The sequence below is a fragment of the Macaca mulatta genome, chromosome 15 (assembly GCF_049350105.2).
Source record: "Macaca mulatta isolate MMU2019108-1 chromosome 15, T2T-MMU8v2.0, whole genome shotgun sequence".
Classification (NCBI taxonomy): domain Eukaryota; kingdom Metazoa; phylum Chordata; class Mammalia; order Primates; family Cercopithecidae; genus Macaca; species Macaca mulatta.
Genome location: NC_133420.1, coordinates 5,468,447 through 5,700,000, shown reverse-complemented (window position 1 = coordinate 5,700,000; position 231,554 = coordinate 5,468,447). Strand labels below are relative to the sequence as shown.

Genomic DNA, 231,554 nt, shown 5'->3' with positions numbered 1-231,554 from the left:
GATCACCTGAGGTCAGGAGTTCGAGACCAGCCTGACCAACATGGAGAAACCCCATCTGCATTAAAAATACAAAATTAGCCAGGCGTGGTGGCGGGTGCCTGTAATCCCAGCTACTCAGGAGGCTGAGGCAGGAGAATCACTTGAACTTGGAGGCAGAGGTTGCGGTGAGCCGAGATTGCACCACTGCACTCCATCCTGGCAACTGAGCGAGACTCCGTCTCAAACCAAACGGTGGGTGTGGGGAGCAGCTGCTGCCTCTAGGGCTGAGAGAAAACACCCAAGGAAAGAACAGACTGGGGAGGGCTCTGCCCAAGGTGGGGCCCAGGTCTTGCTGGAGAGGATGTGGCTGCGGACCCCGGAACGGCAGGGAAGCTTGCTGGGCACCCCAGTGATGGCAGCGAGGGTCATCTACTGCGGCCCCTGCAGGGAGGGTTCAGGGAGGAGATGGACAGCCCCCAGCCGCCATGGGGGCCACTGCGATGGGGCCGGGCAGGGTCGCCCGCAGGAGAGGGAGCAGCACTGTCGGGCAGAAAGGGGTCCTGATGCAGAGCTGGGGCCGCGCTTCAGGGCCCAAGGTGGGAAGTGGGAGTGGTGCCTGCTTCAGGTACCCGGCTGGTGGCACAGTCACTACGCCCACCTCGCCAAGCGTACCAGGTTCCTGGGCCTCAGGAGGAGGCTCTGCTTGGGCTGCCCGAGGACTCATCCCCAGGGTCCGCCTGGCATTGAGGTGACCGTAAAGCCTGTCACTCCCAACAGCCAGGCCCAGGGCTGTGATTAGCTCTGCCCCAGGCCACTCCTGAGCGCCAGGGCAATGGGGGCAGCTTGTGGCGACGTTGCCTCTGCCCCAGATCCTAGCTGGGGCCCAGTGAGGATCAGGAGCCCCCACCCCAGGCCGGGAAGGGGTGTAGCCAGGGCTGCGTGCTCCATGGAGCTGGTGGGAGCCAGGAACAGGCAGGAGCCCCCATCAGGCACAGCTGCAGCCGCCCAAGTAGGGGCTGTAGACCCCGGCTTCCCTGTACTCTTGGGGGCCTAGGAAGGACCCCCTCCTTGCCTTTGCAGGCTTGGAGGTGCCTCATCCCACTGCCTGGCCTTTCCCCACTCCTGGTACACCCTCTGATCTCGGAGTGGGGTTGGAGCCAAGCCCCGCACTGTGACTGCCCGACTGAGTACCTGCATACTCAGGCCCTGCCACCTCAGCCCCCTCCGGACTTCGGGTGCAGATATGGGGGCTGCTGAGCGCAGCTCAGCACTGGGCTGCAGGTGTCCCTTGGCAAGAACGGCCTGGATGTCATGGACAGCAGTGGGAGGCAGACAGGCTCCTAGGTGGAGAAGGGCAGGTCCTCAGTACGGCCCCACCTTCCGGCCAGGGAGGGCAGTTCCTCCCCTCTGAGGTCCATAAAAACCTGCGGGATCAGCCAGAGCAGGGGAGAGAACAGAGAGACGGGAGGACCAGCTGCAGAGAGGAGCTACCCTGTCTGCTGAGAGCTGAACACTCCGTGGGGATAACCTGCCTACAGAGAGGAGCTGCCCCCAACGGTCTCCTCTGAGCTGTTCTAACACTCAATAAAGCTCCTCTTCGTCTTGCTCACCCTCCACTTGTCTGTGTACCTCATTCTTCCTAAACACAGGACAAGAACTCAGGCAACGGTGCCAGCAGCCACAGAGGTTGCCAGCCAGAAAAGCAACACCCCAAGCATCTCGTAATGCCAGGAGTGGCTGGGGTGCCAGCCGGACATGTTCAGGACCCACTCATGGGTGCCACCTAGTGCCACCCACTGGAGTGCAGGAGAAACTCGCTGGAGGGTGTGCACCAAGGGTCACCTGCACACCAAGGGTGAAGGATGGACCCAGAGCTGGAAGGAAAACCCTAGATAGAACGTTGTCCGCTTCCTCCTCAGTGCGCTCTGCTGACAAGGCCTAACATTGATCTCCTTGCAGAGAAGAAATGTGCACAGGGCACAGCCCCAGGCACAGGCAGGGAGCTCGGCCTCCTCCCACAGCCCTCCTCCCTCCTCCTTTCTCTGTGTCACCCCTCGCCCTCCTATTCCTCTTACCTTCTCATTCTCTCTGCCTTACAACACTGTTCATCATTTCTCATGGATAAGTAAATAGCAGGGTCTTTTGGCCATTTCACAATTGTGGCACTTACTAGCATGGTGGGAATTCTCTGACACATCTCCTTCCAGAGGTGAGGCCTGTGTCCCCTCCCAGAGACCTTCCTGCCACTGCTTCAGCTGACTTCTTAGGCTGGGTCATAAAGCATCTTGCAGCTTTGACCTTGTTCCCAGAGATGCCTTTCTCTTGAAACCTGAGCAACCATGTAAGAAAACCAAGGACCTGAACGCCACCACCATGCCAGAGAGGCTGCCTGTAGACCCTCAGATCGTCAGTTCCAGCTGAGCCTTTCTATCCTTGTCAGCTCAGGTTGCCATCACAGAATACTATAGACAGGGCCACTCAAACAACAGAAATGCATGTTCCCACAGCTCAGGGGGCTGGAAGTCCCAGATCAAGGTGTCTGTAGGTTTGGTCTCTGGTGAGGCCTCTCTCCGTGGTTTGCAGACGGCCGCCTTCTGGCTGCTTTGTCCTCACATGTTCTTTCCTCTGCATCACACTCTGGTGTCCCTTCCTCTTATATGGACACCAGTCCTCTTAGATAGGGGCCCACCCTTACAGCCTCATTTTACCCTAATTACCTCCTTAAAGGCCCTATCTCCAATACACTCACATTGGGGATTAGGATGTGAGTGTCTAAATCTGAGGGGACACAATTCAGTTCATAACACCGTCCTTCAGCCACCCCAGTTGAGGCAACAGACATGGGAGCAAAGAAGCCATCTTGGAGGCAGACAGTGCAGCCTGCACTGAGCCACCCAGCTGCTGGAGTCATGTCTGCCGAGACACAAGGTGGGCGGATCACGAGGTCAGGAGATCGAGACCATCCTGGCTAACATGGTGAAACCCCGTCTCTACTAAAAAATACAAAAAACTAGCTGGGCGAGGTGGCGGGTGCCTGTAGTCCCAGCTACTCGGGAGGCCGAGGCAGGAGAATGGCATGAACCTGGGAGGCGGAGCTTGCAGTGAGCTGAGATCTGGCCACTGCACTCCAGCCTGGGCAACAGAGCGAGACTCCGTCTCAAAAATAAATAAATAAATAAATAAATAAATAAATAAATAAATAAATAAAATAAAGAGTTTGGAATGCAAGAGTTTGGAATGCAAAAGAGGCAAGGGGATCAGGGAGGTGCCGGGGCATGCCTTGCCCTGGTGGTCCTCTTGAACTGTTGTTCCATTTGGTGAAGGGGCTGGTGCCATCATGGATCCTGCCGGGTTATAAACTAGTCCTAGTCAATCTCTTAGTCACTCTGCAGCCGGCAGTGGGTTCCGCCCCTGAAGTTATCTTTTGTTTTAGAGAGAATTCCGGAGGTGCCTGGTCCCTGTCAGAATCCGACCCCTGAAGCCTCTAAGAAAATATATGGCCAGATAAGACAGCACAGTGGGCCGGGCGCGGTGGCTCAAGCCTGTAATCCCAGCACTTTGGGAGGCCGAGACGGGCAGATCACGAGGTCAGGAGATCGAGACCATCCTGGCTAACACCGTGAAACCCCGTCTCTACTAAAAATACAAAAAACTAGCCGGGCGAGGTGGCGGGCGCCTGTAGTCCCAGCTACTCCGGAGGCTGAGGCAGGAGAATGGCCTAAACCCGGGAGGCGGAGCTTGCAGTGAGCTGAGATCCGGCCACTGCACTCCAGCCCGGGCTACAGAGCAAGACTCCGTCTCAAAAAAAAAAAAAAAAAAAAAAAAAAAAAAACAGCACAGTGTGTGCTGAACACGTGTCCAGGTAAATAATTGTGCATAAGGCCTGGGAGTATAGGATGAAGAAGGAAATGGGGTAGGACTCTGAGGCTGTGTTTCAAAATGAGAGGTGTCATACAGGCAGTTTGTCTCAAAGTTGTATCTTGAGACCTGGAGCCAGGAGAGGAAAACATAAAGAAGAAAGAACAGTTTAAAATGCAGTTTGAAGACTCAAGGGGCCTTCAAGATGCTTTAGGCCACTTGCCTTGGTCTCAAAATTGCTGCCACAATGGCCAGTCCATCTCAGGGGATTCAGCAGCTGCTGCAGGCTGAGAAGCAGGACGCTGAGAAGGTGTCTGATGCCTGCAAAAGAAAGAAGTGGAGGTCAAGGTGGATGGATCATGAGGTCAGAAGATTGAGACCATCCTGGCTAACACAGTGAAACCCTGTCTCTACTAAAATACTAAAAATACAAAAATTAGCCAGGGGTGGTGGTATTGGGGGAAGCCACCTGAATTTTTCGACATAGGTTCTTTCTATTTTCCATAAGTGTTGGGTGGCTGAGAAACAAAGAGAGACCGTAAAAAGAGAGGAATTTTTACTGCTGGGCCACCAGGGGTGACATCACATATTGGTAGGACCCTGATGCCTGCCTGAACCTCAAAACCAGCAAGTTTTTATTAAGGGTTTCAAAAGGGGAGGGGGTGTACAAACAGCAAGTAGGTCCAAAATCACATGCTTCAAAGGGCAAAAAGCAGAACTACTAATAAGGGTCTAACAAAGATCACGTGCTTCTGAGGGAACAGGACAAAAGGCAAAAGCAGAACTACTGATAAGAGTCCAACAAAGATCAGAGGTCAAAGGGCAAAAGCAGAACCACTGATGAGGGTCTATGTTCAGCGGTGCACGTATTGTCTTGATAAATATCTTAAACAACAGAAAACAGGGTTCGAGAGCAGAGAACTGGTCTGATCACAAATTTACCAGAGTGGAGTTTCCCAACCCTAGTAAGCCTGAGGGTATGGCAGGAGACCAGGGCGTATCTCAGTCCTTATCTCAACTGCATAAGACAAACACTCCCAGAGCGGCTGTTTATAGACCTCCCCACAGGAATGCATTCCTTTCCTAGGGTATTAATATTAATATTCTTTGCTAGGAAAAGAATTTAGCAATAGCTCTCCTACTTCCACATCCATTTATAGGCTCTGCAAGAAGAAAAATATGGCTCTTTTTCCCAACCCCGCAGGCAGTCAGACCTTATGGTTGTCTTCCCTTGTTCCCTAAAAATTGCCGTTATTCTGTTCTTTTTCAAGGTGCACTGATTTCATGTTGTTCAAACACACATGTTTTGCAATCAATTTATACAGTTAACACAATTATCACAGTGGTCCTGAGGTGATGTACATCCTCAGCTTACAAATATAACAGGATTAAGAGATTAAAGTAAAGACAGGCATAAGAAATTATAAAAGTATTATTTGGGAACTGATAAATGTCTGTGAAATCTTCACAATTTATTTTCCTCTGCCGTGGCTCTAGTCAGTCCCTGTGTTCGGGGTCCCTGATTTCCCGCAACATGGTGGCACATGCCTGTAGTCCCAGCTACTCAGGAGGCTGAGGCAGAGAAGTGTTTGAACCTGGGAGGTAGAGGTTGCAGTAAATCGAGATCACCACCACTACACTCCAGCCTGGGCCACAGAGCGAGACTCCGTCTCAAAAAAAAAGAGAAAGAACTGGAGGCTGATGCAGGCCAAAGAAGCAGCTCAGGCTGAAATTGAACACTACCACCACCTGCAGAGGGAGAAAGAGTTGAAGGCCAAGGAAGCTGCGGCACTGGGATCCAGGGCACTGGTAGCACCGAAGTGGAGAAGGAGGCCCAGGAAAAGATGACCATCCTCCAGACCTACATTCCTCACAACAGGGATGAAGTCGGCCAGGCGCGGTGGCTCAAGCCTGTAATCCCAGCACTTTGGGAGGCCGAGACGGGTGGATCACGAGGTCAGGAGATCGAGAGATGATCCTGGCTAACACGGTGAAACCCCGTCTCTACTAAAAAATACAAAAAAAAACTAGCCGGGCGAGGTGGCGGGCGCCTGTAGTCCCTGCTACTCGGGAGGCTGAGGCAGGAGAACGGCGTAAACCCAGGAGGCGGAGCTTGCAGTGAGCTGAGATCCGGCCACTGCACTCCAGCCTGGGTGACAGAGCAAGACTCCGTCTCAAAAAAAAAAAAAAAAAAAAAAACAGGGATGAAGTCTGGGATAACCTCCTGGCTTTTGTCGGTGACATTTGGCCAGAAATCCTTGAAAACGACCACATAAATGGATACAAGAAGAAAGAAGCACCTGTCCTGTGGGTTGTCATTTTAGATGCCCTCGTGGATTATGAATCTTTAGCACAGCTCTTGTTATATTCTTTTTTTTTTTTTTTTTTTTGAGACGGAGTCTCGCTCTGTCGCCCAGGCTGGAGTGCAGTGGTGTGATCTCCGCTCACTGCAAGCTCCGCCTCCCGGGTTCACGCCATTCTCCTGCCTCAGCCTCCTGAGTAGCTGGGACTACAGGTGCTCGCCACCTCGCCTGGCTAGTTTTTTTGTATTTTTTTTTTTAGTAGAGACGGGGTTTCACCATGTTAGCCAGGATGGTCTCGATCTCCTGACCTCGTGATCCACCCATCTCGGTCTCCCAAAGTGCTGAGATTACAGGCTTGAGCCACCGCGCTCGGCCGTTATATTCTTATGGAATGGTGAAGGGGGCCTGCCCCTCCACACCTGTGGGTATTTCTCGCAAGGTGGGGACAAGAGACTGAGAAAAGAAATAAGACACAGAGAAAAACTATAGAGGAAGAAAAGTGGGTCCAGGGGACCAACGCTCAGCAAGTGAGGGCCTGCACCAGCGCTGGTCTCTGAGTTCCTCCGTGTTTATTGATCACTATCTCTATTATCTCGGTGAGGGTAATGTGGCAGGACTACAGAGTAATGGTGGGGAGAGGGTCAGCAGGAAAACATGTGAGCAAAGGAATGTGTCATAAATAAGTTTAAGGAAAGGTGCTGTGCCTGGATGTGCACGTAGGCCAGATTTATGTTTAACTTTACACAAACATCTCAGTGCAGTAAAGTGTAGCAGAGCAGTATCGTCAACAGCATGTCTCACCTCCAGCCATGGGCGGTTTTCTCCTATCTCAGTAAATAGAATGTACGGTCGGGTTTTACACCGAGACATTCCATTCCCAGGGAGGAGCAGGAGACAGATGCCTTCCTCTTATCTCAACTGCAAAGAGGACTTCCTCTTTCACTAATCCTCCTCAACACAGACCCTTTACGGGTGTCGGGCTGGGAGATGGTAAGGTCTTTCCCTTCCCACGAGGCCATATCTCAGGCTGTCTCAGTGTGGGGAAACCTTGGACAATGCCCAGGCTTTCTTGGGCAGAGGTCCCTGCGGTTTTCCACAGTGCATTGTCCCTGGTAATTGAGAATGGAGAATGGCGATGACTTTTACCAAGCATACTGCCTGCAGACACATATTTAACAAAGCACATCCTGCCCAGCCCTAAATCCATTAAACCTTGAGTCAACACAGCACAGGTTCCTGCTAGCACAGGGTTGGGGCTAAGGTTACAGATTAACTGCATTTTCAAGCAGAAGAAGTTTTCTTAGTACAGATCAAAATGGAGTTTCTTATGTCTTCCTTTTTCTACATGGACACCCTAACAGTCTGATCTCACACATTTCAATTTATTACAACAAACAGTGAGAAAAAGAAATTTCCCATTTTATATTACTCATGTTTGAACACACACTAATTTACCAGGGCCTTTAACTAAAGCAAGCGAACATGCTGACTTACTGGTGTCATCTGCATTCATAAAAGCACAAGAACTTCATGCTTTGACTCATGTAAATGTGACGCCCTAACAGTCTGATTTCACACCCTAACAGTCTGATCTCTCCCTCACATTTCCCCCTTTTCTTTTTGACAAAACTGCCATCATGATCAGGGTCTGTTCTCGATGGTCGCTGTCTCTTCGGAGCTGCTGGGTACACCTGTAAACTAACAACAGAGAGAACAGGCACACAAGGATTAATATGAAATTTACGGTAGTGGAACTTCCGAGGGTTTTAGCCCAAGTGACAAGGTTAAGACTTGCGAGGTCATCAGCAAATCCCACAATTGCCTCAGTTCCTGGTACCAAATTTAAATGGGCTTTTGATGCTTTGAAAATTTATTATTTTAATATCACCATTCTGTTCATCTGGGGAGCCGATGGTGCTCGATTGCGGTGTCTCCGTCTCCACAGAGGTGCTCTGCTTTGCATCTCCAATGGGTTCATTGTAGAACTTTAAATGTCTAGCGGGTATCCAAACAGGAAGCTGAATTTCTCCTGGTGAATGAAACACAAGCAAAACCTCTCCACAACGTTACCACCTTCCCTATTTCCCATGTTTTATTTTTGTTGTCTTTCCACCAAATCAGTTTTCCTTCGTGTCGGCTGTTCTTTTTATCAGTAAGATGTTGTTCTGCAGAGGTAGTAGTATGATTTCTATAAATGTTTGAAAATTTTAAAGTAGACAGTGCTAGATTAAGTTGCATCTGAGGAGTGGTATACTCCTTACTGTCTCCCCCTTCTTTTTGTTTAACCAATTGAGTTTTCAGTGTTCTATTAGTTCTTTCAACTATGGCCTGTCATTGGGAATTATAGGGAATTCCTGTTGTATGTGTCATTTTCCACTGATTTTTTTTTTTTTTTTTTTTTTTTTTGAGACGGAGTCTCACTCTGTCGCCCAGGCTGGAGTGCAGTGGCCGGATCTCAGCTCACTGCAAGCTCCGCCTCCCAGGTTCATGCCATTCTCCTGCCTCAGCCTCCCGAGTAGCTGGGACTACAGGCGCCCGCCACCTCGCCTGGCTAGTTTTTTTGTACTTTTTGTAGTAGAGATGGGGTTTTACCGTGTTAACCAGGATGGTCTCGATCTCCTGACCTCGTGAGCCGCCCGTCTCGGCCTCCCAAAGTGCTGGGATTACAGGCTTGAGCCACCGCACCTGGCCTATTTTCCACTGATTTAAGAATTTTTGGAATGCTTTACTACAGTATCCTGGCCCATTGTCAGTTTTGATTTTTTCTGGAACTCCCATGACAGCAAAACAAGATAATAAATGTATTTTAACATGGGAAGTACTTTCTCCTGTCCGGCAGATTGCCCACATGAAATGTGAATAAGGATCTACTGTCACATGGACACATGATAATTTTCCAAATGAAGGTACATGTGTGACATCCGTTTGCCATAATGCATTAGCACACAGACTTCTGGGATTAACTCCTGCCTCCTAAGTGGGCAGGTGTAGGACTTGACACTGGGTGCAATATTGTACAATATTTTTTGCCTGTTTCCATGTGATATTAAATTTATTTTTTTATTATTATTTTTTATTTTTTTAATTTTTTAATTTTTTTTGAGACGGAGTCTCGCTCTGTCGCCCAGGCTGGAGTGCAGTGGCCGGATCTCAGCTCACTGCAAGCTCCGCCTCCCAGGTTTACGCCATTCTCCTGCCTCAGCCTCCCGAGTAACTGGGACTACAGGCGCCCGCCACCTCACCCGGCTAGTTTTTTGTATTTTTTAGTAGAGACGGGGTTTCACCATGTTAGCCAGGATGGTCTCGATTTCCTGACCTCGTGATCCGCCCGTCTCGGCCTCCCAAAGTGCTGGGATTACAGGCTTGAGCCACTGCGCCTGGCCTTAAATTTATTTTTAAATCCTGTCACATCTACAAGAGTCAAAGCATGAAGTTCTTGTGCTTTTATGAATGCAGATGACACCAGTAAGTCAGCTTGTTCATTTGCTTTAGTTAAAGGCCCTGGTAAATTAGTGTGTGTTCAAACATGAGTAATATAAAATGGGAAATTTCTTTTTCTCACTGTTTGTTGTAATAAACTGAACAGCTGGTTTAACTGACCATCTATGCTATATTTGATTAGGGCTGGCTCAATATCCCTTGTAGCCTGTACTACATATGCAGAATCTGATACAATATTAATAGGCTGATTAAAATCTTGTAACACTGTAATGATGGCAACCGATCCTGCTTTTTAAGCTGAGTGATATTGAGTTTCAGTGGCTCGTTTTTTGGCCCGGTGTAAGTCACTTTTCAATTGCTGGAACCATCAGTAAACACTGTCAGAGCATTTTCTAAAGGTTTATGTCTGGTAATTTTAGGTAAAATCCAAGTAGTTTTAAAAACTGGAAGATTTTTGTTTTTGGGTAATGATTGTCAATAATTCCCACAATATCAGCAAGACCAGTCTGCCATGCACCAGAATTGATAAAGGCTTGTCTAACCTGTTCCTTGTTTAAAGGAACAGTGATTTTGTCTGGGTCACTTCCAGACAGTTAGATTATTCGTAGTCTTGCCCGACCAATTAATGTAGCCGTTTGATCCAAGTACAATGTAAAAGTCTTAATTGTACTGTAAGGAAGGAATGACCACTCCACAAGATCAGTATTTTGAACAGTGGTGCCTGTTGGAGAGTGTGTAGCAGCAAAAACCAAAAGTTGGAGTGGGGCCAAGGGATCTATTCTATTTACTTGTGCTGATCGAATTTTTTCTTCAACTAATTCAATATCTTTTGCTGCCTCTGGGGTTAACATTCTTTTACTATTTAAGTCTGGGTCCCCTCTTAAGATACAGAACACATTTGACATGGTGTAAGTAGGAATGCCTAGAGTTGGCAGAATCTAATTAATATCTCCTAGCAATTTTTGAAAGTCATTTAATGTTTTTAATGTGTCTTTTCTTATTTCTATTTTTTGTGGTTTAACTTTTCTTTTTTCTTTTTTCTTTTTTTTTTTTGAGGCAGAGTCTCGCTCTGTTGCCCAGACTGGAGTGCAGTGGTGCTATCTCGGCTCACTGCAAGCTCCGCCTCCCGGGTTCATGCCATTCTCCTGCCTCAGCCTCCCAAGTAGCTGGGAATACAGGTACCCGCCACCACTCCCGGCTAATTTTTTGTATTTTTAGTAGAGACGGGGTTTCACCATGTTAGCGAGGATGGTTTTGATCTCTTGACCTCATGATCCGCCCACCTCGGCCTCCCAAAGTGCTGGGATTACAGGTGTGAGCCACCACGCCCAGCCAATTTTCTATTTTCTACTTGTATCCCTAAATAATGAAAAGCAGTAGAGGTCTGAATCTTATTAGATGCTATTGTCAGTACTGCGTTGGCAACCTCTGTTTGCAGAAATGTGTAACAGTCAATCAATTTGTCTCTCATTTCTGTAGCACATAGAATATCATCTACATGCCGGGCACGGTGGCTCAAGCCTGTAATCCCAGCACTTTGGGAGTCCGAGACGGGCAGATCACGAGGTCAGGAGATCGAGACCATCCTAGCTAACACGGTGAAACCTCGTCTCTACTAAAATACAAAAAAATTAGCCAGGCGAGGTGGCAGGCGCCTGTAGTCCCAGCTACTCGGGAGGCTGAGGCAGGAGAATGGCGTGAACCCGGGAGGCGGAGCTTGCAGTGAGCTGAGATCCGGCCACTGCACTCCAGCCTGGGCGACAGAGCGAGACTCCGTCTCAAAAAAAAAAAAAAAAAAAAAAAATCATCTACATAATGAATGATATAACAGTCTGAAAACTTGTCTCTAACTGGATGACGAGCTTGAACTATGAAAGTCTGACAAATAGCTGGGCTGTTTAACATACCTGGTAGCTGGTTTCTTATTATTTATGGCTGGTATAGTATAAGCACATTTTTCAAAATCCTGCTTCACCAGAAGAATGGTAAAAAAAAAAAAAAAAAAAAAAAAAAAAAAAAAAAAAAAAAAAAGCAGTCCTTCCGATCAATTACAATTTTTTTTTGAGACGGAGTCTCGCTCTGTCCCCCGGGCTGGAGTGCAGTGGCCGGATCTCAGCTCACTGCAAGCTCCGCCTCCCGGGTTTACGCCATTCTCCTGCCTCAGCCTCCTGAGTAACTGGGACTACAGGCACCCGCCACCTCGCCCGGCTAGTTTTTTTTTTTTTTGTATTTTTTAGTAGAGACAGGGTTTCACCGTGTTAGCCAGGATGGTCTCGATCTCCTGACCTCGTGATCCACCCGTCTCGGCCTCCCAAAGTGCTGGGATTACAGGCTTGAGCCACCGCTCCCAGCCCCAGATCAATTATAATTAAAGGCCAATCTTTGGGGATCATGGCCCTACAGGGCAACCCGGGTTGGAGACCCCCGTGGGTTTAATTACGGTATTAACAACTCTTCATTCAGTTAGCATGGGCCATCTGCTGGATTTTTTCTGAATTACAAACACAGGAGGATTCCAAGGCGAAAATGAAGGCTCAGTATGTCCCTTTTCTAATTGTTCCTTTGCTAATAAATGTAAAGCCTCCAGTTTTTGTTTTGGCAGCGGCCACTGATTTATCCATACAGGTTTTTCTGTTTTCCAAGTTAATGGAATGGGTTTTGGAGGCTCTACAGTGGCTGCCCCTAAAAAGGATACCCTATTCCCTTTTTTTCCTTGATCTCCCTCAGCCTCAGTTGGGACTTTAATGTCATTTTCACTCTTTCCTAGTCCTTTTTCCGGTACATATCCCATTTTAGTCATGATTTTTTGACTCATGAGGCTGTATAATGGAGCGGGCATAGTGATTTCCACACCCCTTTGTTGTAATAAATCTCGACCCCACAGATTAACAGGAATTGGAGTAGTCATTGGCTGAACAGTACTTTTTTGATTATCTGTCCCTAAACAATGTAAAATCATAGTACTTTGATACACCTCTGAGGCAGTGCCTACACCCACCAAACTTGCAGCCGTCTGTTGTTTTGGTCAGTTTCTTGGCCACTGATCCAAAGCATTGATAGAGACGTCGCCCCAGTGTAGGGTCCAGCCCTGCAGAGCCTGTGGGTTTTCTCTTTGTGTGCAGAGACAAGAGATTGTAGAAAGAGGCCAGGCGCGGTGGCTCACGCCTGTAATCCCAGCACTTTGGGAGGCCGAGGCGGGCGGATCACAAGGTCAGGAGATCGAGACCATGGTGAAGCCTCGTCTCTACTAAAAATACAAAAAAAATTAGCCAGGCGTGGTGGTGGGTGCCTGTAGTCCCAGCTACTCAGGAGGCTGAGGCAGGAGAATGGCATGAACCCGGGAGGCGGAGCTTGCAGTGAGCCAAGATTGCGCCACTGCACTCCAGCCTGGGCAACAGAGCGAGACTCCGTCTCAAAAAAAAAAAAAAAAGAGATTGCAGAAAGAAAGACATGAGACTAAGAGAGAGTATGAAAGACAGCTGGGCCCAGGAGGCTACGTTGGAGTCCGGTAGCAGCCTCGAATGCCTGGACACACTGCTATTTATTGTATACAAGGCAAGGGGGCAGGGTAAGGAATGTGAGTCATCTCAAATGATTGATGAGGTCAATCAAGTCACGTGTCCACGTGACAGGGGGCCTTTCCCTTTGTGGTAGCCACAGCAGAGAGCGAGGGCAGCATATGTCAGCCTATCTTCCACGAACTTATCAGAGAGATCAAAGACTGTAATACTTTTGCTAATTCTGCTACTGCTGTCTTCTAAGAACTTAAAAGGGGGAGCCAGGTGTACAGGCGGAACATGAAAGTGGACAAGAAGCGTGACCACTGAAGCACAGCACCACGGGGAGACATTGAAGCCTCCAGATGACTGCGGGCAGGCCTGGCTAATGTCAGGCCGCCCACAAGAGCTGGTGGAGCAGAGAGTTCCCTAACTCCCCCGAGGAAAGGGAGACTCCCTTTACTGGTCTGCTAAGTAACGGTGCTTTCCCAGGCACTGGCTAAACCAAGGTCTGCTAAGTAACAGGTGCCTTCCCAGGCACTGGTGCTACCGCTAGACCAAGGAGCCCTCAAGTGGCCCTGTCTGGACGTGACAGAGGCTCACACTCTCGTCTTCTGGTCACTTCTCACAATGTCCCTTCAGCTCCTAACTCTGTATGGCCTGGTTTTTCGTTGGTTATAATAATAATAAAAAGAATAATACTAAAAACGAATTATTGATAACAACCATATATAATCATCTCTATATCCTATTTCTTTTTCTTTTTTTGAGACGGAGTCTCGCTCTGTCACCCAGGCTGGTGTGCAGTGGCCGGATCTCAGCTCACTGCAAGCTCCCCCTCCCGGGTTCACGCCATTCTCCTGCCTCAGCCTCCCAAGTAGCTGGGACTACAGGCGCCGCCACCTTGCCTGGCTAGTTTTTTTGTATTTTTTAGTAGAGACGGGGTTTCACTGTGTTAGCCAGGATGGTGTTGATCTCCTGACCTCATGATCCGCCCGTCTCGGCCTCCCAAAGTGCTGGGATTACAGGATTGAGCCACCGCACCCAGCCTCTATATCCTATTTCTAATATAACTTTCTCTTATCCTATTTTCTTTATCATATTGGAACAGCTTGTGCCTTCAGTTTCTTGCCTCGGTACCTGGGTGGTTTTCTACCCACACCCCAGTCTCTACTAAACCCTTCAAGCTGTTTTCCTTGAATAATGGCCTTACACACAGGTCTGCTGTCTGAGACCTGACTTGCCCAATATGCAGCTTTTCCCGCCGGATCAGTGCTTCCAAACTCTCCTGTTCTTTTTATTTCACTGTTTCCAACCTTAATATAAGGCAGGAGTAAAAATTGAGCAATCGTGTCTCCTGGACTGGCACTCCAAGGAATTGAGGAGCTAATAACCAACTGAAGTTTGCCTTTGTAGCCTGAATCAACCAGACCAGTATGAATTTGAACTCCCTTTAGATTTAGACTTGATCTTCCTAAGATGAGTCCTGCAGTCCCCTCGGGCAATGGGCCATATACCCCTGTGAGGATTTTTTGTGGAGACTCCCCTGGAAGCAGAGACACTGCTTGCATAGCACATAAATCTACTGCTGCACTGCCGCTTGTGGTGGGGACAATTGTTATATTGTGGTAACTGGCACATTCCCTGAGGCACTTGTGACAGTGGAGGTTGTTGTCCCTGAAAACCCTGAGGAACAAAAGCCTGAATCGGGAATGCCCCAGTTTGTTGCAGGGTCTAAGGCTGGCCCCTCTTCCCGTTTCCCAACAACGGTTGCCCATGTCTGTCAAATTTAGAATGACACTGATTAGCCCAATGTTTTCCTTTTCCACATCTTGGACACAGGCCAGGTGGCTCTTTAGTTTTTGCGGTTGTAGTTTGATTTGTTATATTTTGTTTGAGACTGGGCAATTCTTTTTTTTTTTTTTTTTGAGACGGAGTCTCGCCCTGTCGCCCAAGCTGGAGTGCAGTGGCCGGATCTCAGCTCACTGCAAGCTCCGCCGCCCGAGTTTACACCATTCTCCTGCCTCAGCCTCCCGAGTAGCTGGGACTACAGGCGCCTGCCACCTTGCCCGGCTAGTTTTTTGTATTTTTTAGTAGAGACGGGGTTTCACCGTGTTAGCCAGGATGGTCTTGATCTCCTGACCTCGTGATCCGGAGACTGGGCAATTCTTTTTTAAATGACCAATTTGACCACAATTATAACATTTTCCCCCAAATGTTCTAACTTGTCCTCCTAAAGTGACCCCAGTTATTGCTTGAGCCATAAGCATAGCTTTATGCATAGCCCCTCCGGTTCCATCACAGGCTTTGACGTACTCTGAGATTGCATCTGGCCCTGCCGGGACCTTCCCTTTCAATGGCTTAATGGCTGATTGACAATCAGGATTGGCGTTTTCGTACGCCATCAACTCCACTATGACCTTACAGGCATTCTCATTGGCAATTGACTTTTGAGCAACATCTTGGAGTCTTGCCACAAAATCAGGGTAGGGCTCTCTAGAGCCTTGTCTTACTGTATTGAACGAGGGGCAGGTGGTTCCTGGATCTTGGATTTTTTCCCAGGCCCTAAGGCAGATAGCTCTAACTTGCTCAATGGCCTCATTTTGCATTACTGCTTGTTGATTAATAGTGCTCCAGTTTTGACCTGTTCCTAAGAGTTGATCTGCCTCTATGTTAACTGGAGGATTGGCAGCCCTATTTTTTTGGACCTGTTCTCGTGCCCCATCAACCCACCAGGTCTTAAATTATAAAAATTGAGAAGGTGAGAGTGATGATTTGGCCAAAATTTCCCAATCATAAGGAATAAGTCTATTTCCACGAGCAATGGAATCCAACAATGTTCTCATGTAACGGGAGTTGGGTCCATACTGTTTTACGCCCTCTTTCATGTCTTTTAGCATTTTCACAGAAAAAGACTCATATCTGGCATCACCTCGGGGAGGTGCTCCCTCCTGGGCCCCTTTTCCAGGCGGTAAGGACTAATATTACCAGGAACTGCCACGCCTCAATATCTCCTTGTTTTCTTGTCTTTTCAATAATTTTATGTAATGCACCACCCTGTCCACTAGGTGGTGCTGTAGGATTAAGTCTCACAGTGGGCGACTGCGGCTGTAGCGCCCTGCCCTGGGGTGCTGGAAACCTTCCTGACTGTCCGTATTGATTTTCTGGGGGCGGCCGGTACCGAATTCGGCTGGCGGCCAGTATTGATAGGCTACCGGCGGTTGGGTCTTATTTTCTACCGGCTGATATTCTGGATCCTGTGTCTGGATTGGCATTGCCGGGATAGACTCTATCCTTTTCTATTTGATATTCTCCTGGGGTTTGTACTTGTCTAACCCGCATTTGAGGTTCTAATGTTACCGGCATCTGAAACCGCAGGAGGAGGAGTTGGCCATCGTGGTTTACACTCTGATGGCCCCAATACTTCCGGACCTTTTCTCCCCAATTTTAATGGTTCAGAATATATTACCTCCCGTAATTGAGTGTAGCCAACATTTCGCGTCGACCGAGCCATTACAGACTCTGCTACATATTTACAATGTGAACTTTCCGTTCCGTTCTCGAATTCTGTCCCTGCCTCTCCTTCACAATCTATTACACAGCTTTCAGGGGCATCAGAAACTGAAATGCTATCTTCTCCTGTTTGAAACGGTTCTAAAGCTGCTCTAATAATGGCCCAATCGGCCGGGCGCGGTGGCTCAAGCCTGTAATCCCAGCACTTTGGGAGGCCGAGACGGGCGGATCACAAGGTCAGGAGATCGAGACCATCCTGGCTAACACGGTGAAACCCCGTCTCTACTAAAAAATACAAAAAACTAGCCGGGCGCGGTGGCGGGCGCCTGTAGTCCCAGCTGCTCGGGAGGCTGAGGCAGGAGAATGGCGTGAACCCGGGAGGTGGAGCTTGCAGTGAGCTGAGATCCGGCCACTGCACTCCAGCCTGGGCGACAGAGCGAGACTCCGTCTCAAAAAAATAAAAATAAAAAAAATAATGGCCCAATCATTCCCTACTGTAAGTGGGATGGATTTTACCTTCCCTATGTGCTTGTTTTAATTCTTTGCCAATTTTTTTCCCAATCTTTTAAATCTAAAGTTCCTTGTTCCGGAAACCATGGGCAGAATTGTTCTATTGTTTGAAATAGGGTAATCAGATTTTCTGTAGAGGCTCTAACTCCCCCTCTCATTAAGATAATTTTAATGAAGCTGAGATAAGAGGCATATTTACCGTCAGTTTGTCCCATTGTTACCCTGGGTTCTCCGAGCACACAAGCTTACCGCAAGGTTGACCATGGACGTCCTCGGGAACCTCTCGTTGATTTGTCCTCAATGATCACACTGTAGCATATCTTCACCTTAGAGAAGGGAACCCACGATGGGTGCCAGATGAAGGGGATCTGCCCCTCTACACCTGTGGGTATTTCTCACAAGGTGGAGACGAGAGACTGGGAAAAGGAAATAGGACACAGAGACAAAGTATACAGGAAGAAAAGTGGGCCCAGGGGACCGGGGCTCAGCAAGTGAGGGCCTGCACCGGCACTGGTCTCTGAGTTCGTCCGTATTTATTGATCACTATCTCTACTATCTCAGTGAGGGGGATGTGGCAGGACCACAGGGTAATGGTGGGGAGAGGGTCAGCAGGAAAACATGTGAGCAAAGGAATCTGTGTCATAAATAAGTTTAAGGAAAGGTACTGTGCCTGAATGTGCACGTAGGCCAGATTTAGGTTTGACTTTACACAAACACCTCAGTGCAGTAAAGAGTGGCAGAGCCGTATTGTCGCCAGCATGTCTCACTTCCAGCCATGGGTGATTTTCTCCTATCTCAGTAAATAGAATGTACGGTTGGGCTTTACACCAAGGCATTCCATTCCCAGGGATGAACGGGAGACAGATGCCTTCCTCTTATCTCAACTGCAAAGAGGCCTTCCTCTTTCACTAATCCTCCGCAGCACAGACCCTTTACGGTGTCGTCGGTGTCGGTGTGTCGGGCTGGGGGACAGTCAGGTCTTTCCCTTCCCATGAGGCCGTATCTCAGACTATCACATGGGGAGAAACCTTGGACAATACCTGGCTTTCCTAGGCAGAGGTCCCTGCGGCCTTCGGCCTTTCGCAGTATATTGTGTCCCTTGGTACTTGAAATTAGAGAGTGGTGATGACTTTTAACAAGCATACTGCCTTCAAGCACTTGTTTAACAAAGCACATCCTGCATAGCCCTAAATCCATTAAACCTTGAGTCAACACAGCACGTGTCTCTGCCAGCACAGGGTTGGGGCTAGGGTTACAGATTAACAGCAACTCAAGGCAGAAGAATTTTCCTTAATACAGAACAAAATGGAGTCTCTTATGTCTACCTCTTTCTACATAGACACAGTAACAGTCTGATCTCTCTTTATTTTCCCCACACCCACGAGGCCATATCTCAGGCTGTCTCAGTGGGGGGAAACCTGGACAATACCCGGGCTTCCCTGTGGCTTTCCACAGTGCGTTGTGTCCCTGGGTAATTGAGAATGGAGAATGGCGATGACTTTTACCAAGCATACTGCCTGCAAACACATTTTTAACAAAGCACACCCTGCACAGCCCTAAATCCCTCATACTTTGAGTCAGTACAGCACATGTTTCTGTGAGCACAGGGTTGGGGCTAAGGTTACAGATTAACAGCATTTTCAAGCAGAAGAATTTTTCTTAGTTCAGATCAAAATGGAGTTTCCTATGTCTTCCTTTTTCTCCATAGATACAGTAACAGTCTGATCTCTCTTTCTTTTCCCCATAAATGGCATTAAATTATTTCCATATATTATAGAGTAGGCCCTTCCACTTTCTGGAGAGTAGCAAATCTAGCTTTTTTGTACAGACTTAGAAATTATCTAAAGATTTCAGCTTTTTTTTTTTTTTTTTTTGGAGACAGAGTCTCACTCTGTCGCCCAGGCTGGAGTGCAGTGGCGCGATCTTGGCTCCCCGCAACCTCTGCCTCCCAGGTTCAAGTGATTCTCCTGTCTCAGCTTCCCGAGTAGCTGGGATTACAGGCACCTGCCACCACGTCCAGCTAATTTTTTTTTTTTTTTTTTTTTTTTTGAGACAGATTCTCGCTTAGTCGCCCAGGCTGGAGTGCAATGGCGCGATCTCGGCTCACTGCAAGCTCCGCCCCCGGGGTTCACGCCATTCTCCTGCCTCAGCCTCCCGAGTAGCTGGGACTACAGGCGCCCGCCGCCTCACCCGGCTAATTTTTTGCATTTTTTAGTAGAGACGGGGTTTCACCGTGTTAGCCAGGATGGTCTCGATCTCCTGACCTCGTGATCCGCCCGCCTCGGCCTCCCAAAGTGCTGGGATTACAGGCGTGAGCCACCGCGCCCGGCCGTCCAGCTAATTTTTGTATTTTTAGTAGAGACGGGGTTTCACCATCTTGGCCAGGCTGGTCTTGAACTCCCGATCTTGTGACCCACCCGCCTCGGCCTCCCAAAGTGCTGGGATTACAGGCATGAGCCACCGCGCCTGGCCAAGATTTCATCTTTTTACCTCATATTTCTTAGGAATTTAATGGTTATATGTTGTCTTTTTTCCTATGCGTTTTGACTCAAGCAACATGTATATCGGTGATGACTTTTTCTTTCTTTAATCTAGTTTTTTAAAAAACGTAATTCTTTGAAGAAAGGAAGGGGTTAAATAATTTTTTTCCCTAACACTTTCTTGAAGGTCAGGGGCTTTATCGATGAAAAAGTAGTAAACAGTTATTCGTAACCTGTGTGAAGCAGCAGCCTGCCTTGAAGTCTTCCGTTCTTGCTAATGGTCACACCACTGAATACTAGTGGAATTGTTTGGGCTGATTTTAGTTTCTCCTAATCAGAATTACTAGATGATAGAATTCAAGATCTGTACATGTTATTACTTAGTGTATGGATAATTATTTAAAAGTAAAGACTGTCATGCAAAAAAAAAAAAAGGAGTTTGAGGCTCAGTTGCTAAGCTGCTGGTTACAGAACCACTTTGCTAAGCAGTAATTTTATTTTATTTTATTTTTTTTGAGACGGAGTCTCGCTCAGTCGCCCAGGCTGGAGTACAGTGGCGCGATCTCGGCTCACTGCAAGCTCCGCCTCCTGGGTTCACGCCATTCTCCTGCCTCAGCCTCCCAAGTAGCGGGGACCACAGGCGCCCGCGGCCAGGCCCAGCTAATTTTTTGCATTTTTAGGAGAGACGGGGTTTCATCGTGTTAGCCAGGATGGTCTCGATCTCCTGACCTCATGATCCGCCCGCCTTGGCCTCCCAAAGTGCTGAGATTACAGGCGTGAGCCACCGCGCCCAGCAACAGTAATTTTATACATCCCCACTCCTTATGGTCGCTTATGAGACATTCAATACCCGATTCTAGTCCTTAAGCAAAATAACACCGACAATCATTAGCCCTCTGCGAGTGTGGGAACGACGCCAGGCCGGGGGAAGGAGAGCGCGCTCTCAGCCACGCCCCGCCCGGCGCCCGCCTTCGCCCCGCCCAGTCGTCGCCGGAGGTCACAGGGCCCAAGCTTCTAGAGGCGTGGCCAGGCCCCAGTCCCCACCCCTCTCCCCTGCGCTCCAGCAGGTTCGACCCATGCTCCGCCCCCAATCCAAGGCCCTGGCCCCTCCGCCTGCACCCCCGCAGGCCCCGCCTCTTAGAACCCGACATCTCCGCCTGCGCAAGCCGGCTCCCAAGTTTTATCTCTGAGGCCCCGCCCCCAGGCCGCGTCTCCCAGGTCCCGCCCCCTCCGCCTGCTGCAGCGCAGGCCCGTCTCCTAGGCCCCGCCCCCTCCGCCTGTTCCACGCCCCCAGATCCTGGCCCCGCCCCTCCGACCGCAACTGCGCAGGCCTGTCCTCTAGGCCACACCCCCAGGGTCCCCGCCCCGCTCCTCCGCCTGCCTTTGCGCAGGCCCGCTCCCCGAGCCCTGCCAAGCATGGTGAACTTGGGCCTGTCCCGGGTGGACGACGCCGTGGCTGCCAGGCACCCGGTGAGAAGGCCGGTCTGGGACGCGGGCCTCAGATCCCAGAAGCTGACCTCAGCGAGGCAGAGGGGCTGGGGCGTGGGGGTGCCCTCGTCGGGGAAGAGTGGCGGAGGCTGGGGGCACTCTCTTGCTAGGGGGCTCAGGGCGTCCGGGTGGGCATAGGGGAGGTGGGACGTGTCCAAGCGCCCAGGGTCTCACTCCTCCACAACCAGGGTGTGCCCAGAGGAGGGACAGGAGAGGCGGTGAAGGAAGAGGGCAGGGGACCGAGCCTTCAGCCCCCGCTCTGCCACCCCAGGGACTCGGGGAGTATGCCGCATGCCAGTCACACGCCTTCATGAAGGGCGTTTTCACCTTCGTCACAGGTAGGCTGCGTCCAGGTGCCCTGCGGCTGGGAGAGAACGCACCCTCCTGCCCCGCCCTGGCTCCCCAGCAGGGGGCGCCAAGTCACCTGCCCGCAGGTGCTGGGGGCCTGGCCAGGTGGGTCCGGGCCAGCCCCGGGTACAGGCTGATGGGGACCTCGGCTTTTTGCAGGCACCGGCGTGGCCTTTGGCTTGCAGATGTTCATTCAGAGGAAGTTTCCATACCCTTTGCAGTGGAGCCTACTAGTGGCCGTGGGTGGGTACTCCAGGGCCCCTGCCTGGTCTCTTTGAGCCGTGGGTTTCTGCTAGCATTGGGGCTGTGGTTCTGCGTTCCTGACTCTGACATGGACCCCCAGGTCTCCGCTGGAGCCCCACCTGAGCCCACCCACCCCGTCTGTCAGGAAGTAGCCTGTGCCCACTTCTCTTATCCTGAGAAGCACAGAGGCCCCAGCCCCCTTCCATGTCCTGCTCCACAGTTGCAGGCTCTGTGGCCAGCTATGGGGTGACGAGAGTGGAGTCGAAGAAATGCAGCAACCTGTGGCTCTTCCTGGAGACCGGGCAGCTCCCCAAAGACATGAGCACAGGTGAGAGAGCCTGGGGGTTAGCGAGAAGTGAACACCACAGCTCCAGCGCCCAGTGTTTTGGGCAGCCAAGCCTGGGTGCCCCACGTGATAGGCTAGACAGGGTCCCTCCCTCTGGTCCGGTCTCCTCAGCATGTGACTCCCAGATGGGTTGGAGCTGGGGGTGGGCCCAGTAGACAGATCTTGGAGATCTCCCTTTGCAGGAGAAAGAATCAAGAGGGGCTGGAGTGCCCCTGAGATGGAGAGGAAGGGCGTGGAGTGAGGGGTGTGGCAAGGCCACCGCAGCCACGTGGGCACCCAAGAGGAGTGAGGCTGGATTGAGAAGCCCTGCATTGGACCCAGGCCTGGCCCCCACTGCCTGTTGTCCTTGTTACAGAACCCAGTTTCTGCCATGATAAAATGGGCACAGTGACGCCACGCCACGACGGATATGGTTCAAGCTTGTCTCTCTCTGCCTCTTACAGATCGGCGAAGCCAGGAGAGTTCCGGCCGGGGCACAGAGGATTGGGGGCAGTAGGAGTCTGGAACACAGCCTTCATGCCCCCCGACCCCAGGCTGACCCTCCCCACACCCTAGGGTACCCCGGTCATATCCTCTATCCGCATGCATGGCCAGGCCTGATAAACCTCTGCAGACGGCCGCTGCCCCAGCCTGGGACCTGCCCAGAAAGTTGGAGCAGAAGGGGCTCTCCTCTAGCTGGTGGTTCTCCTCTAGGGTATCGGGACGGATGGTCTGCACTGCCAGCAGAGAGGGTGTGTCTGGGGGCCACCACCTAGGGGGCACGGGGTAGAAGGGGCTTGTGCACTCTGTCATTCCCTTTCTAGCCCCTGCACCTCCGACAAGTCCAAGGTGCTAGGACTTGTGCTAGCTGGTGCTCGGGGTGTGGGGTTAATAAATGGCTTATCCTTCTCTCCACCCAAGTTTCTACCTGAGCAGGTGAAAAACAAACCAGAAGGGTAAGATGATGACAGGTCACATGACACCTTTATTACCCTACAGTTGATATATGAGGATCACATGCAAGTTACATACTGAGGATGTACAAGGAAGTTCCCAACGCCGAACCCCAGAATTAAATGTTCGCACCAGCTCTGTAGGCTGCGTGACACCACCACAGCCTCTCTGTATGGGGGTCTGCCTCTGCAGCACTTGGCATGTAGAGGCAGAGCAAAAGGGGCTAGGCTGGCCAGAGCCTGGCTGCTGGGAGAGGGGGAGCTTGTGGGTCACGCCCACCTGCCTGTCATTCCCCACTCGTCTGTTAGCCGAAGTCACTCCCCAGAGGCAGAGCTAGCCTGTTGTAGCTGTGTCTGTGCAGAAAGAAAGCTTCTGGGTAGGCAAGTCTGCCCACAGCCCGGAGCCCCAAGAGGAAGAAGAGGTGGAGACCAGACAGAACCTCCACAAGTCCATCAGGGTTACAGCTGGCTTCCCCGAAGCACTGAAGGCCCACAGCATGGTCCCTGCTGCCCCAGACCCAGCTCAGCCCCCACGCCTCACCTTGCCAGGCACTGGAAAGGAAGTTTATTGAGTACCTACTTGGCCTTCAAAGTGACAGGAAGCTCAAGGTGACAGTGGCTTCAGCAAGATGGAGCTTTATTTTTCTGTTTTTTTGTGTTGAGACAGAGTCTCACTCTGTCACCCAGGCTGGAACGCAACGGTGCAATCTCAGCTCACTGCAACTTCCACCTCGCCGGTTCAAGCCATTCTCCTGCCTCAGCCTCCCAGGTAGCTGCAATTATAGGCGCCCACCACCACGCCTGGCTAATTTGTATTTATGTATTTATTTATTTTTGAGATGGAGTTTTGTTCTTGTTGCCCAGGCTGGAGTGCAATGGTGCAATCTCGGTTCACCATAACCTCCGCCTCCCAGGTTCAAGCGATTCTCCTGTCTCAGCCTCCCCAATAGCTGGGATTACAGGTATGCGCCGCCATGCCCAGCTAATTTTGTATTTTTATTTTGTATTTTTATCCATGTTGGTCAGGCTGGTCTCGAACTCCCAACCTCAGGTGATCCGCCCACCTCAGCCTCCCAAAGTGCTGGGATTACAGGCGTGAGCCACCGTGCACCGCGCCTGGCCGAGCTTTATTTTTATTTATTTATTTTTTTTTTTTTGAGACGGAGTCTTGCTCTGTCGCCCAGGCTGGAGTGCAGTGGCGCAATCTTGGCTCACTGCAAGCTCCGCCTCCCGGGTTCACGCCATTCTCCTGCCTCAGCCTCCCGAGTAGCTGGGACTACAGGCGCCCGCCCCTGCGCCCGGCTAATTTTTTCTATATTTAGTAGAGACGGGGTTTCACCATGGTCTCGATCTCCTGACCTTGTGATCCGCCCACCTCGGCCTCCCAAAGTGCTGGGATTACAGGCGTGAGCCACCACGCCCGGCCCGAGCTTTATTTTTCTTTCACGTAAAAGTACAAGTGAGTGGTCCAGGGTTGACAGGGAATCAGGAACCAGGCTCGTTTCAGTCTGTTCCCTGCTGTAGTGGCCTCTGTTCCCAAATCTGCCTCACGGCCCCAGGTGGCTGCACCAGTTCCGACCATTGTGTCTTTATCTCATTTAAGAGGGAAGAGAGAGGGCAGCTTGCCTGCCACTGCTGCTCTCGCTCTGTTGACCTGAACAAAGTCATCAGGTGCATCCAGTGCCAGGATGCTCAGGAAGGCAGAGTGCTCTGGGCAGCCATGCACCCACTAAAATTCAGGTGTTTTACATCTGAGGAAGAAGGACAGCAGGTAGGCTCTGCCTCAGCTAGATTCCAAGCCTGGCCCCCAAGAACAAGGGGGAGATGAGCGAACCACACCCTTAGCAGGACATCCCAGCACCCTGAGGGTAAGGCCTGGGTGGGAGGGAGAGGAGGCAGAACCTGGAGTTTGCCTGGACTGGCTTTCCAAAAACTGACCAGAAAGGGAAGGGATCTATATGACAGCACATGGGCGAAGGCCATTGTCGGGCTGGCTTGGGTCCCCTCACATTCCTGTTTTGAGGCCCTGACCCCCAGTACCTCTGCATGTCTGTGTTTGAGACAGGGGCTTTCCAGAGGTCATGAAGGTCAAATGAGGTCATTGGGGTGGGCCCTAATCCAACAGGACTTGTGTCCTCATAAGAAGAGGAAATTAGTACATAGACACACAAGAGGGACAGCCACGTGTGGACACAGAGAAGACAGCATCTGCAAGCCAAGGAGAGGGGCCTAAGGAGACACCAGCCCTGCTGACCTGTGATCTCAGCCCCCAGCCTCCAGGCTGCTGTTCACACCCGCTAGTCGGTGGAGCCTTGTTTTTTTGTTGTTGTTGTTGTTTTGTTTTGTTTTGAGATGGAGTCTTACTCTCTCATGCAGACTGGAGTGCAGTGGCGTGATCTCAGCTTAACTGCAACCTCCACCTCCTGGGTTCCCAAGTAGCTGGGATTACAGGCACCTGCCACCACACTGGGCTAATTTTTGTATTTTTAGTAGAAGCGGGGTTTCACCATGTTGATCAGACTGGTCTCAAACTCCTGACCTCAGGTGACCCACCCGCCTCAGCCTCCCAAAGTGCTGGGATTACAGGTGCGAGCCACCTCACCTGGCCAGTGGCACCTTGTTATGGCTGCCTGAGCCTACTAAGGCAAGGCTGGGAAGAAGTACCGTATCTCGTGCATACCCCACAGAGTTCCAGGCTGCTTGGTACTCCAGGCACTCCCCTCTAAGGGAAGGGTGGAGGGGGTGCAGAGATGGAGAACTTACCCCTTCTGGAGTGACACATAAACCCAAGACCCAGTAATTCCCAAAGCAAAGTGGGGGTGAAGCAGTGTGGGCTCCAGGCAGCACAGAGAGGTCAGGGACAAAAGTCAGAAGAGATAAGGCGGGGGTGTCCCCAGAGCCAGGTTACCCAGGGCATGCAGTTTGGACTTGGGGCTGGAGGTGGGGGGTGCAGAGGGAGGTCCCAGAAGGCCGTTTCAGAACAGCTTTAGCAGGCTCATCCTGCTGCCTTATGGAGGATGGCTTGGGGCATGGGAGGGGCCAGGGAGGAAACCCAGTGCAAGTGTGGGGTGCTGGTGCACATCCGCCCGGCAGAGCTCCTAAACCTCAAGCAGCTGCCAGGAGACCCGTTTCAATTAGGACACACGTCTGGAGGCCACCCCAAGGTGGCTGGGGGCAGAATGGGTCAGGGAGGCCCTGCAATTCCAGGGTTGCCCAGGCACTGGGAATCCTGGCTCTCATCATAATGGGCTGAGGTTCTGGGGACAAGCTGAGTGGCAGCTCTGAGCCAGCTGAGCCCAGGGAAGCTTTGAGGCACACAGGGTCCCTGGGGGGGCCTGAGGGCAGCCATGAGGAGGCACAGCGAGACAGACGTGGAGGAGCAGACCCAGGAGCTGAAGACCATCACTCGGCTCCAGGGTGAGCCTGCACCGTGACCAGTCTCCCTTGCCCATCTGGGGGTTTCTGGGTGCACGACTTTTTGTGGGGAAAAGAAAGACCAGCTTGTTACTGTGTCTATGTAGAAAAGGACGACATAAGAAACTCCAGTTTGATCTCTACTAAGAAAAATTATTCTGCTTTGAGATGCTGTTAATCTGTAACTTTAGCCCCAACCCTGTGCTCACAGAAACGTGTGCTGGATTGAAGCAAAGTTTAATGGATTTAGGGCTGTGCAGGGTATGCCTTGTTAACAATATGTTTGCAGGCAGTATGCTTGGTAAAAGTCGTCGCCATTCTCCATTAACCAGGGACACAATGCTCTGCGGAAAGCCGCAGGGACCTCTGCCCAAGAAAGCCTGGGCATTGTCCAAGGTTTCCCCCACTGAGACAGCCTGAGATATGGAAAGGAAAGATCTTACCATCCCCCAGCCCGACACCCATAAAGAGTCTGTACTGAGGAGGAGTGAACAGGGAGGACTCTTCGCAGTTGAGATAAGAGGAAGGCTTCTGTCTTCTGCTCATCCCTGGGAATGGAATGTCTGGTGTAAAGCTGACCGTTCCCATTCGTTCTATTCTGAGATAGGAGGAAACTGCCCTGTGGCTAGAAGCGAGATATGCTGGCAGTAATACTGCTCTGTCACTCTTTGCTACACTGAGATGTTTGTGTAACGTGAAACATAAATCTGGCCTATGTGCATATCCAGGCACAGTACCTTTCCTTGAACTTATTCATGATACAGATTCCTTTGCTCACGTTTCCCTGCTGACCTTCTCCCCACCTGTTGCCCTGCTATACTCCCCTCACCAAGAGTAAAAATAATGATCAGAGAATACTGAGGGAACTCAGAGACCAGGGCTGGTGCAGGTCCTCACATGCCGAGTGTGCTAGTCCCCTGGGCCCAGTGTTCTTTCTCTATACTTTGTCTCTGTGTCTCTTTTCTTTTCTTTTCTTTTTTTGAGATGGAGTCTCACTCTGTCGCCCAGGCTGGAGTGCAGTGGTGCGATCTCAGCTCACTGCAAGCTCCGCCTCCCATTCACGCCATTCTCCTGCCTCAGCCTCCCGAGTAGCTGGGACTACAGGTGCCCGCCACCACGCCCAGCCAATTTTTTGTAGTTTTAGGAGAGATGGGGTTTCACCGTGTTAGCCAGGATGGTCTTGATCTCCTGACCTCGTGATCCGCCCACCTCAGCCTCCCAAAGTGCTGGGATTACAGGTGTGAGCCACCACACCTTGCGTCTGTGTCTTCTTTTCTCAGTCTTCATCCCACCTGATGGGAAATATCTGCAGGTGTGGAGGGGCAGGCCCCCTTCACTTTTAGGGGTTTATTTTGTTTGGAGACGGAGTCTCGCTCTGTCACACAGGCTCGAGTGCAGTGGCATGATCTTGACTCACTGCAACCTCCCCCTCCTGGGTTCAAGCGATTCTCCTGGCTCAGCCTCCTGATTAGCTGGGACATCAGGCATACGTCACCACACTCAGCTAATTTTTGTATTTTTATTTTTATTTATTTATTTATTTTGAGATGGAGTCTCGCTCTGTCGCCCAGGCTGGAGTGCAATGGTGCAATGTCAGCACACTGCAACCTCTGCCTCCCAGGTTCAAGTGATTCTCCTGCCTCAGCTTCCCAAGTAGCTGGGATTACAGGTGCCCACCACCACGCCCGGCTAATTTTTGTGTTTTTAGTAGAGACTGGGTTTCACCATCTTGGCCAGGCTGGTCTCAAACTCCTGACCTCAGGTGATCCATCCACCTCAGCCTCCCAAAATGCTGGGATTACAGGCATGAGCCACCATGCCCAGCTTATTTATTTTTTTGAGACAGAGTCTCGTTCTGTCATCCAGGTGGTGTGCAGTAGTGTAATCTCAGCTCACTACAACCTCCACCTCCCGGTTTCAAACAATTCTGCCTCAGCCTCCTGAGTAGCTAGGACTACAGGCATACACCACCACGCCCAGCTAGTTTTGTATTTTTAGTAGAGATGGGGTTTCGCCATGTTGGCCAGGCTGGTCTTGAACTCCTGACCTCAGGTGATCCGCCCACCTCAGCCTCCCAAAGTGCTGATATTACAGGCATGAGCCACCGCGCCCGGCCTAGGACTTTTAGTTTTAATACCAGGACAATCCAGGACATGGAGGAGCAATCAGACCCCTTACTGCCCACTCCTTGACAGAGCTGGGAGAAGGGATCAAAGGGACCTGCATGGAGGGACTGAATCAGAGAGTGGGGCTTCAAGGAGACTTGTGAGCATAAGAGCAACACGGGCTCCAAAGCCAGAAGGGACAGGAAAACACCTGCCTACTTCCATGGGCAGCAGATCCGGAAGGGACCAGAGGACCCTGCCATCCCTCTCCTTTGCCTCACCCTCCCCACTTGTCCACCTCCCCGCACCTGTCCACTGAGAGCCCTTCAGACAGCTGCTGCTGGGCAGTGGAGCGGTGTCCCCCAGGACAGGGAGGGAGGAGGGATCTTGGCCGTGGAGGTGGCGTCCCCCTGGACCCTGGGGCCTCCCTGATGCGAGCCTCCCCGGGGGGATTTCAGGCCAGGCCCTTGGCCCAATCCTGGCCACTGTGTCCCCTCTACCTGCCCACAGAGCAGTGTCGGGCACTCCAGATCCAGGGGATGAAAGAGAATACGGACCAGAACAAGGCCACGCTGGCTCTCCTGCGCAGCAACATCCGCCGCGGGGCCCAGGACTGGGCTTTGGCCAAGAAGGTGCACAAATGCCGCCCCTCCCCTCTGCCTGGGGAGCAGGGCAGGAGCTAAGGACACACACACTCGGAGGGCGGGCACCTCCTCTCGCCCCCACCCCAATCTTTCTGGATCCAGGGGGCATGTGAGGAGGGGCTCTGCTAGGACCTGTGTCCTGGGCTCCAGTCACCCCAGCATCCGATGGGCAGGTTCCCCATCACCCACCCCGGAGGGCTTGGCTTCTGTGAGCCCACATCCTGCAGCAGGGGCCCCCTCTGGCTCTCTGGCCAGCTAGGGGACACCTGGGCCCTCCTCTGCATACCCTCCCACCACGTCGCCTCCGAACTTGGATGGCCAGGATGGAGTCCCGCGGCTCTCTGCTCCTCGTGAGAGCAGGGGTCTCGCTACTGGGCTAGCATGGGACACAAGAGGTCCTGGGGAGAATGCCTGGAGGGGCCAGCGGCTGCGGGTGAGCAAAGGGCCCGTCCTAGCTCAGCCGCCGCCGCTCCGCAGTATGACCAGTGGACCATCTCCAAGGCCTGCGGGAAAAACTTGCCTTTGCGACTGGCGCACTGCCGCAGTACCATGGAGGTAACCAGGCAGGAGGGGCCTCGAGACCCAACCCTCCCCACCCCTGCCAGCGCACCCCGCCCACTAGATGTTGCGGAGCCGACAAGGGACGGAGCAGGTGCCCAGCCCCAGGGTCCCTGTGGGGGTTGCCATGAGCCTCCATCCGCCCGCCTGCTGGCGAGCTCCATGGCGGCCCCCTGCGCAACCACGAGCGGGCGGTGCCCTTCCCGACCCAGGTGGCGCGGGAGAAGCTGCGCAAGTACGTCTTCGACCGCGTGAACACGCACAACCTACTGATCCACCTGGTGCGGCGGCGCGGGCAGAAGCTGGAGAGCATGCAGCTGGAGCTGGCCAGCCTGCGGAGCCAGCCGGACGCCAGCAAGGAGGAGCTGCGGCTGCTGCAGGTGGAAAGGCGGGGCTGGGAGGGCGGGGCGGGGTCCACTGGGGCCGGGCTCACGGGAGGGGCGGAGCCACCGGGGGGCGGGACTCGCGGGAGGGGCGGGTCCACTGGGGAGGGCTCAATGGAGGGGCGGGGCTAAGAGAGCACGACCCCCTCCGGAGAAAACCCAGCCCAGACACCATCGGGCGGCCGGTCCCCACGCCCTCTCACTGCGCCCTCGGTCTGCCCCAGATCATCCGCCAGCTGGAGAACAACATCGAGAAGACAATGATCAAGATCATCACCAGCCAGAACATCCACCTGCTGTATTTGGACCTGCTGGATTATCTGAAGACAGTGAGCCCAGCGGCCCGGGGAGGGCGGGGGTCTGGGGCTGGGATCTGGGAGGGGCGGGAGCGTCCTGGGGCGGAGCCACCCCGCACCCGCCAGAGAGGGAGCTCTGCTGGAGCACCGGCTACGCAGGACGCCAAGGCATGTGGAAAACGTTTTTTAAAACTTCATTTTTGGCTATTCCAAAAGAGCACATCGTGGGGTGTATCGGAATTCTTCGGACTTTCTTGCATGCATTAAATAATTTAGTATTGTTTGTATCTTGCCCGTCATTTTCTCATTGCCTGGGCCTCTGAGAGTCAGAGACAGGTCCTGCACCCTCAGAAAGTCCTTGCACCTTTGAGGGTCCGCTGGGCCTGTAAGCACGGCTTGCTGCCGTCCCAGCCAGCCCACCCGCCCTGCTCCCTGCAGACGAGGCCAAAGGCAGCCAGCAGTCCGATTGTGAGGGAAGACCCCCTTCATGGGAGGCTGAGCACCGCCCCTCGGGCTGCCACAAAACAGAACCTGCTCCAGATGGACTGTAGATGGGGAAGGAGAGCCAAGAGGAGCAACCTGTGGACGGGGCCGAGAGCCAGCTGGAAAGGGGGGCAGGCGAAGCCCCCCAAACACCGTCACCCTAAGATTGGGCAAAGGGGCGCTCTGGAGAGCCATGCTCCGGGAAGGTGACAGCAGTGCACTTTAGGAGAGTGGTGGATGGGGTGGCATCGCAGCTCTTTCCTGCTGCGGTCCCAGTCCAGGTGGCTCTCAGCTCCGTCCTCTGCTTGTCCCTCTTGCCTTGGCCCCTGATCCTATTGGCTCACCTGGAAGCCCTGCCCCTCTATCCTTCCTGGGCCCACCCCTCTCCCCACCCCTGTCCATGCCCCTCCTTCACCTGGGTGCTTTCTCTCCCCCAGGTAGCGCCTTCTTCTCTTTAGAACATACACACTTAAAAAATAATTATTCCTGGCCTGGGCATGGTGGCTCATGCCTGTAATCCCAGCACTTTGGGAGGCCAAGGCAGGTGGATCACTTGAGGTCAGGAGTTCGAGACCAGCCTGGCCAACATGGTGAAACCCCATCTCTACTAAAAATACAAAAATTAGCCAGGCATGGTGGTGCACATCTATAATGCCAGCTACTCAGGAGGCTGAGGCACAAGAATCACTTGAACCCAGGAGGCAGAGGTTGTTGTGAGCCGAGATCGCACCATTGCCCTCCAGCCTGGGTGATAGAGCAAGACGCAGTCTCAGAACAATGGAAAAAACAAACAATAATTCCCATAGTCGCCCATATTTTTAAAAATGAAGATTCTACACTTGTGGTTTTGTTTTTTTGAGATGGAGTTTCACACTGTTGCCCCAGCTGGTGTGCAGTGGTGCGATCTCGGCTCACTGCAACCTCCGCCTCCCGGGTTCAAGCGATTCTCCTGCCTCAGCCTCCTGAGTAGCTAGGATTACATGTACCCACTACCATGCCCAGCTAATTTTTTGTATTTTTAGTAGAGATAGGGTTTCACTATGTTGGCCAGGCTGGTCTTGAACTTCTGACCTCATTATCCGCCTGCCTCGGCCTCCCAGTGTTGAGACTACGGGGTGAGCCACTGCGCCCGACCTATACTTGTAGTTACTGAAAACAAAATACTATAGCAAAGCCATCCTGAGCACGTATGTACCTGGTTCTGGGCTAAATAATTCCTTTCACACTCTTTTTTTTTTTTTTTTTTTTGAGACGGAGTCTCGCTCTGTCGCCCAGGCTGGAGTGCAGTGGCTGGATCTCAGCTCACTGCAAGCTCCGCCTCCCGGGTTTACGGGGTTTCACCGGGTTAGCCAGGATGGTCTCGATCTCCTGACCTTGTGATCCACCCATCTCGGCCTCCCAAAGTGCTGGGATTACAGGCTTGAGCCACCGCGCCCGGCCATCCTTTCACACTCTCAATTCATCCTGACGACAACCTTCTGAATGAGCCATCATCTTACAAATGGGGACACTCAGAGAGGTTAAGTAACTTTCCCAGTGTCACACAGCCAAGCTAGCTGGTTGGAAGCTGCGTTGGCCTCAAATCCTCTCTGACCCCGAGCCCATGTCTTGAGCCCCTCTGCTTCACTTCAAAGCAAAGCTGCCCCAAACCTCCCTGGGTTTCGGAGTCAGCCTTTTCTGCAGATCATTTCATCACAAATTCTTTCAGTGTCTCTGGGTTGCTGGACCCTAGGTGGTGGAAGAGTTCAACAGCCCAGCACTGCCCACTCCCTGTGAAACACTTCCTTTCATCAGCTTTGTGCCCAGCGGGGAGAGGAGGAGGTGACCAGGGCCACAGAGCAGAACCTATCACTGTTCTGAGGGCTCTTAGTCTGGAGATGAAAGCTGGGGACAACTGCAGCCCACTCTGGGGGCCACAAGAGAACCCCATTTAACACAGGTGCTGGCAGGATACCCCATCGAGCTGGACAAGTTGCAGAACCTCGTGGTCAACTACTGCGCGGAGCTGTCGGATATGAAGATCATGTCCCAAGACGCCATGATGATCACGGATGAGGTCAAGGTGAGCTTAGGGCTTAGGGCTGGGGGCCCTCCAGGGCCGGCTCTCTTGCATCTTTGGATGAGGTCAAGGTGAGCTCAGGGCCCAGGGCTGGGGGCCCTCCAGGGCTGGCTCCTCTTGTGTCTTCCTGGCCAGGGTCCCTCAGGAGACCCCCATGCCCACACTGTCTACAATCCCTGGAAGGATCCAGTGGCCAGCCCGGACAGCCTGCTCTGCTCACCCACTGGACAGAGCAGGTTCCACCAGGCACAGGAGCCATGAAGTAGAGAAGAGGGAGAATTGGCCAGGCCAAGGTGGGGGTCACCCATTCACCCAGTGGGTGCCAAGGCCCCTGCAAGGCTCTGGATATACAGCAGGGACCGGGACAGGCAGGCCCCGTTCTCCTGAAGTGGGTGGCACTCATCCAGTAGTCCATGAAGAAATGCCACACAGCCCCAAGCCAGCTTGGCAGAGGTGGGGTGGCAGATGGCTTTCCAGGGAGGCAGTGCTCGAGCTGGGCTGAGGGAGTGAACCCACAAAGGTCGGGGGTGGCCAGGGCTAGGGAGGAGGAGGTACAACTTGGGCAAAGGCCCTGGGCCTTGGGCGTGATACAGGCAGCAGTGTGTGGCCAGGGCAGTGAAGGCTGCAGAGGCACAGGCCCCAGGAGTCCATGGAGGCGGCTGGGCCGGGGGCCCAAGGACTGACCTGGAGCCCTGGGAGGAGGTGGAGGGAAGATGTGCCCAGGTCTGTGCTTCAGAAAGGGTGCGCTCAGGCTGCGGGGACTGAAAGGTGCCAGGGCGGAAGCGTTGACCACCTAGGCAGGCCGGGGGTGGTGAAGGGGTGGCCAGGAGTGACGGAGCCAAGAAGTCCTCAAGAGGTAACCCCACTAAGCACTGGCAACGTTGAGTGGCGAGGGTGAGAGCAGTGTCTGGGATGCATGAGCGGGGTGGACAAATGGTGGTTTTAGCTACTCAAGGGCATGCTGGAAGAGGCCAGGTTTTGGGGAAGAGGATGAATTTGTTTTCAGGCAGGCTGAATCCACTTCTGGGAGTTCTACGTGGACCTGGCCAGGAGGCAGCTGGGGGCCAGGGGCTGGAGGGCAGCAGAGTGTCTGGGCTGGCACATGCTCTGAGAGGCATGGGCAAGGAGGGTCCTGAGCGGAGGGGCCACGGGCATGGGCATGAGTGGTTTAGGAAGACGGTGTGGCCAGTGGCCGGGGATGCAGTTCTGAAGTCTAGTAAGGTGAGGATGGCCAACTGCCCACTGACTTTAGTGCCATGAGGGGCCTTGTTGAGACAGCTCCCCAACCCTGTGCCCACCCACGTGTCCCCAGAGGAACATGAGGCAAAGGGAGGCGTCCTTCATCGAGGAGCGCAGGGCGAGGGAGAACCGGCTCAACCAGCAGAAGAAGCTGATCGACAAGATCCACACGAAGGAGACCAGCGAGAAGTACCGCCGGGTGAGCCCCAGGCCAGGGCCCAGCCAGCTGCCCGTCCCCACAACAGCGGGGTGGACACAGGCTCAGGGCCACCACTTGGGCCCACTCCCTGCCAAGGATGTCTCATCCCTTCCCCGCTCCCACCTCCCATCAGGGCCAGATGGATTTGGACTTCCCCTCCCACCTGATGAGCATGGAGACCTTGAAATGTAAGCGCTCAGCTCCCCACCTGCCCCCCACCCAGGGTCCCAAGGAGAGGTCGGCACTGGCTCGGGCCAACGGATCAGGTCAGCCTGAGGCCAGGTGTGACATGCAGTCGCCAGGGTGAAGGGAAGGACAGGTCCCTGCCTCTCCCCCGAGAGGCTGAGAGCCTGCAGCCAAATGTGGCCTCAGAGATGCTGGCCCCAGCACCCAAGGGCCCAGTCCCCAGTGACGGCAGAGGATGAGCAACCTGACCCCTAAGCTGCCTCTGAGAGGTACTACTGGGCCCACAGTGCCACGCTATTTCAGGTCCGCCTCTGCTCTGGGGCTGCCTGGGGGGTCCCTGCAGGGCTGGACTGAGGAGGGAGCAGATGGGGGAGCAGGCACCTCTGAAGGACGCCTGTGCCTTGGGTGGCCTCCGCAACAGCTGGGCAGGTACAGAGGTGTCCGGTGGTCTTACACAGAGCCCCTGAGCCATCCCTGCATGCTGACTGCCCCTCCCCTCTGCTCTGCCAGTAAGGAAACAAGAGACCTCCACAGCGGAAATGGAATACCAGGCGGGCGTGACTGCTGTGGTGGAGAAGGTCAAGAGCGCTGTACGGTGCTCTCACGTCTGGGTAATGCCCCTGGCGCTCCCGGAGCATGGCAGGAGGGTGGCTGAGCCTCTCACATCTGGGTAATGCTCCCTGGCACTCCCAGGGCATGGCAGGAGGGTGGCTGAGCCTCTCACATCTGGGTAATGCCCCTGGCGCTCCCGGAGCATGGCAGGAGGGTGGCTGAGCTGGGCTGGGGTCTGCAGTTGCTCTGGAATGGACGCACAAAGTGGCAGCTCCCTCGGCCGCCCCAAATTCTTTTATCTTAATCCCATCTGTATTTATTATTATCAGGCCTTGAGTTCCCAGCCACTGCCCTGACACAAGCTTGTCCACTGTCAGACAAGTGACTCGAGTGACACAGTGCCCCTCAGTGATGATCCCCTTATCTCTACACGGGGTTATCTACTCTCTCTGCCTGCCATGAGGGTCGTGTGCAATGACACCCACAAAGCGTTTCACCCCTGCTGAGTGTGGTAGTGCACACCTGTGGTCCCAGCTACTCAGAAGGCTGAGGTGGGAGGGTCGCTTGAGTCTGGGAGGTTGAGGCTGCAGTGAGCTGTGATCACACTTGTGAATGAGTGCAGAGAAAGTGCACTTGGCCGGGCGCGGTGGCTCAAGCCTGTAATCCCAGCACTTTGGGAGGCCGAGACGGGCGGATCACGAGGTCAGGAGATCAAGACCATCCTGGCTAACACGGTGAAACCCCGTCTCTACTAAAAATACAAAAAATTAGCCGGGCGCGGTGGCGGGCACCTCTAGTCCCAGCTACTCGGGAGGCTGAGGCGGGAGAATGGCGTAAACCCGGGAGGCGGAGCTTGCAGTGAGCCGAGATAGCGCCACTTCACTCCAGCCTGGGCGACTGAGTGAGACTCTGTCTCAAAAAAAAAAAAAAGAAAGTGCACTAGCCTCTGGGAGGGGCCCAGAAGAAACCAGTTCTGTGAAGCCCCCTCTGCCCACCTTCCTCGCCCACACCTGCTTGTCTCTCCCCTGGAATGGCCAGGACATCGCTGGCCGCTTCCTGGCCCAGAGGAACACGGAGGAGAACCTGGAGCTGCAGATGGAGGACTGTGAGGAGCGGCGGCTGCAGCTGAAGGCCCTGGTGAAGCAGCTGGAGCTGGAGGAGGCTGTGCTCAAGTTCCGCCAGCAGCCTAGCTCCATCAGGTGCCCCGGGCTTCCGGGGCTGTGGGTCACCCACCATGGTCTCATGAAGGCCCCTGGGCTGCAGCCAGGCTGGGAGCTGGGAGTGTACCCACTGCCAACAAGCCTGTGTGTCCCACAGAGGGGCCGGGGGACTTGCACACACCTGAGCTTCTGAGTCCCTGACTCTAACACGGAACCCAACTCAAGACCGGGCTCCTGGGTGGCCCACCATGGCCCTCGGGCCTGTGCCCCTCACTGCTGTGTCCCTATTGCCTTCTGCAGCTTCAAGTCCATTGAGAAGAAGATGACAGACATGTTAAAAGAGGAAGAAGAGAGGCTCCAGCTCGCGCAGAGCAACATGACCAAGGGCCAGAAGCTGCTGCTAACCATCCAGACGGGCATCGACAACCTCTATGTCCGGCTAATGGGCATCACCTTGCCTGCAACCCAGGTACCGGGAGTGAGGCGGAGCTGCCACACATGGGGTCCCTGGGCAGGGCCAGAGGGGAGATGAGACCCTCCTCCCGGCCTACAGAAAGAAGAAGTGCCCTCCGACACCCTCGATTTGAACAGCAAGCTGGCGTACTGCGAGGGGAAGCTCACATACCTGGCTGACAGAGTGCAGACGATGTCCAGGACCGAGGAGGTAGCCCCGGGCTGGGAGGAACCTGCACAGCCCACATCCCCTCAAAGCTGACAGCCCCCCGTTCACAGTGTCTGCACGGCTGAAGGGGGCTTTGCCCTGCAGGGTGACACAAAGGTGAGGAATGCCCTGGAGTCCTCGACTCTGAAGGAGAAGTACAACACCAGGATCAGCTTTGAGGACCGCGAGGAGGATATGATCGGTACAGGCTCCGGAGCTGGGGCTCGGGCTGCAGGCGGGTGGAACAGAGGTGGGGGTGGCGCTGACTCCCATCCCACCGGGATATCCTGGAGGCACAGCGGGGCTACAGGGTGCATCAGTTGTACCTGCAGGACTTCAATTGATGGAGGTGACTTAGTGATGCCATGGGGAGGCTAAAGCCACTGAAATACCTTATTAATTTCTCCGAAAGGAGGAGGCATGACATGCCAGACAGGCCCGCAGGAGAGGCACCAGGGCTGGAGCAGGGAGGAGGGCGGGGAAGGCCTGGGCCAGAGCCTCCACTGGGGTTTCCGCGAGAAAGGCTAAGCAGGGCAGTGTGAGCCGCTGAGGATGGGCTGGGCTGAGTCCTCCCGGCACACTGGGGCTGTCCCTGGGGCAAGGCACCTGGCTTGGGTCTGTAGAGGGCGGGGGTGATAGGCGGGTCGGGCGGCTGTGCCTGGGTGGGCTAGCCCCGGGTGCGAGCCGCTGCCTCCGCCCGCAGACACCTTCCAGTTCGCCGACGTGGACCACAGCTACGTCCCTTCGCGCGCCGAGATCAAGAAGCAGGCGCAGCGGCTGATCGAGGCGAAGCTCAAGGCGGCCAAGAAGAAGAAGAAGTAGCCCCGCCGCCCCGCTCCCTGCTTTGTTACACAAATAAACATTTTTCCAGGACTGCTGCGGACGCTGGGGCGACCGGGCTCTCGGAGAGGAGCACCGGGCACGCAGGATTCTCGGAGAAGTTCTAAGCGGGGAGGCGGCCCGGGCCGGGAACTGCGCGCCAGAACGGCCTGCGCATGCGCCGGCCGCGGGCGCCGCGCCCCATGGCCCTCGCGACGCCCTGTAGCCGCGCGCCCCTCGCGTCCCGCCGAGCCGGCGCCAAGATGGCGGCGCTGACGCCTGGAGAGTGGCCGCGCCGGAGGCCGCGGGGGCCCGAGCGGAGCAGCAGCCGCTGAGGTTCCCGAGTCACCGCTCGAGGCTGCGCCCCGGTCTCTGACCGCGCCGGCTCCGGCCTCCGGGGGGACCGGGGCCGCCGGGACATGGTGCGAGTCGCACCCCTTCCCCGCCGCCGCTGAGCTCGCCGGCCGCGCCCGGGCTGGGACGTCCAAGCGGGAAGATGTTTTCCGCCCTGAAGAAGCTAGTGGGGTCGGAGCAGGCCCCGGGCCGGGACAAGAACATCCCCGCCGGGCTGCAGTCCATGAACCAGGCGTTGCAGAGGCGCTTCGCCAAGGGGGTGCAGTACAACAGTGAGTGCGGCGGGCCGGGGTGGGCGCGGGAGCGCCGCGCGGGTCTCCGAGCCCAGGCCCTGCCCGGAGCGCCGCGCGGTGGTGGCTGTCGGTCTCGCCTGCTTGCCGGTTGTGGGGTGCGCTGGACCCGCCGGGCGCTCCGGGAGCTGGGGCGCGGGCCAGGGGACGCTAGGAGAGGCCGGGCCGGGGCTGGGTCCTCGCATCACCGGAGCCGGGGGTCGTTTCCCAACCGCGTTCGCCTGCCGCGTGTCGCTCCCGCCGCGCTGTGCAGTGGAGCGGGTCGGCGGTGCCGGGATTGGCCCGGCTGCCGGCCCGGCGGTGATTACATAACGCCAAGCAGGGCCCGCCGACCCGGGGCGCCGCGTCCCCGACGCTCCACGGTGGCCAGCCCCGGGCACCTCTCACCTGGAGGAGGTGCGGGGAAACCTGCCGGCCTTGGCGCTTTCAACGGGATTTTTCTTTGTTGACTTCCTACTGAGTTCGAAGGCAGAATATTAGCTACGCCACACATTCTCGTCTTTTTGTTTGTTTTTTTTTAAAGAAGCATTTGTAAGGGACGTATCTAGAAAAGCTCCAGAAGGCACGGACTGACTTGCGATTGTAGGAGACAGCCCATTCCTCCTGAGGAGGAGTCATTTACGGACTCCTGAGCGCCTGGGACGCTCCATTCCTTTGTTATAAATTATGTAAATTGTCCTCGACCTCTTTTGAGTTTTTCCGTTTTGCAGGCTCTTTCCCAGTAGTTTTTAAACGGTTTTATGTCGTTCCCTGCTTTGGCATTGTTTCCCTCTTAGCCATTTCCGTATGTTTCTATCAGATATTAGGACGCTACGCCTGTCCAGTTTTTTGGTCACCTTAAGGGGAGCCTTATAGTCTGCGCGATGTTTCTATGGTAATATACGATTTTAAGAACTAATAATCAGAAAGACTCTTGTGCAGGTTTAAAAACAAGTTCATGAATTCGCCTGCCGTGTCCACGGAGATGGGCCGTAGTTCTTGGCCGTAGGGACTGGACTGGAGCTAGTCCAGGAGGACAGTGAAGATGTCGCCTTCCTTAGTCCCGGCCACCGTCTGGCCTGTGAGCAAGAGGAAGCTGCAGACCACTTGGGCCGCCCTCACCCTGACACCTTCAGCAGTAAGCAAGATAAAACAACTTCTTAAAGATAAGTCTGAGCATCTAGGTATGAAAGTTGGTGTCCGGGCCGGGCATGGTGGCTCATGCCTGTAATCCCAGCACTTTGGGAGGCCGAGGCGGGCGGATCACGAGGTCAGGAGTTCGAGACTAGCTTAGCCAACATAGTGAAACCCCGTCTCTACTAAAGATACAAAAAAAAAAAAAAATTAAAAAAAAAAGTTCGTGTCCGAACCAGGGGCCGTATTGGCCTTTCTTATACTCTAGAGCATACGAAGACAAAGGACATTTTGATGAAGTTCAAATTGGAGTCAGAGTGCTCATCGGAAAGAAGGCGCAGCTAACACGTTTAGGAACAGAAATGGATTATGTTGAAGACAAATTATCCATTGTGTTTGTGTTCAGTAACCCAAGTATCAAAGGAACTTGTGGCTGGGGAGAAGGCTTGACTATTTGCAATCTCAGGATTCCTCTGGCCGGAGCTCCCGGACTCCTGTGGAAGCCTGGGGGCTCGCTGAAGAAGTCACGTGACTGGAACCTGCTTAGTGCTCTGCTGTCTGGTAAGGAAAATAAAGCGGTACATTTTGAATAAAAATAAAAGCTCATTTTAAATGTGTTATAATTGAAACTTTATGTATATCTGGCATTCGGAGAAGAGAATATTGAGTTAAAATACTGAGTTTATGCAAGTCTTTAGACTCTGCATTTGGATCCTTTATTTAATTTTATTGCTTATAATATTGGCTAAGCTCAGTATTAGTCCCTGGGAAATTAGGCCTGGACCTGGAAACTGTTCACCTTCTGAAAAGGCTCCCCAAGGGTCCTGGGTGAGGTCCACCTTACGCACCAGGACCACCCCTGCGAGTGTGACTAAAAAGGGCAATAGGGTCCTTCCAGAGGAGAAAAGCCAGTCTCCAGTACTTGGAGGACAGGTTATGATCTCCTAGAACTGAATGAAAGGTGGTGAGACTGAGAGAAATTCGGATTTGTACCTAAATTACATTTTAGAAAGATGTCGTCTTTATAGTTGAATAATATGTAGTTTTTTAACTTTTGAGTTTCTGTGTTAAAATAGAAAGTGTCTAGTATTTATTTTCTTATCTCTTTTTTTTTTTTTGAGACGGAGTCTCGCTCTGTCGCCCAGGCTGGAGTGCAGTGGTGTGATCTCGGCTCACTGCAAGCTCCACCTCCCGGGTTCATGCCATTCTCCTGCCCCAACCTCCCGAGTAGCTGGGACTACAGGCGCCGCCACCTTGCCCGGCTAATTTTTTGTATTTTTAGTAGAGACAGGGTTTCACTGTGTTAGCCAGGATGGTCTTGATTTCCTGACCTCGTGATCCTCCTGCCTCGGCCTCCCAAAGTGCTGGGATTATAGGCGTGAGCCACCGCGCCTGGCCTTCTAATATTTATTTTCTCAAATATTTTACAGAGGGTAACAGACCAGCAGTGTGACCAAGACAGAGATGAGGGTTTTTAGGGATGAGAGTTTCCAGGAACTGCTGCTGGTTTCCAGGAGTCTGGGCCCTCCTCCTGGGCCCTGCGTTTGCTCAGAGTCACTAGCGGCCCGGCAGAGGCCCAGGACACCCATCGGTTTTAGAATGAAAACTCGAATGAGACATTGGGCTATAGTTGATTAAAAAAAAAAGTCAAACTCTGTCTAATATTTGAAGAGATTTATTTTTGAGCCGCACATGAGTGACCATGGCCCATGACACAGCCCTCAGGTGACCCTGAGGACATGTGCCCACGTTGGAGGGCACAGCTTGGTTTTATGCATTTTAGATGTGAGGCATTGATCAAATACATTTAAGATATACAATGATTTGGTCCACAAAGGCGGGACAACTTGAAGTGGGGGCCTCCAGGTCAGAGGTAGGTTTAAAAAAATTTTTTTTTGCTGGGCGCAGTGGCTCACGCCTGTAATTTCAGCACATTGGGAGGCCGAGGCAGGTGGACTACCTGAGGTCAGGAGTTCAAGACCAGCCTGGCCAACATGTCGAAACCCCGTCTCTACTAAAACTATAAAAATTAACCGGGGGTGATGGTGGGTGCCTGTAATCCCAGCTACTCAGGAGGCTGAGGCGGGAGAATCGCTTGAGCCCAAGAGGCGGAGGTTATAGCAAGCCGAGATTACGCCACTGCACTCCAGTCTGGGTGACCGAGTTAGACCCTGTCTCAAAAAAAAAAAAAAAAGGCCGGGCGCGGTGGCTCAAGCCTGTAATCCCAGCACTTTGGGAGGCCGAGGCAGGTGGATCACAAGGTCAGGAGATCGAGACTATCCTGGCTAACATGGTGAAACCCCGTCTCTACTAAAAATACAAAAAACTAGCCGGGCGTGGTGGCGGGCGCCTGTAGTCTCAGCTACTTGGGAGGCTGAGGCCGGAGAATGGCGTGAACCCGGGAGGCGGAGCTTGCAGTGAGCCCAGATCACGCCACTGCACTCCAGCCTGGGAGACACAGCGAGACTCCGTCTCAAAAAAAAAAAAAAAAAAAAAAAAAAATTTGCACCGCCACACCTAGCTAGTTTTGGTATTTTTTAGAGAGACAGGGTTTCACCACGTTGCCCAGCTAGGCTCAAACCCCTCTGCTCAAGCAATCTGAACCCCCTGGCCTCCCAAAGTGCTGGGATTACAAGTGTGAACCTCTGCGCCCGGCCAGATTGTTTCTTATCAGACTTACAGTCAGCGTTGATGTTAAATGCTGGTGAGCTTTTCCTGAATTCCAGAAGGGAGGAGGCCATAATGAGGCGTGTCTGACTCCCCTCTTCCCATAATGGCCTGAACCAGTCTTTCAGATGAAATTTGGATGGCCCTGGCCTAGAAGAGGAAGTCCATTCAGATGGTTGGCAGGCCTTGGGATTTTAATTTTGGTTTACACAATTTTGAAATTATTTGCATATAAAATTATTTGGAAAATTATTTGAAATTATTTGGAAGAAAGATTGTTGCCTGAATTGGTCTGTCCCTTTCTACTGTGATTGGACACAAAAGATCAGCTTATTTGGTGCAGAATTTTTCTGTGGTGTTGCTCCTGAGTGAGCATTATTGCGCAACTCTGATACCGGCCGGGCCCAGGAGCTCGAAAGCCAGAGTCCTCTCCAAGTAGACATTGGTGCAAATTTAGAAATGGGACTTAGCAGGCCGAGCGCGGTGGCTCACACCTGTAATCCCAGCACTTTGGGAGGCTGAGGCAGGCGGATTACATGAGGTCAGGAGTTCAAGACCAGCCTGGCCAACATGGTGAAACTCATCTCTACTAAAAATACAAAATTAGCCGGGTGTGGTGGCGCATGCCTGTAATCTCCAGCTACTCGGGAGACTGAGGCAGGAGAATCACTTGAACCCGGGAGGCGGAGATTGCCGTGAGTGAAGATTGCACCACTGCACTCCAGCCTGGGCGACAGAGTGGGACTTCGTCTTAAAAAACAAAAAGAAGGCCGGGCGCGGTGGCTCAAGCCTGTAATCCCAGCACTTTGGGAGGCTGAGATGGGCGGATCACGAGGTCAGGAGATTGAGACCATGCTGGCTAACACGGTGAAACCCCGTCTCTACTAAAAAAATACAAAAAATTAGCTGGGCGAGGTGGCGGGCGCCTGTAGTCCCAGCTACTCGGGAGGCTGAGGCAGGAGAATGGCGTGAACCCAGGAGGCGGAGCTTGCAGTGAGCTGAGATCCGGCCACTGCACTCCAGCCTGGGCGACAGAGCAAGACTCCGTCTCAAAAAAAAAAAAAACAAAAGTTTATATGAATATCCAGTCAAAACCAACATGGAAAGTATTACCCTTGAAATGTTATCTGTACGAATTTCCAAGGAGACCACAGGACTGTAGACTGTCTTGGAATGTCCTCAGAAGGCTCTGTCACTGATCAGGTAACAGAGTAAAAACCCCAGCATCCTTTCTTTCAAATGGGAGGGGGAAAGACAGAGGGACAGAAGCTGTTCAAACTTTGTCTTCTTTCTTTGTGGCTTGTGGTCACCTCTGCGTCCTCAGAAGCTGCCTCGCCCTCCAAAGCCTTCCCGGCTTCTGCCCCTACCTCATCCTCCAAAGCCTCCTCTAGCTCCATCACAACCCCCAAAGCCACCTTTGCCCTTAGGTTTGGCCTAGTCCAAGTTACCTTTGCTTCCCTCAATTTCACCATCTTCCGTGGCCTCCTTGGCAGCTTTGGCATCCTCCTCACTGTTGACATTTATAGAGCCAAAGCCTTTGGAGCATCCGGTTTCCTAGTTGGTGACTACCCTTGCCCAACAAAGCTGTCGAATGACTGAAGTCTCTTCAGTGGTGTCGTCAGACCTTTGACAGTTTTAGATGGCCGGCTTCTGGCAGTAGGTGATCCTTGCAACTCCAGCCTGTTTGCTCTGCCCCCAATTTCCCTTTTATTATAGGAATGTAAAGCTTCTTTATCATCTTCAAATGAAGCAGACTCTATCAATGCAAGCACACCCTTTAGATTTGCTGTTTTGGTTCTGAGGCATTTTCATAAAAGCTGTCTTCTCAGATACTTCCTGAAGAGTGTCTTCTGTTGCACTGTAGGAGAGGTTGCTTAAACCAGAGTTTCTGATTCACCACTCCAAGCGCTGTGCTCTCCATCACTGTAGAGTCTCGATTCTGACCTTTCTCTCCATCATAGCGCAGGGAAATAGATCGGCCATCAATCTCTGTTCCCTGCGTTTCTTAAGAAGTTTTCTCTGCATCAGCTTCTGTCTTAACCTCAGTATAAGCAGTCCCTTTACTCTTCCCATCCTTGCTAACTAATCTGATCATCCACAGCATCAGCTCCGCCTTCTGGGTTCACGCCATTCTCCTGCCTCAGCCTCCTGAGTAGCTGGGACTACAGGCGCCCGCCACCACGCCCAGCTAATTTTTTGTGTTTTTAGTAGAGACGGGGTTTCACCATGTTGGCCAGGCTGGTCTCAAATTCCTGACCTTGTGATCCGCCCACTGCGGCCTCCCAAAGTGCTGGGATTCCAGGCGTGAGCCACTGGGCCTGGCCCGTAGATACTAGTTTCTAACTCAGGACAGACTTGTTAAAGTTGAGGTTTCCAACAAAGATTGAAAGATGCTCCAGCCTGGCCACAGGTGAAATCCCGTCTCTACTAGAAATACAAAAAGTAGCCAGGTGGTAGTGATAACCGCCTGTAATCCCAGCTACTCAGGAGGCTAAGGCAGGAGAATCACTTGAGCCTGGGAGGTGAAGGTTGCGGTGAGCCGAGATCGTGCCGCTGCACTCCAACCTGGGCGAGAGAGTGAGACCCTGTCTCAAAAAAAAAAAAAAAAAAAAAAAAAAAAGACGCGGTTGGTTCTATGCTTTGCACTTTCCACTTTCTGTTTCTTGGCTTCAGAAGCTGCTGTTTGGTCATTTCCTTCGTTTTCCAGGTGCTTCTTAGACAGACACTTCCTCCTCTTCGTCATCTTCATCACTTCATCCTCTCCGTCATCGTCACCCTCGTCCTTGTCCTCATCATCCTCTTCACCTTCATTCTCAGCCATCCTCCTGGCTTTCACAGGAACAGCTTTTGTAGAAGCTTTTCTTTCCCTTGGCTGCTGCTGTCTCCATAACTGCTGCTTCAGAGCCATCTTCCTCAGCATCCTCCTCATCGTCCTCGTTGTCATCCCCTGAGGCAGGGGCACCCGCTGCTGCCTTCACTACTGCTGGTTCAGAGTCATCCTCCTCCTCATCACTGTCTTCCTTCTTGGTGTTCTTGCTGTTGTTTGCCCCCTCAGCTGGGGTGCCCCCTTCTTGCCAGGAGCTGCTGCCAATGCTTTGCCTGGTATGGCTCCCTTCTTGCCAGGTGTGGCGACTGCTCTGCCTGGAGTGACAGTTGCTTTCTTGGTGGGTGTGGCACCTGCAGCCTTTTTGTTGGGGAAACTGCCACCTTCTTGGCTGGGGTTGCAGCAGCCTTCTTGCCTTTCTCCTGAGGTGTGACAGCCACTTCTCCACAGCCGCCATCTTCTTCATCTTCTGACATTTCCTCATCTTCACTTCCTCCTTCCGCCTCCTTTGGGGGAGCAGCCATTTTCTTGGGGTCACTTTGGTTTTTACCTGCCTCGCCACCAGGTAGTCTGAAGCGGCTGAGGATAGGAAATCTTTGCAGGGTGCAGAGTGGGAGAGGGGCAAGGCGTGGCTGATACCAGCTGCAGCACAGGCTGTCAGGGTGGGGAGGCGGCCGGGACCTTGTAGTGGGCCCTGTAGGAGATGTGCTGGCACCGTGAGAGGGCCGGCTTAGGAGTTAAACCTTCGTGCATGTGAGATAAATCATAAGCTCTTCTTGGTATGGAAATGTAAGAAAATGATTCCATATTTTGCAGGAAACCTGCAGGAAAGTGAAGGAGTCAAATTGAATCAGGGTAAGAAGGGCTCAGGGCCTCAAATAGAGCTCTGTGTTTTCTGCATAGTATTTTCTAAAAGAAGCTTAAGACAGAGATCGTGTTCACATCCCATTTAGTAAAAGAGGAGGTTTACCGTGAGGTTAAGTACAGGGCTTCTTAGCGTTTCTTAGATGAATCCTAAAGGTTTTCCAGGTGAATCACTTAGTCAGCTTATTCCAGCCAACATTTAAGATTCTGAAATTAAGCAGAAAAAAAAGAAAACAAAACCCAAGATCAAGGGACCAGCAGGAGAAAAAAAAGATTCTGAAGTTGATTTGATTTTTTTTTTTTTTTTTGGATATAGGGCCTTGCCCTTTCATCTAAACTGGAGTGCAGTGGCGCAGTCTTTTCAATGCAGCCTTCACCCCCCTGGCTCAAGCAATCCTGGTACCTCAGCCTCCCGAGTAGCTGGGACTACAGGTGCACACGACCATGCCTGGCTGAGTTTTGTAATTTTTGTACAGACAGTGTTTCACCACGTTGCCCAGGCTGGTCTCAAACTCCTGGGCCCAAGCGATCTACCTGCCTTGGCCTCCCAAAGTGCTGGAATGACAGGAGAGAGCCACTTGAACCAGCCTAATTTTTTTCTTTTTGAGACAGAGTCTCGCTCTGTCGCCCAGGCTGGAGTGCAGTGGCCAGATCTCAGCTCGCTGCAAGCTCCGCCTCCCGGGTTCGCGCCATTCTCCTGCCTCAGCCTCCCGAGTAGCTGGGACTACAGGCGCCCGCCACCTCGCCTGGCTAATTTTTTTGTATTTTTAGTAGAGACGGGGTTTCACCGTGTTAATCAGGATGGTCTCGATCTCTTGACCTTATGATCCGCCCACCTCGGCCTCCCAAAGTGCTGGGATGACAGGCGTGAGCCACCGCGCCCGGCCCAGCCTAACCTTTTAACTTAAAAGTAGAGGTTAAGCTGGGCACGGTGCCTCACGCCTGTAATCCCAGCACTTTGGGAGGCTGTGGTGAGTGGATCACTTGAGATCAGGAGTCTGAGACCAGTCTGGCTAACATGGCAAAACCCTATCTCTACTAAAAATAATAGAAATTAGCTGGGTGTGGTGAGCACATGCCTGTAATCCCACCTACTCGGGAGGCTGAGGCAGGAGAATTGCTTGAGCCCGGGAGGCGGACATTGCAGTGAGCCGAGATTGCGCCACTGCACTCCAGCCTGGGTGACGGTGAGACTCCGTCTCAAAAAAAAAAAAGGGGGGGGGATTAATTTCTTAGAATAATTAAGCCAGACTATTTTACTTGTTTTATTTCTGATGTTACAGGATTTCTTGTAATTAGCTTTTTTAAAAAAGAGTTTGTGGCTATATAGTAGGTGTGTATATGGGTAATTAGCTTTTAAAAGGAGTAAATTTCATTTCAAGGGAGAGAAAATAAGACACTTCATTCTCAAAATCTGAAGATAATAGAAAACAAATGTATGTTAAAATTGATAACGACGTAAAAGGAAGCAACCTTAAGACTAGTCAAGTCTGATGCCCATAATATGTGCGGTTATTATGTCAATTATAAATTAAACATAGAAAAAACCATGAGTAGACAATTTGTGTTTGAAAAAGAAACAAAGAGAATAAAAACCTCTAGAAATGAAAAACATAGTCATTAACAGTTAAATCAGGCTGGGCGCAGTGGCTCACGCCTGTAATCCCAGCACTTTGGGAGGCCAAGACGGGCAGATCACGAGGTCAGGAGATCGAGACCATCCTGGCTAACACGGTGAAACCCTGTCTCTACTAAAAAATACAAAAAAAAAAAATACTAGCCGGGCAATATGGCGAGCGCCTGTAGTCCCAGCTACTCTTAGATGCAACCAGAACAAAAAGACTTCCCTGAGAGGAACGTGGTGAACTGGTGACCAGCTCACAGCAAACCTGTGGCTGAGGGGGCCGACGTGGGCTGAGGGGGGCCGACGCGGGCTGAGGGGGGCTGATGCGGGCTGTGGGAGGGCCGATGCAGGCTGAGGTCTCTGCCTGATGAGCACTTCAGAGCAATGTGACTGGCTCCATTTCAGCCGCAGTTTGAGGCTCACTGTACAAAGGCTCTTGTAGAAATAAATACTGAAGGTTATTCTTCAGAGAGGTGGAGTTGAGCTTGAAAGACAGGAGAGGGATTCAAAAAGCAAAGAGGGCTGGGTGCCGGCTCACACTTCTAATCCCAGCACTGTGGGAGGCCGAGACAGGTGGATCACTTGAGGTCAGGAGTTTGAGTCCAGCCTGGCCAACATGATGAAACCCTGTCTCTACTGAAAATACAAAAATTAGCCGGGTGTGAGGGCAGGCACCTGTAATCCCAGCTACTCAGGAGGCTGATGCACAAGATTGCTTGAACCCAGGAGGTAGAAGTTGGAATGAGCTGAGACTGCGCCACTGCACTCCAGCCTGGGCAACAGAGCAAGACTCCATCTCAAAAAAAAAAAAAAAAAAGCAAAGGTAAACAAAGAAACTGGTAAATATGTGGTGAAAATGAAATACATTTCATTTTCATACATTAACATACATTTGGTGGGCCAGGCGTGGTGGCTCACACCTGTAATCCCAACACTTTGGGAGGCCGAGGTAGGTGGATCATGAGGTCAGGAGTTCAAGACCAGCCTGGCCAACATAGTGAGACCCTATCTCTACTAAAAAACTTACAAAAATTAGCCGGGCGTGGTGGCATGTACCTGTAGGGTCAGGTAATTGAGAGGCTGAGACAGGAGAATCGCCTGAACCCGGGAGGTGGAGGTTGCAGTGAGCCAAGATTGCATCACTGCATTCCACCTTGGGCAACGGAGTAAGACTTCATCTCAAAAGAAAAGAAAAGCAGCATTGGTTATGTTAAATCAGTGGTAATCATTATTTATATAGGGAATAGAAACTACCAGAAGTAACACAGCCCAGGGTGAAGCTAGACAGTCAAGGCATTGAGATCTCTATATTAAGAAGAAAGTAAAGAGATGTGTTAACTTCAGACTTTATTGCAGCAGATGTGAGTGTTGAAAATTTAAGGTTACCATTCAAAATGTAGAAACAGGTTGCAAACCTTCCAAATAAATACCAGGCAGAAAGAATACTTTCTGAAAACCACCTTTTCCTGCTTTAATCAAAGGCATAGAAGGCTGGGGGAGGTGCGAGTAAACCAGAGCAGGAACTAAAAATCATAAAATAACATGGCAGCAGCAGTTGTCAGTAAACAGAACTCACCAGCTCGAAAGTGAGATTCGAGGGATTTTTTTCTTTAATTTGGCTATGTGGTGTATAAGAGACACATACAAAACAATGGTGTTGAAAGTTAGGAGTTGGAAACAAGACACTAGGTAAACAAGACCCTAGGTAAACTAAGCCGCTCTAGCTATAGTCCTACCTGCCGCAGCTACAGTGATGCTATGCAGAATATACTTCAAGATGAAAGAGAACAGGTAGAAATGTGAAGGGTTACCGCAGACTCACAGAAATTCTCTGGACCTAAAGGCTCAAGGAACGTAGATTAAAGTGGACCATCCTCACTGGTGCCATGGCTTATGCCTGTAATCCCAGCATTTTGGGAGGCTGAGGCAGGAGGATTGCTTGAGCCCAGGAGGTTGAGACCAGCTTGGGCAAAAAGCAAGACCCCATCTCTCTAAGAAAAACATAGTAAAAAAAACTAGGCCTGGCGCAGTGGCTCACACCTGTAATCCTAGCACTTTGGGAGGGCAAGGCAGGCGGATTGCCTGAGCTCAGGAGTTGGAGACCAGCCCGGGCAACATGGTGAATCCCCGGCTCTACTAAAATACAAAAAATTAGGCATGACGGCATGTGCCTGTAGTCCCAGCTACTTGGGAGGCTGAGGCGGGAGAATCACTTGAATCCAGGAGGTGGAGGTTGCAGTGAGCCAGGATCACACCACTGCACTCCAGCCTGTGCGACAGAGTGAGACTCTGTCTTCAAAAAAAAAAAGAAAAAAAAACTAACTGGCAGGTGTCTGTAGTCCGAGCTACTTGGGAGGCTAAGGTGGGAGGATCACTTGAGCCCAGGAGATTGAGGCTGCAGTGAGCTAGGATCGTGCCACTGGTCTGGCTCTAGCCTAGGTGACAGCGAGACCCTGTTTGTAAAAACAATACTTTTTTTTTTTTTTTTTTTTTTGAGACAGAGTCTTGCTCTCTTGCCCAGGTTGGCATGCAGTGTCATAATCTCAGCTCACTGCAACCTCCACCTCCTGGGGTTAAGCAATTCTCCTGTCTCAGCCTCCCGAGTAGCTGGGATTACAGGTGCCCACCACCATGCCCGGGTAATTTTGTATTTTTAGTAAAGACAGGGTTTCTCCATGTTGGCCAGGCTGGTCTGGAACTCCTGACGTCAAGTGATCGCCCGCCTCGGCCTCCCAAAGTGCTGGGATTAGAGGCGTGAGTCACCACCGTGCCTGGCCAATAATAATTTTTGAAAAGCAAAAATAAAATCAAAGGAAAGTTTAGAAAATAAAGGGAAAATCTCACAGCAAAATGACAGGTAATGATACGAAAAAAAAAAATAGAGGCTGAGTGTGAGTGTTGCAGTATTCAAATAATGTAAATTACGAAAAGAGAAAAATATCAATGGAAATTCAAGGAAAAGTGCGGCCAAGAAAGACGTCCTTCACTAGATGAACTTCACTAGATAAACTCCGTGCATCCAGATGGTGGAACATTATTTAGTCCTGAAAAGATGTTCTCAAGCCTTGAAGAGGCCTGCAGGAGCCTTAAGTGCGTATCGCTGAGCGAGAGAAATTATTCGGTGCGACCCTAACTCCGACATCCTGGAGAAGCAAAACGGACCAGATGCGTGGAATGAGCTCCCACGTTCATGAGGGCAGGTTTCCGGCAGTGGCATTGGGAGGCTTTGTTCACATGAATCTCTGTGCTTGTCTACCTTGTTTAAGTTCCTTACAAAGAGCATGTGCCAGTCTTACAGAATGAAGGGAGGGGATTTTCTGATGCGTAGGGTGGAGGAGCCAAGATGCCGGGACCCGGGGACGTGAGCGCGTTGGTTCTGGCGGCGGGAAGACGGGCGGTCGCTGGGACGTCTCAGCTCTCCGCGTCGCTAACGCCCCACCCCGGGAAGGACCCGGAGGGGACCACCGCATGTGGACGCACCGGGAAGCAGAGCCCGTGGGCCGCCGCTCAGGCCGTGGGCCTCGGGGCCGCTGGACGGACGTGGATGGCGCCGCCGTTCTCTCGCGGGCCCAGGGAGGCTGTGCATGCGCGGCCCGGGCAGTCCCTGCGAGCCTGGGCTGCTGCTTGTGTGGGGGGCGGCGGCCGCCAGGCTGAGCCTAGAGCTGTGGGCTGCCCCCGGGTTCCTGCCTCGGGACGGAGGAGGGAGGGCGCCGCTGCCGTCTCTCGGGGGCCTGACTCCCTCCCGGCCGCGCTGAGCGCCTGCGGCTCCGCTTGTGGCTGCTGCTCACCACAGGCTGGGCCGCCGGGCTGGGGGCGCTGCGGGCGGCCTCGGTCTCCAGGTCCGCCGCCGGGAGGGAGGGGAACGGGGCCCCGCCTTCGCGGGGTGGGCTCGGCCGGGAGGAGCGCGGAGCCGCCTGGCTGCCCCGGCGTGTGCGGCCGCCGTGGCCGTGAGGGCTCCCGGGTCCCCTCTGGTGGCTTTGTCGCAGGGCAGGCCGGCACGTGAAATCTGGCCAGAGGTGTTGCAAGCTGGCACGCTGAGGTACCTAGAATGGGTGAGGAAATGAATACGCTTCGGGGGAAAAGAAACGATTGTGGAAACGGTGCCTTGAGGCAGGAGGAGGGAACGGGGCCAGGAGAGAGGAGCCGGGTGGGCCACAGGGACAGCCCAGGGCCCCTCGGAGCTCCGAGGCCGGGCGCCCTCTGTGTTGGGAGCGTGGGGTCCCCCTGACAGAAAACCTGGTGGGGAGTTGCGGGAGCGAGAGCAGCCTGCAGACCTGACCGAAGATGCGGGGAGCCGGCGGGAGACCTGAGACGTGGGGAAGTGGGAGGAGCCTGCAGACCTGCTCCTCGGTTTCCTCTGCTCCCCGCCACCGGCTCCCTTCCCGACGTCTTCCCTGGCTCTCCCCTCATGGAAACGCGGAGGACGGCCAGGGCTTCTGCTCTCCCCCGTGGCTGCGGTGGGCTCACCGAGACCCGTGTGAGAAGCTCGGGGTCTGCCCAGGTCCGAGGGCAGCTGTCTCATTGCTGGCTGCTGTGTCCACACAGCTTCTCGGTCCTTCTCCATCCTGTTCTTCCAACACCTCCGCAGGCTGTCTGTTCTTAGTCCAGTCGGGTGCCAGGTCCATCCCCCTGTCCACCCATTCTGAGCCACCTCCTGCCTTTGCTAACCTCGCACTCCCCTCCCAGCTGCCCTCCCCCCCCCCCCGTCACATTTTCCAAACAAGCTGGGCAGTGGTCTCTCCAACCCAGCCCCGGAGCAAGGAGGCCCAGGCCGGGGGCTACCCGGCACACACATGTTGTGCGTGAGCTGGGATGCAGGCCCCACGCTCTGCAGAATTGTGCATTGAAGACACCAGGGCTGCAGAAAACTTGGTTAGGAGCAATCCGCAGAAGCCTGGGGTGCTGTGGTGAGCTCCGCAGGCGGTGGCCCCTGACCCTGAGGGTCCCCAGGGGTCCCGGGGTGGGCTCTAGGGCAGAACCATGTCCTCCAAGTAGAAAGCCTGACCCGGGTTGTGGCCTCCAGCAGCCCAGGAGGACCCCTAGCTGCCCCTTGGGCCCTGGTCGCCATCGATGCTCTGTGGGCCGCCAGGTGTCCTCCTGATGGGAGAGGTCACCATGGTTCCCACCCATGGTCTTCCTTCCCTGCCTGCGGGTCTCCTGAGTCTGACTCTGGCAAGAAAGATAAACAGGTGGCAGCAGAACCGGCTCTCTTTGTAATTGCTCTTAAATCTGCAACTTGGATTCGGTTCGTTTGATTGGCCTTTTCTTTTACTCTTCGTGCCCGCAGTGAAAATAGTGATCCGGGGAGACAGGAACACGGGCAAGACAGCGCTGTGGCACCGCCTGCAGGGCCGGCCGTTCGTGGAGGAGTACATCCCCACGCAGGAGATCCAGGTCACCAGCATCCACTGGAGCTACAAGAGTGAGTGTGGCGGGCGCCTCGGGGGTTCGGGCTCCAGGCCTCCACTTCCTTGGCCCTGGTTCTTGGGAGATGCGTTCCCCAGAGGGGGTCTCCCCAAAGAGTTCTTGTCTGTGAGGGACCCTGCTTGCGTGGGGGTCCCGGAGTGAACTCTGGGGGCTCTTTTGGGGTGGATCACCCTGCTGCCTGAGTGAGCTTCATGAAGCCCCGCTGAGCTGGGAGGCTCAGCTTGGGACAGCAGTGGCCGCAGGTGAGTGGGCACGCGGGCGCCTGGGGGACTGAAAGGAGGTGTCTTCTGAGGAGCACTCCCGGGCCTGTGCCCTCTTGGAGCACGTGGTGTTTTTTCTTGGGCCCAGCCCCACATCTGCGCCAGCACCAGAAACAGTAATAAGACCTTTGAGCCTTGCTCCTGCGGAAAGTTTGTGTCACTTAAAAGATTCAGTGAGGTGGGCTGGATGGTGGGGTAGACCCCTCCCCAGGGTCTCAGTTGGGTGCTGGTGCCTGGGTAGATGCAGGAAGGTGGGGGAGGTGATAGCTGTGGCAGCTCCAAGGCTCGTGCTGTGGGAGGCAGAGCAGCTGCCCTGTGTGTTCAGAATCCTGACAGTAAAAAGCCTTGGGGCTGGTTTTTTTTGTTTGTTGGTCTGTTTTTTGTTTGTTTATTTTTGAGACAATCTCGCTCTGGTGCACAGGCTGCAGTGCAGCGGCAAGATCTCGGCTCACTGGAACTGGGTTCAAGCAATTCTCTGCCTCAGCCTCCTGAGTAGCTGGGATTACAGGCGTCCGCCACCACACCCGGCTAATTTTTTATATTTTTAGTAGAGACGGGTCTCACCATCTTGGCCAGGCTGGCCTTGAACTCTGACCATGTGATTCACCCGCCTTGGGTTCCCAAAGCCCTGCGATTACAGGCATGAGCCATTGCGCTTAGCCAGGGCTGTTTTAAACACCATTCCTTTTCACTGAAAAAAAAAATAAAACCTAGTGGGTTACTAGTGGGAGGCAAAGATGAGTTTCAGCTGCCACATGGTGACAGCTGACGCCTGGACTGCTGTGCAGAACAGCCGTGGAGTTGCTGGGCATCTGCTGCTCTCTAGGGCCTGGGAAGGTGGTGCTGGGCTGACAGGACACAGAGCCCACAGGGCCGGCACGCAGAAGCTCTACCTGCCACCGCACTCTCTTCCTGGTTTGGGGTGAGGCTGATGGCAGCGTTTATGCCCCTCTGCTCAGGCGACGTGGATGTGGTTGGTGTGCAGATGCGGTTGGTGTGCAGATGCGGTTGGTGTGCAGATGCGGTTGGTGTGCAGGTGCCTGGCGGTGTGAGGGACCTGGGTGTGCCTCTCCCCTCTGGTTCTCCCTTCCCCTTGGAATCCTTGGGTGGGCGGGAGGCTCCATCCATCGGCTCCCCCAGACCCCAACATGCCCCACAATAGGGCACAGTCGTGGGTGCTCAGGAGGAGCAGGCAGCACCAGCAGGCCCAGCTGTGATGGTGCAGCATGGGGCAGGCCTGGGGCCTGTCAGGTGGCTCCGAAGGGAGGGTCTGGCCTCTGCCCTCAAGTGGTTACTTACATCCCACTCCCTCAAAGTGAACCAGAGGCCAGTCACTGGATGCAGAAACAGGGTCAGGAGAAGGTGACACAGGTGGGCCCGTTTGTTCACAGCCGTCAGCAGGAGCGCACCTGCTCTCATGGAGACTATGGGCAAAACAAAGACACCCACCCAGCCAGGAGGGTCACCTTCCAGTGTGCTGAGGCCAGGAGGGGCTGTGCCCAGGATCAGGGCCCTGCAGGGAGGGACCCAGGTTTGGGGCCAGGGAGGGAGGGGGCCGTGCCCAGGATCAGGGCCCCGGAGGGAGGGAGCCGTGCTCAGGATCGGGGCCCAGGAGGGAGGGGGCCGTGCCCAGGATCAGGGCCGGGGAGAGAGGGGCCATGCCCAGGATCAGGGCCCGGGAGGGAGGGGGCCGTGCCCAGGATCGGGGCCGAGGAGTGAGGGGGTTGTGCCCAGGATCGGGACCGAGGAGTGAGGGGGTCTGAGGGGGTCATGCCCAGGATCGGGACCGAGGAGTGAGGGGGTCGTGCTCAGGATCGGGGCCCAGGAGGGAGGGGGCCGTGCCAAGGATCAGGGCCGGGGAGAGAGGGGCCATGCCCAGGATCAGGGCCTGGGAGGGAGGGGGCCATGCCCAGGATTGGGGCCAGGGAGGGAGGGAGCCGTGCCCAGGATCGGGGCCGAGGAGTGAGGGGGTCTGAGGGGGTCATGCCCAGGATCGGGACCGAGGAGTGAGGGGGTCGTGCTCAGGATCGGGGCCAGGGAGGGAGGGGGCCGTGCCCAGGATCGGGGCCGGGGAGAGAGGGGCCATGCCCAGGATCAGGGCCGGGGAGAGAGGGGCCATGCCCAGGATCAGGGCCCGGGAGGGAGGGGGCCGTGCCCAGGATCGGGGCCGAGGAGTGAGGGGGTTGTGCCCAGGATCGGGACCGAGGAGTGAGGGGGTCGTGCTCAGGATCGGGGCCCAGGAGGGAGGGGGCCGTGCCAAGGATCAGGGCCGGGGAGAGAGGGGCCATGCCCAGGATCAGGGCCTGGGAGGGAGGGGGCCATGCCCAGGATTGGGGCCAGGGAGGGAGGGAGCCGTGCCCAGGATCGGGGCCGAGGAGTGAGGGGGTCTGAGGGGGTCATGCCCAGGATCGGGACCGAGGAGTGAGGGGGTCGTGCTCAGGATCGGGGCCAGGGAGGGAGGGGGCCGTGCCCAGGATCGGGGCCGGGGAGAGAGGGGCCATGCCCAGGATCAGGGCCGGGGAGAGAGGGGCCATGCCCAGGATCAGGGCCCGGGAGGGAGGGGGCCGTGCCCAGGATCGGGGCCGAGGAGTGAGGGGGTTGTGCCCAGGATCGGGACCGAGGAGTGAGGGGGTCGTGCTCAGGATCAGGGCCTGGGAGGGAGGGGGCCATGCCCAGGATCGGGGCCAGGGAGGGAGGGAGCCGTGCCCAGGATCAGGGCCGAGGAGTGAGGGGGTCTGAGGGGGTCATGCCCAGGATCGGGACCGAGGAGTGAGGGGGTCGTGCTCAGGATCGGGGCCAAGGAGGGAGGGGGCCGTGCCCAGGATCAGGGCCGAGGAGGTAGGGAGCCGTGCCCAGGATCGGGGCCCAGGAGGGAGGGGCCGTGCCCAGGATCGGGGCCCAGGAGGGAGGGGCCGTGCCCAGGATCGGGGCCGAGGACATAGGGAGCCGTGCCCAGGATCGGGGCCCAGGAGGGAGGGGCCATGCCCAGGATTGGGGCTGAGGAGGTAGGGAGCCGTGCCCAGGATCGGGGCCCAGGAGGGAGGGGCCGTGCCCAGGATCGGGGCCCGGGAGGGAGGGGCCGTGCCCAGGATCGGGGCCCGGGAGGGAGGGGCCGTGCCCAGGATCGGGGCCCGGGAGGGAGGGGCCGTGCCCAGGATCGGGGCCTGGGAGGGAGGGGCCGTGCCCAGGATCAGGGCCGAGGAGATAGGGAGCCATGCCTGGGACTGGGGCTGTGGAGGGAGATACTGTGCGTTCGGTTTGTCGCTGAAGCTGTGTCTGAGCGGAGGCCTGAAGGAGCCGCTCCCTGTGTGGTCATCTTGAGGGAGCACATCCTGGGTTTCTGGACACTCGGAAGTCCTGGTGGGAGCTGGTGCCTACGGCGCACAGACAACCACACCAGCCTGACCGCTTTGTGCCACCCTGGGAACTTCATATTGGGCACTAATCTTAGGATTCTCCCTGTTTCAGCCACGGATGACATCGTGAAGGTTGAAGTCTGGGATGTGGTAGACAAAGGTGAGGCGTCTGTGTTCTGTGTCTGCTTCTCTCTGGGACTGTGTGCTCTGTGCAGAGAGGCTTCCTTTCTTTCCCCCGGTGCCCACGCATCACCCACTGTCCTCGTGGACGGTGCCCAGGGTCTTGCTGCTCTGCTCCCCTCCACATCCAGTGGTGACCCCGCGGCACAGCACAGCCCTCCTGTGGCGCCACATGCTTTGCTGCTTTAGTTAGCATCCCTCCCGCCTCTGAGTGACGGCATGCACGGTGGTGGCAGGTGCGGCCGGGGGTGTGCTTTGAGCCCCAAGGCCTGGGGTGCTATTTTGGGAGCCCTCCTGCACTGCCTGGCAGAGCGATCCAGCACCAGGTGGCCCCATGCCCACAGCCGAGGACCCAGCTCCTGCGCTCCGGAGACAGGCTGTCTAGAGGGATGTGTTCCCGCCAGGGATCCCCAGCCACACAGACCCGTGCTCTGGGGGCCATGGGAGGGCTGCAGCAGCCCCCGGGGTGTCCTCGACATCGTTGGTCTCCTCCTCAGCCACAAGGTCACAAGTTCCTCTAAGTCCTCAGAGTGGAGCTCACGGCCCTCCCCGGAATCGTGGTCTGTGGGCATGTGTGGTGTGTGTGTGCAGGGCCCTCCCTGGGCCCGTGGTCTGTGGGCATGTGTGGTGTGTGCAGGGCTGGCCACATGCACGCCCCAGCCTCGCAGGCCTGGCTGTGGCCTCGTTACGAGGTTCTGCTGGAAAGGCGGCCGCGGTCTCTGTGTGATGGTGTCTGTTTGGACGGCGCATGCTCCCCTTCCTCCACCTGTGTTTTGTTGGGGTGGGTTTGGCCATGGGGGTTCAGAGACGGGTTCTCATGCAGTTCCTGCAGGGGTGCTGGGCCCCTGCGGCTCCCACCATGCTGCGCTGGACTCTGTGTGGCCCATGCTGACCTGGTGTTCCAGATGCTGTGTCTGCAGAGCTCTGCGTGGTCTCTGGCGTTAGAGGTGGCCACCCACTGCCCCGTCATTGTCCCCGTCCCCACTGTGAGGGGAAGCTATTAGATCTGCCTGTGGCCCCCAGGTGTCTCAGGCGGGGCTGCCCTGACTCGCATCCTGGGATGCTTCCCCCATCCGGGGCAGGGTCCCTTCCGGAGCTGCAGAGATTTCCTGTGCCTCCCTCCAGCTCTGGCTCCCTGGCTGTGGCCCCCTGGCTTTGCCCGTGTGTGGAGCGGGCACAGGCTTCCCGTAGACAGGGGTTCGTATCTGGGCACTGTGATGGGTGTGGTCTCCATGGCTTAGGATGGGACCCCCTCCTGGTGGCCTGTCCTGCCTGGGGCTGCCGTGGAGGCCTTTGGGTGCAGAGGCCGCCCGGCCCAGTGCTGGGCTTCCTCTGGGGTTGCATGTGTACCCTTGCATCACCTGTTAGCACCCACCGGGGAGTCTCACTCAGCCTAAACCAGGGCCCCTCGGGAGGGAAAGGTCCCCCCAGCTCCATGACGGGGCCTGGCATGCCTTCCACTGCCACCCTGACTCCGTGCCCACTGTGCAAGGTGTGAGCACCGCCCACAGCAGCCGGGGCGGCCAGTGGGGAGCGCAGTGGAGGGTGCTGAGGCCTCATGGTCACCTGGTGAGTTCTCGAGGGGAAGGGGAAGGTGAGGCCATCAGGCTCAGCGGGGGCTGCACGGGGCAGGCTGCCCGGAGGGAGGCTGAATGGAGGAGCCTCAAGGTGAGCCGACATCCCTCACCTCCTCCTGGACAGCCAGGGCCCGGCTCCCCTCCAGCTCTGCCTGCTCTCCCCAGAGCAGATCCGACCGGCCTCAGTGGCTAGCCCAGGGGGGTGCTGGTTAGGCTGTGGGCATCCTTCCTGGGTCCAGGCCCCAGACAGCCAGCAGTGCTGTGCTGAGCCCTTTGTGGCTGGACTAGGCAGGCTCCTCTGGGCTGGTTCTGTCTCCTGTACCTGTGAGGGAGGGGCTGACCCCCCTACCGGGTCACATCGTGGTGAGCAGTTCAGAAACAAACTGTGGAATAAAGTGGAGGTGGCGTTTTAAACACATGAGCCCCATCTGTTCTTAGGGGTTTTGTTTGTTGTCCCAGTCCGTGACTTCAAGACTGGGATCCCCAGAGTTCCCAGGATGGTCTGGAGCCCTTTCTCCTCAGGTCAGCATTGTGGAGATAGAGGGAGGGGCCATGGCCCCTCACTGGTCAGGAGAGCCATGGTGACCTTGATGGCAGAGGCTCAGGGGGACCCAGACCGTGGACACCACACAGCTGCCCTTCTGCCTCCCCAGGCCTCTTCAGGGCTGGGATCCCTGCCCTCCTCTCCTTTTCTCCCGTGTTGGTTGTTGCCTGGAGAGTCTGTGCGCTCATCTCCCTACTTTCACCCCAGGGGGAGCCCCTCACTTTCCCACCATATCCCTTGTACCTCCTCCCGCCCTGGACTTGGGGGAGCTGGGGAGGGGGCCCTTCCTTCAGCAGCAAACCCTCCTGGTGCAGGGCTGTGGGCCATCCCACCGCAGCCTGTCCAGCAGCTGCTGAGCCCATGGGCCCCATCTAGCACCTTCTGTCCATGCCCAGCCCAGCCCTGCCCCCAAAGCCGACAGCAGGGCCTTGCCCAGGTCCCGCTGCTCCAGAGTTCGTGGGTGCCCGCACTGCAGGCTGCTTGGGGTGGTGGAGCAGGGCACCTGCCAGAGCTGGGGGCTGAGTGGCCAAGGGGGACCCATGCTCCTCCTGTGGCCCAGGGATTCCACCTCGTAATTTTTGTTTGTTTTTAAATAAGGAAAATGCAAAAAGCGAGGCGACGGCTTAAAGATGGAGAACGACCCCCAGGAGGTGAGTGTCCGGTGCACAGCGGGTAGCAGTGGCTCAGTGCCCTGGGGTGCGTGAGCCGGTGCCCAACACTTCACACGCCTTTGACCCCAAGCACCCCAGTTATGCTGTGGCCACGGGGGCCGCTGGGCTTCCCACCTGCTCCGCAAACCCCACACTGCCATGGCTGCATTTGGGGGTGGCTGGTGGCTGGCTCACCTGTACTAGACATTGTGTTGGACTGACCCCCTACTGGCATTTGAGTGATCTGAGAAGTATTTAAGTGAATTCGCCAAACTTTTATCCCAGTCACAGTGGGCTCGGCCCTTCAAAGCACAGGACACATCTTGCAGTGGTGGCTGTGGGCGTGTTTCTCTCCCTGGAGCCACCTGGGGCCAACCCAACCTGAGCCTGACGCACCCGGGGCCTCGCACCCTCCGTGCAGTGCATCCCACTCCCTTTAGAGCATGGGGTGGAGTGACTCTGCCCACAGCACTGCAGCCAGCCCTGTTTGTGGGCACTGGAAGCTTCCGGAATGTACATCTAGCCGAGGGCGGCTGGTAGTCCGGCGCCTGCCTCTATTTTCGAGTGGTGGTTTGGTCATCCGTGAGGCCTGGGGCAGACACTGCTGTGATTAATGTGAGGTCCTGAGTAGGGGGCTTGTTCAGGGAGCTGCCAGCGAGGCTGGGGTTGACTGTCAGACCCTTTGGGGCAAACCTGTGTTTAGCTATCCCATCTCTTCAGCGCATCGTTTCCAAATGGAACTGGCCGTTATCTTTCCAGATTAGAAAACTATTCAGCCTTTTCCAGGACTGTGGGCCACATGGGTGGGGCCCATCCTGGGCCAGTCTCATTACTATTCCCTCCGTCCCCAGGCGGAGTCTGACATGGCCCTGGATGCCGAGTTCCTGGACGTGTACAAGAGCTGCAACGGCGTGGTCATGATGTTTGACATCACCAAGCAGTGGTAAGCGGGAGCTGGCGGGGCGGCCGCCGGTAACTGTCACCCCCTAGCCCCTTGGGCGCCCTCTCTGTGCAGCAGATAACGGTTAGAGTGGCATCATTCTGCAGGGCCAAGGGACTCTTGCTGGGCAGCTGTGGCGGCTCAGCCACGAGGGACAGTGGCCTGGATGTCGGACTAGGCAACAGCTATGTCTGTGCATATGGGGCGGGATGGCGCGGCCGGCTGCGAAAGGTGTCTGGGGCAAGGCATGTACCTTCCATAGCCCCATTATTCTTCCTGAAAAACCATCTGGGATTTGGCAGAAGCAAGTGGCTGCTTGTGTTGAGGGCTCCCCGAGACCTCCATCTTCCATGACCCAGGAGAACCCACGCCAAGATTCATTCTAGCAAGAAGATGACAGCAAAATCTGCTAAGGGCAGTGGCACTCAGGACTATCTCTGGGGGACTAGGCACAAGCGCCCAGAGGCCACTGTGTGGAGTCACGTGGGATCCACTCAGCTCCTCAGAAGTGCAGTGTCCCCCGGGACGCACTGGAGCCCCAGCGTGGGGGTGCTGCAGACACACACTTGGTGCAAGGCTCCTAGAAGAATGAGGGCCTTGTGGAGACCAGCCTCCTGGCGCGGGGCCCCTCCTACCCACAGCCAGTGCCTGGAGCACTAGGAGCAGCGCATTCGACGCGTCCAGGCATCTGCTCTTCCCAGCAGTGGGTCTGGCCTGGGGGCCTGGTCAGCAGCTTCTCTTACTTGGGAAGACCCCCACACCAGGGTTAAGCACACCGCCTGTCACGGGGCCGCACACTTAGCACGCATCAGCAGCCCAGGCCTGAGGGCGGCTTGCAGCGCCTGGCCGGCCATGCTCTGGGCCTGTGCCAACCTTTGCTAATGCTGGGAACCCTGCCTGCCCTCCCAGCCTGCAGCACCACCGCCAAGGACTGACTGACTGCAGGCACCCTCGGGAGAGCCCTTGGTGGGGGTGTGGCACACGGATGGCAGGAGAACTACGCACGGGGCTGGTGGACCCACCCGGGGCACGAGTCCAGCTCGGGTGCACACACGCCAGCCTCCCCTGGGCGAGCAGTGGTGCTGCTCTCCCTCCAGCCTCTCCTGTCTAGGCCAGCCTGCTGTCCTGGTGGGTGGGAAGTGGCTTTTCCCAAGCGAAGCTGAGTGTGGACGCAGAGTGGCCTCCACGACACCTCCCACTGCTGCCGCGGGAACGGCCTGGAGGGAGCTGCATCCGCCTGGGCTGCCATGTGAGGAGCGGGCAGGAGGGACAGCGAGACTCCAGCCAGCCTGGGAAGACGTGGCAAAGGCACTCACCTGTGGGCCCAGAGACCCTGTTGGCAGCACCAGCCTGGGTGGGCGATGCCTGTGGTAGCAATGCTTTGGAGCCCCTGCTGCCCAACATGAAGGATGGAAAACACCACTGGCTCAGACGGCGGCTTCTAGCGCCACGCAGGCCCTTCACAGCTGCAAGGAGCAGGAGACGCCAGAGGGCCGCCTGCTTAGGACCAGAGGTGCCCCTGGGCCGGCCTTGGTGAGGGACCGGTTTAAATGACTGTGCAAATGAAAGAAAACGGAGTTACAAACTTAGGATGCTGCGTTTTTCACCCACTTGTGTTGGCTTTCTCTCAGTCGGGAAGTTTTGTCACTTGAAGTGCTAGTTATTTCTTCACAAGCCTTTTGGAAAACTGTGCAGCTGAGAAACTGGCAGCTCCGCGCCAGGCAGATTCTGGAGACTTGCCATCCGTTCCCGGGGATGTCTGCTTAAGACAAGGCTCTCCAAACAGCCGCTTGACCGGCAGTAGCAGGGGCACCCCAGGGTGTCCTTGGCCTCCCCGGTGGGCAGGGAGCCTGGACGAGCAGCCACAGGGTCAATGCCGAGGGGCACAGAGGACAGTGTGGGATGAGGGTGGACGCAGGCAAAGCCAGAGGTGGTTTTGTAGGGATGTGGACGCGGGGCGCTCTGAGGGAAGGCAGGGACAGACAGGGGCATTCCAGTGTGGGGTGCGGTCAAGTATGTCCCTCAGGGAGAGGGATGGGCGGGGGCTGCAGGCTGGGAGGGGTGCGAAGGCCCTCGAGGCACTTCCTTCTCGCTCTGCACGCTCGAGGCGTGCTTCCGGTGGGTGGGATGTTGGAAATGAGAAGCAGCCACCGTCCTCGGGCCTGGGCACACAGTAGCTTCCCAGGGAGGGACAGGGCGTCGCAGAGCTGAAACTAAGCCAGGTCCTCACCTGTTCCCTGAGGACCTTCAATTATATTCTCCGGGAGCTTCCGAAAGTGCCCACCCATGTGCCAGTGTGCGTGCTGGGGAACTACCGGGACATGGGCGAGCACCGAGTCATCCTGCCGGACGACGTGCGTGACTTCATCGACAACCTGGACAGGTGAGTGCAGTGGCCCTGCTCCCAAGGGACCCTGCCTGGTGCTCTGGTGCGTGGGGGAGGGTGCTGAGGCAGAGGCCGGGGGAGGGGTTAGCGTTAGCACGGGGGCCAGGGGATGTCAGGTCACGCCGCGGCGTGGGGCTCACTGAAGCCTGGGTCTCCCCAATGGCATTGCCAGGAACTGTGCTGGGAACTGTGTGCCGGGGTGAGGTGCTGGCACCGTGGGGGTCACCTGCAGAAGGGCACTCAGCTTAGCTGGTTAGCAGGGCTCAGCAGGGTCCTGTGGCCTCAGGAGCCTGCAGGAGGAGGGAGGGCAGTGCGGACCGGCAGCCGTGGGCCCAGGGGTGGTCCTTGGCACCGGGGCAAGGGTCTTTCTCTTGCATCTTTCTTCCTTTCTGAAAGCAGACCTCCAGGTTCCTCCTACTTCCGCTACGCTGAGTCTTCCATGAAGAACAGCTTTGGCCTAAAGTATCTTCATAAGTTCTTCAATATCCCATTTTTGCAGCTTCAGGTAAGCACTCACCGTGTGGGGTGGAGTGGATGCTGGTCTCTCACCTCTTTCCAGGCGTCTCCCTGGACAGGCCTCCCTCCTAATGCCTGAGAAAGCTGTGGGCCTGCTCAGAGGTTGGCTGCTGGCAAGGGCCCAACGTTCTACTGCACCTGCCTGCTCTGGGTGGCAGAGGGTGCAGGGTCCTGAGGGCTAGACCCAGTTCCAGGAGCCCCTCCACCTCTGCGGAGACCCCTTGCTCAGTTTCCCCCAGTGTTTCTGGTTGCTTTTGTTTGTTGAGATAAGGTCTTGCTGTGTGACCCAGGCTGGAGTGCAGTGGCGCAATCATGGCTCACTGCAGCCTCAAACTCCTGGGCTCAGGCAATCCTCCCACCTCAGTCTCCCAAAGTGCTGGGATGTCAGGCGTGAGCCACCGAGGTACTCGCTGTTCACATCTCACATTTCCCTGGTGCTTGTGTCAAAACCAGGGAACTGGCCGGGCACGGTGGCTCAAGCCTGTAATCCCAGCACTTTGGGAGGCCGAGATGGGCGGATCACGAGGTCAGGAGATCGAGAGACGATCCTGGCTAACACGGTGAAACCCCGTCTCTACTAAAAAATACAAAAAAATAGCCGGGCGAGGTGGCGGGCGCCTGTAGTCCCAGCTACTCGGGAGACTGAGGCAGGAGAATGGCGTAAACCCGGGAGGCGGAGCTTGCAGTGAGCTGAGATCCGGCCACTGCACTCCAGCCTGGGTGACAGAGCAAGACTCCGTCTCAAAAAAAAAAAAAAAAAAAACAAAAAAAAAAAAAACCAGGGAACCAACTTTGGTCTGTGGACTAAACTCAACTTCCCTTGTAGAAACAAGGGGCCAGGCCAGCTGTGGCTGCAAAAGAGCCCAGCAAACGATGAGGCTTGAACCTCCTCGCCCTGGGCTGCCCTGACTGGGTCTGGGGGACCTGGGGCCCAGCCGCAGCTGTAGCAGCCTTGGTCTTTCTCCAGAAGGATGTCAGGCTTGCCCAGGGAAGGGGCTGTGCTGTCCTCCTGGTGTCAGAGGAAGTGAGGACGCCTACAGGCTGGGACTGCTGCTGGGGACGTTTCGGTGGGAAGGAAGGCCGGCAGTCAGACTTGTGCGGTGCCGGCACTCCTGGGGAGGCCCGTCCTTCCTGCAGAGCCGTCCCCTCATCACTGGGTTGGTTACTCCTTGGAGAGCTCCCCACTGCTCGCTGCTCCATTCCCTGATGGTTTACCCTCCAAACGCTTCCAGAGCCTCCCAGGGAGAGCACGGGGCCCTGGACAGTCTTGAGCTGGAAGCGTAGGGCTGAGCTGTGTGTCACTCTCCTTTTGCTATGGATGTGCTCAAGCAGATCTAATGTCCTCACCCGTCTCAGCAGCGGGACCCCCATTTCCTCTTTGTCTTGCCCCTGGATGGCCTGGAAGCAAATTTCAGGCCTTTGTGTCACCTAAAAATATTTCAAACACATCTCTAAAAAATCCGTTCTGTTTTTTTTAACCTGACCATAGTACTTAATGTAATACCTCACATTAAAGTCACAGGTTTTTCTTGGAGAAATAAGCCACAATAACAAATTTAAAAACTAAAATTTCCAAAGATTTCAAAGAGTTCTTCAGATCATCAGGTATTTAGTCAGTATCCAGAGTAGGATCCAGAGTTCACACATTTGGTTAAAATCACATTTTGTTGTTGTTGTAGCCATTTTCGGCGACCCTACTGACTTTAATATCCTTTTTTTGGGGGGTGGGAGATGGAGTCTCAGTCTGTCACTTAGGCTGGAGTACAGTGGTGCGACCTCACCTCACTGCAACCTCCGCCTCCTGGGTTCAAGCGATTCTTCTGCCTCAGCCTCCCAAGTAGCTGGGATTACAGGCACGTGCCACCACGCCTGGTTAATTTTTGTATTTTTAGTAGAGATGGGGTTTCGCCATATTGGCCAGGATGGTCTCGATCTCTTGACCTCATGATCTGCCCGCCTTGGCCTCCCAAAGTGCTGGGATTACAGGTGTGAGCCACCGCGCCCGGCCTCACGTTTTTATTTATTTTATTTAATTTTTTTATTTTTATTTTTTTGAGACAGTCTCGCTCTGTCACCCAGGCTGGAGTGCAGTGGTGTGATCTCGGCTCACTGCAAGCTCCGCCTCCCGGGTTCCCGTCATTCTCCTGCCTCAGCCTCCCGAGTAGCTGTGACTACAGGTGCCTGCCACTGCACCTGGCTAGTTTTTTGTATTTTTAGTAGAAACGGGGTTTCACCGGGTTAGCCAGGATGGTCTCGATCTCCTGATCTCGTGATCCGCCCGTCTCGGCCTCCCAACGTGCTGGGATTGCCGGCGTGAGCCACCGCGCCCGGCCCACATTTTTATTTTAAAAACCCCTCCAGGCTGGGCACGGTGGCTCACGCCTATAATCTCAGCTCTTAGGGAGGTAGAGGCGGGAGGATAGCTTGAGCCCAGGAGTTCAAGATCTGCCTGGGCAATAAATATAGCAAGACCCTGTTCTTAAAAAAAAAAAATCTCTTCAACCTGAAAAAGCTGATTTAAAAAAAAAAAAAAGAGGCCAGGCAGGTAGCTGAGGCCTGTAATTTCAGCAGAGGCCACGGTGGGAGGATCACTTGAGCTCAGGAATTTGAAACCAGTCTAGGCAATATAGCGAGACGCCATCTCTATTAAAAAAGAGAGAAGGGGCCAGGCGCAGTGGCTCATCTGAGATCAGGGGTTCGTGAGGCTCTGGCGTTTGTATTTAATTTGAATCTAAAGTGAGCAGTGACATGGACCGGCCTCAGACCAGCCTGGGGCTCCAGGCCAGGAGGGCAGCGGTTTGCTCCAGAGCCAGCTGCCTGTGGGTGTGGGGACGGTGGCGATGCGTGGCCGGGGCTGTGTCCTGCCACCAGAGGTGTGCACGGCGGGGAGCAGAGAGGCTTTGTTTTCCAGGTGAAGGTGAGGCTTCTTCACTCTTGGAGGTGCGTGTGGGTGGGGTGCTTTGAGGTTTATGCCTGTGGCAGAGCTGTCCCCTAAGCCATGCTGGCAGCCTGTAGGTGTTGTGCCGGTCGCTGCAGAGGAATCATGTGGGCTTCTGTGGTTCCAGTGAGGCCCAGCCCAGAGCTCCATGAGTTACTGAGCACCCGTCCCTGCAGCATCTCCTGGTTTAGTCAGCAGGAGGCGTCCCCCGTGCACTCAGCTGCTGTCGGGCTGGGGCAGTCGCAGCAGGAAGGGCCCCTGCTCAGGCCTGTGTGCTCCCCTTCTGCAGAGGGAGACGCTACTGCGGCAGCTGGAGACAAACCAGCTGGACATGGACGCCACACTGGAGGAGCTGTCAGTGCAGCAGGAGACGGAGGACCAGAACTACGGCATGTATGTGGCTGCGTCCGCCCGCGGGGTCAGTGTGGGGGCTGCAGGCGCGGCCGTGGTGCCGGGCCATGGGCTGCACCAAGGAGAGGAACCCATTTGGAGTGCCCCCCGTTTGGGGTAAATTAGTTCTCTTGGGGCACAGGTGGAGGAGGGCTCAGGTTGGCACTGCCCCCAGCAGCCCCCTCAGTCACACCTGGCATAGACTCCTCGTGCAGGTCATGCCGTGCCTGCCACTCTGAGCACCGCTGACCATGGCCAGGTGCTGATGCTGGTGGAGTCGTGCTGGGGCTGCCTGCCCGTCAGGGGCTTAGCTTCCCACGTTGATGCCAGTGTGGGGTGTGCTTTCTGGTCAGCTCCTTGACTTTGGGAAGCTCCCTGTGCTGAAGAGGCATACGGACCAGGACATGAAGGTCCCTGGTCCTTGATAGCAGAGGGCGGCTCAGAGCATCCTCCCGAGTGGGCCTGGGCAGCACGCGCAGCCCCGGGGGTTGCGGGCAGTGGGACAGCTGGCCGTTCTCTGCCTCAGGCTCCTGCACAGCTGGGGGCTTGGTGCCTCCCCTGGTGCCTCCCCAGGCAGGGACCGCGGAATCAGCGACCCTCCTGAGGCCCCCAGCAGGTCTCTGTTTGCAGAGGGAGAGCCCTGTGGGTCACCTCGGATCTGGCTGTTGGTTGAGACACAGCAAGAGACTGAGAGGGAAGGCAATCTGATGCCTGGAGAGGGACCCATGGCTTCTGGCTCCCAGAATGGACCCCCCGGCATGGGCGCTTATCTGTTGAACCCATCCTGGCATTTCCTGGGACTGAGAGTTGGGCCAGCTGGATGCTGCGATGGCCGCACGTGCTCCACCAAGCCCCAGCCCCTCCTCTTCCCAGAATCCCCCCTCACGGGAAGGTCCACTTGCTGCCATCTGGCCACCTCTGCATGGAGCCCCCAAAGGCTGTGCCTCAGAACAGATCCGAAATGACTTTCCGGGGAGCTGAACACAGGTATGCTGGTGCCTGCTGTCCCCGCCCTTCGGGGCTGCTGCTCTTTTTTTCTGAGACAGGGTCGTGCTGTGTTGCCCAGGCCGGAGTGCAGTGGCGTGATCTCGGCTCACTGCAAGCTCCGCCTCCCAGGTTCACTCCATTCTCCTGCCTCAGCCTCCCGAGTAGCTGAGGCTACAGGCGCCCACCACCATGCCCGGCTAATTTTTTTGTATTTTTAGTAGAGACGGGGTTTCACTGTGTTAGCCAGGACGGTCTCATTTCCTGACCTTGTGATCTGCCCGCCTCGGCCTCCCACAGTGCTCGGATGACAGGCGTGAGCCCCCGCCCGGCCAGCGCTGCTGCTCTTGGCAGTGGGTGGGGATGATGGCCCAGAACACGGCGGCTCTTCCCTGCCCTATCCGCAGCAGCAGAGAGCCCCTGTCACCTGCGGGCCTCAGTGAGGCGGGGGAGCCAGGCTTCTCACCTGCCTTCTGCCTTCCAGCTTCCTGGAGATGATGGAGGCTCGCAGCCGCGGCCATGCGTCCCCACTGGTGGCCAACGGGCAGAGCCCATCCTCGGGCTCCCAGTCACCGGTGGTGCCTCCAGGCGCTGTGTCCACGGGGAGCTCCAGCCCCGGCACACCCCAGCCCGCCCCACAGCTGCCCCTCAATGCCGCCCCACCATCCTCTGTGCCCCCTGCACCACCCTCAGAGGCCCTGCCGCCACCTGCGTGCCCCTCAGCCCCCGCCCCGCGGCGCAGCATCATCTCGAGGCTGTTTGGGACGTCACCTGCCGCCGAGGCAGCCCCTCCACCTCCAGGTAGGCCCTGGAGCTGCCCCTCCCAAAGTGGTCCCGGTCCCTCACGCCCTCACAGGTGGGGCTCTGGGTCTCGGAGCGCTCCGTACTTCTTCCTGCTTGTCCCCGTCCCGTGGGCATGTCCCTGGTGGGCCTGGCTTGGGGTTGGGTGCAGTGAGGGTTCTGGTGCTGAGAAGAGGACCCGGCATCACTGGTTACAGAGCCAGTCCTGGCCGCCGAGGCCCCAGCAGCAGTGCAGAGCGTGGAGGACTTCGTTCCCGACGACCGCCTGGACCGCAGCTTCCTGGAAGATGCGACCCCCGCCAGGGACGAGAAGAAGGTGGGGGCCAAGGCTGCCCAGCAGGACAGCGACAGGTGAGGGGTGGGCCTGGACCTCCTCTCCCATTGCCCCCAGCCTCTAGGGCGCCCGAGCAGCAGGTGGGGTTGGCTTCCTGGGGGTGCAGAAGGGGTGCCCGGCTGGCTGGTCTCTGTTGACTGAGGACAGAGCAGATCTGTGGCTGGAGCAGATGAGGGAACAGCTTAGACGGGGCTTCCAGACATCAGAAAGGCCTGGCCACCTGCTCTGCCCACACCCTGGAGAGGACAGGGGCACCTTGGAGTCTTCTGTGGGCAGATTCCACACGGAGGCCACTGGCAAGGCCACTCCAGGTGATACAGGAGGTTCAGGCCACCAGATGTTGTCTCCGCAGGGCCAGGGCCCGGGTGCTGCAGAGCTGGGGGCGGCTTCCTGCAGGTCCTAGAGCTGGAAGCTAGAGCTGCCTCCCCATCTGTCTGCCAGCCCCTCTCCCACCACTCTGCCAAGTTTCCCCGAACTCTGCCTGCAGCAAAGCCCTGCGTTTGGTCCCAGGTGTGGACTCCATTGGACATACTCCACCCCCGGTGGCCTCAGCACCTCAGCCTCACTGATTGCTGTGGGGCGGCAGCTTCCTCCAGAAATACACAAAGGATGGAAAGCCTGGTGGCCCTGAGCCGGGCCCGCCTCCATGAGCGCCCACCTGCGCGGCCCCACATCCTTCGCCCATGGACCGACCACAGGGCAACACTGTGTCCGACCTTGAGCCGCTGACCCCTTTCTCAGCAGCCCTGTGACAGCCACGAGGAGGCTTCCCCTAGAACACAGCACCTGGGGCGGGGTGGCCCCACGGCCAGGGTGTGCCGGGTACCAGGAACCAAGGCCTGTGAGCCCGGCCGGCCATCCCTACCCTGTGGCCTCTGACCACTTTGCCCCCTGCTTTGCAGTGATGCGGAGGCCCTGGGCAGCAACCCGCTGGTGGCAGGGTTCCAGGACGATGTGGACCTCGAAGACCAGCCACGTGGGAGTTCCCCACCGCCCGCTGGTCCCGTCCCCAGTCAGAACATCACTCTTTCAAGTGAGGAGGAAGCAGAAGTGGTGGATCCCCCAAAAGGCCCTGCCCCGGCTCCCCAGCAGTGCTCAGAGCCAGAGACCAAGTGGTAAGGGCAGGTGTCCCCAGGGGTGTGGCCTGGAGACCGGGGTGGGGCAGCTCAGGACACCTCCGGAGGACCCTGACTGACCCTCTGCTTGTCCACAAAGGTCCTCCACACCAGCTTCAAAGCCACGGAGGGGGACAGCTCCCACGAGGGCCGCAGCACCGCCCCGGCCAGGCGGTGCCTCTGTTCGCACAGGTCCGGAAAAGCACAGCAGCACCAGGCCCCCTGCTGAGATTGAGCCGGGGAAGGGTGAGCAGGCGTCCTCATCCGAGAGTGACCCCGAGGGGCCCATCGCTGCACAGATGCTGTCCTTTGTCATGGATGACCCCGACTTTGAGAGCGAGGCGTCAGACACACAGCGCAGGGTGGTGAGACGGGTCCTCCCCGGGCAGAGGTCAGCCAGGAGGCCAGAGCCTCTCGGTGGGTGGGTGCAGTGGGAGGAGGCTTCTGAAAGAGGCGTCTCATGTCCCCACACTTGGGCCTTCCGGCTGGGTTCGAGACCCCACAACCCCTGAGGGTGTGGGAGGGACGACGGCCTGACCAGCTGCTCTCCCTGCTGCAGGATGAGTTTCCCGTGCGAGATGACCCCTCCGATGTGACTGACGAGGACGAGGCCCTTGCTCAGCCGCCCCCGCCCCCCAAGCTCCCTCTCCCCACCTTCAGACTGAAGAATGACTCGGACCTCTTCGGGCTGGGGCTGGAGGAGGCTGGGCCCAAGGAGAGCAGCGAGGAAGGTGGGCGGGGGCAGCGGAGTGCGGTCAGCCTGCTGGAGTCTGGGTAGAACGTGGGCCTCCTCCCAGCTGCTGGCCACTGGCCGGGGGCCTTTCCTGAGTCCAGGAGGCAGTGCCATGCTCCTGGCAGCCCCCTGCAGGAGTGTGGTCCTGTCCCTCAGCAGGGCCTCCTGGAGGGCTGGGGCTCACTGCTTTGTGTTTGAGCCACTGTCCTGTCTGTGCAGGTAAGGAGGGCAAAACCCCCTCTAAGGAGAAGAAGAAGAAGAAGAAAGGCAAAGAGGTACCAGCTACTCCCCTTCCTGACAGGCCAGGGCTGGGCGGTGTGTGGTCCTGGGACTGGGGCTCTGGCCTCCTGTGACTCCATGGCGCCCCCCTCCTTGTGCTCCTCAGCAGGAAGAAAAGGCTGCCAAGAAGAAGAGCAAACATAAGAAGAGCAAGGACAAGGAGGAGGGCAAGGAGGAGCGGCGGCGGCGGCAGCAGCGGCCCCCACGCAGCAGGGAGAGGACGGCTGCCGATGAGCTGGAGGCTTTCCTGGGGGGCGGGGCCCCGGGCGGCCGCCACCCTGGGGGTGGCGATTATGAGGAGCTCTAGGCCAACCGGGGCAGTGGCCGCCCTGGGGTGGGGGGCGTGCCTGTCACTGCCTGGGGAGGCATTTGCCTCTGCACCATCGCCTTTGCCGCTGCCCAGTGGCTGCCGTGTGCACTTCTGAGCTGGAAGAGGCTGGGCGTTGGTGTCCCCGGACTGGGCCTCCAGACCCGGTGTGAGCCTGCTCTGCAAGGAGGGAGGGGACAGCTGGCTTTGGCCAGGCTCGGTGGACACCCTGGCCCTCTCGGGGCAGAGCCGCCAGTCCCCAGTGTTTCTCAGGGATGTGACTGAGGCCCAGGGGCATGAGGGTCTGTTTACAGAGGCTGGGCAGGGGCCGCTTGGCTGCAGGGTGCACGCTGCCCCGGCACCTGCTTGCCCTCCGCACTCACCCAGGGCCGCAGCATGCCTATGGCTCCGCTTCCGGCTGGGAGCCCTGAACACGGGTGTGCAGACCCACCCTAAAGGGCAGCCCAGGCCCCACGCTAGGCACGGCTGGCGAGAGACCGAAGGCAGCATGCAGGGCCTCTCTTGGGGATGGGGGCTGTTTCCCACAGCGGCCTCAGCTGCGCCCCCGCTCAGGTGAGCCCACAGGCGGGAGCTGGGAGGCACGCCTCCCAAACCCTCCACTCAGACCATAAAGCACTCCTGTTTCACTCTGCGTGTGTCTGTTCTTCTCCCTGCACCTGCTCCCGCTGCCTCGGGCCCAGGCTGCCATGGGTTGTCAGGGAAGTCCTCTGAGGCAGGAGGCTGCCCAGCAATGCTGTGAGGACATCCCACCAACCCTGGCCACACCCTGGGTACATCCCAGCCCACCTGTGCCAGGGCTCAGCAGCTGCAGCCAGCACACTTGGGGGTCCGCAGCCCCATGCGGTGGAAGTCCAGTCTGCACGGCTCCCAGGCAGCCGCCTGCGGCACTGCCCCCCCTTCAGGCCCCTGCCCCCTCCAGCTGTCAGCAGCGCCCAGCCTCCACCCCCACAGCTACTGTTGCCATGAGAACCCTGCAGGGCGGGCAGGAAGAGTGCGCCAGTGAAGGGGAGGGGATGGCCAAGCTGGAGGCTCCTGTGCCTGGGAGCTTTGTGACCCCAGGGTGTGAGGCAGTCACTGTGGTCCCTGAACAGGTGCTGTGGCTCACAGCAAGCTTAGGAGCGTGGCCCCTGAGCCCACAGCCCATGAGGTCAGGGTCGGCTTCAGAGGTTCCCCTGGTGTGGAATGGGTCAACAGTACGTGAACTTGCCAGGATCACACCATGGACAGCTATGTTGGGGTTTCAGTGGGCCCTGCTTTGAACAACGCAGAATGGCGTAGGTCCTGCCCTTCGGAGCCAAGGGCATCGGCTACCCACTCCTCTGCCAACCTAGAACGTTTCCAGGCCCAATGCCTTGGGGAGGGGCTGGCAGAGTGGGACGAGGACATTACCAGGCAGGTACGGTAGGTCACGTGCAGGCCTTCCCAGGCTGGCAGAGACACCGGATGCAGGAGTGGCCTCACCCAGAGAGGATGGCATCCTGGGGACACAGGAGGCTGCAGGGGCCATCTGGCCCCAGGTACCCACCGAGATTTTGGCACTGGCAGCCTCAAAGCAGATAGGGCCTGGGGAAAGGCCAGTGGGGCAGGGAGAAGCCCATCTGCCCCTGCCTCGCCCAACAGGAGATGCACATTCCAAGATGGCCCTAACCAATCTCTGCAGCCCAGGCCAGGGCTTGGGCCCCTCCTCTCAGGCAAGTGTGTGGGGGTGACACTGGCGGGACTGGCAGGCTGCTCCGGGCCACAAGGCTCCTGTTTAGACGCTGAGGTCTGCGTCTTGGGGATGCTGCAGGGACCCTGTGCTCCGCACAGCCCCAAATTGGAGCCTGTGCAGTCACGATCCCCAGCTCCACGGTGCAGCCCCCACTGGGCGCGGCCCCTTTAAGTACAGCTCTTTCAGCTGCCATTGGGGGCAGCACTGAGCAGCCAGGCCAGGATCCGCGCTGCTGCCTGGAAGCTTCTGCCGGTGCCGGGGACGCAGCAGTGCCGGGGACACACAGGAGCCGACCTGGGGGTGGCACAGCCCACCGGGGCACAGCCGGAGCAGCACCCAGGTAAGGGGCTGGGGGCCGAGTTGCTGAGTGTGTCATTGTCATGGGCGGGGGAGGCTGCCTTAGGGCGGCCGCAAGGATGGGGAGTCCCCGCCCCCAGGCAACACCGGCTGTATCCCTTGAAGGGCCGCTCCCAGCCAGAGCAGGGCTGGGAGGTGGGGAAGGCCTCCAGCCATCTCGGTGGGCTCCAGAAGGCCCTGGGCCCACGAGGGGGCCGACCCCACCCCCATCCCCACGGGAGAGGGTGTCACCCACAGCTTCAGCCAGCAAAGCCCACTGTCACCTCCCTGGGGTGGAGCCTCACACCCTGTCATCCAGCTGGATTCCGGCCTGGCCTTGAGCTTAGCATGAAAGAGGGAGCAGGAGGGTGGACAGTCCTGCCACGGGTGGGGTGGAGGGGGGAGATGGGGTGGGCGGGAGGCTGGGATGGGGACAAGACCTGGGACTTGTGGCCCTGACCCAGAAAAACAGCCCTGCTAGCAGGAAGCCCCTGCGCACCTGGGACACAGAGGGGGGACCCGGCCAGACCCCGAGAGGCCCATCCACCTGAGGTTCTGCCGTGCGAGGGGCCTGGCTAGGTACCCGCTTCCCCCAGCTCACTCTGGGGTAGACCCCTCCAGACCAGGTGTTGGATGTGCAGAGGCCAGGCCTGTGGCCACTCTCTGACGCACCCCCCAGCTGGCTCTGGGACCACAGAGGGGCTGGCAGTCCACATCTGAACCCTGGCCAGCCTGCAGCGTGGGGGCCTAAGAAACACAGGTTTCCATGGAACCTTCTCAGCAAAGTGGGGAGGGCTCTCTCCTGCAAAGCAGTGGGTCTTCCCCCACCCTCCGCCCTGCCCACCCCCAGTGGGCAGCTTCCGGGCCTGGTGCGCAGCTCAGGGGACAGGGGCTGCCACGAGCTCATGGCTCGATGACTTGGGACTGCCGTGCACACCCTAGGGGGGGGTGTCCTGTGCATTTACACAAAGCTGGGGCCTTGCTTCAACCACCCAAAGATACTTGGGGTCAGAAGAGGTGTCGGCAAAGGAAAGGGAGATTTAGGGCCCAGGTATGCTCTCTGGGGGCTTTTTTCTGGCCTGGAGCTCACGGGAAGTTGAGGGCACCTAGGCGTGGGTCCTTGCAGTGCTGGGGGAGGGGCTCTGTGCTCGGCCTGGCCAGCAGGTGGGGTGGTTGGTGTCACCCGCTTGGTGCAGAGCTAGCTAAGGCTGAGACCCAGCGACTCGCCTTCGACTGTGCGCGATCGGAGGGGTCGCTCTGCGGTGGGCGCTGTGACGGGGGCACAGTCACTAATGTCTCGTGGGGCAACACCTATAAATAAGGCCCAAATGCGCCCCGTCCTTCCAGCTGCGGACACCAGAGGGCGCAGCCCCCAGGACCACGCCCCCACTCCCTTACCCCACCCGGAAAGGGGTCCACCCGAGCCGGCCCCGCCGTCACTAGTCGGGGGAGGGGAGGCCCTGGAGCTTCACGCAGGAGCTCCCGCCGCGGGAACCACAGCCACGGCTAAGCCTTTCTGGCCCGCCCGCCCCATCGCCGGGAAAGGACGGGGGAGGGGCAGGACCTGGGCGCCTGGACAGCTGGGTTCCTCCCGCAGGTGCTTCTGACCCCGGCATGGAGGAAGCGCCCGCATTCTCGGCCCAGGCCTGCAGCCAGGGCTACTCCGCCCGCTGCGCCCCAGGTAAGCCGGGCCAGCGTGGGGGAGTAGCGGGGCCTGGGCTGCGGAGGGGGCCGCCCTGACCCGCGTCTCCCCCCAGGGCAAAAGCCCCGCAAGGCAGTGTGAGCTGGAGCCGCCAGCCTGGGGACCTCTTTTAAGATGACCCGTACGGACCCTCCGGACCTGCTGGTGTCAACTGTGTACCAGGACATCAAGGTGGCGGCCCCGGGACCCGCATCCAGGCGCCCGCCATGTGAGCAATCCGTGGCCCGGCCTGCTGAGCCCGCGCCTTTCAACAAGCGCCACTGCCGCAGCTTCGACTTCCTAGAGGCGCTGGACGGGCCGGCCATGGAGACCCTGCCGGAGCCACCGCCCCCGGAGTCCGCTGTGCCGCGCGCCCGGACCCGCGAGGCCGAGCCACGCCGCCGCGCCCGCTCCAAGAGCGCGCCCCGCGCGCCCCCGGGCCTGACGCCCGCGCCCGCCTCGCCGCCGGTGTTGCCTCGCCGAGGGCGGGAGGCCCAGCGTGCGGCACGGGCCGAGGCATCGCCGCGCCGGGAGCCCGCGTACCCGGCGCTCCGCGCCCTCGCCAATGAGCTGCACCCCATCAAGTTGCAGCCGCAGCGGGGCGGCCCCGGCGGCATGGCGCCCCTGTGCGCCGCCGGCGGCCGCTGCGCACCTTCCGAGCCACCCGCGGGTCCCGCACCCCACGTGCGCTGCCGCCTGGACATCAAGCCGGACGACGCAGTGCTCCAGCACGCCGCCCGGGGCTCGCGGTCCTGCGGGCCCGCCGAGGCCGCGCCCTGGGCCCGCCCCACTCCGCAGTTCCACGGCCTCACGGTACCAGGGCCCCGCCACATGGCGCTGTCGCGCACCCCGACGCCCAGCGACTTATACTGTGCGGACCCCCGGGCGCTCTACTGCGACGGGCCCCTGCCTGGGCCCCGGGACTACGCTGAGCGCCGCAGTCTGCCCTTCGCCACCCCGCCGGGCCCCACCCAGTTCTTCTACACAGAGGAGCCCGAAGGCTTCCGGGGCAGCTTTGCGGCCAGTCCCGGCCCAACATTCGATGCCTACTGCCCCAGGCCCTACCGGTCAGAGGAGTTCCCAGGGCCCAGTCCAAGGCGCATGGGCGGCTACTACGCAGGAGAGGTGCGCACCTTCCCAATCCAGGAACCGCCCTCCCGCTCCTACTATGGTGAGGCTCCCCGAGCCTACGGCCTGCCCTACGGGCCCCGCTATGTCTCCGAGGAGCCCCGGACCCACTCCACCGCCCGCCCCTTTTACACGGAGGACTTCGGACGCTACCGCGAGCGCGACGTCCTGGCTAGGACGTACCCGCACCCGCGCAGCAGCGCGGCCTGGGCGGACTGGGGCCCGCGACCCTACCGCACCCTGCAAGTGGCGCCGCCCTCTGACCCCGACCCGTTGCTCGCCTCCTGGCACGGCGGCACCGGCACCAGTCCGCCCCGGCTGGTCACCGACAGCCGCCACTACTCGCGCTCCTGGGACAACATTCTGGCACCGGGGCCGCGCCGAGAAGACCCGCTGGGCCGCGGCCGCAGCTACGAGAACCTGCTGGGGCGCGAAGTGCAGGAGCCGCGAGGCGTGTCCCCGGAAGGCCGTCGCCCGCCCGTCGTCGTGAACCTGTCCACCTCGCCCAGACGCTACGCCGCACTGTCCCTGTCCGAGACGTCGCTGACGGAGAAGGGCCGCGCGGGCGAGGGCCTGGGCCGCAACTGGTACGTGACGCCCGAGATCACCATCACCGACAACGACCTGCGCGCCACCGAGCGCCCGAGCGCCAGGGCCTGGGAGTTGCCCGGGGGCCGCACGCGGCCACCTCCCCACGCGGCCCCCGAGGGCCCCACCCCTGGCCGCCAGCGCAGCCTAGAGCAGCTAGACGAGCTCATTACGGACCTAGTCATCGACTCGCGGCCCCCCGCCGGCCAGGCCTCAGAGCCCGCGGCCGACTGCCTGGGCCCCCAGCTGCGCCGACTGCTGGACTCGCGGCCCGCGGGCTCTGGGGCCCCCGCGCTGGCACCGCCACGCTCGCCCCCCGCCTCGGCCGGCAGCGCCGAGGAGCCCGCGGCCCGGGGAGAGGCGGCCGACGCGTCCCCCGAGCCCAGCGCCGACGAGGACGACCTGATGACCTGCTCCAATGCGCGCTGCCGGCGCACGGAGACCATGTTCAACGCCTGCCTCTATTTCAAGTCCTGCCACAGCTGCTACACCTACTACTGCTCGCGCCTGTGCCGCCGCGAGGACTGGGACGCCCACAAGGCGCGCTGCGTGTACGGCCGCGTGGGCAGCGTGTGCCGCCACGTGCTGCAGTTTTGCCGCGACAGCGGCCCGGTACACCGCGCCTTCTCGCGCATCGCGCGTGTCGGCTTCCTGTCGCGCGGCCGCGGCGTGCTCTTCCTGGGCTTCCCAAGTCCAGGCTCCGCCGACAACTTCCTGCGCTTTGGCCTGGAGGGGCTGCTGCTGTCCCCCACCTACCTATCGCTGCGTGAGCTGGCCACACACGCGGCGCCCCTGGGCAGCTACGCCCGCGAGCTGGCGGCTGCTGGGCGCCTCTACGAGCCGGCAGAGTGCTTCCTGCTCAGCGTATCCGTGGCCGTGGGACCCAGCGCCGCGCCCCCGGGGACACCCGCTCTGCCCGCGCCCGCGCCACGCAGCCACGGGCCGACAGTGCGCAAGTTCGCCAAGGTAGCGCTGGCGGCCGGCAGCCCCGCGCGGCCGCCCCCGGCGCGGAGCCGCGAGCCCGACATGGAGACGCTGATCCTGACGCCGCCGCCTGGCACGGCGGGCCTGGATCAGGACGGCGAGGCGGGCCGGCGCGCGCGCGAGGTGGCCTTCATCCACATCCAGCGCGAGCTGCGGCTTCGCGGTGTCTTCCTCCGCCACGAGTTCCCGCGCGTCTACGAGCAGCTTTGCGAGTTCGTCGAGGCCAACAGGCGCTTCACGCCCACCACCATCTACCCCACGGACCGGCGCACCGGCCGCCCCTTCATGTGCATGATCATGGCCGCCTCCGAGCCGCGCGCGCTCGACTGGGTGGCCAGCGCCAACCTGCTGGACGACATCATGTGAGGCGCGGGGCCCACCAGGCCCAGCTCAGGCGCTGGCCCGAACCCTGCCCTGCCCACTCAGGCCCCGCCCGGCCCACCCAGGGCCTTCCCCGAGCCCCGCCAGGGCCCCACCCCGGCTTCTCCTAGGCCCGCCACTAATTCCCTGGCCCTCCAAGCTCCGCTCAGTACTGCCTCCAGCTCCGCCCAGGCCTCCACCCCCCTGCCCTCCGCCCCTGTAGTGTTCCTCACGGGCTCTTCGCCTTCCCACCCCCAGTAACTCCTCTCCCTTCTCCCGGGTCTCCTCCCTCTCCCAGCTCGCCCTCGAGGATCCCCAGAAGCCGGTCCTCGCCCTCGGTGCTCCCCGCTGGGAGGCGGGGTGGGCCTGAGGACCGCCCAGCTCTGCCTTCACTCGGAGGGGTCACTACTGCACAGACCCCACCCGTACAGATCCGGTCCCCGTCGATCCGCGGGGCTCTCGCTGGAGCCTCCCCGACTCCGGTTTCCCCTCGTCCGGAAGCCCGACGTAACCAAAGCCCAGTCTGTCACTTTAAACACGCCCCGCCCCGCCTCCCGCAGCTGGGGTGCCTCCTCTCTGGAGAACACCCTGGTCGACCTTCGCGCGTCGGTGTGCGCGAGCGCGTCCCGGCGAGGCAGTGGGCAGGGCTGAGGGTGCGCGGTGCGTTCCCGCTAGTCGGATCCGTTACGCCGACCACGCCAAGCGCCCTGCCGTCCCCTCGCCTCCAGTCGCTGCAGTCTGGGCCCTGCAGGAGCTGGGAAAAGCCGCAGGGAGGTCTTCAGGCCGATATGCGAGTCTCCCAGCCGAAAGGGCACGGGACTTGGGCAGGGGAAGCAGAGCATGTCGGCCTGGCCAGAGCTGACACCTGGCTAGGAGAGGAAGGACCAAGGGACAGGGGGCGTTCCCAGGTGGGAGCCTGGAGGGGAAAGCGTGGTGCGAGCAGGTGAGGGAGCGAGCTAGTCGGTAAGCACAGAAACCCACCCGAAGGGGCTTGACCTGTCCCGAGAGGTCCCCGCACACCCGCTCTGGCCGCACTCCGTCCTGCGGGCGTGGAGGGGCAAGCCCGGGGGCCTGGCCTCCACCTGCCCCCCAAGCGCACGCTGGTCCGCGCCCGGGGCTCTCTGGAGGGTGGGGTGTCTGGGAGAGGGGTGGAGGCCAAACGCAAGGGCCCTCCTGGAGTCCCTAGCCCTACTTCGAAGCCAGGGAAGGGGACACCAAGTGAGAGAAACTGGGCACCCCCGCCCCCGCTCCCGCACCCGGCGCGCCCACCTCGTCCCCGCGCGTCTGCACCGGCCAGGCGTCCCGCTTGCCCACCCGCCGCCGCGCCCCGCGCCCCGCGCCCCCTGCCCCAGGGCCTCTGCATTCGGCCCCACCCCAGAGGGCCGGCCAGGAACGCCCCTGGACCGAAATAATTTCCAGGAGGCAAGAGCTTTCGAACCAAGTAAAATAGAACTTGAATGTAGTGGCTGCTGTTGCCTCCTTGTGCGGGTAGCGGGGTTGGGGACGGAGGCGTTCGGGCGGTGGAGAGGGGAGAGAGGGAGGCGTTCGGGCGGTGGAGACGGGAGAGAGGGAGGCGTTCGGGCGGTGGAGAGGGGAGAGAGGGAGGCGTTCGGGCGGTGGAGGGAGGAGGGGGAGGCCTTCGGGCCATGGAGAGGGGAGGGGGAGGCCTTCGGGCGATGGAGAGGGGAGGGGGAGGCCTTCGGGCGATGGAGGCTGAGAGGAGGAGGACTTCGGGCGATGGAGAGGGGAGAGGGGGAGGCCTTCGGGCGGTGGAGGGGGGAGGGGGAGGCCTTTGGGCGATGGAGGCTGGGAGGAGGAGGCCTTCGGGCGGTGGAGAGGGGAGGGGGAGGCCTTCGGGCGGTGGAGAGGGGAGGGGGAGGCCTTCGGGCTTTGGAGGGGGAGGGGGAGGCCTTCGGGCGGTGGGGGCTGGAGGGAGGAGGCCTTCGGGCAATGGAGAGGGGAGAGGGGGAGGACTTCGGGCGGTGGAGGGGGGAGGGGGAGGCCTTCGGGCGATAGAGAGGGGAGAGGGGGAGGCCTTCGGGCGATGGAGGCTGCGGGGAGGAGGCCTTCGGGCAATGGAGAGGGGAGAGGGGGAGGCCTTCGGGCGGTGGAGGGGGGAGGGGGAGGCCTTCGGGCGGTGGAAGGGGGGAGGGGGAGGCCTTCAGACGGTGGAAGGGGGAGGGGGAGGCCTTCGGACGGTGGAGGGGGGAGGAGGAGGCCTTCGGGCGGTGGGGGCCACGGGGAGGGTGGTCTTCGGACTACGTGCGGGACGGGAGATCAGGGCTGGGACGTCCCTCAGGCCTCCCTCCTTGCCCCAGCTTCGCGGGCCGCCTAACTGCCCAGCTCCAAGGGTGCCACCGGACCCCGCTGGAGAGGAACTTTTCCGTTGGCTGGATTTAATCACCCCCCATTCCCGGTTCCACGTTTCCTTTAAGTGGGGCTAGTGGGGCTGACAGGGCCGCAAGGCGGCAAGGAACTGGATTGCGATTGGTTAGCGCGTGCCTCGGTCGGCGGTACAATTGGCTGAGGCGCTGGGTCTTGGGCAGCATTCCCCGACGGGATTGGTCGCCGCTTTCCCAGAGCCCGCCTTCCGCAGTACAAGCGGTCCCCGGGTCGGGTGGGAGGAGGGGCCTCCGGGACGAAGAACATGGCGGCGGCGGACCTCGCTCACATTCCTGATGTGGACATCGACTCCGACGGTGTCTTCAAGTATGTGCTGATCCGAGTCCACTCGGCTCCGCGCTCCGGCGCTCCGGCTGCGGAGAGCAAGGAGATCGTGCGCGGCTACAAGTGGGCCGAGTACCATGGTGAGGGCGGGGCCTGCCGGCGTGCGAGGGGCGGGGCTGGCGAGGCGGGGGCGGGGCTTGGCGGGCCGGGGTGGGTGCTGCGGGCCACCGACTGCGTTCTGCTCCCAGCCCTGCCCCTGCTAGGTTTGAGCCAGGCTCAGGTCCTGGGCGGGAAAGGCGTGACCCAGCCTGACACCCCCCGCCTCACGACAGTCTCCCAGTCCCCGAGCTCGCCCCGGTTCCACCCTCCTCTCATTCATCCCTGTCCCAGCCTCAAGGGGCTTCGTCTCCTCTGGGGAAGAGGCTGTTCAGAGCTGGGATTTTAGACCTCTTCGGCCGGGAGTTCCTCCCGCGGCCTCCAAGGGCGGCCAGGGCACGTCCTGAGGTCGCCCTCCCATCCCAGCGGACATCTACGACAAAGTGTCGGGCGACATGCAGAAGCAGGGCTGTGACTGTGAGTGTCTGGGCGGCGGGCGCATCTCCCACCAGAGCCAGGACAAGAAGATTCACGTGTACGGCTACTCCATGGTGAGCCGCAGCCCCGTCCCGCCCTGCTGGAGGCCCCGGTTCCAGCTTCGAGGCCCACCTGAGTCTGCTGCCCTGACCCGTGGCCCCAGATGAGCACGCAGGCTTCCCGGGGTTCTCCCAGGGTGGGCGGCAGAGCCCTCCTTCCAGGGCCAGTTGTGTTCCTGCATTCCCCCATGGAGCACATGCCAGACCTGAGGGGCGGGAGGGAGACCCCCAGACATGGCCTGCCGTTCCCTCTCCCTGCCCCCGGAGGCCTTGCTGGGCTCTAGCTGTCCTCCAGCACTTTGCGCCCTGGGCCCCCAGAGGCAGTCAGTACCTGGGTGGAGTTCAGAGTCCCCGCCCGTGCTCTTCACAAAAACCACCAGCAGATGAGAGCCACGTGCGTCCCTCTGGGTGCCTCAAGCCCCAGGATCCACCCTCAAGGTTTGCTTGCCTGTGGAGGTCGCCTCTCCCCAGGGGAGCCCCCAAGGGCAGTCGGGATGGTGGGTTTGGCACCCCCAGGCACTCTCTCCCTTTCCCACACTCGCTTCTGGTGTGGCTGGTGGCTGGATGCCCAGAGCCAGGGCATGGGGTCGAAGGGTCCAGGTGGTGCCAGCAGGCGTCTTCTCTCTCCAGGCCTATGGTCCTGCCCAGCACGCCATTTCAACTGAGAAAATCAAAGCCAAGTACCCCGACTACGAGGTTACCTGGGCTAACGATGGCTACTGAGCACTCCCAGCCTGGGGCCTGCTACCTCCAGCAGCCATGTCAGAGCCCCCGCCTTTGCCTGCACCCCTTTCGGGGCTGGCCCTGCCTGCTTCTGCGGCAGCCCCTGGTGACCTGCCGTCTGCCAGGCTTTGCAGACAGGCTAGCTTGACCACAGAATTAAACGTGTTGCCACGCCTCCCAGTCTCTGAACTCTGTCCTTGGCTTCCGCACCGTGCGTCACCACCTCCAGGGCCCCCCAGACCCTAACTAAAGCAGGTGGGTGGGGGAGCACAGGAGTGGCCCCAGGGAGTGGCCATGCACACTCAGCCCTTTGGGGTCTGATAAGGGGGCCCTGGTGATGGCCTGATTGCTCTTCCCACGGTCACTGTCCTCCAGGGCATCTTGGAGTCAGGGCCTGATCCCTCGGGCTGGCCAAGACCTGGGGCACCCACCAGTGCTCCCTCCTGTGAACCCATCCAAGGGCTCCCCAGTGTCCTGTCTGCCGTCTGCCCTGAGGCTTGGCCTGCAGGCTCCTTCCATGACTAGCCCCATGGGGCCTGCCAGTATCCAGGGTCAGGTCCCACAGCTGCACCTACCCTGCAGGTTCACGTTAACTCTGGGGGCCCCTCCCAGGTCCCTCCTGCACCCGGCAGGGCTGTGGGCACAGCATGGGTTCAGGCCTTGCCCTGGGAAGCCCCAGACACAGTGGCACTCCGTGGGGTGGTGCAGGGGCACCCTGGGGGCCAGGGCTGGTTGTACACAGAGCATCCCCACCTTTTGTCAGCTCACTGGTCCTCCGGCCAGCCTCTCCAGACAGGCACTGTCGTGACCACATTTTACAGACCGGGACACCGAGGCTCAGTGACACAAGCTCCGAGGTCACACCGTGGGAAATCACAAACGGCCTGGCTCCAAATGCCACACTCCTTCCCCAGCCTCAAAGAGCCCTGCCCCAAGTGTGGGTCTGTTTCATGAGGACCAGAAGTTTCTGGGCTCCTAGGGACCCTGTGCCTGGCACCAGATGGCACCTGGATGCTCAGGGTGAATGAATGAGAGGGTGATCCTTCAGAGGCAGGTGCCCCACAGCTGCGACCACAGGGGCCGGCTCTGGTGCACATGCTGGACTCCTGCAGCTACTGGACTGGTTGAGTCCTGACCACCAGGCTAGTGCCAAAGGCACAGTGAGAGGCCACGGCGGCCTCTGCCCACCCCACATTGCCGAGCAGAGTCCTAGTGGGGTGCCTGGGTCCCTCCCCATTCCAGTGGGAACTTCCCCTCCACCAGGCAGGGCAGGGCAGGGTGGAAGGGCCTGACCTTGTGTCTGAGGGAGCCGAGCAGGTGGGAGCTGACCCTGGGTCAGAGGCCCCCTCCTGGGGCCGCTATCCCGGCCTATGCTTGGCACCGTCAGCACTGGGTGGGGCCAGGCCGAGGGGCCCTCCACTTAAACAGCAGAGTCAGCGCGTGGGGCCAGTGAAGGCTCATAACCGCACAGAACTTCCCAAGCACCCTGTGTGGCCGCTCTGGCCCTGCTTCCTCTGGCCCAACCATGCCTCTGCCCAGCCACCTGCTGCCCGCCCTGGTCCTGTTACTGGGTAAGTCGTTTGTCTCACTCCTGAAGCAGGACAAGGGGCTCTGGCTTCTGAGCCTACCATCTGTGTGGCAGTGATGGGCACCAGGGCTGACGCCTGAGCCCCAAAGGGAAGCTGGTTTGCCAGGCACTGCCTTGGCCGGTCTGCAATGGGGGTGACCTGGAATCAGCCCATGGGGTCCTCAGGCCTGCCAAGCAAAGGAAGAGACAAGACTCCCCTCCCAGTCTGGGACAAGAGGGCTCAGGAGGTGCCCCCCAGCTCTGTCAGCCTTTGTCTGCCACCCTTGGACTGGGCGGAGCCTGTGGAAGCCCCTGGGCCACCCATTGGTGCCTCCCATTGGGGGTCACCCTCCCAGTGCCCAGTTCACTGCTGGGCACGCTGGGTTCCTGCTACCTTTCTGGGGGTGCCCATGGCAGGGTGCTCATCCCCACACAGGCCCAGGCCCTCCTCCCCAGCCTCTTCAGGGCTGGAAACAGGAGCATGCTCTGCTTGGTCCGGAGCCGGGTGGGAGTTCTCTGATGGGTCCTGGTCCCTCCCTGCCCCATCTCCTGGTCTGAGAGGCTTCCCTGGACAAAAGATGTCCAGTGCCAAAACTGAATAGTCCTAGGCAGGCTGGGATGGCTGATCACTCTGCACCCAGGCCCCCTGGCTGTCACCCTCCCCGCAGCAAGATCCCCAGGCTGGGCCTGGGTCCCCAGCCACTGCAGGAGCCCCGGCCAGGCTGCGTGCAACTTCGTGTGTGACTGCAGGGACTGCTCAGATGAGGCCCAATGTGGTAAGCCAAGGCCAGATGGGCGGGCAGGGCCAGTGTGAGCAGGTCTGGCGCACACCTGACCACCCACTCTCCCAGGTTATCGTGGGGCCTCGCCCGCCCTGGGCACCCCCTTCGCCTGCGACTTCGAGCAGGACTCCTGCGGCTGGCGGGACATTAGCACCTCAGGCTACAGCTGGCTCCGAGACAGGGCGGGGGCCGCACTGGAGGGTCCTGGGCCTCACTCAGACCACACACTGGGCACCGACCTGGGTAAGGCCAGGGCGAGTCTCTGCGCGCCCCTGTCTCAACACCCTCCTTGCTCCCTGCCCTGTCTCCTGACCTCTCACCTGGGCCAGGCTGGTACATGGCCGTCGGAACCCACCGAGGGAAAGAGGCGTCCACCGCAGCCCTGCGCTCGCCAACCCTGCGAGAGGCAGCCCCTTCCTGCAAGCTGAGGCTCTGGTACCATGCGGCCTCTGGAGGTGCACCCTGGACCCCCAAGGCTCATGGGGGGTGCCCAAGGGGAGGGCGGGTGGGGACAAGCAGGGCCGCAGCTGCCCTGGGACCCCTGACATTGCAGATGTGGCTGAGCTGCGGCTGGAGGTGACCCATGGCTCAGAGACCCTGACCCTGTGGCAGAGCACAGGGCCCTGGGACCCCGGCTGGCAGGAGTTGGCAGTGACCACAGGCCGCATCCGGGGTGACTTCCGAGTGAGCTGGGAGGGTCTGGACGAGTGGGAGCCTTGGGGGGGTCTGGGCCCTGACTTAGGTCCTGAGGGCCTGTTCTCTTCAGGTGACCTTCTCTGCCACCCGAAATGCCACCCACAGGGGCGCTGTGGCTCTAGATGACCTAGCGTTCTGGGACTGTGGTCTGCCCAGTAAGGCACCGCCTCTTCCTGTTCCACCCCCGGGAGGGCCCCGCCTGCCCACTCCCCTGCCCAGACCCTGTCTGCCCCCGAGTGCTCTCCCACTCCCGGGGCCTCGGTGAAGGGTTAACCCTGCCCCACCCAGCCCCCCAGGCCAGCTGCCCCCTGGGACACCACCACTGCCAGAACAAGGTCTGCGTGGAGCCCCAGCAGCTGTGCGACGGGGAAGACAACTGCGGGGACCTGTCTGATGAGGACCCACTCACCTGTGGTGAGGCCAGGGTGGGGGCCCAGGGTGAGGCAGGGACACTGGACACCTTGGTGGGGGCCCTAGCACTCATCCAGGAGGGGGCACCTTGGATCCTTGGGATGATCCTTCTGGGGGTGTGGTTGCCAGGGCCACCCTGGAGCTGGGGCCATACGGCTGCAGGAAGCACTGCCTAGCGGCCCCGACACCGCCACCTCCCGCCCTAGGCCGCCACACAGCCACCGACTTTGAGACAGGCCTGGGCCCATGGAACCGCTCGGAAGGCTGGTCCCGGAACCACAGCGCTGGTGGTCCTGAGCGCCCCTCCTGGCCACGCCGTGACCACAGCCGGAACAGTGCACAGGGTGAGGCCCACAGGGGACCCGGCCCAGGCCCCGTCCACGTGGCCACAGCCCAGCGGCTGTGGCCCACTCCCGCTCTTTCCCGCAGGCTCCTTCCTGGTCTCTGTGGCCGAGCCTGGCACCCCTGCTATACTCTCCAGCCCGGCATTCCAAGCCTCAGGCGCCTCCAACTGCTCGGTGAGATGGGTGGGGCTCACAGGGCCTCCGTGCTGGCTGCCCAGGTGCAGGGCCCCCAGCCAGCTCTTGGTTCCACAGCTGATCTTCTATCACTACCTGCATGGCTCTGAGGCTGGCTGCCTCCAGCTGTTCCTGCAGACTCTGGGGTCCAGTGCCCCCCAGGCTCCCGTCCTGCTGCGGAGGCGCCGAGGGGAGCTGGGGACTGCGTGGGTCCGAGACCGTGTTGACATCCAGAGCGCCCACCCCTTCCAGGTAGGGAACAGCAAGAGGGTGGGGTCTGGGGAGCCAGGCTGGGGGCAGGGGAGGGGAACCCACAAGGTACCTGCTGTGGGTGGACAGGGACCAGACCCCGGGGGAAAATAGGCTGGGCACCCCCTGAGCCCCTCTGCCCTCAGATCCTCCTGGCCGGGCAGACAGGCCCGGGGGGCGTCGTGGGTCTGGATGACCTCATCCTGTCTGACCACTGCAGACCAGTCCCGGGTGAGCCTGCTGAATCTGCCCTACCCTGCCTTGCCCTGGAGAGGCACAGCACTCCCCATTCCTGCCACCTGACCCAGTTCTGCCCCCACAGAGGTATCCACCCTGCAGCCACTGCCTCCTGGGCCCTGGGCCCCAGTCCCCCAGCCCCTGCCGCCCAGCTCACGGCTCCAGGATTCCTGCAAGCAGGGGCATTTTGCCTGCGGGGACCTGTGTGTGCCCCCGGAACAGCTGTGTGACTTCGAGGAGCAGTGCGCAGGGGGCGAGGATGAGCAGGCCTGCGGTAAAGGGGCTCAGCCTCCTGCAGACCTCCTGCTGAGGAGCCAAGGGGGTAGGTGCCGGGGCGGGCTGAGGACTCTGCCATTCAGTGCCCATTGCTGTTTCAGGCACCACAGACTTTGAGTCCCTCGAGGCCGGGGGCTGGGAGGACGCCAGCGTGGGGCGGCTGCAGTGGCGGCGTCTCTCAGCCCAGGAGAGCCAGGGGTCCAGTGCAGCTGCTGCTGGTGAGGCCCAAGGCCCAACGCTCAAGCCCCCACCCGGGTGTGAGCAGCATCCTTGGAGGAGTCTCTGCTCTCTCTCTGCACTACAGATGGTCTCTGGATTGGGGATCCCTCAGGGACAGAGTGGGGCCCTGGACGAGGCTTTGAGCACCTTGCTCTTCCCCTAGGGCACTTCCTGTCTCTGCAGAGGGCCTGGGGGCAGCTGAGCACTGAGGCCCGGGTCCTTACACCCCTCCTTGGCCCTTCTGGCCCCAGCTGTGAACTCCACTTGGCTTACTATTTACAGAGCCAGCCCCGAGGTACCGCCGCCCTCCACAAGCTCCCTGGCCAGCCCCTGGGTGCTCCCTGCACGGTGGGAGGGATCTGGGGTCGGGTGACCCACAGTGCCCCCTGCCCCGCTGGCCAGGTTTCCTGGCACTAGTTGTGGTAGACAACGGCTCCCGGGAGCTGGCATGGCAGGCCCTGAGCAGCAGTGCAGGTGGCTGGAAGGTGGACAAGGTCCTTCTAGGGGCCCGCCGCCGGCCCTTCCAGGTGAGGAGGGCAGCCCAGAGTGGGGGTTCCACTGGAGCGGGCCCTGACTTAATGATCCTCCTCATCCCCCTACCCCATGAAGCTGGAGTTTGTCGGTTTGGTGGACTTGGACGGCCCTGACCAGCAGGGAGCTGGGGTGGACAACGTGACCCTGAGGGACTGTAGCCCCACAGTGACCACCAAGAGAGACAGAGGTTCCTGCTGCCCATCCTCATTCCCACCTGGGTGCTCCCCCCATACCCCTCCAGGGACCCCGGAGCTTCCACCTTCTCAGGGCTCTGGAGGGGGAGGGGGAAAGGTCTGTGACCCCACCTGGCCCCACCCCCAGAGGTCTCCTGTAACTTTGAGCGGGACACATGCAGCTGGTACCCAGGCCACCTCTCAGACACACACTGGCGCTGGGTGGAGAGCCGTGGCCCTGACCACGACCACACCACAGGCCAAGGTAGGACGGGCGCTCAGACCGGGGGTGGCTTTCAGACAGGAGTGGAGCATCTCTGCAGCTCAGCCCCATGCCCCCTACAGGCCACTTTGTGCTCCTGGACCCCACAGACCCCCTGGCCTGGGGCCACAGCGCCCACCTGCTCTCCAGGCCGCAGGTGCCAGCAGCGCCCACGGAGTGTCTAAGCTTCTGGTACTACCTCCATGGACCCCAGATTGGTGAGTGGACCTGGGAGTGGGGCAGGGCCTGTGGGGAGGCCCCCGGAGGTTCAGAGCCCCCCTCTGACACCCATCGAGGCACAGGGCAGAGGTCAGTTATGGACTGGTTCCCTCCCTGCAGGGACTCTGCGCCTGGCCATGAGACGGGAAGGGGAGGAGACACACCTGTGGTCACGGTCGGGCACCCAGGGCAACCGCTGGCATGAGGCCTGGGCCACCCTTTCCCACCAGCCTGGCTCCCGTGCCCAGTACCAGGTGAGGCCTGGCGCCCGGGTGGGAGGACAGGGCAGGACCCCCCGCCAGCTGACACCCTCCACCCCCAGCTGCTGTTCGAGGGCCTCCGGGACGGATACCACGGCACCATGGCGCTAGACGACGTGGCCGTGCGGCCAGGCCCCTGCTGGGCCCCTCATCACTGCTCCTTTGAGGATTCGGACTGCGGCTTCTCCTCGGGAGGCCGGGGTCTTTGGAGGCGCCAGGCCAATGCCTCGGGCCACACAGCCTGGGGCCCCCCAACAGACCACACCACTGAGACAGCCCAAGGTATGGGGGCCTGGCAGGGGCAGGGATTGGGGGGCTGGCCAGGGGCTGGCAGGCTGATGCTGGCACCTCCAGGGCACTACATGGTGGTGGACACCAGCCCAGACGCACTGCCCAGGGGCCAGACGGCCTCCCTGACCTCCAAGGAGTATAGTCCCCCTGCCCAGCCTGCTTGCCTGACCTTCTGGTACCACGGGAGCCTCCATAACCCAGGTGAGGGGCTTAGGGAGCCCACCCCAGTGGGCTCAGGGAAGCTTGGCCTGGTGTCCCCACCAGCCTTGTGCTGAGGCCACTGGGAGCCTCTTGCGCCCGCGAGGCCGGGAGCCTGGGAGCTCAGACCGGGGCCTGCAGGCGCTCTCCCCACACTGCTGACCGGGGCCGCCCCTGCTGGCAGGCACCCTGCGGGTCCACCTGGAGAAGGGCAGGAAGCACCAGGTGCTCAGCCTCAGTGCCCACGGTGGGCTGGCCTGGCGCCTAGGCAGCGTGGACGTGCAGGCTGAGCAAGCCTGGAGGGTGAGTGCACGGTGGGGTGCCCCTCCCCCTCCCCGAGAGCTGCCTGGACCCACTGCGGCTGCCCTGCCCTGCACCCACCAGGTGGTGTTTGAGGCAGTGGCCGCAGGCGTGGCACACTCCTACGTGGCTCTGGATGACCTGCTCCTCCAGGATGGGCCCTGCCCTCGGCCAGGTGGGAACCCTGCTGTGGCCTCAGCCCTGCTCTGGGGCGCCTGCCTAGCCCTCTCCCTTCATGGTAGTGGTGCCTAGGGCTTGGGCCGCAGCACCACTCACCCACCCATGTCCTGCAGGTTCCTGTGATTTTGAGTCTGGCCTGTGCGGCTGGAGCCACCTGGCCTGGCCCAGCCTGGGCGGATACAGCTGGGACTGGGGCGGGGGAGCCACCCCCTCTCGTTACCCCCAGCCCCCTGTGGACCACACCCTGGGCACAAAGGCAGGTACGTGCCCACTGGAGCCAGGTGGGGAGGCGACCCAGAGGCCACACACAGCCACCTGGCCTCCTGCTGCCCACCGAGTACACGCCCCATCCAGAGGAGGCCCTGCCCACTCAGCCTCTGCTAGGGCCCTGAGGGCTGGCTCTGCCCATCAGCCGGGCATCAACCTCCTCTTGTTCCCAGGCCACTTTGCTTTCTTTGAAACTGGCGTGCTGGGCCCCGGGGGCCGGGCCGCCTGGCTGCGCAGCGAGCCTCTGCCGGCCACCCCGGCCTCCTGCCTCCGCTTCTGGTACCACATGGGCTTTCCCGAGCACTTCTGTGAGTCCGGCTGGGCCAACGGGGGCCTGGGCAATGGGGGCAGCAGGGGTCCAGGAGCAGAGGTGGGGAGGTGGCCTCCCACCCCACCCCTGGTTAGGTGTGCAGGAGTCCCGGGACCCCAGGCCTGACACGCCCTGGCCCTGCTCTCAGACAAGGGGGAGCTGAGAGTGCTGCTGCGCAGTACCCAGGGCCAGCTGGCCGTGTGGGGCACAGGCGGGCACCGGCGGCACCAGTGGCTGGAGGCCCAGGTGGAGGTGGCCAGCACCAAGGAGTTCCAGGTGAGGCCGGCTGTCCAGGCCAGGAGCTGTCTCCTCCTCCACCCAGGGCCCACACAGACTCCTTTCCTTCTCCATCAGGTTGTGTTTGAAGCCACTCTGGGTGGCCAGCCAGCCCTGGGACCCATTGCCCTGGATGACGTGGAATATCTGGCCGGGCAGCGTTGCCAGCAGCCTGCCCCCAGCCCAGGTGAGCCCTGGGCTGCAGTGGAGGCACGGAAGAGGGCCCAGGGGGCCAGCCCAGCTCAGGGCTTGCCAGGCTTACCAGCGTGTGGCCCCAGGAGCTGCGAGCATGCTGCACCCAGACAGGACAGGAGAGCTGCCAGGCCCACACCCTGTGCCCTCCCCACTCTCTGCCCCACTCATCCCTGGGGCCACTGCCCGAGCTGGGCTGTCCCTGGGGTACAGTCTCTGGGGCCTGCCCTGCCTGGCTGTGGCCTCTGTGCTCCCTGTGCCCACACCCAGGGCAAGGTCCATCCTGGAGGAGCTGCCAGTCGGTTCAGGGCAACCACTGACTGCTCTCACTTGGTGAGGGAAAGGATCTCACCTGGGGCCATGAGCCCCACCAAGTCTGCAGACAGCAGCTGCCTGCCTGCCAGGCCCCCTCCTTGTGGTGGCAGAAAAAATACCCTCTGCCTTTGAAATAGGGGTGAACCCCAGGAGCCAGCAGAGGCTGAGGGGACCAGGCAGCCCCAGGCTTCCTCCTCAGCCTCAGATGTAGGCGCTACACCCGGACACCAGAACTGGGGGCTGCTTTGGAGGGCTCACGTGTCCCTATGGCCCACAGGGGACACAGCCGCACCCGTGTCTGTGCCAACTGCAGTTGGCAGTGCCCTCCTATTGCTCATGCTCCTGGTGCTGCTGGGACTTGGGGGACGGCGCTGGCTACAGAAGAGGGGGAGCTGCCCCTTCCAGAGCAACACAGAGGCCACAGCCCCCGGCTTTGACAACATCCTTTTCAATGCGGTAGGAGCCCCCAGGGATGGGTGGGCAGGAGCCTCTGTGCTCAGCTGTGACCCTGGAGGGTAGGCACTGGCAGGACACAACCCCCCAGGGAGGAGCCCCCACCTGCACAAGGCCCATCCTTGCCCTCCCTCTCCCAGCCACCACTGTCAAAGCTCCTCCTCCTTCCGGGGTGGCTCACACCTGTAATCCCAGCACTTTGGGAGGTCGAGGCAGGTGGATCTCCTGAGGTCAGGAGTCTGAGACCAGCCTGCCCAACATGGTGAAACCTCTTCTCTACTAAAAATACAAAAAATTAGCTGGGTGTGGTGGCAGGTGCCTGTAATCCCAGCTACTCGGGAGGCAGGGGTTGCAGTCAGTGAGCTGAGATCATGCCATTGCACTCCATCTTGGGTGACAAGAGCGAAACTCCGTCTCAGGAAAGAAAGAAAAAAAACACTCCTCTTCCTCCTCCTAGGATGGTGTCACCCTCCCGGCATCTGTCACCAGCGATCCGTAGACCACCTCAGACAAGGCCCCGCTTCCTCACGTAACATCCAGCACTTGGTCAGACCCTAGCCGGGGACCGGACACCTGCCCTGCCCAGGCTGGGACAGGCTGCGGGTCTCAGGACATGCCGAGGCCTGGGCGTTCCCTGCCCTGTGCTGACTGTTGCTCTGTGAATAAACACCCCGGCCCATGAGGGCGGCCCAAGCTCCCAGGCTGAAGTCAGTGTGTCCACACTTCACCAGCCAGTGAGGGTGGGGGCTGCAGTGTTAAGTGACATGATTAGGAGAACATGCTAGGGGCGCCTGCTTGCTTCTGGATGCAGCTCAGGAACCAGAGACAAGGGGACCCTCTCCCACGAGGACACAGACCCACCAGGACAAGGGCCAGGGCAGGGGCTCTGTGTCTAATGAGGACAACAGTGAAACTGACCCACAGCATCAGGAGCGTGCAAAGGAGATGACCCTTAGGGGACACGGTGCACGGGGCAGGCCCGGAGGGAAGAAGTGCCTCAGCTGGGCCCACTCTCTGTGGTACAGGCCTGAGCTGCCCCAGGGACTATGGGTCACAGTGCCCAGGTCACCAGGTGCCCCAGGACTGCAGCTGAGCCCTTCCCTTTGGCTCCCGCGCCTGAGCAGGAGGGTGACCCTGTGAAGCTGTGACCTGGCCTGGGGCACAAGCAGAGGACTCCCGTCCTAACGCAGGGTCAACGTCACTAACCTCAGCTCCCAGAGTTCTGGTCCTCCACGTGGGTGACTCGGACACAACCCCATGGTGAGGGCCCAGTCTTGTGGCCTCTGAGGCCTGGCTGTGGGTGGCTATCCCCTGGGAGGGTGGCGATACCCAGACCTGTGCAGCCAAGCCCCCTCCTGCCCATAGGAAAGCCCTACCCTGCCTCATGAACTCACATCTGCCCCCAGGAGCCATGCGGTGCTGGAGGGCACAGCACGGCACCCTCGCCAGCCATTGGGCTCCTGTCCGCCCTGGGGACTAAGTCCCAGCAGAGGGTGGCGGTCAGGCATGGCTAGCACCGTCCCTCGTCTTCAGGTGCCGTGGGGCTGACCAGTGCCCGCTGTCCACACAGATGGGCGAAAGGAAATGGCCCTGCAGAGAGACCTTCAGAGCCCCCTGGCAGCCCACTCCCGGGCATCAGTCATGAAAATTCACCGGCCTTTCCCACAACTAGGGGCCTGGGAGCTGAGAGCAGGACCGAATAATCTGGCCCCGGCGCCAAAGGCAGGAAATTTTCCCAGCTTCTCTTTAGAGCTACATCAGAGAAAGCAGCTCCCAGTGACACCGCTCCTCTTCCTTCCGCGCCTCTGGCCTCCACCCCTCACCCTTATATAAGGTGGTGCTCAGAGCTCCCTGAGGCCTCTGAGCCACAACTGCTACTGGGCAGACACCCCCAGAACAGGAAGGTGGAGTTCTGCACCCTCATCTGAGGAACGCGACGTAGGGAGAAAAACAGTCAGCAGAACCCAACGCTTTGCAAGGTTTTGTTTGTTTGACAGCAGGAATGGGCTGGGGAGGGTCCCCCACAAGCTGGACCCCTTGTTCCGTTTGGCCGTGAGGAGACCCACGGCGGTGCTGGCGGTCAAGGGGAACCGGCAGAACGAGATCAGCTGGAGCGCACTGATTTCGAGGCTTTGTGTTCATTTCGCCCTAGGCCCCTTCTCGATGGGCTTTCCAATGTCCTTTCCCCGGAGCTTGAGGCCTGAAATGAGCCACAGCCACTGGCCACTGCAGCGCCAGCTCCCTCCTGCCCCCCACGCTGCCCCTCTTCACCATCTTCCCAGGGAAGGGGGGCCACGCCGCTCCCATTCCTCACTGGGCTCTCAACACACAGGCACTCCTGGACCTCACATCTAATTTTCAAAAGGATGAGTCTCATCATCTTAGACAGCAGAGCATGAATACCCGTCTCCGGAAGAACTGGAGCCAGGGGTCCTCTGCGGAACTGGCTTCCGGCCCCATGCTGACAGGGCCTGGACCGCTGTGCTCAGGCTCAGAGAACCATGGCCAACAGCACGGGCTGACGGGAACTGGCAAGGGGAAGGGAGTGGGATTCCACTGCTCTTGGGGGTTTCCTGAGGCCTGCAGAGCCCCCACCACCCCTCAGTCTCTATTGCCTGGAGAAGCAAAGCTCCAGAATTCAGAGAACAGGGGACCCTCAGGGCCATCTTCGTCTCCCGAGTCCCACTCTCACCAACCCCAGCCAGGAGTGGTGGCCTCCCTGTCCAGCGGACCCGGCGAAGGTGGAGGGACACTCACCGATGGCCCGCTCGATTTTGCCCAGCACCTGGTTATTGGGTATGGCCCGTCCGCTCTCATAGTCCGCGATCACCTGTGGCTTCTCATTGATTTTCTAAAGAGAACATGTGCTTTATACACATCAGCTCCACTAGCACTGCTACGAAACCAGGCGCGGAGCGTCGCCTGAGAACACCAGCTTCTGGGGCCCCTGGGGTACGCACCCACACACAGCTGCATTTTGTGCAAGAGGCAGTGAGAGCCGGGTTGACCTGGCTTCCCCAGGCATTCCCTGCAAGGGCACCAGGGGGTGGAGCCTGCCCTCCCCGTGCTATCTGAACTCCGGCCACCCCCGCCCAAGCCCACAACCCCAGGAGAAGTGAGAGCCGGCGCAGCCTCACCGTGGCCAGGTCCTTCTGTGTAAGCCCCTTGCTCTGCCGACCCTGCTGGATCACCTTGCCCACTTCCAGGGTCACCCTGTCATGGTGCAGCTCCTCCGTTTCCCGGTCCAGCTTGGCTGTGTTCTTGGTGATAGAATGTTGTTTGTTCTGGCCAGCAGCCCCTGGAATCGGTGTGAGGCAAAAGCAGAGAAGAGGGTTTGGAATTAACCTGACGGAAAACCGTTTCAGAGTGGTAACCAGACCCCAGAGGCTGCCTGAGCCCAGGGGGACATGGGAACCCAGGCTGTCCCAGGTTCACACACCTCAGGGCATGGACTTCCAGAGTTTTCTCTCAGTTTGCACTCATGCCGACCAGAGCTGCTCTGGGAAGATGGCTGCCTCCCAGGGCTCCAGCCAGCACCGGTGCAGGCAGGCACTCAGCTGACAACCTCCCTGTGGGCACCGTCCACACCACACCCACCAGCACATGGACCCACAGCACAGCCTCACTTTGCAAGTGGAAACACAAGGACCTACATTTCTTGGAAGTCTCCACATCTTCTCCTCGTCTCTGTGCCGCTAAGATAGCCTAGAAAATTAGAAAACATCAGTAGATCTAAAGTAGCTTTGGCAGTGTCCAGCACACACCAATTCAGGCCTGCTGTTAGCCAGTTAGCACACTGCTAAGGACTAGTGGTGCCCAATGACTGATATGCAGTGCTGGGTTCAATTACCCAAGCTCAACTAGGTACTGCAGCTCATGTCTGTAATCCCAGCACTTTGGGAAACCGAAGTAGCAAAATCACTTGAGGCCACGAGTTCGAGACCAGCCTGGGCAACACAGCGAGATCCTGTCTCTACAAAAAAACAAAATAATAAAAAATTGTCAGACATTGTAGTGCATGCCTGTACAGGGAGGCTAGGGCAGGAGGATCACTTGAGCCCAGGAGTTTGAGGGTGTGGTGGGCTATGATAATGCCACTGCACTCCAGCCTGGGCAACAGAATGAGATACTGTCTAAAAAAACAAAACACAACAAAACCCCAAACTCGTTATATAAAAACCTCTACAATCAGATGTCTAGGAAATCCACAATAAACTGCTAAGGGAACACCACTTCCTTTGCTGTTGAGAAAGACGCACTAGGGATTTTTTTTTTTTTTTGAGTTGGGGTCTTGCTATGTTGCCCAGGCTGGTCTGGAACTCCTGGGCTCAGCCTCCCTCCTGAATAGCTAGTATGCGCTAGTGGATTCTTTCTGAGAAATCATATTTAGCATAGATTTACTTCTCTGCTGGACTCTACTGCAAAAGTAGGAAGGAACACCAAATGCTGGCCTGGTGTGGCCTTCCTCCCTGAATCTGGCTCCTAGTAACACAAAGATGACACATTTCATGGAAGCCTGCAGGCTCCCCAGAAACATCACCAATTACAGTGATGGTATCTCATCTACAGTCACTGAATATTAATATAATGTATTTCTTGACTTTTTTTTTTTTTTGAGAGTCTCACTCTGTCGCCCAGGCTGAAATGCAGTGGCACGATCTCAGCTCATTGCAACCTTCACACTCCGAGTTGAAGCGATTTTCCTGCCTCAGCCTCCCCAGTAGCTAGGATTACAGGCACCTGCCACCACGCTTGGCTAATTTTGTGTATTTTTAGTAGAGACAGGGTTTCACCATCTTGGCCAAGCTGGTCTTGAACTCCTGACCTCATGATCCACCCGCCTTGGCCTCCCAGAGTGCTGGGATTACAGGCTTCAGCCACTGTGCCTGGCTAACATTTCTACCACTTCAGAGAAGTGACTTGTGGAGCATCCTAAGTGTGATGTACTCACAGATGCTGCCACCCAATTATTCCCCGTGACTCCTAGCTTATGGCCATTAAGTTTCCTTTAAAAGGAAAGGAGAATGAATTTGGTTTTGACCATACAACCAGCAAGGGCAGGGCAGACCAATGAATCCCTGTCACCAGAGCCCCAGCACATCCTGGCCCAACTGGCCTCAAAGGCTTCAGCCCTAGGCCACCTGAGAGTACGAATGAGGCAGAGGTGGTGACTAAACCGTCCTCCCTATTACATCAGACTCACAACTGACCCTCGGAAACATCAGCCACACTGGTAATCTCCTTCCACAAGTACTGCTCAGGACACACCCATGTTCCACCCGTGCAACAGGGGGAGGCAAGGTCCACCTGCTCATGGGGTTCCCTGATGCAGGCACTCCCTACAGCCTGTGATGGACCAGGTAGGCTCCTTGGGCAGTATCTGACTAGCGGAGACCAGTAGAACCAAGCAGGCCCCAAGCAAAGAGAAAAGGCTCAAGGAGGAGCCTACCCTCTGTCCCCAACTCCCACTCAGGTCACTAACCTCTGTCCCAGTCACCCGGTCTCCCGCCCCAGGCCCTCAACTGCTGTCCACTGGCCCCCAGCCCTATCCCAACCCCAATTCCCCACCCTCATCGCTGGTTCCTGCTGCTTGCCCCAGTCCCCACCCCTGTCCTAAGCCCTGTCCCCGACTCTAGTCCCTGTCCTCCCAAGCCCTGTCCCCAACTCCATCCCTGCCCCCCGTTCCCAGTGCCCACCCTGGTCCTCTGACCCCTATCCTCACACAAGGCCCCAGCCTTGTCCCCGCCCCCGTCCCCACCTCCTGCCTCTGTCCTCACACCTGTCCCCACCAACAGTCCCTGCCCCTATCCCCTTCCCACCCCACCCTGGCACTGATCCCCGTCCTATCACCTGCCCCTTGCCCTGTCCCGTTCCCTGCTCCTCCTCTCCCGCAGTCGCCCGCCCCCTACCTCCTGGGTCCGCCCCCCACCTTCCCACCCCTGTTCTGGCCCGGTCCTCCTGCCACTGCGATGCTCCCCGCCCCTCGAACCCCATCCTCCCCCCGGCACCCGAGCCTTGTCCCCGCCCCCCGCGCCCCGTCCCGGGCCCCGCCTGGCCTTCCCCGACCCCCTGCCCCACGGTCCGTGGCCCCGGCCCAGCGTCCGCCCAGCCCGGCCCGGCCGCTCCTCCGTCAGCAAAGCACCTGCTTGGACTTGGCCTGGGCGGCCGTGGGGCCCTTCTTGCGCAGCACCGTCACCGTGTCCCAGTCGCTCTCGGCCATGGCGGGCGAAGGCGGGCGTCAGTCCGGCGGCTCGGCGGCAGCTGCTAGAGACCCGGCGCGGCGACGCGACGTCCCTTCGGCGCCTCCCCGCTTCCGGCGTCCCATTGGCTGGCGGCACGCGGGGGGCGGGCACTTCCCGTGCTCGGGGCCATTCGGCGTTCGGCTCGTCTGAGGGACGCCGCGGCCGCGCGCGGCTGACGTGGGGAGGGCAACGTTGGGGCCTGGCCTGGCGAGGCGCGGCGGCCGCTGGGGGCGCAGGTCGGGAGGACCCCTGAACCCGGGCCCCGCGGCCTCCCAGCACACGCGGGCGGCGCCTGCGCCTCCCCGGGCCCCGCACCCCGGCCGGGCCACGCGGGCGGAGGAGGCGCGGGGTCTCCGCTCTCTCCCCGGCCGCCCCCCTTTGTTTTGCCGCCTGCGCGGCTGGGACCTGCGCTCGAGGACCAGGGCTGTGGGGCCCGAAACGCAGCGTGGGGTGGGATTCTTTTTAAGAAAAAGAATGCAGGCCGGGCGCGGTGGTTCGCGCCTGCAATCCCAGCACTTTGGGAGGCCGAGGCGGGAGGATCACCTGAGGTCGGGAGTTCGAGACCAGCCTGACCAACATGGAGAAACCCCGTTTCTACTAAAAATACAAAATTAGCTGGGCGTGGTGGCGCATGCCTGTAGTCCCAGCTACTCGGGAGGCTGAGGCAGGAGAATCGGTTGAACCCAGGAGGCGGAGGTTGCGGTGAGGCGAGATCGCGCTATTGTACTCCAACCTGGGCAAGAAGAACGAAACTGCATTTCAAAAAAAAGGAATGGAAGACTATGAAAACATGGGTGGCAAAAATGAATGGTTTTGCATATGTTTATTTTCTGTAACATATAAAGTGTATATGTTGTACGACAATAATTATGTAATACCCTATTTTACAGCTATTTTACAGTTGTTTTGTATAATGAGAAAGGTCGTTATACATTATTATTGAACAAGATTTTTAGGATTTTTTTTTTTTTTTTTTTTTTTTTAAGATAGTCTCGCTCTGTTGCCCAGGCTGGAGTGCAGTGGCACCATCTCGGCTTCCTGCAAGATCCGCCTCCCGGGTTCACGCCATTCTCCTGCCTTAACCTCCCTAGTAGCTGGGACTACAGGTGCCCGCCACCACGCCCAGCTAATTTTTTTTGTATATTTTTAGTAGAGACGGGGTTTCACCGTGTTAGCAAGGATGGTCTCGATCTCCTGACCTCGTGATCCGCCCGCCTCGGCCTCCCAAAGTGCTGGGATTATAGGCGTGAGCCACCGCGCCTGGCCAAGATTTTTATTTTTATAGACAGGGTCTCACTCTGTGGCCCACGCTGGAGCACGGCAGCGCCCACTGCAGCCTCGACGTCTTGGGCTCAAGTGAAGGGACTGTAGGCGCAGCCCCCGCGCCTGGCTAATTTTTGTATTTTGTAGGGTAGAGGTGGGGTCCCCATGCTGCCCTGGCTTGTTGGTCTGGAACTCCTGAGCTCGTGTGATCCTCCTGCCTCGGCCTCCCAAAGTCTGGGATTACAGGCTTGAGCCACCGCTGGCCCTAATCATAGTACTGACTTCTGGGCTTTGAATGGATGAGCTTCCTGTAGCACTGCTGCAGGTTATGCTCCACAAACAAGGATCCTGGTAAGTGCAGTCTCCATCCAAAAAGACAACATAAATAAATGCTGTGTTAAACTGGAAATGCTGCATTACCAAATGCACTCCAGAGAGGAGACAACTGTAATTCTAACCAGGCAGTGGCAAGTTGAGTCTTCTGCTTACCGTTTTTCACACTGGATGACTGGAAGAGTCTTGCGGACCCACTGATGGCTCCGTGCATACAAACCTTACTTCTCTGCTTCTCACCAACTTCCAGCACCAAGCTCCGTTCAGCTAAGGACTCAACAGCCTCAGACATCCAGCAAGGATGTGACTCAACTGAATGAAAATATCCCTTGTGGCCGGGTGTGGTGGCTCACGCCTGTAATCCCAGCACTTTGGGAGGCCGAGGCAGATGGATCACGAGGTTGAGAGATCAAGATCATCCTGGCCAACACAGTGAAACCCTGTCTCTATTAAAAATACAAAAATTAGCTGGGTATGGTGGTGTGTGCCTGTAATCCTACCTACTCGGGAGGCCAAGGCAGGAGAATCGCTTGAACCTGGAGGTGGAGGTTGCAGTGAGCCGAGACTGCGCCACTGCACTCCAGCCTAGGGACAGAGTAAGACTCCACTGTCTCTAAAAAAAGAAAGAAAAAGAAAATATCCCATAAACCCTGACTGGATGTATCTCCGCTCAAGTCCCCCTTCGTTGTGTGCCAAAAATGCTTATAGTCACCCCAGTGCCACCAGCCCCCAGGAAGAGTGTGGTGAAGGCGGAGTTGGCCTGGAAAGAGGCAGCCTTGTTAACACTGCAGTTCAGTCCTCCTATGTGACAAACTCAGCCAACACCCGACCTCGTGAATGCATTGGGAGGCCCTTCTCAGAGCCTCAGAGACCCATGCAGGAGGGGCTGAGCTAGCTCCATAGTGAGCCTGGGCGGAGAGACAGGGGACAGCTACATCTAGCTGTCCTCTGCAGGTGTCCACCAGGACAGCTGTTGTCCCATCGGGCCCTCCATCAGGAGTCCAGGCCTGATGCCACAAGTCACTTGTGCCCTGTCCTTGGCACTCCCTGCACCAAGGCACGATGGATACAGGTGTCTGTGTGAGGCTGTCCTCACTGCCCACTCGTCCCACCCTGGGGTCATTTGTACGCACTCCCTCCTATTCTGGGATTCTTCCAACTTAGGGCCCGGAGGAAAGCGGCTGGTATGGAGAAGCAGCTTTGGGAGGCCTGGCGAGCCTCTCATACCTCATTGGAGATGTCACACCACTGTCGGTCTACCAGTTATCCATTTAGCTTTGTGCATGGAGAAAAAACAATTCCAAAGCTTTCTGGAGAAAAAAAAGTCTCTTCATTTCCATCTGTAGATCTTAGTGTCTCTCTGGCATAATTTTCCTCCAGCCTTTCTTAGTTCCTTTTAGTACCATCTGCTGTAGTTTCATCTTTCATTTAACTGCAAATGTCTCTATTTTGCCCTTGTGTTTGAAGGATACACTATTGTATAAACGTCATCCCACTGTCTTCCATCATTGCCAATGAGAATCAGTGATCAGTCATTTGTGTCCTGGTTCCCTAGCAGGTTATGTGACAATGTGACATGTCCTCTGGCTCTTTCAAGACTATCCCTTTGTCTTCAGTTTTCTTTTTCTTTTCTTTTCTTTTTTTTTTTTTTTTTTGAAGACAAGGCCTCACTCTGTTGCCCAGGCTGGAGTACAAGGCACAATCATGGCTCACTGCAGCCTCAACCTCCTGGGCTCAAGTGATCCTCCCACCTCAGCCTCCCAAAATACTGGAATTGCAGGCACGTTCCGACACCCGCAGCCTGATCTTCAGTTTTCTTAGCATGTGTTCAAGCGTATTTTCCTTCGTATTTACCTTGCTTGGGTTCACTGAGCTGCTTTTTTATTTTTATTTTTTGAGATGGAATCTTGCTCTGTCACCCAGGCTGGAGTGCAGTGGCGCAATCTCGGCTCACTACAACCTCCGCCTTGTGGGTTCATGCCCAGCTTTTTTTTTTTTTTTTTTTTTTTTGAGAGGGAGTCTCACTCTGTCACCCAGGCTGGAGTGCAGTGGGGCTATCTCAGCTCACTACAAGCTCCGCCTCCCGGGTTTACGCCATTCTCCTGCCTCAGCCTCCCGAGTAGCTGGGACTACAGGCGCCCGCCACCTCGCCCGGCTAGTTTTTTGTATTTTTTAGTAGAGACGGGGTTTCACCACGTTAGCCAGGATGGTCTCGATCTCCTGACCAATTTTTTTTTTTTTTTTGAGACGGAGTTTCACTCTTGTCACCCAGGCTGGACTGCAGTGACATGATCTAGGCTCACTGCAACCTCTGCCTCCCAGGTTCAAGTGATTCTCCTGCCTCAGCCTCCCGAGTAGCTGGGATTACAGGTGCCTGCCACCACACCCGACTAATTTTTTGTATTTTTAATAGAGACGAGTTTCATCATGTTGGCCAGGCTGGTCTCAAACTTTTGACCTCAGGCGATCTGCCTGCCTCGGCCTCCCAAAGTGTTGGGACTACAGGCATGAGCCACCGCACCTGGCCCACTGAGCTTCTTAGGGCTTTATAGTGCCACACATTCACCACATCGGAAACTTTTTCCTGCTACTTACTTATTTAGAGACGAGGTCTCACTCTGTCATCCAGGCTGGAATGCAGTGGCGTGATCACAGCTCACTGCAGCCCCCACCTCACAGGCTTCAGTGATCTTCCTACCTCGGCCTCCTGCCAAAATGCTGCCTTTTGGGAGGCCGACATGGGAAGACTGCTTGAGGCCAGGAGTTTGAGACCAGCCTGGGCACATGGTAAAACCCTGTCTCTATAAAAAAAAATACAAACAATTAGCTGGGCATGGTGATGTGTGCCTGTGGTCCCAGCTACTCAGGAGGCTGCAGTAAGAGGATCACTTGATCCTGGAAGATCAAGCCTACAGTGAGCCGTGAGCATGCCATCGCACTCCAGCCTGGACAACAGTAAGACCCTGTCTCAGTAAATAAATCAATAATAAAAGTCTCACAGGACTGCTTGGATTTTTAAAAAATCAGTGGTCACCCCCTGTCCCTCTGCCCACCACATTCCCAATCCCCAGAGATTACTGCTTCCGTCTAACAGCTGCTTTGTACCTTTGGGTGTTCACCTCCACATGTTTAAGTGACACGCTTACTCCGCTCTCCCTAGTTCTTCTTTTTTTTTTTTTGAGATGGAGTCTCATGCTGTCGCCCAGGCTGGAGTGCAGTAGCACGATCTTGGCTCACTGCAACCTCAGCCTCCCGGGTTCAAGCTATTCTCCAGCCTCGGCCTCCCAAGTAGCTGGGAGTGTTGGGATTACAGGCGCTCGCCACCACCCAGCTAATTTTTTGTACTTCTAGTCAAGATGGGGTTTCACTGTGTTAGCCAGAATGGTCTCAATCTCCTGACCTCATGATCTGCCCGCCTTGGCCTCCCAAAGTGCTGGGATTACAGGTGTGAGCCACCGCGCCCAGCCAATTTTTTTTTTTTTTTAAGAAGTTTTAAAGAGCTTTCAAAGTACTGACTTTACAAATTATAATAGTTCCGTGATAATCAACAACCTAAATACCTTTTAGAAATTTAAATTTAGCAGTGGCTCATGCCTGTAATCGCAACACTTTGGGAGGCCGAGGTGGGCGGATTATGAGGTCAGGAGATTTATTGAGACCATTCTGGCTAACACAGTGAAACCCCATCTCTACTAAAAAATACAAAAAAAAAAAAAAAAATTAGCTGGGCGTGGTAGTGGGCGCCTGTAGTCCCAGCTGAGGCAGTCCCAGCTGAGGCTGAGGCAGCAGAATGGCGTGAACCCAGGAGGTGGAGCTTGCAGTGAGCCGAGATTGCGCTACTCACTCCAGCCTGGATGGCAGAGTGAGACTGTCTCAAAAAAAAAAAAAAAAAAAAAAAAAAAATGCAGCCTAAGACAGAATGGTGGTTATTTGTGTAATTTCTGGATAAGCAAGACTAATGTTGTTGGTCTAATGAAAACAGCTATATCTTCTGAGTTATTTGCAAAATACACAAATATATAAGTTTAAAGTTCTCACTTAGGTGAATACCTGATATTCACAGGCTATAAAAATGGTTACAGGGGCGGCCGGACGCGGTGGCTCACACCTGTAATCCCAGCACTTTGGGAGGCTGAGGCGGGCGAATCACGAGGTTAGGAGATCGAGACCATCCTGGCTAACATGGTGAAACCCCATCTCTACTAAAAATACAAAAAAAAATTAGCTGGGCATTGTCACAGGTGCCTATAGGCCCAGCTACTCGGGAGGCTGAGGCAGGAGAATCACTTGAACTCAGGAGGTGGAGGTTGCAGTGAGCCAAGATGGTGCCACTGCACTGCAGACTGGGTGACAGAGCAAGACTCTGTCTCAAAAAAAAGAAAGGTAACGGGGGCTGGGTGCAGTGGCTCACGCCTATAATACCCGCTCTTTGGGAGGCCAAGGTGGGCGGATCACTAGATGTCAGGAGTTTGAGAGCAGCCTGGCCAACATGACAAAACCTTGTCTCTACTAATAATACAAAAAATTAGCCAGACATGGTGGTGGGTGCCTGTATCCCAGCTACTCAGGAGGCTGAGGCAGGATAACTGCTTGAACCCAGGAGGTGGAGGTTGCAGTGAGCCAAGATCAGGCCACTGCACTGCAGCCTAGGCGACAGAGGGAGATTCTGTCTAAAAAAAAAAAAGTTGCTACAGGGAAATAACTTGAAATGATGACTAGCTTTGTCTAATATCTGTTTTCTTTTTTTTGTTGTTATTTTGTTTGAGCAGGAGTCTTACTGTGTCATCAGGCTGGAATGCAGTGGCACGATCTCGGCTCACTGCAACCTCTGCCACGTGGGTTCAAGCAAGTCTCCTGCCTCAGCCTCCTGAGTAGCCGGGACTACAGGCACATGCCACCACGCCCAGCTAATTTTTGTATTTTTAGTAGAGATGAGGTTTCACCATATTGGCCAGGATGGTCTCGAACTCTAGACCTCGTGATCTGCCCCACTCGGCCTCCCAAAGTGCTGGGATTACAGGCGTGCCCAGCCAATATCTCAGTTTTCACAAGTAATCTAGGTAATCTGTTAAAAATAAGTATATTAGTACACACAATGCAAGTGTGCCCCGAATAAATAATTAAGTAAATGTAAATCAGATAAATTATTTCTTTCATTTATTTTTTTGAGACGGAGTCTCGCTCTGTTGCCCAGGCTGGAGTGCAGTGGCCAGATCTCAGCTCAATGCAAGCTCCGCCTCTTGGGTTCACTCCATTCTCCTGCCTCACCCTCCTGAGTAGCTGGGCCCACAGGCGCCCGCCACCATGCCTGGCTAGTTTTTTGTATTTTTAGTAGAGACGGGGTTTCACCATGTTAGCCAGGATGGTCTCGATCTCCTGACCTCGTGATCCGCCCGTCTTGGCCTCCCAAAGTGCTGGGATTACAGGCTTGAGCTACCGCGCCCAGCCTATTTATTATTATTGTTATTTTTGCGATGGAGTCTCACTCCATCTGTTGCCCAAGCTGGAATCTCAGCTCACTGCAACCTCCATCTCCTGGGTTCAAGCGATTCTTCTGCCTCAGCCTCCCGAGTAGCTGGGACTACAGGTGCCCGCCACCACACCTGGCTAAGTTTTGTATTTTTAGTAGAGATGGGGTTTCACCATGTCAGCCAGGCTGGTTTCGAACTCCTGACCTCAGGTGATCCACCACCTCAGCCTCCCAAAGTGCTGGGATTACAGGTGTGAGCCACTGAGCCCAGCCAATTACTTCCTATACATTAACTTTTCATGTACTTTAAATCTTAATGTTGTGTTATGTTAAATTAAATAACAGATGTTCTTTAAGTGTGTGGATCATTTCCAAAAAACATGTGCTTCGGATGAGAAAAAATATAAGAAAGGCATAAAATGTGATCTTTTTTTGAAGAATAATTTTGTCTAATTTGGAGGTTATTTAAAGGTTATTTCCAGATATGGAATAAGATAGGAATCAGTAAGCAAGAAAGAGAAATGTGAAGTTATGGATATTAAGATACATTTTGGTAAGTAAGTCTATAAAAAAAGAGAGAGATGGCCAGGCACGGTGGCTCATGCCTGTAATCCCAGCACTTTGGGAGGCCAAGGCGGGTGGATCACAAGGTCATGAGTTTGAGGCCAGCCTGGCCAATATGGTGAAACCCCGTCTCTACTGAAAATACAAAACTTCGCCAGCCGTGGTGGTGGGCGCCTGTAGTCCCAGCTACTCAGGAAGCTGAGACAGGAGAATCGCTTGAACCTGGGAGGCAGAGGTTGCAGCAAGCCAAGATCGTGCTACTGCACTCCAGCCTGGGCAACAAAACGAGACTCCATCTCAAAAAAAAAAAAAAAAAAGAGAGATAATAATTTTAAATGAGAAAGAATCACATATGGTAAATGTTTGTCCTAAAGTGACTGGTTATTTAAGAAAAAGACACTGGCCAGGCATGGTGGCTCATGCCTGTAATCCCAGTGCTTTGGAAGGCTGAAGCAAGGCGGATCAAGACCAGCCTGGGCAACGGGGTGATACCCCATCTCTACAAAAAATACAAAAAGTAGCTGCCCATGGTAGTGCACGCTTGTAGTTCCAGCTAATTGGGAGGCTGAATTGGGGAGATCACCTGAGCCTGGGAGCTGGAGATTACAGTGAGCCAAGATCGAGCCACTGCACTCCAGCCTGGGCAACAGAGTCAGGCCTTGTCTGGAAAAAAAAAAAAAGAAAAAAGAAAAAGATACAGAAAGAAAGCAGAACCATAGCACAAAACAGAAAGTCGAAGCATGTAATCAATAGTCTAAGTTTTTGTTTTTTGAGACAGAGTCTTGCTCTGTTGCCCAGGCTGGAGTACGGTGGCACAATCTCGGCTCACTGCAACCTCTGCCTCTCAGATTGAAGCAATTCTCCTGCCTCAGCCTCCTGAATGGCTTGGATTACAGGTACATACCACTATTCCTGGCTAGTTTTTGTATTTTTAGTAGGGAGGGGTTTTGCCATGTTGGCCAGGCTGGTCTTGAACTCCTGACCTCAGGTGAGCCTCAGCCTCCCAACGTGCTGGGATTATAGGCATGAGCCACCACGCCTGGTCTTGTCTGAGTAAGTTTTGATAAGACTTGTGAAAAGGGAATTTATGAAAGGTATTTTGTGTGTAATTAAGTTAGCTGTAATTAGAAGGAAATTATCTTTCTAAATATTGATCTTTTCTATTAAAAATACACTAATACAAAACTAAAAAAATTGGTCATCTATGTCATACATTACTTTTGAAGTCTTTTCTTTTTTTTCTTTTTTTTGAGACAGAGTCTGTCTCTGTTACCCAGGCTGGAGTGCAGTGGCATGACCTTGGCTCACTGCAACCTCCGCCTCCTGGGTTCAAGTGATTCTTCTGCCTCAGCCTCCCGAGTAGCTTGGACTACAGGTGGGCACCACCATGCCCAGATAATTTTTGTATTTTCAGTAGAGACAAGGTTTCACCATATTGCCAGGGCCAGGCTCGAACTCCTGACCTTGTGATCCACCCACCTCAGCTTCTCAAAGTATTGGAATTACAGGAATGAGTCCCCACACCCAGCCCAAAGTTTTTTGATTATCACTCTGGTTAGTATGATTCTACTTTTATTAAGTGTTTTGAATCTTTTGACATCTTTGGCTGGCTTCCCTAGGATCAATATCCTAAGTTAAGTCTTTTTGACCTAAATTTAACTTTGCGATTTTCCACTTTGGTTCACGAAGAGCCTCAAAATGTAAGTCTCATCTTGTAGAGGTATTAAATGATAAGCCTTATTTGATAAGTTATCAAATGATAATGCTAAATCTTTCAGTTATATTTATATTTATTGGTATAAATGTTCCACAAATTATAAAAATTCATCAAAATTTAATGTTAGACATAATTTTGGTTATGTTGAACTTTTCCTAAAGTTACATTTGTATAGATATGTTTTTGTTTATTATAGACAGGGTCTCTGTTGCCCAGGCTGGATGGAGTGTACTGGCATGATTATGGCTCACTGCCACCTGAAAATCTTAGACTCAAGAGATCCTCCCACCTCAGCCTCCCAAGCAGGTAGGACTACAGGCATGTGCCACCACCCAGGTAATTTATTTTATTTTTATTATAGGTGAGGTCTTGCTATGTTACCGAGCCTGGTCTCAAACTCTTGGCCAAAAGTGATCCTGTCACCTCAGCCTCCCAGGTTACTGGGATTACAGACATGATCCACCACACCTGGCTCTGGATATGTTATTCATGTATTCTAAAAATTATATGAAATGTATAGAAGTCTGATGGCCCTGATGTGACACTGTTAGTCATCATTCCGGTTGCTATCTTAACATGCTGCATGTAACAGAAGTAACTAAGTTTCCTTGTCACTTGGGAACTTTCATCTAATTTTTTTTTTTTTTTTTTTTAAATGGAGTCTTGCTCTGTTGCCCAGGCTGGAGTGCAGTGGTGCCATCTTTGCTCACTGCAAGCTCCGCCTCCTGGGCTCACGCCATTCTCCTGCCTCAGCCTCCCGAGTAGCTGGGACTACAGGCACCCGCCACCACGCCCGGCTAACTTTTTGTATTTTTAGTGGAGATGGGGTTTCACCGTGTTAGCCAAGATGGTCTCGATCTCCTGACCTCGTGATCCGCCTGCCTCGGGCTCCCAAAGTGCTAGGATTACAGGCGTGAGCCACCGTGCCCCACCTTCATCTGATTTTTAACTGTGGCTATTCTAAGTTTTTATCATTCACAATGGTTTTCTAAAAGTATTTGGAATAAGGTACAGTCCAAAATTGCTTTTCATGGAAAAGACTCTAACAAGTACTCTTGAACACAGATTTCTGATAACTTTTAAGGTTAATGAACCAAATTAAAACTTTCAGAACTGTAATAAAGAAACTGATGGGGCTGGGCGCAGTAGCTCAAGCCTGTAATCCAAACTGCCTGATGCCATGACCAGAGATATTCAAACTACAAACCAGAAGAAGTTGACGTTTAAATACTGTACATGGCTTTTCCAAGACAAAAGGAATGAGACTCCACATCATAACGAAACCTTTATCCCTCTTAATGCTACCTTTCCACTTAGCAGGGTAACACCGTGAAATTTCACAATCAGTGCCTTCTGCTGGTAGCTTAATTGAACCTAAAGTAAGCAATCCTTTTTTTTTTTTTTTTTTTTTTTTGAGACGGAGTCTGGCTCTGTCACCCAGGCTGGAGTGCAGTGGCGCGATCTCGGCTCACTGCAAGCTCCGCCTCCCGGGTTTACGCCATTCTCCTGCCTCAGCCTCCTGAGTAGCTGGGACTACAGGCGCCCGCCACCTCGCCCGGCTAGTTTTATTTTGTATTTTTTAGTAGAGACGGGGTTTCACCGTGTTAGCCAGGATGGTCTCGATCTCCTGACCTCGTGATCCGCCCGTCTCGGCCTCCCAAAGTGCTGGGATTACAGGCTTGAGCCACCGCGCCCGGCCAAACTAAGCAATCCTTGAGTGGTCATTGGTTAAATAAGAAAATGTCTGTGTCACTGCTGATACTATATGCTGTACCTAGATAAGTTCCTCTAAGAAAAGGTGAGACCCCGGCCGGGCGCGGTGGCTCAAGCCTGTAATCCCAGCACTTTGGGAGGCCGAGACGGGTGGATCACGAGGTCAGGAGATCAAGACCATCCTGGCTAACACGGTGAAACCCCGTCTCTACTAAAAAATACAAAAAACTAGCCGGGCGAGGTGGCAGGCGCCTGTAGTCCCAGCTACTCGGGAGGCTGAGGCAGGAGAATGGTGTAAACTCGGGCGGCGGAGCTTGCAGTGAGCTGAGATCCGGCCACTGCACTCCAGCTTGGGCGACAGAGCGAGACTCCGTCTCAAAAAAAAAAAAAAAAAAAAAAAAGAAAAGGTGAGACCCCGATACACAAAATGAGAAGAGCAGGCCACACAACTGCACCAGGTTTCGCCTAATTTCCCAGGGCCATTCGACTTACTCAGTTCACGTTCTTCCCCACCATCTGCGTCAGCTGCTGCACCACCTGCAGTGAGAAGCACTATCAGGCTCCGGGACCCTCCTGGGCTCCTCGACAACGAAGACACATGGACATCACACCCAGGGACAGTGCGGCCCTCTCTCTGGACATCACATGCAGGGACAGTGCGGCCCTCTCTCTGGACATCTGTCCTTCCTACTTTTTGGCAGAAAATGTTCCCTCCTCTTATTAAATATTGGCACCCAGTCTGATGGTAGCAGGTTCTGTTATTTTTATCTTTTTTTTTTTTTTTAATTATTACTATTTTTGAGACAAGGCTTGCTCTGTTTCCCAGGCTGGAGTGCAGTGGCAATTGTTGCTCACTGCAGCCTTGACCTCCTGGGCTCAAGTGATCCTCCTGCCTCAGACTCTGGAGTAGCTGGGACTACAATCACATGCCACCATGCCCAACCAATTTTTTTTTTTTTTTTTTGAGACGGAGTCTCACTCTATCGCCCAGGCTGGAGTGCAGTGTGCAATCTTGGCTCACTGCAACCTCTACCTCCTGGGTTCAAGCGATTCTCCTGCCTCAGCCTCCCAAGTAGCTGGGATTATAGGCAACTGCCATCATGCCTGGCTAATTTTTTTGTATTTTTAGTAGAGACGAGGTTTCACCATGTTGGTCAGGCTAATCTCAAACTCCTGACTCAGGTGATCCGCCCACCTCAGCCCCCCAAAGTGCTGGGATTACAGGTGTGAGCCACCGTGCCTAGCCAGTCTTTCCTGTTTTTAAACTCATGTTCTTTCTGTTCTAATTTTGGGAGATCTCAATGTATAACCTTTCTACTTAACATTTTTCTTAATTTTGATATCACGTTTTTGATTTTTAAGGGTTCCCTCATATTTTTTTTCTTCCTTCTTTTCTTTTCTTTTTTTTTTTTTTTTGAGACAGAGTCTCACTCTATCGCCCAGGCTGGAGCGCAGTGGTGCAATCTCGGCTCACTGCAAACTCGGCCTCCTGGGTTCACACCATTCTCCTGCCTCAGCCTCCTGAGTAACTGGGACTACAGGTGCCCGCCACCGCGCCCGGCTAATTTTCTGTATTTTTAGTAGAGACGGGGTTTCACCGTGTTAGCCAGGATGGTCTCGATCTCCTGACCTTGTGATCCGCCCACCTCGGCCTCCCAAAGTGTTGGGATTACAGGCGTGAGCCACCATGCCCGGCCGTGTTTTTGTTGTTTTGTTGTTTTTATACAGGCTCTGGCTCTGTTGCCCAGTTGGTGTGCAATGGTGTGATCTCGCCTCACTGCAGCCTCCACCCCCTTGGCTCCAGTGACCCTCTTGCCTCAGCCTCCCAGGTAGCTGGGATTACAGGCATGCGCTACCACATCCAACTCCTCTTCTATTATTTTTATAGCATTGAATTTTATAGCATTCTATTTCACAAATTCTTCTTTTTTCTTCTAGGATTACTAATTTGGTTCTTCTCACATTCTCCTCTGGTGCCTGTATCCCCCCTCTCCGCTCCTTTGTTTGGTTCGGGCTGTTTCTCCCGTGGGTCTGGCAATCCTTGCTGAGGTCAACCCGCAGGCAGAGCAGCCTTCTGTGCCCGGTGGGACGTTCCAGTATTAATTCCACTGCAGGATGATGGGGTGGGACAGGGCCACTTCTGCTGGGGTCCCAGAGAGCAACCCGGTCCCACCCACGGGGAAGTAACCTCCCTGCTGCCAGCCTCCAGCGAACCACAGGCTGAGGAGCTGAGCCTGGTGCCCCTAAGGCTGGAGAGCCCCCAGATCCACTGTCTCCTGCCTGCTGTGGGAGAGAGAATGGGAAAGTCGCCTGGCTGTGCTGGCTGATGCGGGGCAGTTCTGGGGGCTGAAGCCCCGGTGGGCAGCCCTGCCGTGCAGCAGCTCCCAAGGCCTCTCTGTCCACTGTCGGCACAGCTTGTTTTTGTGTTTTTTTTGAGGCGGAGTCTCGCTCTGTCTCCCAGGCTGGAGTGCAGTGGTGCCATCTCAGCTCGCTGCAACCACCTCCTCCGCCTCCTGGGTTCAAGTAATTCTCATGCCTCAGCCTTTCCAGTAGCTCCCTCTGTCGCCCAGGGTGAAGTGCAATGGTGCGATCTCGGCCCACCGCAACCCCCGCCTCCTGGGTTCAAGCAGTTCTGCCTCAGCCTCCCAAGTAGCTGGGATTACAGGCGCCCACCACCACACCTGGGTAATTTTTGTATTTTTAGCAGAGATGAGGTTTCGCCACGTTGGCCAGGCTGGTCTTAAACTCCTGACCACAGGTGATCCACCCGCCTTGGCCTCTCAAAGTGCTGGGATAACAGGTGTGAGCCACTGCACCTGGCCTGGCTCCTGTCTTTGACAGCAAAACAGGACATTAGTTGTATAATCATCACCATGTGGGGCCACTTCGGAGTTTCCATTTAAATTTACAATTATTTTGACTGCGGAGAGATCTGAATGTCACTAGGATCACCTTTAAAAAAAAACAAGGGGCCGGGCGCGGTGGCTCAAGCCTGTAATCCCAGCACTTTGGGAGGCCGAGACGGGCGGATCACAAGGTCAGGAGATCGAGACCATCCTGGCTGACACGGTGAAACCCCGTCTCTACTTTAAAAATACAAAAAACTAGCCGGGCGTGGTGGCGGGCGCCTGTAGTCCCAGCTGCTCGGGAGGCTGAGGCAGGAGAATGGCGTGAACCCGGGAGGCGGAGCTTGCAGTGAGCTGAGATCCGGCCACTGCACTCCAGCCTGGGCGGCAGAGCGAGGCTCCGTCTCAAAAAAAACAAACAAACAAACAAAAAAAAAAAACAAGGACACAGAATCACAACATCTAGAATGTCCTGTGAAGTAGAAGTTTTATAAACCAAACATTATGTTCTGTGGTCGAGGTTCTTCCTAACTTTGTGTATCTATGGCTTTAAGTGAAAAACAATTTTCAAAATTCAACTGAATAAAAAGTGTTTTCTGATTGACCATGAGGAAAAACAGGTGGATAAACATAGCTGGAGCATCATGACAACAAGAAAAAGATCAATTTTGACAAAGCTGTCAAGCTTGCAGATGTTAAAACTCAAAGCCAGAAACTGGACCATAATGTTATCGTTAATTAATACGAAAAACCAATAGGTTTGGCTCACACCTATAATCCTGGCACTTTGGGAGGCCGAGGCAGGTGGATCACCTGAGGTCAGGAGTTTAAGACCAGCCTGACCAACATGGTGAAACTCCATCTCTACTAAAAATACAAAATCACTGGGTGTGGTGGCAGGTGCCTGTAGTCCCAGCTACTTAGGAGGTTGAGGCAAGAGAGTCGCTTGAACCCAGGAGGCGGAGGTTGCAGTGAGCTGAGATCTCACCATTGCACTCCAGCCTGGGCAACAAGAACGAAACTCCGTCTCAAAAAAACAAACAAACAAACAAAAACAACAACAACAAAAAAATATGTTGGCCAGGCAGTGGCTCACACTTGTAACCCAGGACTTTGGCAGGCCAAGGCAGAAGGACTGCTTGAGCTCAGGAATTCAAGACCAGCCTGGGCAACACAGTAAGACTCCATCTCTACTGCAAACTAAAAAAAAAAAAAAAAAAAAAAAAAAAAAAAAAAAAAAAGCTGGATGAGGTGGGAGGCCAGGAGTTTGAGACCAGCCTGGCCAACATGGCAAAAACCCATCTCTACTAAAAATACAAAAAATTAGCCAGGCGTGAGGACTCACACCTGTAGTCCCAGCCACTCAGGAGGCTGAAGCTGGAGAATCGCTTGAACCTGGGAGGCGGAGGTTGCAGCGAGCCGAGGTCATGCCACTACACTCCAGCCTGGGCAACAGAGCAAGACTCCATCTCAAAAAAAAAAAAATTCCATTACTTTTTTTTTTTTATAGGGACAGAATATCGCTCTGTCACCCAGACTAGAGTACAGTGGCACAGTAATAGCTCACAATAGCCTTGAACTCCTGGGCTCAAGCCATCCTCTGGCCTCACCCTTCCAAGTAGTTGGGACTACAGGTGCATACTACCTGGTTAGAAAACATCCATTACAGCAGGGCGTGGTGGCTCACGCCTGTAATCCCAGCACTTTGGGAGGCCAAGGTGGGAGGATCACTTGAGGTCAGGTGTTTGAGACCAGTTCGAGCTTAGCCGGGTGTGCTGGCATGTGCCTGTAATCCCAGCTACTTGGGAGGCAGAGGCAGGAGAATCACTTAAACCAGGAAGGCAGAGGTTGCAGTGAGCCGAGATTGTGCCATTGCATCATGCCCAGCTTTTTTTTTTTTTTAGACAGTTTGGCTTTTATTGCCTAGGCTGGAGTGCAATGGTGCAATCTTAGCTCACCGCAATCTCTGCCTTCCAGGTTCCAGCGATTCTCCTGCCTCAGCCTCCCAAGTAGCTGGGATTACAGGTGTGCACCACCACGCCCAGCTAATTTTTTTATTTTTAGTAGAGACGGGGTTTCTCCATGTTGGTCAGGCTGGTCTCAAACTCCCAACCTCAGATGATCCGCCTGCCTTGGTCTCCCAAAGTGCTGGGATTACAGGCATGAACCACCAGACCTGGCCTAATTTTTGCATTTTTTGTAAAGACGGGGGTTTCGCTATATTGCCCAGGCTGGTCTTGAATTCCTGAGCTCAAGTGATCTCTAGCCTCGGCCTCCGAAAGTGCTGGGATTACAGGCATAAATCTTTTATTACTTTCTTGTGTGTCCTTCCCAAGTTCACAGAAAACACAAGCAGACAGAAATCCATTCTTCCCCACGGTTGCTGGCACGGACTCTGCTGTGTGACAGCACAAGCTCACGTGCTCAAGGGTCTCCTGCCTGCAGCCAGCCCTGGGCCTGCCCTGGACAGGCGGGCTTCAGATTCCCCCCGAGGATCTATGCCATTCAGTTGGAGGACAAGACCTTCCCCGCTGTCTGGCGTGGAGGCAAACCTGCCTCCAGGTCCCACCCCTCCCCAGGCCTTTCTCCTTTTATCAAAGGTTGCCCTGGGGGAGGCTCCCTGCGGAGCTGACGAGGAGGGAGCCTCTGTGCCCTGTGCACTGGCCTGAGGGGGTGAGGGCAGGGCTAGGGCGGGGGCTGGTGCAGGGGACTCTAGCCCAGAGCTGCGGCTGCCTTCCTGGAAACACTCCTGTCAGGTGACTACAGAGTGAGAGTGAAACCAGCTTCCCTCAGAGGTTGCAGCACAAGGCTGACCTGCAAACGTCTGAAAAAAAGAGGCAAGCTCTCGTGTGAGCAAGTGGACTGCGGCTATTTGAGGTGGGCACTTCCCCTGGGGACATCACCAGGCACACAAGGGTGTCCCTTGTTCACGGTCTTGTAGGGGGCCCAGCTCGGACATTCGGCCTCCTGGCTATGTCTGCAAGCTGGGCTCTGTCGTCCTAAGACCTGAGTAAAAGGACACGAGGTGTGAGCCTTCGAGGGCGCCAACCACGCCCAAGGGAAGCCAGGCAGCTGCTGGCATTCAGACGCATCCACAGAGCCCTGCTGGGTGCAGAGGGCACACGCAGCCACTGGCTTTCAGATGTATCCACAGAGCCCTGCTGGGCACAGAGGGCAGATGCCAGTGGCACCGTGGCCCGTAACCCCCCGTGCTCTGCAGGCCCAGTGAGCAGCTGTGGGGTCCTCCCTGGCCAGGTCAGTGAGTGGCTGGCGTCCACGGCAGCATCTGCTCTGGTCCATGGTCAGGCCGCCCCTCCAGGGACACTGGTACCCTCTAGTCAGGACACGGAGACCAGGACAACAGCTGCATGTGTCCATCTCCAGGTTCCAACTGCTGCTCTCCTTGCTCCTGCAACCCCAGCCCTCAGGCAGTGGGAGGACGCTAGGGCCTCTCCTGAGACTGCCCGGGGGCATCTCCTCCCCCTGCCCCTGCTGGAGGCCTGGGTGGCTGACTTTTGCTTTCTTTTCCGCAGGAAGGAGCCCACGTGGGAATCCCCTGAGCTGCGCCATGGCCAGAGTGAGTCACCCCTTTCCAGCCAGCAAATGAGGCGAGTCCCCAGGCCAAGGTGTCACAGCTTCCAAGCTGGTGGGCGGGGTGGGGAGGCACTTCCCAATCAGTGTACCTCCGCCTCTCAGTCAGGCTGGTATCAACTTGCTATGCCTTGCAGGCCTGTCATCACAATCAATATTATTATTATTATTTTTGAGACAGAGTCTTGCTGTGTTGCCCAGGCTGGAGTGTAGTGGCGCACTCCTGGCTCACTGCAACCTCGCCTCCCAGGTTCAAGCAATTCTCCTGCCTCAGCCTCCCAAGTAGCTGGGATTACAAGCATGTCACCATGCCCAGATAATTTTTGTATTTTAGTAGAGATGGGGTTTCACCATGTTGGCCTTGAACTCCTGACCTCAGGTGATCTGCCCTCCTCAGTCTCCCAAAGTGCTGGGATTACAGGTGTGAGCCACCACACCCAGCCATTTTTTTTTTTTTTAATGTGTGTGCCAATCTTCTGGAAACAGAGCAATCTAAAATAAACAAAGGCATTTTCATGAGAGCAGCACTGGGGCAAGTCCTCTGAGACTGGGCGGCACAGGGCAGTCATCCTGGTCACTGCTGGCTCTTGAGGGCTGTGGGCATTTGCCAAGCTTGGGAAACATTTTCTGGACTTGGGGTGGGGCTGAGGTGGTCTCAGACTCAGCCCTTCAACACTGTCATCATCCAGGACCAGTGAGGTGTGTCACCCCAAGTTGGAGGCCACTGTCTGAAAGCTGTTAGAATGACTTTCCCATTACCCTGAAGGAAGTAGAGTGTCCTAAAACAGGTGAACCCCTCCCCAAAACAAGTGAACCCCTTCTTTTTTCTTTGAGATGGAGTCTTGCTCTGTCACCCAGGCTGGAGTGCAGTGGCGCGATCTCAGCTCCCTGCAACCTCTGCCTTCCGGGTTCAAGCGATTTTCCTGCCTCAGCCTCCCGAGTAGTTGGGATTACAGGTGCCTGCCACCACGCCCAGCTACTTTTTGTATTTTTAGTAGAGACAGGGTTTCACCATGTTGGCCAGGCTGGTCTTGAACCCTTGACCTCAGGTGATCCACCCGCCTCAGCCTCCCAAAGTGCTGGGATTACAAACATGAGCCACTGTGTGTGCCGGACCTTTTCTGTATTTTTTTTTTTTTTTTGAGATGGAGTCTAGCTCTGTCACCCAGGCTGGAGTGCAATGGCACGATCTCGGCTCACTACAACCTCTGCCTCCCGGGTTCAAACGATTCTCTTGCCTCAGCCTCCTGAGTAGCTGGGATTACAGGCAAGCGCCACCACACCCTGCTAATTTTTGTATTTTTAGTAGAGATGGGGTTTCACTGTGTTGGCCAGGCTGGTCTCGAACTCCTGACCTCTTGATCCACCCGCCTCGGCCTCCCAAAGTGCTGGGATTACAAGCGTGAGCCACCATGCCTGGCCCCTTTTAAAAATTTTTTTAGTAGAGATGGGAGTTTCACAATGTTCAGGCTGGTCTTGAACCCCTGACCTCTGGTGATCCATCTGCCTCAGCCTCCCAAAGTGCTGGGATTACAAACATGAGCCACTGTGCCGGGCCTTTTTTATATTTCTTTTAGTAGAGACAGGAGTTCACCATGTTGGCTGGGCTGGTCTCAAACTCCTGACCTCAGGCGATCTGCTTGCCTCGGCCTCCCAAAGTGTTGAGATTAAGTATGAGCCGCTGTGCCTGGCTGTTTTTTCTTTTTTAAAAGAGACTGGGTCGGCCAGGTGCAGCGGTTGAGGCCTGTAATCCTAGCACTTTGGGAGGCTGAGGCAGGCAGATTGCCTGAGCTCAGTTCGAGATCAGCCTGGGCACCACGGTGAAACCCTGTCTCTACTAAAACACAAAAAAAATTAGCCGGGTGTGGCGGTGTGCGCCTGTAGTCCCAGCTACTCCGGAGGCTGAGGCAGGAGAATTGCTTGAACCCGGGAGGAAAAGGTCGCAGTGAGCCGAGATTGCGCCACTGCACTCCAGCCTGGGGACAGAGCAAGACACCATCTCAAAAAAAAAAAAAAAAAAAAAGACAGGGTCTCACTCTATCGCACAGGCTGGAGTGCAGTGGTGCAACCACAGCTCACTGCAACCTCCACCTCCTGGGCTTCTGTCATCTTCCTGTCTTGGCCTTCCAAGTAGTTGGGACTACAGGTGTGCAGCACCACAACCAGCTAATTTTTTTTCCTTTTATTGGTAGAGATGGGGTTCCGCCATGCTGCCCATGCTGGTTTCGAACTCATGGGCTCAAGCAGTCCTCCCGCCTCAGCCTCCCAAAGTGCTGGGATTATAGGCGTGAGCCACCGCGTGAACCCTTTTTCATTCCGAATTGGCTGCTGCAGTCTCAGGACAGCTTTGAGCCTCCCAGGTGCAGCCAGGAGGAGAAGCCTCCTCACATCTCAGAGCCCAGTTCCTGGGCTTGAATGCAACCTCACTGACCCTGCAGGTGCGAACTTCGAACGTTTCCATGGCTGCTTGCAGCAAACTCAGGGGTGATGACGTTGATGGAATCCAATGGCTTCCTGAGTTCCATCTCAAGGCCTTGCGGTCCCAGAAATGTGGGTTTAGGGGAGGGGAATTCCAACTACAAACCAAGTAACATGTATGAAATGTGGCATTGGCGCCTGGGGACACAGCGTGGCCTGAATAAATTATGTAACTTCAGAGCCTGCCCTGTTTTGCAGTGTATTCCATCTTTGAGCAGTCCCGTGGTCTCAGGGTCTGAATGCTTGGAGTAGACTTACCTCTGTGAACGTTTCCTTCTCTGCAAAGCGGGGAGAAAGGTCTCCATTTCACCAAAAGCTGGCTGGAGGGGAGGTGGTGTGTCCGGTGCTAGCCCGTGCACCGCCAGAGAGAACCTGCTGCAGCTCCCGTTCTCCTGAGCAGATGACGGTGCCGCCTGCCCCATGCAGCCCACAGGACTCCTAGGGCAGCCCCTGTTTTGGCCGCCAAGGCCACTGTTTTCGTTTGAGTGTCTGGAGGTCACAGGTTGTGTTTTCACTTGAGGTCAGGAGTTCAAGACCAGCCTGGCCAACATGGTGAAACCTCGTCTCTACCAAAAATACAAAAATTAGCCGGGCGTGATGGCGGGCGCCTGTAATCCCAGCTACTAGGGAGGCTGAGACAGGAGAATCGCTTGAACCCGGGAAGCGGAGGTTGCAGTGAGTCGAGATCACTCCACCGCACTCCAGCCTGGGCGACGGAGCGAAACTCCGTCTCAAAAAAATAATAATACAGTGCACAACCCAGTGGATTAGCACACCGGCCATGTCGGGCGGCCGTCACCACTGTCTGGTTGCAGAGCATTACCTCAACCCAAAAGGAGACCCATATCCTTAATACCTTACTTAAGCGTGCAGTATTCTTTTGGTCGTTTTTCATAAATGTAACCCAAATTGAGGCCCCGCTCTAAGCCCGGCACCGGGGGAGGCAGAGGGACCCGCAGGTGTCCGGCAGGTCGCGGCCGCCCCGCCAGGGCCCCACGTCCCGCGACGCGCGCCTCGTGGGAACCGGTGCCGCCCGGCCTGGGCTCCTGGCTCACCTCTCGGGTGTGCGGCAGGGGTCTCCGCACGGGGGCCACGGGAGGGGAAGCAAGGGCCTCGCTGTCTCGCCGCACCTGGGAAACCGACCCAATTGACGCGGACCCCACGGCGCAGCGCTACAACAGCTCCCGGGACCAACTCCCCGCACCAGCGCTCCGGCGCGCTCCGTGAGGAAGTAGCAGAGGGCGACTTAGGTATCCACGCCGTCTCAGCGCCGACCAATCGGCGCCCGCTACGGCTTCCTGAGGGCTCGCTGGTTGGCTCCCGTGTCCGTCCGTCAGGCCCCCTCGGCGGAGCGGTGGCGGCGGCGGCGTTGGGGGCGGTGGCTGGGCGGGCCCTTAGTTCCGGGCGCGCCGCGACCGTTGGGTGAGGCGAGTGCGGGGTCGGGGGCGAGGTCGGGCGCGGGCGCGGGGTCGGTTGCGGGGTCGGGCGCAGGCGCGGGCACCTCTCAGGGCGACTCCCGGCCGGAGCCGGAGCGGGAGCGGGGGCGGGAGAGGCCGCGGGGCGGGGGCGGGGCCAGTCCGAGGGGATTTCTCTGAGCGGCTGGGCCGGAAACCAAGTCGGAGCGGGGCTGGCGCGGGAAAGTTCGGGAACGCGCGCGGCCGTCCTCGGAGCAGCGTCGGGGCACGGTCCCGGGTCTCGCGCGGGGTCGCGGCTCCCAGCCCCGCCTGAGGCCCGTGGGCGGCCCACCGGGCCCTGCCCTGCCCCGGGTCCGCCGCTCCCCCGCGTCCTGTCGCCCCCTCCACGCTCAGGTGTGGGCCCCTCGTGTTCCCGAATCCCCGCACCCCCACCCGACTGCGTGCCCGGGCGGGTCAGGGGCGCCTCCGACCCCTGAGGCTGCTCGCGCTCCCAGCCGGGGGTCGGGGAAGACCGGTGAGGCTGGGGGCGGAGCCGACTCTGCTGCCTTCCTGCTGAGTGGCTGGGGAGACCCCGGCTGAGCCTGGGTGGAAAAGTCCCTTTGGCTGCTGGGAGGGTCGGGGGTAGCAAGGAGCCGGTGCCGGGATGGGCTGCGCCGGGTGGGACCGGGGCCAGGGCCTGGGCCTGGGATTGGCAGGGGATGTTTGTGGAAGGTAGAGCGGAGAAAAAGGAGTTAGAATGTCTGCAAGAATCTGGCCTGAGCAGCTGAAGGCTGGTGCTTCCTAGGCCAAGATGAAGGAGTCACAGCGCCCATGGCCTCTCGGGAGGCGGCCAGATGTGCAGCCTGGGGTCAGGGGAATGGTCAGGGCCAGAGCTGGGTATTTTGGAGTTGGCATTTTGCGGCCCTGAGGGCTGAGGGTCAGTGCAGAAGAGCACCAAACGCACACTCGGTGTAGGGCAGCCAGTGAAGACGGGGCTCGGAGGAGGAGGGAGCCTTGTCTGGGTCAAGTCAAGGGAAACTAGGACTGAGAACGGACCCTGCTCACATGATCTTGAAGGGACGGAATTGCTGCACTGTAACTCAATCTCTCTCCGTGTTAACAGCTCCAGTTTTTAATACGAGAAACTAAAGGTATTAATGGGTGAACACTTATAAGATTCAAGAGCTTCTCTCCTGCAACGCTTGCTTCTGATACTTTCGTATAAACAATTGTTAGGAGTTTCGGCTGTTACCAAGTTTCTATTTGGTATTGTGTTGAGCCTGAAAAAGATGGGGTTACATATAAAATTATAGTTTTATTTATTTATTTATTGAGACAGTTTTGGTCTTGTTGCCCAGGCTGGAGTGCAGAGGTGCGATCTCGGCTCACTGCAGCCTCCGCTTCGTGGGTTCAAGCGGTTCTCCTACCTCAGCCTCCCGAGTAGCTGGGATTACAGGCGCGCGCCACCACGCCCAGCTAATTTTTGTATTTTTGGTAGAGATGAGGTTTCATCATGTTGATCAGGCTGGTTTCAAACTCTTGACCTGAGGTGATCCACCCTCCTCGGCCTCCCAAAGTGTAGGGATTACAGGCATGAGCCACCGCACCCGGCCATGAAATTATAATTTTAAAGTGAACTTCGAGTATTTGGAGGGCCTCATATTCATGGCTGCATGCAGATCAGTGTTCCAGATCAATGTTCAGATGGGCTTTTATAGAAGTGGGTTAGAATCGGGTGCCACCCAGTGAACTCTTGCGTGAAGTTCAGTATTGTATGAAGCAGTCGTGCACTGTTGGTGGAGACAGGAGTCGAGGAAGTTTGAATCTCCAGCATTTGGGGCATCTTGGAGTCTGCCTGTGAGAAGAGTAAGACCTGGGTTGAACGCAGGCGACGTTTGCGGCGACGAGGTGACCCCTGCAGCGGCCAGGTTGCACCCATATCTGATTTGGTGTCATGGTTTGGGCGGCGTTTGACTTGCGTAACAATACAGCTTGTCCTTTTGAGTCACCGATGCCACCAAACCATGTTCACACACCAGAGTCAGGATGTCAGGTCTCAGCTGCCTGATGACTCCAGCTTAGTGAAGGCCTCTGTGATTTCTTGTGGGGGTGTCCCGTTGTGAAGGGAACACACAGCTCAGCCCCATTAGCAACAAGGGTGCCAGATGCCCCCCACTCTCCTGTGGAGGGAAGTCTTGCTCTGTCCCCACGCTGGAGTGCAGTGGCGCAATCTCGGCTCACTGCAACCTTTGCCTCCTGGGTTCACGCTCTTCTCCTGCCTCAGCCTCCTGAGTAGCTGGGACTATAGGCGCCCACCACCACGCCTAATTTTTTTTTAGTGGAGACGGGGTTTCACCGTGTTAGGATGGTTGTGATCTCCTGACCTCGTGATCTGCCCACTTTGGCCTCCCAAAGTGCTGTGATTACAGGCGTGAGCCACCGCAGAGGGGCTTTTTTATATTAAAACTTGTTTTTTTTTTCTTTTTTTATTTGTGTTTTTTTTTGTTTCTTTTTTTGTTTGAGATGGAGTCTCGCTTTGTCACCCAGTGTGAGCCACTGTGCCTGGCCTTTTTTTTCTTTTTTGAGACAGAGTTTAGCTCTTGTTGCCCAGGCTGGAGTGCAGTGGCGTGATCTCTGGCTCACTGCAACCTCTGCCTCCCAGGTTCAAGCGATTCTACTGCCTCAGCCTCCCGAGTAGGTGGGATTACAGGCACCCACCATGCCCGGCTAATTTTTGTGTTTTTAGTAGAGACAGGGGTTCTCCACTTTGGTCAGGCTGGTCTCGAACTCCTGACCTCAGGTGATCCACCCTCCTATGCACTCCCAAAGTGCTAGGATTACAGGTATGAGCCACCACGCCCGGCCTTAAAACCTGTTCTTGACATTTCTTTGCCATTTTAACTTTTTTGTTATTTTATTTTTATACCTGAGGTCTTGTTATGTTTCCCAAGCTGGTCTCGAACTCCCGGCCTCAAGTGATCCTCCAACCTTAGCCTCCCAAGTAGCTGGGATTACAGGTGCAAGCTACCATGTCAGTCGGTCCCTGCATGTGTGAGAGTCCCCCCCCCGCACGCTCATTCAGTCAGTCACCGCATATGTGAGAGTCCCCCCTGCACGCTCGTTCAGTCGGTCACCGCGTGTGTGAGTCCTCCCTGCACACTCGTTCAGTTACTGCGTGTGTGAGAGTCTTCCCTGCACACGTTTAGTCGGTCGCCGCGTGTGTCCCCCCCCATGCTCGTTCAGTCGGTCACTGTGTGTGTGAGTCCTCCCTGCATACTCGTTCAGTCAGTCACCGCGTGTGTGGCCCCCCCGCACGCTCAGTCGGTCACCGGGTGTGTGAGAGTCCTCCCTGCACACTTTTTCAGTCGATCGCCGTGTGTGTGTCCCCCCCCACACTTGTTCAGTCGGTCACCGCGTGTGTGAGTCCCCCTGCACGCTTGTTCAGTCACCGCATGTGTGGCCCTCCCACACGCTCATTCAGTCACCACATGTGAGTCCCCCCAGCACGCTCATTCAGTCGGTCACCGCGTGTGTGTCCCCCCTGCACGCTTGTTCAGTCAGTCACCATGTGTGTGTGGCCCCCCCGCATGCTCGTTCAATCAGTCGCCACATGTATGAGAGTCCCCTCCCACACGCTCGTTCAGTTGGTCACCGCGTGTGTCCCGCCCACACACTCATTCAGTCGGTCACCGCGTGTGTGAGAGTCCTCCCTGCACACTTGTTCAGTCGGTCGCCGCGTGTGTCCCCCCCCCCGCACTCTCATTCAGTCGGTCACCGCATGTGTGAGAGTCCTCCTCACACTCTTGTTCAGTCAGTCACTGCGTGTGTGAGAGTCCTCCCTGCACGCTCGTTCAGTCAGTCACCGCGTGTCTGTGTCCCCCCCCCCCGCACACTCGTCCCGCACACTCGTTCAGTCGGTCACCGCAGGGGTGGCACTTTGGTTTTTAGCCGACTTACATGATAGAATTGGGAGTTTTAAAGTAAAACTGATTTGGAAGCCTGAAAAAACCAGCAGCACATTGTTTCCAGATGGAATCACTCCTATCTGACCCCTCACATCTCTTGTGACACGTACGGAAAGCAAGAGCAGCCCATGCTGTCTGGCCACGCACCAGGTCTCAGTCTGTGTGTCTGGTTTAGGTGACCATGTGTTCAGTTCAGTCCCTTCTGCCTCCTGTGTAGGCCACTGAGAGCTCCGAGTCTAAGCCGGAGGAGATTCTGGGACGTGCTAGGCACAGCGGAAGTTGGATTCCAACGTGTGAGCAAATTGGGGCAGTGTCAGAAGTGTGCTAAAATCTTGGTGTAGCACTTTTGAGCCTTTGTGGTGCTTTTCATTAGTTCTTAAAATATATTTATGAATGAGATTCAAATAAAATGTTTAAGGAATCTCTAAGTACAAAGAACCCCAGAGTGCAGTGCGGGGATCAGTGGGACCTCAGGGGCCCTCGACCAGGATGCCTGCCGTGGCCTGGCTGTCTGGGGTTGTGTTTTCATTTGGAAACAGGAATAATGATCCCTGACCTTCCTGCTGTGTCGGGACGTCATGATGGCCACGTGAGGCCGTGTGTGTGAGGAACGTCTGCCACGGATGGAGGCCGTGCTCGTTGTTGTGAATCTCGACTCACTGCAACCTCCTCCTCCCAGGCTCAGGTGATCCTCCCACCTTAGCCTCCGGAGTAGCTGTGACCACAGATGCATACCATCACACCTGGCTCATTTTTTGTATTTTTAGATTTGTTTTTTCGTTTTTGTTTTTGTTTTTGTTTTTGTTTTTGTTTTTGAGACACAGGATCATTCTTGCTCAGAGTGGAGTGCAATGGCGCGACCTCAGCTCACTGCAACCTCTGCCTCTCAAGTTCAAGCAATTCTTCTGCCTCAGCCTCTAGAGTAGCTGGGATTACAGGCTTGCACCACCATGCCTGGCTAATTTTTTGTATTTTTAGTGGAGACAGGATCTCACCATGTTAGCCAGCCTGGTCCTGAACTCCTGACCTCAGGTGATCCACCCACCTCTGCATTCCCAAAGTGCTGGGATTACAAGTATGAGCCACCGCGCCCAGCCATTTTTTTGTGGTTTTGGTAGAGACAGGGTTTCATCATGTTCCCCAGGCTGGTCTTAAACTTCTGAGCTTAAGCTCTCTGCCTACCTCGGCCTCCCAAAGTGCTGGGATTACAGGTGTGAGCCACCTCGCCTGGCCCATTTTTGTGGTTCTTTTGTGTCTGACAGGCACGCCTAGGGCAGGGAGGGCACACCTCTGTCTCTCCACCTTCAAGAGCACATTTGGGAGGAATGTCGACGTGAAAAGAAAAAAACGTCTGGAAGATGCGCCAGGATACTCTTCAGTGACACTGTGAAAAAAGAGAAGGCTCACCTTGAATCTTTTTTTTTTTCTGAGATAGAGTCTCGCTCTGTCGCTCAAGTTGGAGTGCAGTGGCAGCGCGATCTCAGCTCACTGCAAGCTCCACCTTCTGGGTTCACACCATTCTCCTGCCTCAGCCTCCTGAGTAGCTGGGACTACAGGCGCCTACCACCACACCCAGCTAATTTTTTGTATTTTTAGTAGAGACAGGGTTTCACCGTGGTCTTGATCTCCTGACCTTGTGATCCACCCGCCTCAGCCTCCCAAAGTGTTGGGATTATAGGCGTGACCACCGCGCCCGGCCCACTGAATCTGTCTACCCCAGCAAAATGATCCTTTATTTTACCTTCTTGCCCCATTCTACACTAGCATGACTGCACTCATAGGGTTCTTCACATTTTATATCCTATTTAACATCTTATAACAAGTATGAAATAGGATTTTGTCCTAAAGAATGTGGCTTAAAGCTGGGCGTAGTGGCTCATGCCTGTAATCCCAGCATTTTGGGAGGCCGAAGCGGGTGGATCACCTGAGGTCAGGAGATCAAGATCATCCTGGCTAACATGGTGAAACCCTGTCTCTAGTAAAAAATACAAAAAATTAGCCGGATGTGGTGGCAGGTGCCTGTAGTCCCAGCTACTTGGGAGGCTGAGGCAGGAGAATGGCTTGAACCTGGGAGGCAGAGGTTGCAATGAGCCAAGATCGCGCCACTGCACTCCAGCCTGGGCGACAGAGCAAGACTCTGTCTCAAAAAAAGAAAAAAAAATGTGGCTTAAAAACTAATGATATTTAAAAATAGAAAATTTCTTTGTCCAAAGTGGGTTAGAAGCCACTTCTAAAACTATTAAACCTTTTTAAACTATTAGTGGCTCAACTGGGCACAGTGGCTCATGCCTGTAATCTCAGTACTTTGGGAGGCTAAGGTGGGCGGATTATCTGAGGTCAGGAGTTCGAGACCAGCCTGGCCAACATGGTGAAACCTTGTCTCCTAAAATACAAAAATTAGCCAGGCGTGGTGACAGGCATCTGTAGTCCCCAGCTACTCAGGACGCTGAGGCAGGAGAATTGCTTGAACCTGGGAGGCGGCAGTTGTACCTTAAATCACGCCATTGCACTCCAACCTGAGCAACAGAGCGAGACTCTGTCTCAGAAAAAAACAGAAATAAATCAATAAACCATTAGTGGCTCATGAAATCAATGTAATAGCTTCTGATCAGAACAGAAGGAAGAAAATAGAACACTCAGAATGCCTGTCATGAAGACGAAGTGTAGTTCTGTGAACCTTTGGTTTTAGTGACGTATGTGTACGTAGCACGTCTCCACATGTCATGATAAACGTGTGCTGAGGGTGCAGTCCTGGTGAGGTTTTAGTGATGTGTGTGTACGTAGCACGCCTCCACGTATCATGATAAACGTGTGCTGAGGGTGCAGTCCTGGTGAGCAGGCTCCCACCTCAGTTTGCCACAGCTGGTGTGCATCTGTGAGCTCTGGAACATCCGCGTAAGCTCTGCCACCCCCAGGAGCGGGTGCACCTACCTTCGAAAAAGAGGGAGAAACAGGTGTGGCCTCCCCACCAAGGGACTTTGAGTACTGGGCAGGCAGAGCCCCAGCATCCCCTCTGTTGGGTGTTTGGAGGAGTAAGTTTAGGTTATAAGCATGTTTTCTGAACTCTGAAGTACCACATGAGTGCAAGGTCTCACTAAATTACAGATTCAGAAGCAGGGATTGAAAGCACACCACTGCTGGCTTTGCGGGGCAGAGAGGTGACTGGCAGTCAGTCTTGTCACAGTTTCTCAAGAGTCAGCCCTATTCAGGCCAGTTAGCGCAGCTCAGGGATGAGGTCGCTGCCTGTGCGTTCCCCTCTCCTGTACGCGGCGTCAGTTTTGGCAGTGCACGTGTCTCCTGTGGAGGATGATGAGAGGGGCTGGCCCCATGGGTCTGCAGGGTTGGCACAGCATCGGAAGACACTTGGAACGTGCTTCTGTTGGTGAGCTAGGTCAAGGAAGCTTTGGGGAATGTTTGCGGAAGGGGCTGAGGGTGGTTGTCTTGGGGCCTAACTTTTTCTGAGTTAAAAAGCACCTCCTATTTGGGATCCATGTGATAGTGACCCTTTTTCTTTTTTACTTTTTCTTTTTTTTTTTTTTTTTTTTTGAGACCGAGTCTCGCTGCAGTGCCCAGGTTGGAGTGCAGTGGTGCAATATCAGCTCACTGCAACCTCTCCTTCCCGGGTTCAAGTGATTCTCCTGCCTCAGTCTCCTGAGTAGCTGGGATTACAAGTGTGCGCCACCACGCCCGGCTATTTTTTTTTTTTTTTTTTTTGAGACGGAGTCTCGCTCTGTCACCCAGGCTGGAGTGCAGTGGCCAGATCTCAGCTCACGGCAAGCTCTGCCTCCCGAGTTTACGCCATTCTCCTGCCTCAGCCTCCTGAGTAGCTGGGACTACAGGCGGCCGCCACCTCGCCCGGCTAGTTTTTTTGTATTTTTTTTAGTAGAGATGGGGTTTCACCGTGTTAGCCAGGATGGTCTTGATCTCCTGACCTTGTGATCCGCCCGTCTCGGCCTCCCAAAGTGCTGGGATTACAGGCTTGAGCCACCGCGCCCGGCCCTAATTTTTGTATTTTTAGTAGAGATGGGGTTTCACCCTGTTGGTCAGGCTAGTCTCAAACTCCTGACCTCGTGATCCGCCCGTCTCGGCCTCCCAAAATGCTGGGATTACAGGTGTGAGCCACCGTGCCTGGCCTATTTTTTTTTTTTAGTGGAGTCTTGCTGCATCGCCCAGGCTGGAGTGAAGTGGTGTGATCTCAGCTCACTGCAACCTCTGCTTCCTGGGTTCAAGCGATTCTTCTGCTTCAGCCTCCAGAGTAGCTGGGATTATAGGCACACACCACGATGCCCGGCTAATTTTTGTATTTTTAGTAGAGATGGGGTTTCACCATCTTGGCCAGGATGGTCTTGATCTCTTGACCTCATGATCCACCTGCTTTGGCCTCCCAAAGTGCTGGGATTACAGGCGTGAGCCACCGCGCCCGGCCGGTTGTGGCCCTTTTTCAGGGGTTTACAGGTAAACTGTCCTTCCACTTTTTGAGATCTGGGGACATTACATGGGAGTTGGAGGCAAGTCTCAGAAGGCTGCTGGGCCTTGTCCTGGGTGCAGGCTGCTTAGGCCTAACTCAGGGTTACCAAGGGGCAGGTGTGCAGATCCATAGGGACCAGCACCGGGGGCTCTTCCAAGCAGGGCAAAAGTGTTAAGGGAACAGAGGAGAGCAGGTGGACTGGGGGCATCATGAGGATGGTGGGGGATAAGACCAGATGGGCCTAAACCCAGTGGCTGGGTTTCCTTCTGAGTGCCCAGGATGTTCCTGGGGAGCCCTCAAGGAGGGGTGCCTTATTGGTGTGGGTGTGAAGGAGGAGCAGAGAGCAGGGTCAGGGCCAGAGAAGGGGCCAGTGCTGGCAGCGTGGAGGCAGAGCCAGTGGGATTGGCCTGTGATTGGACAAGGAATGGGCTCAGAAAGCATCCTGGATAGCTGGGCATGGAGGTGCGCTCACCTCTAGTCCCAGTCACTCAGGAAACTGACAGGAGGATTGCTTGAGCCCAGGACTTCCAACCTGTAGTGTGCAGTGATCACGCCTGTGAATAGTCAGTGTACTCCAGCTAGGGCAACATAGTGAGACCCCTGTTTCTCAAGAAAAGTGAAAGCCTCCTGGGTTTGGCTGAGTCCCTGGTGAATGGCGGAGCGGTCCTGAGAGCTGGGAAGACCTCTTTCTGGGACAGCAACTGGGGCAGAGGTGAGAGGAGGAGAGGAGGGCCTCAGCAGCGTTCTGGCCTCTTGGGTCCATCCAAGACTTGCTGGTCCTGGGCCTGCTGGGAGAGGTCAGCCCCGTTCAGGCGAGCAGTCCTGGGACTGGGTGACCCACACCGCTGTGTCGGGGGCACACAGTGACACGTCGTTTTCCTCACTGCTGTGGCCGCAGCCTTCCTGCTGCTGCTCTGCCTGTTGGGTGGGTCCTGCTGCTTCGAGGTTGCAAGTGACCCAAGGATTCCAGGACACCCTTTTGGCAACTCGGGCCTTGGAAAGACAGCAGAGCAGGTATGCAGTGTTAGGACCTGTGGCTGAGCTAACAGCCTGCCTGGAGGCATCAGTCAGGCTCAAGTAGGACAGCAAGGCCCCCATCTTAGGGCTGTTGTCCAGGCACAGAGCAGTCAGCATCCACCGTCCTTCCTGGAGAAAAAATGGAAAATGCATTTGTTATTTAAATGTTGGAATGGGCCATTCACAGTGGCTCCTACCTGGAATCCCAGCACATTAGGAGGGCGAGGTTGGTGGATCACATGAGGCCAGGAGTTCAAGACGATCCTGGCCAACATGGTGAAACCCCGTCTGAAAAATACAAAAAATTAGCTGGGTGTGGTGGCGTGTACCTGTGGTCCCAGTTACTTGGGAGACTGAGGCATGAGAATTGCTTGAACCCAGGAGGTGGAGGTTGCAGTGAGCTGAGATTCCTCCACTGCACTCCAGCCTGGGTGACGGAGCATGAGACTTTAAAGGAAAAAAAGAAAAGGAATGGTTCTGATAAGTCATTCCTTAAGTAAATAAAATGCCACCCCAGTTTGCCCTCTGGGGAGAGGACTCTGGAGGCTGCCTTCCACCCTCAGGCCGGGGCCTGCCTGTCAGTCCCTGCCTCCCTGGGCTGCCTGCTGGGGATCTCAGCTGACACCATGCCCCTGTCCTTCCTCCACCTCTTTCCGAGGTTGGTCTGCCTGGAGTCGCCCTTCTAGGGGTGAGCCCCCCATCCCCACTGGAAGTCCCTCCCTAGCTGTCCCCAGTTCCCTGAATCAAGACTGCTTTCCTGCTAGAGAGATGACCCCAATTCCCACCCCCTTTCTTTGGGCTCTCAGGGGCCAGGACCGGAGACAGAGCATACTTAGAGCTAGCCCTGGCCCTCAGGCTGCTTTTGGAAGGCGGAGTGTGGCAGGTGAGCATCAGGTGACACGTGCCCCCATGGCGACCGCAAGAAGGCGCTGGAGGCCAGTGTGAAGGAGCGGGGGTTTCGGGTCCTCACGCCTGGCCCTGGTTCCAGGTATGAGGCTGTGGAGACACACGGGTCTGCCTCTAATCCACAGCTTCCCGTTGCTGCTTGGGCAGCTCCATGGTTGCCGTCTGGTTGTGTTTCGAGTTTGTTCTCTTGGGTGTCTGTGCCCCGGAAGTTCCCTGTGCTTGATGGGGCCAGCACGTGTGAACAAACTTCACTTCAGCCAGAAGCTTTGAAGTCTTTGGACTCAAGCTTTACCCAAACCGCTTACAGGGTTGGCGGGGACCAAGTGCCTGTCTCCCCCTTTTTTTTGAGATGGAGTCTTGCTCTGTCGCCCAGGCTGGAGTGCGGTGGCGTGATCTCGGCTCACTGCAACCTCTGCCTCCCAGGTTCACGCCATTCTCCTGCCTCAGCCTCCCGAGTAACTGGGACTACAGGCGCCCGCCCCCATGCCCGGCTAATTTTTGTATTTTTAATAGAGACGGGGTTTCATCGTGTTAGCCAGGATTGTCTCGATCTCCTGACCTCATGATATGCCCACCACAGCCTCCCAAAGTGCTGGGATTACAGGTGTGAGATTTGTAGTTCATTGAGAGAGAGAGAGAAAACGCTTAGTGTGCCGGGTAACTGCTCACTCTCATTGTCTGCTCACTCTGCCCAATGAGTGGGTCTAGGCATCCTCATTGTTCCCTTCCTCTGTCCTCAGCATCAGCCCAACCCTGACCAGGCCCCTTCCTGGGATTCCCGCACAACAGGAGCTCCGTGATGGGAAGGGGAGAGGGAAACCCACCTGGGGGTGCTCTTACAGGAGAGCAGAGCCCAGTGGAGTCTCTGCCGGGGACACTGAGGGAGGAAGAGCCACAGTTAATCCAAAAGGAAGGGTGGGGTGCAGTGATTGGCTGGATGATGCTCAGAGAGGCAGGAAAAGGGCACGGCACGGAGTGGCTGAGGCCATCTGTGGTGGCCTTGGTGCCTAGAGTGGCAGAAGGAGAGGGCGTGGTGCAGGGCACCAAGGCCGTCTGTGGCTGCCTTGGTGGGGCTGACTGAGTTCTAGTGGACAGCAAGGGGCCAGGGCAGGGCTGGCTCATGGAGGGCTCTGAAGGCCACGTGCATCATCTGAAGTGAGGGGAAACCCATGGGTAGCTAAAGGGAATGCACTAGCCAACCCCAGGTGTGCTGCACTGCTGCTCTAGGGGCTGGCCTGGCGGCATGGCTCTCTCCTGAGTGCCTGTAGGGCCTGAGTGCTGGCAGGCAGGCATCTCCTGCCCAGTGGGTTTGGTAAGATATTTCAGAAGGCATCCACCACTCTAAAACATGCTTATTGTGGGAACCATGGGGGAGACCGAAGAGCCTAGAGCCTTGAGAGCCTCTGACCGTTAATGTTAACAGGAAGGCAGCCTGTTCCTCTGGCTGGGGAGGGGGGTGTGCACGACAGGAAGCCCGTGCGTCTGTGCCTCTCTGGAGCTGTGGGTTGGGTATGTGGATGCCAGCCATGTGGTCCCCACCCTCACTGAGCCTGAGTTTCCGTACTAGCGGCAGGAGATGGGACTAGAGGGTCTCTAAGGCTTCCCAAAGCTCTGCAGTTCTGCTTCTCCGAGTCTTGACTGCAGGTCAGTGGGGACCTGGCCCCTCACCATCGCCTGCTACTGATCACCATCGGTTTGGTTTTCTCTGGAGGACTGTTCTGGAATTGAGGTGTAACGTGCTGTGTGTTCTTCCTTAGGGCTTGGTCGTTTGCGGGGGTCACAGCTCTTATGGCTGCAGCTAGCGTGACCCCCCCTGGCTCCTTGGAGTTGCTACAGCCTGGCTTCTCCAAGACCCTCCTGGGGACCAAGCTGGAAGCCAAGTACCTGTGCTCCGCCTGCGGAAACGTCCTGCGCAGGCCCTTCCAGGCGCAGTGTGGCCACCGGTACTGCTCCTTCTGCCTGGCCAGCATCCTCAGGTGCACGGGGCCCGCAGGCTGGGAGGAGGGGCAGGCAGGCCAGGCTAGCCTTAGAGCCACGCTGCCCAGCCTGGTAGCTCCCGGCAGAGCCGGGTCCAGCTTAGATGTGCTCCAGTTATCAATATTCCCTGGATTTCGGAGGTTTACCACAAAGAATGTAAAATTAATAATTTTAAAATAACAATTTGAAATACTATTGTGGATATGTGGGGTTAAATATGATACATCGTTATAGTTAATTTCACTTTTTTATTATTTTTAATGTGAGTACTGGAAGGTTTAAAGTGCCGCCTACTGCTCACTTTTAGCTGCTCGAGTGGTGTGAGAGGCGTGGCCTCTGCACGTCAGCAGCAGCTCGGCCTATGGGGAGAGCCGGCAGCACCTGAGTTACTGCAGCCAGTGTCCTTGGCAGTTCAGGCGCGCCTTCTTCACAATCGGGGAGAGATAGAAACATTGTCCTGTGAATATTGGGGTTTAAAACATGTCCCGTTAACATTTGCCTGCTGTTGGTTTCACTAACGATGAGAAAGTTTAAAGAAACTGTGGTGTGGAGGTAGGTTTTTGAACTGAAGCAAATGGTGTTCATTTACTTTTTGTATTAAGTTTCACGGTGGGATTTTTTTTTTTTGTCTTTTTCCCCCCTAGCTCTGGGCCTCAGAACTGTGCTGCCTGTGTTCACGAGGGCATATATGAAGAAGGCATTTCTATTTTAGAAAGCAGTTCGGTAAGTAAAATGTCTTGAAGCCAAAAATGTTAAACAGAAAATGTCTTAATTTCTTTTGTTTTTTGAGACAGAGTCTCGCTCTGTCCGCCAGGCTGGAGTGCAGTGGCCGGATCTCAGCTCACTGCAAACTCCGCCTCCCGGGTTTACACCATTCTCCTGCCTCAGCCTCCCGAGTAGCTGGGACTACAGGCACCCGCCACCTCACCCGGCTAGTTTTTTGTATTTTTTAGTAGAGACGGGGTTTCACCGTGTTAGCCAGGATGGTCTCGATCTCCTGACCTCGTGATCCGCCCGCCTTGGCCTCCCAAAGTGCTGGGATTACAGGCGTGAGCCACCGTGCCCGGCCCAGCAGTTTCTTTTAACACCATGGGTGGGGCTGGGCAAAGTGTCTCACACCTGTAATCCCAGCACTTTGCGGGGCCGAAGTGGGTGGATCACATGAGGTCAGGAGTTCGAGACCAGCCTGGTCCACATAGTGAAACCCCATCTCTACCAGAAATACAAAAAATTAGCTGGGCTTGGTGGCGCACGCCTACAGTCCCAGCCACTTGGGAGGCTGAAGTGGGAGGATCGCTTGAGCCTGGGAGGCGGAGGTTATAGTGAGCCAAGATCATGCCACTGTACTCCAACCTGGGTTACAAAGTGAGACCCCTCCTTAAAAAAAAAAAAAAAGGGCAGCCAGAAGTTGTCCCTTAGCAGACTCGGGAAGTTTAGGGTCTGGAAATTTTGGCATCAAGGTGAGTCTAAAAACAAAATGGAATCAGGGAGTCATCCTCTGCTCCTGGAGTGGCCTGGGAAGGCAACGCGACGCAGTGTTGGTTGGTTTGGACACGTGGCCTGTGTTCCTCGGTTGCAGCAGGGAGACTGGGAGGAGGTTTAACCTGAGGGATGTTCCTCTCCCCAGGCTTTCCCAGATAATGCTGCCCGCAGGGAGGTGGAGAGCCTGCCGGCCGTCTGTCCCATTGATGGGTGCACCTGGAAGGGGACCCTGAAAGAATATGAGGTAAAGATGCCTGTGTGTGGCACGGTGACAGAAGCCCAGCGGTCGGGAGTCGCCCACGCTCCCCCAGCGGTCGGGACCTTGTCCTGCACGTTCTCACTGGGGCTGAAGCCTGTCTGATGTCTGTGGAGGAAGAGACGGAGCTGCTCCTTAGAGTACGTCCATTTAGAAACACAAGTAGTGCAGAGCACAGACCTGCACCGTGGAGCTAGGGCTGTGTGACCTCAGGCGAGGTACTTACCCTCTCTGTGCCTCAGGTTTCTTGTCTGTCAATGGGAGTACAGGATCCCACCATCATGGGGTAACTGTGAGGGTTGGAGGTGCCCGTGTGAGCCTTGGGCATGCCATGGTTATCTAAGGTTATCTAAGTGGTAGCATTTCCTGGGAATGAAGGGGAGATCTCTGTGCACTGGGGCCTGCGGCTTTCAAGTTTGGTGGGGGTTTTTGTTGTGTCTCTTGTATCCACAAAGGATTTCTTATTTTGAATTGTGTTGACATTGGAAATTGCAGAAATAATGGACACCTTTGTCTTATGGTCACAGCAACATAGGCAGTGGCCTGCACTTCAGTTGGCCGTGGTTTGTCCCTGTGTACTGGGCGAGCTGTGTGCTGGGCGAGGCGGGCTTGCGTTCCTGCACTGGCGCATTGGGGATTTCAGTGTGATTCTCATGTCACCTTTTAGGCATTTGGAAACTTAACCTGTAGTGTAGAGGCCAGGAGGTGCCGAGAGAGCTAGTCAAGGCCACTACGGCTTGCCAAGTTATGCAGTCTTCCTTCTTGTCATAATGAGTGCCCTTTAAGAGGTTTCTCTCTGGGATCCTTGTACAGGATTCCTGGAGTAACACTGTCCACCGAGCCCAAAGGTAGAGGCAGCCCAGTGTCCACGGATGATGGATAAACATGGGAAGTGTGATCTGTGAACATGGTGGGATATGATTCAGCCTTAAAAAGGAAGGAGATTCAGACACACACTCCCCAGGGATGAACTCTGAGGCCAGTGTGCTGAGTGACATGAGCCAGTTACCAAAGAACAGACCCTCTGTGATTCCACTTGGGGACACCCCCAGAGTCATCACATCCGTAGGCACAGGAAGTAGAATGGAGGGGCAGGGGTCATTGTTCATTGAGCACTGAGTCACAGATTGGAATCTCACAGTAAGGCGGTACCTTGATGCCATCCAGTCCAGCCTCAGGTTGGTGAGGCTGTGAGGGCTGTTTGCTCGGAACCCTGGCTTTCTGCACTTAAGGGAGCTTCCTGCCCAGGCCGGGTCTGGGATCTCCTGCTTAGCTGGACCCCAGGGTGTTGCCGGCTGGGTTGGAATTGGACCTGCATTACTGTGGGTTTCTCCTCTCCCCTCCCTGCCCTGTGAGCCTGGCCACGCCTTCCTCGATCTTTTGAGACTCTGCTTTGTGGTCTTTGGGCTCCAAGTTTCGTTTTTTCAGAAGAATCGTCCCAGCTGTATCTGGGGTGAACGAGATGTGCTTCCTCCCTAGCCCGGGGATTGTGTCCTGGACATGGAGCGAGACTCCTGCCTCTGTGGACAGAGATGCCAGGCCGTCCGCAGCCACGACGTGTGATGCAAAGCTTTCTAGGCCCCTGTGTGGCTCTGCTGCACGAGCGGCTGTGGTGCATGGCATCGTACACCCCACTCCCTGCTCCTCTAAAGAGGCGCAGCTTGGTCATTGCCCAGTGCTGTCTGCAAGGGAGATGGCTCCCAGGGGAGGTGGCCCAGGGTCAGGGTCTCCCTGGTAGGGTCAGAGTACTAGCTGGCTGCAGGGGGTAGGGGTGCTATGCTACCCCTTTGAGAGGACTGAGAGGTGCCTGGGGGACAGGTGGGATAATAGTTCCCAGCTCTGCACTGGACCCTGAGGCCTCTGGGGTCTCTGCCACTTCCAGGCTCATGGGATGCAACAGTGACAATTATGAGGGCCTCCGGCTGAGGGCCAGGGACTATAGCCAGCCCCTGGGCTGGGGTGCCACGCGGTCCTGCAGGCACGCAGGGTGGAAAGTCCCTGGCCTGCACCTTTGAGAGCTCTGGAAAGTCCCTGAGAGGAGCCGGGTTTGGTCATGTGGGAGGGGCGGGCACTGCTCTGGAATAGCTTGGCTGTGGCCTTTGATTTTATTGATAAAACCTCTCACTGGCTGTAAATGTCACACGTGGGGACGGAAATCAAACTCTCTCCGTGCAGTTAGGAGCCAGCTGTGCAGGCGTAGCCATGCCTGAGTTGCCTCTCTCTGTGCTCAGGTTGTTCAGAGTGTGCTGCTAGTTGGGGCCTTATTGTGAACACAGTCCTGAGGCTAAGGCTGCTTTTCTTTCTTGATGGTCTGAACTTTGTTGGAAAAGGGGAAAATCCTGCTTAGCTTTTGAATATGTTTGTCCTTTGCAATGATGCCTTTCTAGGAACTGAATGATTTTATTTATTTACTTTTATTTTTAAGTTTTTTTTGAGGCAGGGTCTCGCTCTGTTGTCCAGGCTAGAGCGCAGTGGCACGATCTCGGCTCACTGCAACCTCCACCTCCCAGGTTCAAGCGATTCTTCTGCCTCAGCCTCCAGGTGCCTGCCACCACACCTGGCTCATTTTTTGTATTTCTTGTAGAGATGGGGTTTTGTACCATGTTGGCCAGGCTGGTCTTGAATTCCTGACCTCAAGTGATCCATCCGCCTTGGCCTCCCGAAGTGCTGAGATTACTGGCATGAGCCACTGCACCTGGCCAAATCGAGTGATTTTTGAAACTTTAGGTAAATGTTGATGGAGTGCTTGCCGAGCGCTAAAAGCAGAGCTGAATTCCCCAGCAGCCCTGGAGCTACTCGTTCTGGCAGCTGGGTCCACCGTGGGGGTGCAGGGAGACCTTCCAGAGGGGACACAGAAGGGCTGCACGAGCACGGAAAGGCCGGGAAAAGCCAAGTCTGCTCGGCCTCATGGACATTCTAGTGACATTCAGAGGGATGACGACTGTATTTGCGTCAAATGTTTACTTTGAATTCTGGCTGAATAAATATTGATTTTTTTGAGCTGTGCCCGCTGTGAGTGGGGAGAAGACTGAGACAGATGGTGCTGGTGTAGATGTATCTGCTGCAGGACATCCCTGGTCCCACTGGGGATTTCAAGTACCAAGTCCCAAGAGAAAGGTGTTTTTTTTGTTTTGTTTTTTGTTTTTTGAGATGGAGTCTCGCTCTGTCGCCCAGGCTGGAGTGCAGTGGCCCAGTCTCAGCTCACTGCAAGCTCCGCCTCCCAGGTTCACGCCATTCTCCTGGCTCAGCCTCCCAAGTGGCTGGGACTACAGGCGCCTGCCACCACGCCCGGCTAATTTTTTTGTATTTTTAGTAGAGACGGGGTTTCACCGTGTTAGCCAGGATGGTCTCGATCTCCTGACTTTGTGATCTGCCCGCCTCAGCCTCCCAAAGTGCTGGAATTACAGGTGTGAGCCACCGCGCCCGGCCAAGAAGTATTTTATTTTTGACATTTCAAGCATGCAGCGCATCTGAGCAGTGAGGCTGAAAATAGAGGCGTGCCGCTGCCCCATAGGCCTGCACGCTGCCCCACAGCACCAGCCAGCCTTCGCCAGCCTTCTTTCAGCCCTTCAACCCTGACACATATTTTTTTCTTTTCTGGCTTATTTTAAAGCAAATGAAGATGTCATATCATTTCATCTATGAGCATTTTATTATTATTATTATTTTTAGAGATAGGGTCTTGCTCTGTTGCCCAAGCTAGCATGTAGTGATGGAATCCTAGCTCGCTGCAGCCTCGAACTCCTGGGCTCAAGTGATCCTCCCGCTTTGGCCTCCTAAAGTGCTGGGATTACAGGTGGGAACTCACTGTGCCCAGCCATTTTATTATGTTTTAAAAGACAGTCTTTTTTATTTTTACTTTTTATTTATTTATTTTTTTGAGATGGAGTCTTGCTCTGTTACCCAGGCTGGAGTGCAGTGGCTCAATCTTGGCTCACTGCAAGCTCTGCCTCCTGGGTTCACATCATTCTCCTGCCTCAGCCTCCCAAGTGGCTGGGACTACAGGCGCTCACCACCACGCCCAGCTGATTTTTTGTATTTTTAGTAGAAATGGGGTTTCACTTTGTTAGCCAGGATGGTCTCGATCTCCTGACCTCGTGATCAGCCTGCCTCGGCCTCCCAAAGTGCTGGGATCACAGGCGTGAGCCACCACGCCCGGCCTAAAGAACAGTCTTTTAATTAAATCTAAGAACACTGACTGTGCATTCGTTTTTATGTTTCATAAGCCGTAATAGTTGTTTTGTAAGTCATAATAGTTGTTTTGTAACCCATAATAGTTGTTTCATAAGCCATAGTAGTTGCTGAGACTCCTCTTTGACTCAGCTTGATGATGGCTCATTACACACTAGTGCGGCCGAGGCTGGGTCCTGTCCCGTCAGTGGGTAGCAGAGTGCAAGGCGCTGTCGGGTTCAGGGAGTTGGTTCCTTTGGCGGGCTTAGCTTGGACCAGTGCTACGGGAGGTCTTGGAGGGCCGGGCCCGTGTACCCTGGGGCGCCTCTGAGGAGTAGTTGCAGCATCTGTGTGAAGGTTTGGGAGGAACACTCCCCAGGGAGGTTGAAGGGAAGCCAGCCCAAGTGCCTGTGCTGTCCAGAGCAGGGTCTCCCCTCTCCAGGGAGGTGTCATTAACGCTTTCCTGATTCACTTGGGGCTTCTGAGCTGTAGCCAGCTTTCCATGGAGCTGCTGAGCCCCGCTTCCCACCCCACGAAGGGCCCTGCAGCCAGGTCTTCTGCTGTCCTGGCCTCTCGGGAACCTTCCTCTCAGCACGTTGTCCTCCTCTCTCCGGGCTGCGCCCATCGGTACAGAATGTGCTGTAGTCTCTCCTGCCTCAAAACTGAGGGTTGTGCTCAGTGAGCTAAGCCAGGCACAGGAAGATAAATACTGCATGAATTCACTGACAGAGTCCCCGGAGTGGTCAAATTCAGAGCCGGGGGATGGTGCTGGGGGCTGGAGGAGGGGAATGGGGAGTTAGGGTTTAACAGGGATAGGGTTTCAGGTTTCTACAACGGAAAGGGTTGTGGAGGTAGATGGTGGTGATGGTTATGTAACATCAGTGAAACGTACTTAATACCACAGAACTGTGCACTTAAAAATGGTTAAGATGATGCATTTTATGTTTATCATGATTCAAGAAACTTAACAGATTTTCAACTCCATGTTCCTTTGACTTCCATTCCCTTTCTTTGTTCCCAGTCATAGCAGACTTCTCCCAAAAGACATGTTTAAATCTGACCGGGCATAGCGGTTCATGCCTGTAATCCCAGTACTTTGGGAGGCTTAGGTGGGCAGATTGCTTGAGCTCAGGAGTTCAAGACCAGCCTGGGTAAGATGGCTCTACCGCTGGGCATGAGGGCTCACGCCTGTAATCCCAGCACTTTGGGAGGCTGTGGCAGGTGGATCACAAGGTCAGGAGATTGAGAACATCCTGGCTAACACAGTGAAACCCTGTCTCGACTAAAAATACAAAAAAATGGCCGGGCGCAGTGGCTCAAGCCTGTAATCCCAGCACTTTGGGATGCCAAGATGGGCGGATCACGAGGTCAGGAGATCGAGACCATTCTAGCTAGCATGGTGAAACCCCGTCTCTACTAAAAAAAATACAAAAAACTAGCCGGGCGAGGTGGCGGGCACCTGTAGTCCCAGCTACTTGGGAGGCTGAGGCCGGAGAACGGCATGGACCTGGGAGGCGGAGCTTGCAGTGAGCTGAGATCCGGCCACTGCACTCCAGCCTGGGCGACAGAGCAAGACTCCATCTCAAAAAAAACAAAAAAACAAAAAAACAAAAAAAAAAAACACAAGATGGCTCTACCAAAAATACAAAGAAATTTAGCTGGGTGTGGTGGTGTGTGCCTGTAGTCCCAGCTATGTGGGGGCTGTGGTCGAGGCTGCAGTGACCTATATTCTCACCCCTGCACTCCAGCCTAGTTGACCGTATCAGTCCATTTTTCATACTACTATGAAGAAATACCCGAGACTGGGTAGTTTATAAAGAAAAAAAGGTTGAATGGACTTACAGTTCCACATGACTGGGGAAGCCTCACAATCATGGAGGAAGGCAAAGGAGGGGAAAGGCACGTCTCACATGGCAGCAGGCAAGAGAGCATGTGCAGGGGAACTGCCATGTATAAAACCGTCAGATCCCATGAGACTTACTCACTGTCATGAGAACAGCACGGGAAAAACCCGTCCCACGATTCAGTGACCTCCCACCGGGCCCCTCGCACAACACGGGGATTATGGGCGCTGCAGTTCAAGATGAGATTTGAGTGGGGACACAGCCACACCATATCAGTGACAAAGTGAGACCCTGTCTCAAAAAAACAAAACAAAACAAAAAGCCTTGTTTAGTTTTATTTCCACACCTCACCGGCCCCTTATGGAGGCAGGCGGCACCTCCTGTGGCTTGGGCCAGAGGCCTGAGAGTCCTTCTTGACTTCTCTGTGTCCCTGTAAGAGCACATTCAGTCTGCCAGCAGGTCCACGTGGCTCCCCAGACACGTCCTGCATCTCGCCCTCTCTCCCTTTCCACTAGCACCTTTGTGGTGCGTGCCACCCCGTTCTTCCTCCTGTGACCACGCGGCTTCCCAACCTTAGAGTCTGTGAGAAGCGCGGCTGCCAGGCAGTCCTGGAAGAGTTCAGCCACATCCCGTCACCTTGCTGTCCCGACCCCTCACATCCGGGCAGAGCCCTCAAAACGGTCCAGGAAGCCCTGCCAGGGGCAGCAGTGGGCCAGAGAGGTGGCTGGGTTCTGCATCCTACATTCTAGATTCTTCCTGGCTTGGGTGTGGCGAGGAGCTGGCACGGCCTCCTTTCCCTCTGTGTCCTTTTCCCTTGCCACCCTGGCCATCTGTGGACGTCCACAGTCCTCTGCCTCGCCTGACGCTTAGCCTGCAGCACCGGCTCCTGCCTCCCTAGACCGCATCTTGTGGCACCTTCCCGGCCCTGCCTCCACTGCCTGCCTTCCCTGGTGTTCCGGCACCGGTGGTCACTCTGTCAGGTTGTCAGCTCCAGGAGGGCAGGGCCTCTGCCCAGCTCATGGGTGGCTCAGTGTGTGGGAATGCGTGGGCTCCTGAGTGACCTTCCTGTGTGTCACTGGCCCTCGCCTGTCTTCCTTGTAGCTTAGGCCCTTTCTAATGCATGTGCTGTGCAACTAGCTCCTGGCACCTTGGCCTGGTGGGCTTGTGCCTCAGGCCTTTGCTGGCTTCCTGGTGCTGGAGGCAGAGGCCACCTGCCCTCATGCTATCTCCTGTGCGTGTTCCCTGTCCCTTCACACCTCCCGCCTACAGTGAGGATGGGGCTGGGACTGGCAAGACTCAGCCTGGACCGTGTTGTGCTTGGTCATCAGAGCAAGAGCGTGGCCTGCTTTCTCAGTTAGGAGCTGGTGTGTGTGGCAGGGACCCGCTGGTGCCGAGCAGGGATTGTGCACTTGGCTGTTTTAGGGGGCAGATAGGGGAGCCTGGCGGTGACGAGGCACCCACACAGAGACCCCCGTGGCAGAGCATCCCCTCAGCTCAGGGTGGGGCGGAGAGAGTGGAGACGAGGACGCACCAATCTCCTCCTGCTGTCCCGCCTGTGGGAGCCCTGAGAGCTACCTGCAGAGGGCGGCCCCCAGGACAGGCAGGGAGGATGGCACCCAGGACCCGCATGCAGACACCAAACCGGCATTATATCGCCTGGTGTCCTCGGGTGAAGCTGTGGCTGCCCGAATGTCCCACGCGAGTTCTACTGACACTTTCTCCTTTTGTTGCCAGAGCTGCCACGAAGGCCGCTGCCCGCTCATGCTGACCGAATGTCCTGCATGCAAAGGCCTGGTCCGCCTGGGTGAAAAGGAGCACCACCTGGAGCACGAGTGCCCAGAGAGAAGCCTGAGCTGCCGGCATTGCCGGGCGCCCTGCTGCGGGGCAGACGGGAAGGTGCGTGCGGTGGAGCGGCAACCTGTGTGACTGCAGCCGTGCGGGGCTGAGCTGGGGAGCTGCGTGCTGGCCACTGGGGCTGCGTTGGCCCCTTTGCACTCTTTCCCCGCCTCGGCCCTTTCCCTGGAGCCATGCAGGTGGATGTTTCTTGGCAGAACTGGGAATGGGTGTAAAGTTAATGCCGAGGCCTTTCAAAAACATTTTTGTAAGCTGGGCGCGGTGGCTCATGCCTGTCATCCCAGTGCTTTGGGAGGCTGAGGCGGGTGGATCACAAGGTCAGGAGTTTGAGACCAGCCTGGCCAACATGGTGAAACCCTTTCTTTACTAAAAACACAAAAAATTAGCCAGACGTGGCCAGGCGCGGTGGCTCACGCCTGTGATCCCAGCACTTTCGGAGCCTGAGGCGGGCAGATCACGAGGTCAGGAGATCGAGATTATCCTAGCTAACACGGTGAAACCTCGTTTCTACTAAAAATACAAAAAAAATTAGCCAGGCATGGTGGTGGGCACTTGTAGTCCCAGCTACTCGGGAGGCTGAGGCTGCTGAGGCTGAAGAATGGTGTGAACCTGGGAGGCGGAGCTTGCAGTGAGCCAAGATTGCGCCACTGCACTCCAGCCTGGGTGACAGAGCGAGACTCTGTCACAAAAGAAAAAAAAAATTAGCCAGGCATGGTGGCGAGTGCCTGTAATCCCAGCTACTCGGGAGGCTGAGGCAGGAGAATTGCTTGAACCCAGGAAGCAGAGGTTGCAGTGAGCTGAGACTGCGCCACTGCACACTAACCTGGGCAACAGAGTGAGACTCCGTCTCAAAAAAAAAGAAAAAAAGTTACAAAAGAAAAGCATTTTTGTCTTAGAAAAGTCTAAATGCATCAGGTAGAGAGTGCAGCGGTGGGTATGTGTCCATCCTCACCAGGCCTGGGCGTTGCCCCCGAGACAGTTGCTCAAGTGTGACTTCGTGTTTCCCCGAAGTGTTGGTGAGAACACACTTCTGTGGTGCACAGAGCTACAGTCGCTAGCGCCGTGTCTGAGCTGTAGCTGTGACTGTCCACACGGCCTGCAGCCTGTGTCTGCGTCCCTGTTGTCTGTCTTTGCCTTGGTGTATGTGGATCACGATCCACACAGGGTTCCTGCCTTTGGTGGAAATGTCTCCGGGTCTCTCCCTGCCTCTGGGGCCCATGGCATCTTTTTTCCTGGGCTCTTGTACTTCAGGAGCCCCACTTCGCTGACCCACTTCCGTGTAAACTGTCAGATGGACGGACAGGCCTGACCAGAACACATCTGGGGCGCCAGGCCCTCTGCAGCGGCACATCAGGGTCTATCTTGGAGATGTCCCGCACGCAGCCAGCCCAGTCCATCCGCCAGACCCTCCCACCGGCCTCCCCTCCTGGCGGGAGCAGCGTTTCCCCATCTCCATGGGGGCCTTTGTTTCACGTGGCTTCCGAATCTCCTCTGGTGGCTTGGGTCTCCCTCGCATTGCCCTGGAGCTGGCAGAACAAACAAAACGTTAAGATCTCCAAGGCTCCTGGGTGGTGCTGGCAGGATCCTGCCCGGGAGGAGCTCCGTCCTGCGAGGCTCGAGGGTGACCACGTGCTCCTGCAGCCCCTCAGCGCTACCCAGCCCAAGCACTGTGTGCCACCCTCCACCCCCACTTGCCACCCATGCCTGGCTTTGGCGTCCAGCCTCATGCTCCTGATCGCTTCTTTTGAAGGCGCACCACGAGGTCTGCCCCAAGTTCCCCTTGACTTGTGATGGCTGCGGCAAGAAAAAGATCCCCCGGGAGAAGGTGAGTGTCCTTCATGTCCTCTGAGGACCACGGGGAGGGTCCCATGTGTTGGCCGTGAGGGTCCCGTGGGGTGGGGGGTGGGGCAGGTTATGACCTTTGTGCCCAAAGGAACCGCAGTGCAAAGCCCTGTAACGTTGGGTCATGGATGCGTTCATGGTGGCGGCTACTCTCCTGAGTGGACTGGGGGCCAGGTGGCTGAGTCCTGAGCCCTCTTCTTCATCCTCCAGTGTACACAGCTGCTTACTTTTGGGCAAGTCACTTCCCAGTTATCCTGAAAATGAAACATTAAAGTTCTCATAGCCCTCCATATGCTGCTTATGAGAAATGTTGGTACTGACTTTGATGCTGAGTGTTTGCAGCAAGCAGCCGGGGTGGAGACTGGGCGCCCTAGTCTGGTCTGCCGCCACAGCAGTGAAATGTTGGTGGCTCGCCTGGCAGAACCTCGTCCCTGGCATCCTTACTGTGTCAGGAAAATGGCTTCTCGCCCAGTTGAGAGTTAACTGCTGCAGATGACACCTTTAGGAAGGGAAGCTGGGAAATAATACACATGGAGGCGTTTTCCCAGACTGCCTCCCTTATTGGAGGTGAGGGTAGCTCATCCAGAGAGGCTGAAGCTCTGGAAGGGGAGGTGGCACCTGCTCCGTGTGTCAGAGGTCAGATGTGGAGGCCTCGCAGGTGGCAGTCCCCATCTGGGCAGCCACAGGAGGGGTCAGGCTGCCCCGGCCCGCCCACAAGCTCAGCCCGATAGGTGTGTGCCTGCCTTTCTGGTTTGCTTCTGTTTAAATACAGGTCATAGCCCAAGCCCTGAAACGGGTGGGGCTGGGGGACGGGACAGGGCTGTCTCCTCGCCTCTGTCCACTTGTCTGTGAAATGTCCCACACTGTGAGCTTGGCCAAGCGCTGTCTGAAAGCGTCTTTTCCCTTCGACTGGAGACTGAAGCTCATACTCGAAGCTTGATGGGGGGTTTGTCTCGTCGGAGCGCCATAGCGGCTGTGGCTGCTGCCATGCCCCCTTCAGAGGCCAGGACGCCCGCCTGGGGCCCGTGTCTGTAAGGCTGTGTCTCCTGCTGGTGGGGCCTGGAGGTGCTCCTGAGAGGTGCCCTCTGCGCATGCCCTGGTCTGCGTCAGCCCTTGTCTGTCCTGAGGGGGTTTACGGAGGAGTCAGGAGGTGATTCTTTCCTTGAGACTTTGTTTCCAGAGTGAAAGACGAAGACGGTCGCCCAGGCAGCGCAGCGGTGTCTGGTGGACTTTGTCCCCATCACTGTGAACACGTGGCTTTCTGTGCGCATGGTGCATTTTCATCCCGTCTTTTTTTTTTTTTTTTTTGAGACAGAGTCTCGCTGTGTCACCCAGGCTGAAGTGCAGTGGCGAGATCTCGGCTCACTGCAAGCTCCGCCTCCCAGGTTCACACCATTCTCCTGCCTCAGCCTCCCGAGTAGTTTGGACTATAAATGCCCACCACCACACCCAGCTAATTTTGTTTTTGTATTTTTAGTACAGATGGGGTTTCACCATGTTGGCCAGGATGGTCTCAATCTCCTGACCTCGTGATCCGCCCGCGTCAGCCTCCCAAAGTGCTGGGATTACAGGTGTGAACCACTGTGTCTGGCCCTTTTTTCTTCTTTTTTTTTTTTTTTTTTGAGATAGAGTCTCGCTCTGTTGCCAGGCTGGAAGTGCAGTGGCGCAATCTCGGCTCACTCCAAGTGCTGCCTCCCGGGTTCAAGCAATTCTCTGCCTCCTGAGTATCTGGGATTACCAGCACCTGCCACTATGCCCAGCTAGTTTTTATATTTTTAGTAGAGACAGGGTTTCACCACCTTGGCCAGGCTGGTCTTGAACTCCTGACCTCGTGATCCACCCACCTCGGCCTCCCAAACTGCTGGGATTACAGGTGTGAGCCACTGTGCCCGGCCTTTCTTATCTTTTTTTAATGTTGCAAATCTTGGTTTCTAATACTGGTAACATATTTGCTTTATGTTATATATAGAGTAGGTTTAAAATTAAAAATACCTGCTGAGCGTGGTAGCTCACGCCTGTAATCCCAGCACTTTGGGAGACTGAGGCAGGAGGATCACTTGAGGCCAGTTCGAGACCAGCCCGGCCAACATGGTGAAACTCCGTCTCTACTGAAAATACAAAAATTAGCTGGGCATTGTGTTGCACATCTCTAGTCCCAGCTCCTTGGGAGGCTGAGGTGCGAAAATTACTTGAACCCAGGAGGTGGAGGTTGCAGTGAACTGAGATCACACCACTGCACTCCAGCCTGGGTGACAGAGTGAAAGCCTGTCTAAAAAAAGAAGGCAAGGCCGGGTGTGGTAGCTCACGCCTGCAGTCCCAGCACTTTGGGAGGCCAAGGCTGGTGGATCACCTGAGGTCAGGAGATCAAAACCAGCCTGGCCAACATGGCAAAACCACTTCTCTATTAAAAATACAAAAATTAGCCAGGTGTGGTGGCACAGGCACTCCTGTAATCCCAGCTACTTGGGAAGCTGAGACAGGAGAATCACTTGAACCCGGGAGGCACAGGTTGCTATAAGCCAAGATCGCACCAGTGCACTCCAGCCTGGGCCACAGAGTGAGACTCCATCTCAAAAAAACAATAAACAAAAACCAGCAACGTGACTTCTGGTGATGAGGCCACCTGTTTCTTCACAGCTCTTTCTGTTCTTGGAAGTACATCTTACCAAGACGTAGGGTCCACATACCATGTTCTGAGGTCAATTGAAATACATTTTTTCTTTGAGTTTGTATTAGATGTGGTATGTAGTTCATTTGCTTCGGGCTCTTTTAAAATGTGAGGTTTTTTAAAGATTTGCTTTTGTTCTTTGATGATGTAAACTATTGGCCTGCTATCTATCAGTCGGAGCTGTGCAGAGGCAACGGAGCTGCCTCCCTTCAGGCTGTGTCTCGTCCTCCCAGCCCCTCCTCTCCATCTTTGCTGGTGTTGCTGGAGCCTCTCTTGGTGACCACGCTCCCAGGGCTTGGTTGGGTTCTTTACCGCTGCCTGGGACATGTGCAGGGCTGAGCCAAGCATGGGGCGGTGTGTGTTGGGACCTGGTCCCTTGAAGGCTGGCCTGTGGGGCTCGCTGGACAGAAGTGGGCCTGGGCCTCATGGCTGAACAGCCCAGAAGCCTCGGCGGTCACGGGCACCTTTTGTTTGATGAAGTGTTTGCCCCTTCATGATGACACTGGCAGGAACCACGGGCGGGCGGTGTTTAGCGTTTCCTGGGGGCCTGGGGGTTGTCCTCCTGCCCTCACAGGAACCCTAGGGCACCCTTTATCAGATGAGGAAATTGAGGCTTACAGAGGCCAGGCACCCAGCTGGCTTTCAGCTCCGTGGATGGCCCAGGTGGGCAGCCTGGGGGGACTTGTCTCTCCTCGTTTCCAGCAGCACCTTCTCTCACACCTCCCCTCCCTGGGCGCTCCCACCCCCATTCCCAGCGTGCTGCACACACGCCGGATTCCTGGCCTCTTCTCCTTCAGCTTCCGGTGGTGGGAATTTCGGAGCCTGGACAGAGGAAAGAGAGCGCGTTAGAACTTGGGGCCCTGCTGCGGCTCAAGATGGGGGGTGTCCAGTGCCCGTTCTGTTTCATTCCTGCCTCCACTTCTTCCCGCAGCCCAGTGTTTCATCCGAAAATACTTCAGTGACAGCACAGGGATCCTTGCTTTATTTTAAGAGAAAATACCTTGTGGGTTCACACTGATGTTTGCATTTCAGATTCTTACCCAACTTCCATGTTGCTGTCTCCTTTCTACAGAAAGTCATGGTTCCTGTTGACATTGCTGTACATAAGAACAGTGTCAGTAGCACTGACTGTGATCGTGGCGAATTATATGATGACGAAGTTCTCTTTCTAGTTCTCTTTGCTTTTAGAGTCTGTATTGAGTTGCTGTGTGATAAGTCATTCGAAGCAGCATCTCTGGGCAGGCGGCTGTCTCAGTATGCCAGGGAGGCACATTTGTTTCATTTTGCTTTTGAGTTTTAAAGATTGCTCTTAAAAAAGAAAAAAAGGCTGGGCGCGGTGACTCACGCCTGTTATCCCAGCACTTTGAGAGGCGGAGGTGAGTGGATCACCTGAGTTCAGGAGTTTGAGACCAGCCTGACCAAAATGCAGAAACCCCGTCTCTACTAAAAATACAAAATTAGTCGGGTTTGGTGGCACATGCCTGTAATCCCAGCTCTTTGGGAGGCTGAGGCAGGAGAATCACTTGAACCCCGGAGGCGGAGGTTGTGGTGAGCCGAGATCAAGCCACTGCACTCCAGCCTGGGCAACAAGAGCGAGACTCTGTCCCCGCCCCCCCCGGCTCCCCCCGAAAAAAAGGGCTGGGTGCAGCGGCTCACGCCTGTAATCCCAGCACTTTGGGAAACTGAGGTGGGAGAATCACCTGAGGTCAGGAGTTCGAGACCAGCCTGACCAACATTGTGAAACCCCATCTCTACTAAAAATACAAAAATTAACCAGGCGTGGTGGCGCGTGCCTGTAATCCCAGCTACTCGGGAGGCTGAGGCAGGAGAATCGCTTGAACTTGGCAGGCAGAGGTTGCAGTGAGCTGAAATCGTGCCATTATACTCCAGCCTGGGCAACAAGAGAGAAACTCTGTCTCAAAAAAAAAAGATTTTGTAATTTTGTAAAATGGTTACATGGCACCAAAGCGAAAACTGCAAAAAAAAAGTGCATTCTGAGATCTCACAGAGAAACGTGTCAGGCCCCCGTCCGCAGCGCTGTGCGGCAGTTCGGAAATTTGCATTTCCATAAGCATTGTGGGAGCACCGTTGCCGCTGTGACGTGTGAGAAGCACATCCAGCCCTCTGTGTCGCGGGTCCACGCCGTGGATCCAGCCAACCGTAGACTGGAAATGTTCAGGGAAAAATGCACTGAATATGCGTGGATGTTTTTTATTGACACAGCGTTCACGTTGTATTGGTCGTGAGTCACCGAGAGCTGATTTAAGGTATAAGGGAGGGTGTGCTTAGGCTCTGTGCAAACACTCTGCCGTCTTCCATCAGGGACGAGCATCCTTGGGTTTCAGGGACCCTGAGACCAACCTCCTTTGGGTGGCAAGGGACAGCAGAGTCTCCGGGGCTTCTGATGGGCACTTCCCAAGCTGTGGTGTGACCGAGCACATCTGTACTTCTCTTGCTGTTTATGACTCCTGCCCACTTAATGGTGTTTCTGGTTTTTTGTTTGTTTTGGGGGGAATTGTGCAAGGTTCTTATGTTATTGTTTCTGGAAACTGATTCACAGTTAGGGCTGTTTCCCTCGTCCCGGGTATGTGGGAATCCTGTGCTGCGTCTGATGTTTGTGTGTTTGATTTTCTCACACCCAGGGCTGTGATACACCTGCCATGTCACCTGGGAAATGGAGGAGGGACTTGGGTTTCATGTTTTTCCTCGGGCTGTTTCCACATCCTTTGACCCGTGTCAGACACCACAGTGTTGGGGTCTGTTTCTTCCCCGGTTCGACAGCTGTTCCCGGGTCCTTAGACCGGTGTCAGACACCACAGTGCTGGGCTCTGTTTCTTCCCCGGTTCGATGCTCGTGTCATATGTGAGTGTCTGTGTGCACTTGACCCCTTTCTGGATTTTACGTTTTGCTTCATGTTGTCTGTGTCATCCTGCACCACCGCGCACCAGGTGAGCAGTGGGTGTTTGACTCTGGGTTTTGAACCTAGGCCCTGGGGCCTCAGCACTGCATGTCCTGTGGACTGTGATAGAAGGACAGGCGTGCCATGTGACACATAAGCTGGGGTCTCCACAGGTGTCCCGAAACGCTTGCCCATCTCAGTTACTAGCACAGTGTGCATGTTCGCACAGGTGTGTGCACGGGTGTGTGCACATGTTGCTTTGGAAATGGGCTGTTGGATTTCATTCGGTGTGAGAGTGAAGAGGCCAGCGGGGCAGGTCATGTAACCCTCTGTGTAAATCACCGTGGTCTGTGTGGAAGTACTGAAATGCATCAGAACAGAGAAAGGTGGCACTCTGATGCCATTCCCTTGTAGTTTCAGGACCACGTCAAGACTTGTGGCAAGTGTCGAATCCCTTGCAGATTCCACGCCATCGGCTGCCTCGAGACGGTGAGTCTGGGGGTCTGAGGTTGGGCGTGGTCTTCACTGCCTCCAGCCCAGCGCTTCCTGGGTTCCTTCCGGCTGCTCCTCAGCCTCCTCTGCAGCACTGCCTCCCACCCTGGCTGTCTGAGTGTCCCCAGCTTGGTCTCTGGGCTGGCAGCCCTGTCCACTCCCATCCTCCTGGTGGCGTTGTAGTGCCTGGCTTTGACTGCCACCTGTCTCTGAGGATGCCCAATGCATGTGCCCACCTGTCGCCTTGAGCCTCCCTGGGTGTTGAGTGCACATCTCAGATGTACCCGGCCAGCTCGCCACGACCACTTCTTGGCTGCCATCTCCCTGCCCCCATCTCACACAGAAAAGGGCAGCATCTAACCCAGCGGCTCTCGCCAAGCCCTCCGCCACCAGCAGGCACTCGGGCCCCTCCTCTCGCCTCACACTTCATGTTCAGGCTGACAGAGATCTCGTCTGCCCTCAAATGGTTCCTGGACACCTGGACCCCTCATCCCCCCAGCCGTCACTGCCCTGTCCACGTCGTCCTCATCTCTCACTGGGACCCAGGCTCAGGCGCTTATGGGACCCCCGTTCTTTTCCGCTCTGGCCTGTTCACAATTGGAAATCAATCACAGCTTTTCCTCACGGCTTCTCATTCAGAGCGGCCTGTTCCTGTGATCTTTCCCTCCCTTCGGCTGTCTCCTCTGCCCTGCTTGCTGGCCTGAGCTTTCTTGGGCATGCCCACTTGTGCCCACCCCAGGCACTTGGACACTGGCACAATGGCCAGGCGCCTGGGTCTGTCCGGGTGGACCCCCCTGCTCCACCCCTGCAGACTCTGCCCCTCTGTCGCCAGCACCTCATGTCTCTCTCTTGTCCGTCTTGTCCTGTACAACAGGAGCCCCTTGAGCTCAGGACCCTCGAGGAGTGCTGGGCCCAGAGGTGGCCCCCAGCTGAGGTGTGTGCCTGATGGATGGAGAGGGGCAGGCCGTGGGTGCAGACCCTCCCCTGGCCAGCTCGCTGGGCGGGCACCTTCCCTGCTTGGAGACAGGGATGCCTTGACGGTATTTGTAGTAGAGTCAGTTGCTGACTTGATTCTGTGTGGCCTTAGGTATTGTGTTTTCTTCCTAATAACAGTGAAGAGGACCATTTTCTTTGTCTGCGTTGGATAGTCTTCTCCTCTCCGTGTTCTTGTCTGTTTCCCGCTCCGACCTGGCATCCGCCATCTCCAGGGAGCCCGGGCTTCCCGTGCGGGAGGTTGTTTAGAGACCACCTGGGCCTCAGTGGTGCTCGCTGCCGCCACTGTGCTCCTTGTTTCTGGGCCTTTTGGTGTTGAGGAATGAGAGTGAACACAGCATGAGTCTGTGGCGACGCTCGCTTCCCGTTTGCACAAAGGGTCTCCCCATGCTGGCGCCCACCCCAGGCTCAGCCAGGACCTGCTTTTTCCATGCCGCACACGGCGTGGTCCCAGCGGCACCGGTCTCTGAGCAGATGCAGGGCGAGCTCTCGTCCAGCTGTTTGTCTTTTGAGTGCCCTTCTGCTCTCTGGGTGGCTGTGCCTCTAGCTGCGTGTACATGTAAGTCCATTTGTTTCTTTTACTGTGATTTTTTTAAGAGTGTCTTTCTTATTTATTTATTTATTATTATTATTATTATTTTTGAGGCTGAGTCTTGCTTTCTCGCCCAGGCTGGAGTGCAGTGGCATGATCTCAGTTCACTGCAGCCTCTGCCTCCTGGGTTCAAACAATTCTTGTGCCTCAGCCTCCCAAGTAGGTGATGAAAGACCCAAGTAGCTGTGATCACAGCTGTGCACCACCACGCCCAGCTAAGTTTTGTATTTTTAGTAGAGACAAGGTTTCACCATGTTGCCCAGGCTGGTCTCGAACTCCTGACCTCAAGTGATCCACCCACCTCAGCCTCCTAAAGTGCTGGGATTACAGGCATGACCACGCCTGGCTTGTTTTTAAATTTTGTTGCGGAAATTTGAAAATAATTTAATTGCAAAGTCAGGTCTATAAAATGAGGTATGTTTAAGGCAGCCTAATTTCCACCCCTTCACCTTCCCCCTGTGGGTAGCTTTTTAGTTTTATTTTATTTTATTTTACTTTATTTTAGAGACAGAGTCTCGCTCTGTCACCCAGGCTGGAGTGCAGTGGCGCCATCTCGACTCACTGCAACCTCCGCCTCCCGGGTTCAAGTATTCTCCTGCCTCAGCCTCCCAGGAAGCTGGGATTACAAGCACACACCACCAGGCCCAGCTAATTTTTGTATTTTTAGTAGAGATGGGGTTTCGCCATGTTGGCCAGGCTGGTCTCAAACTCCTGACCTCAGGTGATCTGACCACCTCAGCCTCCCAAAGTACTGGGATTACAGGTGTAAGCCACCACGCCTGGCCTATTTTTATATTTATTTATTTATTTTTGAAACAGAGTTTACTCTGTCGCCCAGGCTGGAAGTGCAGTGGCACCATCTCAGCTCACTGCAGCCTCCCTCTCCTAGGTTCAAGCAGTTCTCCTGACTCAGGCTCCCAAGTAGCTGGGATTACAGACATGTGCCACCATGCCTGGCTAATTTTTGTATCTTTAGTAGAGACGGGGTTTCACCATGTTGGCCAGGCTTGTCTGGAACTTGTGGGTAGGTTTTTTTTTTTTTTTTTGAGACAGTTTCACTCTTGTTGCCCAGGCTGGAGTGCAATGGTGCCATCTCGGCTCACCGCAACCTCCACCTCCCAGGTTCAAGCAATTCTCCTGCCTCAGCCTCCCGAGTAGCTGGGATTACAGGCGTGCACCACCACGCCTGGCTAATTTTGTATTTTTATTAGAGACAGGGTTTCTCCATGTTGGTCAGGTTGGTCTCAAACTCCCCACCTCAGGTGATCCTCCCACCTTGGCCTCCCAAAGTGCTGGGATTACAGGCGTGAGCCACCGTGCCTGGTCGTGAGTCGCTTTTTAAAAAATGGTGTGCTGCTTTTATTTTTCTTTTCTTTTCCTTTCTGTCCCTCCCCCTCTCCCTTCCCCTCGCCTTCTTCCCTTCGTCTCGTCCCGTCCCTTTTTTCTTTTCTTCCAAACAGGGTTTCACTGTGTCAGCCAGGCAGAGATGCAGTAGTATGATCTCGGCTCACTGCAGCTTCACCCTTCTGGGCTCAAGCGATCCTCCCACCTCAGCCTCCGGAGTAGCTGGAACTACTGGCACATACCACCATGCCCGGCTCATTTTAAAAAAATTTCATAGACGTGGGTTTTCGCCATGTTGCCCCAGCTAGTCTCCAACTCCTGGGCCCAAATGATCCTCCCGCTTTGGCCTTCTGAAGTGCTAGAATCACAGTTGCTAGCTGCTGTGCCTGGCTGCAACTAAGGTCTATAGCAAGCTTCATATTCTTTAAACATACCTGACTTTCAGTCTGTCATGCACAAGAAGGATCAGCCATGGCCAGGCCACCCAGGCATCCCTATCTCAGACTCTGGCCTGTCTCCTCAGCTCTAAGGCCCGCGTCTTGGTGGCCGTCCCCGGGTGGGAGCTGAATGGTGAGTGGAGCCAGCAGCCTCCCTGCCCTGTGTCTGCAGGTGGAGGGTGAGAAACAGCAAGAGCACGAGGCACAGTGGCTGCGGGAGCACCTGGCCATGCTCCTGAGCTCGGTGCTGGAGGCAAAGCCTCTCTTGGGAGACCAGAGCCATGCGGGGTCAGAGCTCCTGCAGAGGTGCGAGAACCTGGAGAAGAAGACGGCCACTTTTGAGAACATTGTCTGCGTCCTGAACCGGGAGGTGGAGAGGGTGGCCATGACTGCCGAGGCCTGCAGCCGGCAGCACCGGCTGGACCAAGACAAGATTGAAGCCCTGAGTAACAAGGTCTGTGCCTGGTGGGCGGCCAGCCATGAGGAGGACAGTGTAAAGGGGGATAGTGTCTGCACCCCAGCAGGTTCTAGCAGGTCCTGGAGCTTTAGAGCCTGGACAGTGTAGAAGTCCATCTGCAAACCCCAGTCCAGCGTGGTTTCTATGGAAGGCTCTGGCCCCCTTCGTTTCTGAGTCCTGTTCTCTGAGGGACCCAAACCCTGGAAGGTCATAGAGACCAGGCCGTGGGCGGGAGCCTCCTCTCTCTGATGGGAGGACAGAGTCAGCCATGGGGATGTGCAAGGCCTGGTGTGGCTTCCGAGCAGGCTTGCTGGCCAGGAGCTTCTGTGTGGACTTGGAGCCACCCCCTCTTGGCCAGGGTGGGGTTGGGTTCTTGTGTGCAGGGAGTGGACGTGAGAAACACGGAGCCAGGGGTGCCCAGGACCACTGTCCTGCTGGAGATCGGTGGGTGTGGGAGGCGGGCTCATGCCACACCCCTCCGGTAAGAGAGAAGGTGGTCTTGGCGCCCGGCAGGTGCAGCAGCTGGAGAGGAGCATTGGCCTCAAGGACCTGGCGATGGCTGACCTGGAGCAGAAGGTCTTGGAGATGGAGGCATCCACCTACGATGGGGTCTTCATCTGGAAGATCTCAGACTTCGCCAGGAAGCGCCAGGAAGCTGTGGCCGGCCGCACACCCGCCATCTTCTCCCCAGGTGTGGTTCTAAGACCCCCACCTCCCTGCAGCTGCTGTTTACGTGGCACCTGGGTCCCCTCACCTCTGTGACCACATGGGACGGCTCCCAAGGGAGGCTGAGATACGACCCCCAGTGATACCGGGAGCGACTGTGCCTGCCTGTGCAGCGAGTGGGGCAGCCAAATTTGGGTGGCCAGTGGGTGCCCTTGGGTAAGAATCGGGGGTGGGGGGTCAGGCTGGCTGCCCTCCTGCTTTGCCTGCCCTCCTGCTTTGCCTGCCCTCCTGCTTTGCCTGCCATCGGGGTATGCCCCTCGTCACCCACAGCCTGGTCCTCCGGCACACGCCTCTAAAGCAGACATTACATCAACAGGCTCTCCTGCCTGATCCCAGCTCCCAGGAAGACCAGACGGGTGGAGGTAGCCGTGGGGGTGGGACATGGCTCCCAGGGCCTTGGGGCCGAGCTAGTCTGACCCCTCCCAGGTTCCGTTTCCACACGGAGCTCAGAGAGGGTGTTTCTCACACTCCCTTTTTTTTCCCCAACTATGAGTTCTCTTGAGAGGGTGCCCGTGGGGTCTTCCCTGGAGGGCACTGCTGGAGAGGGGCTGTTTGGTGGCCGCCCAGCCACAAGCTCCTGCCAGGACTATGCTTCCGGGCACTGCAGTACAGAGGCGGCCCCTCTGCTGTCCTTTGAGGCCCTGGCTGACCTCGTGGCGGCCCCAGCCATCGTCTCATCCCCGGCTCAGGCACTCCCTTTGTGGCCTTTGTTGACGTGGCTCAGAAAACACCCTCGTGTGGGCTTTATTTTTACACTGACGTGGTGGACCTGCTGATAGAATCTTAGGTTCTAGGATCGAGACTGAGACATTGTTGGCACCTTTCCTGTTTGAATTGAGCCTAGCGCTGCTGGCGACACTCCCTGAGCAGCAGGGCCCGTGGCTCCTGTGCTCCGGCAGAAAGAGACCCAAGCGCCATCTGGAGGGGCCGCCGTGGTCTGTGTGGTGCGTCCTGACAAGGCCTTCAGCAGGGACCAGAAACAAAACCCACACTCTCTTTCTCCTCGGAGTTGAGACTGGAAAAATGACAGATTGTTTTGGGGGAACTTGAGGGAACAGTCTGGGCAGCCTGCAGGGCGTGGCCCTGTTCCTCCAGGGCTGTGAAGGTCAGCACTGCTTTCTGGTGACGACCTTCCCTCTGCAGCTGCTTGGCTCGGCCGATTGTATATGCTGGGAGCTCTGTACTAAGCGTGAGGTGAAGGGTCAGGATTCTGGAGGCCCTGCCACGGAGGCGGTACTCGGGCAGGAGGACCTGTTTGTGTGGAACATCTGCTTTAAGCAATGCTGGTGAACCCAGTTTGTGTGCGGCACGCGTGGAGGACGAGGACAGGGAGGATGGGCCAGGGCGCACGGTGGAGGACAAGAACAGGGAGGGTTGGTCCTGGTGCTGCCACAGTGGGGTCCCTGTGTTCAAACCTGTGCACGCGGGGTCCTGTCATGTGGCTTGGAAAGCCGCCTCTGCCACATTCTGGCTGTCATTCACGTCTGTGTCTCGTTGGGTGGGAAGGAAGTGGACTCTGCTTGTTTCGGGGTTCACTCTAGCAAGTGCCTCTTCTGAGGCAGGCTTGGGGCCCACCCTAAGCCCTGGGCCAGTCAGGGCTCCCCTCTGCAGCTCTGCCGAGGCCCCAACCTCTGCATTTGGTGGATCTTGCCGTGTTGCTCTACTCATCATCTTTTTTTTTTTTCTTGAGACGGAGTCTCGCTCTGTTGCCCAGGCTGGAGTGCAGTGGCCGGATCTCAGCTCACTGCAAGCTCTGCCTCCCGGGTTCACGCCATTCTCCCGCCTCAGCCTCCCAAGTAGCTGGGACTACAGGCGTTCACCACCAGGCCCGGCTAATTTTTGTATTTTTAGTAGAGACAGGGTTTCACCGTGTTGGCCAGGATGGTCTCCATCTCCTGACCTTGTGATCTGCCCACCTCAGCCTCCCAAAGTGCTAGGATTACAGGCGTGAGCCATCACGCCCGGCCCTCTACTCATCTTCTTAAGTTTTGGGGGTTACATTTGGGATTCTTAAAAATGCTTTTTCTGTGCCGGGCGTGGTGGCTCACGCCTGCAATCCCAGCACTTGGGAGGCCAAGGCGGGTGGATCATGAGGTCAAGAAATCGAGACCATCCTGGCTAACACGGTGAAACCCCGTCTGTACTAAAAATACAAAAAATTAGCCGGGCATGGTGGCAGGTGCCTGTAGTCCCAGCTACTCGGGAGGCTGAGGCAGGAGAATGGCGTGAACCCAGGAGGCGGAGCTTGCAGTGAGCCGAGATTGCGCCACTGCACTCCAGCCTGGGAGACAGAGTGAGACTCCGCCTCAAAAAAAAAAAAAAAAAATGCTTTTTCTGGCCAGGCACGGTGGCTCACGCCTGTAATCCCAGCACTTTGGGAGGCCAACATGCGTGGATCACCTGAGATCAGGAGTTGGAGACCAGCCTGACCAACATGGTGAAATCCCATCTCTGCTAAAAATACAAAAATTAGCCAGGTGTGGTGGCAGGCGCCTATAATCTCAGCTACTCAGAAGGCTGAGGCAGGAGAATCACTTGATCCCGCAGTGAGCCGAGATTGTGCCTCTAAGTCTGGGCAACAAGAGAGAGACTCTATCTCAAAAAAAAAAAAAAACTTTTTCTAATTTTTCTAACTACAACTTTTTTTTTTTTTTTTTTTTTTTTTTTTTGAGCAGAGTCTGGCTCTGTTGCCCAGGCTGGAGTGCAGTGGCTGGATCTCAGCTCACTGCAAGCTCCGCCTCCCGGGTTCACGCCATTCTCCTGCCTCAGCCTCCCGAGTAGCTGGGACTACAGGCGCCCGCCACCTCGCCCGGCTAGTTTTTTGTATTTTTTTAGTAGAGACGGGGTTTCACCGTGTTAGCCAGGATAGTGTCGATCTCCTGACCTCGTGATCTGCCTGTCTCGGCCTCCCAAAGTGCTGGGATTACAGGCTTGAGCCACCGCGCCTGGCTACTTTTTTTTTTTAATGAAATTTATTTTCATTGGAAACTAACTGCATACTTTAAGAAAAAAAACTTCCTTTGCACCCCAGAACCTCAGTGTTTCTTTGTGGGTGTTTTTGTCCCTGGGGTAGGGCAGCCAGACAGGAAGAGCGCTGCCCCACCCTTGCTGAGTGTCAGCTTACCAGGCTTCCCTCCTGCCTCCACAGCCTTCTACACCAGCAGGTACGGCTACAAGATGTGTCTGCGTATCTACCTGAACGGCGACGGCACCGGGCGAGGAACACACCTGTCCCTCTTCTTTGTGGTGATGAAGGGCCCAAATGACGCCCTGCTGCGGTGGCCCTTCAACCAGAAGGTGTGAGGCCGTCCCCACAGGCTTTGCTGAGGGCCGCACCTGAGATTCCCTCTGGGCAGTGCAGCTTCTGTGGTGCAGGGTTGTGCAGGACAGGGTGGTTTGGGCTCGCTGGACCAGGTGTCTGCAGCAGGCACGTCGCCCTGTGGTGTTGTGTCACGCGGTGGAGAGCTCTGGCAGTTTCTGTCGTTTCCATGATTTCTGAGCACTGGTCCGTGACACAAGCAACTGGCTTCCTGACCTGTCAGATAAATATAAATATGACTAAGGAAAAGCACAAGGCCGGCCGGGCGCAGTGGCTCAAGCCTATAATCCCAGCACTTTGGGAGGCCGAGATGGGCAGATCACGAGGTCAGGAGATCAAGACCATCCTGGCCAACACGGTGAAATCCCGTCTCTACTAAAAAATACCAAAAAAACTAGCCAGGCGAGGTGGCGGGCGCCTGTAGTCCCAGCTACTCAGGAGGCTGAGGCAGGAGAATGGCGTAAACCTGGGAGGCGGAGCTTGCAGCGAGCTGAGATCCAGCCACCGCACTCCAGTCTGGGCGACAGAGCAAGACTCCGTCTCAAAAAAAAAAAAGCACAAGGCCAAGTGTGGGGGAGTATCCCTGTGGTCCCAGCACTTTGGGAGGCTGAGGTGGGAGGATTGCTGAACCCCCAGGAGTTTGAGATCAGCCTGGGCAACATAGTGAGACCCCATCTCTACAAAAAAAATAGAAAAATTAGCCATGCATGGTGGTGTGCACCTGTATTCCCAGCTATTTGGAGGCTGAGGCAGGAGGATTGCTCGAGCCCTGTAGGTTGAGGCTGCAGTGAGCTGAGATCACGCCACTGCACTGCAGCCTGTGCAACAGAGCAAGACCGGGCTCTAAAAAATAAATGAACAAAAGGACAAAGTACAAAATAATGCAAGTTCAGGGGTGCCCAGCTTTAGCCCAGAACTGTAGAAGTTGATGGGCGTCTGGACCAGTAGTTTGAAAACCCTGTCCTGGAGAGACTATGCAGAGGAAGGAACACGGCTTCAGAGCCCTCTTCATCTGAGGTGTCATTTATTTATTTATTTTTAAGACGGTGGCTTGCTCTGTCGCCCAGGCTGGAGTGCAGTGGTATGATCTCAGCTTACTGCAACCTCTGCCTCCCGGGTTCAAGCAATTTTCCTGCCTCAGCCTCCTGAGTAACTGGGACTACAGGCGCCCACCACCATGCCAAGCTAATTTTTGTATTTTTAGTAGAGATGGGGGTTTCACCATGTTGTCACACTAGTCTTGAACTCCTGACCTCGTGATCTGCCCACCTCGGCCTCCCAAAGTGCTGGGATTGTAGGCGTGAGCCACCGCCCCGGCCTATTTTGAAAATCAGCATCTATTTTTGGTTGCAGAACTGAAGATCCAGAGACTAGGCTGGAATAAGAAGGTCCCTTCCTTTTGCCACACTTGGCCCAGGCTTGCTACTTCCCCCACCCCCTATAGCTATGGAGCAGGCAGATCAGAGCTGGGTGGGGTGAGGGTGTGGAGGGCCCATGGGCGCTCATCTGTCCTAGGGCATCCGGGTTCACGGCCCGACAGAGGCTCAGGTTCTCCCTGGAAAGTGCTCCTCATGGGTGGGCAATGGCTGCTTCCTGATCTCTTTGGCAAGAAAATGTCTTTGCCGGATATGTTATTTTTTGTATTTTCCTCATAATAATTCAAGTTCAGGAGTGATAAGCTTTAGCCTAGGACTCCAGATGTCAGTGGACAGGAAAGGCCAGAATGGACACAGGTTCCCCAGAGAGAAGCAGAATGTCGGGGGCTGGGGAGGGCTGGGGAGCCGGGGCGCAGCAGCAGGAGCAAGGCCGCCCACCACGTGGTCTCAGCTGGGCCTCAGCCTCTGGCCTCGGTCCTGGGATGGGCACCTGTGGCTTCCTGCTAGTGGCCCTGCAGGTGTCCAGACCCTCGGGAGCCAGAGAGAGATGGCCCACAGACCTGTGTCCCCTCCCTGGGGCTCTCTCCTCCAGGTGACCTTAATGCTGCTCGACCAGAATAACCGGGAGCACGTGATTGATGCCTTCAGGCCCGACGTGACCTCGTCCTCTTTTCAGAGGCCAGTCAATGACATGAACATCGCAAGTGGCTGCCCCCTCTTCTGCCCCGTCTCCAAGATGGAGGCCAAGAATTCCTACGTGCGGGACGATGCCATCTTCATCAAGGCCATTGTGGACCTGACAGGGCTCTAACTGCCCCTGCTGGTGTCTGGGGGTTGGGGGCAGCCAGGCACAGCCGGCTCACTGAGGGGCCACCACACTGGGCCAGGGCCTCACTGTACAAGTGGGCAGGGGCCGCGCTTGGGCGCTTGGGAGGGTGTCGGCCTGCAGCCAAGTTCACTGTAATGGGGGAAGGAGCCACCAGCCAGTCCTCAGATTTCAGAGACTGTGTGGAGGGGCCTGGAAGACAGGCTTAGCCCAGGGCTGTGGTGGGATTGGCTGAGGGTTTTCAGGTGCTTCCCAGCACAAGCTGCCCTTGCTGTCTTGTGCAGTGAAGGGAGATGCCCTGGGTGGGGACACGTGGTGTGGGAGCACATCCCAGCAGTGCCCGTGCAGCAGGAGCGCAGTGGATGACCTTGCGTCCCTCGGGCATGACAAAGGAGGAGGGCTGCTCCAGGAGAAGGGCCTCCTGCTGGCCAGAGCGAGGAGGGCCAAGCGGCTTGGTTCTCCCCGCTGGCCCCTGGAGAGAAGGGAGTGTTCTTAGACCCCTAGGTGCTTGTCTGCACAGAGCTCTGGTCTGTGCCACCTTGGCCAGGCCGGCTGTGGGAGAGGGTCTGGTCCCACGCTGCCTCTGCTCAGACCACTGTGTGGGGGGTGCACAGCACAGCCTGCGGGTGAAATGTGAGAGCTCACCATCGAGCTCACGAGACAGTTATTAAACCATTCAAATCTCTGTGGTCAGTGGCATCCATTTGATTCCAGGTTGCCTGCGGCTTCCAGCCTTGGCAGTGGTGACCCTCTGCGGGTCCTCCTGGCCTCCTCTCCTCTCACAGACCCCTCCCCACAGGGTGCCTGGCCCCTGCCTGCTTCTCTAGCTAGTCAAGCTGTTCCCTCTGTTCCTTACCTTCTGTAAGCTCTCTCTTCTGGAGCCTTGGTGAAGCCCAGTGTTCCCTCTTCTGGAATGTTCTTCCCTGTCGAGCTCCTCTCCTGGGCCTCCCCAAGGACTCCTGTGAGAGCAGGATGAGGATGAGCCAGCCCTGGTCCTGCCTCTCTGTACAGGCTCCACCGAGCATCCTGGCTGCACCGGGGGTCCTGGCTGCACCGAGCGTCCTGGCTGCACCGAGGGTCCTGGCTGCACCGAGCGTCCTGGCTGCACCGAGGGTCCTGGCTGCACCGAGGGTCCTGGCTGCACCGAGGGTCCTGGCTGCACCGAGCGTCCTGGCTGCACCGAGGGTCCTGGCTGCACCGGGGGTCCTGGCTGCACCGAGCGTCCTGGCTGCACCGAGGGTCCTGGCTGCACCGGGGGTCCTGGCTGCACCGGGGGTCCTGGCTGCACCGAGCGTCCTGGCTGCACCGAGGGTCCTGGCTGCACCGAGGGTCCTGGCTGCACCGGGGGTCCTGGCTGCACGGAGGGTCCTGGCTGCACGGAGCGTCCTGGCTGCACCGAGGGTCCTGGCTGCACCGGGGGTCCTGGCTGCACCGGGGGTCCTGGCTGCACCGGGGGTCCTGGCTGCACTGAGCGTCCTGGCTGCACCGAGGGTCCTGGCTGCACCGAGCGTCCTGGCTGCACCGAGGGTCCTGGCTGCACCGGGGGTCCTGGCTGCACCGGGGGTCCTGGCTGCACTGCCCCTGTGGTGTGTTCTCAGGACAGCACAGGCAGGTGTAGGCACAGCTTCGCACTCAGTATTGGGGCAACTGTGCTGGGACCTATTGGGCATCTGTATCAGGGTCCAGGATAAAGTGGTGTCGTCTCTTGACATCTTCATGCACTGCTGTAGTTTGAGAAGTTAAGACCATAGAAAAATACAGAAAATAACTCAGGCACAGAACTGACCAACAGGCATTGTCTGTGTTCTGTGAGTGTGCTGGGCCTAAAAAGCGGGCGTCACAGAGCCTTGCTGTTCCCTTTCCCGGCCTCACCTTGGCTCCCCAGGCCATGTGGCAGGAATTGTGGTGTTTCCGTTCTCCTTGGGCTTTAGAATTTTGCATCTGTATGTTTCTGTATTCACAAATAAGAGTATTGCATTGAAGATGCAGCAACCATCCACTGGGACAGCTGCGGGTAGCTGGGCTTTTTACTCAGCCTGACCGCTCTTAATGCCTGTTGTGCTGGGCACTCGGCATGGTGGATTCTGACTGCTGTGTGTGAGCTCCCCAGAGAGCACCTCCCAGTCTCTTCCCGTGTCTTCAGGGTTTGGTGACTAGAGACAGCCAGACCTGCTCTCTTGGGTCTCCTGTCAACCTGGAAGGAGGGTTGGTGGTTTCTAGGCCTCCCCTTTTTAGCAGTTGCCAGCTTGCTTTGCGGAGGGGCTGCATCTAGTCCTTCCACCACCACCAGGGGAGGGTTCCCATTGCTCCCATCCCTGCCCACGCTTCGTGTTGTTGGAATTGAGAAGATGCTGCAGCCTGCTGTGTTTGAAGTGGCATCGCTGTCACATGCGTTTCTCTGGTGACTCGGCGGGGTCGGGCATCTTGACCACGCTTACCTCTCCGTTGGATTATCTCCCGTGCGAATTACCTGTTGATATCTTTCTCATTTTTCTTCTGGTTGTTGGTCTGGGTCTTATTCTATTGGTCGGTAGGAGTTCCTGATATTCCTGATTACAGATTCTCAGTTGTCTTTGAACGGTGTTTCTGTTCCTGACGTGCAGAAGCTTAAACCCTACGCATGATCAGTTGATCTTATGCTTTATGAATGGTGCTATTTCCGACTGACTCAGAACGTCCGGACCTTCCCTGAGGCTGAAAACCACTGTCATGTTTTCTTCTAATGATTCTGAAGTGTTGCCTTTAACATACTGGGCTTCTCTATTTGGGGATTTATTTTATATGACAGGTTTTGCTGGGTCACTGCAGTTTGTTAAAGCAGAAGAGGTCATGTCTTCTCACTTAAAGCGAAATGGAACTGTGAAATGAGAGGAATGGGACCAAAAAAAATCCTCCCACGGGAACAAAGACGGGGAAGAAGCCAAATCTCAGAGGATTTGAACCCATTTTGGAAGGTGGGAAGTGGGTTGGTGGGTGGCTGTTGAGCAGAAGACGGCTGAGGGGGGAAGCTGGCCACCCCGGGAGACCCTGGCACAGCAGAATCTGAGCTAAAAGTGGATCAGCTGAAAGACCTTGCAGGTCCTTTGGCAGCCAGAGCAGCCAGATGGTTCTCCTGGCCCTCACCTCCCTGCGGTGGAGATGGAGGTCCAGAGAACCTGGGGGAAGAGCTGAGGACCGCACCCGCGACGCAGTGAGAGCAGCCTCGGGCTCCAGGCTGAAGAAGGGGCAGAGGTCTGCACTCGGAACAAATCTCTAGGTGCTGGCTGCTGCATGAAGAGGCTCCCACAAAGCAGACCGAGGCCCCGGAGGAACAAAATGCTCTGGAGCGCCCTGTGGGCAGGCCTGGCCCAGCCGCCTCGTGGCCTTCTGGGGAAGTGACAGGCTCTGTGCAAACCCACAGAGGTACCATCGTCACTATCTAATTTTGGGACATTTCATCAGCCTGCAGAGAAACCTTCCCTTAGCAGTCACTCTCTTCTCCTCCCCTCAGCCCCTGACAGCCAGCCACAAACCTACCTTCTGTCTCTCATAGATTTGCCTACTCAGGACACTTTTACTCAGCAAGATATTTTCAAGGTTCTTGTGTGTTGCAGCATGCGTCGGAGATGTTTCATTCGTTCTCATGGTTGAATAATATTCTCTTGTAATATTCTCTTGTATGGATGCACCACACCTTATTTATCCATTCACCCGTTGCTGGACATGGGGGCGGTTTCTACCTTTTGGCTACTCTGAAAATGCAGTTGTGAACATTTGTGAACAAGTTTTTGTGGGGACACATATTTGTTTTCATTTCTCTTGAATATTTATACCGAGGAGTAGAGCTGCTGGGCCACTTGTTCAGCTCGTGGAGAAATTTGCCAAACTTTCATGTTACCTTTCATCTCCCTTGGGAAGTGTTTTGTTTTCTTTTTTGTTTTTTTTTTGTTTTTTGAGACGGAATCTCGTTCTGTCTTCCTGGCTGGAGTACAATGGCACGATCTCGGCTCACTGCAATCTCCGCCTCCCAGGTTCAGTCAGTTCTGCATGAGCTTCCTGAGTAGCTGGGACTACAGGTGCCTGCCACCACACCCGGGTAATTTTTGTATTTTTAGTAGAGACAGGGTTTTACCATGTTGGCCAGGCTGGTTTCAAACTCCTGACCTCAGGTGATCCCCTCACCTCGGCCTCCCAAAGTGCTGGGATTACAGGCGTGAGCCGTTGCATAACATTTTTAAATTTCACATACTAAAATTGATTTGTTCTTTTGTTTTATTCATGGAACATTCAGTTCCATGGATGTTCACACCTGTGCAGATTTGGGTAAGCACCATAACTGGGAGACAGGCGAGCCCTGCCGTCTCAGAAGACCGTTCCACTCTCCCCATAGTCACCACCCCGACCCCGGCAACCACACACCTGTCCTCCACCCCAACCCCGGCAGCCACGCACCTGGCCTCCCCCACCCCGACCCTGGCAGCCACGCGCCTGGCCTCCCCCACCCTGACCCCAGCAGCCACGCGCCTGTCCTCCCCCACCCCGACCACTGGCAGCCACGCGCCTGTCCTCCCCCACTATAGTTATGTCTTTCCAAGAAGGTCCCATAATAGAGTCCTACAGTGTGTGGCCGAGAGCAGCGGGACCTGCAGAACCCCTCTGAGGTTGATGAGAATGCGTGCATCCGTGCGTCGGCATTTGTTTTCTCTTTTTTTTTTTTTCAGTAGTGCCGTATGGATGGATCAGTTTGTCTCGTCACCTGTTGAAGGGTATTTGGGTTGTTTCTAATGTTTTGCAGGTCTGAATAGAGCTACTATAAACATTTGTGTACAGGTTATTGAACACGTTTTTATTTCATTACGATAGTTAGCAATGGGGCTGCTGGATCACATAGTAAGTGTATTTTTAAATTCAAAAGAAACTGCCAAGCACGTTCCGGAATAGCTGTGGCCTGTCGTGGAACACCAGCTTGAGCCACCGTTCCCGCTGCTCCACATCCTCATGGGCACTTTGTGTTCTCAGCATTATGTTTTTATTTCTTTCTAAGAGATAGGGTCTTGCTGTGTCACCCAGGCTGGAGTGCAACGGCGCAGCCCTACCTCACTGCAGCCTCCAACCCGTGGGCTCCAGTGATCCTCCCACCTGGGCCTCCCCAGTAGCTGGGACTACAGGTTCACACCATCGCGCTCAGCTTATTTTCTTTCATTTTCGTAGAGACAGAATCTCACTATGTTTCCCAGGGTGGTCTCAAACTCCTGGTCTCACACCGTCCTATCTTGGACGCTGGGATTGTAGGCGTGTGTCACTGTACCTGGCCAAACTTTATTCTTGTTTTTGTTTTCCTTTTCCCTCCCTCCCTCCTTCCCTTTTTTTTTTCTTTTTTCTTTTCTTTTTCTTTTCTCTTTTTCTTTTTCTTTTGCCCTGCCCTGTCCCCTCTTTTTTTTTTTTTTTTTTTTTTAAAGACAGTCACGGTCTCATTCTGTTGCCTAGGTTGGAGTGCAGTGGTACAAATCCTACCTCACTGCACCCTGGAGACCTCAGGCTCAAGCAGGTCTTCCTACCTCAAGCCTCCCAAGTAGCTGGGACCACAGGCACACCACCACACCCAGTAGAGACTGGATCTCCTTTTTTTTTTTTTTTTTTTTGAGACAGAGTCTCGCTGTGTCGTCAGACTGGAGCACAGTGACCCATCTTGGCTCACTGCAACCTCTGACTCCCTGGTTCAAGCGATTCTCCTGCCCCAGTTTCCCAAGTATTTGGGATTACAGGTACGTGCCACCACACCCAGATAATTTTTTTGTATTTTTAGTAGAGTCAGGGTTTCACCATGTTGGCCAGAATGGTCTCGATCTTGTGACCTCATGATCTGCCTACCTTGGCCTCCCAGAGTGCTGGGATTACAGGTGTGAGCCACTGCTCCCCGCCAGAGACAGGGTCTCTCTATGTTGTCCAGGCTGGCCTGAAACTCCCGGGCTCAAGTGATCTGTCTGCCTCAGCTTCCCAAAGTGATGGGATTACAGGCATGAGCCACCACGCCCAGCCCATTCTTGTTTTTCAGAATTGTTTTCACTATTTTTGTTCGTTTGACAGTACATATATATTTTACAGTCAGCTACAAAAAGTTCTGCTGGGATTTTGATTGGAATTGTGTTAAATCTACAGATCAGTTTGAGGAGAATTGACATCTGTGTTGAGTCAGACAATCCATGAATGTAATCCATCTCTATATCAGCATTTTGTAGTATTTCATATGTATGTTGAGCTGGCTGGAATGAGTGGCACAATCACAGCTCACTGTGGCTTTGGCCTCCTGGGCTTAATGGATCTTCCCACCTCAGCCTCCTAAGTAGCTGGGACTACAAGTGTGTGCCACCATGCCCGGCTAATTTTTGTATTTTTTGTAGAGACAGGGTTTTGCCATGTTGCCTGGGCTAGTCTCCTGGACTCAAGTGATCCACCCACCTCTGCCTTCCAAAGTGCTGGGATTATAGGCATAAAAGCCACCATGCCCAACCTGTATACATATCTTGTACATGTTTTGGTAGGCTTATGCTTCAATGTTTTTCTTTTTTTTTTTTTTTTGAGACGGAGTCTCGCTGTGTCTCCCAGGCTGGAGTGCAGTGGCGCGATCTCGGCTCACTGCAAGCTCCGCCTCCCGGGTTCACGCCATTCTCCTGCCTCAGCCTCCGAGTAGCTGGGACTACAGGCACCCGCCACCATGCCCGGCTAGTTTTTTTTTTGTATTTTTAGTAGAGACGGGGTTTCACCATGTTAGCAAGGATGGTCTCGATCTCCTAACCTCGTGATCCACCCACCTCGGCCTCCCAAAGTGCTGGGATTACAGGCGTGAGCCACTGTGCCCAGCCTTCAGTGTTTCTTTTACTTATTTATTTATTGCTTCCTATCCCACAGCTTACTTTGATTTTGAGCTGTTGTAAGAGGTTGCTTTTTGAATTTTGGTTTCTGACTGTGTATTTCCAGTGTTTAAAAACAAAACTGGCCAGGCGCGGTGGCTCAAGCCTGTAATCCCAGTACTTTGGGAGGCCGAGACGGGCGGATCACAAGGTCAGGAGATCGAGACCATCCTGGCTAACCTGGTGAAACCCCGTCTCTACTAAAAAATACAAAAAACTAGCCGGGCGAGGTGGCGGGCGCCTGTAGTCCCAGCTACTCGGGAGGCTGAGGCAGGAGAATGGCGTAAACCCGGGAGGCGGAGCTTGCTGTGAGCTGAGATCCGGCCACTGCACTCCAGCCTGGGTGACAGAGCGAGACTCCGTCTCAAAAAAAAAAAAAAAACAAAACTGATTTTTATGTGTTCTTCTGATACCTCTTAACCTTGATGAATTCACTTACTGGTTCTAGGAGATTGGGATTTTGTTTGTTTTTATAGATCTGGGGAGATTTTATGCATAAACAGTATGTCATCCATGAATAAGGACAGTTTCTTTTTATTCAGTCTCTGTGCCTTTTATTTCTTTTGCTTGCCTTGTTCCATTGGCTGACTTCCCGTTTATAAGGTTGAATGGTAATGGTAAGAGTCTATAGCCTTTCCTCATTCCCAGTCTTGGGGAAAGCATTCTCGCTTTCACAATTATGTATCATGTTACCCACGGGGATTTTTGGTGATGCTGTTTTCTCAGGTTGAGCAAGCTCCCTTCTACTTCTAGTTTGCTTAGAGGGTTTTTTTGTTTGTTTGTTTTTGTTTTTTAATATCATGGCTAGACACTTTATCAGGATGCTTTTTCAATGGCTGGGTACGGTGGCTCACACCTGTAATCCCAGCACTTTGGGAGGCCGAGGCAGGCGGATCACCTGAGGTCAGCAGTTTGAGACCAGCTTGGCCAATTAAAAACAAAAATTAGCTGGGCGTGGTGGCGTGCTCCTGTAATCCCAGCTACTTGGAGGCTGAGGTAGGAGAATTGCTTGAACCTGGGAGACGGAGGTGACAGTGAGCCAAGATCGTGCCATTGGGCAACAAGAAAGAAATTCTGTCTTTAAAAAAAAAAAAAAAAAAAAAAAAAAAGGCCGGGCGCGGTAGCTCAAGCCTGTAATCCCAACACTTCGGGAGTCCGAGGCGGGCAGATCACAAGGTCAGGAGATCAAGACCATCCTGGCTAACATGGTGAAACCCCGTCTCTACTAAAAATACAAAAAATTAGCCAGGCCAGGCGCGGTGGCTCAAGCCTGTAATCCCAGCACTTTGGAAGGCCGAGATGGGCAGATCACGAGGTCAAGAGATCAAGACCATCCTGGCTAACATGGTGAAACCCTGTCTCTACTAAAAAATACAAAAAAAAAAAAAAAACTAGCTGGGCGCGGTGGCGGGCACCTGTAGTCCCAGCTACTCGGGAGGCTGAGGCAGGAGAATGGCGTAAACCCGGGAGGCGGAGCTTGCAGTGAGCTGAGATCCGGCCACTACACTCCAGCCTGGGCGACAGAGCGAGACTCTGTCTCAAAAAAAAAAAAAAAAAAAAGAATTGTGTTGGCCGGGTGTGGTGGCTCACGCCTGTAATCCCAGCACTTTGGGAGGCTGAGGTGGGCAGATCACAAGGTCAGGAGATCGAGACCATCCTGGCCAACACGGTGAAACCCTGTCTCTACTAAAAATACAAAAATTAGTCGGGCCTGGTGGTGAACGCCCGTAGTCCCAGCTACTTGGGAGGCTGAGGCAGAATGGCGTGAACCCGGGAGGCGGAGCTTGCAGTGAGCTGAGATCCGGCCACTGCACTCCAGCCTGGGCGACAGAGCAAGACTCCGTCTCAAAAAAAAAAAAAGAGCCACAGAAATTTCAGGACATCAGAGAAGTCAAGCAAAGGGGCACATCTTATCCGAGCCCCTCCTGCAGGCAGAGGAAATCGTCGGGAGGAGGAAACACACAGCAGCATCAGCAGGATGCGTACGCGGAACGTGCTTCCTACAGCTCTCACCGGAGCCATTCAGAGACTTACAACTGCTCAATTATTGGTTTATGTATTACGTAAGGTCAGTTAAATGACAGGTGATTAAAAATATCTCTCTCGGCCGGGCGCGGTGGCTCAAGCCTGTAATCCCAGCACTTTGGGAGGCTGAGGCGGGCTGATCATGAGGTCAGGAGATCGAGACCATCCTGGCTAACACAGTGAAACCCCGTCTCTACTAAAAATACAAAAAACTAGCCGGGTGCGGTGGCGGGCGCCTGTATTCCCAGCTACTCGGGAGGCTGAGGCAGGAGAATGGCGTGAACCCGGGAGGCAGAGCTTGCAGTGAGCCGAGATCGAACCACTGCACTCCAGCCTGGGCAACAGAGCAAGACTCGTCTCAAAAAAAAAAAACAAAACAACAACAAAAAACTGTCTCCTACATTGCTGTCTGCAAAACACTGGAGGTTATGGATATTAGATTGCATCTCAATGTTTTTTTTTTTTTTTTTAGATGGAGTCTCGCTCTGCCGCCCAGGCTGGAGTGCAGTGGCCGGATCTCAGCTCACTGCAGGCTCCGCCTCCCGGGTTCACGCAATTCTCCTGCCTCAGCCTCCCCAGTAGCTGGGACTACAGGCGCCCGCCACCTCGCCCGGCTAGTTTTTTGTATTTTTTAGTAGAGACGGGGTTTCACCGTGTCAGCCAGGATGGTCTCGATCTCCTGACCTCGTGATCCGCCCGCCTCGGCCTCCCAAAGTGTTGGGATTACAGGCTTGAGCCACCGCGCCCGGCCCGCATCTCAATGTTAAACCTTCACTAATGTACTTAAGGAAATCACAAAGATTCTGTAAATACAGAAGTGAATTGCAGACATAATACGGTTGTGCCATGTGGATAATGGCAGGCACTAGGCGGCATTTATGTAGTAACTAATGACAAAAAGTCATGGCTAGTGGCATATAAAATACTCTTTGCGATAAAATATTTCCTTTATTAATGTTATAGAAGGCGGACGTAACAAGGAACTAACAATCGGTGTGACAACTAGCCTCAAACACTGTCTTTCATTTTGGTTTCGGCACCTCCTGTTTGGGGTTATTAGCATCCTGGAAGAGCACCACGGCCTCGTCTGATGAAGCCTAATTGGCTGGTCTGTTCCAAGCTGGTCTGACGGTTCTGATAGGCAGGTGTGGATGTTGGGTTCAGAGCTGAATCATATTTGCCTGAAATGGCACTAGACTCTGCAATTTCTGCCTTAGCGAACACTCAGTTCTGTGATTTCTGGTGGAACAAGCTTTATTTTTCTAGCCTAGCGATGATCTTGAAGCAGAGGAATCCCAGTGCCTTTTAAAAATTGTGTTGGCCGGGTGTGGTGGCTCACGCCTGTAATCCCAGCACTTTGGGAGGCCGAGGCTGGAAGATCGCTTGAACCCGGGAGTTTGAGACCAGCCTGGGCAACATAGTGAGACCTCATTTCTACAAAAATTAAAAAGTAATAAAAATGTGTTGTGTGATTTTTTTTTAAAAAAGCTACTAATTGTTTTTGGGAAATAGAATTTATGGGTCTTTTCCTTTGCACACTGAATTTTTTATTTTTATTTTTTTTAGAGACAGGGTCTCCGTCACCCAGGCTGGAGTGCAGCGGCCTGATCATTGCTCCCTGCGGCCGTGGCCTCCCAGGGGACTAGGGTTACAGGTGTGAGCTGCTGTGCCCAGCTGCAAGGTGAAATGTTACAGTTCTTCATGTGTCAAGTGATTTTGGGTTATATTCTAGACATTTTGAATATGACTTTATGAGATCTGGGTTGTGTTTGAATCCCGTGGGAAATGTCGAAGTCTTTGGTTAGCATGCACTTGGTCCTGTGAGGGTCGGACGCACACTGCTCCCGCTCGCGTGGACTCCTGTCTTCAGAGCTGCTGGTCTTTGGTCTGGGGCCCGAGGCTGGTCCGCAGTTCCCCAAGTCCGTGGTGTGACCCTTAGACCCACGTGTCTGTGTGTGAGTGAGCCCGGCACCCACAGCCGCCCTGTGCGTGAGCCTGGCACCCACAGCCACCTCATGTGGGTGCCTCCCAAGCTCCTCACGCTGGGTCTGGCTGCTGGGCTCCCTCACTGTCCATTCAGACAGTTGTGGCTCTAGTCACCCCCATGTGACGTGCCTTTGACTGGGCCAAGGTGGAGTCTGTATGGCAGGAGGGCAGGGGAGGAAAAAGCTAATGGGGCAGTCCCACCCTCAATGCAGCTGCACCGAGCCATGAGGGACTTTCTGGCCCCCGAGTTTGGCTCTGATGGGTTTCTGTAGCCACCACTCCCACTGCCATCAGGGTCACAAAAGAACGGAGAAGAGAGTAAACCCAGGGCATTGCCTCACTGACCCTGCCCATCAGCGTCGGTTCCTTTCCCTGGCCCTTAGGGCTGCTCTGGGCTTTCTGCCTGGCCCCAGCACTCACCTCCAGTGTTCCAGCTGCGTGGAGTTCAGGTCATGGACATAAGGTCATCCCAGTTCTGTGAAACTTGGATCGTGCTGCTGCTCCCTGACCCGGCTCTTCGGCAGCTGCTGCGGGCCACGTGTACGAGTTTCATCGCTGCAGTTTCACAGGGTTCACTCTGTCGCCCAGGCTGGGGTGCAGTGCTGCAATCTCATCTCATTCCCGGGTTCAATCAATTCTCCTGCCTCAGCCCCCTGAGTAGCTGGGATTAGAGACGTGTGCCACCACGCTCAGCTAATTGTTTTTATTTTTATTTTTTTAGTACAGAAAGGGTTTCACCATTTTGGCCAGTCTGGTCTTAAACTCCTGACCTCAAGTGATCCACCCACCTTGGCCTCCCAAAATGCTGGGATTACAGGCGTAATCCCAGCCACCAGGCCCGGCCTGACCTCAGCACGTATTTTCTGAGGACTTTTCTTTTGGTAATTCAGTCACTTTCTCTTTAAATACTGGGTCTCCACCCCCACCCTGTAGATGGGGTGGGGGCATGCATGCCGCTCCATTTCCCTCCCAGGGCTGTGTTTTTTTCATCTCCTCTGTGCCATCTTCTGCTACCTGGTCCTCACAAGTCTATCTGGTCCAGTGCTTTCCATGTATCAAGCCTTTTATTTTTATTTTTTTTTTGAGACAGAGTCTCTCTCTGTCCCCCAGGCTGGAGTGTAGTGGTGCGATCTCAGCTCACTGCAAGCTCCACCTCCCGGGTTCAAGCCATTCTCCTGCCTCAGCCTCCTGAGTTGCTGGGACTACAGGTGCCCGCCACCACGCCTGGCTAATTTTTTTTTAAATTTTTAATAGAGACGGGGTTTCACCGTGTTCGCCAGGATGGTCTCGATCTCCTGACCTCGTGATCCACCCGCCTCGGCCTCCCAAAGTGCTGGGATTATAGGCGTGAGCCACCGCGCCCGGCCTATTCAAGTTTTTGGTGCAGTCACTCACCGTGTCATTTTCCAGTGTCTAATTGGCTCCCTTTTTATTTTGAAATGTCCACGTCCTCTTCATTTCTGCGCCCGCTTTTGTTGTATGGTGCATAGAGGTGTCTTTGTCAGTCTCCCTGAATGTGAACGTAGCTAAACCCTTTCCAGGAAATGGCTCAATTCTTCGGAGCCTGCCCGTGGCATGTTTCCGTTTGCAGAATCTGTCAGCTCTTTTCTGAGGGTCTCAGCGCAGCTCATCTTGTCGGGGGGTCTTTGGTGTGTCTTCCTTCCTTTCCTTGTTCTTGCCCACGTTAGGAGTCTTATTATGAACTGCAGAGGTCCCCTCCCAGCTGGAGACCAGGAGTTAGCGGGACAGAGGCCCCATCCCTCTGGGTGGCGCAGCCTGTGTTGGTGGTGCCGTCCCTGACCCCGTCGGTACTGGGGCTCGGCCCCAGGGTCTCTACCAACCCCTGCAGCCCATGTGGCTCCGGGAACCATCACCTCGATACTCACTCGTCTCCTCTGCGTCCTTTTTCTGTACGGGGTTGCCTGCTGCCATGTGTGGAGCCACAAGCTCCGTGTGCTTCCTGTAACGGGCAGCGGACCCGGATGCCAGGCTCTCCTCCTGCCGTCTTGTCACCACCATCACCCTGGGCCCCCTGAGCTCCGGTGCAGCTCTGACAAAGCCTGCAACGTCCAGCTGGAGCTGCACCTCTGCTGCCACTTCTGGGCCCCTGGTCCCTTCCTCCTCGGCATGAACTCTGAGGAGCTCTGCCCAACACCCTCCCTGCCCCCAGCAGCCGAGGCACTCCCTCAAGGACGGGACTGACTGTGGAGGCTGCCCTGGCACTGGGAGCGACGCGGCCTACTGACCCTGGAATCAGCAGGCCCTCCATGCTGCCAGCCCCGGCAGATGTGCCAGGCATCTCCCTGGATGTCACAGAGGGGGGACAGGGCAGTGTGACAAAGTCTGGCACCAGTACATGACCTCAGACGCACATGTCACTTGTCAGCAGTGACTGCAACAACCACTCCAGTGGGGCCACTATGCCAGCGGTGACGTCACCCGTCAGTAGTGACGAGATCCGCTCCACTGTGCCAGTGGGGCCCATGGTCTCCCTCCCTGCAGACAGAGACTGAACAACAACGTGCTGTTGCCAACTGTTTATTCAGGGCCCTGAACGGGTGGTGCGTGGACATGCAACACACTCGGGCCCACAGCAGTGTGACTGGCCGCTCCCAAGCCCCGGGCGCACAACCACAGCCAGGCTGCCAGAGCCAGCAGCCTCTGCCACTGCTGGGCCACTGTCCAGGGCCCCGCAGGACCAGCCGAGGGTGCCCCAGGCTGAGGCCAGCTGGGGCGGGTGAACCCCTAGCCTAGGGATGAGCGAGGAGCGGCACCCCCAGTATCCTGTGCACCCCAAGCTGGCCAGGAGGCCAAGGGGACCTTGGCTTCCAACCTCACTGGCCACCCTGTGCCAAGCATCACAGCTGCGTGAGCAGGTTTGCGTGTGAGAGCGTGGCGGGGCCTGGCTGTCCCCTTCCTAAGGCGTAACTGCTACAAGCGTCTCCACCTCTCCCGCTCGGGAAAGAACCACAGAGCCTGGGTGGCGTCGAGGGGTCCCAGCGGCTCCAGTGCACCCTGCAGCACCCCTCAGCGCCTCTGGCTGGCAAGCCAGGAGAAGAAGGCGCGAGGCCGCGGACGACGTGCCTGGAAGACGCGCACGGTGCGTGGGGAGCGCCAGGCTTTGATGGTGGCATCGTCGCTGGCCGTGAGCAGCAGCTCCTGCTCCTGGGGACTGAAGGCCACTGAGTTGACCACGTCCTCGTGCCGCAGCTTGGCCAAGCAGATGTTGTAGTGGCGGTCCCAGATGTAGCCGTGCCGGTCCTCCGCCCCACTGCAGAACAGCGCCTGGATGAGCCGGTCGCCCGCCTGCTGCGCCCACGCCCGCCCTGCACCACGCTGCGCCCTGCACCTGGCCACGAAGTCCCTGCTGACGTCCAGGAAGATGAAAAAGCACTCGTCGTTGGGCGTGTAGGCGCGGTGCGCACGCAGAGCCCGCCTCACCTCCCGCATGGTCTTGAGGTCGAACACCAGCAGGTCAATCTCCTCCGCGATGGGTGGCGGCTGCATGGGGTCAGCCACCACCGCACCACTGGGCCAGGCGCGGCTGTTCACATACAGGTACCTGGGCGAGGGGCACTGTGCTAGGTATGGGCCACCTGCGGGCACCCCGCCTGGGACACTGGCAAGAGGCCCACCTGTTGTCGGGCGACAGGCCCATGCCAATGATGTGCCCGTGCACGTCTATGACGTGGTCCAGCGCGTCGAAGAAGGCATCAGAGCCCCGGCCCTCGCCCAGCACGGGCCCCGCCGTTGTCATCTGGTGTGGCAGGATCTGCTTGATGCCTGCAGGGAGGGCTGCGGTGAGGGTCCCTGCCCAGTGCCCCGGGGACGTCACTCCAGGACAGCCCCCTACCCCAACAGTGTCTCTGGGGCTGTGGGCACCGCAGAGGTCTGCGGGCATTGCCTGCTCCGGGGGCCCCAGACCTGAATCAGGCCCCTCAGCTGCTCACTGGCCAGCGGGCCTGCCTGTTTGTTTTCACCGCTCATCCCGCAGACCCCAGACGAGGCCAGGTCTGGGCTTGTGACCCCGGGGTGAGTGAATGATCCCAGCTGTGCCTGTGAACTTGCTTGCCGTCTGCCCCCCAGGACCCCTGCCCGGCCTCCCCCAAGCTGCTAGGACCGAGGCGGGCAGCATGGCGGCAGGGGTGTACCGATCTGGTGTGGGGAGTAGGTGAGGCAGCCAGTGGTGAAGATGAGGTACTTGCTCCTGGCGCCTGTGGCACTGCGCTCAGGGGGCTTGGTGTGGCCCTGGGCCAGCAGCTCGGCCACCTTGGTCTCTAGCACGCGCTCCGATGGCTGTGGCTGCGCCCGCCCCTCCAGCACGCGGTCCAGAAAGTGCCGCAAGCCCTCCTTGGCATGGGCGGGGGCCGGGCCAGCCACCTCCTCCTCGTTGTCGCCGCCCAGGTCAAAGATGCGGCAGGGGGATGTGGCCGGGTCGCCGGCTTCCAGCAGGAGGTCAGGGCTGTCGAAGCGGCTGCAGTCGGCCACCATCACTGTGCGGATGGTGCTGGCGTTGAGGTTCTGGATCTTGAACAACCGCTTCACCACATTGACATTCTCTGACTCCACGTCCTGAGGGCGGGGGCACACGCCAGGTGGGCGCCAGGCCCTGGGGATGGCAACCCTGCCCCCAGCCCAGCCCTGTCCCGCCCCGCCCGCACCTGGAAGGCGTTGTTGAGCCACAGCACCGAGCAGGAGGTGATGTCTCCGATGCGGTGCAGGTTCCCCGAGATGAGGCTGGTCTCGGTGAGCCAACAGCCAAACACGTCGTAGGGCTTGTTCCGCACGCGGGACAGCAGCACGAAGGAGTCTGTGGGGAGGCCAGGGCTGGACAGGCTGTCGGCGTGGGGGAGGGGTGGGGGAGGGGTGGGGGAGGGGGGCGCGGGGGCAGGGGCGGGGCCCACCCGGCACCTGGCACCCGTGCTCACCTAGGCTGATGACAGCGATCTCGCCAGATGAGGAGTTGTGCGGCCCCAGGAACACCCCCGAGGCCAGCAGCAGCGAGTCATCCTTGTTGAACTGGGAGAACTGGGTGTAGCTCCAGTTGTAGGGTCGCATGTCCGCGCTGTGCAGCAGCGAGATGGTCAGGTCGTTGCTCCAGATCTGCACGGCGGGGGTGGCCATGGTGATCGCCTGGCCAGGTCGCGGGGCAGGGGCCTGCTACCACAGCGCCATGAGGCCCCAGCTCTGCCAGCCCTGCTCAGAGGCCACCAGGGGGCAGGGACTCCTTGAAGCCACTGTCATCCACTCTGAGAGCATCGGTATAGAGGGTAGGAGCCTGCCCCTGTGGGACCCTCTCCTCAGCCCTCAGGGCCACCCTGCACCGCTCCTGATCCTGTGGTCCCTCCGCTGGATGCAGGAAGCTGCTGTGTCACCTTTGGCCTGACCCTCCCTTCCCACCTGGTTGGAACGCCTGGGTCCTGGGACCTCCGTGCTTTCGGGGCAGCTGGGTGGGATGTGCAGGACACCTGGCCATCCTCACCTTCACAGTGCAGTCCTTGGAGCAGGACGCGAACTGGTACCCCGAATGGGAGAAGCTCAGGTGCAGGACCTGGTCCGTGTGTTCCCGCAGCGTCTGCACCTCCACGCAGGGCACCGTGTCATACAGCCGCTGGAACTCCTCGTACCAGGACGTGGCCGCTGTGGGTGGGCAGTGTCAGTCCTGGGCCCAGGCCTTCCTCCTCACAGTCAAGGTCAGAGTGTGGCCCCAGCAGTCCTGGCAGGCCCCGTGGTGCCCCTGGAACCCACTACCCATGGCATAGGCCTTGGCTGGGGGATACAACCCTGCAATTCACAGAGACACCTGTACCCCCCACCCCCCAAGTGACCCAATGAACCCTCTGGCCCCCATGCTCTGAGGGGGGCCTGGGCTGTGTCCGACAGACCTCGATCAGGGTGAGGGTGTGAGGATGGACACTCGGGGCCGCGGGGCAGGCCCCCAGCCAGGCTGACCCCCAAACACAGGAGCCCGGGGCCCTGGCTGCAGAACGTGGGCAGGGGCCCCGCACGCCACTGACCTGGGTGTCGGGGCACATCGCGGGCCACCTGGTAGTAGCGGTAGAACTGCTCCCTCCACAGGAACTCGTCCCGCGACACGGCCTGCCATTGGCGGCACACCAGCCCCGCGGCCAGCACGTCGGCCGGGCCCAGGCTCAAGAAGATCTGGTAGACGAGGCTGTCGGGGAGCAGGGGCGTGCCGCCCTCGTCCATCGTGACATTCTGCCCAGGCGGCCCTGAAACCCACCAACGGCTGCCCTCAGCCCAGGCCCGAGAAGGGAGACCGAGAGCGGGCGCCCGGTTCCTCCCGCCCCAACCGTCCTGCCGGGAGTTCCACGGGGCTGGGTGTCTGCAGGGGACGCCCGGGCACCGCCGTCCAACCAAGGACCCGGCAGCTCCGGGCGGGCCGGGCCGTCCCCGCTCCGCCGCGCCATCCCCCGGCCTCCTGCGGCCGGCAGCGGGCGCCCCTCAGCCCGCCGGGGCCCGGACCGCCGCTCGCGAAGCACGGGGACACCGGGCGCCGTCCGGGGACGGGCTTCCGCCGAGGGGAGGCTCGGGGCGGCCGGGCAGTGGCCTCCGCCCTGCGGCCCTGGAGAAACCCTGCCCGGCTGGCTCGGGGCGGCCGGCGGGGACGCGCGCACGGGCGGCCTCGGGGCTTCTGCAGTCGCCCAGAGCGGGCGGGGCCGACGAGGCGGGACCCCCGAGGGCCGCAGGCGCACTCACCACGGCCGCCTCCGCCCGCTGCACCGCCCCCGCCCCGCGCGGCCCGGACCCGCTTCCGCCGCCGCAGCCGCTCGGACGGCCGCCCCCGCCCACCGGGGAACCCGCCAGGCCCGACGCCACGAGCCCCGAGGCATCGATGGCCGAGGAAGGCAGAGAGCGCGGGCAGCCCGCGTCCGCCCCTCGTGCGCCTGCGCCTCGGGCCTCGGCGGCCCGGCCGGCTTTTCTTCGTGCGCCTGCGCGCACTCGGGCGCGTTGGGAACAGCGCCCCTTGTGGCCAACGAGCGGCGGTCGTGGGCGGGGCTGCGGGCGACACTCAAAGACCCCTGGTTCGGGACCCGCCTCCGGCGCTCCCTGTTTCCGGGCCCTGAGCAAGTGGCTTCATGAACCCCGTGACGTTGGTCATGGAGCTAAAACCACTGGGTGATGGTTTAAGGAAGATAATGTGCAAAGGGCTAAGGACTGTCAGTGGAAATCAAGGGTGCAGGGGAAATGGATAAACAACCAGAGGTCAACTCGGACTTTGTACATAGGACATGGTGCCAGGGCCCTGCCGGGAAGTGCAGATCAAAGCTGGGCTCACGAGAAAGCTGGGGGTGGGATGTGGGGCTGGCCCAGGGCTGGGGTTAGGGAGGCAAGGGATGGACATGGACTTCCTGGGCCGGGCTCTGTGACTGCACAGTAGACTCTGTCCTGGGACTTGGTGGTGCTACCCTTGGCCTCCCACAGTCCTGCCACCCTGCCGCCGCCACCATGCTGCCCCCTGGGACTGCGATCCTCTTGATTCTGCTTCTGACAGCTGGCTCGCTGGGCCAGAGGCCTCAGAGGCCACCCCGGCCCCCATCCGCCATCAGCACAATCCAGCCCAAGGCCAATTTTGATGCTCAGCAGGTAGAAGTTGTGGGGGGTAGAGGGAGGAACGTGAAGTTGTGGGGGGCGGTAGAGTGAGTCAGGTAGAAGTTGTGTGGCGGGGGGGAGAGGGTGAAGTTGTAGGGGGTAGAGGGAGGCAGGTAGAAGTTGTGTGGCGGGGGGGGAGGGTGAAGTTGTAGCGGGTAGAAGGAGGCAGGTAGAAGTTGTGTGTGGCGGGGGGGAGGGTGAAGTTGTAGGGGGTAGAGGGAGGCAGGTAGAAGTTGTGTTGGCAGGGGGGAGGGTGAAGTTGTAGGGGGTAGAGGGAGGCAGGTAGAAGTTGTGTTGGCAGGGGGGAGGGTGAAGTTGTAGGGGGTAGAGGGAGGCAGGTAGAAGTTGTGTGTCAGGGGGAGGGTGAAGTTGTAGGGGGTAGAGGGAGGCAGGTAGAAGTTGTGTGGCGGGGGGGAAGGGTGAAGTTGTAGGGGGTAGAGGGAGGCAGGTAGAAGTTGTGTGTCGGGGGGGAGGGTGAAGTTGTAGGGGGTAGAGGGAGGCAGGTAGAAGTTGTGTGTGGCGGGGGGGGAGGGTGAAGTTGTAGAGGGTAGAGGGAGGCAGGTAGAAGTTGTGTGTCAGGGGGGAGGGTGAAGTTGTAGGGGGTAGAGGGAGGCAGGTAGAAGTTGTGTGTGGTGGGGGGAGGGTGAAGTTGTAGGGGGTAGAGGGAGGCAGGTAGAAGTTGTGTGTCGGGGGAGAGATGGTGAAGTTGTAGGGGGTAGAGGGAAGCAGGTAGAAGTTGTGTGTCGGGGGAGAGGGTGAAGTTGTAGGGGGCAGAGGGAGGCAGGTAGAAGTTGTTGGCAGGGAGAGGGAAGCAGGGGAAGTTATGGGGGGTGTAGAGGGAAGCAGGTGAAGTTGTTTTGGGGGTAGAGGCAGGCAGGTGAGGGGCCCTCCCACAGTGCCCTCGAGTCCTCCCATGGCCTGTCCCCAGTTTGCAGGGACCTGGCTCCTTGTGGCTGTGGGCTCTGCCTGCCGTTTCCTGCAGGAGCAGGGCCACCGGGCTGAGGCCACCACACTGCACGTGGCTCCCCAGGGCACAGCCATGGCTGTCAGCACCTTCCGAAAGCTGTGAGTCCCAGAGCAGCCCTGCACCCTAACCCCAACCCTCCTCTCAGCCCCCGGACTTCAGCCCTGCCCTGGCCCCTGACCCCACCCCGACTGTGGCCTGGACTAGGGTTCCTGGTTGGGGTCCCCCAGCCTGCGGTGCCTCCTCCCTGCCCCCCCCAGGGATGGGATCTGCTGGCAGGTGCGCCAGCTGTATGGAGACACAGGGGTCCTCGGCCGCTTCCTGCTTCAAGGTGAGGCAGGGACCGCAGGGCATGTGGGTGGGTGGTGACGCAGCCGCCGTGGCTCTCTGACGTGGCTGCCGTGGCTCTGCCCCAGCCCGAGGCGCCCGAGGGGCTGTGCATGTGGTTGTTGCTGAGACCGACTACCAGAATTTCGCTGTCCTGTACCTGGAGCGGGCGGGGCAGCTGTCAGTGAAGCTCTACGGTATGTGGGGGCCAGCCTCTTTGACCAGGCAGGCAGGCGCTCAAGCTCTGCACACTCACTGGGCCATCCGGGGGGGCTGGTTGAGTCCAGGGGGACACACCCTTCCTCTCTCCCATCCTGACCCTCCTGCTAAGCAGAGGCCCAGGGAGGAGTAGTGACAGACAGGCCTGGTGTGGGGGCAGGGAGAGGGCTCCGAGGGGGCAGGGGACACACAGACGCCATTCCACACCGCCTGGTGCTGGGACCCCAGGAGCCCTGTCTGCCCCGCAGCCCGCTCACTCCCTGTGAGCGACTCGGTCCTGAGTGGGTTTGAGCAGCGGGTCCGGGAGGCCCACCTGACTGAGGACCAGATCTTCTACTTCCCCAAGTATGGTGAGTGTCCCCAGCAGGTCCCCGGCTCAGCCACCCCTACTCTCTGGGCTGATGTCCAGCCTGACCCCTGCCTTGGGCCCCCAGGCTTCTGCGAGGCTGCAGACCAGTTCCACGTCCTGGATGGTGAGTGCACAGCAGGGCAAGCATGGCGGCACGGTGAGGGGGGCCACTGCCACCGGCTGAGTCTCGTCTCTGCTGCAGAAGTGAGGCGGTGAGGCTGGCCCGCAGCTCCAGTGCTGAGAAGTCAGTGCCCTGAGAGATGCCCCGCCGGTGGGATGCCTGCCGCCCATCCCCCGTGAGCCCCCAGCCTCAGATCAGGGCCCTGCCACCTGGGGCGGGGGATATTCTGCCGGCTGCCCCAGAGGACAGTGGGTGGAGAGGTACCTTCTTATTAAATGTCTCAGACCCCTCCCTGACTCTTTTCTGTCCACTCTGGACCAGCGCCAGTACCACCAAGGCCCTCTCCGCCCCCGCCCCACCTCTTTAAAAGCCTGGGGCTCCCTGTTGGCTGGAGCCCACACAGTGGGCACTGGGCCGATTTCAGAGGCTCTTGGGATTTGGGGAGGCGAGATCCTCTCTGGCACACGCCCACCTTGTGCCCTGCTGGGATCTGGGGGCGTCCAACCTCACTCCAAGGCTGCTCTTGGCTGGGCCCTTGTCCTGCAGCCCCCGGGCTGCTCCTCCGCCCCCGTGGGAGGCCAGCTGTCTCCCATCACTGCCCATTTTGACCTCTTCTGAGCCGAGCTGGCACCAGCTGGCCCGTGTCGGTGGCAGCAGTTGGTGCTGTCCACCCACAGCCACTGCACTCTCTGCACACCTCATCCACTCCCACGTCCCCCCTGAAAGCAGGAAGCAGAGCAGAATGTGGATGTGGGCAAACTCTGCCCTCAGGGCAGCCCCTGGGCTAGGGCCAGAGTCAGGAACCAAGCAAGGCTTGGCCACACTGGGCCTGGACCTGGCCCCTGAGCTGCTCCTCTCAGGCCCTGCCTGCGGCCCCTGGTATTTGTTTGATAAACATTTCTGAAGGCCCACTGTGTGCCAGGCCCTGGAGCCACCAGGTGGGCTGGTCCCTCCCCCTAGGAACTCAAAGTCCAGGGGTCAGCCACCAATCGGCCACAGTGGGCAGGGGTGGGAGGAGAAGGCACCTTGGAGTTGGTCCCAACGCACATGGCCTGGGTGGGGGCAGGGAGGAGCCAGCAGCTGCTCCAACGGGGTCCCCATCCCACAGGCGGGGCTCAACCTGTTTACTCAGCTGCTTGACCCCAGGAGGGCAGGCAAGTCAGGTGGTGGGAAGGGGAGGCAGGGGCCCTGACTGCTGGGACCTGGGAAGGAGAAGGGCCCAGGAGGTCACACCCTTGCATTGCCTGCCCCCACTCCAGCCCCATGTCCCAGAGACCCACGAGATAGAGAGCAGGGCGCAGCAGAAGGGCTCAGGGTTCAGAGCTGGCAATGCTGGGAAGACTCTAGGCCTGAGCCCCAGGATTGCCTCCTCCATGCCTGGCCCCACATCCCCCAAACAGAAAGTGAGGGTCTCATCTGGGGGCAGGAGGAGTCGGGTAGCCGGCTGCGGTCACGAGCTTCAGGGAGGGCTGAATGTCCGAGGGGTGGCGCCAGAGAGCTACCCGATGACCTCGGTGCTGTGGTTGGTGGCAGAGTGGCCCAGCCTGACCCTTCACGTCTCTGCAGGGCTGGGTGGGTTCCCGCACTGAGTGAAGGGCGTGGCCACTTGGCTGTGTGTCCTGGGACCAGCGGATGAGGAGCGCAAGGATTACAAGGCATTTTATTTTCACAGAAGTGTGTAATGAGCTCTAGTTGAATTTCAAACACTACATAAAATCAAAATCACGATAGCTCTGTGAAAATCATTGTTCTTTAAAATAGTTTGCATAATTTGGCTGGGCAGCTCATGCCTATAATCCCAACACTTTGGGAGGCTGAGGCAGGTGGATCACTTGAGGCCAGGAGTTCAAGACCAGCCTGGCCAACATGGTGAAACCTCATCTCTACTAAAAATACAAAAATTAGCTGGTCATGGTGGCAGGCACCAGTAATCCCAGCTACTCTGGAGTCTGAAGCAGGAGAATTGCTTTGGTGACTCGGGATCATGCCACTGTCTCCAGCCTGGGTGACAGTGAGACTCGATCTCCAAAAAACTAACTAACTAAATAATAATAATAATAATAATAATAATAATATGGAAAGGGCCGGGCACGGTGGCTCACGCCTGTAATTCTAGCACTTTGGGAGGCCGAGGCGGGCTGATCACTTGAGGTCAGGAGTTTGAAACCAGCCTGGCCAACATGGTGAAATCCCATCTCTACTAAAAATACAAAACAATTAGCCAGTCGTGGTGTTGGGGGCCTGTAATCCCAGCTACTCAGGAGGCTCAGTCAAGAGAATCACTTGAATCCGGGAGACAGAGGTTGCAGTGAGCCGAGATCGCACCATTGCACTCCAGCCTGGGTGACAGAGCAAGACTGTTTCAATTTATTTAAACAACAACAACAAACAAACAAACAAAAAACCATGCAAACTGGCTGGGCACAGTGGCTCACACCTTTTCTTTTCTTTTTTTTTTTTTTAGACAGAGTCTTGCTCTGTCTCCCAGGCTGGAGTGCAATGGTGTGATCTCGGCTCACTGCAAGCTCTGCCTCCCAGGTTCACGCCATTCTGCTGCCTCAGCCTCCCAAGTAGCTGGGACTACAGGTGCCTGCCACCATGCCCGGCTAATATTTTGTACTTTTAATAGAGACAGGGTTTCACCGTGTTAGCCAGGATGGTCTCGATCTCCTGACCTCGTGATCCACCCGCCTTGGCCTCCCAAAGTGCTGGGATTATAGGCATGAGCCACTGCACCTGGCCAAAAAAAAAAACTACGCAAACTGGCTGGGCACAGTGGCTCACACCTTTAATCTCAGCACTTTGAGAGGCTGAGGGAGGATCGCTTGAGGCCAGGAGTTCAAGATCTGACTGGGCAACATAGTGAGACCTCATCTCTATTTTTTAAAAAAGCTTTTTAATCTGTAGAAACTAACATTTAATTGTTAGCAGTCTTGCCCAAGATCTGCAGGGTCAGTAGTCCAGGACTGTCCTGGGTGCCCCCCGCCTTGCCTGGACGTGAAAGTGCTGTGTAGGGCCCCGGGCGCCCCTGGTCCCAAAGGCAGGGCCGACAGTCGGGTGCCATGCCCGTCCTCCCTGCCCACGCAGGTGCTCAAGAGGGACAGGTGGCCAGGACTCCTCCATGTGGGGACGAGGCACCCTCTTCCCTTCCCTGCCATGCGCCAACTACCCCTGCCTCCCCACCCCCATCCCCAAGCGGCCTCCCAGCGCCCAGGACAATGTCTGGGAAAAGGTCTTTGCCTGGGGAGTGGGAAGAGAGAGGGGAGGGTGAGCAGAGGATAGGCCGGGAGTTTTCCGGGAACGGAGGAACGCGCAGTGGAGGGGACGTCTGTCCTTGTTGCTGTAGGGGGAGGCAGAGATGAAGGCGATAGGTTGGCGGGGGGTGCCGGGGAGGGAAGCAGAGAGAAGAGAGGACCTGATGGGAGGGTTCGGTGGGAGAGGCCCCAGGGACGGTCCCCACGGTGGGCTGGGGGTCCAGGGTGCTGAGTGGAAGCAGCGGTTTCCCTCCCGCCTCTCAAGGACGCCCTGCAGAAGGTGCGGCTGCTCCTCCCCGTGGCACGCAAGCTCCCGGGCACCGCCTCCCGCCTCGGCCTCCCAAAGCGCTAGGCTCACTGGCGTGTGCCGCCGCGCCCGGCCCTCCCACCCCAGCGGTGCTGAAGGCCGAGGTCAGAGCCAGGACTCCCCCGGGCGCCCGGCAGGTTCCCGAAGGCCCGCGTCCTGCAGGGCCCGTTCCGGCGCCGCCGGCCCAGCCGGGCAAAGGCACCTGCAGGGCCCTGATTGGGCGGCGAAGGTCACGTGCCCACCATCCACCAATCACGTTAGACGGGAGGAGCGGCACCTGTGACTGCCCCGCGGTGGGAGAGGGGAGGCGCCCCGAATCCATTGTCGTGGTCTGGATGCTCCTGCTGGGGACGTGGGGGGCACCGAGGTTAACGGCAGCAGCCAGTGACTACCTGGAGGCACACACAGACCCCCAGGGTGGCAGGAGTGGGTCTGGGAGAGGGGGCATGGGGCCTGAGGCGCTGCTTGGAGCCCAGGGACGCCCCTCTGTGTCGAGGACTGCGCCCACCCGACCTCTGCTGCTCAGTCTGCGTGGGGCTCGGGCCCAGTTTTCCTCCCGCAGGGCCCTGCATGGGCGGGGTCAGTGGCGGGGGCTGTGATCCCAGATCTCCCCAGTGTCCTGCGATAAGACGGCCCCGGGAGGGGTGCCTGCTGAGCTGAGAGCAGGACCCTGGGGCGGCTGACAGCTGCTCCTAGGCTGGCTTGGGCCAGGGGGATGTTGGAGAGTCGAAGGCTCCTCTGGGGAGCTCAGGGGAATGAACAGATTATTTCCAACTTTTCTTTTCCTGGGCCAGCCTCCTGAAACGCTAGCATTGTGCTGGTAAGACAAGGCACAGCAAGCTGCCCTTCTATGTGGGCAGTGAGGCCTGGGACAGAGCCCAGTCCTGGAGTCCTGAAGTCCTGGAGGCCGGGTTCTGTGAGTGGCCAGGCTAGGGCTGCCACCCAGGGCAGGTTGTCGAGGCCCAGTACATCTCCTGGGATGAACCCAAGTCCCTTGTAAGCAAGGCTGGGTGAGGGGAAGAGGTGGCCAGGACAGGAAATCTGGGGTGGGAGGGGGCAGCCAGGACAGGGAATCTGGGGTGGGAGGAGGCGGCCAGAACAGGGAATCTGGGGTGGGAGGAGGCGGCCAGAACAGGGAATCTGGGGTGGGAGGGGGCGGCCAGGACAGGGAATCTGGGGTGGGAGGGGGCGGCCAGGACAGGGAATCTGGAGTGGGAGGGGGCGGCCAGGACAGGGAATCTGGGGTGGGAGGGGGCGGCCAGGACAGGGAATCTGGGGTGGGAGGGGGCGGCCAGGACAGGGACCTGGGGGGAGGAGGTGGCCCGGGCAGGGGCTCACAGGCCAGGCACACTGTGAGTGGGAGGCCCTTGGCTCACCCTTGGTGACCCCGTAACATGGAGCCCAGCAACCAGAGGCTTCAGCTACCTGTGTGGATGGGAGGAGAGTCAGGAAGGGGACTCCACTCCCTAGCCCTGTCGTCCAAGGAGTGCCAGGGCAGCTAGAAGCCCCAAACCTGTCAATGCCCTCCCTGCCAGCCCTCTTTTTACATTTTATGTTTACATTTTTAGAGATGAGATCTCACTCTGTTGCCCAGGCTGGAGTCCGGTGGCACATCATAGCTCACTAGCTCACTGCAGGCTCAAACTCCTGGGCTCAAGCAATCCTCCCACCTCAGCCTCTCAAGTAGCTGGGAGCACAGGTGTGCACCACCACCCCCCGCTAATTTTTAAATCTTTTTGTAGAGATGGAGTCTCGCTGTGTTGCGCCGGGTGATGTCAAACTCCTGGGCTCCAGCAATCCTCCCACCTTGGCCTCCCAAAGTGCTGGAATTACAGGCATGAGCCTCTGTGCCAGGCCTACCAACCCTTTCTTTCAGGCAGGGCCAGCATGGGGTGCCCACTCCCATTAGTGGGGCTTCCCAGCCCTGCCCCTCTCTCTGGGCAGAGACTGCCTTTGAAATGCCCCCAGCCGTCCTCACCAGGGTGCCTGGGTGCTCTGTAGGCCCCAGCCTCCCTACTTGCCTGCTCGGGGCACCTCCACCCCGACCTCATGGCCACAGGGCCCCTCCCTGGTCCTGTTCTTGCGCCAGGGCCACGGCCCACGCTGTGGTTCAGGCATGTGCAGAGCCAGGCGGGGTGGGGCGGGGGGGTGGCTGGCAGGCCCGGGCCCTGCAGGGGGAATGCCCAGGTTTGGCCACAGCTGGGCCCTGTCCCTTATGGCTGCGGCAGGTCATGCTCTCTGCCTGAGATGAAACATTCTGTGACAGGGTGGAAGGCTGAGGAAGGCTGCGTGAGGCCTCTGAACCCCCAGCATGGAGCACTCGGAAGGGGGCTGAAGGGGTGCAGGGCCTCAGGAATGAGAAGATGAGGTGGAAGGTGGACCTGGGGGCCCCTCCTACCCCGCCTGGCTGGAACCCAAGAGACCGTAGGTGGGTGGGTGGTACCTGAGGAGAGCCTGCACCACACAGCCCACCCCAAGCCTGCCCTGGGCACCACCTCTCCTGCCAGTCCTGAGGAGGGAGGCAGAGAGGCACACCCCCTTGGGAGGGGCACCTGCTGGGTACTTGCATGAAGAGGAGGGTCTCTGGGTCACCTGCCCATGGCCACTTCCTTCTCGCTGTCCCCGTAGGCCCAACAGCTGCCAGGATGAGGCTGCCATGTGGCTTGTGGCTATGGCTTTCCTTGCTGAAAGTCCTGCAGGGCCAGACCCCAAGCCCCCCGACACTCCCGCCCCCGATGCAGAGCTTCCAAGGAAACCAGGTACAGGGGTTTTGAGGGAAGGAGAAGCAGCCGGCTGGGTCTGAGTGCAGGGAGAGACTGGTGGCTGAGCAGGCCTGGGGATGCCGCCCAGAGAGTCAGGACCAGCCCTGCTTCCTGGAGGGCCCGGGCGGGCCCCCGACCTCCAGCAGAGGAGGGCCCAGCACAGACCTTCCTGGCACCAATTCCCTACTGTCACCCCCGCCCATCGCTCCCTCTGTGCGTGAGGGGAAACTGAGGCTTAGGAAGGCCGCACAGCCACTAGCCAGGGTCACCATGTCCCTGCCAGACCCAGGGTCGGCTCCGGTTCTTGCCAGTGTCCCTGGCGCCAGCCCAGCCGGGAGCACTGCTCTCTGAGGGGTCCAGAAGCTGCCAGAGAAGTCAGGAGGGGGCTCCTGACCTTGCCCACCGCCACCCCTGCCTCCCACTGCCCCTGCCCAACGCCGCCCCTGCAGTTCCAGGGGGAATGGTTTGTCCTGGGCCTGGCGGGCAACAGCTTCAGGCCGGAGCACAGGGCGCTGCTGAACCCTTTCACCGCAACTTTCGAGCTAAGTGACGATGGCCGCTTTGAAGTGTGGAATGCCATGACTCGGTGAGTGGCTCCCTGATGTTCCAAGCAGGTGAGGAGCATCCTGGGCCTGGGTCTCAGTCGCCAGTGGCTCAGGTGCACCATGGGCCCTGTCCCAGCACGGGCAGCGTCATGACTCTGGCTGCCAATGACAAAATCCAGCTGGGGAGTATACAAAGAAGTGTGGGCACTGGGTGCGCTGGCTCACGCCTGTAATCCCAGCACTTCGGGAGGCAGAGGCAGAAGGATCACTTAACTCAGGAGTTTGAGACCAGCCTGAGCAACATAGTGGGACACTATCTCCACTCATGAGGCTTGGCCACTCCCGCCATGGGTCCCTCTGAATGAGCGGCTGAAATCTCCTGGGGGGCCCACCTTGGCATGGAACTGCCAGCTTCCGGAGTCTTCCGCCTCCACCCGTCCCCTCCCACAGAGGCCAGCACTGTGACACGTGGTCTTATGTGCTGATACCAGCAGCCCAGCCCGGGCAGTTCACGGTGGACCACGGTGTGGGTAAGCCAGTCACAGGAGGGAGAGGCGGGGTGCGGACCCACAGGGATGTGACGTCTGTGCCCCCTCAGGGCCTGGGGCAGACAGAGAGGAGACCCGGGTGGTGAACAGTGACTACACCCAGTTCGCCCTGATGCTGTCCCGGAGACACACGAGCAAGCTGGCCGTCCTCAGGATCAGCCTGCTGAGTGAGCCCCCCACCCCACCCTGGGCCTGTGTGTGGCCCTGGAGGCACCTCCTTCTGGGCTTCGGGTCAGACCCTGCCTCCCCACCCCGCCTGGAGTGACTTGGGGGCACAGATAGTTCAATCTCCCACCTACCCAGCCCCCAACCCCTTGCCAAGTGCCCAGACCCACGCTGGGCTCCCTGGGCTGCAGGCAGGAACTGGTTGCTGCCTCCCGGGACACTGGACCAGTTTTTCTGCCTGAGCAGAGCTCAGGGCCTCTCGGATGACAACATTGTCTTCCCAGATGTGACTGGTAACGTGGCTCGCCTGCGGGCATGCTGGGCATTAGGCACGGGGCCCGCAGGAGTGAGTTTGGTTGACCCTAGAGGGGCTGGACTCAGTGTCTGCCCAGGGAGCTCAGTCCCAGCCTGCACTCAGGGGTCTCAAGGCTCCTGGGTCCCTGCCCTCAACCCAGGCTCTGAGCCACCTCCTCCCGCCCCGGGTCCCCTGTCCTGGGCCGCCTCCTCCCGCCCCGGGTCCCCTGTCCCGGGCCGCCTCCTCCTGTCCCGGGTCCCCTGTCCTGGGCCGCCTCCTCCCACCCCAGATCCCCTGTCCTGGGCCACCTCCTCCCTTCACCCATCCCTACTCACAAGGAGCTTGGACTCATCCCAGGAGGTGCCCTGGACCTCAGCAGCCTGCCCTGGGTGGCAGCCCCAGCCTGGCCACTCAGAGAACCTCAGCCCTCAAGGCCTGACTCTTCCTGTGGGAGGGCGAGGTCAGCCTGAGCCCCTCCTCTTCCTGGAGGGGTGCCCACCATACCCTTCTGATTCCTGCCTCTGCTCCTTTACATGTACATAACTACATGCACACGTACTCACACATGAGCAAACATGTACACACTAGCACATGCTTCCACGTGTGAACACCTCACGCACATGCCATTCACACTTGCACACATGCTGCCTACCCATGCACAGTCACACGTGCTGGTCTGCACACACCTGTACGCACCTGCACGCTCGCTATGCCAGGCCTCCTGGGTCTGCAGTGAGTCTGGGCATGGGGACAGACAGGGCCAGGTGAGGGGCTTCCTGAGGACCTGGGACTGTTGGCAGGGCAGCCGCTGTGGGTCACATCTTCTGCCCCTTCTCAGCCTCCCTCACCACCCCCTTCCCCTAGACCCGATGCTGGTCCCCTTTCTCCCTCCTTCTCCTCACCCAAAGCCACTTGCCCCTCCTTTGTGCCCTCCCTTGCTTCCTCCTGGGCTCTGTCCCCTGCTCCCATCCCGACTCCATCTCCCCCACCAGACTGGTCACCCCATGCCAGCGTCTGTTGAAGGATGAAGTAGCTTCTGCCCAGCCCGGACCTGCCTCACAGCTGCGTGAGCTCTGCCCTCCTCCACTCTCAAACCTGAATAAATGCACCATGCCCAGAGTCCCAGAGTGTGACCACTGTGACCTTGGGGTGGGCAAGGAGACAGAAGCAAGGAGACAGCTGACCCTGTAGGGCTGCAACAGCTCCTTCTCTGGGCACACTACAGCCCCCCAGCTGGCTCTCTGGCCAGTGTGTGTGCGTGTGTCAGTGAGGGCGTGCACATGTGTGTTCATGCGTGAGTCTTTGCCCATGGTTGCAGGTTGTACAAGGTCGTTTCCAGGCCAAGGCCCCTCCATCCCTGCCCCTTGGCCATCGGCTATGGGAGTTCGTAGGTGCTTCTCCACCTGCACCCTGGTCAGCACTCGGGGCTGCCGTGCCAGATGCAGCCCCGGGAATGCTCAGAGCCCGAGCTGTCCTAGGCAGCAGCCACTCTGTCAGGGAAGCTGGCGTGGAGCTACCAGGGCCCAAGAACAGGAGGAGGCCCTGGTGCAGATGCCCCAGACCTGGGAGAGGGGATGCAGCAACAAGCAGCCTCAGGCTGGAGCCTGCTGGGCTCAGAGACACAAAAGATTTGAGGTGGCCGGGCGCGCTCAAGCCTGTAATCCCAGCACTTTGGGAGGCTGAGACGGGCGGATCACGAGGTCAGGAGATCGAGACCATCCTGGCTAACACGGTGAAACCCCGTCTCTACTAAAAAAATACAAAAAACTAGCCGGCCGAGGTGGCGGACGCCTGTAGTCCCAGCTACTTGGGAGGCTGAGGCAGGAGAATGGCGTGAACCCGGGAGGCGGAGCTTGCAGTGAGCTGAGATCCGGCCACTGCATTCCAGTCTGGGCGGCAGAGCGAGACTCCGTCTCAAAAAAAAAAAAAAAAAAAAAAAAGATTTGAGGCCTCAACCCAGACGCCCACTCCCAGCCTGAGCCCCCCAACCCTGACTGTACACCCCTACAAGATGGCTACATTCGGACGCCCACCCCCACCGGCCAGCCAGAGCAACCCACTTCTCAGCCCTCTGATGTCTGTGTCCATCTCGGCCCCCACTGTCCTCTGGGCAGGGAGAGCAGGACACTGCCCAGGGCAGCTATGGACCCTAGTGGTCTCTGGCCTTGCTAGAGAGCAAAGAGCATCCACAGACCCTCAACTTGGAGCCTAACCTTCACCCACCAGGAGCACCTGCTGCCCAGGAGCATGGCCCTGCTTAGAATCCTTCTACCGTCATGCGCACCTCCTGCTGGGCAAGCTGTACAGGATCCAGGCAGATTCTGGAATTGGAAGATGGACAGAGATAGCAGACAGACTGGACTCCCTCCCTGCCCTGATGACCCCAACAAGATGGACCCCCATAATCAACTCAAACGACACCAGCTGTGGTGCTTACTGCAGCCACAATTCAACCTTTTCTTTGTGTCTGACTCCCCAGCACACAACCCTCACAAGGGCAGGCACAGGCCTGCTTTGTCCATCACTCTATCCCACATCCCACATGGCGCCTGACACAGAGAAAGCTGCTGAATGATGGATGGATGGATGGATGGTTGGATGATGGGTGGGTGGATGGATGGATAGATGAGCGAATAAATGGATAAATTGAAGGATGGGTGGATGGGTGTGTGAATGGACGGATGGGTAGATGGTTGGATGATGGATGGGTGGATAGATGGGTAGATAGATGGATGGATGGTTGGATATAGGGTGGATGGATGGTTGGATGATGGGTGGATGGATGGATGGATGGATGTTTAGATGATGGGTGGGTGGATGGATGGATAGTTGGATGATGGGTAGGTGGGTGGATGGATGGGTAGATTAGTGGATAAATGGATGGATGGAGGGGTGGGTGGATGGATGGGTTGATGGTTGCATAATGGATAGGTGGATAGAAGGGTAGATGGATGGACGGATGGTTGGATAATGGGTGGGTGGATGGATGGATGGTTGGATGATGGGTAGGTGGGTGGATGGATGGGTAGATTAGTGGATAAATGGATGGAGGGGTGGATGGATGGATAGTTGGATGGACGATGATTTTTTGCTCTTTTTTTCTTGTGCTCTGGATGAGGAGGCTGAGGTTGAAAGCAGCAGTTTGGTTGTGTCTGGATTGGGAGACATTCTATACTGTGTGGTCATGAGGACACAAGCCTGGGTGTCAGAAATCCTGGACCACGGCCTGGCATGTATTAGATTTAACCCTGGAAAGGTTGAGAGTGAAGGTGGCTGTCTTTTGGCAGAAAGGGCTTGTTGGGTGTTCCTTCCTGAATATGTCAAGGAAGGGTCCCTCCACCCTGGAGTGGGGGTCAGACACAAGGTCCCCCAGAGCAATGGCCTCACTCTCTACTCTCTTACTCCTTCTCCTCATCACTCCTCCTGCTGGGCCACGGTGTCCCCATGGGTGAGACTCACTCTGCAGGACCAGGACCTGTGCCTTCACCAGCCCAGGGCCTGGGCCATGCCCTCACCCGATGCCTGGCTGCAGTAGGGGATGGCTCCTCTGTGGGGTCCAGGCACAGGGAACCAGGCCAAAAGAGAGGAGTGGCCTAGAGAGGCTCAGCTTGAGAAGAGAGCCCTACCCTGCCCCTGACAACCTAAGACAGACTCTGGAGGCCACCTTCTCCCTCTTGGCCTGGCACAGCCTTTGCCGGTGGGAATCCTTTTCAGTCCCTCTGCACAGATGGGAAAACTGTGAGGTTCAGGAAGGCTGGCTGGTCTCTTGGCAGGGTCACCCTGCCCCTGCCAGCTTCCCTTCCCCAAGGCAGGGAACATAACCCCGGCTGCAAGAGCATGACCACCATATGCAGGTGGGAGCCACTGCCTTCCTGGCACCCAGCTACACCCTCCGGTGGTGGCCAGCTCCCTGGACAAAGGCACAAGCAGAGAATAAGACTCCTCAACAGTACCCTCCTCTTCCCTGGCAGTGTCTCTGCAAAGCCCAACACACTCCCCTTCCCTCCACATCAATTCCTGGCTGGGGAGACAGGAGATGCTGCCTAGGCCTGTGTTCCTTCCCAGCTTCTATGGGGAGGGTGGAATTCAGGCCTGGCTGGATCCAGGGCCCCAGCCACCCCCTTCTGCTTCACTGGCCCTGGCCAGAGTGGCTGTGCCGTCCCACTGGCCACTTGGCTCCCACCTGGGTTGCAGGATGGTCTCTCTCCCAGAAGTCTTCAATCCTGGATGGAGGCTGTGTCCCCCCATCAGTAGTCAGGGAGTCCCTCCACACAGCCCTCCGTCTGTCTTGGACTCCAGCTACCACAACCCCCCTCATCCCATCGTTCCTGGGGTGACACAACTCTCTCTGGCCCTGGTGGTAGCCCCTGTGTGAACCTCCTCCCCTCAAGTCCCCCAGGGGCACCAGCACTTCCCGGCTGAAAGCCGTTTCCCGATGTCTGCATGAGGGGACGGGGCTGGGAGCAGGTAGCATGGAGCCGAGGCCAGGCAGGTGATCCAGGAATGCCTGCCGGCGTGTGAGCCCAGAGGCCTGGGGCTGGACACTGACGGGAGAGGGCGTCTGACTGCCCACCTGTCTGCTTGCTGGAGTCAAGTCAGGCTGACCCAGTGGAGTGGGGTGTCCTGCTGGCCCCTATCCCCATGTCCCAAGCACAGCAGCCCAGGCCCCTGTGGGTGGCCAGATTGAATCTCTTTATCCTGGCCTGAGTGGAGCCGCTCCCAGGTCACCATCTGGGCCTGCTGGGCCTGGGAACAGCCTGTGCCTGCCCCTCCCACAGAACAGGGTCAGTGGGGTTGGGAGCAGGTAAGTTCTGGTGGGTGAAGGGGCTGGACCCAGGGCTGCCTTCCGTCCCTCCAGTGGTCACCACCACCTCCCAGATCAGGCCCTGCGGTGGCAGAGGGGGCCTTTCCCCGAAGGCCAACTGTGGTCCCTCTCAGCCTTGTCCAGGGCCCGCCACAGCCACACAGAGCCTGTGCCTGCGATGGTGACTACACGAGCCTGTGATGGTGACAGTGACCACAGACAGACCACCCAGAGCTCGGGCTGGGTATGGTGGGCTCTGGTGGGAAGCAGCTCCCGCACGGCTCATGGTGGGGAGGGTCTCCTCTGGTCCTCACTCCGTGATACCCCTTCCCAGAGCTCATGTCCCCTCGGGGCACTCTACCCATGGGACACCTGCCCTGGGCTGCCCCACGGGACAAGCGCTCCACCCACGCCCACTCAGACACTGAGAGGCAGCCCAGGAGGGGCTGGGCAGGTGGGAATGGAACTTTCGGGTCTGGGCCAGGCTGTCCACAGGCCCAGGAGGGGAACCGGGCCCAGCTCCTCTTCACACTGTTCAGACCTGGGGCGACCAGGGGCTCCTGGGTATCCACCCCAGCACCCCAGACCAGGAAAGTGAGGCAAAGGTGGTGGAAGACCTGCCAGAGCCGCCCGGCACCTGGGCCCATGCTGCTTTCCTGGGGTCAGGCTACAGAGCCCCTGGGCGGAGCGGGAAGCACAGGGTCCCCTTAGTGCTGCTCTGTCTTTTTGGGTCCTGGGGCCCGCTCCTGTGCAGGCTTCATCTGAGGGCTGTGGCGTGTGGTGGGGAGGCGGACACAGCTGTGCCCTGACCTCAAGAGTGGCCTGACCTGGGTGCAGGGCTGGGTCTGCCTCAGAAAACAGACACAAAGGCCACACACTATGTGATTCCATTTACAAAGTTCTAGAACAGGCCAAGCTCCTCGCCAGTGACAGAAATCAGGTCTGCAGCTGCTGCGTCCGGGGTGGGGACGCTGTGGGGTGGGGTAGAATGTTCTGTGGCCGGGGTGAGGATGCTGCCGGCAGCTGTGGGGGTGGAATGTTGGAATGTTCCGTGTTGGGGATCGCAGCGCTGCCTGCAGCTGGCAGGAGGTGGAGGGGGTCTGGAATGTTCCACGTCGGGATCAGGTTTTGCTCACGTGGGTGTTCATTGAGGTGTGCGACTCAGGTGCCCATGTTGCTGTGAGACGGCTCCCACGGTGGGACGTGGTGATGGTACGCTGGAGGCCTCCATGTGCACCTCTTGCCGTGTGTGGGTGAAACTCCTCCTGTTGAGTGCTGGGCTCCCGGGTCGGGGTCTGGGGGTGCAGCACGCATTCATGTTCGCATTCTCAGAACACCCACTGATCCCCTCCCACCAGGCAGAGCCCGCCCTCCCTGCCTTCATGTCTGCAGGGCCTGGCACAGAGCAGGAAGCCGCTGGGCACTGACTGTGGAGCTCAGAGCTGTGTTGGTGGACCAGGCACCGCGTGAGGCCACAGATGGTGGACGTGGGTCTGCCCTGCCTGGCCCACTCCTCCTCCACACTGCCCTTCACAGCGCATGACTACACAGCCAGGGCCCTGAGCCCTGCAGGAGGAGTTGAGGGGTATACACCAGGACTGGAAGACCTGGCGCTATTGCACAGAGATGAGGGGGGAGGCCAGGCTCCTCAGGAACTCGAGTGGAAGCCCCACCCACCAGGGCCTGCAGGAACAGGGCTGCGAGGGGACTGTGTGCAGGTGCTGCTGGGAATGGGACCTGGAGCCTTGGCTGAAAGGGGCGGGGGCTCCTGCTGGCCCCTGAGCCCAGGGCCGCCCAGCTCAGCCGGACCCAGCACTCCCTGTCCTTCAGGCCCTGCCCGATCCAGTCTCTTTATCTTGGCCGAGAGCAGCACCCTCGCGGCCACCATCTGGGCCTGCTGGGCCGGGACCAGCTGCCTGCGGGTTTCCAGCTCTGCCTCAGCTTGTTTTCTGTAGGAGGAAGAAGGAGGGTTGGGGGCAGAGTCATCCAGGGACTGAGTGGGCGGCATGGGGGGCCAGACCTGTGGTGCAGGGCTGAGCTGGAGACACCCTCAGACCGTAGGCCCTGCTAGCTTTCTCGCGATCCCCAGGAAGCACGATTTCCCAGTAACCCCCTGGCGTGAGAAACTTGGCCCTGGTTCGCCGATTCCCCGATACTCACCCCACGCGTCCCATACATACAAGGCGGGGGACTCAGGGCTCCCGGCAGGACGGCCCACAGGGTCAGGGCAGACACCAGGGCCCCCACACAGGGGGACCGGTGGGCCGAGGGACCCCTCTCTAATCCTGGAGTGTGGGGAGGGTCCAGCCTCCCAGTCCCCAGGGCTTCGTGTGTGTTGGAGGCCCCGCTGCTGGAAAGGGGGTGCTATGTGAACGTGTCCCCAGATTTCATGTGTTGACGCTTCATCCCCAAATCCACTTTTTTTTGTTTGTAAGACAAGGTCTTGCTCTGTTGCCCAGGCTGGAGTGCAGTGGCACAACCTGTGCTCACTGCAGCCTCGACCTCCCTGGCTCAAGCAATCCTCCTACTTGAGATTTCAGCCTCTCAAGTAGCTGGGATCAAAGGTCCGCCACCACGTCTGGCTAATTTTTAAGTTTTTTGTAGGGACGGGGTTTCTCCGTGTTGGCCAGGTTGGTCTCGAACTCCTGGGCTCAAGCGATCCTCCTGCCTCGGCCTCCCAAAGTGCTAGGATTACAGGCGTGAACCACCTTGCTCGGGTCTCAGATCCACATGTTGGTTGGAGATGGGGCCTCTGGGAGGTGATTAGGGTTAGATGAGGTCCTCAGGGTTGGGCCCATGGTGGACTTGATGGCTTTATGAGAAGACAGAGACCTCAGTTGGCAGCTCTCACCCTCCACCACACTGTAACTCGGCCCCTCAACCTTGGACTTCTCAGCCTCCTGAACTGTAAGAAATAAATTTATTTTCTTTGTACATTTCCAATGTCAGGTATTCAGTTATAGCCACAGAAAACTGACTAACATGAACAGGGTGAAGTTTAGCGGGGGCCTTGTGCAGGGGCAGCCCAGGATCCTCAGAGCGAACCCCAGGCAGCTCAGCCCACCCCAGGGGCTCTCCTGAGGTGGGCCATTGGGGGTCCACCTCCTAGTATCCTCTTGGCAAACCAGAAATAGGAGTGGGCTGGGGCCGTGGGATCTCAGACAGGGAGTGGCTGTGGGTACAGTCACCATGGTGAGGGAGGAGCAGCTGCCCAGGATGTATCAGGGAGGCTGAAACATTGTCTCCATCTCCCTGTGCAGGGCTTGCCTAGGCGTACACACACCAGGCAGGCACCCACACACAGACACATGTGAACACACAGAGGCACACACGTGTGCACACAGGCATACACAGGCACACGTGTGTACACACACAAAGGCACACGCATGCACACAGGCACACATGTACACACATGCACAGGCATGCACACACACACAGGCACACCCATGCACGCACACACGTGCACAGGTACACACATGCACACAGGCACACGTGCACAGGCACACACAGGCACATACGTGCACGCACACACGCATGCACACAGGGCCTTCGCTCTGTGACACAGTCTCCCTTGTTTCTTCTGAAACATCTCCCCAGGGATGTGGATGTGGGCTCTGTTGGACAGGAATGCTGGTAGAAAGCTATTTTATTTTGCAGGAAATTGTCTTATTTCTTACGTTTGTGTGGATTAACTGGGATTGGGTTTTTTTCCACCCAGCCAGCAATTGTGCACTTCAGTGGTGATCAGAGCGAGTCCCTGGCCCTGTCCCCACGGGGACTCTGCCCTGGGAGGGGATTCAGGGTTGTAGGGATCCTCAGGCCGGACCCCGAGTTGGCTGGGAGGGTGCCGATGAGCATTTTGCCCCGTCCCTGCCTGACTCAGGGCACAGAGCCCAGGGCCTGGGAGTGCTCAGGGCAGGAGACGCAGCAGATGCCAGCATGAGGACGGCCCAGTCTGGCAGACAGATGTCAGACAGAGGAAGAGGAGGCAGTCCACACGCCAGTGGGGCCAGAGGCCTGCACAGAGCACCATTCCCACAGGGTCTGAGTCCTTGTGGGATGAGAGAACCCCACAGTGGATGGTGAAGCCGGTGGGCCTTCCGCATCCAAGGCAGGCGTCCCCTTGCTGTCAGCGGGGCCCCAGACCTGCCCTGGAGGCATCCCTGACCTCCAAAACCAGGATAAGGCCATGAGCCCAGGAGATGGGGCTGGTTGGGGGCAGGGAGGAGGAGAGGGGTGGATTCTAAGGCTGGGCTGAGGATGTGGCCTGGAGTCTGGGGATTCTTGTGCTGGAGCCAGCGGAAGCCCCTGTATGAGGGGAGAACTGACTGCACCGCTCGGCTGCAAGGCGAGGCACGGGGTTGGTGGGCTGTGGGGCTGGGGCTGGGGGTCAGCTCTGGGAGCAGCACGCAGGCTCAGGGAACCCCTCCGGAGGTGCCTGGGAGTTGGGGGAGGGGGCCCACCTCATACCCACACTGTCCTGTGACCCACCCGGGGGGACCACCCCAGGCCTGGCAGAGAGCACCGTGCCCACCCTGGCACTGGAGGTGGTTCTGGGGTTTGGGGGAGTTTCTCTTCTGCTCCCCCCTTCCCCTCAGGCTGGAGAGTGCTGGGGTTCAGCCTCCTGTGACCATGGGGCACCCTGGGCAGAAGCTTGCTGACGAGGGGCCCTGCGGGCCTGGCACTGACCTCAGACGGGCAGGGAGTCCGTGAACCCATCAATTGCTGCCTTGGGCAGCGGTGGGCGTGGCAGTACCTCAGGGTTCAGCACCTGCCTGACCACCTGGCATCAAAGCTGCCAGTCCTCCGCAGTCCCCGCACTACCTGCCACGCCCTGCTCGGCAGAGGAAGGAGACTCGGGCCACACCCACGGAGGGACCTGCTCTGGCTCAGCATGGAATCCTAGGTTGTAGCCGCCTGCTTCCCCGGCTGTGTTTGCGTAGCAAGGTGGCTGAATCTGCACAGAGAGCAGGACGCCAGCCAGGTGTGCGCCTCCCGGGAAACCGTCCTAGAGAGGGGCCAGGCCGCACACCTGGGGCTGGAAGGCTCCATGACTGGATGTTTGCAAGAAACAGAAAGAAGCTTCCGTCCCGTCTCAGCCACAGGCACGCCGGATCCTCTGCTGCTTTGCCACAAGCTCGGGGGTTTCCCTCCCACAGCCTCAAGTGGACCAGGCAGCCCTGGTGTTGCTCCCTGGGTGCTCTTGACCGCCCAAGGCGGCTAAGGAGAAAGGCCTATCTTGAAAGGACTGGAAAACAGTGCGTCAGTATTTTAAAAATTAAGCTACACCATCATAGGACCTGGTTATTGCCTTCCTGGGTATTTACCCAAAAGAGACACAGCACACACCCACGCACGATGCGTGTGCCCACAGCGGCTTTATCTGTAAGGGCCCCAAACTAGAAACACCCCCAGGTCCACCCACAGGTGAAGGAGAATAAATCGTGATGTGTCTGCACAATGTGACACTGCCCAGCAGTGAACGAAGGAGCTACCGATGCTCTCGACAACCTGCACGGGCCCCAAAATAACCGCGCGGGGCGGAGGGCGTCCGGCAGCCAGAACGGTGCACGCGGACTGGCTCCACGCAGGCGAAGCCCCAGAAACACAGGCTCATCTCCAGCGAGGAAAACACAGCAGTGGCCTGGGGGCAGGGGAGGTGGCGGAAAGAGGAGGGAGGGAGGGATTCCGGGGGGCTCAGGGAATCTTTAGGGCAACCAACACAGTTGCCCCCTGATCGCAATGATAGTTTCATGGGTGTGTGCATCAAAACGTATCACAGAGTTTGGGTGCGGTGATTCACGCCTGTAATCCCAGCACTTTGGGAGGCCGAAGTGGGTGGATCACCTGAGGTTGGGAGTTTGAGACCAGCCTGACCTATATGGAGAAACCCATCTCTACTAAAAAATACAAAAATTAGCCAGGTGTGGTGGCGGCATCTGTAGTCCCAGCTATTCGGGAGTTTCAGGGAGGAGAATCGCTTGAACCCGGGAGGCGGAGGTTGCGGTGAGCTGAGGTCGCACCACTGCACTCCAGCCTGGGCGACAAGAGCGAAACTCCGTCTCAAAAACAACAACAACAACAACAAAAAAAAAACGTTTTGCAGAGAAGGACTCAGAAGCCAATGGAAAAGCCGCCAGTAACTGAAGCTGGCCCAATATGAGCCACGAAACAGGATGTGACACTAGGGTGTGAGCCAAAGTGTAAAATACCTGAGGTCCACATGGATGTCAGTGAAGGGCTGTGCCTACCCATGGGAGAGCAGAGACAAATCTCGGTGCAGCAAAGTTGCAAATGTGTGTGAAATCCCCTTCCGGGGGAGGTGGGGGTCGCACAAGGGACTTCATCCAGAGAGGACAGTTCAAAAAGAAAAAGACGGGCCGGGCGCGGTGGCTCAAGCCTGTAATCCCAGCACTTTGGGAGGCCAAGACGGGCGGATCACGAGGTCAGGAGATCGAGACCATCCTGGCTAACACGGTGAAACCCCGTTTCTACTAAAAAATACAAAAAACTAGCCGGGCGAGGTGGTGGGCACCTGTAGTCCCAGCTACTCGGGAGGCTGAGGCAGGAGAATGGCTTAAACCCGGGAGGCGGAGCTTGCAGTGAGCTGAGATCTGGCCGCTGCACTCCAGCCTGGGCGACACAGCAAGACTCCGTCTCAAAAAAAAAAAAAAAAAAAAAGACAGAGAGGCCTGTAATCCCAGCACTTTGGGAGGCCGAGGCGGGCGGATCACAAGGTCAGGAGATCGAGACCACGGTGAAACCCCGTCTCTACTAAAAATACAAAAAATTAGCCGGGCGCGGTTGTGGGCTCCTGTAGTCCCAGCTACTTGGGAGGCTGAGGCAGGAGAATGGCGTGAACTCGGGAGGCGGAGCTTGCAGTGAGCCGAGATCGCGCCACTGCACTCCAGCCTGGGCGACAGAGCGAGACTCCATCTCAAAAAAAAAAAAAAAAAAAAAAAAGACAGAGAGGCGCAGGGTTCGGGTGAGGGAACCCCAGCCAGGTACCAAGGTCAACGTGGGCAGTGAAGGTCGCACTGATGGTGTCCCCCGTGTGACATGGTGGAAGCCCCGCCCCCATTCTCTTCCTCCCCGACCATCACCGGATTCAGCATGAGAAACTCAGCAGACAGAGCCCAACTGAGGGGTGCCCCACAGACACCTGAGCAGCACCCCTCAAGGCCGCTGAGGTCATCAAGGACCAGGAAAGGCTGAGAAACGTCACTCAGGAGGAGCCCACGGATGAGAGACACAATGTCACGTGGTGACCTGGAAAGGGACCTTCAGTAAGTAACGGAATCTGGAGAAAGCCTGGACGTCAGCTGACTGGACGTCCCAACACTGGCTCACTGATTGTGACAAAGGGATCACACGAATTAGGACGCCAGCGAGCGGGAAACTGGGGGAGGGGCACGCAGGAACTCCCTCATCTGTCTTCACATTTTTTTTCTGTAAATATAAAACATTCTATGCTGGGTGCAGCGGCTCACGCCTGTAATCTCAGCACTTTGGGAGGCTGAGGAGGGCGGATCACCTGAGGTCAGGAGTTCGAGACCAGCCTGGCCAACATGGAGAAACCACATCTTTACTAAAAATACAAAAATTAGCCGGGTGTGGTGGCGCATGCCTGTAATCCCAGCTACTCGGGAGGTTCAGGCAGGAGAATCACTTGAATCCGGGAGGCAGAGGTTGCAGTGAGCTGAGATGGCGTCACTGCACTCCAGCCTGGGCAACAGAGTGAGACTCCGCCTCAAAAAAACAAAAACAAAAACAAAAACATATATATCTATATTTCTATATATCTATCTATCTATATATAAAATATATATCTAAAGTAACCATTTTTTGTTATGTATTTATTTATGTTTGAGATAGAGTCTGGGCAACAAGAGTGAAACTCCGTCTCAAAAAAACTCTGCCTTACCTGGGGGTAAGGTAGAGACCAAGGACCCACAAGATGCTCCCCAAACCAGGCTGAGCTCCAGGGAGCTGCTTGGACCCTGGAAGAGGACAGAGGCCCCCCAAGGCCTTAGGGGAACCCGGAGACTGCTGGGCCCAGAGGGAGGTGTCTGGACCCTCCAGCCTGTGCCCACATCCTCTGGCCCACCTGCCCATCATGCCTCTGCCAACAGGGCCCAGAGTTGATGCACCCCCACAGCCAAGTGTCTGAGTCACCAAACCCTGAATTCAGAAACGCACATGTTCCCCGGGACCCCTGAGAATTGGGCTGTGGCCAGGCCAAGGCCAAGGCCAATGTCCTCTGGGGAAGCCCCAGCCTAGGTCAGCAGTGGCCTCCTAGGGTCAGCCATCCCCAGGGGCCTCATTACAGGACCAGGGTGGTAAGAAGTCCACAGCTGCCCCACACAGCAGCAGTCGAGGGGAGGCAGGTGGGCTGGGGGCCCTGGGGGAGTGGGGCCAAGACCTGCTGCGCCCGTGAGACAGGAGGCTTGGAGGATGGGGGTGGAGCTGCATCAGGGAGGTCCTGGCCCAGACTAGACCTGTGGGCAGAGTAGGGTGGGTGCCAGCAGCCTCAGCACAGACACATTCCGTCCCACCCACCACCAGCGCTCCCCTCTGCAGCTTGTCCCAAGTCAGGGAACAGCTTGGCCTGATCCTGCTGATGCCTCAGGGCAGGACAAGGCGGGGAGGCTCCAGGGAGGCCACCCATGCTGGGCACACAGTGGACCGTCGCACCGTGTCTTCCGCCATCACACCCAGACCCAGGGCTGGCCAGGAGCCTTCGGGGCAACAGCTCTGAGGATGGATGTAGGCGTACGAGGGCAGGGACCCGGGCTTTGGGAATCAGAGGTGAGGCTTGGGACCTCCCTGGGAGCTGGTGGTCTCTGCGGGTGCCCACCCCCAGCCCACATTTCCACCCCCGTTCCCCTCCGAAGGTTGAGACCAGGGAATGGTGGGCGCCAGTGGAACGCATGCTCCTCAACCTTTGCTGGGCCGAGTCCAAGGAGGGACCCCTACCTCCCCAGCCCAACCTCCCTCTGCCCCGCCTCTCCCCTTAGCCCCCCTGCTGAGGAGGAAGAGGAGCACCCTTCCTGCACTTGGAGAAAAAGAGGTTGCTTGTCCTGGGGTGGGGGCCAGCAGGGGACCTCATTACCAGGGGGTCCCAGCCCAGACCCTCACCCACCCCCTTCCCTACCCCCTTCCTCACCCCCTGCCAGGCCGGCTGCTGCCCAGGAGTCCTGCCCCCTGCAGCCCCGTGGGGAGCCCTGGGACCCCTGTGGGTGGGCCTCACCCTGCTGGGGACACTCCAGCCACAGCAAGGGCCCCCAGAGGGGCCTGAACGTGCCTTTCCACAAGATCCGTCTCCAGCCTCAGGAAGGAGCCGGTGAGTGGCCTCCAGGATGGGGAAGGAGGAAGGAGGGTGCAGCTGGGCCAATGGGCCTGACTGCCACAGTGCGCATGGCCCCCACGGCCCTGGAGAACCCTGCCAGGTGGGAAGAGCTCACACCCTCTGTGCAAGTGGAGAAACTGAGGCTCAGGAAGGCTGCCCACTCCCTGGCCAGGGTCACCCATCCCTGTCAGATCCAGGCTCCTGCCAGAGTACAGGTACCAGCCCAGCCTGGGACCCTTGCCTGGGGAGGGGGTCCTGGCCCTGCCCACCACCAGTCCCTGCAGTTCTAGGGGAGTGGCGCGTCCTGGGGCTGGCAGTCAACACCTTCAGGCCGGAGGGCAGTTCCCAATTCAGGATGTTGGTGGCAGCCGTGGTCACGTCCAGCCTGCTCAGCTGAAGCTTGGTGCCAACAGCCCCTGCCAGGTGATGGGACTGCCCGGGGAGGGGAGATGGAGGCCTGGGGGTGGAGACCCCTCATACAGACAGGCAGGTGGGCAGACCCCGTGGGCGGTCCCCGTGGGCAGAAGGAGGCAGCCCCTGCCTTGAGGGAGCTCACCCACATCCTCAGCACAGCTGTAGGGCCCCTGCTCCTCTCCTGGGGCCTGCAGTTTGGAGGAGGAGCCTGTCCTGAGATCCAGGGGCAGGGGAAGATCAGGGCAGGGTGCAGGGCCAAGGGACACAGTGACTGTGGCTGGGACGCCCCAATTCCACACATGCAGTGAGAACTTCCACGGGCAGGGACATGGTCGGGGTGGGGACAGGCAGGCTGCCAGGAAGAGCAGCCTCAGGAAGAGTGGGGAGCAGGACCCTCCGGGAGGCCAGGAACCCCCCCCGCCAGCTCACCCAACCTGCCCCTCCCCAAAGCCTTCGCCCCAGCCTCTCCCCACCACAACCTCCTCCTCCCACAGGGACCCACTCTGCGAATGCTGGGCCAGGACCCCTGTCCCTCAGAAGCAGCCAGATCAGAACATTCTTAGAGGCCAGGAGGCTGAGTCTTCCCTGCCTGACACCCCAAGAAAGGCCCAGAACTGCCCCCAAGTTAAGGACACTCCACATCTGTAATCCCAGCACTTAGGGAGGCCGAGGCAGGAGGATCAACTGGGGTCAAGAGTTCGAGACCAGCCTGGGCAACAGAATGAGACCCTGTCTCTACAAAATAAAATAGAAAAATGAGCTGGGTGTGGCGGTGCATGCCTGTAGTCCCAGCTACTTGGGAGGCTGAGGAGGAAGGATCGCTTGGGCCCAGGAGGCTGCATTGAGCTGTGATCGTGCCATTGCACTCCAGCCTGGGTGACAGAGCAAGACCCTGACCCTAAAAACATAAATAAATTAAAAAGGACACTGCAGGGAAGGTCTTGGTGTGGCTCCAGAGGGGGCACGGTCAGCAGCCTGTCCCCAGCAGTAGGGTCCTGACCCTCACCTGCTCCCTGCAGAGGTGCGGCTGGAAAATGACAAGATGGAGGCTACGCCGGAGACCAGGCGCCAGGAGAAGGGACATAGGCCCAGCTGCTTGGTGAGGCCCTGAGCACGGTGGGAAGGGGCCGCCCAGGATCCCCTGAGGGCTGGGCTGGGAGGGAGGGTTCTCCCCAGGGCTCACCCCCCTTCTTGGCACAGGGTAGGGGAAGGAGCTGGATTTCGACCTGAGGGAGAAATTTATCAAATTTGACCAGATCCTGGGCATCAGCCTTGACCACATTCCCTTCCTGCCCCAGACTGGGCTTGGAACCTGGGCTGCTCCTGGCGGCCCTGCCCACCCACAGTCACCCCGTGCTCAAGGACAGTTGGATCCGGCTCCTCCTGGCACAGACTGTTTATTTCTGATGGGGTGGTAGGGGCAGGTGTGGTTGAGCCTCCCACGGGGAGGGGGCACCAGCAAGGCTGGGACTGGCGGTGAGGGTGGGGTCGCCAAGGGCCGGGCCAGGCTCCACTGTTCTCAGGACAGAGTGGCAGGCCCAGGCAGAGAATCGCGGAGGGGCTGCAGTGACAGAATGGAGACGAAGAGACCTGCGGGGGAGAGAGGGGCAGAGCGGGTGCCAGGGCCGGGAGGAAGGAGGGCCTCGTGGATCCCAGCAGCTGCCTCCCTCCCAGCTGGGTGCTCTCCTGGCCTGTCCCACACTCTCAGGTGAACAGAGCCAGATTCATCCTCAAACACAGGCCACCCTCCATGGTGCCCAGCAGAAACTGCCTTAGGCTGGGGGGCTGGGACCATGGGGTGACCAGAGGCCATGGAGGCCGGTGACTGAGGGGCCCTGCCAAGCTCCACAGCACCTGGCACCCCCTGCCCCTGCTAGGAGCACTTCCCTCACCGCTCGCTCTTCTCAGAGCTGTGGCTCCGTCCTCCAGGGTTGCCTCGAAGGAACCCCAGAGTGAGAGGCAGGAGCCCCCATCTCAGGGGTGTGGGTCCAGGCTCCCTGTGGCCACCCCACGTTCCCCAGATGGGAGCTAGGAGACCCTGAAGATCCAGGCCCAGCCCTGACCGAGGGTAGGCACGGAGGTGGGGAGCAGCCTCGAGAATCGGGTCTCCACTTGTGCCCTGCAGGAGCCAGCCCCTTGCGTTGAATGGTCCTTCTGGCTTCTGGTCTCTGTGGGGAGCGGTGCCCAGCCTGGTGCTACAGTGACCCAGGGGTCCTTAGGCGAGGCCCTCCCAGGCTTGGCCCCTGCCCAGACCCCGCTGGCCTGGGGAGCTCCCGCCCAGCCCCTAAATGGGCAAGGTGGGGACACTTTAGCCCTGACCTTCCATGACCTAGCTGGGTGCTTCCTGGAGTCAGACGGGGCCTCAGAGGTCCACAGCACTGCTCACAGCACCGGGATCCTGGAGCTGAGTGTCTTGAGGCTGGGGGTGTGGGTGTGGTGTCAGGGGTTAGGCCACCCCCTCCTCACGGCCCTGCTGCCTTTGGGATGCAGCAGCCTCTGCCAAGCCTGCTGGAGCCCCACATTGGACAGATCGCTGCAGCACCCCCAAATTGCCCTTTGTGCCCCAGAGACAGCCAACCCAGCTCTGGCTCCAAAGTAGCAAAACTGGCTGCAGCTTGGCCATAACTGTCTTTGGACCTCATGGCCAGCAACGCACATACGAGTCTCAAGTCCCAGGGACACACCTGCTCCCCTGTCCTCTGCCTCATCCCCGGCTGCTGGGGAGGCCTGACCTCCAGGGTGGTGCTGGGAGAGGCGGCCAGAGGCAGCCAGAAAGGGTGAGTGAAGAGGTGGCCGTTCCCAATGTCAGCCAGGAACAGAGAGGCGGGCTGGGTGAAGAGCGGTCCCCATGCTTTGAGCAGCTCAGAGATGCTGAGGGGGGGCGGTCCCACGTGGCCCGTCCACTCAGGCCTCCTTCAGTCACAGAGCAGCTCCCTTGACACAGGGAGGCCTGGGGGAGAATTTCTTGCCCCTAGAGGAGCTCTGAGCTGGGCTGCCCCCACTGCACCCGGCCCTGGTCTCCCCGGCTACAATGCACCAGGCTGGGCACCGCTCCCCACAGAGACCAGAAGCCAGAAGGACCATTCAGCACAAGGGGCTGGCTCCTGCAGGGCACAAGTGGAGACCCGATTCCAGAGGCTGCTCCCCACCTCCATGCCTACCCCCAGTCAGGGCTGGGCCTGGATCTTCTGCCCGACTTGTTCAGAACACTCCACACAGAGTCCCAGTGACCCTGGGCACTGCCCTCCCCTACGGAAGATCCTTAGTGGGGCAGCTCTGGCAGGAGTGAGCCTCTGGGGCCGGCAGGCTTCAGTACCTCTGAAAGGTGGAATGTAGAGGCTGCCCCTCCCCAATCCCAGGCTGGGGGAGCTGATCTCTGGCCACAGGTGGGTGGGGCTCACGAGGTTCCCATGAGTTTATTCGAGGCTGGTGGACACTCAGTCGAGCTCAGGTCTCACCAGTCACTGGGTCAGCCTCGGCCCTCGAGGGCAAACCATTGGTGGGGACGCTGGATAGGGGCACCACTGCCCCCAGAGGATGCTGGCCAGGGCCCCAGGGCAGACATAGCTTCCCTCCAGGAAAAGGTTGGGGTCAGTTCTGGGAGCCCAGGCCCAAGCCACCAGTCTTGTCTCGGACCTGCCTGGACCGCAGGCAGGGGGATGGCCTTCGTGACCTCTTAGGGTGGAGGCCAAGTCCCTGCATTCTGTGACTCAAAGCAACTGGTTCCCAGAGCAGCGGGGTGGGGCGGCCAGCCTCCTTCCTGCCCGCCCTCCCCCAGGCTCCACCAAGGTCCTGCCTGGCAGCCAAGCTCAGAGCAAAGGGAAGGACACAGAGAGTGTGCAGTGGGGGGGGTCCTTGTCCCTGCCCAAGCTGCAAGAAGCTCCGTGAAGGCCCCTTCTGCCCCTGTCCACCTCGCACAATCCTAGTGGGGGGAGGAGGGAGAAACCCGGCGTGTGTTCACCAGGAGCTGGCAACTGCCCTGCCCTTCCTGGATGTGGTGAGAGACGAATCTCCGGCCCTCGGGTGAGCCCAGGTGCGCCCATGAATCAGGGCTCGTGGGCGGCTTCCACTCACTGGTCCTCACTCAACCGTGTCTGGGGAGTGTCCCTGGCCTCCCGCTGGCCATCTTGACCACAGGGACTGAGGAGTCGGTTCCTGAACCGAAGCATGAGTTTGTCAGCTCTTCCAGCTCCCCAGGCGCCAATGACCACATGGTCTCAGTAACGACTGGTCAGGGAGAAGGGACATGGGACCTGCCGGGCCTTCTGCTGCCCACTAGAAAATGAGGAAGAGGAGGGGCTTGGTCCTCGTTCTAGGCACCGGGTTTGAGGGCTGGACACCCGAGATCCCTGGGAACCCCTTTGGCTATGGGAAGACCTTGCCCCATTAGGATTCAGAGTCCCTCCCCGGCAGGTGACCCAGGCCTGCCCCTGACGGAAGCCATTCAGACCCAGAGCCACGTGTCCCGGGTCTCCCTGCCCTGGGCCACCTGCCACCACGCCCCAGGGCTTGCTTACCACTGGGAGGCGCTCTTGTCCTGGACTGGCCTGGTCGGGGTTGGGACCTCCAGCCAGGCCAGTCGGTGAACCACCAGTCCCACCAGGGTGGAATGACAGTCAGGACTCAGCTGGCAGTGGGCAGGAGGCCAGTCTTGTGATGATGTCGCAGCCACAACTCTCTTCCTGCCCCTCCCTTGTCCTGATGGGAGCCCCCAGCTCTGTAGCTGAGTCAGGCCTGGGGGCCATGCGGGGTCCTGGGTTTAGGCACCCCACCCCTATCTGTTCCAACAGACCCTCCCTCTCAACCTAGGGCACAGATGGCATCTGAGCCAGAGCACACCGCTGCTCCGGGCAGGGGCTCATGGGAGGCCTGGGTGGAGGAGTGGGTTCTCAGGGCTACCTTGGCCCCCCTGCACTTTTGCCCTCTTTCCCCCGCCTCTCCGGTGCCTCCCGGCTCCCTGGGACTCACTCCCTCACCTTGGCCTCTGCCTGGGACGCTGCCCGGCCACCCCCACCAGCCCTGACACCGGTGCTGCCCACTAGCCGCTGCTGCTACATAGGCATGCACCTCCCCCAGTCTGGGCTCCTTGACCCCCGGGCATTGGGAAGGGGGAACAAGGAAGCAGTCCATGCCAGCCCACTCCCAGGGCCCATGAGCCCCCAGCAAGGGATGGGCCACAGAATCCAGGAAGAAGACAGGCTCCAGCCCCCAGTGGTCGCCAGCAGCTGCCTAGAAGCTCACCACCCCACCCCATCCCACTCACTCCTGCTCTCACGTACATTTCCCAGCTCCCCACCCCGGCCCACCTTCAGACCAGTGGCAGCGCTCACCCACCACGCCTGCCAGGGAAGCTCAGTCCCAACAGAATCCAGACAGGGCCCACCGCATGTGCCTGCCTGTGACGGCCTGTGACACGGCCCCAGCCAGGGCCGACGAGCTGGAGGGGCCCAAGGAGCTGGGTGCAGCACTGGGGTAACAGGACAGCCCCAGGGGGTGCTCCCGAGTCTGGACCAGACTCAGTGGGGGTCAGACTCCGGGTGGGGGAATTGCTGGGAGAAGGTGGGGCCTCTGGCAAGGGATAGGGCCTGTGCTCAAGCCCAAAGGTGCCCCAGGCTGAAACGGGTGCCCAGGGGTCACTATCATAGCCCCAACAGCCGGCCATGGGGGAAGCCGTGCTCAGCACACCTGGCCCTCGGGACCCTGCAGGGCAGATCAAGTTTCTCTACCTTGGCCTGAGCTTCTCATCAACACTTCACTTGCTGGGCTTTCTCAGGGTGGAAGTGGGGCTTTGTGTCCCCTTCTGGGGTGGCAGGGCTCGGAAAGGGAATGATGGTAGGGGCTGCGAGATGTGGGTCCTGGCCCCCAGTGGGAAGAGACCAGAGGCCTCGGAGGCGGGCATGGCTGAGAAACACAGCCTCTGCCCTATCAGGGCCGTTGGGTCGGTGTGCCCTGCCAGCAGGAGGAGGGTGGGCAAGGTCCCTGCCAGCTCTGTCTCTGGGACCAGTGGGCAGGGGCCTCTGCCTCACCCCACACTGCCTCAGCCGGGGCAGCAGGCCCAGGCCTCTTGCATAAGCGCCCCGTGGGGGACGAGGCTGCAGCTGTGCCCGGCCACCCCATCCCCCAGCATCACGAGTCTTCAGTGGGCTGTCCTCAGGCCCTGGGTGGAGGCCAAGCCTGGCCCATAAATAGGGGTCTCCTCAGTGCCCTCCGCTCCTCCTGCACACCTTCCGCACACCTCCCTCGCTCTCCCACACCACTGGCACCAGGCCCCGGACACCTGCTCGGCTGCAGGAGAATGGCTACTCATCACACGCTGTGGATGGGACTGGTCCTGCTGGGGCTGCTGGGCGGCCTACAGGCAGCACCCGAGGCCCAGGTCTCCGTGCAGCCCAACTTCCAGCCGGACAAGGTGAGGGGCTTCCCTGAGCCATCCCCAAGTGCTACAGGGCCCTGTCAGGGGAAGGGTACTTTCCGGCTGGGTCTTCTCCCCGGGAGGAGCGAGTGAAGTCCCGCAGTGCCGGGCAGTGCCGGCCAGGGACTGAACGGGCGCGCAGGAAGGAGGCTGGGTAGCTGCCCCAGGAGGCTGACCGCGAGAGGCCCTCCCTGGGCACCACGTCCCGTCTCCCTTGATGGGCCACGCAGACACAGGGCCATACACGCTCCCACGCCATCCAAACACGGCCACTCCTACGGGCACGCGACCCCCAGAGGACACACGAACGCACGTTCCACACCTGGGTGCCAGGACACGGGCGGGTGGGGCACGAGGATGGCGCCAAAAACGCCGTGCGCGGTGGGGGGTCGGGGGGACGCGCACCGCACAGCCAGCCAGCGACGCGCGCTCTCGCCCGGGAGCTGCGCGGGGACGCGCCAGAGCTCGGGTTCCCCGGCCGCGCGCCCCTCCCCGACGTCGAGGAGACTCCCAGCGGTCAGCGGAGCGGAGCGGAAGACCCGCCCCCCCCGTCAGGAATGCGACGTCCTCAGCCGCCCGCTGTATGGGCCGAGCGCTCCGCCAGGGGCACAGAATCGGGACCGGGGGCGGAGGGGCCCGAGCTGGCTGGTGGGCGGTGTGTGAGGGTGAGGGACGGTCCTCGGGAGGGGCGTGGCCAGACGGCGTGCTCGGTGCCAGGGGCGTGGCCAGCTTCTGGGGCGGAGGCGTGAGGGGCGGGGCCACCTCCTGGAGCGGTACGAGGGGCGTGAGGGGCGTGGTCAGCTCCCGGGGCGGGGACGTGAAGGGCGGGGCCAACCTATGAGGCGGGGTCGTGAGGGGCCCGAGGGGCGAGGTCAGCTCCTGGGGCGGGGGCGTGAGGGGCGGGGTCAGCTCCTGGGGCGGGGCCAGTTCCTGGGGCGGGGCGTGATTGAGCGTGGGGGCGGGGCGGGGTTGGAGACTGGAGCGGGAGGGGCAGAGGCGCCTCCACGGGTCGGCAACAGTGGGTCCGGAGGGTCCTGGCCGACGCGGTTGGGGGTCGCTCGCCGCAGTTCCTGGGGCGCTGGTTCAGCGCGGGCCTCGCCTCCAACTCGAGCTGGCTCCAGGAGAAGAAGGCGGCGCTGTCCATGTGCAAGTCGGTGGTGGCCCCTGCCGCGGATGGTGGCTTCAACCTGACCTCCACCTTCCTCAGGTGGGACAGCGGGCAGGTGGGCTGCTGGGACGGAGAGGTCCAGGAGCACCCTCGGGCCTAACCCCTGACCCCGAGGTCACCCACCTACAGGAAAAACCAGTGTGAGACCCGAACCATGCTGCTGCAGCCCGGGGAGTCCCTCGGCTCCTACAGCTACCGGAGTCCCCGTGAGTGGGGCCTCCACCAGCTCCTGAGCCCAGCCTGGGGGCGACACATGCAGGCGACTCTGGGCCAGCCCCCTGCCGCGGAGATCCATGGGGTGGGGGGTGATGGCTGCCCCACCAGCGTCAGAGGCCAAGGCCAGGCCTGGGCATGACTGCCCATGCACAAGTGTTGGGGACAGAGAGACCCTTCCTCCAGGGGTTTGGATCCTCTCTGGAGCCCACCAGTGTCTTGCCAGGCCCCTCCCCTGCCCTCTGGAGCTTTCCCCACATAAGCAGTCCCCCAAGGCCCCTCCACATGCCTCCTCCTAGTTCTCCTCCCCAGGACCCAGGGGCTTCCTCACTCCCACCTGGGGAATGGTTCCCACAGGGAAACCTCTTCACTTCGGGTTCTGGCAGCGGGTTCTGCGGCTGCACCAGGAATCCTGGTTTTCTGAGCCTGGCTGCCCCAGATTCTGGTTTAGGGACAGAGTTCACAGGCTGTGCAGGTGGGAGCAGGGCACTGACTGGAGAGCAGCTGGGTAGGGGAGCATCCCGGGCCAGCCGAGGGCCTGAGTGCCCCCACAGCCCACAGGTGCACCCCTTCCCTGAAGCAGAGATGAGGTTTGTGGGGCTGAGTCCCCAACAGGGTCGTTTCTTGGGTTCCCAGACTGGGGCAGCACCTACTCTGTGTCAGTGGTGGAGACTGACTACGACCACTACGCCCTGCTGTACAGCCAGGGCAGCAAGGGCCCCGGCGAGGACTTCCGCATGGCCACCCTCTACAGTACGTGCCCGCCGCTGCCGCCCGCACACAGGCATGACCAGAGGGGGCTCCCCAAGACCCAGGGCAGGGCACACACCATCCCCCCGCTGAGGCCAGCTCCGTCTCCACCCTGTCCCAGGCCGAACCCAGACCCCCAGGGCTGAGTTAAAGGAGAAATTTACCGCCTTCTGCAAGGCCCAGGGCTTCACAGAGGATTCCATTGTCTTCCTGCCCCAAACCGGTAAGGGGTCCTAATCTGATGGGTAGAGGATTAAGGTCAGATTAGAGGCAGGCAGGCAGTCTCCTGACAGGGAGAGGCAGAGGGGAGGAGGGGGCCCCGCCCTGCTCGAGGCCTGGGCCAGGGACAGAGGGGGTGAGTGTTCGAGTCAGAACCTCCCTCCTGCAGCCTCTTCATGAGGAGCCCCCTCCATGGGGGACATAGAGACCAGGCGCCCACTCTGTGCCAGGCCCTAGCAGCTCCCAGAATGTGGGGCTCCAGCCTGGTGGGGAGCATAGGGTAGAGGGTGCCTATGGGGGATACAGGAGGACCAACCATACTGCACTCAGGCACAGCCTCCTGGGGCGGACAGCCTGCTCTCGGCAGAGGTGAAGAAAGACCCTCTCTTTGTTTTGAGGGGCCAGGGGAGAGGTGGGAGGTGATGGGGGGGTCTGTGCAGTTTGGGGGCTCAGTCAAGACGAGCTCTGTATTAGGAGAGGGACAGGAAGCCCGGTGGGAAAATTGGCCTAAGTCTGGGATTCTGACGACAGCCCCGGCTTCTTTCTTGGCAGATAAGTGCATGACGGAACAATAGGTGAGCCACTTCATTCATTCATTCATTCATTCATTCATTCATTCATTCAACACACATCCACCCAACCCACTCTGCGATGGATCAGGGCCCCAGGACAGCCTGGTGCTGCAGACCCATCCTTCCTGATGGCTGCCGTCGTCCAGGGCTGGGCAGGAGACTGGGCAGGGGCTGCCCACACTGACGAGTGTACAGGTGCAAGGCTCGGAAGGAAAACCTGTCCCAGTGGCTGGAATAGGGCTGACCCCTGAAGGCTCACGGTTGGGGGGTGCAGGTGTGAGGCCCCAGGCAGAAAAGGCCAAGGGGCTATACCACAGGGGCCATCTGGCAGCAAGGGCATCTGGCACCTGGGATAGGGGTAAACCAGGGTGGGGGAGATGGGATGGGAGGGGACTGGGGATGAAAGGGGAAGTCCGAAGACGCTGCATGGATGCCGTGGGAGAGCTCAGGGGAGCAGGCTCAGGGCGGATTCACCCACCACCCCCAGGAGGGAGGCATAGGCTGGAGCTGGAGTCCGTGGATCCTGGGGCTGGGAAGGGTGGAGTCTGTAGACCCTGGGGCAGCGGGGATCCGAGCCCCAGCAGTGGATCTTGCTCTCTCAGCGAGGCTCAGCGGGGCTGGGGACAGAGAAAAGTCCCCCTACCCTGCACCTGCTCCATCCGACTGGAGTGGGGGTGGGCTGGGGAAGACTGCAGTCCTCCATCCTCGGCTTTCGGTTGCACCCCCCAGGACTCCCCAGAGCTGAAGCTGGGACCGCAGCCAGCCAGGTGACCCCTGCGATCTGGATGTTTCCGCTCTGTTCCTTCCCCGAGCCCCTGCCCCGGCTCCCCGCCAAAGCACCCCTGCCCCCTCGGGCTTCCTCCTGGCTCTGCGGAATAAACTCCGGAAGCAAGTCTGTAGGTTGGCTCCTGGCTGTCTGTGCCGTCGTCACCAGTCCCGGGCCTGGCCCTGGCCACCTGGACCTCCTGCTCTATAAAACCTCAGCCTGAGGTCAACAGAGGAACAGACCCTCTAGTGTTTGCTCCCAGTGGGGTCTTGAGTCAGGACAGCTAGGAGGGGGTGTCCCTCACTGTCTCCCACCCAGCCCAGTCGTGTGACCCTGCCCCACAGCCCCACACGTCCAGCCATACCCCCTCAGCTGCCACTGCCACCAGGCCGGTGCTGAGGTGGGGGGGGTCAGTGACTCATCTAAATCCCTTAGGCAGGTACCCTGCACCCCCAACCCCACCCTGTCACCCCCTCAGCAGGAAAGGCCTGAGGCTCAAGGCCCCAGAGGAGCTTTGGACCTGTTGGGTGTCTTGAGGTGTGGGATTAACACACTGAGATTGGACGGAGATAAGGGTTTCAGGGGACAAAAAAGGAACATTTGTTGGAAACATGCCAGAGCGTCTCCACCCTCCATCAGGACAGACTGACAGAGTGGGCTGGGGACAGGACACCCCACATCCCTTCTGGTTCCCTGGGCACCCCCTGCCCTTTGACCTGGGCCACCAGATCACAGCCTTGTCCACTCGCCAGAGCCCTGGCACCACGGGCACACCATGCCCCACCGGTGCCCTGCCCATCCCTGCTCCCTCCCAGATTCCCACCCAGGCAGCCTTTCTCAGGTACACAATGTGCAAGACTCACTGTGACCTGCCCACCAGGCCCCCCTGAGCAGGCCCTGCAGAGGCGCCAACCTTTCTGAGGGTCAGAGGTGAGGGTGAGCTTCTGGGTGGCCTTCCCGGAGAAGGGGGCTTAGGGCTGTGCCTGAGCTCAAGGTAGTGGGGATCCAACATCCCAGAGGGGCTGCAGAAGGCCAGAGAGGCAGGATGGGGTGAGCTGCAGGCCCCCTAGCCCAGAGGCCCATCAGAACTACCCTCAGCTGCCAGGCATCCGGCCCCACCCCGGAGGAAAGGCAAGGCATGGCTGGGGTTGGGTGGAGGGAGCCAGGCCAGAGCACTGCAGCGTGCAACTCGATCAGAAGCCTGTCACAGTGGGTGCAGTCCCAGGCCAGCGGCCCCCCCGGACACCTTGGGGGCATAAAGCCTACAGAGGAGCCACCTCAGCTCTGTCCTGCTCTTGTGTCCCAAGGAGACGCCATGCCACCTTGCTGCACGATGCTTTGGGCTCTGCTGATCAATTCCCTCCTTGCCCTGCTCTGGGTGTCCCCAGGCCAGGCCCAGGTCCCCATCCAGGCCAACTTTGATGCTAGCCAGGTGCGCCCAGCCCTGTTTCCTCCTCCTCTCCAATGAGTCCTCCAAGCTTTGGCACTGCACCCCAGGTCCCTGTCCACACTCTCTTTGATCCAGGCTCAGCAGGGCTGGGGGCATGGGAAACCCCCCACCACACCTGTTCCATCTGACTGGCGTAGGCGTTGGCTGGGGAAGACTGCAGGCCTCCATCCTAGCTTTTCGGTTGCATCCCCCATCACTCCCCAGGGCCCAAAATTGGGACAAGTTACAGCTGCCTGCCCCTCACTGTCCCCCACCCACCCCACATAGACCTGTGACCTTGCCACAGCCCCACCCATCCAGCCGTACCCCCTGGGTGCCAGCTGCAGACAGGCCGGTGCTGGGCTGGTGGAGGCCAGTTGCTCATCTGCTGAGGCCCCTCTCCCTCAGTTCTGCATCAGGGTGGAGGTGTGTACAGCGGCCCCTGTCCTGGCCAGGAAGCAGCTGTGTCAGGACAGAACGTGGTGGGCTCAGGCCCAGGGCACAGGGGCGGCCTTCCAGCCTTCCCTGCACTTGCCCTGCAGTTCCAGGGCACCTGGTACATGGTCGGGGTGGTGTCAGATGACCAGGACTTCCTGGACTCCAAGGACACCATGAAGATGCCTGTGGTCTTAGTGACCCCCTTGGAGAACAGTGACCTGGCCCTCAAGTTTGGATATCCCATGTAAGTGACCCCACAAGCCCGTCAGACTCAGCCTCAGATGAGGCCAGATGAAGGTCCAGAGGGACCACGGTGTCCCCAGCACATCAGGGTCAGACCACGGGTCCTTAAGGGCTCCGTGCTGCAGAGCTCCAGATGGCAGCCACACGGTGTCCAGAGGGACCCAGGCCCTGGAGGAAGCACCGCCTGAGGCCCAGTGTTGAGAAAAGTGTCTGCATGTCTGTGTGTGTGTATTACTGTATGTGGCTGTGTCTGTGTGTGTGTCTATTTCTGCATGTGTGTGTGTGTGTCTGTGTGTGTGTGTGTCTTCTGTGTAGCTGTGTACCTCTGTGTGTGCGTCTGTGTGTGTGTATCGCTGTATGCATCTATGTGTCTGTGTATCTGTTTCTGAGTGTCTGTGTCTATCTGTGTGTGTGTCTTTTATGTGTGTGTGTATATATGTGTGTGTCTGTCAGTGTATCTGTGTCTGTGTATCTGTGTGTGTGCATGTGTGTATGTGTGCGTCTTCTGTGTGTCTGTGTCTGGAAGGGGGACCTGGAGACCCTGCATTCTAGACTGTGTGCCCATGAGCAGGTACTTAATCCCCCACCCCCAGCAGGAGTGTCCCCACCTCTAAAGTCATTCTAAAGTCCCATGTTCTCTAAGGATTGTGAGGGTGAACAAGGGACCCAGGGCTCGGGGGAGGGTGAGACGTTGCCCAGGGCAGTGTTCCCAGGAGGAGATCGCGTTGGGGCAGGTCGGGGGCCTCCGTCCCAAGGAAGGGGGCACCAGGGGGGCGCCTCGGGCCCACTTTCTCTGCAGACCAGTGTGCGGGCGCGCTCTCCCGGGTGAGTAGACCACGGTCACGTGGAGCCGCGGACCATGGGCCCTCCTAGGGGCCTCTACCTTCGGGACAGCTGGGGGCGAGAGCGGGGGTGATGGGGCATCCGGGCGGATCCAAGCGGCAGCAGCCTGGGCAACCGCGGGGCTGCGCGTCGGGAGGGGCGGAGGCAGGGGACGCCCCTCACCTGCTCCTTGTTTTGCGGTGAGGGGTCCAGCCCCTGAGTGCCTGCAGGGGTCAGCTGCTCCGTGCGCCCAGCCCTCCCCAAAGAGCCCCTCTCTCCACACCCTGGCACCAAGCGCAATAAATGCCCTGAGTGCCTGTGGCGCTGTGCATTTCTTGGAGGGAGGGAGGGGTGGCGGGGGCGGCCAGGTACATGGGCGCCCTGGGAAAGGGGCCGGGTCACCCCTTGTTGCCTGTCTGGGCAGGCGTTGGCCCGAGAGGGACCGAGCCTCAGCTCCGTGGCAGGGAGGTTCCTCAGGGCGGGCCCCAGCCCCAGCTCTGGGACTTTTCTACCTCTGCACGGACCCAGACCCCCAGACCGGGGGCGCTGGGAGGGCGGGACACGGACACCACGCAGCGGGCGCCCCAGGCTTCAGTGGACACCGCCACGGGAGGTGGCCTTCAGGGTCCTCCCAAGCGGCTGGCCCGGTCAGTGTCAGCGGCTTCCATCCCCAGGCGGCCCGCCAGGTCACCCAGTTTCCTGGCCCCTGACTCCAGGCTCCAGGTCCCGCCCCACAGGCCTGGCTGTTCCAGAGACCAACGAAGCATCCCCAGCCCTGACCCAGGGCCTGCCCATGGAGAGTGGAGGGCGAGGAGGACAGGAGGCGCTGCATAAAACTCTGCCCTGCCTTGAGTCTATGTAGGACAGTGTTGTCTTTTACAGATAAGTCTAGAAGAATTTGAAGGAAAATAGCCTACTCGCTGTAATGTACCTAGTTCAGCAAAATAATAATAAAAATAGTAATAATACTGGTTGCAAATTTGTCAACATTTTGATAGTTGTTTAATCTGGGTGATGGGTCTACGGGGCGCAGTATGCTATGATTTCTGCTTCTCAGTTGGTCAGAATTTTTTTTTTTTTTAATTTGAGATGGAGTCTTGCTCTGTCTCCCAAGCTGGAGTGCAGTGGTGCGATCTTGGCTCACTGCAACCTCCACCTTCCAGGTTCAAGTGATTCTCCTGTCTCAGCCTCCCAAGTAGGTGGGATTACAGGTGACCACCACCATGCCCAGCTATAATTTTTGTATTCTTAGTAGAGACGGGGTTTTGCCATGTTGGCCAGGCTGGTCTCAAACTCCTGACCTCAAGTGATCCACTCACCTTGGCTTCCCAAAGTGCTGGGATTACAGGCGTGAGCCACCAGGCCCAGCTCAGAAAATTTTTTATTAAAAAACACCACTTGGGCTGGGCGCAGTGGCTCACGCCTGTAATCCCAGCACTTTGGGAGACCGAGGCAGGAAGATCATGAAGTCAGGAGATCAAGACCATCCTGACACAATGAAACCCCATCTCTGCTAAAAATACAAAAAACTAGCCGGGCGCGGTGGCGGGCGCCTGTAGTCTCAGCTACTCGGGAGGCTGGGGCAGGAGAATGGCGTGAACCCGGGAGGTAGAGCTTGCAGTGAGCTGAGGTCACGCCACTGCACTCCAGCCTGGGCGACAGAGCGAGACTCCGTCTCAAAAACAAAAACAAACACAAACAAACAAACAAACAAAAACAGAAAACACCATTCGGCCGAGCACAGTGGCTCTGCATCCTCCCTGCATCCCCAGGAAGATTCCGAGCCGGGCAATGCAGGTTGCTCTCCACAGCCTCAGGGATGCCCTTTCCTTCCTTCCACGGTGGGGCAGCCTCTGGGGGTGGCTGTGGGTCCAGTTGTGGTCAGCCCACAATGCCTTGCAGTTCAGCCCTGGATGCATCGAGTCCCTCGCCTCCCACGCTTAGCCTGTTCTCCACCCAGAAGCCCAGGGGATGGATTCACAAGATGGGTCAGATCAGGCCCCGCTGCTCGACACCCCACAGTGGGTCCCATCGCACTGAGTAAAGGCCTAAGTCTTGATGGTGGCCAGCAAGGTCTTTTCTTTTAGGCTTTCCTCTGACCCACCATCCACACCTCTCCCTCCACCCTGCTGCCAGCACCTTACGTGTCTCAGGGCCTTTGCCCAGGTCACCCCTGCCCAGACCGCCCTTCTCCCGGAGCCACTCAGCCCACTCACTTCCGTCTCTGAAGTCTTGCTCAAATACCTCCCTTGGTTCTTGACCTCTGCTACCCCAAACCTTGACTGGCCCCCACTCCCCTAGTCGTTCTCTGTACTTTTTGCTCCTCTTTTCGGCCCAGCTTCCAGGTGCTCTACGCCTTGGGTGCCAGGTCAGCTCTTTCCCTCCGCTGTTCTGCTTCCGTCACCAACTCCAAGTGTGTGTGTGCGGACTTCGTAGTCCCTCCCCTTCTGTTTGCAAAGCTCCACTAACCTTGTATCTCATACACTGTATTAATGTATCCTGCGTTAAAGAAAATTGCTCCCACGGCCGGGTGCAGTGGCTCACGCCTGTAATCCCAGCACTTTGGGAGACCAAGGCGGGCGGATCACCTCAGGTCGGGAGTTCGAGACCAGCCTGCCCAATATGGAGAAACCACGTCTCTACTACAAAATACAAAAATTAGCCAGGTGTGGTGGTGGGCATCTGTAGTCCCAGCTACTCAGGAGGCTGAGACAGGAGAATCGTTTGAACCCGGGAGACAGAGGTTGTGGTGAGCTGAGATAGCACCACTGCACTCTAGCCTGGAGACAGAGGTTGTGGTGAGCTGAGATAGCACCACTGCACTCTAGCCTGGGCAACAAGAGCAAAACTCCATCTCAAAAAAAAAAAAAAAAAAGTATTGCAGAGAAGGACGTGGAAGCCAATGCAAAAGCTGCCAGTAGCTGAAGCTGGCCCGATGTGAGCCACGAAACAGGACATGACACTAGGGTGTGAGCCAAAGCGTAAAATAAACACCTGAGGTCCACACAGACCCGGCCTGAGGCTAGTGAAATGAAGGTTTTGCAGTTTTCTTGTCATGTTTTGTAACTAATCTTTGTTTCTGGTCTTGTGTTAGTTCCTACGGCTGCCACAAATTATCACAAACTTGTAGCTTGAAGCCAGAGTCCAAAACCAGTTTACTAGGGTCAAGGTATCAACCGGGCTGTGCTCCCTCTGAGGGCTCAAGGGGAGAATCCCTCCTTGCCTCTTCTAGCTTCTTTGTCTTCTCTTTTGTTGTTGTTGTGGTTGTTGTTGAGACAGAGGCTTGCTCTGATGTCCAGGCCAGAGTACTATGGCACAATCATCTCACTGAAGCCTTGAACTCCTGGGCTCAAGCAGTCCTCCTGCCTCAGCCTCCTAAGTAGCTGGGACTACAGGCATGCATTACTATGCCTGGCTAATGTTTTCTTTTTAGAGATGGGTCTTGCTGTCTTGCCCAGGCTGGCCTTGAACTCCTGGCCTTAAGCAATCCTCTCACTCCAACCTCCCAAAGCACTGGGATTACAGGCATGAGCCACCGGGCCTGGCCTCTTCTGGCTTCTGATAGCAGCCTGTAATCCTTGGCTTGTGGCTGCATTGCTCCAGTTCCTCCCTCCATGCCACACTGCCTTCTTTTCTGTCTCAAGGCTTCCTCTGCCTCAATTTTATAAGGCCCTTGAGATGGCACTGAGGGCCTCCCTGGGTAATCCAGGATAATCGCCCCATCTCAAGGGCACATCTGCAAAGACCCCTTTCTTTTCTTTCCTTTTTTTTTGGCAGGGGAGGGGGACAGGATCTCACTCTGTTGCCCAGGCTGGAATGCGGTGCCCAGCCTTTTCCATAAATAATAGTATTCACAGGTCCCAAGGATTAGGGCCTGATACCTGGGGCCTACTACAGCCAGCATCTCAGAGTTTACATGACAAAGTAGAGGCCCCCCAATCTTCTCCGAATCTGCCCCACCCCAGTCATCTTGGGGATGAATCTCCCCGTTCCTCTCTTCCCAAATGCTGGGGCCATCCTTGATCGTTCTTTGCCTCTTCCTCTCTCCACCTCCACTCCGAGCTCATGGTCCACCCCTCTCCCCCACCTCTGCAGCCTCCCGTCCTCTCTCCTCACAGCACAGAATACGGACTTCACACACATAAGTCAGTCGTGCCACTTCCCATCCACCCCTGCTTAAACCTCCAACAGCCGCCACTCCCCCTTCATTCATTCATTCATAATGTTTATTCAGTGTCTGTACGTGCCAGGCATTGTGTAAGTGCTGAAAAGACAGATACACTGGCAGTAAAACAGACAGAAATCCCTGTCCTCATGGACTTCCTGGGGTGATGGACAATAGGCAGGATAAATAAGCGTACTGGTCACTTACTGCAGAGTGACAGGTTACCCCAAATGCAGCAGCTTAACCCAGCAGGAGTGCATTATCTCCCAGTGTCAGCAGGGCAGGACTCTGGGCCTCTGGTACAAAGTTTCAGGAGGCTGTGGTCAAGCTGCCGGCTGAGGATGTGGTCTCATAGTAAGGCTCAGCTGGGGCGTCAGCTTCCCAGCTCCCTTGCTGGCCATCGGCATTCCCTTAGGGCTGCCTCTTGTCACACCCAGCAATTCAAGAGCAATTTTGTCCTATTCTGGTTGCCAGAAGCAAGTTGTTAATTAAGTCCAGCCCAAGGGGAGGGGAGTGCAGAAAGGTCTAAACCCAGGAGGGTATAACAGGGGGCTAACTGCCAGAATAAAGCAAGCCAAAGTGTACTTTCTACAGTGAGAAGGGTGAAAAATAAGAAAACGACAGGAGAGCGGGACGTGAGAGCTGGGCAGCGTGCTGAAATGTCAGAACAACACCAGGGAAGGTGTCGCTGAAGTGACTTTTGAGTAAAGACCCCAAGGAAGCATGTGAATCTGGGAAAAGGGTGTGCCAGGCAGAAACAGCAGCATGTGCAGAGACCCAGGGTGCAGGAGCCAGGACTGGGAGTGAACTGGGAGGCAGGAGGAGGTGAGGCAGGCTTGCTGTGGGAGCACTCCCATACAGAAGCATAGCCTACAACCCCACTGACCCTCCCCACAGCACCATGCTGCCAACCTGGCCTTCTTGCCAAGCCTTGAACAGAACTGTTGTTTCTGTGGCCAGGCCTCTGCGTGGGATCTCCCTGTCCCTGGTGGGAGCCATCCTCTTCCTCCTGTCCTCATAGCACCCGCTGCAGTTTCTCCTGGCACTTGGCCCTGCCTGAGAGTGTGGTGTCTCCTATTGGATCCTACAAGCTCCAGGGAGTCAGAGACCTTGTCTGTTGATTGATGTCCAGGCCTAGGACAACAGGCACGTAGGAGGAGCTGGAGTAATACCATGGGCAGGACAGAGAGCACAGAAGTCTTCTTCCCTGGGGATCGCTCTGTACTGTGACTTCTTTTTTCGTTTGTTTTAGACGGAGTCTCACTCTGTTACCCAGGCTGGAGTGCAGTGGCGCGATCTCGGCTCACTGCAACCTCCACTTCCCTGGTTCAAGCAATTCCTCTGCCTCACAGGCGTGCACCACCACACCCGGCTAATTTTTATGTGTTTTTAGTAGAGAGCGGGTTTCACCATGTTGGCCAGACTGGTCTCGAACTCCTGAACTCTGGCAATCTGCTCGCCTTGGCCTCCCAAAGTGCTGGGATTACAGGCGTGAGTCACCTTGCCGGGCCAACCATAACTTCTCACAATTAGGGTTAGGAAGCTTCCCGTTGGTGTGTGAAGACGATGGGAGGGCGGGGCTCCAGGATGTGCCCACAGCGCCACGGAGGGAACCCGGACTCGGGTGGACGTGGAGCCAGGGCGGGGGCGGGAGGGGGCGAGGTTCGAGTGGGGCTGCTCGCGGGCGCGAGGGCCAGAGCTCAGGATCCCGCCGCGAAACCCATGCCCGGCGAGGTCAGCGCTAGGGGCAGGGCCTCTGGATCCCTGACCGAGGACGCCCTGCTCCGGCCCGCCCCACGCACTAAACCCGGCCTCTAGTCGCCTGAAGCCCGCGCGGGTACCGGGTCTTCCGGGCCCGGCCTGTGCCTTTAGCTCCGCCCCTAACCCAACCCCCTAACCCCGCCTCCACCTAAAGACCCCGCCCCCAGTCAGACTCCGCCCCGCGCAAGCTCCCTAAGCCCGCGACTGGCCTGCACCCGGCTCCGGAAGCCGTTCTTCCGCGCAGGAGCCCTAGGCCCGCAGAGCCCCGCCCTTCCCGGCGCCCTAGCCCTGCCCCGCCGGGTTCCCGCTCGCCGGGCGCCATGGATCCGCTGTCGCCGCCGCTCTGCACGCTGCCGCCGGGCCCCGAGCCGCCCTGCTTCGTGTGCTACTGCGAAGGGGAGGGAAGCGGGGAGGGGGACCGCGGCGGCTTCAACCTCTAGTGAGTGGGGTTCCGCGGGGAGGTAGGGGTGCGGGGAGCTCCGCGGGCGGCCCCGCCTGACAGGCCCTCTCCCCCAGCGTGACCGACGCCGCGGAGCTTTGGAGCACCTGCTTCACGCCGGACAGCCTGGCGGCCCTCGTGGGTAACTGGGCGGGTCTGGGAGCCGCCACACCCCTCCCTGCAGTCCAGATCGTGTATGGGGCGACCGACATCTGGGATTCCCCAGAAGGCTCTGACACCCTCTGCCCGCCCTGTAGCTGTAGTCCTCACATTGGCTAGGGGTCCCAAGTGGCTCTGGGGTCGGGCAGGTTTCGGGTGCTCCCAGTGGATCTCGGGTTCCAGGCAGCTGGTGACAAGCACCTGTGCTCTCTAGAAAGCCCGTTTTGGTCTGAGTGCGGCTGAGGACATCACCCCCCGGTTCAGGTGAGACCCAAGCAGGGAGAAAGGTGGGTGGGGAGGAGGAGGGTCTGTCACAGCTCTCAGCACCTCTCCTCTTCCAGGGCAGCCTGTGAGCAGCAAGCTGTGGCTGTGACCCTGCAGGAGGACAGAGCATCCCTGACCCTTTCAGGGGGCCCCTCGGCACTGGCCTTTGACCTCTCCAAGGTACCAGGCCCAGAGGCAGCCTCCAGACTGCAGGCGCTGACACTGGGCCTGGCAAAACGCGTGTGGAGCCTGGAGCGGCGACTGGCAGGTAGTATTGGGGGTGGGCACCTCATACCTTCACTGGGGTCCCCTGCTCTTGCCCCCACTCCTGGCACTGAGTGGGGTTCCCATGGGCTTTCCTCCCCAGCTGCAGAAGAGACAGCTGCCAGCCCCAGGAAGAGTCCCCGGCCTGCAGGGCCTCAGCTCTTCTTACCAGGTAAGGCACGTATGCCTGTGACTCAAGTAGGGCTGTGTGCTTTAATCTGGAACTCAGTTTCCCCTGAATAAGCCTCATGCTCCAGAGAGAATGCCTGCCTATTCAGAGAAGGTTGTGGCTGGGATGCTGCCAGGTTCAGGAGCCTCCCCATCCTGTTTTCCCACAGACCCAGATCCCCAGAGAGGTGGCCCTGGACCTGGGGTCAGGAGGCGGTGTCCAGGAGAGTCGCTCATCAACCCTGGGTTCAAGAGGTACCCGCCCACCGGCCCCTTCCTGCACCCAGGGTCCAACCCTGGACCCCACCCCTTTCTCCACACCATAGTGCCATAGTAATACCCCTCTTCCTTCTCAGTAAGAAACCAGCTGGTGGCGTGGACTTTGATGAGATCTGAAGGTACAGCACAAGTGTGGCCCCACGGGGAGTCTGCCTGTGAGGGGACAGGCAGTCTTCGAGGCCCTCATCAGAGACCCCCCCCCCACACCACCACCTCCACCTGCCTGTCCTGGGCCAGGACTAAGGCGTCTCCTCAAGTTCCTTCCCTGTCAAATAAACCGCTCCCTCTGTTGGAGGCTCTGGTGGGGCTCTGACTCCTGGCACTGGCCTGGGAAGGGATCAGGGAATGCCCCTGGGCCTGCACTCTGGGTGTGGGGCCACAGGATGTGAACAGATGCTGCAGCATCTCAGTTCCCTGGAGACTTCCTTGCTGGGCCGGAGGGAGGTGAGCACTCTCAGACCATCCAGCTATTCCATCCCTGCCAGCCCAGGAGCTGAGAGGGGCCCAGCCAGGCAGGGCCAGGGCTCCCCAAGGCTTAGAACTTTGTTCCCACCCTCCCAGGCCGCACCCAGGCAGGGCACGGAGCCCCGTAGGAGGATGCACACAGGAGAAGGCCTGTGCAGACCCTGAGATGCTGTGGAAGTGCCCTGCGGGGAGGGGAGTGCCTGCCCCCGGACAGGATTGAGGAATGTACCAGCCCCTATCCACCTGGGGCACCCCGCCCCACCCCGGCCTGACTGGTTTGGGAGCCCAATCCGGTCCTGGAGATCCCTGAGGCCACCGGTTGCAGGAGACCTGGAGTCTGCGCTTTCTTAACATGGAGGATGGGACCCGCCCGACCCCGGCTCTCCTGCCCCTGTGGTTCTGGGCTCTCAGGCTGAGCGTCCCACCCTGGGGTTTGGGGATGGGAAGTGATCACGAGACTCCTCAGATGTCAGGACACCCTCACTGCCGACAAAGATGCCTTTATTGGGCGACAGACGCGGGGTGGGGCGCTAGCGGGGGTGCACGGCGGGCCGGTAGGCCGCCAGGATCTCGGCGCTGTGCGGACACGTGTATTTGAACTCCTTCTCCTGCAGCGCGCTGTCCAGGTAGCGGCGGACGCCACGCAGCCCCGCCGGGATGGGCGCCTGGCGGAAGTGCGCGCACACCGTCTGCGGGCAGGATCGCGGGGCGCAGTCAGGACCTGCCGTCCCCCAGCGCGCCGGGCTTGCCCGCCCGCCCGCCCTCCGCGCTCACGTCGACGATGTGCAGCTTGGGCAGTAGGCTACAGTCGGCCAGCGTGAGCCGGTCGCCGTCCAGGAAGCGGCGGCGGGACTCGCGCAGCTGCGGCTCCAGCGCCAGCTCGTGCTCCAGGGGCGCGCGCAGGTAGCTGTCCAGCCTGGCGAGGGCGCGCACCAGCTGCTGGTACAGGGCTAGGGGCGGGCGGCGAGGTGAGGACCTGGCCCAGGACGCCCTCCCGCCTGGGCATCCAATCCCCTGACCCTGCTTCACCTTCGTCCTGCGCGGGCACCGGGTTCTTGATGAACGCGGAGAACTTGTGGAAAACGTCGTTGCCAGCGGTGTTGGACTCCCTGTAACGAGGCGCCAGGCTGGGGAAGCTGCGGGATGAGGGGGTGAGAGACTCCATCAGAATGGGGGCAGCCCCGTCCCGGCCCTACAGTACCCCACAGCGCCTTCCTGGGCTCTGTCCTGTGCGCGTCCTCCCTGGGCGCCCCCTCTTCCCCTCCCACCCTGCTCAGGCTCTCACTCGGGCGGCCCCAGCGTCTCTTCCAGAAAGTCCTCGATCTGCAGCGTGTCTGTCTTGGCATCGCTGTCATAAAGCAGGATGGGCAGCTGCGAGCCGGGGGCGAAGTCCTTCAGCACGTCCGGGGACCTGTGGGCAGCAGCAGGGTGGGAGGAGGCCAGCCCACCAGTGTGTGAGGCCAGGCAGGGGTCCCCAGGGTGGCGCCTCACCTGCGCGTGTCCACCGTGGTAAGGGTGAAGGGTACACCTTTGAGGAGTAGGACCATGAAGAGCCGCTGGCAGGAGGGGCAGTGACCCACACTCTCCCCATCCTCACTCGCCTGGGTGGGTGGAGTGGCGGGCGGTGGTGGGGGGGAGGTCAGGGCTGGGAGCAGACCCAGGCATCCTGCCACCAGGCTGGGCGGGACCCGCCTCCCACTGCCAGCGGGACTGGAGGGATGCCAGAGCTCCAGCTTGGTCGGCGCGACTTCCAAGTGCCCAGTAAGGGCCCTTGACTTGGTCCCCAGGACATGGGGAGGGACGCAGAGCTGCTGGGAGCCTTGAAGCCTGGAGCGGGCTTGGCCGCTGGAATCTTATCAGAGCCTGGACAGGCCAGGCCCCTGGGCTCAGTCCCCAAAAGCTGGTTGCAAGGGTGGGGTAGGCCCCACAAGCTGTTTTCTGAGTGATTCACACATGAGACTGGGCGCTGTGGCCAGCAGCACACCAGCCCCCACATGCCAGTCCCCGACCTGAGAGCTGATGGGGCTGCCTGGCCCAGCACCCCCAATCCTGGAACACTGACCTCAAGCTCCACCACTGGCAGCTGGGTTGGTACCTCCCCACCAAGGGGCTCTCCTCCGGAAGACTGGGCTGGGCCCAGGAGCCAAGGCTGGGAGCAGGACCAGGGCCACTGGACCCCTCTCTGGGTGACTTTCTGGGTCCCACTTTACTCAGCCTCTGTAGGGCTGCCCGAGTCCCCTTAGCCACCCACAGGAAGGGGCTCAGACATTACTGGGGAGGCCCACCCCACAACCTGCCCCAGAAAGCAAAGCCAGAAGAGCACCCCCTCCCAGCCACCCTCCCTGCAGCTCAGTCTGCCCTGCACCTTGACAAACAGCTGGAGCTTGGTCTCCGCCATGGTGGGAGCTGCGCGGTCAGGCCCGGGTGGGGACCTGGGTCGCTCTTTAAGTCTCCCTGTGCGCCCCGCCCTCCCTGGCCAAGGGGCCCGCCCCGTGGAGCCACCTAGGCGGGCAGATGAAGCTGCCCAGCGCGCAGAACTGGCTGCCTGAGCAACACCAGCCTGGCCCTGGGGTATCTGAGCCAGAGGGTGTGACCTCAGGGTGGGGGAATGGTGTGGGGGGCTGCCTTGGACTTGAGTCTGGTGCACACAGAGAGCCACCCACCCAGTGCGGAGTGTGCTGGCAGCCAGCGTGGTGGGTGGAGACCGGGGGCGGGGCACAGGGAGAACCTACAGGCCAGAAGGGTGCAGGGAGTGTCACCTGGGGAGGGGGTAGCTCTGGGTCGGGACCACGTCCACCGTGAACCTAGCTCAGAACCTGCCCTATGGCTCTGCCTTCGGCAAATACCCCTTGTCAGGGCTCCCAGCCCAGAAAACCAGTGGGTGTGGGTGAGCAGGAGAAATGGTGCCCAGCCTAGCTTCAGTTCCCCATCTGCAGCACCGGAGCATTGCAGGGGTGGTAGGCCCACCTGGGGGAGCCGCCCCTTCCCAGCTACCGAGCAGTCAGGCAGGGCCCTCCCCGCTCAGGGCGGGGCTCAAATTCCAGACCTGCCCGCAACAGGGCGGGGAGGCCAGCCTGGCTTTGGTGTTTGGCCGGCAGTGCAGGTCTCCACCCCACCTCCCATCCCTCCCACTGGCTCTCAGCACAGGTTTCTTACCCCCACCCCTTAACCTTTAAAAAGAAGCAGCAGGAGCGGGGTAGAAGCCACAGCCTGCGTGGCTGGGAGAAAGCGGCCAGGGGACGGTGCTGGTCCACAGGTGTGAGCCTGCTCTGAGCTTCCTGGTGTGATTGGAACCCACAGTTCAGTCTGGCCCTTTGGGGTCGTCAACTGCGCCTCCATCCCACCTGGGCCCTGATGCTTTGGGGGGCAGCCCCAGGGAGGTACACCGAGGGGAGACTCCACCTAGAGACCCGGGGTGCCCACAAGATTGGCCTGGCCACACCTCCCCCAGGCGGTGTGGTGCCTCACGAGCCCGGACGGGGCAGCTGAGGTGGCACTGCTCGCCTGCTCACCTTCTCCCCAGGGCCTTGGTATAGGCCCCACGCCCATCCCCGGCGGACCGAACTCCAGTGCTGCCCCAGCCAGCCCAGCCTGACACTTCTCTGGATACCACGCCAGTCAGGGCTCCTGGACACACGGAGCCTTGGAAATGCCACGTGGCTCCCCTATCCTTTGGTGTCCTGAGCCTCAGTTTCCCTCCATCCTGCCTCCACCTCGATTCCAAGACCTAATATTTTGGCTTTCTCGTACTGTGGTTATAGCTCCGTTCGCTGGTTTCCCACATCCCTGGCAGGCACATGGCCAACCACAGAGGAGCCCCAGGCCCCCAGCCCAGCTCTGCTGCCCGGGCATCCCGTGTCTTCAACACTGACAGACGCACCCTCACAAACCCACAGGAGAAACGACGGCGCGGACAGAGGCTGTGAACCAGTGGCTCAGAAGGAAAAAGAAAATGCCAAGATACAGGAAGACCGTTCACCTCATGCCCGTCTCAAGAAACAAACCAAACAAGACTCGGTTCATCGCCACAGCGGCCCCACTGCGTTCTGTGGGTGTGGGCTGTGGACTGTGGAGCAGCGGTGGCCGTCCTACACTCCCCTGTGCCCTTGCCCACCTGGGAATCAGCCCAGTGGCTTCTTTATTTTTTGGTTTAATCAATTCATTTATTTACTAGAAACAGGGTCCTGCCATGTTGCCCAGGCTGGTCTCTACCTCTTGGGCTCAAGAGACCCGCCTGCCTTGGCCTCCCACAGTGCTGAAGCTACAGGCACGAACCACCACGCCTGGTTGGTTTCTCTGTGAAGGGCAAGTGAGTGCTGGCTGCACCACTGTGTGGCATGGCTCCGTGGCACGGCCACCGCCGTCTATGGGAGACTGCAGTTGTGTCCAGGGAGAAGGACGGAAAAGGTGACTCCATGCGTGCCCACTGCAGGGAGGGCCTGAGATTAGGTAGATGGCCTGGCTTGTGTCCCCTTACATTTAAATTCTTAGGCTGGCTGGGCACGGTGGCTCAAGCCTGTAATCCCAGCACTTTGGGAGGCTGAGACGGGCGGATCATGAGGTCAGGGGATCGAGACCATCCTGGCTAACCCGGTGAAACCCCGTCTCTACTAAAAAATACAAAAAACTAGCCGGGCGAGGTGGTGGGCACCTGTAGTCCCAGCTATTCGGGAGGCTGAGGCAGGAGAATGGCGTGAACCTGGGGAGGCGGAGCTTGCAGTGAGCTGAGATCTGGCCACTGCACTCCAGCCTGGGTGACAGAGCGAGACTCCGTCTCAAAAATAAATAAATAAATAAATAAATAAATAAATAAATTCTTAGGCTGGAGTCCTAACCCCTAGTGCCTCAGAATGTGATTTTATGTGGGCCGGGCACGGTGACTTATGCCTATAATCCCAGCACTTTAGGAGACCGAGGGCGAGAGTGGATCACCTGAGGTCAGGAGTTCGAGACCGGCCTGACCAACATGATGAAACCCGTCTCTACTAAAAGTACAAAAATTAGCATGGCATAGTGGCAGGCACCTGTAATCCCAGCTACTTGGGAGGCTGAGACAGGAGAATTGTTTGAACCTGGGAGACGGAGTTGCAGTGAGCAGAGATAGTGCCACCGCACTCCAGCCTGGGCACCACAGCAAGACACCATCTTGGAAAAATAAATAAATAAAGAATGTGACCTTATGTGGAAACAGGGTCTTTTAAAAATTTTTTTGAGACAGAGTCTCACTCTGTTGCCCAGGCTGGAGTGCAGTGGTGCAATCTCGGCTCACTGCAACTTCTGCCTCCTGGGTTCAAGCAATTCTCCTTCCTCAGACTCTGGAGTAGCTGGGATGAGAGATGCACATCACCACGCCTAGCTTCTTTTTTTCTTATATTTTTAGTAGAGACAGGATTTCGCCATGTTGGTCAGGTTGGTCTCGAACTCCCGACCTCAGGAGATCTGCCTGCCTCAGCCTCCCAAAGTGCTGGGATTACAGGTGTGAGCTACTGCACCCGGCTGAAATAGGGTCTTTGTAGAAGTTACCAAGTTAAAATGTGGTGAGTAGGATGTGCCCTAATCCAATATGACTGATGTCAGCATAGAAAGGTGAGTTTGGACACAGACACACAGAGAGGGCCATGTGAAGGTGCGGGTGGAAATCAGGGTGGCACATCTGCAAGCCCAAGAGCCACGCGGATGCTCCTCAAGACCCTGGGGAGGAAGCAGCCCTGCCCGAGCCTCGGTCTCCGTGTCTGGCCTCCCGACTGCTAGGCAGTGAGCTTCTGTTGTTTTTGTTGTTGTTTTAAGATGGAGTCTCACTGTCACCCAGGCTGGAGTGCAGGTGGCGCAATCTCGGCTCACTGCAACCTGCGCCGCCCTGGCTCAAGTGACTCTCCTCCCCAGCCTCCTGAGTAGCTGGGATTACAGGCGCCCACCACCACGCCCAGCTAATTTTTGTATTTTTAGTAGAGACGGGGTTTCACCACGTTGGCCAGGCTGGTCTCAAACTCCTGACCTCAAGTGATCCGCCCGCCTCGGCCTCCCAAAGTCAGTTTCTGATGTTATGAACCCCTCACTTTGTGTTCCTTCGCATGGCAGCACTAGCAAGCTAATAAATAAAGTGGGGGAAAAGCCAGGAAATTGAAGAAAATCAGCATTAGGATCTGCCATTCTGAGTCTCTGCTTGTACGGAGCTGAAAAAAGACGTGAGGAGCCATCTGTGGGATGACCCCTGACAGGCAGAAACAGACGTTCGATCTTCCTTCCTGTCCGTCCACACCGTTTGCATTTTGTACCACATTTTTGTAATACCACATTTTCTACCACAATTTCGTAATGTTTTGAAGTAAGAACAGCATCACAGCCACTAACCTTAACTAGACCCTGGTCCCCCAGGCCATGGGGTTATCCCTAAACCTCCCGTCCCCTGCAGCCCCTGCCCCTGGTTCATGGAGCCACCGTTAGAGGGGCCCAAGCTGAGGTCCCGGGGCTGCTGCTCTGGGACTGACTGGTGGGTTAGAACACTCTGTCCTTCCCCAGCACCCCTCCCTGTAGGCCCCTTCCAAAAGGCTTTGTTGTTGTTGTTGTTGTTGTTTGAAACAGGGTTTCGCTCTGTCATCCAGGCTGGAGTGCAATGGCACAGTCATAGCTCACTGCAGCCTCCACCTCCTGGGCTCCAGTGATCCTCCTCCGCCTGCACATGGCCACACCCCAGTGACGTTTGAGCAGCTCCGTTCTGAGGGGAGACACACACCTGTTCAGGGAGCCAGAGGGCTGGGGGCGTTGGGTATTGGTGGAAACTTATGCCGAGATTTCTCTGTTCTGTGCATGGAGAGGGCCTAGAGGCAGTGTGACCTCGGGAGCAGTGTGCAGACCAGAACTCAGATTCTAGTTCCAAAGCCCATCTTCCCTAAAAGGAACCAGGGTTCTGCTATGGACTGAATGTGTCCTCCCCAAGATCTGTTTGTTGAAACCCTGGCCCCTAGGCCAGGCATGGTGGCTCATGCCTGTCATCTCAGCATTTTGGGAGGCCGAGGCGGGTGGATCACCTGAGGTTGGGAGTTCCAGACCAGCCCGACCAATATGGAGAAACCCTGTCTCTACTAAAAATACAAAATTAGCTGGGCCTGGTGGTGCACGCCTGTAGTCCCAGCTACTTGGGAGGCTAAGGCAGGACAATCGCTTGAACCTGGAAGGCGGAGGTTGCAGTGAGCTGAGATCACTCCATTGCCCTCCAGCCTGGGTGACAGAGCAAGACTCTGTCTCAGAAAAAAAAAAGAAAAGGGAGGGAGGGAGGGGAGGGAGGGGAGGGAGGGAGGGAGGGAAGGGAGGGAGAGAGGGAGGGAAGGAACCCTGGCTCCTGCAAGGTGATGGTATTAAGAAGTGGGGTCGGCCGGGCGCGGTGGCTCAAGTCTGTAATCCCAGCACTTTGGGAGGCCAAGGCGGGCGGATCACGAGGTCAGGAGATCGAGACCATCCTGACTAACATGGTGAAACCCTATCTTTACTAAAAATACAAAAAATTAGCTGGGCGTGGTGGTGGGCACCTGCAGTCCCAGCTACTTGGGAGGCTGAGGCAGGAGAACGGCGTGAACCCGGGAGGTGGAGCTTGCAGTGAGCCGAGACTGTGCCACTGCACCCCAGCCTGGGCGACAGAGTGAGACTCCATCTCAAAAAAAAAAAAAGTGGGGTCTTTTGGAAGTGGGTAGGTCATGAAGGTGACACCCTCATGACCAGGATCAGCGCCCTCATAAAAGGGACGCTGGAGAGCTCCCTCGCTCCTTCTGCCACGTGAGGAGTCACGGGAAGTCCACAACCCACAAGAGCCCTCGCCAGAACCCAGCCATGCTGGCGTCCTGACCTCGAACTTTGAGCCTCCAGAACTGTGAGGCATGAATGCCACCCGTCCAAGGTCCTTTGCACAGCGTCCCTGGTGGGACCAAGACAGGCTGTGTAGCAGGAGTAGTAGTGGTCTCCTTCCTTATCCCCCCCTTTAAGAATTTTCACTAATTAGTGGGAGTTCTCACTTTTATTTTTACTTTCTGAGTCTTTTTGCAAGACAGAACGATAGTGTTTTATGTAATACACTTGTGCTGAAGTTTGCTGAGGAATCGTGGCAGCTACAAAACCTTTTATCATTTGAAGGAATAAGTGTAATACACGGGAGCAGCAAGCGACTTTCTATTACCAGTAATATAATGAGGGTTTTAAATTTTTATAGCTGGAAACTATTTTCTTTTCTTTTCTTTTCTTTTTTTTTTTTTTGAGACGGAGTCTCGCTCTGTCGCCCAGGCTGGAGTGCAGTGGCTGGATCTCAGCTCACTGCAAGCTCCGCCTCCCGGGTTCCCGCCATTCTCCTGCCTCAGCCTCCCGAGTAGCTGAGACTACAGGCGCCCACCACCTCGCCTGGCTGTGTTTTTTTTTTTTTTTTTTTCTTAGTAGAGACGGGGTTTCACTATGTTAGCCAGGATGGTCTCGATCTCCTGACCTCGTGATCTGCCCGCCTCAGCCTCTCAAAGTGCTGGGGTTACAGGCTGGAGCCACCATGCCTGGCCTACTTGCTTTTTTCTACCAACTCTTAGCCTCTGCAGAAGTGCTTCTCGGTACCTCTGCAAACGCTGAAGCTGAGTTGCATTCTCTGGGTGTTTTTTTCCTTTTTCCTAGAGTTTAACAGGCTCTTTTCTTCATATAATTCTCCATGCACTTGGAGGGTTAAACAGGCATTATACCGAGAGTCAGTGTAAATGTTGACAGTCTTACCTTTACTGAGTTCTTTTTTTTTTTTTTTTTTTTTTGAGACGGAGTCTCGCTCTGCCGCCCAGGCTGGAGTGCAATGGCCGGATCTCAGCTCACTGCAAGCTCCGCCTCCCGGGTTCACGCCATTCTCCTGCCTCAGCCTCCCGAGTAGCTGGGACTACAGGCGCCCACCACCTCGCCCGACTAGTTTTTTGTATT

The 231,554-nt window shown here is 57.3% G+C and overlaps 15 protein-coding genes, 3 long non-coding RNA genes and 3 pseudogenes across 117 annotated transcripts; 14 read left to right on the top strand and 7 right to left on the bottom strand.

Annotated features, from left to right (window-relative positions):
• The first annotated feature begins 20,970 nt into the window (after window positions 1-20,970).
• Window positions 20,971-22,900, top strand: TMEM141 (transmembrane protein 141). 2 transcript variants are annotated; one of them, XM_001117882.5, is made up of 5 exons: window positions 20,971-21,051; window positions 21,341-21,407; window positions 21,577-21,660; window positions 21,881-21,988; window positions 22,450-22,900. In XM_001117882.5, exons 1-5 carry the CDS (start codon window positions 20,998-21,000, stop codon window positions 22,500-22,502), a joined length of 366 nt encoding a protein of 121 aa, XP_001117882.2. In that variant the 5' UTR covers window positions 20,971-20,997; the 3' UTR covers window positions 22,503-22,900. The 2 variants fall into 2 exon arrangements, with proteins under 2 accessions (XP_001117882.2, XP_077823207.1); XM_077967081.1 differs by lacking the exon at window positions 21,577-21,660 and having other exon boundaries at window positions 22,450-22,558.
• Window positions 22,901-26,138: 3,238 nt separating this feature from the next.
• On the top strand, window positions 26,139-37,750 carry CCDC183 (coiled-coil domain containing 183). The gene is made up of 14 exons (XM_015116351.3): window positions 26,139-26,355; window positions 28,968-29,089; window positions 29,579-29,656; window positions 29,872-30,039; window positions 30,267-30,371; window positions 32,761-32,883; window positions 34,193-34,318; window positions 34,452-34,506; window positions 35,015-35,115; window positions 36,095-36,255; window positions 36,517-36,685; window positions 36,770-36,880; window positions 36,983-37,079; window positions 37,581-37,750. The coding sequence occupies exons 1-14, from the start codon at window positions 26,286-26,288 to the stop codon at window positions 37,697-37,699; spliced, it is 1,605 nt and encodes a 534-aa protein (XP_014971837.1). The 5' UTR covers window positions 26,139-26,285; the 3' UTR covers window positions 37,700-37,750.
• Window positions 37,751-37,935: 185 nt separating this feature from the next.
• RABL6 (RAB, member RAS oncogene family like 6) lies at window positions 37,936-71,796 on the top strand. Of its 34 annotated transcripts, none has more exons than XM_077966976.1 (16): window positions 37,936-38,322; window positions 52,720-52,854; window positions 56,588-56,635; window positions 59,374-59,426; window positions 60,278-60,369; window positions 62,609-62,749; window positions 63,152-63,257; window positions 66,496-66,599; window positions 67,470-67,583; window positions 68,065-68,381; window positions 68,579-68,732; window positions 69,618-69,830; window positions 69,931-70,192; window positions 70,390-70,561; window positions 70,783-70,838; window positions 70,952-71,796. In XM_077966976.1, the coding sequence occupies exons 1-16, from the start codon at window positions 38,193-38,195 to the stop codon at window positions 71,147-71,149; spliced, it is 2,295 nt and encodes a 764-aa protein (XP_077823102.1). In that variant the 5' UTR covers window positions 37,936-38,192; the 3' UTR covers window positions 71,150-71,796. The 34 variants fall into 34 exon arrangements, 30 of the variants coding, with proteins under 30 accessions (XP_077823102.1, XP_077823100.1, XP_077823101.1 ...); XM_077966974.1 differs by having other exon boundaries at window positions 70,949-71,796; XM_077966975.1 differs by having other exon boundaries at window positions 69,931-70,195.
• Window positions 39,365-40,054, top strand: LOC144334943 (iron-sulfur cluster assembly 1 homolog, mitochondrial-like; annotated as a pseudogene). Its single transcript, XR_013405253.1, has 2 exons — window positions 39,365-39,533; window positions 39,677-40,054. The product of XR_013405253.1 is annotated as an iron-sulfur cluster assembly 1 homolog, mitochondrial-like (transcript).
• LOC144334938 (nucleolin pseudogene) lies at window positions 43,159-44,372 on the bottom strand (annotated as a pseudogene).
• On the bottom strand, window positions 44,671-45,697 carry LOC144334870 (uncharacterized; annotated as a pseudogene).
• Window positions 49,312-50,370, top strand: LOC144334947 (uncharacterized). Its single transcript, XR_013405259.1, has 2 exons — window positions 49,312-49,614; window positions 50,028-50,370. It is a non-coding gene; the product is annotated as an uncharacterized LOC144334947 (long non-coding RNA).
• A 1,313-nt stretch (window positions 71,797-73,109) lies between the features above and the next one.
• On the top strand, window positions 73,110-79,420 carry AJM1 (apical junction component 1 homolog). Of its 3 annotated transcripts, XM_015116311.3 has the most exons (3): window positions 73,110-73,221; window positions 74,815-74,898; window positions 74,975-79,420. In XM_015116311.3, the coding sequence occupies exon 3, from the start codon at window positions 75,034-75,036 to the stop codon at window positions 77,962-77,964; it is 2,931 nt and encodes a 976-aa protein (XP_014971797.3). In that variant the 5' UTR covers window positions 73,110-73,221; window positions 74,815-74,898; window positions 74,975-75,033; the 3' UTR covers window positions 77,965-79,420.
• Window positions 79,421-80,583: 1,163 nt separating this feature from the next.
• PHPT1 (phosphohistidine phosphatase 1) lies at window positions 80,584-82,155 on the top strand. Of its 4 annotated transcripts, none has more exons than XR_013405256.1 (4): window positions 80,584-80,765; window positions 81,148-81,272; window positions 81,576-81,695; window positions 81,888-82,155. XR_013405256.1 is itself a non-coding variant. In XM_077967080.1 (4 exons), the coding sequence occupies exons 1-4, from the start codon at window positions 80,606-80,608 to the stop codon at window positions 81,920-81,922; spliced, it is 375 nt and encodes a 124-aa protein (XP_077823206.1). In that variant the 5' UTR covers window positions 80,584-80,605; the 3' UTR covers window positions 81,923-82,155. The 4 variants fall into 4 exon arrangements, 3 of the variants coding, with proteins under 3 accessions (XP_077823206.1, XP_077823205.1, XP_014971824.1); XM_077967080.1 differs by having other exon boundaries at window positions 81,641-81,695; XM_077967079.1 differs by having other exon boundaries at window positions 81,638-81,695.
• Window positions 82,156-83,418: 1,263 nt separating this feature from the next.
• On the top strand, window positions 83,419-91,860 carry MAMDC4 (MAM domain containing 4). 6 transcript variants are annotated; one of them, XM_028834585.2, is made up of 29 exons: window positions 83,419-83,551; window positions 84,216-84,323; window positions 84,399-84,572; window positions 84,659-84,784; window positions 84,883-85,013; window positions 85,096-85,180; window positions 85,314-85,439; window positions 85,643-85,780; window positions 85,866-85,954; window positions 86,033-86,206; window positions 86,350-86,434; window positions 86,526-86,714; window positions 86,818-86,934; window positions 87,099-87,230; window positions 87,338-87,462; window positions 87,545-87,656; window positions 87,791-87,907; window positions 87,988-88,122; window positions 88,244-88,377; window positions 88,446-88,665; window positions 88,738-88,875; window positions 89,057-89,175; window positions 89,257-89,347; window positions 89,466-89,612; window positions 89,793-89,927; window positions 90,078-90,205; window positions 90,284-90,392; window positions 90,990-91,168; window positions 91,623-91,860. In XM_028834585.2, the coding sequence occupies exons 1-29, from the start codon at window positions 83,506-83,508 to the stop codon at window positions 91,662-91,664; spliced, it is 3,651 nt and encodes a 1,216-aa protein (XP_028690418.2). In that variant the 5' UTR covers window positions 83,419-83,505; the 3' UTR covers window positions 91,665-91,860. The 6 variants fall into 6 exon arrangements, with proteins under 6 accessions (XP_028690418.2, XP_077823058.1, XP_077823059.1 ...); XM_077966932.1 differs by having other exon boundaries at window positions 89,057-89,347; XM_077966931.1 differs by having other exon boundaries at window positions 83,452-83,551; window positions 84,189-84,323; window positions 89,057-89,347.
• Window positions 91,861-93,133: 1,273 nt separating this feature from the next.
• Window positions 93,134-97,431, bottom strand: EDF1 (endothelial differentiation related factor 1). Of its 4 annotated transcripts, none has more exons than XM_077965283.1 (5): window positions 97,308-97,431; window positions 94,819-94,870; window positions 94,303-94,463; window positions 93,923-94,016; window positions 93,134-93,516 (listed from the first exon to the last, which is right to left on the bottom strand). In XM_077965283.1, the coding sequence occupies exons 1-5, from the start codon at window positions 97,383-97,385 to the stop codon at window positions 93,476-93,478; spliced, it is 426 nt and encodes a 141-aa protein (XP_077821409.1). In that variant the 5' UTR covers window positions 97,386-97,431; the 3' UTR covers window positions 93,134-93,475. The 4 variants fall into 4 exon arrangements, with proteins under 4 accessions (XP_077821409.1, XP_077821410.1, XP_077821412.1 ...); XM_077965284.1 differs by having other exon boundaries at window positions 93,134-93,365; window positions 94,357-94,463; XM_077965286.1 differs by having other exon boundaries at window positions 93,134-93,365; window positions 94,366-94,463.
• Window positions 97,432-100,988: 3,557 nt separating this feature from the next.
• Window positions 100,989-110,583, bottom strand: LOC144334946 (uncharacterized). The gene is made up of 3 exons (XR_013405258.1): window positions 110,412-110,583; window positions 104,001-104,430; window positions 100,989-101,350 (listed from the first exon to the last, which is right to left on the bottom strand). It is a non-coding gene; the product is annotated as an uncharacterized LOC144334946 (long non-coding RNA).
• LOC144334948 (uncharacterized) lies at window positions 105,551-107,113 on the bottom strand. Its single transcript, XR_013405261.1, has 2 exons — window positions 107,012-107,113; window positions 105,551-105,872 (listed from the first exon to the last, which is right to left on the bottom strand). It is a non-coding gene; the product is annotated as an uncharacterized LOC144334948 (long non-coding RNA).
• On the top strand, window positions 107,644-159,371 carry TRAF2 (TNF receptor associated factor 2). Of its 40 annotated transcripts, XM_077965255.1 has the most exons (14): window positions 107,644-107,986; window positions 108,139-108,355; window positions 113,407-114,190; window positions 114,847-114,921; window positions 130,890-131,108; window positions 131,754-131,832; window positions 132,737-132,835; window positions 140,596-140,757; window positions 142,466-142,540; window positions 148,539-148,613; window positions 152,155-152,436; window positions 152,953-153,130; window positions 156,314-156,462; window positions 158,453-159,371. In XM_077965255.1, exons 4-14 carry the CDS (start codon window positions 114,917-114,919, stop codon window positions 158,669-158,671), a joined length of 1,542 nt encoding a protein of 513 aa, XP_077821381.1. In that variant the 5' UTR covers window positions 107,644-107,986; window positions 108,139-108,355; window positions 113,407-114,190; window positions 114,847-114,916; the 3' UTR covers window positions 158,672-159,371.
• Window positions 159,372-172,109: 12,738 nt separating this feature from the next.
• FBXW5 (F-box and WD repeat domain containing 5) lies at window positions 172,110-176,526 on the bottom strand. The gene is made up of 9 exons (XM_015116336.3): window positions 176,308-176,526; window positions 175,605-175,820; window positions 175,070-175,227; window positions 174,516-174,690; window positions 174,249-174,397; window positions 173,739-174,159; window positions 173,223-173,370; window positions 172,937-173,149; window positions 172,110-172,858 (listed from the first exon to the last, which is right to left on the bottom strand). Exons 2-9 carry the CDS (start codon window positions 175,795-175,797, stop codon window positions 172,615-172,617), a joined length of 1,701 nt encoding a protein of 566 aa, XP_014971822.3. The 5' UTR covers window positions 175,798-175,820; window positions 176,308-176,526; the 3' UTR covers window positions 172,110-172,614.
• Window positions 176,527-176,835: 309 nt separating this feature from the next.
• C8G (complement C8 gamma chain) lies at window positions 176,836-179,470 on the top strand. Of its 2 annotated transcripts, none has more exons than XM_015116337.3 (7): window positions 176,836-177,195; window positions 178,130-178,266; window positions 178,426-178,496; window positions 178,582-178,689; window positions 178,960-179,061; window positions 179,146-179,184; window positions 179,263-179,470. In XM_015116337.3, the coding sequence occupies exons 1-7, from the start codon at window positions 177,058-177,060 to the stop codon at window positions 179,274-179,276; spliced, it is 609 nt and encodes a 202-aa protein (XP_014971823.1). In that variant the 5' UTR covers window positions 176,836-177,057; the 3' UTR covers window positions 179,277-179,470. The 2 variants fall into 2 exon arrangements, 1 of the variants encoding a protein (XP_014971823.1); XR_013405251.1 differs by having other exon boundaries at window positions 176,917-177,195; window positions 178,373-178,496.
• Window positions 179,471-183,000: 3,530 nt separating this feature from the next.
• Window positions 183,001-189,510, top strand: LCN12 (lipocalin 12). Of its 2 annotated transcripts, XM_015116303.3 has the most exons (11): window positions 183,001-183,658; window positions 184,311-184,441; window positions 185,009-185,170; window positions 185,371-185,501; window positions 185,954-186,090; window positions 186,500-186,579; window positions 186,648-186,764; window positions 186,954-187,055; window positions 187,415-187,517; window positions 188,050-188,692; window positions 189,006-189,510. In XM_015116303.3, exons 4-10 carry the CDS (start codon window positions 185,388-185,390, stop codon window positions 188,246-188,248), a joined length of 852 nt encoding a protein of 283 aa, XP_014971789.3. In that variant the 5' UTR covers window positions 183,001-183,658; window positions 184,311-184,441; window positions 185,009-185,170; window positions 185,371-185,387; the 3' UTR covers window positions 188,249-188,692; window positions 189,006-189,510.
• An 11,005-nt stretch (window positions 189,511-200,515) lies between these two features.
• On the top strand, window positions 200,516-202,801 carry LOC114672688 (proline-rich protein 31-like). Its single transcript, XM_077967078.1, has 4 exons — window positions 200,516-200,669; window positions 201,038-201,204; window positions 201,495-201,633; window positions 202,644-202,801. The coding sequence occupies exons 1-4, from the start codon at window positions 200,622-200,624 to the stop codon at window positions 202,725-202,727; spliced, it is 438 nt and encodes a 145-aa protein (XP_077823204.1). The 5' UTR covers window positions 200,516-200,621; the 3' UTR covers window positions 202,728-202,801.
• A 5,030-nt stretch (window positions 202,802-207,831) lies between these two features.
• Window positions 207,832-211,858, top strand: PTGDS (prostaglandin D2 synthase). 2 transcript variants are annotated; one of them, NM_001193930.2, is given in 7 exon segments: window positions 207,832-208,033; window positions 209,104-209,243; window positions 209,334-209,410; window positions 210,054-210,170; window positions 210,289-210,390; window positions 210,939-210,961; window positions 211,688-211,858. In NM_001193930.2, coding segments are annotated over 6 exon segments (573 nt in total). In that variant the 5' UTR covers window positions 207,832-207,919; the 3' UTR covers window positions 211,688-211,858.
• Window positions 211,859-220,861: 9,003 nt separating this feature from the next.
• On the top strand, window positions 220,862-227,451 carry PAXX (PAXX non-homologous end joining factor). Of its 10 annotated transcripts, none has more exons than XR_013404615.1 (9): window positions 220,862-221,021; window positions 221,099-221,159; window positions 221,395-221,444; window positions 221,522-221,712; window positions 221,812-221,880; window positions 222,047-222,131; window positions 222,233-222,274; window positions 223,235-223,771; window positions 226,517-227,451. XR_013404615.1 is itself a non-coding variant. In XM_028834305.2 (8 exons), exons 1-7 carry the CDS (start codon window positions 220,903-220,905, stop codon window positions 222,270-222,272), a joined length of 615 nt encoding a protein of 204 aa, XP_028690138.1. In that variant the 5' UTR covers window positions 220,862-220,902; the 3' UTR covers window positions 222,273-222,274; window positions 226,517-227,451.
• On the bottom strand, window positions 223,105-225,116 carry CLIC3 (chloride intracellular channel 3). The gene is made up of 6 exons (XM_015116335.3): window positions 224,986-225,116; window positions 224,112-224,221; window positions 223,906-224,031; window positions 223,650-223,756; window positions 223,395-223,570; window positions 223,105-223,309 (listed from the first exon to the last, which is right to left on the bottom strand). Exons 1-6 carry the CDS (start codon window positions 225,016-225,018, stop codon window positions 223,151-223,153), a joined length of 711 nt encoding a protein of 236 aa, XP_014971821.2. The 5' UTR covers window positions 225,019-225,116; the 3' UTR covers window positions 223,105-223,150.
• Window positions 227,452-231,554: the final 4,103 nt, after the last annotated feature.

Coding starts and splice junctions, on each gene's coding strand:
- TMEM141 (XM_001117882.5), top strand. CDS start 20,998: ATGGTGAACTTGGGCCTGTCCCGGGTGGACGACGCCGTGGCTGCCAGG. Junction 21,408..21,576: donor CGTTTTCACCTTCGTCACAG/GTAGGCTGCGTC, acceptor GGCTTTTTGCAG/GCACCGGCGTGGCCTTTGGC. Junction 21,661..21,880: donor GAGCCTACTAGTGGCCGTGG/GTGGGTACTCCA, acceptor CCTGCTCCACAG/TTGCAGGCTCTGTGGCCAGC.
- CCDC183 (XM_015116351.3), top strand. CDS start 26,286: ATGAGGAGGCACAGCGAGACAGACGTGGAGGAGCAGACCCAGGAGCTG. Junction 36,686..36,769: donor TCACCTTGCCTGCAACCCAG/GTACCGGGAGTG, acceptor CCCGGCCTACAG/AAAGAAGAAGTGCCCTCCGA. Junction 36,881..36,982: donor CGATGTCCAGGACCGAGGAG/GTAGCCCCGGGC, acceptor TTTGCCCTGCAG/GGTGACACAAAGGTGAGGAA.
- RABL6 (XM_015116344.3), top strand. CDS start 38,193: ATGTTTTCCGCCCTGAAGAAGCTAGTGGGGTCGGAGCAGGCCCCGGGC. Junction 38,323..52,719: donor CAAGGGGGTGCAGTACAACA/GTGAGTGCGGCG, acceptor TCGTGCCCGCAG/TGAAAATAGTGATCCGGGGA. Junction 66,600..67,469: donor GAGGACCAGAACTACGGCAT/GTATGTGGCTGC, acceptor TCCTCTTCCCAG/AATCCCCCCTCACGGGAAGG.
- AJM1 (XM_015116311.3), top strand. CDS start 75,034: ATGACCCGTACGGACCCTCCGGACCTGCTGGTGTCAACTGTGTACCAG.
- PHPT1 (XM_015116338.3), top strand. CDS start 80,606: ATGGCGGCGGCGGACCTCGCTCACATTCCTGATGTGGACATCGACTCC. Junction 80,766..81,147: donor CAAGTGGGCCGAGTACCATG/GTGAGGGCGGGG, acceptor CTCCCATCCCAG/CGGACATCTACGACAAAGTG. Junction 81,273..81,887: donor ACGTGTACGGCTACTCCATG/GTGAGCCGCAGC, acceptor TTCTCTCTCCAG/GCCTATGGTCCTGCCCAGCA.
- MAMDC4 (XM_077966929.1), top strand. CDS start 83,506: ATGCCTCTGCCCAGCCACCTGCTGCCCGCCCTGGTCCTGTTACTGG. Junction 85,440..85,642: donor TGAGGACCCACTCACCTGTG/GTGAGGCCAGGG, acceptor CTCCCGCCCTAG/GCCGCCACACAGCCACCGAC. Junction 90,393..90,989: donor GCAGCCTGCCCCCAGCCCAG/GTGAGCCCTGGG, acceptor TATGGCCCACAG/GGGACACAGCCGCACCCGTG.
- EDF1 (NM_001193597.1), bottom strand. CDS start 97,385: ATGGCCGAGAGCGACTGGGACACGGTGACGGTGCTGCGCAAGAAGGGC. Junction 94,871..97,307: donor CCCAGGCCAAGTCCAAGCAG/GTGCTTTGCTGA, acceptor CTAATTTTCTAG/GCTATCTTAGCGGCACAGAG. Junction 94,464..94,818: donor TGTGGAGACTTCCAAGAAAT/GTAGGTCCTTGT, acceptor CACCGATTCCAG/GGGCTGCTGGCCAGAACAAA.
- TRAF2 (XM_077965247.1), top strand. CDS start 130,921: ATGGCTGCAGCTAGCGTGACCCCCCCTGGCTCCTTGGAGTTGCTACAG. Junction 142,541..148,538: donor AAAAGATCCCCCGGGAGAAG/GTGAGTGTCCTT, acceptor ATTCCCTTGTAG/TTTCAGGACCACGTCAAGAC. Junction 148,614..152,154: donor CCATCGGCTGCCTCGAGACG/GTGAGTCTGGGG, acceptor CTGTGTCTGCAG/GTGGAGGGTGAGAAACAGCA.
- FBXW5 (XM_015116336.3), bottom strand. CDS start 175,797: ATGGACGAGGGCGGCACGCCCCTGCTCCCCGACAGCCTCGTCTACCAG. Junction 173,371..173,738: donor CTACTCCCCACACCAGATCG/GTACACCCCTGC, acceptor CCCTCCCTGCAG/GCATCAAGCAGATCCTGCCA. Junction 172,859..172,936: donor AGCAGGGACTTCGTGGCCAG/GTGCAGGGCGCA, acceptor GCTGTTCTGCAG/TGGGGCGGAGGACCGGCACG.
- C8G (XM_015116337.3), top strand. CDS start 177,058: ATGCTGCCCCCTGGGACTGCGATCCTCTTGATTCTGCTTCTGACAGCT. Junction 178,267..178,425: donor GTCAGCACCTTCCGAAAGCT/GTGAGTCCCAGA, acceptor TGCCCCCCCCAG/GGATGGGATCTGCTGGCAGG. Junction 178,690..178,959: donor GCTGTCAGTGAAGCTCTACG/GTATGTGGGGGC, acceptor TCTGCCCCGCAG/CCCGCTCACTCCCTGTGAGC.
- LCN12 (XM_015116303.3), top strand. CDS start 185,388: ATGAGGCTGCCATGTGGCTTGTGGCTATGGCTTTCCTTGCTGAAAGTC. Junction 185,502..185,953: donor AGAGCTTCCAAGGAAACCAG/GTACAGGGGTTT, acceptor CCGCCCCTGCAG/TTCCAGGGGGAATGGTTTGT. Junction 187,056..187,414: donor TGTCTTCCCAGATGTGACTG/GTAACGTGGCTC, acceptor GACTCATCCCAG/GAGGTGCCCTGGACCTCAGC.
- LOC114672688 (XM_077967078.1), top strand. CDS start 200,622: ATGGATGTAGGCGTACGAGGGCAGGGACCCGGGCTTTGGGAATCAGAG. Junction 200,670..201,037: donor CCGGGCTTTGGGAATCAGAG/GTGAGGCTTGGG, acceptor ACCCCCTGCCAG/GCCGGCTGCTGCCCAGGAGT. Junction 201,205..201,494: donor CCAGCCTCAGGAAGGAGCCG/GTGAGTGGCCTC, acceptor CAGTCCCTGCAG/TTCTAGGGGAGTGGCGCGTC.
- PTGDS (XM_077965232.1), top strand. CDS start 207,920: ATGGCTACTCATCACACGCTGTGGATGGGACTGGTCCTGCTGGGGCTG. Junction 209,411..210,053: donor CTACAGCTACCGGAGTCCCC/GTGAGTGGGGCC, acceptor TTGGGTTCCCAG/ACTGGGGCAGCACCTACTCT. Junction 210,171..210,288: donor CCGCATGGCCACCCTCTACA/GTACGTGCCCGC, acceptor ACCCTGTCCCAG/GCCGAACCCAGACCCCCAGG.
- PAXX (XM_028834307.2), top strand. CDS start 220,903: ATGGATCCGCTGTCGCCGCCGCTCTGCACGCTGCCGCCGGGCCCCGAG. Junction 221,445..221,521: donor GACATCACCCCCCGGTTCAG/GTGAGACCCAAG, acceptor CTCCTCTTCCAG/GGCAGCCTGTGAGCAGCAAG. Junction 222,132..222,236: donor ATCAACCCTGGGTTCAAGAG/GTACCCGCCCAC, acceptor CTTCTCAGTAAG/AAACCAGCTGGTGGCGTGGA.
- CLIC3 (XM_015116335.3), bottom strand. CDS start 225,018: ATGGCGGAGACCAAGCTCCAGCTGTTTGTCAAG. Junction 224,222..224,985: donor AGCTCCAGCTGTTTGTCAAG/GTGCAGGGCAGA, acceptor CCACCCACCCAG/GCGAGTGAGGATGGGGAGAG. Junction 223,310..223,394: donor CCAAGCTGCACATCGTCGAC/GTGAGCGCGGAG, acceptor TCCTGCCCGCAG/ACGGTGTGCGCGCACTTCCG.